Here is a 288,358-nt window from a genome sequence, read left to right as displayed (position 1 = left end):
CATTCAGGCCCCCTCGCCCAGTCACAACCCGCTGCCCCGCTCACCAGTGGCATCTAGGTTCTGATATGTATGTTTGGCCCCTAGGTCATCCCTCAGGTGCTATTGTGAGGGGCCAGTCACACTGCTAGGCTTCAGCTCCGCCTCACACTCTTCCATGCCGCAATGTTAGTTCTTCTGTGTGTCATTCCGATGCGCATTTTTTTCCGTATATGTTCGTAGCTGTGAGAGACACAATGTCAGATGACCCAGAATTAAGGTAACTTTTAATTGATGCGGGAAGGGTTATGTAGGAATGTTACATGGAGCTGCGGAGGTCGGGCTTAGTGTATCTGACCGGCCATCTTGCCAGGCACCGGCCCCTATGCTACTTCTGAATACATAGACTCTGTGCATAAAGACATCATGACTGAACTGGGTCACAACAACAACACATTTCTGTGTCTATTTCCCTTCTTCCTTTTCCCCTTGTCTATCTGTAATTTACATTATTACTGCGGATTGGGACTCTCAGTGGATCCATCTCCTTGAGTCCAGATTAACAACCTGTTAGTAGGGTGGGGATTCTTTTATTTTGTTATAGGAATACACAAGTCACTGTATGCAGCTTTGATATGGCATTCAAATCGTTTATGAATAGCATTCTACCTGGCAGGTTGTCCTTGGTTTCCATGCTTTCCCGTACAGGTGAACCGTTTCATTAAAGGCCCATGACTCATTCCTCTGACCTTCTTTCTGGTGAACATCTGTACATTTTTGCTAGATACACAATTGAAAAAGAATAATAGTTTTGCAGATTCATGAAAGTACAACATTATTTATGTTGGGTAATTATTTCAGTAGAAAAAAAAGTAAAATATGTTTACATAACTATGAGAGCACTAACATTCAAATTAAGAACAGTTGAGTAATGCATTTGCAGACATCAGCTAACAATGATGCAGGTTAACATAAGGATAGCCTTTTGCTTCAAATGTTTGATATCCTACATGATAGGGAAGCCTGAGTTGCTTGTGATGTCGCTCAATAATTCAAGGTGTTGTGTAAATTCTACACATGTATTGATCAACGTTTGTCCATCATTGTGTTTACAAATGCATCTTTTGCCATCATTTTAAACAAATCAGGCACATTTATTTGCTCTTAGATTTCCCTAAGATTCCTGGGGTAGAATACCTAGCTAATTTCCTACAAACTTTGACTGGTAACACCCACTGAGTATCCAGCCATGCTTTTGCATGTCAACACAATAGCTTTTTACATACTTTACCATGCAGGTCTTGCTGGGTACACCCAGGGTTAACATGCTTACCTCTTGCTTGCTGGAAATATTATTTAATCCTACCTTATGGGCCTTTAATGTGATGGCAGCACAATATTTTCATGGAGGGGATGCTGGTGCTTTTATAGATGTATAGTGGATGACATTTTTCTGACTCTGGATATTTTGGGGTGGCCTTGTTAGCCCTATCTCCTTTGGATTCTTTCCTTATTCTGTTATTGATTGTTTCATATTGTCCTGGGTGAACAATTTGTTATGACCTTTTCTTTGCTTCCCTACCCCCCACACAACAGACTCCGACCAAATGTTTTCAGTTATAAAATATCATGGAGCCTTTAGGAGTTCTGGAACACATACCCAACATTTGTCTTGGGTCAGCGTCTGCTCATTCTCGTGATCCCCAGTAACTGCCACATAACCAAGGTAATCTAATAGCCCATCAGTGCGGTTCTCAGAATATTGAAGTGGGTACTCTGCGTGATGGTCTGTTGGGGCTTGTTCAAAGCAGAAATAGGAAAAACTTGACAGTGATATGGCCATGTGTGGTAAAGCAGAACCCTGATTTCTTTAAGCTCTTCTCTCAAATAAGATGGCTGAAGAAAACCTGGGACCTTTACTATGGTGCTTATTGTATGCCCCTTTCTCAACCCATCTCCTGTTCCAAGCTCTTCACAGATTCTGAAGTTCACTCATTTTGGCACTTTTGCTTCTCTCTTTCGGCCATTTTGGTTTTCAGACTCTCTGTCCAATTTGTCAGTGCCTTCCTCAGAATCTCCACAGTGAGAATTGTTTTCAGTTTGAATATTTCAGATTGTAATGGATTTCTGTGTGCTAATGCTGCTCTTTAGCTGGGCAACATTTTGTCACTTCTTTTGTCCCCATAAATTTAGGACCAGTAATTTACAGACTGATTTTTCAAACAGAATCTCAAAGCCGGTAATTCACTTTTCTCCCTGTGTTAGCAGTTTCATTTGCCTTAGATGATAGCTTGTTAAAAATAGAAGTGGGGAAGGGTTTTTTTTATTTTGTAGCCGCCAGTGAGAAAGGGTACCTAGGGATGGTAGAGCTACAATACTGAATGGCTAAGGGACCAAAAAAGGTTTTGTCAGGTTTTGGATTTTAGTAGTAGTCCTGGCCCCTTTATATACCTCCGTAAATAAATTGTTGTCCAGAGATTTTCATTTTTGATTTGTTTTTGTATCATTAGAGAAATAATTTAGCTTGGGTAGGCATTGCTAATCCAGGCTGATTTTCTTCTGGACAACATTTGTAAAAATGCTCGATGTGTTGCAGTGATTATGTAATATTTCAGGAACCATTAGACCTGTAGACTTCATTGTGGTTTCAAAACATAGGTGTTGGGGGTCATGTAGTCTTATAAAGACAGAAAATAACTCCTCAGAGCAATCCTTCTGCCATTTTCCAAAATGGCAGCTCTATAATGATGTGTTTTAGCCATCATATTGGTGATTTATTTTAATATTGTTTTGTATCAGGTTTTCTATTGATTCAAATTTGTCAACATGAATGAAGCAGGTGGTAGCTGAGGATCTTTACCTCCTGACAGAATGTTGCTAACTACAAGATCTGAGGACTCCTTCAACAAAGAAAAGTGTGTCAAATGCCAAACTAATCTAAAAGAAAAACTAACATCAACTGCAGCTGGACAGAAGAGAGTTTGAGATGCTGTAGAAATAAGGCAAGACAAAGCTCACAAAACATTGAAACTGATTAGTGAAGAGGATCAAATATTTTATCATTGTAACAACAAGTGCTACAAGTTGTATACAATGGAAAAAAGCCTGGAAATGTTTTTTTTTTTTTCCACAAAATAGCAGAAACAAGTGAATCACAGCAAGAATCTGAGTCTCCTGAGAAATCAATGACAACCAAATCAAACTCAATGCCCATCCAGTTAGAATCTGGATGGCTACTCCTCGTCCACCTCCAACAACTGATCAAAAAGCAGAGGATCTTCAATGTGTTATCTGTGGTTTAGCCAGAACAAGGGCCAAAGGTATTGACGAAAGAACAAAGTACAGAGTATGTGAGTCTCAAAGGGCAAACATGTTTTTATCTGTAGTTACGTTCTTACAAGATGATGTTTTCAGCCGAGTAGCTGATCTAAACAGCAAGGAAAATGTATTTGCAGCAGATTTGTTTGCCAACCTGAAATGCATGAGTGTATACACTTGAAAATATGAATGTACCATGAGCTCCCAGCAGCAACATAACTACACTCTTTGAAAAATCAAATTAAGTTTTAAAGCCACTCTTGAGTGCTGGCTACAAGTTCACACTCAGTGAGATTAGAGAAATGATAGTCAACATTGATGAAACTGTATTCATCCATAATAATGAAATCAAGATTTTTCTAGTGAGAATGTACAATGACAGAATTCAATTTTGACAGTCTAACAAAAAGAATGAGTCACTTATGGTCACTTATGGTGTTCTCAGCCGATTTCACTGCTGAAGTTCTTGCTGCCAAAGTAAGATCACAGAATGCAGTAAAATCAGCAGGAACCATTTGAAGAAATGTCCTGAAAGATTTAGATTTCGGAAATCATGAGAGTCAACAAGAATGCCTGATCTTGTCTTAACATTTTTGCATCATTGTTTACTACCAGCAAAGCAAACCTGTTACAAACTAAAGTTCTTGAGTTCAAAACATAAGTCAACAACATTGAAGATATAAGAGAAGAAGTAAAAGACAATCCCATAAACTGACAGGCTTATGCTGTGCAAATGTACTGTCTTTTCCAAATAATGTTTTATGAATTAGATCACGGCAAAAAGAAAACTCAGCTACACATGATGACTGTCCACCCAATCTATAACATGTACAAAAGTAGAGAGTTAATCACTTCAATGAATAGGATTGGTGTATCAACAAGTTATAATGACATAGGCCCTCATTATGACATTGGCAGTGACTGTAAAAGTGGAGTTAATACCACCTACAGCCTGGCGGTAATTACCGCCAAATTATGACCATGGTGGTGATACCTCCCATAGACAGCCAATGTACCACACCAACTGCCAGGGCGTTAACACCACTGAACATGGCGGTAGCAATCAACAGCCAGGCGGAAGTCAAGGTACTGCCCTCCATATTATGACATAGCAAACTGCCAGGATTTCCAGGGCGGTACCAATGCCATCAAAAGCCTGGCGGAAACACTTAACAGAAAATAAAAGACTCACCATCAGGGACACAGAGAACTCCGCCGCCACTATGGAACCAGAACTCCAAGTCTTCCCAATGCTCGAACATGCCATGGCCATCCTGGAACACCAACGCCGACTAAAATGACGAGGAAGAATACAGCCGCCTAGCACACAAGGGAGGGAGGGAGGGACTCCTGACATAATCAAGACACCACTGTTCAGGGGCACCATGTTGGAAATGGGCAGGCACCTCAGGGAGAAGAGCGGTGGGGGGCACCTCAGCTGAAGTGGGTAACATGCCCACTGGTTCTGGAGGGGGCTCCTTGCCCAACTGTCACTGGAGGGGAGTGAAAGGCCACAGTCTCTGGAGTGGGTAAGATTCCCACTGGTTCTTGAGGGGGCTCCTTGCCCAATTGTCACCAGAAGGGAGTGAAAGGCCACAGTCTCTAGAGTGGGTAACATGCCCACTGGTTCTGGAGTGGGCTCCTGGCACAATAGTTTCTGGAGGGGAGAGAAAGGCCACAGTGTCTGGAGTAGGTAACATGCCCATTGGGTCTGGAGGGGACTCCTTGCACAGCAGTCTCTGGAGGGTGGGCTACATGACGTCAGCTGGTGAAGGGCGCTCTTTGCTCTCTGCTGGTGGAGGAGGCTCCTTGGGTGCCTCTGCTGGTGGAGAGGCTCCTTGCCCTCTGCTGGTGGAGGGGGCTCCTTGGGTGCCTCTGCTGGTGGAGAGGGATCCTTGCCCTCTGCTGGTGGAGGGGGCTCCTTGGCTTTATTTGGTGGTGGAGGGGGCTCCTTGGCTTTCTATGGTGGTGGAGGGGGCCCCTTGGCTCTCTTTGGTGGTGGAGGGGGCTCCTTGGCTTTCTTTGGCAGTGGAGGTGGATCCATGTGTTCCCCCTTCTGACGGGCACCCTTGGCCTTTGACATGTGACTGGTGTCCCTGCCTCCAGGTCTAAGAGTTGCCTCCACTGACCCAGTCCTCTGTCCCTGGCGTTTCGCCACCCTAGTCCTCCCTTTCTGAGGCGGAGGTATGCACTTACTAGGTGTGGCTGCTGTCACACTCAGGGGCCCTTTGTGCCAGCAGCTGTTTTTTTTGGTGGGAGCTGTGGCAGACTGTTTGGCTGAGGTGCGTGGCTGGATCATTGGGAACCTGCTATTATGGGCAGGACGGGGGTGGAAGAGGAGGGAAGAGGTCAAGTTGGGCAAGGAAAAGCTTCTTAGGGACATTGGGGCGGGATGTGGGAGGAGGATGGGAGCGGAGGTAGACGGAGTGGCTGTAGGATCTGTACGTCTTCTGGACTTGGGTGCAGGTGCATGGACAGTGTGCGTGTGCGAGGTGGATGGCTGTTGGGTGTCTGACTGGGAGCGTTTGTGTCTCTTAGGAGGGGGCAGACAGGGTGGCAGAGGACAAACAGGACATGTGGATGGATGTTGTGGAGGTGTCTACAAGTGAGGTATCCGTGCTGCATGATGTGGTGATGCTGGTGGTGGCTGTTGATTCAGTGCATGCAGGTGTGTGTGCGGATGTGACGGTGAGGGAGGAGGAGGAGGGGCAGACAGTGGAGGCAGTGGATGTTTTTGTGTGTGCAACTGTCTGTTGTTTGTGTGAGTGCTAGTGGCTTGAAGTGTGCTGCCTGTGTTTGTCTGTGCCACTCTTGTGTGATGTTTTGAGTGCATGCTTGTCTGTATGTGTGCATGGGATGGGTTGAGTTGAGGAGACTGGGAAGGGGTAGGTGGAGGGGGATGGTAGGACTAGGGACATTGGCTGCCATCAGAGAGGAGGCCAGAGCCTGAAACAATATCTGTAGGGCCGCCAACCCACTGTGGATACCCTCCAGGTAGGCATTGCATTGCTGCATCTGGGATGCCAGCCCCTGGATGGCATTCACTATGGTTGACTGCCCTACACAGATGAATCTCAGGAGGTCAATAGCCTCCTCACTGAGGGCAGCAGGGCTCACTGGACAGGGCCTAAGGTGCCTGGGGTGAAGAAGATGCCCACCCTCCTGGATGGGCGGGCACCGGCAACTCAGTGGGGGCTACTGGGAGGGAAGTGCTGGTACGGGGTGGCAGCTGTACCTGTAGCTGGGGTGGTTCCAGAAGTGTCCGCCACCACCAGGGAGCTTCCATCGGAGGAGGGATCAGAGTCAGTGTTGTCATCTCCTGTCCCCGTCGTGGTGCTCCCCTCGCCCTCTGTCCCACTGGTCCGCACAGTGTCAGTGGACTCTGCCTCCTGGGTCCCCTGGGTCCCCTGGGCTACAGCTCCCTCAGTAGCCGGTGCCCCTGCTCCTCTGCCAGATGATGCTACTGCACACATGGACAGGATGACAGAAGAATTTGGGGTGGGGGAGAGAAAGGGAGCACTGGGTCAATTACAGCACCAACGCCAGAGATGGCATACACATTACCATCACACACAGATGTGATGGTAATAGTGATCAAGATTGAGCACTATGCACTGCACTGGCATTCCATTGACTAGGTGCCACAGCAAGATGAGAGCCAACCACCGCCATCTGCACACCTCCTGGGACCTACTAAGCCCTGTCTGACATGGAATGCTACCTAGATAATTAACACGATTTTGTCATTCACCCATTTACCCTGAGCTGGACCACGCAGCAATGTCTGAATTGGCATTAAGGGGCACACACTACCTGAAACCCACCGCCAGGATCCCGTGCCAGGCAACAAAGATGGTTGTTACACAAACTGTACTCACCCCCTTGTGGCTGGTGTGCTGCAAGCGCCCACCCAGCTCTGGGTAGGTCACCACCAGTATGCGGGCCATCAGGGGGGGGTCAGGTTCCGACGGGCACCTCTTCCTCGTTGGGAGGCCATCCCTATCTGGGCCACCATGTTCCTCCGGGCACAGCGTCTCAGGTCCTCCCACCATTATCTGCAGTGGGTGCTCCACCTGCTATAAACAAGATGAACTTGGAGATGTTAAATCACCAAAACATTGCTGATGCTTCAGTGAACACTGAATTTCTAATTACTGTAAGTGGAATGCTTGTCAATGAGGAGTTGGTGCCTGCAGAGATATATTCAAAAGGTATGGGCCATATTGTTAAGAACTTAACAGCAATTTGGAGGAAGCTGACCTTTGTGTTGTGCCACATGTTGAGTGGGTTGTTCGAAATGGTTCCAATCGAGTCATTGTACTGTTAAATGACACAGATGTTAGTATTGTGCTACTTGGATTTCTTGCAATGTTCATAAGTAAAGGTTTGTCATAGTTATGGATATGTTGTGGAACAGGCGAGAAAAGACACTTAGGACACTTAGGCCCTTGTTACGAGTTTGGAACTTTCAGCATGACAGCCGTGGTTGCGAGCACCAAAAGACCACGAGTGTTGGCGGTATCCCACCCATCGTATTAAAAGTCGACAAAGTATTCCGCCCAAAAACAGCCACAAATCTGACACCGCTAGGATGACCAAGGGTGGGATAGAGGCGGTCCCGCCACCAGCACCGCCACACCAAACAAATACCGCCCTCCATATTACGACCCACAAATCAACACAGTGCTCATTGCAAGACGGAAAACTACTGGTGGTGTGAACGGTCAAAAACACACCTGTACCAGAACACAGCACCACATTGGACAAATCGAATACCCCAGACCTGACACACATACACACTTTAGACACACCAACACACACCACTATAAAACACCCTGCACACAACCCTTTACAACCAAAATGAAATACACCAACAGCGAGGACCACACACACCAAAGACACTGCACATGTACACCATATGCACCATCACACACAACACTCAGCACACACCATACAACTGTACCATTGACACTATACACACATTGTCACAGCACACGAACACCACAAACAACCAGCACACACAACCAAGCACCCCCATCCCACCAAGGACACTACACTGCACCCTTGCACACTAAACCCCCCCACTCACAACACAACCACCGTGTCCCATCAAAAACACCCATACTTCACAGACAGTGAGTTGAGGTTCATGGTTGATGAAATCGTCAGGGTAGAGCCACAACTGCTTGGAGCACTGGTCCAGCAAACATCCCTAACCAGAAAAATCAAGTTATGGCCGAGAATCGTCGACAGTGTCAATGCAGTGGGCAACCATCGACACACAAGGGAGGACATCTGGAAGAGGTGGAATGACCTACATGGATAGGTGTGTTCCATGGTGTCCAGGCACCAAATTGCCGTGATGAAGACTAGCGGTGGGTCCCCACCTCCTCCCCCAGAGTTCGCATTGTGGGAGGAGAAGGTCTTGGACATCCTGCATCCTGAGGGCCTGACTGGAATGCCTGGAGGACTGGACAATGGTAAGGAACCCACACGCCCATAGAACTAATTCGGCCTTCCAGCATGCTACCCGGTGGAACCGGGATTTGGGGTGGTGCCCAATCACACCCCAAGTCACCCTTACCTCCACTACACGTCCCACACCATCATCTAAAGCCCCTTCCCTGCATGCCACCCCACCACCCAGCCACAATGGCCACACAGACCCTGGCCACTGCACGGATAGTACTGCCAAACACCATAGAACTCAGGAACTGTCTTCGTGTCATCATTGTCAAATGTACGAATGTTAATCCTAGCGAAATGTAATGTGTGGTGATTCTCCTTCACCTAAAAAAATCACATGGACAGCAGAGGGCGACATTCCCTACAGGTGACACCCTACAACAGACAGGGTCCTAATTCCAGTTGCAAGGGAGTTACTAGCCCAGCCACACACAGGAGTAGATCCACAAATCCAACCTGCAAATAGACCAAGACAGGGACTCACATCAGGATAGTAGGCATGGTGGGAGGCACAGCACATATGCAGTACATTGTTGTTGTGCACAGTGTGGATTGGCAAAAACACAGGGGACAATAGAAGACAATGTCACACCTACAAGATCAGGAATCACATGACTATTAGGCTGTAGATCACAGCTGAAATGGTTATATAACTGCACTTACTACTGTTAGGAAGTGACAATGTCCATGAATGCCACAGCAAACAGTTTTGAGAAGGAGTGAGACCCACTACACAATCTTTAGTTGGGAAAACATCTGCACAGGAGCTTGCAAGACAAATGACACACCACATGCCTGTACATTGGAACTGTCAATCTACCAATCTACATTCACCACACCTGTCAGTGAGATTTCATCAGTAACACAGCTCCTGATAGGCTATCTGTCTTCCACCACTAGTCACACCGAGGAATAGGTACACTGAACATCTCCAATGATGTATCTGACCATAAGGAGCACTGTCATAAGGCAATTTGGAAATAAAATACCTGACAAAACACAGACAACATACCTGTATGTTACTGGAAGTAATGATTTATCAGCTCAGTCCTAGATTCAGCTGATCCTTCCTCATCAGCCTACTCATCACTTTCTATGTCCCCATCATCAGCCACTGGTCCAGCAGGCTCCTCCTCCTTAGTTAGCCAGTAATGGAATCTGATGTCTCAGGGCCACATTGTGTAGCATGCAGCAGGAAACTATGATCTGGCATACTTTTAGGGGAGTGTAGAAGAGGGCACCCCCAGAGACGTGGAGACACCTGAATCTGGCCTTCGGGAGCCCAAATGTTCTTTCTATAACATGACTCGTCGTGCTGTGGGCCTCATTGAAATGGTGTTTCCCACCCGTGGTAGGGTACCTCACTGGTGCCAGCAGCCAGGAAGGTTAGGATAGCCAGAGTCACCTGTGTGCACAAAGGTAGGACCTGTCACAATACCGGTAGAGGCACAGGGCTGAATGGGATGACATTTGACATTACAGTGACACACATCCTATTGCAAACATACCAATGAGCCAAGCTCCCTCTCTCTGTAGTTGTGCCATCACGTGTGTGACATTGCTGTTCCTCAGAATGAAGGAGTCATGCACAGATCCTAGATACTTGGCCGTCACTTGGGAGATGTACTGGTTGGCGGAGACACACTACCTGTACATTGATGACATAATAGTTTTTCCTGTTCCTATAGACTTGTTCATTGGTCATGGGAGGGAACAAAGCAATGTGGGTGCCATCTATGGCCCCAATCACATGAGGGATGCGTCCAATATGATAGAAGTCAGCCTTAACAGTAGGCAGATCCACACGTCTCAGGAACCTGATGTAGCTGTCCATGTGTTTCAGTAAAGCAGATAGTACATCTGTCAACACAAGACTGAGCATGGGCTGTGACATCCCTGCTGCCAAACCCACTGTAATCTGGAAAGAGCCAGAGGCAATGAAGTGTAGCACAGACAAGACCTGTACTGTGGGAGGGATGGCATAGGAATTACGTAGGCAATAGATTTTGCTCCATATGGGTACATAGTTCCACAATGGTTTTACAATTCAGACGATAGGTCTGGATGATGTGACGCTCCTCCAGAGTTGAAAGGTCCAGAAGGAGGCAGTACATTGGTGCATGTCTCATTCTCCCAAATACTGGGTATCTAGGCTAGAGAGGAGAAAATGTACAACTTGTTGACCACTCAATACATGCTAGCTAACAAGATCCTTGTTGCACACAACATACACTTGTGACAGGCCCCAATAGTCGCCACATACCATTATGGCCATGTAGAGAACCCATGTAAGCCAACCTAGCTGCCCGGTACGGGGCCTGGACAACAGCATGTCACACACATCACATGTGCAATGGTCCATATAAAAGCTGCATATTTGTCCAGGACGTCCCACCTATGTACAAATGCCCCTGTCTCATATGGTTACACCGCCTATGAGGTACTGAGCCGCTGGTCATGCACTGGATTTGACACCTGCCCATCGTACACCACACCGTGGCATGAGAATCACATTTATGGGCCCAGCCATGATGGCAGAACATAGGCCTAAGGTGCATTCGGTACATATGTCTAGCATTACGCACTTATTTTTTCTTTACAAACCATTATATGTGCCTAAAATGGCAGGCACCTGTACTGTGTGCACTGGACAGATGGAAGTGACCTAGGGCCAGATGTACGTAATTCCTGAATTGCGACTCCCAAATTGCGAGTCAGAGAGACTCGCAATTTTCGAGTCGCAATTCAGTATGCAGGATGGTGTCCCTGACACTATCTGCGACTAGCAAGGGGGTTGCAAAGGCCCACCTCAATAATATTAATGAGGTGGGTCGTAATTTGCGATCCCCTTGAGAGTCGCAGCACTCACAGGGATGGTGGCCTGCTGGAGACAGCAGACCACCATGTCTGTGACTGCTTTTAAATAAAACAGTTTTTTTTTTTTTTTGTAATGCAGCCCTTTTTCCTTAAAGGAAAATGAGATGCATTACAAAACGAAAAAATGAAACGTTTTTGTTTCATTTTTTCAGAGCAGGCAGTGGTCCATAGGACCACTGCCTGCTCTGAAAAATGTTTTCTATGCCATTCACAAAGGGGAAGGGGTCCCATGGGGACCCCTTCCCTTTTGCGAATGGGTTACCACCAGTGTGACACCCCTTCCTAATTGCGACTTGCAGTCCCGTTTTGCGAGTCGGTAACCAGGTTACCGACTTGCAAAACGGGGATTGGGCATCACGATGTGCTTTTTGCACGTTGCAAACCGCAACATTCGCTGTTTGCGACGGGCACAAACTTTGCGACATCTGGCCCCTAATTCTGCTGGCGTATGTCATCATGACTGTAGGGGGTCGCAACCTCCGTGCAGCTCCTCATTGGATCACATTGCTGCCTATGGGGGACTGGAGCCAATGACGATCACCACCGGCGGTGACGGTCATGTATGCACCGGCCATAACCACCATTTTCTGCCACCTAGCTCACTTGATTCCTGACACTTGTGCAACCAAGCCCTCCACTACATGAGCTGCTGTGTACTGTCTCTGGGAGCCACCATGCCACATCCTGCAGGTGATAGGGCCCCAGCCTTCACCCAGGAGGAACTGGAGAAGCTTGTGGACGGGGTCCTACCCCTGTATGAACAGCTGTATGGGGCACCAGAGGAGCAGGTGAGCCCAATTTCATTGTCCTGTGTGATAGGGGTGTGTGAGGCTGTAAGGCATTTCAATGCCATATGGGAAGTGGATACATGCAGGGGCCATGGAGTACATGCGTTTGTGCCATGAAGACACATTAGTGTGGATATGTGATGCGTATGATGTGAGTAGTCCATTGCTGCTGATGTATTGCTCCTCTACATGACTTTTCCTTCTGTCTGTGTCACCCATGCAGGTCAGCGCACATCAGCAGAAGGGAATATGGCATGCCACCGCGAACAAGTGCGGACCCTGGGGTCCACAGCCGGCAGAGCAATCACTGCAGAAAGCAGTGGGAGGACCTGAGACACTGGGCCCGGAAGACCACAGAGGCCCAGCTGGGGTTGTTCTCCCAATGAGGGAGGGGGTCCACTATGACCCTGACACCCCTAATGGCCCGCATCTTGGCAGTGTTTACCCTGAGGCAGATGGGTACTTGAGGGCAGCACAGCAGCCACAAGGGGGTAAGTACAGGCTCCCACCTCCCTAATGATAGGCCTTGTTTGGGATTGGGTGGCTTACTTGTGGGCAGATGTGCATGTGATCAGTGGTAGATGCACATCGACAATGGGAATCAGTCACCCTGCCAGGCTCTGAATCGATTGTGAGTGGCAATACAATGCTGTCAGTGTATATCCAATTGACAATTTTGACGGTTGGGTGAGTGTGGACACCCTACGCATTGTGTCAGACCAGCTTCTTCCATCTGCATCAGTGTACCTGAGGTGTAAGTGCCATCACATCATTATGTGTCTCCCACTGTGACTGAGGCAATCTCTATCTTGCACAGTAGCAGTCATGGACTGATTATGGGGATGGCATCAGGGGTCCTCTACATGGAAGGCATCAATAAGACAGTATTTTGGACATGATACTTTACCATGCTGACATATGTTGACCTAAGAATTTAAGAGATGTGTAGGGAAACAACCGTGGCATTCTGCTACATGTGACTCTATGTGGGCAAACAGCACAGAAAAATCTATTATAGCAGATATCAATCTGTTGTCTAGCCTTTCCAAATATGGTACGGTAGTAGATGTGGTAAGTCCCCTGGGAGGTCCCTGGAGTCTAACCCTGTTGTTTATATGTCATGAATGACATCGCCATGGCAATCACAATGCTGCTATGCAGTGTTTCAGCCTTGACTAAGTCACTAATTCAAAATGTTCCCACAATACCAGGTTTATGAGCATTGCATCTTGCAATTCACAATGTGTATTTTCTGAAATGCAGTGTCATTTAATGGCATAGCACGCCATAATGTAATTGCAGTGACCTACTTGTTGATCTGTGTTAATGGTAGGTAGATTGATCCTTTTCCACCCTATCTTTCTCTCTTCCCCTCCCTCTCCTCCTCTGTCCTTGTGTGCATCAGCATCTTCAGGTGAAAGAGAAGGGGCTCCGGCGAGTAGGGAAGCAGCAGCCCACTGAACCCAGGAGGCTGACACCAGCAGAGCCAAGGGGACCAATGTGATGGAGGGCACGGGGAGTGCCACAGGGGAGATGGGATCATCTGTATCATCTTCAGATTGCTCTTCCACTGGACACTCCCTGGCGTTGGCGGACCCATCTGGGACCAGCCCAGCACCATCCTTGTCTGCCATCCCCCTTACCAGCACCGCACTCCCTGTTGCTCCCCACCCAGTTGCCCATGCCCAATCACCCAGGAGGGTGGGTGTCTTTTTCACCGCAAGCACCTCTGCTCCTGCCCCAATCAGCCCTGCTGCCCTCATTGAGGAGGCTATTGACATTCTGAGGTCCATCTCTGTGGGTCAGACAACCAACATGTATGCTATCCAAGGACTGGCAGCTCAAGTACATCAGAGCAATGCATTCCTGGAAGGCATTCATGGTGCTATGTCTGGCCTGCAGAGATCCTTTCAGGCTCTTGCCTCCTCGCTGGTGACAGCCAGTCTCCCTTTGTTTTCCGCCCCCCCCTCCAGCTACCGCTGCCCAATCCCATACCCCTCTCCCCACACCCATCCAGAGCACACAATCACACCACCATTCATCCACCTCAAAAGACACGGTTCGCAGTGACAAGCATAGCCATCACAAGACCCACCACTGGCATGCACACGCACAACACCGACCTGCACACACAACAACATCCACTCCCTACACTGACCCCCACACCACCCCCTCCTTAACAGACACTACACCACTCACACCTGCTGGCACGACACCAACACTTCCTGATCCAGCCACAAGTCCCATCATACCTACAGTCACCACACCTCCAGATCCGCATACAACCACCACATTCACCACATGTACACTCACCACAACTACTAACACCCCCACATGCAGCAGATCCACCTTACCTGCAGGCACCACCCCAACAGACAGTCACCCATCCACCATGGCATCTCCCTGCACCTCCACCCCATCCTCCCAAAACACCTACACACCCGCACTCACAAGCCCAACAGACACCCAGCACACACATACCTTCCACCCACGTATCTACACCCAAGACACCTACACTGACACACCTCACAACAACACCCTCTGCCTCCACTCCCAAACGCTTTCCCCATGGCCGCCTTTGTGTCCTTAAGAGAAGGTTCCTTTATGAGTTTTTTCTCTTCCCTACCACTCTCCCACCCCGTGACGCCCCAAAGTGCACTGTGTCCCTCCCCGAGCCCAGCATTTCTACCTCCCAATCCTCCTAGTCCTCCCAGTCCTCCCTTGCCCCCCCCCCGGTGTTGCTCATGCCCCTCCCGCTGCCAAAAAATCAACCTCCCCCATACCCAAGCTCCCCCTCCCAAGGACAAACCTAAAGAGCCGCCAACAAAAGCAAAACCAAAGCCCCCCCAAGCCCAAGGTCAAAGCCAAGGACCCCTCTCCCAAACCTAAAAGCCCCTTCCGATCACCACCCCATCACCCCTGAGGTGCCTGCCTGCCGCCTTGATGCCCCTATCATGTGTAGTCAGGAGTCAAGTTGGGGCAATCACAAGTGCCGTATGTGCCTGTTGGCACTTGGACTGTTTGGGCTGGCCAGTTGGCTCAATTTGTACATGTTATTTGGTTTTCTATATTTATGCCTATTAGCTATGGGCCTACCACCTGTTGTCTCGATGGAGACATACTTGTTATGCCTTTCCTTTGTGATGGATGTGTTGTATTTGTGAAATTTGGTTTGTGTGTGTTTTGTGTATGTGATGTGATTGTGTTGCAGCATGTGTTGAGTGGTTTCCTTGTGCATTAGACTTGGTGTGACCTGTTGTCCTGGTGTTGTGTGACATTGTGTGGTTGTTGTGTGTGCGTGCATGTGTGTGGTGATGGATTTGTCATGTGAGTTGTGTGTTGTGTGGACATGGTGTGACATCTGACACATTGTGTGGCGGTGTTTTGGTATAGATTGGTTGTGTGTAGTTGTTACATGTTGCTGTCAGTATGTGTTTTCATGTGGAGGTGTGTAGTGTTGTTCCTTGCCAATGCATTAGTGTGTTTGCAGTAGTGATGTCATTGTGTGAGTCTGTGGTGTTGTGTATGTTCATGTTTGACATTGGCGGTGATATGTGTGTGCAGGGTGGTGTGTGGATGGCACGTGAATGTTGACTGTTGTGTGTGTAGTTTGTGTATGCGTGTGTGAATTTTCGTTTGTTTATTTGTGTTGGTACGGGTGTTTGTTTGGGTGTGTGTGTGGCCGTCGCTAACCATCCCGGATGTGTGTGTTGTGTGTGGGTGTGAACAAATGCCTTTCCCTCTAGTGTGTGCTAGGTGGGTATACTTACGGTTGTTTTCTTCATCACCATCACTTGTTCTGGAGTCGTAGGGCGATCAGGAGCAGTGGGAAGACTTCAAAATGAGGTTCCATGGCAGCTCTGGACATGTCTGTGTTCCTGTAGGTGAGTGTCTCCTTTTATACTGTTTGTTTCTGCCAGGGTTTTGCTGGCTGTCCGACCGGTGTGCGGTGGGCAACCTCGTAATATGCTTGCGGTAACATGGTCCTTGCTGGACTGGAGATGTCTGCCGCTGGCCGCGACGGTCCATTCACACTGGCGGTACTGGCGGTGTATTGCCTGTGTTCCGTTAGAAACACCACCATGGCAGTCTTCTCCGCCGGTTGCGGTGCGACCGCCACCTCCATCGTGGTGGCCCCCAGACCGCTAAACTTGTAATGAAGGCCTTAATCCTGCTTCATATTCTGTACAAGAAACTTGACCCAGAGATTCCCAGTGTTCTTATCAAGGCACGTATTCTTACGGGTAATGACACTATGAGCAAAGTTGGAAGAAAGCTTGGAGATTTAACTTCTGAACATGTGAAGTTTATAAAAGGATTTGCTGAAACATAACAAGTATGTGACTTTAAAGACATAGAAAAATGCCTTGTGCTTATGTGGAAAATTAGATCTGACAGTCACACATTTGACGGTCTTTGTTACCGTGAGTTCAAGAGATCAGTCCAGCTAAGTGGCCTTCCACGGATGTCATATTCTGTGCGTTGACACATTAAAAGAGAGTTCTACTTGATCAGAAGATGTGTAAATGTTTTGGATCATGCATATGTACAGAAAGCTCTGTGAATTTGGTTGGGAAGATATTGATAGGGTGCTAAAACCTATGACATTTCTAAAGCCCTTCCCCCAGAAATTCCACACACATGTACTTGCAAAACCTGTGCTACAAAAAGATGTCTCTGTTGATATGCCCTTCTCAAATATTCAAGGTTCTGCAAATGTACCACAAGAGACTGCTGAAACAAATAAATGAGGTGAACTATGAAAATGTGTCTAAAACAGGAGTGATAAACATTATTTTTTTCTTATTCATATCATAAACATTGTTTGCGGTATATATAAAAGGATTAAACACCATTCTTATTTGTTTCATTTCTGTATATGTCTCTTCTTACTCTATTACAGCCACCATTTTGGAAAATGGCTGAAGGGTTGCTCTGAGGAGTTATTTTCTGGCTCTGTGAGACTACTGAACCCCAAAACCTATGTTTTGACACCAAAATGAATTATATAGGTCTCCTGGTTCCCGAAATATTACAACATCACTGCAACACATCTGCCATTTTTAAAAATGTCATCCAGAAAAATTTGGCCCGGATGAGCAATGTCTACCCAAGCTAAATTACTTCTCTAGTGATCTAAAAACACAAATCAAAATCTCTGGAAAATAATTTTTGACAGAGGTATATTGGGGGGCGGGATTATAGGGAATTCTACAAAGCGTTTCATAATACTGCTGTAAGACACAATGGTGTGCAGCTCAGCTCCAAAAATGGTAGGCTCAATTCACTATGTTTGGTGGTGACACCATTTCATACCTATGACATCCATCTTTAAAGTCTCTGAGCTGCTCCTCCAGCCTAAATAACCTCTACAGTGCCCCTCTATGGCTTTCACCACTATTAGCTTGCATGTAGATGTAAGACACGAGCTGGTTTAGCGAGATTATGAGTGGACTATGACCAGTGTGATCATTTTGTTTTGTATCCTGCTACCTCCCTCCTTTAACTTGGCCTCACTCAATATTTATTTAGCATGCTGTTTAGGGGTGTAGCTTTTGCTGTCACAGCAGATGTACTGTTACCAGGTTGTAAGAGTGTGCTGGGCGCATTGCTCCAGCTGCTGCACTCCTAGTTGCCAACTGACCCTGATTATACTGTCAGCTCTGAGTTGTAGCAATGACTTCTCAGTGCAAACACCCACTCATCGGTTGGTATGGCTGTGTCGGTATTCACCTGCACAGGACAGGACACATATCCAATTCTCACTATAGATGGAAATGTTTGTTTGTAGATCATTCTCATGAAAATGCAATGCTAAAGTAATTTGCCAAATGTATAATACAACTCATAACATATTCATGCACCCAACTAATGTGGCACCGGTCACAACCCCCTATAAAGACACTCAGTTATAGAGATTGAAGGCCTGATTTAGATTTCAGCAGACAAAGGTTACTCCATCATAATAGTGATGAATATCCCGTCCGCCGAAGTATAAATCCCATTATTTCCTATGGGATTTATGTTTCGGTGGGCAGGATATTTGTCACTATCGTGACGGAGTAACCCATCCACCGAAATCTAAATCAGGCCTAAAGTGGGTTCTCTGATACATGGGGGTCTTGAGTAGCATTTGCACTGGCTACCAGGATAAACTGACGCAGCCCATACACACAACACCACAACCCACCAAGAATTTTAGTTCACAAACAAGGCTATGTACCAGTCTCAGTCATTCAAGACAACCAATATTAGACATCGCTCATTCTTTCGGCGGACATCTCAGATTTTGGCAGATGGAGTACTTTACTCCTTAGCCTGACAGAGTACCAGTGCTTAATTTGTGCTTGTTGTTTCCGGTGATGAGCACAGGCACTTATTTTTGAGGGCCGGGGCTTATTCTTCTGCCTCAAGCATTTGCTGCGAGCAAAAGACATGTGGGAAAGACGGATGAAGGGAAAAACGAAAAACCGACACAAAGATAGAAAGTAGAAAGCTGCAAGAGTGGGCCTGTTTAATAGGAGGGCTTTGGGTACCGGCACCTTTTTATTTACAAATTAAGCTCTGCAGAGTACACACCCATCCGCCGAACTCTAAGTCAGGCTGCTAGTATCTACAGTCCTGGTGTGCTTTTTTCTGTAACAAAATAAAAGGGAAACTCTTTTTTTTTTTAAAACAGCTACCCCACTCGTTGTCTCATTTCAGTTCCTGTTTGAATGCTCGAAGTGTTTCCATCAAATCTGTTTTGATAATACCAGTTTCTACGTGTGTTGAAGTGCCACGTTTGTTTATTTGTCACTCAAAGGTCCTTTTACGTTTCGCCCCTCTTAGGAGATGTGAGCTCAGGTAGGAAAACTTTCTGGGCACTTCTTCTTAGGCAGCAATCATCTGCTATCATATTTACAGCAATGCATCTGTCCAGTCTGGGACTTAATTGTGCTATCTGTCCTCTCACCCATCTAGATTTTGTTTGTTTTCATTGTCAGTCGGCATGTCTAAAGTCATCCCCCCTCCGAATTCCTTCACAGAGGGACCCGCAGTAGGAGCTTGTTGGGCACTTTCTAAATGTATTACTAGGATACCTCACTCATTACCCCTCCCACCACATAGTCTTTGAGTCACTCCTGGTAAAGTGGTTTTAAGGGAAACGTAATTATATTAACACGGTGAGATTAACATAATTAACTCAAGATATTGTTCTGAAGAGTTGTGTTTATTTTAACATTAATAATGTAGGCCATGTTTCAAAACGGTTGCTGCTGCCTGTCACCATCTTGTTTTTTGCACGCAGTCTAATCTCTGTCCTTTCCCCAGTGTGCCTCTAGCGTAGAAAATATATTTTGTAGGCAACATTGTTAACACAACCTTATTCACTCATCTACAACATGATGTTCCTTCTCTAGTTTCATTCTCATGCTGTGTTAGCAAAGTGAATGCTTTCCCAAGGTCTTACCTATTAGGACCACAATGTGATTCTCATGAGAAATTAATCTTGACTGTAGCAGATTTTCTATTTGCTATACATGGTTTTGCCATTTATGTTGCCTTCTGTAATGACTTAAGCATTTAATAAACCTTAATGGGTTTCACTGTAATACTTGTTAGTCTTTATTGTGAAGCCTAATGTGCTTTACATTTAATTCTGAAATGTTTTTAATATTGAATTTACACGTTGACCAAATCCAGTTGTGAAGCAACAAAATCCTCGGGGGATTAAATGTTCCTGGATCATCTCTTTAGGTTGGGGAATGAAGAAAAAGCACCACCTCACTCTTAAGTGATCCGTTCTCCTTCCCAGCATTTCCACAACTCTGTAATGGAAATGTGGGGGGCTAACATCAGGCTTGGATATCCATTCACTTTCCATATTTCCTGATGTTGCTTTCTGCCCACTGTACCTGTGTTCTGAGGGTGGAGGGAAGGGTGTAACTGCTTCCTGGGTTTATATGCTTTTTGTTTTCAGCCTGAGGTAGCTTGTGCGCTTTCTGCATGTCTTGCGCATCCCGATTCAGGACTTCCCAGCAGGGGCCTGACTGTTGCTCCAGCAACTGTACATAAGCACTTATAATACTAGTAGCTGATGCAGTCTATATCAATGCTGCTTCTCCCCCACCCACTATTGTCCCACCTGCTTCTAAACTCCATCAGTCTCTTCAGTTTGTTGTTAGTGGGATCACCGCAATATATCCTGGCAGCCCCTGCCATCTTGAATATTCCTGCAGGCCTTGCTTCACCACCAGTGCAGCTCTCCTTAAATCTGGTGACATTGTGCATCAGATGTTGTTTTCCTCTGTGTGCTACATGGTGACTTTTTTCAGACTTCCTTTTGTGTGGATGAGGGTAGATTCACATTTGGTTTTGGCCTCAGGTGAGAAGGCAAGGGGCGGGACATCCTACCACAATGCAGCCAGGGCCATGCCCCTGTTTTCTTTCACTCCTCATTTGATTTTTACAAGAAACTGTCCACCCTAGGGAGCAACTGACTAAGGGGGTCATTCTGACCCCCGCGGGCGGCGGAAGCCGCCCGCCTGGCGGGAACCGCCAGAAGACCGTACCGTGGTCAAAAGACCGCGGCGGTCATTCTGACTTTCCCGCTGGGCTGGCGGGCGACCGCCAAAAGGCCGCCCGCCCGCCCAGCGTGAAAGCCCCAGCAACGAGGATGCCGGCTCCGAATGGAGCCGGCAGACTTGCTGGTGTGCGACGGGTGCAGTTGCACCCGTCGCGATTTTCAGTGTCTGCCAAGCAGAAACTGAAAATCTTAATGGGGCCCTGTTAGGGGACCCCTGCAGTGCCCATGCCCGTGGCATGGGCACTGCAGGGGCCCCCAGGGGCCCCATGACACCCGTTCCCGCCATCCTGTTTCTGGCGGTGAAAACCGCCAGAAACAGGATGGCGGGAAGGGGGTCGGAATCACCATGGCGGCGCTGCTTGCAGCGCCGCCGTGGAGGATTCCCTGGGGCCACGGGAAACCGGCGGGAAACCGCTGGTTTCCCTTTTCTGACCGCGGCTGTACCTCTGCGGTCAGAATGGCCCCAGAAGCACCACCAGCCTGTTGGCGGTGCTTCCGCGGTCGTTCGCCCTGTCGGTCCATGACCGCCAGGGTCAGAATGACCCCCTAAATCTTTATTCAGTTAAAATAATTCCCTCTTCCTGTGTCAAAGCTAGGATGTGGTTATTTCTTACTCCATGGGGCTACGGATGATTATTGCTTCTAAAAACTCTAGTGTTCTAGGTAGGCACTTCCGTCTCAGAAGGGAATGGTTCAGTCAGTGTGGGTTTGACAAACGTTGATACCTATCTGAGGCAAGAAGGCATCTCCATTGGCGCTCAATTTGAAATAGAATAAGTTTGTAACAGCTTGTCTTTCCCAAAATAATGTATGGTTCTATTATAGTACATTTCAACAAACAAGTCAAATGGGCCCCCTAAATTTGGCTGCCCACTTCATCAAGTCTCCCGCTTTCAGGTTTTTCAGTTTGGAGAAGGCACCTAGTGTGCTTCCCTATCTTGGAAAAGTTAGACAAAACCCCATATCCCCATATCACCACACATTTGGAAAAAAGTTTGCAAATATATTGGTTTACATAGAGTCTAGACCCCTCCATCCTCATCATTCCTCCACTTACATCCTTCACTCTAATTCCTTGCCTCCAAATAGTGTCTTGAAGCTCCTCTGATTAGTGGCAGGTCCGCCGTAATTATTGCAAATTAATGTCGGTCTCTTTCACTCCACTCACTTCCTCAAGGTCTGTGATGCAAGGGATGAAGGCAGATCCCAAAGAAAGGGATCCCAGTCAAAGCTTAACTAATACAGAGGATTTCTTCTGACTATAAGATTGCTTGATTCTTAAGATGTCAAATCATTCAGGAAGAGGTGTTACTGAGAGGTGTCCATAACACACTCTAGCTCAAGAGCCCACATACAGATCTTATGGAAACTAAAATGGATGTTGCCCGGGGAAGGAAGAACCAATGTTCAGCTACGCAGATCCTTCCAAGGCTCAGCCACAAGGAGATTGACGTCTTTCACCAATCACTGGGCCATTTACATTGGGATCAGAGGACCGAAATTCAAACAAGCACTCACTGCCCCAGAGAGTTAAAGATGACCTTCACATCACCGTCTCAGGAAAAAGTCAACCATTTGAGCTAAGTTGGCTCTGCGAGCACTGGCAGATTTTCAAGATGACCACTTACAGGGTACATTATTGTGCTGCATGTCCTTTCCATTTCCCTTCCCATGTTGGTACCGTCCCTCTTTCCTGCACACCCCTGTCCTGGATTTGGAACTTTCTGTTTTGCCAGCTGTTAACTGTCATATCGCATATAAGGCTAGGAGCTGGCTCAAGCGTAACTAAGCTGATCTTCTGACTCGTCTGGTAATGGCTAAATAAACCCTTTCTATGGCTCTGAAATCGGACTCTCCATCCTCTTATTCGTCAAACAGATTGCACGGAGATTAACTGCACGTAAACTTATTTCATGTGTATATCCTGAAAATCTAACATGGCACTGGCAGTTACATTGGACAGGCTGGATCTAAGCACAAAAAAAAATTCTCGTGCAAAAGGCAGGTATCATTGAAAATATTCAGGATTCTTTTTCTATTTCTTCCTAAGAAATACACGTCTGATATTGCAGAAAGCAACAACGCCTCTGAAAAATTGTTCTCGGATGCTGGTGTTTCCACGATTTTTTTCAGCAAGTTTTCACATGTAAAATGTGTGTGTCATTGCTAATTTCATAACGTGTGTTTCTGAACAAAGAAAAGTTGGACGAGTCGAGGTTTAATTATTTCATAGTCATAGTTCCTACAATCCTGAGGGTTTGAAGAAGTGTGAGCCTTTGTGCGTCTCGTGAATATACCCTAAAGTTTCGGGCTCTCTTGTCAAACCTACTGGAGTGAGGAAATACTTTGTGTGTTGCAGTTTATTTCTCAAATTTGGTGGTTTCAGCTGATGATCCCGACGGCCACTGGAGTCAACCGTGACATAAACCGAAACAAATACCGACCACTGGACGGGCACGTGATAGGGTAATGATGCTGTAGAATGATGACGGTGAGATTGCCCGTGGTGGTCCAGGAGCTGCACCGGCTTCTCAAACCGTTCAGATATGTTCTGTATTTGGCTTCACACAGTAGGGAACAGAGGCCCCCTTTTCCCCTTACAAAAATGCCGTCCGCCCTACTCTTTGTAAAACAAGCGAGTGATGGTTACTCCACGCCTATTTACAGGTCATAAAACGAACCACCTCCTGGCGCTTTTATGGTAAACAGCGTGAACCAACGTGTTTACATCAAACAGCTTTTACAAGTGTCCAAAGTGTGTCAAATAGGAGAGATGATGTAGATGAACCAAGTTGCTTAGAATCACACAATTTTGATTCGTTAGGAAAGTCGGTGAAACTAGACCAAAGGTCACCAGGTTTCAAAGGGGATAATTTAGCAGCTAGACTCGCTCATCCCTCCAGAATATTATAAACATATTCCAGAGAAAGACAGATTCATACTGGTATACATGAATTGGGTATAAAAGGGAGCTGGCCATTCTGCTTCTCTACTTGCCCCCGTTTGTTCCCCAGAATCTGGCTGCTTTTAAGAAGCCAATCAGATGGACTGCAGTCGATGTGGGAGAGTCTGAAAAAAAGAGCAGGTGCTGCTAAGCAGGCAAAGATGGAGCGAGGGGAAATTGAGGAAGGGGATGAACAGCTGAGGATAGGGAAAGGTGCATGGAAGGGAGAAGAGGCTGCTGGGGACAGACGGTGAGGAAGAGCAGAGGCAGCCGAGAAACACTGCTGGGCAGAGGCAGTAGAAATGCTGAGGAGAGGAAGAGATTATAGGGTCAAGCGAAAGATGTGGGAGGCGATTACTGATGACAGGGACAGATAGAGAGGGCAAGGAGACAGTGGAGAAGAAACGTTCGAGGAGAGGAAGAGAAAGCGAGGGAGAGAGGGGATAAACAGAGAAACAACAGAGGAGTGACAGAGAGGGCGAGGATGGGACAGGGAGAGGAAGTACTGCTGGATAGTGACGCACAGTGAAAGATCGTGGCCGCAGCTACAGGGATTGGGGGATCGGAGACAACGCCCAGTTCACATTAAGACTCTGCCCTCGGCACCAGGTGTCTCCTGAGGCAGACAAGGCGGGTAGAACAAAAGTCTGCACTTTCAAAATAAAAGTTCTCAAAAATAAGTACCAAAGAACTCCACAGATAACGTGAAATGATGTTCATGTCTGAATAAGCAACGCATGCTAAGTAACATTCAAGAACTGTATTGTACTATGAAACAAACACATCCAGGACGTTTCGAGAAATGGTTACTGGTTACTGAGGACGCCGCAGGAGGATTTCGACCGCGGTCGGCTTTTTCTGTAATATTGATACTAACTTTTACGATAGGAAACGGTTTTAGAATACCTCATGTACGTCCTAATTTTGGATTATTTATACTTTATTCAGCCCTGATGAAGTCTGTGAGAGTATTGTTCTCATAGGACGAAACACGTGTTGGCTGTATGTGCTACATGGATACTGACTTCAATGCTGTGTTTGTTACACGAACACTGACTTCAAGGACAACTTTGTGTTTGTTATGATGAACTTTTCTGTTTCAATAATAAATTGAGCTTGAAACTCTCCATGGTGTTAATGCCAATATACATTGCATATTGATGCATCACTCACTTCTAATTACATGTTCATGGGTGCCCTGACAGCTGTTGTTTTGTCACTGTGAGTTTCCCTTGAAACATTAGAGGAATTGGGAAGATCCTCTTGCCAGGAGCACCATGATAAGATTTGAATGTTAATGCTATTATGTGGACTCACTGTGAGCGCCCAAATCCTATGACTTGCTTCCTATGTGCTTTCATTTGATTCACATCCAGGACTGTTACCTGTTTCTTTAAATACAGCATTTGTATTTATTCTCCAGCTCAAGCTTCTGCCAAAATGTGGGTGTTAGAGGATATATAACACGAAGGTACATGCTCCAGTTTGAAGCTTGCATCTGTGTGTACGCCGCCTCAACTATCATTTTTCTCTCAACTGCAACAAAATAAAAGTTCATCCGATTTTCACATTATCCTTTCCAAAGTGCTCATCAAGCGTGATTCACTTTTTCAGGCCCCACCAGCTCTCTCATCCATCATTACCTCCAGACCCCGGGCCTTTCACCCCCAACTTCTACTTCTCTTTGCCCTTGGAGCTTTGAAGTGGTCTCAGAATGGTGTAAGCACTGTTTAAGTAAACACAGTGACATCACCCTGGGACAGTAGCGCAATGACAGTGACACTAGGAGGGCAATAATTACATAGACACATTGATTATAACTGTAACATAACTTGCTTTATGAAGCACCTCAAACCGTACCTGCCATTTATAGGCACTGTAGAAAAAATGTGTTGCAGTTCCTCAGTTAATGGTACTGAATGTATCCAACTTCAGACAAATGAAAGGCTTAGTCAGCCACACTGGGAATCAAACCTGGAGATCACTGCATGTTTCAGCAGTGATTGATCAACACACACAACCACCCTTCTGGCACTAGCACACTGATACCGGAGCTCTGTCATTGGGACACTGAGAAAGGAAAGTGACAAGGGCGCAAACACTGCACCACGACTCTGACAATGGTGCACCAACACACTGATACATTGTTAGTTAATGTCAGATTAACACTAGGGTAATGTCACAAGGCCATGAAACCTGCATGGGAACACTGACACTAATGCACAGCCACTAAGACATCAATCACTGTGGTCACTGAAACTGGGACACGTGGTGGCACCAACACTGAATGCTACAACACTGACACAAGCACCAGCACTGGAACTGTGGCAATACCAAAGGGACACCAGACTGAAATGAAGACAAAGTCTTGGCGGCACTGACACAGGAACACAACACCGAGTAAAACTAGGACAGTGAGACAAGGAAACTAAGAAACTGAGATACCTGCATGTGAGAAAGTGGATTATTTGCTCGGGTGGATGGCAGTCCATCATTAGTAATAATGCCACAATTCTTGTTTCGTGCAGTACAAATTTCACTAATTTAAACAAGAGTTCAACTCCTGGTAGCTGTGGCACCGAGCAGATAGCTTAACATAAGAACATGTGTAAAGCATCTAGCAGTACCAAAGTAGTTAAACATTTGAAAACACAAACAATAAAAATACTCCAGTTTATAAATATAGAGAATATTTGATTGAACAAAATGACACCAAAATGACAAAAATCTAATAAGGGGAAGCAGAGGTGTGAGTTTGTAAAGTTTCAGATGAAATTAGCACCAGAAAGTGTAAAGCACCAATCAGAGACAACTGCTCACACAAAGGTATGGTTAATGGCTGACCACCATGGAGCGTGGATCATATATAGAGACCAGGTTTGGGCCAGTCAGAAGTTTTACTTTCCAATTTAGTCTCTGAAATAGAAGACAAAAATCCTCAGTGGAGAAAGGCAGCAGACTGTGGCTGAGTTGGGTTCCACAAGGCTGGATACCTGTCAGATGAAGTCCTGGTGAAGCCAATGGCTTTTGGCAGGAAAGCTCCAAGCAGGAGTAACTCAAAGTTCCTGCCCAAGGAAGGTCTCTCACTGGCAAGCTACATTTGGCATCTTTGCCCTTGAAGATTTCTGCCTTTGTACTTAGTCATTTTTTTGCGCTCAGATACTTCCAGTGAGGCAAGGCTGCAAGTTGTAACCGAACAGGGCTCCACAAGGCTGGATACCTTCTCTGCAATGCCCTGCTGAAATGGATTTGCTGTAGAAGTAACCTCAGAGCAGAATCAACCACAAATCTTTGGGCCTGCTGCAAGGCACCTTCATCAGATTGACTTGGCAGGGTTATCTTGGTCTTCTGTCAGTTCTCCAGGCAAAAATCATTGAAAAAGTTTTAAAGTCACATGTTTTAGAGTTAAGCAGGAAGAGTATCCTACGATACTTGCCAAAGGGCCCCAGGACCTTAGGGATACCACTTAGAGTCCAGGACTCACTCCAGTAGAAGGCCATGGTGCAGTGCAGGGCAGATGTACTTGTAACATCAACAGAGTTCTCTCAAGAAAGTGGGTTTCTATAGGTCCAGCAGGGTTCTGAAGAGGGAAGGGAGACCCACATTTATGCCCAGTGCCAGCCTGTGGGTAGGAGAAATTTCTGGCCATTCCCTAGTATATGATGCAAATGTGTTTAGGGTGTCCCCTACCCCCTTTTGCAGCACTTCTGGTGGGTTTTTATGTAAACTATGACAGAGTACCCAAAGGTGTGGCTATAATAACAGGCAAACTCTTTCCTGTGGTCACTCAAAACTGGTTCTGGGGAAGGCTCCTCTCCAACTGGGGCTGTTGCCTGGAGGGCTAGCAAGAGAAAAGAGAAGCAGGTCCAGGTATGAGTTACATCTGCCTAAGATAGGGTAGACATCCTTTTAATTTAATTATGTTCCACGGCACAGGGCTGATGGCTATGCTGTTGGGGGATGGTGAACCCCTCTCACTTTATCTGAGCTCTGAGAACAAATTCACACGCAATTAAACAGCCATTCAGCTCCCAAGTGACACGAACTCTGGTAGAAAGGAACATTTGTCTCAGGCAATCAAATTACAACTTTTTAAAAGTGTCATTTTCAGAACAGTAATATAAAATCCAACTTCACCACTAAGTTGGAAATTAATTACTATTAAAATGAGTCCTTGAATTATTTTTCTACTTATCCCCAAGCTGAAGGTAATTATTATATGCTGTTATAATGTAAACCAGTGCTTGTCAATTGGAGAGCTAGCCTTCACACTGAAAACAACTTTAGGGGAGCTTTCCACTGTGAAGATAGTTGAACATAAAATAGATATGTCCTACTTTTTATATACCATGCAACCCGGCCTATGGGCAAATAGGGCTAGCTTAGAGGTGACTTACAAACAGTAAAAAGGAAGATTTAGGTCTGGCAGAAGGTATACTATGCCATGTCGAACTGAAAGTTTTAAGACTGAATAGTCAGGCTGCAGGACAGGGCAAGGGGCATGCTTTGCATTGTCACTTTGCATTGCCACCTTAGTGGCAGCACAGTATGTGTGTGAGAAGCCCTTTCAGAGGACCACGGGGAACACTGGGGTTACTGTGCCCAACCACGGTTGTTATGGCCCTTTATTCCCGATATCGCTGGGCTTGACGTACTATGGATCCTGAGCAACTGGGCCAAGTATCCCAATCTGCACTTCACTACAAGTGGTAGCTGTGGATGAGCAGTCAAAGGAAAGGGGGAAAGTGTGAATACAGGTTAGTGAACATGATTCATAACTCAAAGAATGCAGAGTAGTGTCAATAAATCAATATGCATTCAAATACTTATTTTTATAATAAAAAGAAGTATTTTATTTCAAACTTTAAGTATTCAAAGAAAGATTGTGAGCAATAACGCATTTTCACTTGAGGTCAGGGCTGTAGTTTTTCACTGAAAAATCCCTATGCCATCCTCTCTTCATAATGTGGTTGCGGTCATTCCCCATCCACTGGAGACCACATCCGTGGAATGCGGACTAGTAGGCCTTAACTTGAGTCCACTCTGACTTGTCAAAAATAGTCAAAAGTGTCTTGGTGCCATAGCGATCTTAGCAGCAAGTACCTTAATCCCTAATAGGCTTGTAACCAGTCTTACCTGCTCCAGCAGTGAGGAATCATGTGGTGTGTCAGCGGGTGCCCCATCTGCGGGCAGTCACAAGGCTCTGGTCCTGTTCAGTGAAATGACTCATGCGGTCTGCTCCAGCAGCAATTGAAGGTGCTCCAGTGCCCTTCTTGCATGGTACGTCCTGTGCTCCCCAGCAAGGGAAGGAGGGGGCTGGATTCCAATGCTTCCCATCTGGGTTCCAGTGATGTGGTGATACACTCATGGCATCCTCCTCAGCTCACGGGGGAAGGTCAAGAGAAATTCTCAATGCTTTCTTCTGACCTAAAGGTCACTGGACTTCACAGTTCTCGGTGGTGGTCCAATCTGCATTCTTGATGCCAAAGGCCCCTTCTGGAATACAAGGTTGCTGTAATACTAACAACTGAGGTGCCAGCACTCACAGCATGGCAGGTCATACCACTGCGGCCCCTCCTGGCATACAGGGTTACCGCTAAGGTCCTGTACAGTATTCGGTCCTCGTTATCCGGCAGTATATTCCACTGTGGCCCCTCCTGGCATATGGGGTTGCACAGGCTTTACTCTCCTTATATGGCACTACTCACAGCTGTCTTCACAGCAGTTCTCTTCTGGCATGCAGAGGTCGCTGACTTGAGTCTGCACATGGGCAACAACCTGATGGGGGAGCCTGTCTCTCTCTTCTCCAGTGTGTCCCAGCCAGCTCACAGGAATGCAACAATACCCAGCTCTGTCTGGGGGATTCCTTTCCCTCCTCATGTCTTCATCAGGAAGGCCTAGCCTTCCCAAAATGGAGCCCAAGGTCCCATTACAGGCACATGTGCATTCAATATATGAACACAGCACACACATAGCCCATCACTGTTACCTCTATGTATTGTGCCACCCATGGCACACATACTTTCAGCACAGACATTCGCTCTGTTTGCAATGCTCAGTACTGTAGCCTTTCTGTATTGTGCCATTTGCCAGCCAGCACATTCATTCGCCATTCACGCTGCACAACACTACGCCCTTAATAGATTGTACTTCTCACAGGTGCACATACACCCAGTACAAACATGCACCATGTACACCCTGAACAGTCCTACATCTCTCATGTAATGTACTCTTCACAGTTCTACATACACCCAGTACATTCATTCACCATACATGCACTGGTCTACCTTTGTCTGCTCTATCTCTGTGCTGTACCCCTCCCAGCCACAGATACAACCAGTGCTAATGTTGGCCAAGGGGTGAGTTAAGCACACAGCAGCAGAACTTTAAAAAGGTGACTGAGCCTGTATGCCTCACTCCAGTGACACATAGTAAAACAGACCTGTTCACTTCTACTGATCACTATACACTATGCTGCCACCACTGCGCTCATACTGCTTATCCCCTGGTGAAGACGATAGCCTCCCATCACTATGAGGTTAGTGATTTGGTTGCCCCTCTCTGTCCACGACACCACAATCCATGAGACAGGCTTATGTCATGGTGCACATACATGATCCGTGTTTGTATATGACAACAAAAATCCACATTAGGGATCCAGACAATAGTACAGTTGGGCACACAGGGCAGAGGTACATGTCCGTTACCATGCAGAGGACTTTCCGTCCATTGTGCTGCAGTCCATATAACTTACAGGCTGTGAGTAGACTTTGGAACCATATACTAGGGACATATAGGCAAGTTAAATATGCCAATCTGGAAGGTAGGCAACTTCAAAATGTGTTAGCAGTCACAGCAGGTGCACTTTGGCTTGGTTAGGGCAGTCGGAAAAACAGTAGCATCAGTCTAGGAAAGAAGGAAACATTTGTTTGAGATGGCCCCGTGTCATCTACTGATCAACAGCTCTGAGGCAACTGAAGATTTGTGAGTTTGTAATGTCTTTGGGGCATTGTAGTTTGAGGAGTACTTGTGTGTCACCTGCATAGTTGTAGCATGTCAGTTGAAATTCATTGATCATTGTTGGTAATGACATCATGTAGATGTTAAAAAGCATGGGTGAGATGATTGATCCTTGAGGGACCCTTGCTTTTGTGAAGTAGGATTTAGATGAGAAAGGGGGAGTATGGATGACATTAGTTCTATTTTGAAGGTAGTTAGCGATCCAGTCAAGAGCAGTCCACTCTATGCCGGCTTTGCAGAGTCTTTGTATTAGAGTGTTATGGTCAACTGTGCCAAAGGCAGCTAAGAGGTCCAGGAGAAGTAGTGCAGGAACTCTAATGTGGTCTATTGTGTTTTTGAGATAATTCCAGATGGCGATGAGGGCAGATTCAGTGCCTTTTCCTGGGCAGAATCCAGTTTGGTAGTCTGAAAGTATACAGTTATCTTCAATGAATTGTGACATCTGGGTGAAAGCTGCTCTATCCTTTTGCCCAGGAAAGAACCATTTGTAATCGGTCTGTAGTTGTTGGGGTCCTGGGGGTCCAGGTTTTTTTTCTTTAATAACCGGCGTATGTATGCCTCTTTTAGATCTTCAGGAAAAATTCTCGTAGTTAAAGAAGTATTGATGATTCTACTTACTGGTGTGGCAGCAGAGGTGGTTAAAATAATATTCCTGAAGATGCATGGTAGACAAGGGTCAGAAGGGCAGCTGGAATGCCTGCTTGCTTTGAACAGATGCATAGATTCACTTTGTGATATTTGTTTGAAGGAGTGCACATGCGGGGTTGGCTTACTCTTGGAGGAAAGTTTTGGAAATGGGTTGGTGCTGGTGGCTTTCCTTTGTTTTAAATAGGAGTCCAATGTGTCTGCCTTGGTTGTATAATGATTTGTTAGTTTTTCTGAAAAATCTTGAGTAATGGGCAGAGTTCCTCTTGGGTAATGGGAGGAATTCCTTCCATGCATTTAGGTTTGCAAAATTCATTGAGAATTTAATAAAATTCTTTATTTGCACATGTAGCATTTTGAATCCTGTCTGAGTAGTACCTTTTTCAGCTTTTTTGATTGTTGATTTGTATATTCTGTTACGTTTGCATAGCTGAAGTTTGTCTTGAATATTGTTTGATTTGAGCTAGGTTTGTTGCAACCTTCTGATTTGTTGTTTTATCTTTTGTAGTTCTGTATTTCTCCAAGGTGCTTGTTTTCTTTTGTCCTGTTTAGTTTTTCTTAGTGGTATTAGAATATTGAAAGCTTCCTGTAGCCACTTGTAAAGTTTTTGAACATAATTTATTGTTTCTAGATCTGTGTTGGCTGTTAGTTGTGTTTCAAAGTGATCAAAACTGAGTTTGTTCCATGGACGATAGTTGGATGTATGTAAGGTGGTCTTGGATGTGTTGATGTATGGCGTTTTATGTTGGAAAGTAACCAAATGGTGGTCTGACCATCTGACTGGAGTGATGCTTTGAATGGTAACTAGTTCTGGGTTTGCAAAAATAACATCTAGGATGTGACCAGCGATGTCTGTGGGGTTGTGTACAATCTGATGTAGGTTCAATGTGACAAGGCCAGTGATGATAGCTTTTGGATGGGGCATATTGGGTTTGTCAAATCAAATGTTTAGGTCCCAAAGAATGCATAGGTTGGAGTATAGTGTTAGAAGGTTTGAAACTGTGTCTAGAAATATGTCTGGGAATGTAGAATTGCTAGGTGGTGGTCTGTAAAGGAGGAGGAAGTTGGTGTGGGGTTTCATCTGGGGAGGAGGGCCTCACAACCTTGTATGGAGATGCTGTCTGTTTTGCTGAGATGTATTATTTGTATCAGTATAACAGCTAGTCCACCTCCTTTTTTGCCTATACAGTTTTGTGTGATGGTTTGATAGCCTAGAGAAACGGCGTCATGCAACACTGAGGCTATGTCATCTCCTAACCATGATTCAGTTATGAAGGGTAAGTCACGTTGTGTGTCAGTGAGTAGATCATAGATATCTCACTTGTTTTTAGAGAGTGATCGAACATTTATGAGTAGGCAGTTTAGAGATTGTGTATTTGTGGTGGTGTGATTTTGTTTTGTAGAGGAGTTATCAGTATATTTTGAACTTGTAGCAAGTGTGTCACTGGTGTTGATATTAACTATATGAGGGTCACAATGCTGTTGTTTTTCTATATCATGTTCCTCATCCAGTAGGCTTAGAAGGCATTTTGTTGGGTCTGTGTGTGTTGGCGGTGAAGGTGGTGGTTGTGAGCGAGATGGTGAGCTGTGTTGTTTTTGTACAGTAGCCTTGTTATGTAATAGGCATGGGTATGCAAAATTGTGAAAACTATCATGTATATTTTGTTTGCTTCTGTTTAGAATGGAAGGAGTATGGGTTAGGGGTGGTGGTGGAGCATATGGGTCATATTAGAAGGTTCTAATATGTGCAATGGAATGGATGAGAGGTGGATGAATGAATGTTACTGTGGTCGGTGTTTGTGTTAGATGTTGATAGAGCGAACCGTAGTAATAATTTACCTGTGTTCGGACGCTCTTTAGGCCGATGAATCTTTTGACTAAGTGGGAACTCTCTGTACTCTTAATCGATCGGTCGCATCAAATCAATAATCAATAACGAACATAAGCAATACCTTGATCAACATAACACTTAACAATTAATCCAGAATACATTTCGGCGAACCCTGACCTTTCAGTCAGGAATAACCACACCAGTTTATTGCAAAGTTAGTGAATTTATTTCCCTATATTAACAAAGCTAGCACAATATAAATGTGTCTCAACACCAAATGATAAACATAAATGAACATTAATAGCTGTCCATAACGGCGAAACAAGTGTAATCTATGTAGCATTTGAATCACAAGGCATTCGATAATGGCAATGCAAAGCACTAATACGATAATCTGTAATGAGCTAATTGCATACATTTAGTCAGCATAACAAGATCTCAAATTGCATCGTGCGACATATGAAATCCTCATTTAACCTCAAATTAGCATCAGCATGTGGGACTTCATGCAAAAACAATTTAGCAACATTAATTTAGAAAAACTCCTGGCTAGGGCTCTTATCAAAATCAGCAGTTGGTTACCTAAAAGAAACACAATGCAATTTTACAATTTCCTTTCATATTTACCAATTACGATCAGCATACAAGGAAGTCATCGTCTCACAGGTACCGTTTCTCGATCAGCATGGGACGGGGCAAAGGGGCAGGGGTGGACGGGGCGATTGCCTCACGGCGGCAAAGTAAAACTACTACTTCATGCAAAGGGACAAATCAAAGTTAAAGTCTCTAGGGCCAGAATCATTTAAAGTCTCTTTCTCTCGATTAGAGAAAGCATCAAAGTCTCTCAAAATGGCGTCACAGCAAAGTGGGCCATAATAGATACGAAGTCTACAAAATGGCGTAGTATCGAGCTGGTAATAGCTACTTTCTTCTCGTGCACCTGGTTTTTATAGACAACAGTTCGAATCCAGTAGGGTCTCCATTGGAGGGTTCATAGGTTAGCTTCAAATTGTCCAATCAAAAACGACAGTTCTCAAGCTTTTACTTAAGCATACATTATCCTTGGAGATGGGTACGCAAGTTGCAACATTGTCTACCAATTAGCTCACTTTCAGAGCCTCCATTGTCCGCACCTGCAAGTCGACCTTGAAGTAAAGAGAAAATATGCCAGGCTGGCACGAAACTTTAAGATAAGCATGTGAACAGTTTCTGTGGAAAAGTACAGCTTCAAGCAGAAATACACGTTTAATAGCACATTTGAAAAATACGAGCATCTAAACCGTGAGACCAGGCCACTAGGCCAAAAGCCTCCGCTAAAGTAATGCTAAGCTAACGCATTTCAAAAAAGCAAATCGTAGCACACGTTTATGATTATGTCGGATTAATGCAATTCTAATACACCACGTTATATAAAGCACGCGTATAAATGTTGGCAAACTTCTCTGAGGGCACATTTTGTCCCCGTACAATCTTTATTAGTTCGGTTAAAGTCACACATGATTATTTCACACTACGTTTATGCGTTAATAAATCAAAACCTTCATTTTCTGCTTCATCAATCCCTCCTCTGATGACTACTTGTCATCACACAAATTAAGCGCACAAATTTTATTCCATTAAAATTCTGTCAGTTCTCTTTTCCTTTTAGTTCCCCTAGTTTGCGCTTTGTATTCTTCTGCCATTCTTTTCATAATTTTCTCCTCCTTTCTTCTTTTAATTCTTTCCATAATCATTATTATTCCCTTTTTTATTCCCCAAATTCCAAATACACAAATTATCACTATTAAAATTCCCTCTATTATTTTTAACAATATTCCATTCCAAATTCCCCCAATCCAATGTCCCACTGAAGCAAGTCCTTTTCCAACCTTCTCCCACACTCCTGGTTCTTTCAGTTCCTTCAAATCTGCACTCTCTTTTGTTAGATTAGCAAGCATAGTTTTAATTTTCACACTATTGTCAGGGATATATGTACAACAGTGTCGTGCACCAAGCATTTTGCAAACGCCACCATCCTTTGCTAAAAGAATGTCTAAAGCAAGCCTATTTTGAAGAGTCATAGCTCTTTCCGCTGCAAGTTCAGCATCTATCAGGATTATAGCACCTGAAAACTTTGTCAACATGTTATCCACTATAGTAGACAACTTTCTTATCTTGATGGAATTCAGCACAACTCCCAATGAAGGAATCATGGCTCCAAATATATCACCTACCACAGCAGCTGCGGTCTCTTTTTTCTGGATACGATGGGATCCAGATGTCTTTTGAATCATCGATAGGTCATCCAGCTGATAAACCTTTGGGAACACTATACCCAAATAACATCTTCCCCACCATCCCTTTGGAAGACGATAATAGGCATTATACCCACAAATGTAATATACACCTGGAATGACAGGGTCAAGTCCGTCCATCATGAATGTCCATTTGGCCTTAAAGATAAACGTGTGTTTACACTCACTCGCTCCTACAAAAATGTTGTCATAATAAGATTCACCTCGATATATACAAAACTTCCCTACATGCCAAGCATCTAAAGCAATTTTCCCTTGTGTCTTTATTGCAGCAAAATCATAATTATCTACTGAAGTCCTCTTATGTAACTCCTTTTCCAATTTCGCCTTCATTTGCGCCCTTCTATCATCTGTGCGATCTAAAAAGCTTATTTCTACTGCAGAGAGCGAGCAGGTAAGATTTTCCCTATGAGCGTGAGCCGTTTCAAAAGGTTGCATTGGCTCGAAAAATTCCCTCATTATCTTAGCATCCCAATCTTTAGCAGTCTGGCTTAGCTGCGCTATTATAGGAACATAAGCAAAGGTAACATCATAATTTGAGTAAAAATACTGTATGTTAGTTTGACCATAAAATCTAGACATTACTATACTACATGTAATCCCGTATGTAAGGGGCATGTGGTGATATGTCACCCCTTCCTTCACTGATGTCGGTATCTGGGTACACACATAACAATCTTTCGCATCCATTGTCTCAACATATTCTGTTAGTAAGCGATAGAAAACATTATACGAAAGCTCTTTCCTATCATGCAAGAGTCTCTCATCCAGTGCTAGCCTTTTCAATGCGGTTAGTTCAGTGACAGTAACAGGAGCAAAAGTAGAAGCATCAATTCTCTCATTCTCAGTCTTACCATGTACTCCAAGTACAATTGCCATTACTATTAGTACACATGTAATTACCAAGCCTATACACACATATTTACAATATTTCTTTCTATTGTTTTGCGTCATGATCTGTATAGAATCAGAGAGCTAGAAGCACTTATAAATGAAACTTATTTAGCGATTCAGTTACAAAGCTGAGCGAGCGCAATGTTCACACCGTCTTCTTCAAGAGGCCAGTCACTTATCGGTTAGCAGCATTTGTCTCAATTTCAGCAATAACTCAGTCTTTATCGGTTTAGCAAATGTCTCATCCGGTTTAGCAATGTCTCAGCTGGTTGTTTATTTCACGTTAGATTGTAGCAAGCAATATCATTTATCACCCCTTCAATCAACACTGTCCATAAAACTTTTCTTTTCTATTGGTATCTCTTCCTCTTCTTCGTTCTCGATGCTTAGAGATACAAACTCGTCAGTCCAATCATCATTGACTGCATATGCCCATTCTGGACCGGAGTACCTTCTGTTCGGTATCCTTTTCCTTTTCAATTTTGCTTCTCTTTTCGATTCTGCCTCGCTGGTACTTTCCTCTTTTGTCAAGTCTTTTTCTTCACTCGGGGTTGGTACCACGACAGACACTTCTTTTCTTTTCTCTTTTACTTTTGGCCTTTCTCCGTTGTTCAAACCTTCTCCGGACCTTTGTTTTACTGGTGATATACTTAGTCTCCTCTTTGCACCATGTCCATTTGATGGACCTGCGACCTTTTCTGTAGAGGTTTGAACTTTTTCGTTCTGCTCTGCCTTGTCCCCTCCTTCAGGGGAATCGATCACGTTCTCTTTTTCTTTTTCTGTATCGTCTGTTTCTGGGAAAGCCCTCTTCTGATCAGGCTCTCCTGCCTTTTCACCTTTTTCGAGCCCTTCCTTGCCGTTACTTTCGTCAGGCTCTGTATCACTTTCAGCTGCTTCAGGTTCTTTGTCACCTTCAGCTGCTTCAGGCTTTTCGCTACCCTCAGCTGCTTCAGGCTCTTTGTCACCTTCAGCTTCTCCGTCGCTGTCTGAACTTTCTCCTTTGTCTTCCCCAAGTGAGTCGGACTCTTCGTTCTCCAATAATATCTCTCTCTCTCCTGCTTCTGCCTGTCCGTTTTCAGTTCGGTTTTGTTCTGTCTCAGCACTCAGCACTGTTTTATCAGGCACTGGCAGTTTCAGCGCTTCAACTTCCTCATCTGTGGGACACAACACCTTCTTTGTGTGACTGGCGTGAATCCAGTTGGGAACCCCCGCACACTTCACAGCGGTAGTTGTCGTCAGGATCACTTGGAAAGGACCTTTCCAACGGGGTTCCAGGCACGACTTCCTCACGTGCTTCTTCACCACGACCCAGTCACCTGCTTTCAGTGCGTGTCCTGGACCTTGGATCGGTGGCAAGGTGGTCGCTTCCACCTGGTGAGAGAAAGAGCGAACCACGTCAGCCAGTCCTTTGCAGTAGTCTAACACCATATCATCTGTAATATTCAAAAGCGCGTTTGCGGGAACTGCAGGAAGTCTCATAGCCCTGCCCATGAGAATTTCGTGCGGAGACAATCCAGTTTTTCTATCAGGGGTGTTTCTCATTGACATTAGCACTAAGGGTAATGCGTCAGGCCATTTCAAATTTGTCGATGCACATATTTTCGCCATTCTTGATTTCAGTGTACCATTCATCTGCTCCACCAGTCCTGATGCTTCAGGGCGATAGCTACAATGCAGTTTCTGCTCAATGTTCAGCGCTTCGCAGAGTAACTTTATCACCTCGTTATTGAAGTGACTTCCCCTATCTGATTCTAAAGAGATCGGGAATCCGAAACGTGGTATTAACTCCCTCAACAATAGCTTGGCAACTGTAAGGCTGTCATTTCTACGTGTGGGGTACGCCTCAATCCAGTGACTAAAAATGCACACAATCACCAACACATACTTCAGACCTCCATGCACAGGCATTTCAATGAAGTCCATCTGCATTCGACTAAATGGTCCACTGGCCCTGCCAATGTGGCTCGCGTTCACAACTGTTCCCTTTCCTGGGTTCATCTGCTGGCAAGTGACACATCGATGGCAAACTGCTTCTGCAGCTTGACGAAATCTGGGGTTAAACCAATCAGTTTTGAACAATCTTATCATGGCATCTCTCCCTAGGTGAGCTTGCCCATGATAGAACCGCGCAAGCTGTGATAAGAGACTATTTGGCAAAACAAATTTTCCCTCATGTGAAACCCATAACTCGTCTGGTCTCTTTATACATTGTGATTTAATCCAGGAATCTCTTTCATCCTCCCTGACATTATTCTGTAGTGCTTTTAGTTCCTCTATTGTATCTACGACCTTCAAGGCAAATGCTTCAGCTGGTTCTAGTTCTGGCTCACTTATCGAATTCCATTCATCTCTGAGTAATATACAGTTCAAGGCACAAAATCTTGCGACTTGATCCGCATATGCATTTCCCAGAGAAACATAGTCCTGTCCTTTCGTGTGAGCACTGCACTTTACCACTGCAACTTCAGCTGGTACTTGAATGGCATGTAACAATTCCCTTATCCTTTCCCCGTTCTTCACTGGGGATCCTGAAGAAGTCAAGAAACCTCTCTGTGACCATAGTTGTCCAAAGTCATGCACAATCCCAAACCCATATTGACTATCAGTGTAAATGGTGACTTTCATCAATGCAGACAGTTGACATGCTCTGGTAAGGGCTACAAGTTCTGCTACTTGTGCAGAATAGACTCCTTGAAGCCATCCCGCTTCCAAGACCCCTGTTACAGTGCATACAGCGTATCCTGCTTTCAAAATCCCCATCCCGTCTCTTACACATGAACCATCAACAAAAAGAATTTGGTCATTTTCATCAAGCTTAGTATCTTTAATGTCCGGTCGAGGTTTTGTGCAAAATTCAGTCACCTGAAGGCAGTCATGCTCGACGTCTTCAGCGTCCTCAATTTCAGCATTTTCTCCAGGAAGCAAGGTTGCTGGATTCAACGTAGTGCACCTTTTCAGCTGCACATTCGGTGAGCCCAGAATTATCGTTTCATACCTTGTGAGTCTTGCTCCAGTCATGTGTTGCGTTCGGGATCGGGTCAAAAGTATCTCAACTGAGTGAGGGACCATGACTGTTACTGGGTGTCCCATCACTATTCCTTCACTCTGAGTGAGGCTGATACCAACTGCTGCTACGGCGCGCAAACACCCTGGGAGTGTTGCTGCGACCGGATCCAAAGTAGCTGAAAAATACGCTACTGGTCTGTTTACGCCACCATGGGCTTGAGTCAAGACAGACAAAGAACATGCATCACGTTCATGGCAAAACAATGTGAAAGGCTTTGTGTAATCAGGCATACCTAAAGCTGGAGCCCTGCACATGCACTCTTTCAATTCGACAAAAGCATCCATCTCATCTCCTTTCAGCTCAATTTGATCCAAAGCATCCTTCTGGGTCAGTTTCAGTAAAGGCTTCGCTAGAGTCGAGAAGTTGGGAATCCACTGGCGACAGTAGCCCACCATTCCCAAAAACTTCCTCACCTCCCTCCTTGTCTTTGGTGGACTCATTTGAAGTACGCTTGTTATTCTTTCCTTCATTATTCTCCGTGACCCTTTCTCTATTTGGTGACCCAAGTATTTCACTTTCCTCTGACAGAACTGCAATTTGGAAGGAGACACCTTGTGTCCATTCCTTCCCAAATGGTTCAACAGAGCAATGGTATCGGCCGTGCAGTCGCTTTCTGTCTTTGATGCAACCAGTAGGTCGTCAATGTATTGTACTAGGGTTGACTCGAATGGCAACTCTAACTCTTCCAAGTCTTTCTTTAGAATCTGATTGAATATCGACGGTGACTCAGAAAACCCTTGAGGAATTCGACACCAACTGTATACTCTGTCTAGGAATTTGAAACAAAAGAGAAATTGGCTGTCCTCATGAAGAGGCACAGAAAAGAATGCTTGTGACAAATCGATGACCGAGAACCATTCGGCATCGCAAGGAATTTGAAACATTATCACAGCTGGATTCGGTACTACTGGGCAGCATTTGACTATGATGTCATTTATTTTCCTCAAGTCCTGCACGAGTCGGACCTTTCCACTTGGCTTTATTAGTCCCATTATTGGTGAATTACATGGACTGCTTAACACTTCTTTCAGTACTCCCTGCTTTACAAATTCGTCAATGAGTTGGGCAACTTTCATGAGGGTATCTTGTGGCATGTGGTATTGTGGGGTCTGGGGAAAGATTGCATTGGGCTTTACAGTCACTTTCACTGGTTCCACTCCTTTCATCAATCCCACCTCTTTCCCTGTCATGTCCCACACTTCCTTTCCGACTGTCTCCCATAATTCAGCTGGAATATCTTCTTCAGTTATCATCGGGAAAAGACAAATCAGAGGATACTCTTCATCTACCGTTGCCATTTCATCCCCCTCTACACTGTCCTCTTCTTCCCCATCACTGCTCGTCTGGATAGTTATTCCTTCGTTCGAACACATGATCGAACATCCCAATTTGCACAATAGGTCTCTCCCTAACAGTGCTATTGGGCTTGAGTCACATATCACAAACTGATGCACCCCTTGATAGTTACCGATGCTGACTGGTACCGGATCTGTTATTGGGTTCGTCAGGTGCCTGTTTGCTACTCCCACCACTTGAACTGTCCTCCCTGAGAGTGGCAAATTTGGTACTTCACTGCTCTTAACAGTTGAACGTGTGGCTCCTGTGTCAACCAAGAATGAGACACGATGACCCATTACTCTTCCCTCTACGTACGGACCCTTTTGATCCACTTCTAAGGATGCTGCAAGCACACAATCTCCTTCCTCTTCTGAGCTCTCACTCTCCCATACATTGTTTATTCCACTCTCACTGTGTAATGGGAACTGTTGTACGGTGCCATTTGTACTCATTACCTGACCCGAGACCTGTGGAGGAACCATCACTTGCTGCTGACTCATTGGTGCCAAGGGTATTTGCATTTGCTGATTAGGTACCATGGGTAACTGCTGTTGCATTGGCTGCATTTGCGTCATCTGCATACGAGGCATCTGCATCTGCTGCGGCTGCATAGGTTGTAATCCCTGCAATTGATTTACGGTCTGAAAATTTGGGTTTGGACCTCTCATTTTCGGTCCCCTCATTGTCTGAAATGCATTGACATCATTGTTTTGCTGACCAACATCTACACCTGCACCTTCCTGCACCACCATCGGGCACTCGCGTTTCCAATGACCGACAATCCCACACACGTGACACGGCATCACCTTCTTCATTGCCTGCACACCCGTCACAACAGTGTTTAAATCCGGACCGTTATTCACAAAACCTCCTCTGCCTCTGCCTCTGGCCTGTGGCTGAAACGCCATGTTTCCCTGCAACTGCGGCTGCGGTTGCGGTACCTGCTGTTGGAACCCTTGCATCCCTTGCAAACCTTGCAGACCTGTCTGAGCTGCTTTAAGTTGCATCATCATCACCTTCTCTTTCAGCTTTTTCTGTTTCACCTCAATCTCGTCACTACAGTATTTCGCATAATTCAAGACCTCATCAATCGGTTTCGACTGCCAGCAAATCAAATGCGACTTTATCATCTGACTTATCTCTGGTCTCAGCCCTTCCACAAATCTGAACACAAAATGAAGCATATCCTTCGCCTCGATTGTTTCCGTGCCACTGTAATTCTTGAACGCCTTCAACAACCTCTCATAGTAACTATGAATCGATTCTTTAGCCTCTTGGGCAGTTCGATCAATCTTCTGCCAATCCACATTTTTCGCGGCAACCTTCGTCTTCAAATGCTCAATCACCTTATAGTACAAGCTCATCACCATAGGTGATGGTGCACCCATCTCCCTGTCTCTCTCTGGTTCACTTGTCGGCCAACCTACAGCTCTTTTGCAATCCTCCCACAAATCTGCCGGAACCACGATCTCAAAGAGAGTGTTCAGGTCTTCCCAGAGACATTTTGCAAGCTTCACAAACCTATCAGTCTGTTGATACCATTCAATTGGCTTCTCTCTCAGTTTGGGAAAATCATCCGTAAATGACTGAATGTCACTTCTGTGCCATGGTACATGTATTAATTTTCCCCCTGCTGTCTCCCTCATTGGTAACATGGTTACTGTCTCGCTGCTTTGTGGTCTTTTCTCATTATGCTCTGTAGCACTGTCCCTCCTCTTTTCCTTCCTCTTTACCCATCTGCTTTCCCACTTGTCTAAGCACCTCCACACTTGTGCACTCTGTAGCAATTCTCTAAGGTGTGTCTTCATGCCTGCTGACATCATGTGTTCAAAATCTGTGGTCCCAAAATCCAACCTGTAGCTTCTGCTCAAGTGTTTCATCTTGTCTATGTCAACCCCGTTTCTGTCAGCTGCTTCCTGCAAGCTCTTATGTACCTTGTTCACTTCCTTCGTAATCCTGGGACATAGATACCTCAGCTCTTCTTCCGTGTAGGACTCTAACCTATTTACACCCATAGTCCCTTCCACCAATTCTTGTGCTTCCATGTTCAACCTGACCCTATTCATATAGTCTTCTCCTTTCCCACTGGCTGAACTTTGTGGGGAATTTAGACTGTTGAACCACTGTGTCAGCTGTTGCGCATTTACCCCCATCAGTGTAGCATTCACATCGACTGCCATTGATGGTTGCGGCAACTTTTCAGTATTCGACGTTAGAGGTATTATCAGTGGGGGACTCGACCTCACCAGTGTAGACTGAGCACATATGGGACTAAACTCCATCAAGGATCCAGATCCATTTGGCTGAGCCGCTATAGGAGTTATCCCTGGAGTGTTCTCAATGCACCTCCTTTCTGTCCCATTCTGCAGTATTGATCCCTGACCGCTCATACCTAAGTTAGGCTGACTGTACAGAGGTACCGGTGGACCTACAGTAATGGGTAGTGATATCGCGTCTGGGTTCTGTCCATTTCCCATGTTCTGAGGCATGTTCATTCCCATACTATGGGTCATCATTGCCGGCATGCCCATCTGACTCCCCGTCATCTGAGCATGTGCGTTTCCTCCCTGCATCTGCTTTTGAGGCATCATAAACTGAGTTGATTCAGCCTGTATCATTGTTGGATTGTGACCATTCTGTACTCCCCTTACTGTTTGTTCTAGAACCATTCCTCCACTGTTGTCACTGCTGTAGTACCCTGGCATCTGCGGTTGATAATTTTCTGCTGGTTTCAACATGGGCACATCTGGATATATTCTCCTAACCTGCGGTATCTGCGGGGTAAACAGTAAACTCGGGTCCTTAGACCCCGATGACGCTCCTGAACTCTGGGTTTCACTGTTCTGTACCGGTGCCGGAGGGGCAGAACTGGTACTTGGACCTTGTCCATTCTCCGCATAAGGTGGTGGACGGTTGTTCAGCAATTGCATTATTAACTCCTCATCCTCATCCTCTAACTCCTCTTCTCTTCTCAACTTTTCCTCGTCCTCTCTATCCTTGGAACACTTCCTGTCTGTCTTACAGGTAGCTTTCTTACCTGTCTCCTCTTCTTCCTTAGTAATTGCGGGAAACAATTTTATCCCCTGCAATACATCTGACCTCCACACCTTCTGTGCATTATCCCACCTAGCATCCGCTAGTGTCTTTTCTACCTTCCTCATCCTTGTTTCAAACTTATTCTTCTGTTGCTGTCTAGCCATTAATTCCCAAATCGCTAGAGCCTCAAACTGGGCTGGCCTTGGAGGCACTTTCATGTCATACATCGTGAATCTCAAATTCTCTAGGATCCTTATATTGAATGTCCCATGTATCGGGAACGCTACGCTCCCATGTTTCTCTGTCAGTTTGTGCCATTGCTTTAGCCAAAGACACGGAGCTACCCCTTTTTCCTCCATTACAATGTAAGCTGGTGTGCCTTCGGGCGGCGTCTCCTCTCCTACGCTCGCTTTAATATAAGACTCCCCCTTCATCGCGCTCCTAAATGCTTTAAGGAATTTCATTTTCTCGTCTTTTATTTCACAAAGTTTATAATCAATAGGTCACTTTTATTCCACAAAATTTGTAATCAATAGGTGACTTTAATTCCCGGAATACTCTTCGCTTGCCTTTCCCCTTCCAATCGAGCCCCACGGACTGCGTCCAATCCGTGCGCGACCCTTCTCTCCAACCAACCTATCCCAGCGCGGCTCCTAGTGACATCACACTCACACACACTGCGGCTGACAAAGCCTCGCGGCTAGCCTTCCTTCACTCAGCTCCTCTCGTAACAACTTCTTGCATGTATCGCGAGCTACCAAAAACTAAAACAGATCTGTCGGTTTACTACAGGAAGGGTAACACAATCGCTTCAGGACCTTAGGGACCTTTCACTAGCCTCGGCCGCTATTCCGTCTTTCTCGGTCCCCACGTTCGCAAGCAAATCTGACCCGCAGACCTACTCTCAACTTGTCAATGATCTATTCTAGTGCACTTAGAATCTTGTCAAAGCCCGAAGTCGAAGTTCCTTTCACTCCCTAACACACGTACCGACTCGTTGACCACGCCCGATCAACCTACTAAACCGCCCAGACCACAACATGGATCAACATACTCCGGAGTCTCTTGACCTCGCAGGGCCCGTCTCAACAACAACAACCACGTGGACCTTTTTATGCACAAAGCGCCACACGCACATGAAGTTCGACGACTTCCCTACTCTCACACTCGGAGCCGCACCTCCGCTATCTCTATGAAGTTCGACGACTTCACTACTTCTACACTCGGAGTCGCACCTCCGCTATCCTTAAAAAAAAGAAAAATCCTCGCAACCTTTTCACACACCCTGCGGCAATAAGCTGTGCAAGCGCAAAACCCTAACTTCACTCATACCATCACTAGTACCGCCAACGCTGTTTCCACACCTCCGTTCTCTCCATACGCAAGCTCCGAGATCCCGGGAAAGTCGCGGTGGACCTAGCCCATCATCATTCTGTCAATCTATTTTATCCAAGAAAAATCTAATTCAACTTCTCGAGTGGGGTCTCAAAAGGCGTAACCGTTAATTCGACACCATGTACTTTAAGAGTAGAGGGTCCCAAAAGACGAAACCGTCCTCTGCTACCATCTACTGATAGAGCGAACCGTAGTAATAATTTACCTGTGTTCGGACGCTCTTTAGGCCGATGAATCTTTTGACTAAGTGGGAACTCTCTGTACTCTTAATCGATCGGTCGCATCAAATCAATAATCAATAACGAACATAAGCAATACCTTGATCAACATAACACTTAACAATTAATCCAGAATACATTTCGGCGAACCCTGACCTTTCAGTCAGGAATAACCACACCAGTTTATTGCAAAGTTAGTGAATTTATTTCCCTATATTAACAAAGCTAGCACAATATAAATGTGTCTCAACACCAAATGATAAACATAAATGAACATTAATAGCTGTCCATAACGGCGAAACAAGTGTAATCTATGTAGCATTTGAATCACAAGGCATTCGATAATGGCAATGCAAAGCACTAATACGATAATCTGTAATGAGCTAATTGCATACATTTAGTCAGCATAACAAGATCTCAAATTGCATCGTGCGACATATGAAATCCTCATCTAACCTCAAATTAGCATCGGCATGTGGGACTTCATGCAAAAACAATTTAGCAACATTAATTTAGAAAAACTCCTGGCTAGGGCTCTTATCAAAATCAGCAGTTGGTTACCTAAAAGAAACACAATGCAATTTTACAATTTCCTTTCATATTTACCAATTACGATCAGCATACAAGGAAGTCTTCGTCTCACAGGTACCGTTTCTCGATCAGCATGGGACGGGGCAAAGGGGCAGGGGTGGACGGGGCGATTGCCTCACGGCGGCAAAGTAAAACTACTACTTCATGCAAAGGGACAAATCAAAGTTAAAGTCTCTAGGGCCAGAATCATTTAAAGTCTCTTTCTCTCGATTAGAGAAAGCATCAAAGTCTCTCAAAATGGCGTCACAGCAAAGTGGGCCATAATAGATACGAAGTCTACAAAATGGCGTAGTATCGAGCTGGTAATAGCTACTTTCTTCTCGTGCACCTGGTTTTTATAGACAACAGTTCGAATCCAGTAGGGTCTCCATTGGAGGGTTCATAGGTTAGCTTCAAATTGTCCAATCAAAAACGACAGTTCTCAAGCTTTTACTTAAGCATACATTATCCTTGGAGATGGGTACGCAAGTTGCAACATTGTCTACCAATTAGCTCACTTTCAGAGCCTCCATTGTCCGCACCTGCAAGTCGACCTTGAAGTAAAGAGAAAATATGCCAGGCTGGCACGAAACTTTAAGATAAGCATGTGAACAGTTTCTGTGGAAAAGTACAGCTTCAAGCAGAAATACACGTTTAATAGCACATTGGAAAAATACGAGCATCTAAACCGTGAGACCAGGCCACTAGGCCAAAGCCTCCGCTAAAGTAATGCTAAGCTAACGCATTTCAAACAAGCAAATCGTAGCACACGTTTATGATTATGTCGGATTAATGCAATTCTAATACACCACGTTATATAAAGCACGCGTATAAATGTTGGCAAACTACTCTGAGGGCACATTTTGTCCCCGTACAATCTTTATTAGTTCGGTTAAAGTCACACATGATTATTTCACACTACGTTTATGCGTTAATAAATCAAAACCTTCCTTTTCTGCTTCATCAATGTTGGTGAAGAATGTGAATGTTGGAGTAAAGTTGGTTTTGGATTTGTATTACTTGTGTAGTCAGGAGGGTGGTAGTGGGCGTGATGGAAAGTATTTTTAAAGTGTTTGTGATTTTAATGTGCTGTTGTATTGTTTTGTTTATGTGGAGTAGTGAGGGAAGATGTGGATGTAGTGTTTTTTTTGTGAAGGATCTGTTTGTGAGTTACTCCTGGTGAGTGATGTTTGAAAAGTGTAGGGGCAGTGATGTGTTTTGGAGGAGAGTGTATGTTATGAGTAAGAGGGGGTGGACAAGAGTTATGATTGTTTGTGATAGATTTGATCACTGGAAGATGTAATATGTGCGGTAGATTAGAGTGTAAGGAATCTATAGTTGTGTGTAATTGGTAAAAAGAGGAGGAGGGTGTTTGTGGATGGTGCCACCTTCCCGGAGAGCTGGAAACACGCAGAGCTCAACGCCCTCTTAAAGAAACCCACAGCAGACCCCACCGAACTCAAAAACTTCTGACCCATCTCTCTCCTACCGTTCCCCGCCAAAGTGATTGATAAAATTGTCAACGCTCAACTCACCACCGCCCTGGAAACCAACGACTCCCTCGACCCCACACAGTTCGGTTTCAGGGCCAACCACAGCACCGAAACCGCCCTCATCGCAGCCACGGACGACATCAGAGCCCTGACCAACAAGGGAGAAACCGTGGCCCTCATACTCCTGGACCTCTCTGCAGCCTTCGACACGGTCTGCCACCGCACCCTGATACGCCGCCTCAGCAACGCCGACATCAGAGGCAAGGCCCTGGAATGGATTGTCTCCTTCCTCTCCGGAAGGACTCAGAGAATCCGCCTGCCCCCCTTCAGATCCACAGCCACGGAGATCATCTGCGGCGTACCCCAAGGATCCTCCCTCAGCCCCACTCTCTTCAACGTCTACATGACCCCCCTGGCGAACATCGCACGCAAACTCGGACTCGACCTCATATCCTACGCCGACGACACCCAGCTCATCATATCCCTCACCAACAACCCCACCTCAGCAAGGACCAGACTACATGACGGCATGAAGGAAGTAGCGAACTGGATGACAGACAGCCGGCTGAAACTGAACACAGATAAGACGGAGGTCCTCATCCTCGGCCCTACTCCCACCGCATGGGACGACTCCTGGTGGCCCCCCGCCCTAGGCAGCACTCCCCAACCCACCGACCACGCACGCAACCTCGGCTTCATCCTGGACTCATCCCTCTCCATGACCAGACAGGTTAACTCGGTGACCTCGGCATGCTTCAACACCCTCCGCATGCTCCGCAAAATCTTCCGCTGGATCCCCACCGACACCAGGAAGACCGTCACCCACGCCCTCGTCACCAGCCGCTTGGACTACAGGAACACTCTGTACGCCGGCATCACCACCAAGCTGCAGAGGAAACTCCAACGGATCCAGAACGCTGCTGCACGACTCATCCTGGACATACCCCGCCACCACCACATCTCCGTACACCTAAAGAGACTCCATTGGCTCCCAGTCAACAAGAGGATCACCTTCAGACTCCTCACCCACGCACACAAAGCCCTTCACAACCTCGGACCCAAACTCATCAACAACCGCATCTCCTTCTACACTCCTCCGCGCACTCTACGCTCGACCGGACAGGCCCTGGCAGCCGTACCCCGCATCCGCAAAGCCACCGCCGGAGGAAGATCCTTCTCTTTCCTGGCAGCGAAGACCTGGAACTCTCTGCCCAGCCACCTTCGCGCCATACCTGATCACCTCTCCTTCAGAAAGCAGCTCAAGACCTGGCTCTTCGAGCACTGACCCCCCCCCCACCAGCGCCTTGAGACCCTTTATGGGTGAGTAGCGCGCTTTATAAATACGAATGATCGATTGATTGATTGATGGTGTGATGAAAGGCTGAGTATAGGTTTTGTCATTATAAAAAGGGACCTGTTATGAGTATGTAGAGGGAAGAGCTTGTGTTTTGTATGACCATGGAGTGTGTGTGTAATATAAATTTGTATAATGTGGCTTTGTGTTGTGCTTGTAATGTGTGGATGTGTTATTGGTATGGGACACAGTTGTATTTTGTGTGAGGATGAAGATGCCATATTGTAGTAGTTGGGATAGAATGGAGTATAGGTGTTGTTTATGTGGTTTGTAGTGGTTATTGAGACACTGAGATCTGCATGAGGGTTGTATTTGGTGTATGTGTACAATGCATTTGCTGATATTGTGTTTGGATGTTGGAGGATGTGGAGGGATTAAGGTCATTTTGGAAAAATTGAAAACTGGGCAGCATCTCTGGCCCTAAGTCCGACCTGGCCCAAACAGGCAGCTGATCTAGTCCTCTCTGTCCTTAGCCTCAACACCCGGGCTGAGACACCCTAAGACCTAGGCTTACATAGCCCTATTGGCCAATAGGACCCTAGCCCTAAGTGTAAGCAATCAGAATCCTAACCCTAAACCCAAGAGCCAACGATTTGTTGATGTAACTTTCACAAAGGCAGCTTATCAGATGGATGATACCTCCAAACCTCTTTCGCACCTCGCCCTCAGCCTTTGTGTTTTCCTAGAGTAAACTTGTTCCCTTTCCAGCATGGGGGAAAGATTTTGTAATTTCCACTGTCTATGTGTAAGAAAGGAGGGCTTCATTTAGGCTGTCATTTAAAATGACTGCCTGCCTTTCTCTGGCAAGGTTAGTCAGCTGCATAGATGTGACATGCTAGGTCTGCAGCATGCTGAGAAGAGGTGTTGTTTTTCAGTAGGTGATTCAGGTTTCCTCACTATTTGAACCACACTTTGTGTAACTTGCTTTTCAAAGGAGAAAGAATCATGCAGGGTACCACAGAGAGTAAGAAAGCCCAGCCTAGACTGCACATCTGAACCACTCTACCTGTGGCTTTATCATTCATTGCCTGTGCCCTATGGATGGAGCTTTGGGACAAGAGTCCAATAGTCCATGGTCAGGCCAGGTTGTAGTACATAAACATATAATCAGCAAAGTACATATATGTGGAGTAAGTATAGAAAATATATACTTACCTGAAAATATTTCAGATTCAAGTGGCTGTCCTTAATATTCTGTGCCATCGATCTTCTGGTTTCAATATTCATGGTGCACACCATCAAGTTACAGGCACCCCTCTGAGCCCACTCACACACCACTAACAGCTCATGCCTACCTTGTCTTCCTGTCCTGTTTGATGCTTCACAAGAATCCTCTCTCTTGTGCGAGGTATGGCACATGCACTTCTTAACTGTGAGTAGGTAGGTGTATGTTTGTGTTTCTATACTATTGTATACTATACTATGAGTGTACCCCATCAATGTGACCATGTTTAAAAATCCATTTATAAACCACCTGATTGTCAGTAATACCCGTGATAGGGCATGATAAAATGCATTATTTCCTGCTAATTTTCCTAAATGTTAGTTTCAAAAGAATAAAACCAAAAAACATCAAATGTATTTTCATGTTTAAAATCCTCAAAATATTGCCATTTTTTTCAAAGAAAAATCATGGAAATCTCTGTCCTTCCTCCAACCTTGAACCCTCTTTTATGCTCCTGTTGTTACTTTGGCCATGCAATTAACAAACTATCTAGGGGCCTGGAAAAGTAAATATGTTGCCAGAGAGATGGAAATAATAAAGCAGATGATCGAAGGGTCTACAGATGCGGGAAAGAAGGGAGAGGCTTTTACTGAAGAGAGAGATTACAGACAAGACAGGCAATCACTAAGAGATGGGACAGGGAAAGAAGGGTTTTCTAGAAAAAGGAGAAAACATGAATAACTGATGAGGGGTAGATGGAGCAGAAAGGGTTATGGCATGCAAAAAGAATTTCTAAAGAGACAAAGAGGTCTTGAGAACACAGAGGTGGAATTACTAAGGCAAAAGAGGGATAGGAAGGAGAGAACGGTTGTCTAGACAGCTAAGCAAGGAAATAAGGAATTGCTGATGGGAAGAGTAAATAGGAAACTTCTGAGGTGAGACAACGAAAGAGCACAATATAGACTCAAGCGTGGTAGAGGCAGGGTTGAGGGATGCTTGACTGGGCATCTTGTATCTCAAACTTTGGGTATAATCATCATACAAACCCCGCTATTGGTCATATGGGCTTTTGTTAGTCAATGAGGAGAGTGGATAAGGAGCTATCATTTACATATATTTTCCATAGACACTGAAGCCATAGACACTGAAGCCAAATTAGGACCGCACATGAAACAATGAAGAGCAAAGAAGGGCTCCTAAGGGGATTTTATTAACAAATGAATTACACTGTATCATTAGTTCATTAAGTATTCAAATTTTAGTCATCATTATTGGAGACTTAAATGTTCTAGAAAACAATGTTTCCAAATAAGGTAAAATAGTACATTACAAATAGAATATAAAATATGCAACAAGTGTGTTCCATAAAGGAATCCTCTAATCTAAATTATAGTAGGACAAATCAAGAAAGGGTACTTAGGCAGCTTCAGAAAAACATATGAAGGTTTCTGATGAGAGAACAGGAATGCATAGGCACATAGTCTTAGCGCTCACGTTGTGGAGATCAGCAGAGACAAGAAGGGTCTTCTCAGCAAGCATCTCCAAAAGGGAGTCTGTGTATGCTCAGTCCTAAATATACACCATTATAATTAAATAAAACCCTAATTGCAACATTTCTGCTTGTTCCTGTTCTTGTGAACCAGGGAGTGTATGGATCCTATTTAGTTTTAATGGGAATAAGAACTTTAGCTTAGCCTTCTGGCTTGCAGGCCGGTGCCCTAGTCAGTTAGTGACTTTTAACCTCCTTAGCCTACTCTCTTTTAGCCCATTTATTTAGTTATTTCTTCCAAAATGACGGCTATGCTTATAGTTTGGAAGATGTTTTGATTTCACGTTATCAGTGCCACTCTGTGAAGGCGTCACTATTAGTGTCAAAGACAAGTGATAGGTGTAGGTATTCACATCATGTTCTGGCCCACTTAAGTGTTACATGAACATAATGTACTTTTGGAGGAAATTGTTTATGTAATTGTTGCCCCAAGCATGCCTTCTTATCTATTGTTTGAAAACATACCTGCATCAGGGGTCCTACAAGATCTGTATAAATACATCTCAGGCAGACAAGGTTATCAAAGGGATTCCTACCAAATGCCATCAACGCTATCTATGTTACACGTCTCCTTGATGCAGACCCAGCCTTCATGTCCCACAGAGTCTGATCTAGAGACCTCATTCCAAGGTAACAAGGGTCGAGGGGCTCTTCTCATGGACCTGGTACTGCAGATTAGGTTTATCACACCTCTCTTTTAAGGTTAAGAGATTAGGTTATCCATGCTACGGTATTAGGGCCTATTTCACAACTCATGTTATTGCAAGATGGTTGGGGTCTTTGTATTCATGACTCTCGTTTTTACAATTCTGTTTCTTTCATTGTTCATTATCCTAATCATTGCAGCTCATGCATTCTATAGTAGACTGCAGTTTTGTTAATAAAACCTATTGAAAACTTTACTGCATCTCCTTCATTGCTTGTGTGTGAATGAGATTAGCTGCTTATGTGAGAAAAGGATAATCTCCATTTAACCACGACTCCCCTGAGATGTCGCACTCTTGAGTCCATGTGTAAAGGCTGCCACAAATCACCTTTTACTATTTGAGTTTCTGGTGAGGTACTGCTTGTGAGCCGGGAGGGTTGGGCCAACAGTTGTGACTTGTTGTAGGATTGACCTACTAACAAAAGTGCTATCATCCCTAAACCAGCTGTCTTGCCTAGCGCAAGAGTCCAACTACGACAGGAGCAGGTAAACTCCCATATTTTTCAGACCATAACAATGGTGCAAACAGGACTTCATCCTTTAGTTGTTACACTGGACAGAATCTAGTGGTTTAAACAGCTCTTCCCATGAGTCACACTTCCTGGAACCTTCCTCTCTTCCTGGTGAGAACCTCAATGGCAGTTGTCTAATACATAACAAATGCCTATTCACTAGCTAAAAGAAGGCTTCTGGGAAAATACAGCATCTACAGTTGGAAGAAAAAGAAAACATCTGGTGCAAAACAATAGTGAAAATAAATGAACAGGCCTCTTAGCTTTAGATGTTTAAAATTTACATTAAAAATGGCCTTAATGTTAGGCTACCTAAAATGTTTATGACATGTTAACTAGAGTGTTTGTTTATGATAGCAGTGTATGGTTACCTACTACAAATTATATAGTAAATGTGCAAGTTATTTGACATAGTAAATCAATTTCGGTAATGAATGTGTTTAATTTCAAGTTGAAAAATTACACTCCACCAGGTGGGTCTACCGAGACGAGACGTGACAGACAGAGTAACAGCAGACAGGTGGACGCAATCTGCTGGAGAGAAAAATATGGCTAGGGTAAGCAAAGAATAGTGGAAACCCCTCTATGGACATAGGAAAAGGTGTAATGAAACACTGCTGTCACGCTGGCTCTCAATGTATCAATGAGGCTGCTGGATTTGGGCGGCAGCATCACCTGAATTGTGGGGAACTGAGTTTGTTCCCACACAATGTGACAACTGTTGGCCTAATTTGTTTCCGGCCATCTAGCAGCACCTCGCCCATGCCTAAAAGCAGGGGTGTTTTTTGGCAACGGGCGCATGACTTTGAGACTTCTTAGGGAAATCGTGATTGATCAGATCTCATCTTTTTCTCCCAGTTACATTCATTTCACACAGGCAAAGGCAACCAGAAGCAGGACATTGTTCAATAAGATCTATGTAATCAGCTGTGTCCTAGGTAAAATAACATGAACTGCAATAATTAGGATGATGAAACATACTAGAAGCAGAATGGTGACAAGAAAAGTGAAACTTAAGAAAAGTCCCACCATCCTGTCACTATACAGGATGTGTGAGTCCTACCTATGTCACTAATGTTCTATGTTAGAGCACAGCAGGATAAACCATAATCCACCCTTCAGGACTCCCCAGGAAGACATCATCCCCCATACCTGAGTGTGACAGTAGTGAAGAATCTGTTCGCCTACTGAGGCATCTTCCCCATATAGACCAGGGAATCAGCAGTCTCAGGGAGCAGTTGTTGCAAAATCAGATAGCACACGATAGTAGTCATCTGGCTGGAACGTCCCTCTAATGTGCAGGGGACAGAGAGATGTTTTTATGAAAGAACCAGCTAGTGTTCTGAGAAAAGTGGCCCCATGTAAAAATATGTATGTTTCTGTGAAATGTTCGAGACGCGGTGTACTACTTTGTGCCGCAAACCTAGCTTGTTGCAGCCTTGAATGCAGAGTGAAACAATGCCATGCTAAGAAATATAAATACTTTCCTAAGTGAAAGGACAGCAAGATAAAAGAAAATAAAACCTGACCACAAGTGTGATAATTTCTAAAAGAATAAAATTAAACATTACTAAGCTAAAAGTCACAGACAGCAGGCCTATTTGCTAAAATAACATGCCCACAAACATCACTAAAATGGCTTCACTACAGTGCTATAGTGGCAAGAGAGGAGAAGAGAGTGCAGGCATAGGTGACTGTTTGGAAGAGTGAGAAATAGAGGTAAAGATATGAGATAAACATGCAGAGAAGATGGGAAGCGAAGTTGGTCTCCCCCCAAACATTTTGGCTTACTGCTTCATTTTTTGCTGACCCTGTTTTTATTGACTTTTAGGAATCCGCTCACTTTACCACTGATATTAGTGTGAAAGTGCTTCTGCCTTTGTCTCTAAACATGGTAGACCCAATTGGCACACTTAATTAACTTGTAAGTCCTTAGTAAGGTAGTATTACCAGTTCTCGGGGCTGGTAAATGAAATGCTACTAGTAGGCCTGCAGCCCTCATTGTGCCACCCACATAAGTAGCCCTTTAAGCATGTCTCAGGACTGACATTGCAGCCTGTGTGTGCAGTTTTAAACTGCCATTTCGACCTGGCAAAGTCAGCTTTTGGCAGGCATGAACTTTCCTTTTTTATACATTTAAATCATCACTATGGTAGGCCCTATGCAGCCCAGGGGACAGGATGCAGTGTATTTAAAAACTCAGCCATGTACTTTTACGTTTTACATGTTCTGGTAGTGAAAAACTCTTAATTTTGTTTTCACTACTGTAAGGCCTACCTCTCCCACAGGATAACATTAGGTTTACTTGCTGTATCTAATATGTGATAACTTTCAAATAGGAGCAGGTAGGAATCTCTAGTTTGGTGTCTAAAGAATTGTAATTTGAAACTCTTAGTGGTAATGTCAGATTTAAAGTCACAATTCTGAAAATGTCACTTTCTGAAAGGTAACATTTTCTTGTCCTAACCATTTAGTGCCTGCATCCTGTTTCTGGGTCACATGACTAGGTGTAGCTGGTAGATGGTCTTTGGGTATTGCTCCCAGACAGTGAGACAAAGGGGGAACAGGTGTTGGCAGGATGGGTCATCTCTGACTTATTGAGGGGGAGGAGCTATCTCCTCCCACACTTGCACATCACAAAGTCTCTGCCTGAGCACACTAACAAAGGGCTTGACACTAGTCTTTAGTGACTCCAGACAAGCTGGGGCCAAGGCAGGGAGACAGGAAATTCCAAACACCTCTGGGGATGGAAGCCTCCAGAACATTCTTTTACTTCAAAGCTGGCAAAAAGTATAAATATTGTACCCTCAGATCCAACTCTTCGGTAGACCTCTGGACCTGAGGAAGACTCAGAAGTAAGTTGTGCTGCTCATAAGAAGGACTGCTGCTCTGTTGCCCTGCTGCCTGATTGAAGAGGACTGAACCTACATTTTGATCCCAGGACCACCAGAATGACTCAAAGGGCTTGTTGGCTGACCTCTTGATTAAGGCCTCATGGACAGAAGAGGCACCAACCATCTTGAAACCAGCACCAGGGATCTACTTGCTGTGAGACTATCCCTTCAAATGGTGCCATCCCAGTCCTGGACCCTTGGAAGCGGGCCTGAAGTTGCTCTGTCAACCCAGCTGTGGCCCTGTGAAGAGGGTGATGCATCTCCTTACTGCTCCACTTTGGAACCACCACTGTGTGATGAATCCCTGATGCAGGACCTTGCACTGCAGCCCACAGCTTCTTCTGAACCGTAGCTGCGTGACACATTCTTGATGCAGGCCTTCGCAGAGCAAGCTCCTCTTTAACGGCATCCTTGACAATGATGCAGGTCTTCGCATAGCAGCCTTGCAGCTTCTTTGAAACTGCACCCTCATGCAGGAACTTTCACAAGCTCCTTGTCGACGGCATCCTCAAAGACTACACAGGACTAGGTAAGGCAGCCCTGCAACTCCTCAACATTTCCGCTGAGCAACACATCCTCAATGTAGGATCTTGCAATGCTCTGCAAACCAGGATTTAAGGTACTTTGTGCAGCGGGCCTGCCTGAAACCCTCTATCTGGCCTGCACTCCATTGTGGTCAGCCGGAATTTGTGACTTTTTCCTGGTCTGGCACGACCAGATAACCACAGTTGGTGCTTTATGCTTTTAGGCACTATTTTCACTTAAATGTTTAAAATTGCATATGTCTAGTTTCACCAATTGGATGTTTGTTGTTTTGGTCTCAAATAATGTATTAAATGTTACTCTATTCTTCTAAATTGTGTGGGATTGTTTTTGTATTGTGTTTTCACTTTGTTACTGTTTGAGCTGCTGCATAAATAGTTTACACATTGTCTCTAAGTTAAGCCTGACTGCTCTGTTCCAAGCTAGGAGAGGTTTGAGCACAGGTTAATTTGGGGTTTTTCTAGTGACTTCACCTTGACGGATGTTGTGGTTGCTGCCTGAGTAGGAATATAACCCCTTAACCAGTAGCCCAATTTGCAGCACCAACACAACACGCTACTACAAAGACCCCATCATCTAAGAATATGTGAGAATGTTTTAAAATGGATTGCCTTTTACCTCAAACGATGTTGATGTGGGTTCTGACGATGTCCACAAGTGGCGTCATGTAGATGTTGAAGAGGGTTGGACTGAGGGATGAGCCTTGAGGGACGCCACAGATGGTGCGCTTGGGTTGAGAGGTGAAGGGGGAGACAGATTCTTTGGGTGCGCCCCATGAGAAAGGATGCCATCCAATTAGAGTGCATTGTCTGTGATTCAGATCTGGCAAAGTTGATCGATGAGTGTGTGGTGAGAGACGGTGTCAAAGGATTTGGAGCGGTTGAGCAGGATCACAGCGGCTGATTCTCCTGTTGAGCAGGGTATGGATGTCATCTGTTGCGTTGATCACGTCTGTCTCAGTACTGTGATTGGCTCTGAATCCTGATTGGGAGGGGTCCAGCAGGTTGTTTCTCTCCACGTGTTCTGTGAGTTGGAGGTTTAAGGCCTTCTTCATGACTTGGGCGGGAAAAGGGAGCAGTGAGATGGGATGGTAGTCCTGGAGCTCGCTGGGGTCTGTAGAGGGTTTCTTGAGGATGGATCTCACCTCTGCATGTCTCCAGGCATTGGGAAAGGTGGCTCTGATGATGGAGGTGTATAGGATGGTGATGAGTTGAGCTACAAGCAGTCCTTGCACTTGTGACCTAAAAACGTAACTATGCCAACACCTATTTCAATAGTGCTCCTGGTTTAACCATATGCAAAATACAAAAAAAGCTGCTTCAACATTCCTCCACCTCCACTAAAGAAAAAACATGAGTCCAGTTCTAAAAAACTCCACTGGTTGCTAGTAATTAGATAACAATGTTCCAAGAATGCTGGCAAAGGGGCACCAAACCTACATTTCAAGCAACACAAACAAAAGAATACATTGAGTTCCAGGACTGCATAATGGATCATAACTCCACCATACTATAAGAAATCCACTGGAGACAGTACTTTCTCAGTACAAGCCACCAAGCTCTGGACCTAACTACCACCCAAGAGCCAAAGAATTCAGGAGCATAGTTATTTGTAAAATAAGTTGATAATCCCACAAGCCAGGGACAGACACAGATGATTATGGCTCCTTCAAGTAAAAGTAATAGTCCACAGATAAGGAACAGTCAAGTTTATAGATATATAAGATATGGAACAAGTTAAGTATTGTCGACAGATGTGGATCAACTCAATCTGATCACAGCTTTCTATGTCCAGCTAAAATATGAACGGCTGACCTGTGTGTAGCCAGGGTGTTATATAATAATGTCAATTGATATATAAACCTCAACGCTCTCTGATACTAACACTAACACAGGCAGTCAATTGTAGTTCAAACAGGCTGCATAATAACTCCCTCGTACTGATTGACCCTCTTCCACTCACATAAGGTAGAATCCATATGGGTCATGTCCATTACCAGTACTGTACTAGTCTACAGAATAAACCACCTATCAGTGAATGAAAACGTGTGAAATAACTGATGAGACCAGGCACATGTCACTGGCCAACGAAGACTCAAATTTAGCCCACGACTGCAGGTCCCATCAAGCTGCATACTATGAGAGCAACTCCACATCTCTGAATGACAATCATATATAAGATGATAGTAACAAGGTCCTTCCCAACAAATATCTCCACCATCTCCCCTTCCAATCTATACCTTCTCACGACTATACACATTTAGAATGTACTATACAAAGGTAGGCGCAGAATGTGATCACCCTTACAACCACCAATACCATAAAAAATTAAACAAAAGATCTCATAGTGGACAACTCTGTGCTGTAACTACCTTGGTGGACCATGATTATGAGAAATACCGTAAAGGGAAGTGCAGTGAGGCTTAAAGTGTGTGCCTTTCTCTCACGCTTCTTCCTCCATACAATGTTAAGCGCTGAGTCATATAACAGCCGCACGTGGTGGTCATCACACACACGGAAGCACCTCTTACACAGGATCAAAACACCAAACCACACACCCTACACTTTGTTGCATGCTACCCACGTAGGCAAGCGCTTCAGAGCCCCACATAAGGGTAGGAGGCGCTATACTGAGAAGAAGAAAGAGAGGATGGGATAAGAATCCCAGAGAAGGAAGGAGCTCCTAAGGGGAGAGGGCTGAGGGACAGGTACTCCTGGGGGGTAGAGAGCAGTAAACATTGGCAACAAGCAATGGTGGCAAACTGCTGAGAGTGAGCTGGGTGGGGGGCAGACAGGGGAAAGGCAGGAAGAGTAGAATGTGGTGAGGAGGCAGTGTCAGACAGGAAAATGAAAGCAGACGCACTCATCGTGCATCAGATCGAGGAGAGGCAGCAAGATCATCTGAGCAGATGAACATGCGCATCTGATGAAATGCAGAGCGCGCACTTCCTCACAGGCGCTGCAGCGGAAGCCGCAGGTCTGAAACCGGAGCCCCCGCTAATCCGGATAAAGACCGCCTCGCATGTTCCGGAATGTGCACTTCGGGCTGGTTCCTCGCCTTCCGCCTTGAAGGCAGGCTCCTGGCCAGCGAGGGGGTTAACTTTCCAGTGTGTCTGTCTGAGTACAGTAGGTGGAGTTTTCCACTCCCAGTGCAAAAGGTGTGCTGGGCACAGCCCCTGCCTGCGAGGTGAGCCGAGCGCCGGGGCTTGTTTTGCATAAACTTTGGGGGTTTTCGGACCCGGAGTCGCCGCGTGAACAGCAGGACTGGGGGGCAGAGATGCTGCAGAAGGAATATCGGATCTGCATGCCGCTCAGCGTGGAGGAGGTAAGACGGCGCCACTAATGTTACCAGTGTGGGTTAACCGCTCACTGCTGAGATCTTGCGGCGACTCAGCCTTTCATCCTTCCGAGGAGCAGGACTGGCGTTCGGGAATGCTGCCCAAGATGCACATGGCAGTCGAGCAAGCGAGGGACTAGAAAATTTAATTAATTGGATTAACGTGCTACTGCTGAGGTCTTTGTGGCGCTCGGAAGTCGTGGTTCAAGTCCCAGTCTGTCCTGTAATAAAGTATCAATGTCCACGCCTTTCATCTTCGTTTTACATACAGTTCTGACCTGGTACATTATTCCCGATGGTTTCATTGAAAAGATACAAGACTACAATGCCTAGCATGCCCGAGTCTGTTAAATGTAAAGCATAGGAATCAAGTGAAATTGGCTATCCTTGCACTGCTTTTTATCTTAACAGGGGCAATGAAACGAGTAGACTCAACTGGCTTAAGACAAGTACATGTTATTTACAGTGTTTGAAGCATGCATTCGCCTTCCGGATGCTAAACCCTACAAGTGCACTGTAGCCAGGTCGCCTGCCAGTATGCAGCTCAGCAGCCAACACGCTTCCACCTCTGCCGTTCTTTCATGCACACATCCAGCCATGCACGGGCTGATGCGTCAGTGATCTATGCGATCGTAAAGCAGACGTTACACATTTGAGCGGGAGATATGCGAGCTGCTCGGATTCTGTGCATATCTGTGTACACGAGATTGTGTTTACAAATACGCCTCGCGCGTTTACAGATATCTCACGTCACATGTGCATAGCACTTGCACTTCTTTTTTGTTTCCGCGTTGCATTCTGGTGCTTGCATTTTTTTCATACATTTTAAATCCCTATTGTGTTATTCGCGTATGACTACATCATTGTAGATAGATTTCATTTGCAGAAGAAAGTGCGACTTTGATTTCATTTGCGACTGTACATCTAGAAGACCGCCCTTCTAATCCTGGCTTTCCCACTTGATCAATGCTGTGTGATCTTGGGAAAAACACGTTTTATGTTCTACAGATCCCTCACCTGATAAAAGTGGAGGTGTTTGCATACGGGCTAAATACCTGTACTTCCTTTACTAACTGTGACATGGGCCCACTTAGAAGGCATGTGTGTAACATCTACAGGAATTCCTAGCTTTTTGGTCGACACCCCTCCGCATGTTAGGGCCCGTCAGCTCCACGGCGAAAATTAGAAAGATCAGCTCCTAAATTGCATAATACAGTTGCTGGCGGCTAGGAAGTTGGAATCCTCATAAGACGTCCCACGTGAAATTTGGATACAGCGATGGACTGCATGTACGTGCTCTGCTGTGCAAGGCAGGCGTGTGTGCTGCGCCTGTGAGGCCCTGTGTGCTGGGACATAAGTATCCTTGTGCAGTGTGAGGTGAGCATTGTGCGAGCATCAACTGCAGACCAGGTGATGTCTTCAGATGTACAGCGGATGTTCTGAATTGAAAACGTACTTGCACATGCATATTCACCATTCGTGTCTGAAAAAGTACAGGTTGCTGTATTTGCACATTCACCGTTTGTGTTTGGTTATTGCTACTACACAAACAGCAGTGTATTCAAGTGCCACAATTCAAGAGAACTGACTCTGCTTTTGAGCTTATGGCCGCTTTCTTTCATGTCACCCGAGCCCCTCTATGGCATCATTTTAGGATAGTGCGTGGTTACCCAGCATTCAAAGTATTATACATGGGAAACCTCACCCCCTGCAGACCAACTCTTAACATTGACATTTGTGAGTGAAAACCCGCAGAACCTACCCTACCAGGCCCCACCCTTTGGGAAAACCCACATGTGTCAGGCTAGTCCGACGGCGGGTTGTGATGTCATTGTGCGTCCGCCCGGGGTTGAAAACTCGTCTCCTTCCACTCCACCACCTAGACAAAGGAAAGACTCAGCCCTGTCCTATCTCCAGGAGGAAGAGCACGCCTCCTTCACAAGCACAAGGCGCGCTCCACCTGGTTCTCGTAGCTGCCAAGTTTCATAGGTCCATCCGTGATGTGCTGGTTCATGCTAGGTTTTTTTCCTTCGAACTCTGGGACTTGTAGTCCTGTTTTATAATGGAAAAAGTAAGACTACAAGTCTCAAAATAAGTAGAAACAACCTGGACTCGAGTAGCACGTCACCCATGGACATGGGAAACTTGAAAGTGCTGCCTTCTACCAGAGCTCTAAAAATTTCCTAGGTCCGTGCGTGAGTATTTCAGACAGTTTTGTGCTTTGCTTCCTGGGGCTTGTAGTTCTGCTCATTTAAAAAATAAATAAAGTCAGGTCTGCAAGTAGCAGCGTACAAAAAGTAAACCTTGACTGGATGGATTACACGCGCATATGTTTGGGAAACCTGAGATTGCTGTACTGCCTGGTTATATTTAACTAGCTGCCACCATTGTTGAAAGGCCAAGGCCGGCAGAGCCGGGGTGGATACCAGCAGGACTCCCATGCATCTACATTCGTCAGAGGATTTTTGTAGCCTGGAACAAGATACATTTTTGGAGCACCTTGTTCGCATACAGAAAAAGAGAGAGCACGCTAGTAAGTATAGAGGTGGAGATAGAGGGGAAATGGAGGTGTGGGAGAAGGGAGGTGAAGTACGGAGAGAGATACGCGATGGAAAGATACTCAAGGCACAAAAAGCGAGGTAGAGGATGGAATAGGCCACATGGAAATATTAAAAGCTCGGTCGGGCTGGGGCAGAAAATAGACGCAGGGACCAAAATAAAAGTACCCCCTATTAGCGAATTAGACAGCTGAAAATTTGGCCCATGTTTGCAAACTGGGGCAATTTTGAACTTGTAGAGTCAATGTATAGGTGTTTTGCAAGATATGGAAGATTGCATGGATTTGAGCTTATGCAATGGGTCTCTCATTTGCTCGAGTTAGAGCTATTGGCATTGTAAATTCCTAACTAGAATTTTCTGCCACATTAATTGAAAATGAAAAGTTTAACAGTTGACATAAGCGAGCCGATTCAAAGTGCCATAGTCACCACGAGCATGAGCGTAAAGGAGACACACAAAAGGAAAAAGAAGTTTGCTCAGTCACGCATATCGGCAATCTTGGAATTATCCATGTAACAGGGTTAGTCTGCAAGGCGGTAACAAAACCTTCCCAGGGCGGGACAAACTAAAAGCATTTACCAATGATTACCAAAAGATTTCTGAAAGGCAAGACCGTGAACGAGTGAAAGTGATGGGCATGAGGTGGGTGTGGTTAAAAGCCCACAAGACTTACAACAGGTCAAAGCACTTGTGTGCTTGACCTAAAAAGGTATGCAACTGCCCCAAAGCCAGCCCACACACTGGCCTTTCAGTTCAGCTCATTTGACGCTGCCCGATTTCCCTCGTAGGTCAGTCTGACCCCATCAAGGGAGAGCAGTTGATAGAGAAATGAGGATATTTAGTGATTCGTGAAATTCAAAAAGCTGAGGTACCACAAGATAATTAGGTAGAGGAAAAATTATTAGGTACAGGTGACTTAGAAAGAAAGGGGAGACCTAGAGAAAAGGTGAGGTAAGCAGAGGGTGACATGAAGAATAATTTAGAGGGAGATAGAAAGAGAAGAGAGACAGGTGAAGAGGGGTGAGATCGTGTTGCCTGAGGTACTGGCAGAGAGCCAGTCCGAAACACAGTTGGCTAAAGAGAAATTGGTTTGATGTGATACAGAAACTGACAGAGGTGAAAGAGAGACAAAGTTACTTTTACCAGAGTCCTCTTGAAATGTGGGAGCCCCAGGCAGTTGCCCTCTTTGCCCGTGCCTTAAAACGTTTCCAACATTTGTGTTTGTGAGCAGCATTGGCATTCTCCATTCCCATCCTCTCGGGTTATGCACAGTCCAAGCATATCTCAGAGCTGTGCATCAACGCCAGAGGCCATAGATAGGCCACATGTAAAAATGAGGGGGGGATCTGAAAATGTCATCGCAAATCATGGCCAGCTGCTTTCTTTCCATTCAGAGATTTGTAGTGCTGGCTTTGAAGTTGCTTTGAAGAAAGTACAAATCCCAGAATTCCAAGAATCGATTACATGTTACCTTGGAAGTCTGTTATCTTATGCGTTCATATATTTATGGATTTTTCTTAGTGGCATGCAATAATATTATTTAATGTACTTATGATATCTATCTAGCTATCTGTCTAGGGGTGTGGAATTTATTCAAATATCTTCTTTTCCATGGGACAGGTTGCTTCATAAATCTATTTGTTCTGTAAAAAAATCTTCTTGTCCCTTTGGTGCCATGCAGCGCGGCAACAAATTATGGCAGCAATCTCATTATGTAAGAGCTCTAATAATAAGCTTCTCTGATTATGCCAGGGGTAATACTATAGAAGGGCTTCAATACTAGCAATTTCAAGCCCTACTACAGCAATGTTCTTTTTTTGCCACCTTTCCGCAGATCTATATACAGGGGTTGGAAGAAGCAATAAGCAATAGTTCCAAGGCTGAAATGCCTTTGGGTCTGGAAACCTAGTAAAATGCATGTTTTAAGGATTTTCAGCAACTTGTCTCTAATCTTTTCCCATACTGAGAAAAGTCAGAAGTTACTACTGACAAGGGCCGAAGTAGACGTTTCTTCCAGGATTGGGAAAAAAAATGTTTGAAGGGCAAGTGAACTTGTAAATGCTCAGTAGATTTTTGCATGGCCAAATCTACACAGGCAGATATGCTTGTGCTAAAATACAGTTCACAAATCTGTTCTAGGAGTACAATTTCCTGGTCTACTACTGGGAATCCTTGTAAATTAATGAAAGCCACTTATGAAAAGACATATACCATGGGTGCACTTTTGTGACTTTCTTTAAGAATTGGGCCCCTAATTAGGTCTGGCGTTAACCAAGACATTTTGTTTACATTAAAATTCTATTTCTCTCTTTATCAATCTATCGGCTGGCTTTACATTGAGCAATAGCATTCTGCTCTTCCACAAGCAGCATATTGGCACACAGTGTAGTTGTGTTCAGTGCCATGAACTACTGTGGCAATGTGTGCCTTTTTAGACCAAAATTAGTTTTTTGCTTTTTGTCAATGTTTGTTAGAATGGTGAGGGCCTGGCAGCTCCCACCCACAACAATAAAGTGTTACCACAGCCATGTCAAAACAAGACACGCATTGAGAAAAACAAAATACTGACCACCAATGTTGGATTGGTTGGCTTTGCCAGTGCTTGTTATTTCCATGTTTCCCATAATTGTGTTGAAAAAGGTTATACTGATTTTCCATTATGAGTATTTTTTGGCAACACTAGCATGCATCAACAGATTTTACTAAATGATGCTTTAAAGAAAAAGTACCTCAAATTTCACAGTAATTTAGCAAAACATGTTTTCCTACTTGCATTTTTATTTCTGAACTTTTTCTTTTGAAAGCTAAGATTCATCAATCATGAGTACAAGCTTCTGCACACATCTGCACTAATGCAGACAGCATTCTGGGAGAATTAAACGTAGCCTTACAGGGGTGTGGAATTTAATTAAATATCTACTTGTCCATGGGACAGGTTGCTTCCTAAATCTACTTGTTCTGTAAGAAAATCTACTTGTCCCATTGGTGCCATGTAGTGTGACGACAAATTATGGCAGCAATCTCATTATGTAAGAGCTCTGATAAAAGCCTCTCTGATTTCCTTTTATTGCCACTTTTCCGCAGATTTACATACTGGGGCTGGAGAAAGCAGTAAGCAATAGTTCCAGGACTGTAATGCCTTTGAGTCACCAGCTCTTCTCTAATCTTTCCCCATAATGAGAAAGGTTGGAAATTTTACTCCTGACAATGGCAGAAGTATAAGTTCTTCCAGGGTTGTGGAAAAAAGTGGTTGGAGCGAAAGTGAACTTGTAAACGCTGAACAGATTTTCATATCAGCAAATCTACACATGTATATTTGCTCATGCTAAAATACAGTTCACAAATATTTTCTAGGAGTACGATTTCCTGGTCTACTTCTGTAAGTTCTTGTTAATTTATGGAAACTACTAATTTAAAGACATATACCATGGGTGCACTTTAGTGACTTCCTTTAAGAATGAGGTCCCCAGTTAGGTCTGGTGTTAAAAAAGACATTTTATTTTTATTAAAATTCTATTTCTCTCTCTCTCTCTACATATTGGCTGGCTTTACTGTGAGTGATCACATTCTGCTCTTTTACAAAGAGCATATTCATACATAAAGTAGTTTTTTTCAGTGCCATGAACTACTGTGCTAATCAGTGGTGTAACAAAACTGGAGGGGGCCCTCCCTGTAAAGAATATGCATCCCCCAGACTCACTCAGGGCTGGTGCTGTGCTGAGGGGACCTCCTAGAGGGGGGCTGACTACCCTTTGTTACGCCACTGGTGGCAATGTGTGCTTTTTGAGACCAAAAACCTTTTTGTCTTTTTACCAGTGTTTGTTACAGTGGTGAGGGCCTGGCAGCTCCTACAACAATAAAGTGATACATAAGCCATGTCAAAACAAGACACACACTGACAAAACCAAAAGACTCACAAAATATGTTGGATAGGTTGGCTTTCCCAGTGCTTGTTTATTTTCATGCTTCCCATAATCTTGTTGAAAATGGTTACACTGATTTTCCATTAGGAATATTTTTGGGAAATACTAGCATGCATCAACACATTTTACTAAATGACGCTTCAAAAAAATAGCACCTAACATTCCATATCGGAGAAATGTTTTTTTCCTACTTGCATTTGTTTCTGAACATTTTATTTTGAAAGCAAAGAATCATCAAGCTTTTGCAAACATTTGCATACAATCAGAGAGCATTCTGGGATCATTATACTTAGCCTCATATTGTTAAACTTTGCAAACATGAGTGTACACTTCTTTTTTTCTTTCTAGAACCCCTGTGAGTAATGCAGTGTGACCTTAAAATGTACATATACAGCGCGCACCCTAATAATGAAGGATTTTCATTAATGAACCATAAAAATACAAGTTCGAACAGTATTAACAAATGAACACACATATTACCCCAACTGCAGACAGTTCCCTTCTCTGTAAAATGGCAGCTAAAGGGTTTGTGCCGCAGGGGGTTACGCCTACTTGTCCTAAGGACAAAATAAACATGAAAACTTGTTGCCCTTGACCCCAAACAATATGTCCCGTGTGTCGGGCTACAGGAATTCCACATCCCTGGCCTTATATTGTTGAACTTTTCAAACGTGTGTACACAGATTTTCTTTTACTAGACCCACTGTCAGTAGTGCAGTGTGACCTTACAACGTTCATTTGGACAGCTCACCCTGATAATAAAGGCTTTGCATTAATGAATCATAAAAACAAGTTCTAACCGCATTAGCATATGGGCACAAATATTACTTCAACTGCAGACAGTTCCCTTCCCTGTAAACTGGCAGCCAAAGGGTTTGTGCTGCAGAAGGTCGGACCTACTTGTCCCAAGAACAAAATAAACATGAAAACTTGTTATCCTTGACCCTAAACAATATGTGTTGGGTGTCCGGCTATAGGAATTCTATCTATCCTGCTGTCATGCTAGGAGGCTTACTCGAAGGAAAATATTTGTTTTATCACCAATAACCTTAGCTCCATTTGACAAATCTGCTCATAATTTTCCAAATGAAGTTTACACGCATGAGAGTGGTCCTGAAAGGTCTCGTGCAGCAGGTTGGTTAAAAGTCAAATGGAGAGCCCCAAATTTAAATTCCCCCATTCCAATTCTCCTGGCTATCCCCTACAATAAAAATAACTGGATGGAATGACTTCAGTCACTTGAAGACCAAGCTCATGCCAATGGTGATGCTTTGATTCTTTTTTGTAAACCAGTTTTTTTTCAAAAAGTGTAAAACCAAAACATATTGGAAACTTGTCAATGGTCTTTTTGACCCAGTTGTAGAGCACACATTTTAACATGAGCTCAAGATCTGGTTGGCGGTGAGTACCTGATAATTTTAGCCCACGATGTCGTTTTGCAGTTCTTTGTATATTTTATGAGTTGTTTTTATATACTGCTGACCATGCTGAAATGTGACTTTAAATCACTGTGAAGAATGAGAAAAGCCTTATTGGAAGCGGTCAGGAGAGGAGAACATTGCTCCATCTCTGGGATGTATTCTGAAGGCTGTCAAAGAGATGTTGCTTCAGAGCCCTCCTGAACCACAGACAGTCATCGCTGTAAGGGATAATGTTTTGGAGGGGTTATTCAGCCTTGTGGACATTGCTGGCTGCGCCCCAAATGAATGGGTGAAGAGTGAAGATGTTAAATGAAGGCGGTGTCTAGTAGTCTGTCACTGTGTAAGCAGATTGGAGAGGCAGGAAGGGACCTGTCACAAAGGGTCATGCAGGTCATGAATCAGATCCATTGCATAGTTGGGAGACACAGGAGAGACATATGGGAAGATTGTCAAACACTACATCCATCACTTTGGACAACATCTGTGGTTCTAGGTGGGTGGCAAGAGGGACACCAGAGGATGGGGGACCCATCCCTGGTAAGTCCCGGTAAGTATTTTTTATTTTTTTTTATCTCACTCAGGGGCCCTGACTAGGGGCCCCCCTGCATGGCGCTGGCCCCAACAGCCATACCCAGGGGACATTTGTTCCCGGGAAATGGCCACTGAGGTGGTGGGCATGGCTCCTGTCTTTACTAAGACAGGAGCCATGTCCATGGGGGTTGTGCACCATGAAATGGCGTTACACTGCTTAAAAGGCATTTTTTTTTTGCCTCTAAACAGTGTAGCACCATTATTCGGCGCACAAGCTCCAGTTTTCCCTACGCCTCCCCCACTCGGTTAGCATCCTTTACCAGGACGCTAACAGGGCATTAGTGCCATTCCACAAATTAGGCGCCCGGACGGCATCCAGGAATGGCGCTATACTTTTACATGCAAAACTGCACCAATGCAGTTTTGCATGTAAAAGTACGAATATGGGCCTTCGAGCGAGCATCCAACATTAAAAAGAAACTTGGCAAAGCCAGTAAGTCTGGCGTTGGCAATCTGGAGCAACGGTTATAAATATGTGTTGTTAATTAAAGCAGACATATGTTTAAAAAAAAAACAATAATAAAAAAATAACGCACAATGCTGCCTAAACATGGTACTTCTGAAAGTACGGGTGCTTCATAGCATGCGGGTGTACTTAGAACATGTATAGAAAACTGTTTTAGTTTGTGTGTGTGTGTGTGTGTGTGTGTGTGTTGGGGTGGTGTACCTGGGGCCAGGGAAGGGCATCTGTGGGTCCCCATCCCCCCCGTGCTTGAATTTAGCACAGGGGGGTGAATATGGTGCTGAGGCCATATGGTCATTTTCTGGATGGGAATGCCTACTTTGCTTCTCATTGACTCAAGGTAGGTGTTCACGTCCAGAAAATAACGTAAACTCCATATCTTCGGTGCTAGACGTGTCTGGCGCCAAAGTATAAATATAGAGTTAGGTTTGCGCTGAATTAGGGTAATTTGGCACAAACCAAGTATAAATATGGGCCTTAATGTCTTCTGGGTTAATGTAACTACCAGCTTGTGATTCCTACCAACTGCTTTTATCCATTTTGTATGATATTTGCAAAAATCACTCTTGGCACCTCGACTAAACCAGGGCGGTTTGTTGGACACATTTTTACTGGAACAGACCAAGGGAGGCTAAGAGTCAATGATCTCCAGCAGTAATGAATTACTCATGCGTGCTGCCTTCTCAGCGCCTTTCTCCGCTGTTTCACTTAATAAAGCATTTTGCACTAAAGGCTCAAAGCAGTTCTTTGTGGAAGCCTTTTTTCACTCAAACAACTTTGCAGCACAAGCAAGGATCGCTAATTTAAAAGGAAAACATTCCTGTTGCAAGGCAGCCTGTGTGAGTCTAAGAACTTAGTGGAAGAGTCTTTTAGTCGGTGCGGTTTTGCAAGTGTCAGGGTGTGGGAGAATGAGGCAAAGCCTGTAGCTACTTGCCTTGCTATGTAGTAGCTTTGGCCCGTCAATCTCTTGGGAAGGTGCCCATTACACTGGTGTGTTCTAGTTTAGTGGGCTAGGACGGCCATTTTATGGGCTCACGTGACTCTACACTGTGATGGCAAGTCGCCCCATGACTGCTACGAGTCATTCCTCAAATGATGGGTTTTTGTTATTTATTGTTGTTCTTGTAACCCTCTGTTTTGAAAGAGTAGAAACCAACTACATTCGGAGAAATGTAAGCAAAAAAACAGTGCTGAGTAATTTTATACACGCTTGATTTGGAAATAATTGGAGCTCTGTGCATTGGCTTTGAATGAGCCTTTCCATCATTGAGATTGTGGTTTACTTTACTGCTGCACGAATCATTGCAGGTAGCCTCTCAGGGATAAAATGCAATATATCCTCACTCAGCCCCCTGTTTAATTGGCTTTATTGGAGTGGCTGTCTAGTGTTTCCGCCATGACAAATATCTCAGACCTGATTCGGGCAGACACGTCTCCCTTCTCAAACCCTTTTTCCACAAGGAGTTCCATTCTCTGATTTATTCTTTCTTGTCTCCGTTGAGAGCTTGTAGGTGAAGGCTTCCTTGGTTTTCCTAAAAAGAGCATCAGTACAGTTCTCAGCATCCTTTTATGTTCAGAAGCGTTTTATCACTAACAGAGAACAAGGAATTTTCAGGACCTGAAAATGTCCATCCACGAAGGTATTGTGCTCTATACAGATTTACCTACAGTGGCTCTTCATAGCACTTTGACTCTACTTCCACGAGACCATTAATTATTTGTTTAAGTAACATAACTTATTTTCTATTTAGATTGTTAGAGTCCCTCTGCAAACGCCTTTGCAAAATATATATCTGGTTCTCTGTACTGGTTTAGTTTGAAATTATTCTGAATTTCCTCTTATGGCTCATCTTGTGTTTCTCATCTTGCCCCTGCCAGTTCTTCAATGCCTCTACATGGTGCCTTCGACATCTCCTTGTATTCTTTTGTAGTCACTTCTCTCCTGGTTCTGATTATTGTAACTAAACCTCCCCTCAGTTTTCAAATCTAGAAAGCTGTCAGGACTCATCCCACTGCCATCTCTCTGGTGACTTTCCCCTGCTAAAACCAGATGCTTGTGCTGTAACCCTTCAACAAACTCTGATGTCAGAATGATGTTCTTGCCAAACTCTCATGTTAGCTTTATTCTTGTGGAAGATCCCTTGTCAGTTGAGTTATTCAGTGGGTCCAAAATGATCATGCTCTCTTGTGAGTTACATTCTTGTGAAATCGCCCATATTCTTGCCACTAATTACTGGTAGATTTCCATTTCCAACTAGCTTCAGTATAAATGCATTTACGCCGGCCTTTACTATTACCATTAATGACAGACCAACCACCAGGAATCTCCTCTTTCTTCATGCACATCACTCTCTCAATATATAATGAGTCTTGACCTAGGTCTGATTTACATATTCCTTCCCCTCACCATGTAACCAGCAACTCTGTGCCCAATGACTGTATCCGCACCTAGGTCCAGGTTATGTAAAAAAAAAAAATATCATCCCACAGCTATACATAAAGCAACAACATAGTCAACCTGCACACTCGTCATTTACCACACCACAAACGCAATGCCTAATTAACATGATTCTCGAGTTAGATGAATCTTGCAGTAAAAATTTGAAAGCCCTTATCCGTCCAATCTGTGCCATACAGACTTTTCATGCCACGGTATATAGGCTCCCAAATTAATTCCTTATTCTTTGTAATCTGAAACATCCTACATGATGACTAGCCCAACACATCCCAGATGTAGTTGCCCTTCTCTTGGAAATCTTACTTTCACAAATACATGTCATTAACCCACAACCCTGGCTTTGTGCTCACACAAACACACGCACTTCTTGCTCTGTCCTGACATAACCGCTATTGAGCATGCTGTCTCTGCAAAAAGCATTGTTGTGCTATAATAATATACTACTAAAAGAATTCACCAAATCTTTTTGCACAGCCTGTCCTCTAGCTCTCCAACTATCCAAAACACAGACACCTGAAAACTTCAAACTCGGTTGTTCCCACTACTAAACAGTATTTCTGTTCTTATAAAATATTCTCATCCGCAAGTAAGCCCAAGACATTTTCACACATGCATGTGTAGAAGGACGCGACTGCAATCATATGTTGTCCTGGAAATCTAATCGAACTTCTCAAACTTCCTGCCGACTTAGTTTGACATCACTTGTTCGCTACCTTTGAGATAGCACTCTCATCTAGGAGAGCTATTTCCAAAAGCCCAACTCCCAAACCACATAAAAACGGAAACAATTCTCCAACAAACCATATAATCCATTCAGCTTCTGACTCATTCACCCCTCGTTGCTGAAATGTTTACTAAATCACTTCACCAAGTCCAAAACTAGTAGAACATCAGTTATATGAAAACAAAAGCCATGACCCTATGGCATTTCGTAGACTTGTGAAAAAACGTAATTCCAAGTAGAAATGGCTTTAAAAGAGGTCAACCAAGCCCACCCCAAATTCCTTCGAAAATGTTCATCTTTACAATTTAAAAATATAAAGGCCAATTACTTCCCAAGCATACATGTCCTTCTCTCCCTAGAAAAGCAGATGGTTTGCTAAAATCTGAGTTCAGCCGTGGTTCATAATCAAGTTGTACATAAATTCAATTATGACAATCACTGAAACCATAAAAACATGCTCAAATAAGCCTTTGATCCATAAAGTAGACCAATGCAGTGATCTAGTCCATTTCCCAGCCAGCAGCCCATGCACCTTTAATACAATAACCATTTTCTTATGATATTGGAAACTAAAAATATCCCTGAGAAAAATATTAATCTACCTGCTTTGTAGAGACAGCTACCATAAACTGAGTGGGTCCCCTTAACTTCCAGCCAACATTCAAGGTCAATTTCATGATTAAATTGGGGATTATATATACAGCTGCCTGAAACACATGCCACAGGGAACTCTACAAGCAGTGCTACCCAAGAGTATTTATAATATCTGCCACAGCCCTAAATTTCTATCTGCAGACTAGAGTAAAAGTCCACAGATTTTAAAGTGTCTGATTGGGTCATTGACAGTTTAGCATTATTAAAACATATAGGCGGTCATTCTGACCCTGGCGGTCAAAGACCGCCAGGGCGGAGGACCGCGGGAGCACCGCCGACAGGCCGGCGGTGCTCCAATGGGGATTCCGACCGCGGCGGTAAAGCCGCGGTCGGACCGGCAACACTGGCGGTCTCCCGCCAGTGTACCGCCGCCCCATTGAATCCTCCAAGGCGGCGCAGCTTGCTGCGCCGCCGAGGGGATTCCGACCCCCCCTACCGCCATCCAGATCCCGGCGGTCCGACCGCCGGGAACCGGATGGCGGTAGGGGGGGTCGCGGGGCCCCTGGGGGCCCCTGCAGTGCCCATGCCACTGGCATGGGCATTGCAGGGGCCCCCGTAAGAGGGCCCCTACAAGTATTTCACTGTCTGCTTGGCAGACAGTGAAATACGCGACGGGTGCCACTGCACCCGTCGCACAGCTTCCACTCCGCCGGCTCGATTCCGAGCCGGCTTCATCGTGGAAGCATCTTTCCCGCTGGGCTGGCGGGCGGCCTGAAGGCGGCCGCCCGCCAGCCCAGCGGGAAAGTCAGAATTACTGCGGCGGTCTTTTGACCGCGCAGCGGTATTCTGGCGGCCCCCGACAGGCCGGCGGTGACCGCCGCCGGTCAAAGTCGGAATGAGGGCCATAGTATTTGAGACAGAAGCCTCCATTCAACTACAGTGACAAATTCTTAAGAAAAGTTCTGATGGACATTTACACATCTGTCCAGCACCCAGTAGGTAATTAGCACTTTTGCGTGCCATTGATTGCCAGTGTGGGCGCTGCCAGTCACTGACAGGGACTGAACTTATTTTTCATTGTCAGACTTGAACCCAGAGCAAGAGTAAGAAAGGGATAACAAGAAGAAAAGAAATAGGAAAAGAAAAATAGGAAGAAAGAATCATGAAATAGAAACAAGACTAGGTAGTCTTGGCGTTAGTCGACCCTGGAATGAGGCTGCACCTTTTTTGGGCTTCGGTGAAAAACATTAGGCACTTGCATTTAATTTTTTCTTTTTTTGTAACAAATTTATCACTGTTTGTGCTCCAACCCTGTATACTAAGATGTGCAGAGGGGCTGATCACCTCTCAAATATAGCTTGATTTGTAAGACTATGCACAGTCAGTCTCTCAGAATCACTTAGTATATCAATAACAAATACTGAGTGGGTACGAGCCTTGAATGATATACTGTCCTCAAGTGATCATTCTCAATGTATTAAACACAGATTAACTCACCAAAGAAGTCTCCTCCCTTATTTTATGTAGTACCAGGGGGTTCATTGATTATGCTGTTACTCAACCTCGGGGCACCCAATTTGTGCTTTAGGTGTATCAGTCCTCATATATCATACTCACCTCATGTTGGGATATTCTTGCAATAGTAAAATGTTTGCTGTAAAGTGCACCATGGAGCTAAACCGATGGTATTTCAATATCCATGTATAACATTAATGATATAAATTAAATTAAATGCAAAGCATGCCCAACTACTCCCACTAAATCACAAACAACATCAACAGATTGGTCATTTTTTTGCAGCAATCCGAATATGTTTTCTTCTGCAACTGGATGTGGTTGAATAACTTTCAAATGTCCTTTCTATTAATAGCCACGGGTATCAAACTACTAGTAGCAAAGGCTGTACTCCAGGAGGCATTTCCCTGGTACAACTACCTCAAAATGTATCGGTTGGACACATCTTTAGAGTATAGTGATGCAAATATATCTTGCCAACACTACCCTACCTACATTGTTCCCAGTCAAAATTTGATCCGTTTTCAAATACCGATTTTATTGTATTAAACAACAAATTTACATGCAGTGCTGATCACCATGAAAAGTAAAGGTCAATTACATATATACTTATAAACAAAAACAGTATATTACAGTTTAATATAATTTTAATGGTGGGGCATCTTTTTCCACCAAAAGTGATCATACATTGAGTGATAAAAGACCATCACACACCCATAGGCACCAATGGTTTGTTGGAAATACCAGAACAGTTCCATCATCCTTGAATTAGCCATCTACAGCTGCTAGCGGGGAAGATGGCAATCGACAATTCTTGCCTAAATAAGACACACACTGATCGGGTTATGTTTATCACCCCTGATGTACTGAAGAGGTTCTTAAATCTTTTGTACCAGGTTGATACTTCTATTTCCTGGTGCGTCTCTATTCAGTCTTTTACCTCCCAGACATTTTGGTGTAGCCTCTTCTTAAGTGCTGATGTCCGTACAAAGCTGATTTCATTCAATGCACATTTATTCTGGCTGCTTATTAATGTTTTTAATGTTATGCAATGTTTTGCTTTGGGATTATTACAAAAGTCTTCTTAAACTCTTCATTAATTTAATCTTTAAGACTGAAGTGATTTGTTTACATTTTAATTCATTTTTAACATTTTCACTGGCCAGTATCACATATGTTTCTTTTAAACCAGGTCCCATGCCAAAGGTTTCTCGAGTAGGCTCATGTATTTAGTTTTGCTCCAGGCCAAGCTTCTACAGTTACTCCCATGCAACATGAACTGCTCATTTCAGGCATTCGCTCATTACTGTCACATGCTTGAGTCTTCACCATCAATGTCATTCGTCAACAAGAGGTCTTATGTTTGTGGCTTGTTATAAAGATCTTTTACAAGCTTTTCCCTTCAAAACCCCCCAGATGCACCCGCCTTCTCCAAGATCCCTGCCAACCTTTATGTTCAGCAAGATTCTCCAAGATTATTACTCTTTAGTAAAATCTTGAGGCAATCTACTGCTCAGAAAATTGTCATGTCTTTGAATTTTAAGCAAAATCTTATGTCAGAGTTCCTATAACAGTAAGGTCGAGTTTCTGTGATATTTCTTTTTAGCTAACTACGTTTAATTATGTACTAATGTGTTTGTCTTACACCCTCCCCCCCCCCAAACACTTAACAAAGAGCCCACTTCCTCAAAGGTATTACAATTGAACTTCAGTTGTAAATCTTATGGTATCAACATGCGTGAAACCTGTCCAGAACCTCGAAAAAGGTGTGTGATAACTTCTCCATGATACATTCTCAGTGGAAAAAAAAATCATTTTCTGAATTCTGAAGGTTAGTCACCTGCCTAAATCAGAGCCTGGACTCAAGGAGCTATGGACAACTTCTTCCTGAAGAAGAGAGTAGAAGCAGGCAATATTACTTTGGTACTGGCTAGATTGAGACGAGTCTGGAGTTGGGCGTGTCTCTTCTCCTCTCCAATATGTTATCTGCTGGTGAGAAGTGGTCTTGCATTGCTTCCAAAAAGCCATTGTCTGGAACTAGAGACAATTGTAGCTGATTGGCTGACAAAAGCTGGTCAGAAGAAATTTGGTTTGTTGGCTTTTCCAAAAATCTAGGTGGATTGCTAATGTTCTAGGTGATGCATTTTGTGTGTTTAAAATACTGAGGTCTTGCACCCCAAGGGGCTATGCTTCACCGGTGTGAGCTTAATTGGTGGGAAGTCAGGGTAAGACAGGATTTGTGATGCTTTATGGGAGCCTAGCCATATGTGTGTCTCCTGCCATCCCTTGATCAGCATGTCAGATGCTGAAACCTGAAACAGAAGACCTGAGAAGAAGGCTGCAAGAAATTTAACAGGCTGTAGAGCTCTTTCTTTCTAGTCTCTTGCCTATGGCTTCCCTAAACAGCCACCCTTGGGGTGCATAATAATTTTCTGGTGAATATGTTAGACCCCAGGTTCCCCACTGTCAAGAATATCAGTGCAGCTATTAACGTTGAGTGCAGACAAACTAAGGTGCACGTTTGCGCTCCCCTTCCCATGGTGACATGTAGGGAAAACAAGGTTAACGCGTTGCCACCCATGATTCGCCATGTATAAACTGGAATGGCTCTGCTTTGCTCATGAACATAAACACTGGCCATCCATGGTTGCCTTGTATAAACTATGAATGGCCACACTTTGCTTGTGAACAGAAACACTCGGTTTTAATGCCTGCAAGCTCTTGGACTTGCAGGGAGATCAACTGTCATGTTCGATCATCAGCATGCTCAACCAGGCGAATGCTCTCAAAGTGGTCAGATTTGCATGCTCTGCTTGATTCGGCTGCGGTTCCCTGGCATGTCATGAACAATTCAGATTCGCAGAACTGCCTTCTGCATACACAATTGAAAAACATCTTAAGGAAGATGCAATACAGGGTTCTGACAGTACAGCCCCACATCCTTCAATGGGATAATGGTGAATTCTTGGCTGTAATTTTCATTACAGATTTCAGACCACTAGATGCACTAGAGTACATCCTCAACCAAGCTTCATTCCACCTTCATAAGAGAGAGCAGGTCAATGTTTGCCACATCTTCAGCCTGACAGTATGTCTGTGCCTCCCCAAGGGGAGATCCTTACCCTGAATGAGTCACAGGCGGAGGTGGGAGTGAGGCTATTCTTGGGTGTCTTCCTAGACTCCTAAGTGGATACCCCTAGTGAACCCAAACTAAAAATGGAAAAACACCCACATATACACATGACACTACAAATGCCCTCTAAAATAGAGTTCATTGTACTTTGTCTAAGCTTTGCTAACCATTTTTAAAACTAAGAATTGAACTAACTATCGACTAATCTGTCACAAGCAAACATCAACAAATTCCAGACACACTGGGTTGATGGCATGAAAAGGTGCCCAGATAGAGAAGGCATTGTAATAATTGGATTGTATTAAATCGCTACATTTAGATAACACTGCCCCATTTGTGGGGCGCTGAAATGCTTGCCTACATGGGTAGCATGCTACACTGTCTAGGGTGTGTGGTTGGAAAGATGTTTTTGTTTTGACCATGTGTGGGAAGTGGTTCCTTGTCATGCAAGATTACCTCTGAGTGATGATTATGGCATTATGGGATGAAGTGCTCCTCAGTGTGATAGAGGAAGAATTGTGAAAGAAAGGTGCAAAGTTGATGATTTTCAGTAAACTGGCATCTTTGAGCAGCTCTGCTGGTTTTCCTTATGACCGCAGCCCCACTAAGTTGTTTACGGTACTGTACTGGGTTGCCCATTATGAGATATTTGTTTGAAGTTTATGGTCCTGGAGGTCGGAAGGATGTTGTCTTTGTTTTGATTCTGTGCGGGAAGTGCTTCCATGACACTCGTAATGTTCACTGGATGCGGTTATAGTGTTTCGGGACAAAGCGCTTAGCAGTGTGATGATTGAATAAGCGTGGGAGATAGGTGTGCAGTTTATTGCTTTTGGTAGTCTGGCAGCTTTTAGCAGCACTGAAGTCCTTTTTTATAGAATTTCTTATGATCTTAGTTGTTTGATATGGTTACCGGGCAGGGTTGCCCGTTCTGAGATATTTTGTTTAAAGTTTATAGTCCAGAGCAGGCAGAAGTTGCAGCGATGCATGGTGGATAACCTCTGTACTACATAAAGGCCAGTAATATAACAAATCGAGCATTACATAAACAATGTGGGTGTTAAAAGCTCAGCGGTCGAGGTTTACACCGGGCCTCCTTGCTGAAAGGCCTCCTCTTGGCTTTGTGGTGTCCCATGTACTCTAACCACCCTCCCGCCCTCTCGCCCATTCACCCAAGAGGAAGAAGGAGGCACCTTGCAAGCACTCCCGCACCAGCGGGCTGGGGAGTCATGTCATGCTCCCGCGCGCACCCGCAGAGCGGAGGCCAGCTGAACAATCCTCCTTCCGCCCTCCCTGGCAGCGTAATAACAGTGCAGAGCACATTTGCATGGCGCGCGATTATTGCTGCTGCCATGCACTGCATCAGCGAGTGAGTCACAGGAAGACACAGATGAAACTGTAACCGGTATTAACTCACTACCAGGCGTCGTGCCAGCGACGAACCCATGACACGTACTGATTATAAGGAACAGGCAGTAATGGCGCAGCGCTCGCTTCTCTGGTACATAAAAGCCAATAAGGACACCCGGTGGTGGGCAGCGAGTCACGTGTCTACAGATGGGCGTCCTGGCTGCGGCATCTAGGCAGATACGTGATGGTGACTTGTTAGTGGTCGCTGGGTCTGTTGTAGGGTACAAGTGTTCCAAGCATGATGCGCTAATGCAGGTGGGGCCCAAGCACTGCACCTACTCTAATAATAAAGGCGTGCGTCTGTGTGGGCGAGGGCGACCAGAGTGCCCTCGTCACAGTGCCCTGCTTCAGTGAGGATGCTCAAAGCCGAAAGATGTTTCCCAGCAGTGCCCCGCGCTGTTGCAGATGCTCGGAGGTACCCCAGAGTGCCTATCAGCACTGGAGAAGGGCCCTGAGGTTTTCATGGCAGAGCTTTTCAACTCTGGAGAAGGTGCCCTGAGGTTTCTAATGTCAGGGCCTATCTGCACTGCAGAAGGTGCCCTGAGGTTTCACACATCTGGGATTTTCAGTACTTGAGAAGGTGCCCTGAGGTTTCTCATGGTAGAGCTTGTCAGCACCAGTCAAGGGCCTGAGGTTTCTCATGGTAGAGCGTGTCAGCACTGGAGAAGGAGCCCTGAGGTTTTTCACAGCAGGGCTTGACTACACTTGAGAAGGTGCCCAATGGTTTCTCATGGTGGAGCTTGTCAGCACTGGAGAAGGTGCCCTGAGGTTTCTTGCAGCAGGGATTGTCAGCACTAGAGAAGGTGCCCTGAGGTTTCTCATGGTAGAGCTTGTCAGCACTGGAGAAGGTGCCCTGAGGTTTCTCATGGTAGAGCTTGTCAGCACCGGTCAAGGGCCCGAGGTTTCTCATGGTAGAGCATTTCAGCACTGGAGAAGGATCCCTGAGGTTTCTCACAGGAGGGCTTGTCTACGCTTGAGAAGGTGACCTATGGTTTCTCATGGTAGAGGTCAGCACTGGAGTAGGTGCCCTGAGGTTTCTCGTGGTAGAGCTTGTTAGCACTAGAGAAGATGCCCTGAGGTTTCTCGTGGTAGAGCTTGTCAGCACCGGTCAAGGGCCCAAGGTTTCTCATGGTAGAGCATTTCAGCCCAAGGTGCCCTATGGTTTCTCATGATAGAGCTTGTCAGCACTGGAGAAGGTGCCCTGAGGTTTCTCACGGCAGGGCCTGTCTGCACTGGAGAAGGTGCCCTGATGTTTTAATGGCAGAGCTTGTCAATGCAGGAGAAGGTGCCCTGAGGTTTCTCACGGCAGGGCCTGTCTGCACTGGAGAAGGTGCCCTGAGGTTTCTCACAACAATGCCTGTAAGCACTGGAGAAGGTGCCCTGAGGTTTCTCGCAGCAGGGCCTGTCAGCACTGGCTAGGGTCTTTGAGGTTTCTTACAACAGAGTTTGTCAGTACTGGAGAAGGTGCCCTGAGGTTTCTGATAGCAGGGCCTGTCTGCACTTGAGAAGGTGCCCTGAGGTTTTCATGGCGTAGGTTCTCGGCACTGGAGAAGGTGCCCTGAGGTTTCTCATGGTAGAGCTTGTCAGCACCGGTCAAGGGCCCGAGGTTTCTCATGGTAGAGCATTTCAGCCCAAGGTGCCCTATGGTTTCTCATGATAGAGCTTGTCAGCACTGGAGAAGGTGCCCTGAGGTTTCTCACGGCAGGGCCTGTCTGCACTGGAGAAGGTGCCCTGATGTTTTAATGGCAGAGCTTGTCAATGCAGGAGAAGGTGCCCTGAGGTTTCTCACGGCAGGGCCTGTCTGCACTGGAGAAGGTGCCCTGAGGTTTCTCACAACAATGCCTGTAAGCACTGGAGAAGGTGCCCTGAGGTTTCTCGCAGCAGGGCCTGTCAGCACTGGCTAGGGTCTTTGAGGTTTCTTACAACAGAGTTTGTCAGTACTGGAGAAGGTGCCCTGAGGTTTCTGATAGCAGGGCCTGTCTGCACTTGAGAAGGTGCCCTGAGGTTTTCATGGCGTAGGTTCTCGGCACTGAAGAAGGTGCCCTGAGGTTTCTCATGGTAGAGCTTGTCAGCACCGGTCAAGGGCCCGAGGTTTCTCATGGTAGAGCACTTCAGCACTGGAGAAGGATCCCTGAGGTTTCTCACAGCAGGGCCTGTCAGCATTGGAGAAGGGCGCTGAGGTTTCTCTTGAAGAGGTTGTTAGCACTGGAGAAGGTGTGGTGGTGTTCCTCCGAGCAAGGACTGTCAGAACTGGAGGTTTCTTATGGCAGAGTTTGGCAGCGCCTGACAAGTTGCCCTGAGGTGAGCAGAGCAGGGTCTGTCTGATCTGGAGAAGGTGCCTGAGGTTTCCCATGGCAGAGCCTGTTGGCACTGGAGAACATTTCTCAGAGCAGGACCTATCAGCACTGGAGAACGTGACCTGAGGTTTTTCTCAGTAGGGCAAGTCAGCACTGGAGAGGGTGCCCTGAGGTTTCTCCCTGGGGTGGTGGTGGGGGGCTTGTCAGCACTGCAGAAGGTGCCCTGAGGTTTCTTAGAGAAGGGCCTGTCTGCATTGAAGATGGTGCCCTGTGGTTTCTCACTGTTACGCCCTGGCGGTATTAGAGATGGTGCCCTGAAGTCTCCCACAGTAGCCTTCTGAGAGCCCTGGAAAGGGGTCCATCGGTTTCTCACATAATTGCCTTGTCTTGATTGATTCCTAAAGATCCAAGCTGGGTGGCCCCCTGTGACGAATGTGCCCGAGAGTCCTCAGAGGAGTGCCCTGTATATTCCCAGACATGGCCCACTGAACAGCCATAGCTGTGTTTTAGAAGATACCCTGAGCTTAATAGCAATACCATATTGATATTATTATTGTTATAATAATAATAATATTAAAGAATTATTATACCCAGAAGGTTCTCCGTGTGCTGCTGCCAGTACTGTGTGCTGACTCCCAGCCAGCAGTACCTTCTCTGTACTGGTGACAGTGCACTTTGCTGTGGTCAAGCAGTGGCACTTCTGTGCTGTCGGTCCCCAGCTCTACCTTCCCTGCAGCCAGTACTATGCAGCTGCTCCCAGCAGTGCACCTTCTGTACTGGTGACGGTGCCCTCTGGTTTCTCCCAACAGTGCCACCTCTGTGCTGTGGATCCACAGCTCTACCTATGCTGCAGTCAGTACCATGTGGCTGCTCACAGGAAAGCCCTCTCCACTGGTGAAAGTACCCTTTACTCTCTCCAACAAGTGCCACCTCTGTGCCCTCCATCTGCTACTAAAGACGCCCTGAGGGCCACATCTCTTCTTGCGATGTTAGCACGACAGTGCCAGGTCAGTGCTGTGGAAGGCCGCCCTATCTGGACAGTTATCTTGTGGTTCTTCCGTGAGGTGTGCTCTCTGCTCATTTGACGGTGCCCATGTTTTTTTTCATAATAGTGTCCTCTCTGTGCTGATGGCAGAACCCCTTGGCTCCTCCTGTTAGTGCCCTTTCTGTGCTAGTGGTTTCTGTAGTCAGCCTTTCTCTGATCCTCCCCATCACCTAGAACGTCCACTCCTCCTAATCCCTAACCCTAAGGCTGTCACTGCCTCCACACCTTAACACTTTCTGTACCCATACAACTAACACGAATACCCCAACCTGTGTCGATGTAAAGTTATCAATTTGGTAGTATAATAATGTAGGGGTATTGTATGATGTTACCCATACTGATGTAGTGGCTTTTAAATAAGTGTAAATACGTCTAAATAAGTGTAAATCGCTCTAGTCAATTCACTCTAGTGGATATGCCGTTCATCTCAGGGCAGCTTGTGCACAACCTGCTGAGAGTCAGTTGCAGGGTAGGCGTCTCCTAAATGCCCCACGCCTTCTACTGCCCTCTGTCTTCCCCCATCACTGCTCCTTGGCGCTGCTGTCAGCCATCCTGGCGAGGCCCCTCGTGGGGCTGCCAATGTAGCCAGCCTGGTCTCCGTCACTTCACGGGGAAGAAGACGACAACAGCAGTTCTAACCCGGACAGCCCTTCTTCTCTTTCTACATCTCGGACCTCAACCCTGTGCTGCTACCCAGACCACTTTTAGTGCAGTGACTGGAATATAGGATCACCTACTTGGGGGAGATGGGGAAGGGGCCCTCCACTCTGTGGACCAGCTGGGGTCTGGAATGTCACCCACTGGTATCTCAGTGTCTGCGAAGGAAGCTTTCACTGCTGATGGCCGTGTGGTACTTGCTGCATGTGGGCATGAGGGAAGCATTGACTACTGAAGTCCATGTGGTGGAAGTGAACGCATGTGAAAAACCTGCCCTACTCCTGCACAGGCTGCACCTCCTGTGACTGAAGAACCTTGCACTGCTGCTGTCTTTGCTAAGCCTGCTCTCTGGATTTGTTCAGGACGTGCTCTGGTACCGTCTGTGCTTGCTCTGTGTGAGTCGGGGGTGCTTGCTGTCCTTCTTCCTGCACTTTACTGGTCTGTGCTCTGGTGAGGTTACTCTCCCACTGCGTACTACAAGATACACTTTCATTTCAGACGCTCAAGTAATACCGTTCACATGTCTCACTGAAGCTTCAGAAAAGCTTTTCATTCCACAGAAGCTAAAACCATTGGCATTGTTCTATTACAGCCTGCGAGAACAGCCAAGGTCATCCGAGGATGTTTAGGAGACAAAACGGTGTTTGCGGTGTCTTCCAGGCCTGCAGGGCCTCATCCAGGCAGGTCGGCTCCCCCATGCGGGCGATAGCCCAATCCGGTCCCTTTAGGATGTTCAAAGGATTCCTTACTTTGATCTCTGCTTAGCTTCTGGCTGCTGCCACTGGAAGAAACAAAGGCTTTACATATTTATATGACTAAGTGTCAGCTTGTGCTCGGCCAAGAAACCTCCAGTCACTTATTATTTTCCACACAGTTTCACTGCGTTAAAATGGAACATGAGGTCGCGGCAGGTTTCACATTTTGATTTTGTGCTGGCAAAGTGGCAGGAGGCTGCTAAGAGCTCAGCTAGACTGCATTCATTCCCATTGGGCCATCAGGACAGGTCGCTACTGCGTTTTCTTTAATAGACAATATATATATCTGTTTTACACCGGGTTTGTATCACTTATGTGACATAATCCTGAAGCAGAGTGTTAGGGTAAGAATTGCTATCCAAAGCAAATCAGGATTTGAATATGATAGCATCCCAAAGTAACAGAAGGTTGTGCTGTGTGCTGCATTGCGTTGCTTTGTGTCAAGGGAACTTTCCACTTTCCATGGGTGGTGCGGGGGAGCTGACATTCAATTATCCTTGGATTTTGATGCAAATCCCGCACCTACAAACACTGGTAGACAAGGATTTGCACTAAAATCTTATGGCTTCTTGAGGCAGGCATTAGGAGCAGACATGTTTACCTTTCTGCTAATTTTTCCAACTTTGCATGTGTGTTGCATTGTACAGCCCACAAAAATAGTGGGAAAAGCCAAAAGTGCTCCAGCGCTGGGCGAGCAAAAATGTACCATATCTTAGTAGATATGCCACGTTTTTCGCTCTCCTTTTGTCACAAGGCAGCATTGCGTCAAAGTAAATCTGGGCCTGTATGTATAGCGATGCTATGTTTAGCTAGAAGTAAAAACACCCCAGGCCAGATTTGCTAAGGGTTTGTGCTGGTGCAATGCTAAATGACACAAAGCATTGGTAAGTATCAGAAAGTGCTGCAAACTGTGGAGGCAGATCAACTTTCATGCACTATTTTCTTTACAGAGATTTCATAGAATTGGGAAGCTCCAGCTTAAGTGGTACAAGGAGAAAAAGACCCGCATTTCCTTAACTACCCGACAGATGTCCTCACCATTTTCCATAAAGTCTTCTGTGAACTGGCAGCCAACAGTTCTGGTCTCGTAAATGATGCTGAAATAAATAGTTACAAATCAAGACACCAAACAGAGTTCCGAACAGAGATAACATAGACATAAAGGCTGCCTATCAACTGACAGGTGAGAAGTACCTTCACAAATATTCAAAATCATTTGAAACTACATAGCTTAATTTTTAATATCACCAAGTGTTCCCAATCCAACATGACCAAACCGTCCTTTTACTTTTGTTTTGGCAAAATACAACTAAAACACGGTGGTCAGTAAGGGGAGAGTGTGGGAAGGAGAGAAAGACCGAGCACAGATGATCCAGCATCTCTTTGGGTCTCAACTGGTGATGTGATGATAACAGCAGACCTCTGGCATTGTGGATGGCTTTCAAGAGTGTACATTTGTACCGACCTTAAAACCCAATGGTAATCCCAGAAGAAAGCCCAGCAGTGTGAGGGAAAATGAATAGTAACACAATTTGCCAATTGATGATTCTCTACTGGAACATCCACTAATAAGACCATGATGAACACTGCAGTAGATAAGGAGACATTCTGAACAGCTAGGAAAAAGCAGAGGGTTTGAGAGAGCCAGTACCTGCAGAGGTAGAACGCGGAGACAGCACAGCACAAATCAGTCCTGACCAAGGAGGAAAGAACAAGCAATTGAGGAACCAACAAAGGGAAAGCAAAACAAATGGGAAGGATGGGAAGGCCACATGGCAAACTTAAGCAGTAGCACAAGGCAACAGAGAGTGCACAGTTGCCATTCAGTGAGCAATTGAAATACTTGCCTTCTGGTGCAGATGGTCTAGTGCTGACCGGGAAGCAGGAAGAGAGATAACCATACACTGGGCTGTTAACCCTCACTTAGCTGACCTTTTCCTGTCCATCAAATCTAGCCTTGGTTTCATAATTTCCGACCCTCATATCCCTTACATTTCTGCCATCATACATATTACAGAAAGAGAAAATGTCACATTTACACTGCCAGCAAGGAGATGTGAATGTGCTTAATTGTGTGTTTCTTCAGTAATATTTCTGATAACGTTATTTGCAATATTATGTATAGTGCATAGGGAGACTTATTGTACAATGATTTACTGTAATTAGTGATTTTTTTTGTGGCTTTCGGTTTTAAATAAATGCCATCTGAGATTTCAAAAAATTCTTAAGAGGGAGCCATGCCATATCCTAATATATGTTTTTCAGTGACTTTTGGGAGACATTTAAATGATAATGACCACCCTTACCCAGTGCCAGGACCCTGGCACCAAATATCTATTGAGTCATGCCTGTGGGCATTGGATTTAGAGAAACCAGTTAAGCTCACCAAATGTTTAGTAGTACTTGCATAGCTACGTGCCTTGATTATGGAGACTCGTCAGAGCATAAAAGGTCGGTGAGTCGAAATCTGAGATAATCGGGTTCAAAAAAAGGAATTTCCATTATGTGAGATATACCTTGATGCCCCATGGGGTTGGAGTGGAGTGACCAAGCCACGCTTCCTTTCCCTGTCTCAAGTAAAATACTTCACAGCAGGGCTTGAGAACCCAGCTGAAACCTACAAACTTCATTAATGGTGGACAGAGTAAAGTGAGCATAGAAAATCATAGTCCAAGCTCTTGTTTGACTTTGATGTCCCTAGACATAAACTCGGTGATTAATTATGATGGAAAAGCGTTTACCTAAATTTTGTGCAAATTTCTCAGAAACCACTAAAAGATTTCCATCAAACCAAAAAGGAATATGGGTATGGAACAATTGTTATGTTCGGAACTAAACTTGGTGCAAGCCTATTTCATGACTTTTGCTGAGCAAAAAAATCCCAAAGAAGTTTGCATAGGAAAGGTGGCTTTCATCACATAGCACCTATTATGAAAATGTGTGAAATGGAATCACAGTTATTAGTGAAACAATAAATGCTTCTCCTATGAACTAACCAAATCAACCATAACCAGTGTCTCTATTGCTGACTGTTATTTGAAATAACTCCATGGTTTGTGCAATATAGAACTTCTATCACACTGTTTTCTACCACTATAGGTATTAAACTCGTGATTAATTGCAATGAAAGCTTCCCAATATAACTCGTGCCTATTATTTTTGTTGTTGTTTATATTTGGTGATGATTAGGTAAGGATTTTTGTACATTTAAGCGGTTAAAGCAAGCAGCGGGCAAACATAAATGTAACTAAGGCACAGCTTTTTGCTTTAATTTCGAGTCTTAAAGTTTGCATTCAGTCTTTTTTAACTGACCAGTCCAAAGTTCACGAGATACTGTGTGCCATGATAATTTATATATTTGTAATTTGAAATCCATATTTGAAGAAAAATAAAGTAACATAAAATCACCTTTTTAGATTGTCTTGTCTTTTTATTGCCTTTGACATCACAAACGAGGCCTGTGGTAAATATGACAGTGCGTTTTTTGTGTAAGTGTGACCCATTCCAAAATGTCAGCTAAAGATATGGCTGGATATGCAGCTCGTCTAAGTCATGGGTCCCCCAACTATAATGTATAATTTTTATTTAAAGCCAATATTTACCCCTTTGTTCCTTCCCTCATCCTTCTTGTAGGTGGAATCCAGATAGTACACAAGTTCCCACATCACGTAATGCTGGATGTAATAAAATCTCCCTTTCATACCAGATAATCAGTTTCCACAGATTTGAAGCTCCATTAAGGATCTGCTGATCACAAAATGGCTCATGAGAGAAAATGCTTCCTCTGTTAATCAGGTTTAAACACTTTTTCAAATTTTCAATTTGAATCATCATAGGATTACATGTCCAAATAGATAAAATACGCCTTGTGTGATACAAATATCTCGAACTAATTAACAGATGTACACTAACCCTAAACACAGACCTATTTAAAATGTCTATGTTTATAACAAGTAAGTGTGTCTTTCTGTTGAGCACCTTTTGCTTTAACTTGACTTAAAATGGGAAATGGTACTTTGGTACTTTTAGATTGGCAAAAATAACTTACGTACATCTATTTATTGTAGTTGAATAGTTCTAATTTAAGTTTGAGATTAAGGGATCATTCATCAGTAGACGCTGAGTGGTCGCATACAATCCAGGCTTGTTTACAATGAGGCGGACTCCGTGCGCTACTGACGAAAGTCTGTCTTCTGGCCTTTTGGATTTCTTTGTTTCTACTCTGGCAATGCCATAGCTCCTGGGTTGATGCTGAGCACCTGAGAAATATATTTTCTTCGCCTGGTGTGCGGGTTGCCTTGTAAATGACGGACTGGGTCTTAAAAACAATGCATACTTGGAATCTTTTTGACCAGTTTGATCAAAGAACCTGACCTAGTCTGGTCTAGCATTTTCCAATTTTTGAGGATATTAGGGTCAACTTCAATACTATTACAGAATCGATAATATGTAGGTGTATGCATCACTGCATAAAAAGCAGAGTTACAAGTTAGGGGGTAAGTTATGGTTTTCATGGTGGGATGCAAGTTTAGTGAATATAGTTGACTATAAATGGCAAATAGGAGTTGCTAAGTTTGCTTTCAAATCATAACGTCAGTTAAAGCTTTTTTTCAGTGGCATTCTTAGGTTTGTTTTCACTGATCTATAAACGTGTATTTACTACCTGGACCATAACTTTATTTTTTAACTACCTTTTCAGTTACTTTTTTTCAAAGGGCAATTAGTGGTTGGTCAAGGGGTAACCTCACACGCATCTAGCTCCTGACACAAACGGACTTCTGCTGTGCCTGGGCTGTGGTGAGGCCTGCCTCCTACATCCACTCAGACTAGCAGTTGCCTCCATGGCTTGCCTCAGGGAAAGGATAACTCACAGGTAATACAACCCTGAGTAACCGAGAAATAGCATGATTTCATCTGAAGAAAAAGTAGTTAGTTGTATCAGAAAGATGAGGCACAGCTTAAATACGAGTGACATGCAGCTTCCTGTTACAGTTGGTTTTTCTTGGTACAAAAACAGGAAACCTGCGGTCGCCATGGTTGATGCATTTACAGCACAGAGAAAATCCTCTAACCCTGCGTTCACAATGACGAGCTCTGTCACCTGAAAAGGAAAGAGACTTGTCCTTGCACTAATGATTGGATCTCACGTTCTACATGTGCATTATGGAGTCTACAGGATGCGTAAAGGACATTTTTGGGAGAGTATTGATTATACACCCTGCTCTGTGCCTGAGGACATCCACTGTCATGGTTACATTCAGGAAGGGAAAACAGGTCTCTCTACCAGGCAGTGAGAGCATGATGTTGGGACTCTCCCACTCTCTGCATGCTTCGACTTGGGAACTACAGGCGAAGTGTAGAAATGTGTGTATCTGCTCTCTAACCGAGCAAGATTTCCATACTGGAGTGCCCATCGGCTGTAGGGGCCATTTATCCTGCAGCTGACATACCCTCGTGCTTGGTCTTGCTTTAAAAAGTACCCACTGCTGTTAAATGTCATCCTAAATGTAGCGGGGAGAAGGTGAATTATCGGATTATTCTTAGACTCAGTTGACCAACAACTAAATATCAACATATGTACCAAGTACGCTGGTGGATAACAATGAGTACACGTAAAAAAACCACGTACAAGCATGCACGAAAAATAGTTTTAATTCCCATGTGCATTCAGTGGAGAGATGGAGACCATATGTGATACGATTAGACGTTCAAGCACCTAGCATCCACAATGCAGCAGCAAGGGAAACATTTTTAAGAGTGGCCTTTAGAGGACTTGGCTACATGAGACAAAAGCTGCATTTTTACTTCCATGAGAAGAATGAGTATCTTGTACCATAGTACACAACTCTTCCAAAGGGTTGGATGTCGTAGTCTTTATTTTAGGTAAAGTTGAAAATAAAAAAAGTCCAACTAAGAAGCTGAATGCAGGTTTACCTTTTTTGTCTAGAATGTAGGATAAAGAACTGATTTCTTTCTTGGTTTCAGAGCAAATCCTATACTTTTGCAGGCTCAAAAGCAGAGGAACGTAGAGGAAACACAGCAAGTGAGACTTCTGTGGGGGCAAGTTAAAGAACGTTCACAACCATCTCACAAAGGTACCGGACCTCATCAAACATAAAGCTGATCCTCCAACCCACCCAACAACACAACAGTTAAGCAGGTTCAACATGTGGATTTAATTCCCTGAAGATATTGGTCCTACCCTCTGATGAGTAACTATAGATACCACAATATGTATTGATTTGCTTGTGGTGCAGATGGGAAACCACCCTGCAAATGTACACCACAAAAGCTTGGCTCAGTAATTCCCATGGGGAAGAGACAATTGAAAAATGGCAACTAGATGTAAAGGTACACCCTTACCTAGGAAATGGGATATTCTAATTCCTATGAATGTTTTGATGGGTACAGTAGTGTACAGAGAATATGATAAAGATATCCTTATTTAGTGTTACAACATGTCTTTTGGTGGATTTTATAAAGTTGTGAAAATGAGTCATGTATCTAACGACAACAATGCAGAAATACTTGTCATAATTGAGGGATGTAACATCAATCGGGTGCAAACATTAGATGCTCACATCCTACCTTATGATGTCCTGTAGGGTGAAGTCACTCAAGGGTTAGCAACCCAATTATAGGTTATGGTGTCTTCAATGATAGCATACTAATTATAGGATATGCTCTCTTAAATTAAAATTTTGACACAAGAATTGCATGTTAAAATAGCAAAGCAACAATCCTGTATTACCAGCACAGTCCTGAACATTTTTACAAAAAGTCAAAGAACCAGCTTAGCACAATAGCCCCAAATCCCACGCAGGTCTCCCAGGTAAAATTAAAAGGCCATGATAGTAAACCAATCTCAAGTCACTGAAATGTGTAAGTGCGGACTTCCCTCTCATACAACATGATGAATCAACAAGCCTAGGTTTCCAGTAATCAAATGAAAGCATACACTTTCCTTATGCCAATAGTTTGCTAGGCTTCGAGTCTGAAGGAGGACTTTGATATTGGCGAAATGTGTGTTATTTTGCTTTGAAAAGCATGCATTAATGATTTATCCAGACAGAATACAAAACATCAAAATGTTATTTATTGATAATAGCCAAACTAAAATGAGGATTTCATAGACTATTTTAATGCGAGCTGTATTTAAATATTGAGCAAAGTTTATTTAATTTGTAAATTGTTACATCTTTTGATTTCCTTTTCGTTTGAGAAACATATTTAGCTTTGTCTTGAAAGTTCAGTGGGGAACTGATAGACCAGTGGTCCCCAGCTGTGGTCCGGGGACCACTGAAGGTCCGCAAAGCCTCCTAAGGGGGTCCACGACTGCTTAGAAAATTAAATAATATTAACAGATTAGGTCCTCCGCTTACAGTAATTGCTTGGTGGGGGGGGAGGGGGTATCCCTGGATTCCAATAATGACTCAGTGGGAGTCCGCAGGTTCCGGTAATGATAAAGTGGGGGTCGACAGAAGTCAAAAGGCTGGGAACCACTGTGATAGATTATTTAACAGAACTGGGATGTAAATGTTTGAGCTATGCAATTTCAGTGTATGTGGATTTAATTTCTAAACATGACTTAAAAAACTTCAAAGTAAACTGAGTCCTGTTCTCCTGCGGTGAACATGTGTACTCTTGCTTAAAACCTAGTTTATTTTATGACTGGAAGGATTCAGAAATGCAAGGGGAAAAGTAACTGATTGGGGGCAAACTCATCTGCAATAATTGTGTAGTGTAGACTAATGTCCCCACCATCCACATTTAAAACAAAATAAAAGAATGCGCTTAAATAGGGAAAAGTCTGGTCCGGTATGTTCCAGAATTAAAGAAAATGCATGAAGCAAGCATACAGAAGGACAGTTTGTACTTTTCAAATATTTTCTTAAGCAATTTTCGTACCCAACTGCAATAGTTAGTAAACGAAATATAATTCTTTCATTTTATGGTTGTGCTTACAAGCACAGCTATACTAATATATTCACCACATATACCTTGATTAATATTCAGGGGATGTTATAATTATCATGTTTTTTTTCCTTCTAGGTATTCTTCTTTTTTAGGTTACATTTATTAATGAATTAGGCATTAATGACAAATATACAATGAATGTTTGTTTTATGTAATGTTTTTTCAACTTGATAATCAAGTTGGGTTGAATATATTCATAGTATTTAATTTAAGGTGCTTTCTCTGTTCTAAAATAATTATTGCCGGGTTGTGATCAAGATTTCATGAAAAGTGTAAATTTCAATTATTCAAAGAGTACAGTTTCACAGAATCAAAATAAATGAAAGAGCATTAGACCTCTTTCTGAAAATTGTTTATTCTAAAAGAGTCAACAGTGGCCTAATGTTTTCTAAATTAGGAACGGAGTGTGAAGGAGTAGAGAAGACCTTTGTGCTAGGAGTCTGACAAGAGACAGGCCATGCAGAATCACTGCACCTACTTTTGTTGAAGGCTAACAGGAGGTGTATTGAGTCTTTACTTGCCTTGCTGGGGGGTCGTCCGCTTCAGAATAGCGTAGATGGACGGGTTACTCCATCACAACGGTGACGGATAGCCCGCCCGCTTAAATCTAAATCCAATAGGATAGAATGGGATTTAGATTTCGGCGGATGCTATATCCGTTACAGTTGAGACTGAGTAACTCATGTATCGAGTTCTAAATCAGGCCCTAAGCTATTATACTGACTTTATTTTTGAAAACAAGTACGAATATAAACCATTTTTGAAACTCAGATGTGTCTTTTTTTTTTAGTGGTGAGCTTGCTTAGGGAGCTAAAGATAAGGGGCGGGATTGATATAAAAATAAAAAGCCAATATATTGGCATATTATTAGCTCTTCGCATTGCTCATAAATGTTGCAGCTACTTTTCGGATTGTTTTTATTACAGTTAAAATTCATATTGTGCGTACCAGGATGGGATTTTGATTTTAAAACAAAATGTTTAAAACGCATCCCATGTTTGTTTTAGTGTCCATGAGTGTGCCTTTCTAATATGGAAGAAGCTTTGGATTTCTGCTAAATATCCCCGTGATTTTTTACAATAACTGATTGTTAACTTAAACACATCTTACCAAAGTACTGCTCAATGAGTTGAAGGGTAGGCACAGTCAAACTGGCTTTCTCTCTCGGTTTGACAGACTGACGAAGTCCTTAGCGCCAAGGGTCTAAAAGGTGTGTTTCTTGGGGCCATATTCTTGAGACTGTAGAAAATCTATCATTTTTTATCATCTAGAGCAAAGAGAGGAAATCCCAGTTCTTCCATGCATAAGGCATAACGTGCAGTATGCTCCTAGAAATAAAAGACTTCCAGCAATTGCAAGTCTCTCACACTGCCATCTTCATCAAACTGTAGATTAGTGGTGAAATTACCTAGAGATATCAGATATAACCACAAGCTTCTCGTCTCACAAGATTCAGTCCTTCTTGGATAGAGCTGCTAAAGATGGGTGGGAGTGGCAGTCAGCGTCAAGAACTCCATCAAAGCAATAACCTCACAGAAGAGCAGTTCCATTCATTTTAATGTCTGCTAATAGAGCTAAAAGTGACCAGAGCTCGATTATATCGTCACGTTATCTACTGCACTTCCAGGGAGCAACTCAAGATGTGCAGACCAGCTGACTGATTTATTCATAGAAAATGAATTCATGTTAGACAATAATATGAATCTCAGAGACTTCAACCTTCATTGAAGTGATCAAAAAGACATTGTAGAGTCTCCTGCATGCATAATCCATAACAATCTCCAGCAATTCGCTGACTCACCCAAAATGAGACTTGCTCAGCCTTCTCATTGCAAAAGATGACAATTTGACAGTAGACTCCATTCTGGAAGATTGCTGGTCTAGTCACTCAATCATCCTAATCTTAATTAAATCAACGTAAACCTTTTACAAAGGTCAGCCAAGAGCACTGAAATCATTACTGGAGACTTAAATGACCTAAACGAGAACTTCCTCAGTAGATAATTGCAAGATTGAGGATTTTGCTACATCACAAGACATCAGTGATCTCAGTAACACATATGCTAAAACCTAGACAGTTATTGCAGAGGCGCTTGCCCCAAAATCTTAAAAAGTAAAAAAAAAAAAAACCTCAGCTTTGTGGTTTCCGAAGGAACTGAATAAAGAGAAAAAAAACCTCTGAGCTACTGAACGAATATGGTGATAAAACCCCTTGACAAATACGCTGTCCATACTCTGCCCATACTCTAATCAACAAAAAGACATTACAAAAGCCACATTTTCAATCCATGCCTAAATAAAAAGAAATGGATCATGCTAAATTGTAAAGAATGCAACAATGCCAAACCCAATGATGATTATCAGTACATTGGAGGAAAAATGCAAGGATTTATTAAGCTTCTTTGTGGAAAATATCAAAACGATTGGAGCCTTCCTCTAAGCATGACAAGTAACCAATTTCAAGATTGCCTAACCTAGAAATCGGAGAACAAGTGACCTACATGCTAAGAAATCACCCACACTGATGAGTATTATCATCACCAAAACCTGAATGTCATTTCACTTCTGGGAATCCATTCCATCATCTCTTCTGAAAGGATTATTGGGCTAAATGAACATCATAAACACATCAACTCAAGAAACTGTCCCAGAATCCCTAAAAGGAGGACACGTGACACAGCTGCAAAAACGAGTTAATCATGAAACCTAAACTACTGACATCCTGTAACTAATTTGCCATTCATGGAAAATGTATTGGAAAGTGGTGTAGAATCACAGCACATCCTCTTCCTGAAAGGAAATTAGCTGCTGGGTGGTCTTTAGTCTGTCTTCAGAACATTATGCAACTCTAAATAAAATAAAGTGGCGCCCTCCCCATTTCAGAAGACAGCAAATGTGTCCTCCTAAATGTGCAAGAGGCCTCTAACACAGTGAATCATGACTCCTCTCTGACATTATTCGAAGAAAGGATAGGCCTAAATAACCCAGTCCTCAAGTTGTTTTCTTGAATCCTGGAAAAGTGAAGTTAACAATTCAGGGAATCTGCAAAGGTTCAATACATTCACCCACACTAGTCACATTCTACATGGAACTACTTGCTTACATCCTAAAGCCTTTAGCCATCAAAATCACGTATATGAATATGACTTGCAACTACGTTTAAAACCTCATCTCTAAAGAATGTCAAAGTTATGTCTCAAATCCTCAACAATTTACAGCCTTTGATGCCCCCTTACCTCTTGAATCTCAACCAGATAAAGCTGAAATTCTCCTCACCAGCTAACTGCAACATCCCAATACAATTCTGACAAAAAAAATCTATTATCAACATCATTTCAACCTTCATCGATTCTGCAAAGTCTCTGGGTCTCATTCTGAACAAGCACCTGACCCTACATACAGCAATAACATCACAAAAGGTGCACAATGTCAAATAAAATTGCTTACAGAGGGTCAACAATTCACCCTAGTACCCACTTTTAAACACATTGTTCAGGTGAAAGGTGTATCAAGAATGGATTATGGGACCTACATACTAGTAGGGATTCCTAAATTACACCTGGATGTCTTCAAAGAAGCAAAACGTGCAGCAAACTGATATATGGAACCAGTAAATGTGTCCATATATTTCTCTTCCTGTCGCATCCTGATCTCTTATAGTCAAAGTTGGAAATAGCTTCAAGCTGGCATGTATCACTGACAGAGCACCACACATGGGCATGTCACACTAGTAAGAACCATACGGGTCTCAGGAGGATAGCAGGAACCCAAGAGCTCTGAAATACTTCTCTTTGAGAGCCTAATTATGGAGAATTCTAAAACTATCAATAGGTCCTTCTCTGGAAATGCTCCTGAACATGGAACTCCATCCCACTGAAGATCAGGATAATATCCTCTTTTGAATGATTTGAAACAAAACCGAAAAACTATTCTTCCAAAATCACCTTCACTTAGAAAGAAGAGAGGCTTTAAAAGCCCAATCCTTCCCGCATCACTTCAGACAGCAGGATAAGCCCAGTCAATCCCACCAATGGACTGAATGATTTGCACAATCTGGCACTACCTAACTCCACTATGTTACTTACTAAGGGTCTAATTTAGAGTTTGGCAAATGGGTTACTGTATCCCAAATGTGAAGGTTAGTTTGTCTGCCTTATTTCAGGCGCACTTTATCCTATGGCACTTGTAAAAAGGCAGAAGATATATCCATCACGTTTGTAACAGAGTAACTGTCCACCAAACTTTAAATCAGGCCCTAAGACAATGTGAAGCACTCTGTTACTATTGGGTCTGGTCCACGCTTTATAAAACTGTCAAATACATTTACTCGATCCATGTCACAATTATGAAATGTCTAAAGATTAAAAAAGGTGAAACTAAACTTCAGTCAGTCAAAAATCCATCAGCATCCTTTAAAATGTCAAAATTGTTGTCACGCATATTATTAAATGAATAGAAATCGCAGTGCTTCATGGTTGCCTATGTAACAGAAATGCGCAAGGTCTCAAAAGAAGAGAAAAATTGTAACACAGGCAATGTTCAAAATGAGCATGATCTTTCATACCAGATGAGGATGTTTTAAAAGCATAGCTCAGTGATAAAACATTAATTTAATAAATAAACCCAGTGATTGAATGTATCTATATGAAATGATTAATAGTCACTTTGCTTTTCATTCTTATCCTTTTGCATTGAATGCTTCTAACACTAGTGTGGGCTAGCAGCGACGTAGCTTTGTGCAGTATGTTCTGTTTTGTTTTGTTATGTTATGTTATGTTACATTATGTTATGTTAAAGGTTCAAAGGTTTATCAACGATTTAGATCTTACAATGAGGCATACAATATATGAAATACACCAATTGATACATTTTTTAAAAAGCTAAAAAATTTAAAAACTACAATTTATCATCTCTATTGCAGCTTTAGCTGTTGTAATTCCATATTTATCAAAGAGTGGTATAAAGAATCGCTGTTGCTAAACCCTTAAACCAGCCCTGAATTTTTGTATGTGAGGGACATGGGTGAGCAGGAGTGAGCATTTGCAAGCCAGAGTGAGCATGCTTCACCTGGGTGCAAGCAGTGTATGCCTGCTTTTCTGAGAAAGGTGCAATCTGAGCTTTGCACATATACCTGTATGACCTCAAATTCCGGAGTGCATGGGGTTCTCAGTGTGTTCCGAATTTTGTAGCATGTTCTGTAATTTGGTGTTTTAAAGGATAGTGGGGGAGCATAGGTATACTGGGTATGCCATCCCAAATACATTATAAACAAGCATTTGCAATGCAACACATCTTCATTTTCTTGAGTAAGAGCTGTTGGCATTGTAAATTCATAACTGGACATTTCATGCCACATAAATTGGTCAACCCTGCCTAATAATTTCGTCTTTTCTTGCCATATAATTCCAGTGGCCCAGCATTTAACTGAAGTACTTCCATTTATCTTCTTCCTCTATCTTAAAACCTATACAATTATCATATATTCATTATCAGAAATAAAAATTTGGCATTACAGTGTAATGCTCAAAACACCATAACAAAAGTATCACTTGAGATGGATTGGAGGGTGAAAAGGAAAGAGGGAGACTGGAGTCAAGATGGAGAGGACAAGTGGCCTAGTAATGGGGTAATGGACTCTGGAGTAAGAAAGGAAAATGGTTGACTGGAATTTTGGTAGGAAAACAGAGCAGTAATTAGAGTTGAGTGAGGTCCTTAGGTCTCTGGGCCCCAGTGCCACTGCACCTGGTGCTCCATTGATAACTAGGCCTCAGGAGAGAAAGCGGAGAGGGCAGAAAAAGAGAAGAGAAAGGAATTCAAGAGAAAAGGGAAGAAAGAGAAGGGGTCACAAAGAAATCAAGAAAAAACAAGAGAATGAAAGCACAACTAAGAGAAGAAATAGAGCAAACGTGAGGCAAAAGAAAAAAGGGAAGGAAGCTAGCAAATGAAATATAAAGTGGAAAAAATATTGAAAGATGTGTGAAAAGAAAGAGAAAAATTAACATTAGAGAAAAAAAGTTGGAGCTGCGAGTGGGGCCCAGCAAGAGAGTGGTATTGCCCCTGAACCTCAGAAGCGAGGAGCCCTGAAGGGCGTGTGTGTGAACCTTAGCACTGAGAAGAAATGTGCACTGCATGTTAGAATTGATGGATTCTGGCAGAGCTATGGTGGTTCCCATCAACAGTGGTGTTGGATTTTAGACTTGAGGTGCAATGGCTGAGCTGTGTTTTTCTCTTTTGGGTCCTGTATTGGCTTGGCAATGGGTCTGAATATTAGAATTGGGCTGCTGTAATGGAACTGTATGTGAGCGGGGTCACAGTATAGAAAAGAAAGTGACCACACCAGGGTAGAACTGAGGTGCACTGATGGAGCTGCACCCGCGGTCCCAGTACTGGAACAGCAGTGTGTACTGACTGTAAGAACTGAGGTGTTCTGGCAGACAGCACAGGTGGGATTCCTGGCATAGCAGAAGGCTTGGAGTGTGTGAACTGAGGTGCACCCTAGGCCCCAGTACTAGAGGAGCAGAGTGTACTGACTGCAAAACCTGAGGTGTTCTGGCAGACAGTGTGTGGGGTTCCTGGCACAGCTGAGGGCTTGGAGTGTGTGAACTGAGGTGCACTGATTCCAGCTTCACCTGAGGTCCCAGTACTGGAGCAGTAGAGTGTAATGACTGCAAGAAATGAGGTGCTCTGGCAGACAGCACTTTTGGACTTCGTGGCACGGCTGAGGGCTTGTAATGTGTGAACTGAGGTATGCTGATCGAGCTGCGCCCGAGGTCCCAGTACTGGAGCAGCAGAGTGTACCGACTGCAAGAACTGAGGTGCTCTGGCAGACACCATGTACAGGGTTCCTGGCACTAGCACGGCTGAGGGCTTGGAGTGTGTTTACAGAGGTGCACTGATGAAGCTGTGCCGAGGTCCCAGTACTGGAGCAGCAGAGTGTACCGACTGGAAGAACTGAGGTGCTCTGACAGACAGCATGTGTGGGGTCCCTGGCACTGCTGAGGGCTTGGAGTGTGTAAATTGAAGGACACTGGTGGAGCTGCGCCCATGGTACCAGTATTGGAACAGCAGTGTGTACCGACAGTAAGAACTGAGGTGCTCTGGCAGACAGCGTGTGTGTGATGTTCCTGGCACTGGCACAGCTGAGGGCTTGGAGTGTGTGAACTGAGGTGCACTGAAGGAGCTGTGAGTGGGATCCCAGTATGGAGCAGAAGTGGGCACTGTCTCTAAGGATTGCAGAGCTCTGGTAGGGTTGGTAAATAAAATCCATGCTAAGGAAGGGCAGGAGCCAGGCAGCTGAGAGAGGATGCAGAGAGCCCACAAAGACCAAATGTGACCAAGATGACAGCCTGATTTATAGCCTTGTTTACAGCTAAGGTCAGAGAAGGAAAGCTCTGCAAATGAAAAGTGAAGCTTCCTCAGATGGGAACAGGAAACAAAGATTTAAAAAAAGTCCCCTACAGACTAGATAACCAGGACAAAGCGTAATTATACAGTTGTTGGTCCCTGCTCCCAAACAGATTAAGGAGAGACAAAGAGGCATGACTGACCACTAGCAAGCAAGGATTTTTAAATGACACTGAAACTGACAAATGAAATAGCTAGAAGCCCACAGAAGAAGTATACTTAAAAGTATACAAGAGTTTGTATGCTTATGCTCAACCTAAAAATGGGAAATTGCTCTGTGGGGCATGAGCGACCCACAAAGTATTCCAGGTTTTCAAATGACTAACGGTTGGCACATCTATATTTTCGCACCAATCTCCCTAGCCACCAATTTAGATGTTAAATACATCAGACCCACATGCATAGAACATTCCAACAGTGCCACATAACTAAAAATGCCTCCAAACTGAACAACCACTTTAAGCGCAGCAGCTGATGACCATACACTACAGTAGAAGGAAATAAACATTAAAGCACACCCATTCATACGCATAAATCACCACATGTATTTACAACATGATCTGGTCGGCCAGTTTCCAATATCATCATCTATGTAATAATACAATATCTGTCAGTGTTAAACATGTTACAAAAATCATAAAGAATAAACAAAACATACACAAACACACAGAATACCCATAGTGCCATAGAATCGTAGGACAACACTTGTGAGATAGCTGTCATCAATAGTCAGTGTTGGTTTTGGACTTCATGACTTCATTATGAGAGCTTCACTCAAAAGTCTGCATTATTTTATACTGCTTGATTTTTGAATTAGGACCCGTACACTGACGAGAATAAACATGCGCTGTTCTTGTGCTTTGATTCTCTTCCACAGGACACCCCGACTCTCTGTATCCCTTGACTGAGATAACATTGAGAGTAGAGGCAAGCTCAGATTTTCGTTACCCCAATGATACGAATTTCATCCGAACTTAAGATACAGTGCATCACCACCCAATCAATACACAGTAGACTGGACTTGACTCCCAATACACCTCCCTCATATTTTAAGCGGCTATCATTGTACACTCAGCAGCATTTTCCTCACAACACTACACAACAATTTTCCAATTACACCTACAAGTTGCATTTCCTTAATGCTAAAAGGAACTCTGACTACTGCACTCTCACAACATAACTTTTTACCTGACTGGTTATGCGTACCTAGGAAAAAACCTACAGAGGTTGGTCAATGGACAACCGAACAACCACACAGCTCGATGAAAAACAGTCAAATACTTCAAAAATCAAGAACGAAAGATGGACGCACTCCGGGAGCACATCAGCTCCTCCGCACACAACTCGAAGGAACTCTTCTCAGTCATCAACGAGTTCACAGATCCCTCCTCCGAAGCCACAAGCATCCTCCGTCACAGGACCTCTGCGACAAACTCGCCTCCTTTTTCCACCACAAGATCCAGGACATCTACGACTGCTTTCTTTCACCTGGCACCGGAAGCTGCGACCGACCCACCCCCCAGAACCCGTCCAGACCATCCACAACTGGTCCACGCTCACCACAGAGGAAACAGTCAACATCATCATGAACAGCACCCACTCTGGAGACCCCTTGGACACCTTCCCACACCACATATACATCAGAACAAGCACATCCATCGCCCCCGAGCTTTGCAACACTATCAACTGCTCCATCAGCACAGGCACCTTCCCTAAGGACTGGAAACACTGAAATACGCCCTCTCTTGAAGAAGCCTTCGGCCGACCCATCAGAACTAAACATTTCCAGCCCATCTCGCTGCTACCCTACCCCGCAAAAGTACTAGAGAAAGCAAAGCACAACTGCGGAATTTCATCAAGGCCAACGACTCCCTGGACAGCTCACACTCCGGCTTCCACAGCATGGAGACAGCACTCCTGGCAGCCACCGACGACATCCCATTACTCCTAGACCATGGCCACATCGCAGCACTCCTACTCCTCGATCTCTCAGCAGAGTTCAACACGGTCTCCCACAGCACTCTGCGCACCAGACTCCGCAACATATGAATCCGCAGAAGAGCCCTGGAATGGATCTACTCCTTCCTCTTCTGGTTGACGCAGAGGATCAGACTCCCGCCCTACATCTCCAGACCCACAGGGTTGAACCTCCGAGTCCCCCAAGGATCCTCACTGTTCAACGTATACATTGCCCTTCTTGCTGCCATCATCAGAAGTCACGGTATGAACATCGTGTCATATGCCAATGACACACAACTCATCATTTCTCTTGCCGAAGACCCAGACACTGCCAAAAGGAACTTTGGCAAGCCATGCCACTTGGATGAGAGAAAGATGCCTCAAGCTCATCCTCTTTGGAAACGCCACCTCAGCTTGGGACGACTCATGGTGGCCCACATCCCTCAGTGCCCCCCCGCGCCGACTGAGCATGCCTGCAACTTAGGAATCATCCTTGACTCCTCCCTATCCATGACCTGCCAGGTAAACTCTGTCACCTCCTCCTGCTAGCACACAATCCGCAAACTCTGGAAGATCTTCAGATGGATCCCAGCAGACTGTCGCAGGACAGTCACCCACGGCTTAATCACGAGCAAGCTCGACTACGGCAATGCCCTCTACGCCGGCACCTCAACTAGGAACATCAAAAAACGTTAACTCATCCAGAATGCCGCCGCCAGACTCCTTCTGGACCTCCTTCGCCGAGAACACATCTCCCAACACCTGAGGACCCTCCACTGGCTACCGGTCGAGAAGCGAATCGCCTTCAAGCTTCTAACCCACACTTACAAGGCCATACACATCGCAGGACCAGCCTACCTGAACCACTGCGTCTCGTTCCACACCCGCGCCTGATCCCTCCACTCCGCCCATATGGCCTGGGCCACTATCCCTCGCATCCACAAAACCGCCACCGGAGGACGATCTTTTACACTGCAGCGAAGAGCCAGAAACAACCTCCCCCTGCAACTCAGACAAAGCCCATCGCTCACCACCTTCAGGAAGAGCCTCAAGTCGTGGTTCTTCAGATGAGGCCCCTCTCACCCCTCACCCCCAAGTGCCTTGAGACCCTCACGGGTGAGTGGCCGCACTCTTTAAATACTGATTGATTGAGCACACTGATTCCTACACCTAGCACACTAAAAGGATGATCATATGAGTTTAATTCCACATTAAGGTACACAAACCATTGGTAAATTAAATATTTAAATATCACTAGTTCCCTGACACTACAAAATAACCATAAACAACCCATTGATTGAAATCTGCGAACTATATGAAAATGTTGCACAGACTAGTAACATGTTACAGCGCCACTGTAATGGCTTAATGCTCAATAGATTCAGATAACATAGAGATAACCAATCTCAGAGAAATAGCTATTTGTGAGTCTAAGTGAGTGAGAGTAGAACATTGTTTATCTGTAATATAGACAATTCAAGACGATACCAGGAGGCAGTAGTAAACATAAACACAGTGGCAAAAACAACTACCTAATTGTAAATTTCCTTTGCTATGCTGACAGTACAAACTGTGCTATCAACATTGCCAGCACACAAAATTGCCTGACACAGACTGGTGTGCAAATCTGTTCAACAACCTTCAGAAAATCCCAGAACAAATCTTAGCATCCTTTCTATACATAGAGTATATAACACTACAAATCGGTCTTAAGCCATTCCTGCATTACCATCGCCTAGGTTTTTTCAGAAACGTTATAGGATTCAAGGTATGGATAAGGGATCGTTCTTGTGATTTGTAGTAACTGGTGCCTTTGCTGCTGTGTTCTGTATTTCATCGCATGTGGCTCAGTAGTTTTCAGAGCACCTGCATATAGAATGTTGTAGCTATCTGGTGTTACCACTGAAGATAAACCACAAACCCTGGCACAAAAAAACATTGTAACTAAGAAAAGAATTTCCGTCGTCATAGATAACAGGGAGGTCCGCACATGGAACAAGGCCCCTGGGTAGAAGAACCATGTTAGAATAGATGCGGCGGTCTTAAAAGAGAAAATCTGAGGTATTAAATAAGCATTGTTGTAGAATTGTTAAAACAAAGTTCAGCAGACCTTTGCTGACATCATGAGCTATTTCTGGCCAATTTTAATCTTCCCATACAAAAGCGAACAGGATTTTATGATGACTGCTGAGAAATGCTGCAGATCAGGACTGCGGGTGTGCCCAAGCTATGAAGAAAACGATTGTTTGCAAATGTACACATCAAGTAACTCTGTTTGCCTTACGAGATTCTAACCAGCCTTTCATAAATGCCTGTGCCCAGGGGGGCATTTTCCGTATTTCTTGTCAACAATGTTGAATATAAAAGACACACACTGTCTTACAGTGTTTTTCAGCTGGCAGCAGAATTATTTTTTTATGTCTGGCTTGACAGCACATTTTTGTGCAAGGCCTGTTGGTTATAATATACATACAATTGGTTTGGGTCAGCCCCTTTCAACCACTAGCTTGTTTCCGTCAGTCCCTTCCAGGCAATTGCTTAGATGTGGCATCACTTACATCTTGAACCAGGACAGAGGTGTTTACAACTTTCACCTCATGCTGTTGGGTTTTTGATGCATCATTCTTATTCCTTGGCATTGGTTTCACTGCAATGCACAAACACTATCTTTCATCTGAATGAATAGTGCACTCAGTGATCACACTTTTTGACACATTCAATCCTTTTTTCTCGTACAAAAAGCAGTCCTTAAACTGTCAATTTGAGGAACGCAAGTTCACTTTATGGCAAAAAATAATTTCTAGGGTTGTGAGGGCTGTTTCTATAATAGCTCCATTAAAGGAACAACCCTTGGCAGGCACAGAGGTGCTGCTGAAATACAAATTCAGAGAGCCCAACGGCTTTTCAAAGCCTATCTTCTGACATCTATCTAAAAATTCAAGCCACGCTGCTTGGCATTGCTGATGCTTGTTTGACATGGCAACAGGCGCTCCCAAATGATGCTAAAAAAGTTCAAACTTATGCATTTCAACAACCACACAATCGATTTTAAAAATTCTTTGGAGGACAGACAATCAGTGCAGAATGGTCCTCTTTACACATTCCTGGTTCTTATGAAGTGGCTTATTCGTCAAAAATGTATTTAAATGCAGAAGAAGCCCAGCGCAACTGCTGCAAAGAGATTGTGTGCTGCAATATTTTCTTTTTTTAAAGCTGCAATCTATTTAACGCATTGTAGTTTAAATCTTTGAATTGGAGTTATATAACTGCTGGTTATATAATACCCACTGCACCTTGAGAACAAAGGTTTGTTGGCAAACTCTTATGTATTCGAGATTTTTATCTTTGGAGACTGTTTTTGGAGATTGTTTTTAATCTTTATAAATATCTTCACCCATGTTAATTTACAACAACTTTTCAACTCTCATAAGTAATTGCCCAGTAGGGATCTCATACATTTTACCAGAATGATTCATAATTTTCTTTACTTCTATTGTACAATATTATTAAAAGAATGGAGGAGAATATGAAAGAGCACATAAAAAATACTACAGTGATGGAATACTGCCTCTATGGGGTGATGGGTACTGTGTTGGGGGCTGGAGGAAAGAGCTACGTTTGCTCTACTATGGCTATCCGTAATTATTGTTCTGCTAACATTTTGCCTTCTTCAAGTGTATCTAAATTTATTAGTAGAAAAATATTTTGTAGTTTGGCCGACTGTATATTTTCAATGCAACTGCATATTCATAATATATTAGGTATGTAACGTGAGACCAAAACAAAGCTCAAAATGTCTTGCTATCCAAAATATGAAACAAAAAGCAGGTGTACTAAGTAAATGCTCAGTTTTCAACTACAGGAGATTTTATAACCGGATTCTGAATTGCAAACTAGATTTAGAAGGGTACAGCGAATCGCTGTTTGGAAGGAATATGTTTAGGGTGTTCCTTCCAAATAGCAATTAATTATGGTATGTACTAATGTTTTGTCACCAAAATCCAGTCACAAAACATTGAAATTTTACTGACTCCCAAAATGAGGTTGTAAGCCATTCACAAAAGGCAAAAGAATCCTGGTGGGACCTTGCTCTTGTTAATATGGTAAAAAGTTGGTTGGGGAAGTAGACAATGGTCCTTTAAAGAATACCATATAAAATAATGAAAAACTATTTATTTAAAAAGTGATCGCAGACGTGGTGGTCTTCTGGCCCCAGCAGGCCACCACCCCTGTGATGGCCACCCATTGTAGTGAGTCGCAGTTTGCGACCTATCTCATGAATATAATGAGGACAGTCGAACTGCAACTCACTACAATTTGGATTTTGTGATCTATTTGTATATTTGCAAAATTCCACACTGGTCTCAAAATATTAATTGTGATTTGCCACTGAAACAAGATATAGCCTTACACTTTAAATCAGATTAGACAGACTGTGATTAAAGTATATTTTCTCAAACCTGCATGTGTTCAAATCAATTAATGGTAATTGTTCATTTTGGAAATGCCGGCCAATCACTTAATGTCTTGGTAACAACAATGCTGAAAATGAAACCATGTAACCAATAAGAGTTTCGTGGTATCAAATATTGTTGGAGCATGTAACAGTCACTGTGAGGTGCAGTATTAGGAAAGAAAGGGTGGGAAACTGTAGTGTCTAAAAGGCAGGCAGAATGGATGGGCTTAGCTGTATGTATCTGATGTCAGAGTATGTTTTAAATCTTACTCATTCATACATTAGGGGAATAAACCGATTATTTACAGATATATTGGGGTCTATTCAGAGGTAGATTTGGTTGTAAATGTACGTTTATTACCAAATTGACCTTATGCCTGGGAGGAATTTACAATGGGATTCCAGGCTGGTGTCAGTCCGTGTAAGCGCTCGGATCTCCACCACAAGTACAGGGTACACCGCATTCATACTCCAAAGTAAAGGGTGAGAAAGTGTATGTTCTGAACAATCTTCCAAGTGGTTACTGACAGTTTTCAGTCCTGGAATTCAGTGTGATAGCCTAATGAATTCTGGGCATTGTTATCTTGTTTTCCTTCCTTAGAACTACTTGGTCTAAAGCACTTGAAAAATCATGATTTGTAAGTGAAAAGTTCATGATTGAAGACACTGTCTGTGGTGAGGTTTCCCCCCTAGTTCAGAGGTGTAATTTGTGACTACCCAAAATTAGAATGATGGTCCCTCAATTATCAGTACCGGTTAGGTAAGGATTCGTGATAGAAGGAGAAAAATGTGTGAAGAGTGTCTCTAAACGGGTGCCTGTGTTAAGTAAGGGGGGGAGTTCCTTTACTCTCACACACATAATAGGGGTGGTCTCACACACATAATAGTGTCTTGCTTCATCATTTGACCACCTAGCCCCCCCCCCCCAAGTAAGATGATACTACTTGGGCGGACTCAACCTCTTTGTTAAAAGAACAAGAGGCATGTAGGTACTCTCACCGGGTATTCCCTTTGGAGTGAGTGGGACTACAAGGGAAAACCCCACCCCCGGCATTACCCAGACCAGAGGCCAATCGCCCCTATTTCCGGGACCTACCCTAAAAATGAACCACCTGTTCAGGTAGGCCTTTAGACCTCTTTTTTACTTCACTTAGCGAGCACACCCTTTAGTAGTAGTGCTCTGGGATCCTAGACCCTGACGAATGCCCCTGACCAACCAGCACATTGAGAGGGCAGAAACATGTTGGTCATATTTTTTTAGACTCTAAGAGACATTAATCTCTAGTGAGTCTTTCCCCCCTTGTTTTAACTTTACCAACATGCACCTCCATTAAAATTTAATCTGTTGAAATAGGTGACATGTATGGTAATTTTATTCTAACCCTATCTGGATCCCTGATATTTATCCAGTAAGATTAATTTCAGCACTCCCTCTTGTTCTTTTAACAAAGAGGATGAGTCCGCCCAAGTAGTATCATCTTACTTGGGTGGGGCTAGGTGGTCAAATGATGAAGCAAGACACTATTATGTATGTGAGACCGCCTAGTCCGGAAAGGAACTCACCCCCCCACCCCCTTACTTATCACAGCCACCCATTTAGAGACACTCTTCACACATTTCTCTCCTTCTATCACGAATCCCTACCTAACCGGTACTGATAATTGAGGGACCACTGGTCTAATTCCACCCTCAACCTCAACTATCCCACACCTTCAGTGGTTAATGGATATATAGATTTATTTTGGGAGTTTGTGTGGGATAGCATCACTCCCATAATTCTCTCTTTGTGTTTCATCATTAGAAACTCCTCTTTTATCCCTTTCCATCCTGGAAGGAGCTGGATATTGAATCGAGTTAAGGGTGGGGATCAATGCCATTCTAGGGAGAGAATGGGAACTCATCATCCCCAGACTTGGTTGTTGTACAGGACCAGGACTTTCTCTGCATCGGTGGAAAAGTTGCTCCTTTGAAAGAAAAAATATACATTTGCACAGGGGATCTTTATGGAAAACTCTGGACAGGGGGAGAGTAGGACCCTGGTGAGGAATACTTCATGGTGTCAAGTTGCCCAAGACGTATGCCTGGAAAGCTTCCCCTAGCGTAGCTTTCCAGGTGTGCTCCTTGAAAAGTTTGTAAATTCCAGAAAGCAGGGCAGGTTTGTGTAAGCAGAGGCGATCCTCTCCTTCTGTTCTTATTTTCTTTGAAAATGGGGCTTTTTTCCTTTTGCTAATGGTCCCAGGTGCTCTCCCTTGCTGTTCCCTCCTCTCTTTTCTTCTCTAGTGAAAGCATCTCCTGGCCCCGCCTGCCCCGCTTGCATGGCCTGCTGCAGAGGTGCATCACCGCCGTCGCTCGGTGCAGTTGGTAAATATAATAGCCCCTTGCAGAGCTCATAGACGGCGGTGTCAGTGTCATCTCGCAGTGCGCGGGAAATGCAATAGAGCCGGAGACATTATTTCGATGGCACAAGCTTCCCACTTGTTTTGTTACATTTTTTTTTTATCTCTGCACCACAGGAAGACACACAAACAATACCCTCCCTCTCAAACCATTCGACATAAAGTGAAGCTACTGGAATTTCGATTAAAAGAAAAAAAAACGAGTGCAAAGTAAGTATGTGGGGGCAGGACTGTATAACATACTCGTTGCCTTGGGTTATGAAAGCAGCTCCGGAATGTTCACCTGACAATAGACGGCTTAGGGTTTTTTATTTTCTGGAAGAAAAAGGAAGGGGTCCAAAATGTTGTTAGAGGCCAGCTGCCGGCATTACTGAATGCCAGCTTTGCCCAATACCACAGCGGAAGATAAGCCTCGCTTCCACCGCAACATTCTTTCTTCATTTTTATTCCTTACTCGCTTTAGTTGGGGGTCAAAAGCTGATGATGGAAAAATAAATCCTGTCTCCACCAACTCCGTACACTGGCACAAATGAGCACTGCGCTGCCGTGGTTGTCATCTAGGACCAGATGCATGAATGCCGTGGTCACCCGGCCCAGGGAAACATGTAATGCCAACCAGTCCATTTGTTGCACTGTGCCAGATGTGCTAATATGTCACAATGCAAAGTGACAATTCACACAGTTTCGCAGACGATCAGCGCCGTTGACATTAATGTGGAAGGGTTTCCTCTGCAAGTTTTTGTGAATAGCTGCGGAAACAGACAAGGAGGTCTCGAAGAAACCTCCATCCCTCCATTTACAAAGTGCCATCATTGCATGCCTATTCCTTTAAGGTTTATTTCAGTGCTTAATTTGAGCCGGTGGTCGAGGCACCGGCACTTATTTGTGTTGGCCGGCACTTGTTTTTCTGCCTCAAGCATTTACTGTGTGCAAAAGACACATATGGGAAAGACCGAGAGGGAGAAAAAAGAAAAAGTGTCACAAAGGGAGAAAGCAGAACGCTGCAAGAGTGAGCTGAAGGGGCAGTAGCTGTAAATGGATTAAAGAGGCCTGAGATGGCTTTAGGAGTGCATTGTCTCAGTATTCCGTGCTCACACATTTAATTGCAGCAGGCGCGAGAGACAGAGGAGCGTTTTAAGCACCTGCATGTTCTTATTTACAAATGAAACACTGGTTTATTTTAATCCCTGCACCTTAGAGTGGAAGGGGCACGAAATCAAATAGATTGGGCACAGTGTGTGAGGGAAATTAAAAGGCTCATGTGGCTGTCCCTCAGGCTGCTGTCTGCTACCCCCGATGCTCACAGCTGCCAGTCACAAGGTGAACGACGGCTCAAACAGACGGATCCGACTTTGCAACCGGTTATAGCCCGCTTTTGGCAGAGGTTACGTTTTCGATGGTGGGTGACTGTGAGAGCATTCGCGAACCACTGGCAAATTTACTTGCGAATTCACCCTGTTTTCCTTGAGAAATAGAAGGAATCATAATGTTGACATCATGAGTCACAAAGCTATGTTTTCGCTTGCAGTGTTGTCTTAGGAGACTGTGATCTTGCTACAACCGTGGAAGGACATTTTAAAATATGCCTAAGAAAAACAGCTTTTGCTAAATAACTCAATAGACCTCTATCTCCCAGTTGTTCCTCTTATAGGTAAAGAGAGAGTGAAGGAGGCAAGCGTGACCACTCAAGTACAGAGAGCTATGTTAGCAACAGTCTTCTACCTCTGGATGAGTGGGAAGGTGGCTGGAGGAAACGATAGCCAACTAAGATGGTGTATTTGGACCATGTTAGCACTAGTATAGTTGTGTTTGTTGAATGTGATTACAAATGTGGTCGTGGACAGGGTGATAGCCAATCACATAGGATATATGTGCTGTACTGGATTTCTGGATGCAAGGTATTTTATGTGCCATGCTCTGTTGGAAGTATGGGCCAGATGTATAATTTTATCCAATAGCGATTACCTAATTGCAATTCTTTGCAAATCGCAATTAAGTAATCGCTAATGGAATGTATGAAACTCCAGGAGTTTCATACTGCGATTCACAAGGGCTCGCAAAGGGACCTACCTATACCTATATCCATGAGGTAGGTCGCAATTTGTGAGCCATTGCGAATGGCTACAATCACAGGGATGGTGGCCTGCTGGGCTCAGCAGACCACCATGTCTGTGATTGCTTTTCAATAAAGCAAAATTTTTTTTTTTTTAACGCAGCCCTTTTTCTTTAAAGGAATATATATATATCCCTTCTTTTTCCTTGTCCACGTTCTGATCGTGTTCTCTTTGCCCACTCACAGCAGACTTTTTCTAACCTAAACCTCTCTTCTGTCTTCCCAGATCTTCTTTTTTCGTATTTCAGCTTACTTAGCTGATTACTATATACTACTCTGGCCGGACGGCCCAGGTATGAATTACCCACCTTGGCTCCAAGTGGCCCTTCTTCGCTGTTTATGTACTATGTCCTGCTTTCTATCTTCCTTTTGGATGTTTGTTTGTATTAACGCATGATCCCTCTCAGTCCGACTCCACTCTCGCACTTATCACAGCTCTCCTTACAGTCTCTTTTTTCACTGAGAATGCTTACCATCCAGCAATTTCTTTGTTCCCAAATTTCAATCACACACTCACGTTGATTCACTTTATCTGATGTAAATTTTTGTATCAACGGTCCCGTTCACACCCTGTTTTTGCCATGTCTAGTCACATCTCAATTAAGCATTGACACTATTCATCAGTCACTTTACTATGTTTTTGGACTTTTTTCTTGTTCACCAAAGAACCTACTATTTGACGCCACACACTTATATATACCACTGTTTGCTTTTATTATTATTTCTTACAGCCTTGATGAAGTCACTTGTGTGACGAAACACGTGTTGGCTGTATATCTATGATGATATTAAGATTTCCAATCTCTACAAATAAAGACGCCATCTACTAACAAGACTCAAGATTTCTCTTTACCTAATACTTCTTCTAGACCTTCAACACACCACCAGGGATTTTTTATCCTCACTACATGATTGGACAATATACTCTGTGTGCTGTGGCCAATTTGTTCTAATTTTGTCCTTGGGTACTCTGATACCCGCATTTGTGCCTTCTGGGTAGTAGGGCACTGGGCCAAGCTGCACCAGATTTTGCTTTATTTCATTACTTGTCAAAAACTACTGTTGTATTGCCTAGAAGTGCGGCACCATTCACCCTTACTACCCTTGTGTTTCTTCATATTGTATAACCTACTTGAAGTAGGTGGTAACTGCGATTGTTTTGCGGCCGCATTCACGGTCACAAAACAAGCATACATACCTCTGCGATTCGGTATTAGGAAGGGATGCCCTTGACATACCCCTTCCTAATACCGAATCGTTATGTAGTCGCAAATCCAATTTGCGATTCGGTAACAAGTTACTGAATCTCAAATTGGACTTGTTACATACAAAAACGCATTTTTGCGATCGCAAAAATGTTTGATACATCTGTCCCGATGTGTGTTCTCGTGGTTACTTCCGCTCTGGGCTATGTGATATTGACTAGAGGCTAATCTTGGCGGTATTGATTGTTTGCAAGCTGTTTCTGTCTGTTTGATTTGTTGGATGATGATGCAACCTCGGAAATCGATGCACACAGTGCAAGATAGTACACTGCTTGTGCGACCTCTGGCACTGGGGCTACCAAAACATTTCCAAAAACGTGCTGTTGCGCCTGTTGCTTTCTTGCCGGATCTGATACCATCTGTGCCATTTCATTCACTGCTGTTTGACGGTAACCACCTGGAGTTTTTGCTTGTTTAAAGGCATCTACATAGCACAAACCTAGCCAGCAGAATGTTGTGTATGTTTACAGCATAATTCCAGTGGGTCAGTAATACCGATGGTGATTTGAGTGCAAGGGAGGGTAGACCCCTCTGAAATCCTCAAACTTAGCCCATTGATCCAGATGGTGAAATGAGCAGCATAACCTTTGCAACCTTTTAAAGGCTGGGATAATGCCTTGTTTTGCACATGTGCCAAAGAGCAAAATCACATTTGGAACAAAAATCAAAGTTCATAACAGGAGCCAAAGCTATTAAAAGAGGGTTACAACCTACCTGTATATGTTTACAGCAAATGAGCACGATATTAACTGTAACTGCTATCCAGGTTAGTGACTTAAGCAGAATGCATACTACTTTGGAAGTTGCCCAAAGACCTCTAATGTTCTCAAATGATTCCAGTGTAGATAATCTCCACGTGGACGATCATTAATCAGAGCATGGCTAAATTCTGTCCAGACTGGCACCTAGACCAGTGAAATGAGGCAAAGGACTGTTAGGCTACTGCCCTCATACAACAAAAGTGACAAGGTCTGTTCCGTTTTGGACAACTGCTCTCATCCCTCCTTGTTTAGGGGTCGACCTATAGCCTCCATGGTGCATGTGGGAATATGGCTAACATAAATTGTGATAGCTCTGAGTCAGATCAGCTAAATAAGGGGGTCCCAATCAGAACGTGAATATCTTAGCAGTCTAAGATCTAAGATTCCATAAGCACTCAGGACCTAGGAGAAACATGACCAAGAGGCATTTGAAATACCAACAGGACTCGTGAAAGAGTTTCTGCAGCACATGGCCTGTCTCCTTTCAAACAGCGCATTGCAGATCTCTCTCTGGATGTCTACATGCAGCAGACTGTCATGAGATCTACTGCAATGGTGACTGCTTCGAACAATGCAGGCTGTCGCCAGAGGAACACCTCAAACTCACTTCAAAAGGCATCCATAGAAAACACACTAGCCACACAGAGCCTAGAAAAGAATTCAGCATTCTTGGAAGAATGGGGAGGTGTAAGAGCTCTAACTCTTATGGCAGACAGGCCAGCTGATGAAAGATGTATCCCTGGAACATTATAAATGTGCACTTGTTACTATTACTATCTTTTTTTTAACTATGTTTTTATTAGTTTAAAATATTAGAAAATTAGCAATTTCAGGCAGTGTAGCTTGAAGAAAATACATCCGTAGCATATGTAAGGGTGGACTCACAGGTGCCAGTGCTTATGAGAATGAGCATCACAATCTGCAGTATAGAAAGAAAAATTGTTTGCAATATTCACGCTTATGTTATAGAACACATTCTGCGTGTTGCCTTTATAACACGTTTTAAACATAACTGGTATCAACAAAAAACAACATATCCGAGGCATGTTAATTCCCGTCCCCAGGTGGAGGGGACAGAGGGATAAGGGAAGAGAGTAAGGTGGGGGGAGCCATGTATCCGAAAGTGTGAGGGGAAGCTGCCAGGGATGTCCCTCTGACAAGGCTCAGTTAGTGCTGGTATTATGTCCATGGCAACTTCTAACCCAATTTGTGTGAGGGCTAAAAGCCTATGTCTTTCCGGATCAAGTGCAACATGATAAGCACTCAGGGTGGTCTATCATCCTACATGGCCTCGTTCTTCTCCAGGTATGTTTGCCAATGAGGAGGGTTGTTCACTGTTGAGCTCCTACCGCCACCACTATGTAACACCTGTTGTTCTGCTAGTATACCAGACTTTAAGTCTGGGGGAGGGTGTGCTGTGTTTCAACACATGACAATCCTATGTTTAGCCAGGACCAATGCCAAGTGGAAGAATTTATTAATGAGTTTGCAGGCTACTGTGCAGGAGGTGATGCCCAATAAGCAGTGGAGACAATCCCTCTGGAGCAGGGAGCCCATAGCTTCTGAGAGAAACTCTAGCATCTTGTCCCAATATGCCAGTAAGGGTGGGCATGTCCAGACTATGTGTAAAAAAAAATTGGCAGGGGAGGCCTGGCACCATGGGCAGGTGTCGGGCACTCCCAGATACATGCGCACTAATTTCTCTAGAGTAAGGTAGGTATGATGAAGATAGTTAAATTGTGTATATTTTACTCAAGCAATTTTGGAAACAAGTTTGGGGCCCTCTAAGCACTATGTCAATTGGCAGCCTGTGAGTGTAATAAGTGCAGCATCCCAGTATTCATGCAGTGAGTGGAACTGTGTTATTCTGTCAGTGTGCAGGGAGCTATAGAGGAATGTGACAGCCTGACGCTCACTCCTGTGTGTTAATAATGCCTGCATGATGTAAACTTCTCTACTGTCCAAGGGCCCCTTGCTCACGTGACCTGAAGAATATAGTCTCTTTCTCTGTAATTGAAAAGGTGTGCAACCACTGGTCGAGGTGGGGGGGGGGGCTCCAGGTGGTGGGGATCTGGCAGAGACCCTGTGGGCATGCGTCAGCGAGAAGAAGGTTAAATGCTTTCCCTGCATGTTCGTGGTCGCAAACCACTCCTCAAGGTAAAGTTCCATGCCGGGGCCCTCTGTGCACTCTGGAATACCCACTGTTCTCACATTATTGCGCCGGCATCTGCCTTCCTGGTCTTCTGCCCTTTTTCTGAGATAGGTTACCTCTTCCTGTAAAGCCTTAAGCCATGTACTAGTGTCCGAGATGGTTGGTCTGAGGGTGGCCAGAGCTGATTACACAGTCTCTACTCTTTCCTTCAACTTTTTGTGGTCTTCCCTCATGAAGCCCATGTCGAGCCTTAGAGCATTGATTTATGGTTCTAAGGAGGTTTTGACATCCAGAACTGCAGAAAGTCTTTTATTGAACCTGCAAGAGTGGATTGCCAGTGTGCTTTTGAGCACCCTTTTTGCTGGGCGGCATGTTTCCCCCTCCATTCCGCCCCCTCAGGCAGCAGGGGCTCCCATCATTGCTCTGTCTTGCTGTGTGCACACCATGTTGGTAGTACTTTAGTGTGAGTTCAGCTGTCTCGGGAGAATAGAAGAGCCCCCCCTCACCAGGCTATGGTGGGTGGGGGGAAGGAAATACCAGCGCCAATCTATCCTGGGCTGACTGCAGGTTTTGACCCCAACTAAGGCAGGAGGGGGGAATGATTCAGCAGTGACCCCACCCAGAGGACGCCCCTCAGAAGGCCCTCACACTTCTCCTCTTCACCAGTTACTGGCTGTGCAACACTGTCACAGGGTACCATGGCCGGCAGCGAGTGGTTAAGTATGGGAGGTAGTCTTGTGCAATCTGCCCCAGGATCTCTAGGCACTGGTCAAAGTAATTTTAAACCTGTCCTGGGATTAAATTGTTCTAATACTTATAACAGACAAGAGGGTTTTAGTTGTATTTGAAACAGTTTGAATAACTTTTCTGATTTTAAGATTCTAGGAAGAGTGTCCACTCTCTTTTCAAAGCGAGCTTGAAATAAGGGCTGCTTGCAACGAGTTACTGGAGCTAGGAGTGGAGGAGTGCACATTGGTAATCCAATGTAGTGGTGAAATAAGCAGGGGGCAGGTCATGTTCTTGTGATTACTTCTAAGCAGCAGAGTTTAAAAAGCATTTGAAATGCAATGGGTCTCGCGTTTGCTTGACTAAGAGCTATTAGCATTGTAAATTCTTAACTGGACTTTTCTTGCCACATAAATTGAAAATGAAAAGCAAAACAGTTGACATAAACAAGACGATTCAAAGCACCATGGCTGCCATGAGCATGAGCGAGAAGGGGAGACACAAAAGGAAAAGGAAGTTCACTCGCAGTCAAACGTATCGGCAAATGTGTAATTATCCATGTAACAGGGTCGGTGTCCAAGGCAGTAACAAAACCACCCCAAGGAGGGACAAATGTAAAGCATTTACCAATGATAACAAAGGATTTTTGAAAGGCAAGCCCATAAACAAGTGATTGTGATGGGCATGCGGTGGGCGTGGTTAAAAGCCCACAGATAGATTACAACAGGTAGAAGCGATTGCGTGCAGGCTAGCAAAGGGAACCATCGGGCTTACTATCTCCCTCCATAGCCCCTGTACTTAAAGGGGAGCTGTGCATGAAATAGGGGTGCGGCTCCGCCAAACCTAGAGACAGTTCAGAAACATATTTGGAAAACAATGATGCCTTTTGTTCACCGCAGTAGTTAGTTCAAATGTAGTGAAAAGTCAGCGGTAATTAAGGAGAGCCCAGAGTACAACTTTTAACAAAGCACTGCACTATCACTTATCATGTATAACTAAGTTTACATTGCGTGGGTACAGAGAGGTCGCATTTGTTAACAAACTTTTGGCACTCTTAGATTAAGGTCCTATGGTGTATGAAAGAATGAGGCACATGAAAGGAACTGGTTAAAATAGCTCCCTTTTTAAAGTTTACAAATATGAAAAATTAATTGATTGGGTCTTTTATTTGTGGAATATTGTGTCAGGTAAGAAACAAACCACTATACATTTATTTTACTTTTATGTGTACACATGAATAAAACCACTGTGACTGAATGTTATCTTTTAACTAACTCCTTTTTTAAATATAAACTGACAAGTTATTCAAGGTTTTAAGAATCTTGTATCATAATGTGTCATTGAACCATATTTTCACAAAAGTGTCTCAGATTACCATCAAACGGACTTCCTTCCATTCCCTAAATGCACTCTCCTTATTTAATGTTATTTGCACATTCGCTGTGCTCGCTCATTCAGTAACACCAGGAGTTTTAGACTCCTGTGATTTAGGGAACATGTGCCGATGGACCGCGCTCTAGTCGGAATTTTTTCCATCACCGCTGCTCAAAGGAAAACAGGACAGAAATAATGTGTTTCTATTAGGAAAAGTAGCGTTTGACTACACTGCTGTTCTGAGAAATGATGGTCCTTTCTGAACATATGCTGAAGATAACCGGTACACCGATGGCTTAAAATTGTTACATGTGCAGTTCTAACTAGCACAGATAAACATTATAATAGCAGTCATACATTTCTGATAATGATCCTTGGAATCAGGAGCTGTAGTGGGATTTTACAGCACAAATGCCTTGTATGGCTGAAGAATTTCTTCCAGGGGGGAACGGAAATTCCTCAATTGTCACACTTAGCATGTTGTCACAGGGGATTGACGCTTGCAGATGTGGTATTCGTAACAATTTTCAATACATTTCCCACCCTTGCAAAAAGTGAAAGAGAAAGTCCGAGCACCGAAATCCCCCGTTTTTAGGAGGTTTGCAGAGGAATGATAAAAATTGTCGAAATTCATTTGCATGACATGGAACAATGATAGACATTTTCAAATTGCTTCCATTTTCTAATTCTCTTTGTTAGTATCAATAAATTGGACATTTAAAAACATTTTTACCTTTTACTTTGCATAAAATGATTTCCCATGACTTCCTCCCTGTGAAAATTGGGAAATATATTGCTTTTCTAACACTTATTGTATTTCTTATGTCTTGGTGATTAAGGTACCCATTAAATATTGCAGAAAAGTATGCATAAGTGGAAAAAACCTGAACAGCCTTTAATGTGTCATAGAGGAAGCGATGAAGTCACATGTAAATATATATTCATGTGAAGTAAAAATGATAACAGTATGTGATATTTAAAAAAAATCCTATCCTTACAACAGCAGAATTTGCACAGTCTGGCCTTTATGTGTGCCAAAAACTGCCTACATTTCAGGATGTTTTTGTAATTCATTACCCTAATTAGTACTTTTGCTTATCATCTCTTGGCAGTCTACTTGGTATTGTTTGGCAAATGCAATTCTACCACTACACTTCTAATGTTCATCGTTGTCACACACCATAGATCAATCAAAGAAGTCTGTGTTTATTTACAATGTTGTCAATGTCATTTATGTAGCATTCATTCTGAAATTATTATTGCATCAGAGCGGCCTCTGTAGTTTAGTGGTGATTTTCCAAATGGCTCTGAGCTTTCCATCGCGGACCATAATCTGATTTGCTTTGTGAAGTTGCAGGAGTGAAGCCAGAGAAATATATCAAGTTTAGTGTGTGTCGTCTAAGTCTTATTTTATATTGTATATAACAATAAGCACGTAAAACGTAAAACATAATTTAAAATGTGCTAAAACACACTTTCCATAAGATGACTTGCAAAGAAAAGAGACTACTAGTACTTTCTTTTGATTTGGTCTCTAAAAGTTAGTAGTGGTCCAGAATTACAACTGAAAGTGTTTTTAACATGTTTCATTCTTATCTTACAATATGGCGACCTTCCTCCTGTGAGGTTTGAGACTGAATATGTTATATTTGTCTGATTCTGTTGCTAATACCTAAGACTCAGCTGGAGAAACTGTGACAATTCTGGGTGACAGGATGTGAGAGCACAAGCTCCTCGTTGGGCAAAAATTGGGTAGGGGTTAGAAAAACACTGAAGGCATCTTCGACGGTTCGATGTCCGCTTTGTATGTATTGTTGGTTCTTTAGAGCCACATCTACTTGTACATGTACTTCAAGTACCCTCTAACTAAAAAGACTTAGAAGACAGTACGAGGCAGAACGACCTCCAGCCACAACCCCTACTCCAGCCCAGGATGCACCAGGTTCTAAGAGGGATTTGTTGGTAATGCTCCAAAATACTGGTAAATCTTTGGCAACCCTGAGAATCTGAGGATTGGAAAATGGATAGGTCAAGGTAAAACAGTGATACAAAGCAGAAGGATATTGTGGAAGGAAGCAATGGAAGACCTCCATAATCAGGTGGTTTCAGAGAATAACTAGTACCTTTAGCAAGCCAAGCAAGGTAGCACTGCATGGGGAGGAAACAAGGCAGGGAAGGAGGAAAACAACAGAGGTGCAGATGAGAGCAAATGCGGGTGATAACTAGGAGTCTGGGAGCCATACATCAAAGCATTTGTGATGTAATTGAGCACTATTATTGATAGTTCTTAAATTCCCAGGGAAGCGCCTTCCTTCCCTGAGGCTTCTTTGTGATTGCCTGTCAGTGACCATGACCTGCAAGGCTAACCTGGTACCTTTGTATCACACCTGCCACTGACCAGCCTTCCTCTCCAATCTCGTTCCTCATTGTTCTTGCTCTGTCCTGTCTGTCTCCTTCTTTGGTTGGTCTTGTGCCTTCCAGTTCCCCTGATCTTGCCGCCTCCAGACTTGTTTTTCAAAATATATAAAATTAAAAATATTGTTTTAAAGTTATAGTAATCGCTGTGGCTTGGAGTCGATGGTTGATCCATCTTGGTGGTATTTTCTCACCTTTCACCTCATAAGACTTAACTTTGCTCAATCATGAAAGATCCAGGCAACCTTATTGGAGGGACCAGTGCAATACAGTTTTATTTGAAGGCATTCATACGTTGTTTATGAGGTCGATCTACTGCCAGTAGGTGGGGAGAGGAGTGCAATGTCCTGATGTTGAGACAGGAATATCATTCTCTTCTGCACTTAATAGAAAGGACATTCTGGAACACCTATAAAAGCTCCACCTCAAGCTTTAATGAATAGAGCAAGAGTCTCCAACCTTTTCCATAGTGAGAGCCACTTCTTCTCCAGGAAAATCCTCCTGAGATTATATCACTGTAAATTATGACCATGGGTGTTAACATTACACTATGACCACTGTAAGCAGGATTATGAGTAGTGACTCCACAAGCAGTCCAGGTAAGGTTACCTGAAGAAATGCCAAGAAAAATTCAGTATTCAATGTATCCATTTGACTGGTGAAGTAACATTCAAATCATTACATGGCATCTGGCACAAAAGACATAACAACAGCAAAACATCTCCCTAACGCTGTTTTAATGATCGTTCAACTCTCAATTTTAAATGTGATTTGGAACTGCAATCTTTTGTTTTCATCAGCATATCAGTGAAAATAGACATATTTGTCTACCACTTTCAATTTTGGCAAACAAACTCAATTTACCAGAAGAAAACTTTTTTTGAAAACAATATATTGGTTTGCCTTTAAAATAGCAGTTTTCATCTTTAGGAAATGCACAATCCTCAAATATTAGCCTGTAATTTTCAAGTACTCATAGGTACAAATGACTTGCATAGACCGGTTCTGCTTCAGATGGCCAGGTATTTCAATCGTAGCTCATGGATGCTCTCTGTAATGCTAAGGATGCATTTATTATGCCAGTAATGCCTGCCATTATACCAGGGCTACCACATGCCAAGTCTGGACACCATAACTGCCTGGATGCCCACCACATAACAGTCATGGCTATAATTAGGAGAGTGACATTCATACCCTTAATATATCAATGATGGTTGCCAGTATGCAACAACTAGAACAAGATTGCCCAAAATAATCGAGGGTGTACATTATTATGCAATAGGCACCATTATGCTACAGACACTATTGTGCCAAACATGAAACCCTTTCAACAGAGGCTAGAATACACTTTTGGCAGACCAGGGACTAGCCTTAGTGTCCAGAAAGCAAACTGTTAATTGGGGAAGGACACACTGTCACACACATAAATGGACGCAGATGAAGCTCTTACTTTTTGCTGCTTTGGATCTATACCATCCTCTCCTCAGCTCGTGGGCTGATCATGCACCCAACTAACATGTTTTCAATCTTACTTCTGCAGTCCCAGACTTAAGTGGGTCAGCACTGATTAGTGCTCAGGCTACATTGTTCACACTCATGGTGCAACTGAGAGCATGGCCTATGACATGGCAAATCTCCTTGTGACTTAGCAAGATTAAGACTGGATGCAGATGGTCATGTGGCTGACCCCAAAGGCCGACAATGTGTGTGTTTGAGTGCTGTCATGAGGGCTTGCCATTGGGTTGGCTGGGTGTTACTCTAAGGGTGCTGAAATGAGCAGTGCTGTCTTTGTTAACACCACAGAAAAGGGATACAGGGCTTGAATTCACCTCTGAGAGCTACTTTGAGGGTGCAGGCGAATTACCAGTAGCTCCAGAGCTACTTGTTGGAGACCCCAGTAATAAAGCAAACCCACGGTTAAAACTTAGCATCTGGTTCTTACAACTTGAACCGTGTTAAGAATGCTGTGGGGAAAATCAGTGCTGTGGCAAATAAATTACTGTATATGTAATAATAGAGCTGAGCCAGCACATACGAGGTTAAGATTGTAGTCTTTGAGTGGGCGAAACTCGCAGAGTGAAACTCGTGGAATTCTGCAGAGTTAAATGAAAACTCTGGAGAAATTCTTCGGAGTCCGCGGAGCGGGCAGAATTGTCATTAATGCAGGACTTCGACTGTTGCAGGCTCCCCCGGCTTCTACTGTCCGCGTGGTAAGGAAAGACTTGCGTCTCGGCCCTGCGGTTTCTCATCACCCAGGTGAGACTGTAATCGAGGGTTGGATGACAGCACTGGCACTACTCAGCATTGGGTTGGTCGCAGACAGGGACCCTATCACTGCTCCCTCCTTCCCACTTCAATGGAGAATACGGTACTCACTCACCTTCTCTTCTGCTCCACGGCTGCAGATGGAGCGGCACAAAGGCTGCTTTAGGGAGTTCTGTGGTTACAGCATGCAGGCAGTGGTGGCAGTTCTGTTGAGCGGGCAGTGGCAGCTCTACTGGGCTGCGGGAAGGGGAAGGTGGGTGGGTGCAGGCTAGACAAAGGGACCAGCGGGCTTTCTCCACCCACCCCTTTGTTCTTCTAACCTGCACGGGATCCAGCGGGGCTGAGGGGAGGGCAGTGTGCCCCCTCCGCTGCCTGGCACTCACTGCCACACACATAGGCCGCCGAAGCTGCCCATCCAGCATCCATCATAGTGAGCGGATTAGTGTCCCTCAGCACTGACTGGTGCTGACTACAAGGTAACAGCATGGTCTATATGGTCAGAACAAGCCCTATCTCCTATTGAAAAATGACTAAAAACCCAGTTCACCAATTATATGACTAAGCAACAAACTCTTCGTGACTCTGTCTTAGGTGTGCTTGTCCTCGCTATGTTGAGGTCCAGAGATAGACTACTTGGCACCCTCGTAAGTGTCATGTGCCAAGAAAGAACACGTATCCCGGGCTTTTTCACATACAAATACAATTGGTAATTTATTTTTGCACTGCTCCTAATGACGATGACACCGGATTGATGCAGCATATCTTGTTTAATCCAGATAGAGCAGATTCTTTAGTGCTAAAAAGGCAAAGCTCCCAAGTTTCAGAATGATTATATGAGGGACAAGGAGTGAATGTGTTTAGTTGTGAGCAACAGCAGCAATAAGTAGTACATCACTGGCAGCCAATGCCAAGGGAATTTGAAAGGTGCACAAAATGAGAGGTGCAGAGTGACTGAGCATTGAGTAGAACAGCAGAGTGACGAGTGGAAGACAGCCACAAGAGTCAGAATGCTCTTGATGCTTTTCTTGTCTCTCTTGTGCACGTACGGGAAGGACTGGGGGTGGTGTAGTCCCTAGATTGCCTTGGTGCTCCCCACTGGATCTGTCTCCGTTTTAAAGGCTCAAGCACTGAAATTTAAATGAACAGAACTGTATTAGATCCTACCAGAATGACAGACAATAATATCTCCATCTTAAAGGTTTTATTTTAGAGAGCTTTAGGCACATCGAAGTTAATTCAATCTAGTCAAAATCAATTTTGCCAATAATCTGACTGCAAACTGAATTAAGTACAGAATCAATCAAGATCTCAAAGTTCACAACCAGTAAAACGCATAGCACACGTGAGAAAAAAACCTGGCAATGATGCATCTTCTAAGTAAGGGAAAGGGGCTCTCTCCTACAACAGGAAATCACACCCTTTTGTAGGGTTCTGAACAAAGGGTCTCAGGCATTTAATACAGTAGGAAGTTTCCCAAATTGTAAACCAATTAAAATAAGGCAAACAAGGCGCATCACACCTAAATACATACAGTAGATTTCTCATAACCCTACTACATGAAGTTCTCACAAGCAAGAGTCTACACGTGAAACAGAAATAGTTACATAGTACATGCTTCCCCTGGGAAAGCTAGGTTTGACCTTGAATAAGTAACTTTGTTCAGGATGGTGCGTGAAAGTTGCCTGTCTCAGTAAGATACCTGGGATTTTTATTGTATAGGGACATGAAAACACATGGCTATTTATGTGACACAATGAAAGGTCACAGTTTGCCTAGCTTTTAGATCAGGTACGAGTTTCTATTACAGTAAAGTATTAATTCAGAAAAACAGCTTTCTTAAGAGCAAAGCAAGGTACAAATGAGAAAACTGCTAAATGAGTGAAGTAAGGGGAGACGACGTTTTGTAGGTTTCTCAGTTACTGTAGCAAATGTAGCTGTAAAGCTATGTGGGTTCAAATGGAAGTGAAGGAGACTGGGATTGATGAACTGAGAGATATGTTCAATATTCAAAAGAAGCCAATGACGAGAGGCAATACTACTCTATTGGAAGTGAAAATCATCTCTTTACAAAATAAACACTTTTATAGGCGCTAACAACACATTTTGGGATACAGCAGTGGTTGTGCTAAGAGTAGCCCTGTGCTCTAAGATGGTAGTTCCAGACAACTTTTTGAACCACTTTAGAAAGGCAGATAGAGAGACGTGGTGGGGTGGGAAGGGTCAAAACTGCAGAGAAGCTCTTCTGATATCAGTAGTGAGAAAATAAACACATACTATATAAAATTACTTATAAAGAGAAGTACAGTCAAATACCTTGAAACAAGTGGGTTACGCCATCTGTAGCGCCATGGTCACAACAGGGGTGTCATAGCAGACTGATCTAATTGAGTTCTGGGACCCAACATTCTTTGGGTGAGTAATCTGGGAAATACATCAAAGCAGAGCAATAAATGAAAGTGTTTTTTTTTTTTTTATTATTATTATTTTTTTTAGATTAAGATCTTTTGATCCTGTTCCAAGCAGGCGTTTTCTTCACAAGTTTATTAATGTTTAGGAAGGGGCAAGGTTTGTAAATTGGGCTGGGAATTGGTCAACGGAGGTGGCTCTGGAGAAAGTGAGGTGACAAGTGGTCCCGGAACCATTTCTCTTTCAGCCTTTTGTAAGTGACTTTGCATAGGAAGTGGAGGTGATGCGCACCTCTTCTAGATGATAGGAAGAGGGTATACCTTCGGACTGACTAATGTGGGAAAAGATAGTATAAGACCTTCGAGAGAAGATCATGACTCCAGAGGCAAAACAAAGTAGATTGTATTCTCTGTACAAACGGCTATTTAGAACTTGCAGGAGGATGGTGTCCTGTTTTATAATAACCATCTACGTTACTGTGCCCAGTTTCTAATGCTATCTACAGAATGTTATATCAATGTCTCGGGCACCTTCTGGACTATTGTTGCCAGTTCCAGAACCCTTATCTGAAGAATATCCAGTGCTACAGGGCAGAGTTGAGAACTGTGTCTGGTTCTGGGCACTATTTAGCCATCAGAATGAAGCTGATCACCGAATGTTCAGAGAGGTGCTTCCTAAATGAAATAGAACTCAATCGGTAGGAGAAGCAAAAAACATGTTTACACCGTAAAGACAAAAGAGATGCATGATAGAAACTCCCTGTGTTTTTCGGACACTGAGGTTTATAGTTAGGGCCGAGCGCAAAGCACTCCGTCCCCCGTTGTAATCTCTCTTTGGGCTTCTAACCACCCCCATGTCATGTCCATCACTTTCATTGGTTTGTAGGCTTGCCTTTTAAAATCTGCTTGCTTACATTAGTAAAATGCATGCATACGTCATGCCTTTTCCGGTGTTTATCCCTCTTCGAGTACACCGACCAACTACTGAAAACATACGAGGCCCAATGTTTATCGTCTGGTTTCTGGACTACTTTTTCTCTTTATTTCGCAGGACAATCTCGCTGGGCAGTAGTCCAGCGCTTTGCATGACATTGATCCTGTAACATAGGTAAGTGCACTTTTGCCGGTTACATGGATAATCACACGTTTGCCAATAGGTTTCACTTTTCAGTTTATATGGCAAGAAAAGTCTGGTTAGTTATGTGAAACTGTTTTACTTTTCATTTTCAGTTTATGTGGCAAGAAATGTCCGGTTAAGAGTTTACAATGCTAATAGCTTTAACTCGAGCAAACGCGAGACTCATTGCATTGCAAATGCTTGATTTTTTTTAAATATATATATGAGTTACATGACCAAGCTACTGTCAAATCCTGTTTGTGTGCCGCCATGAGGCACGGAAAATTAGTGTCAGACACACAACCTACATAACATCAATTTATATATACGCTTATGCAGGCAGCTGTGTGCTCGAAATGTCATCATGGATCGGGATAGAGAAGAATGAAGGAAATACTTTGCTGCGGTCAGTTTTTACCCCCTCAATGCACGACGCGTTCTCTCCTGTGCTTCTTAATTACACTACTTCACATTGTTCGCATCCCAACGTGTCTAACTAAGGCTTCTGGAGCCGAGCTGACCGCATATTCCAATAAACTGAGGGTGCTGCGGCTCGTCTGCGGCGCTGGTCTTGTTGCAACAAGAACCCGCGCAGCAGGAGAGGCACCAGCTTGTAAGTGCGCTGCGAGGAAGGAGGATAATGGCGTTATTGTGGCCTGGGAAGGCGGCAGTCGTAAGCGCGCGCCTTGGTGCGCAGGGCTGCGAGCGCGAACCACAAGCCTGACTTTAGACAACGCATTTTCTCACCACTCTGACACCTGGGCAGCAACAGATGCTAAAGGTGCAATAATAAAGCGCACAGAGCTGCGGGACACTGGGAACTGCAGGGTGCAGCGTTATCAGAAGATCCCTTTCTGGACATGTTGTCCTTTTCTGTATATTGTCACTTTCATAGGCCCTCTTTTGTCCTCCAGGCTTTAACTCGAAGAAAAATGACTGTATCAGAGCAGCTTTAAAGTCCCATCCTTGGCACCCAGTAAATCACAGTTAAATATATGTGGGATCAGAAATCTCTCTAAAATTACTTTTGTATAGCATGGTTTTGGTGTCTTGTTTATTTGGTATGTTGTCCATTTATTATGTACATTCTAGTGCAAGATGTCTTATTTATTCATACCATCGGAATGTTCTCTCTCAAATGCAATTCTCCTTATGTGGTACGTCAGACAATCTCTGCTGGGCACATTGTATGCTTCATTAACAGTGCTCTGGTATTTGAGTGGTAATATCCGAGGTAGTAAATACTGATATCACAGCGTGCGAACCTTAACTGGGTGCAGTATTACTTCCCCATTTTGAGTATCTCGGCTTGGAATTGGGGTAAACGCTGTAAAGTCACTTTTTACTCCATTTCGAGCTGCATTTTGCCCTATTTTCTGAACCATATTTTATTTGGTGAAACCTGTGTGTAGCAAAAAGAATTTCAGCAGCTGCATAGGGTGGTTGAGATCCCTCTCACGTCCAACACAGAGGATTGAGATTGAAGGGAGAGGCACAGGATGAAAATGGAGGTTTTATACTGACGGAGGAGATGGTTTAGTAGTTAAAACACGTAGTTGCATCTAGAGGCCAGATATCATGTACAGAGGGATGAACTAAGGTGACTACCTGCCATAGAGGCTAACAATGGGCAGGGACTGTAAAAATCAGGACAAAGGGCCTGATTACGACTGTGGCGGATAGGATACTCTTCACAAACGTGACGGATATCCAGCCTGCCGTATTACAAGTTCCATAATATCCTATGGAAGTTGTAAAACTGCGTCCAGTATATCCATCACATTTGTGTTTGAGTATTCGATCTGCCACGGATTGTAATCAGGCCCAAAGTGTCGAAATTCAGGGCAAACATTTAACACTAAAAGTAATTTTCTATAGGAATCTTTTTATTAAGGTTCACCAAACAAGCCAATAACATTTTGTCACCAATTGTACATTTGAAGTAAGTAAATCTGTGATACATCTTTCCAGAGGAGCAAATGACAGTGGCCCAATTTAAAGCCCCTGAAAGGACCACCATGCAGACCAAATTTATCACACTTTTTGGGGCAGCTCTTTCCTCAATATACCACCGTTTCTGCTTATATACACCAATTCATGTATTTTTCCCATTCTGTTACTTTCGAAGATGCTGGAGCCCCTCACTGTCTAGCTATATTCCGCTTTGCCGATATTAGGCCTAGTGCTATCCACAATTTTGGATATTTTGATGTGGTTTCTTCTCCACATATGTTCACTGCAAACCACTTTCTGGTTTTACAAATAGGTGGGCCTGTCACTTTTTTAAATTCACTCTATCAGCCCTGCCCAGTAAGTCAGTTTTATGAACACATCTATACAAATCAAGCAATGATATAACAATAAGTAAATAGACTGCCAACCCAAGTACAAGTCAAAGTAGATTTATGTTCTTTGGTTTGTATAATACACAGCAGTACTGAGCATCAGACTAAAAATTAGCAAATGACTGCAAAATTTGACATCTTACATAAGGGACTATTACCACATAATTGTGAACCTGTATTGTGAACGACACAGAACCAGAAGCAGGCAGAGCTCTCTTGATGAACTGTGAGAGAGAGAGAGGAGAGAGAGAGAGGAGAGAGGAGAGAGAGAGAGAGAAAAGAAAATAAATAATAATAAGAGAAACGAGAAACGCAGAGTAAGTTGTTACAGCACATTTGAAGGAGATAGTGTATGTGTGTCAATGTACCAGAGCCATTTTGAGTAAGCAGAGAATACAGTGTGTTTGCAGAGAATAATGAAAAACCAGTTACACTATCAAACCTAAACACATCACTGAGAGATAGAAAAGGAGCAGAGACAACATTCTGAAAAATCCCACACATACAGTCCTCGATCATCATATCATACCAGAAATGTGGCAAACAGTGCACCACCATATACGTGGACAGTGCATCATTAGCTGATGCACAGTGTGCCTCCAGCAATGGCATAGCCACCCTCAGAACAGTGCTCCACTACCCACAGCACATTCAGCTCTTGCCTGATGCACACTGCACCATCACCTTCAGATCCGTGCAACACCACCTACTGCAAAGTGCCCCATCACCAACTGAGCACACACAGCACTGTAATGACCACAGTTTTGTGTAGTTGTAGACTCAATTAACAGACAGTCCATGAAAGTAGCAAACAGGTGGTCATTCTACACCAGGAAGACATTCAAGGGAACTGAACTTGCTGGCAGAATCTATTATTATTATTATTATTATACTGTACTATAAATGCCAATGCAATAAGTAATATTTTAGCACAATGCAGTCTGTGGTAGTCTTTCACTTCTTCTGTGAGTATTTCAGATTTGTTCAAATATACTTTTGGGCCTTAAAATGCTGACATGGTCTTAACTGTCTTCCTAACCTCTTCCTATCTGATTCAGCAAAGAACATGAACCCTTTTTAGGGAAGGGAATTGAACTATGTCGCTTGCTTAGCAGTAGGCAAACCACTACTATAATGACGTGGAAGCATAGTGTTACCCTATCACTGACAGTATCCGCAGCTTGTCTCTTACTTGGATTGTATAAAGAGAAGCCTAGAGACCCACAGTGTGTGCCTGAAAACCCCCAAGAGTTTCAGACTACTGCTAGTGGTTCTCACAGACCTCCTCGGTAGCTAAATTGGTAGCAACATCCTCTTTATATTTAAAGTCCAAGCTGTGCAGTTCATGAAATACTGATATTCAACAGAGAGATTAACACTACAGTGTTCATAGTGTGGATAGTATATTCATCAAGAGATTTTTCATATCCATCCATCCATCTATCTATCCATCCAATCATCCGTGCATCCACCAAGAACCATTTGTTCATCCAAGCACCCATTTTCCATCAATCCATGTGCCTACCAGTACCCAGCTATCTACCTGTCCATCCATCCATCCATCCACACCTTCATCCATCCGCTCATTTAACCACCTACACCTTCGACTTTCCTCCCAGCAATCTCCGTCCATCCACACCCCCTTCATTCCTACCCACACTGTGCAAGCTGCCACCATCATCCACCCTCACACTCTCCCCATTCACCTACAGCCTTAATTTATCCCAAAATCTGTCCATCCATTCACCCTCTACGCCTTTTTTATTCATCCTCACTCCTCCATCCATATCTTCTTCAGTCATCCCTGCAGTCTCCATTCTAGATCTTCCCAAATAATTCAGCCATCCATTGACTCATCTACTCAACATAGCTTTTGTTCATAATAACATTTTTAAGGAACTGTTCCTCATTCACAGGCCATTTGAGGTTTGAAGGGTATCAAACACTGTGAAGCATTGTAAAGCTACACAATAAATAATGGGGCATCTCAAAGCACAAATTAGTGTTTGTGTTTAGTTTAATTATAATGAAAAATACAGGTGATTTTTACTTTTTTTTTAATGCCTCATGTACTAAAAGCCAAAGCCAGACATCAAAAGCCTAACCTAAATCAGCATAGATATCGGGTGCCCCTGTTTAACATGAATTAGAAATTTGGTGGTGTTAGTGGACTAAAATCAAAAAAGGCTAAAGAAAAAACTGTTTGTTTCACTGGGTTGTAAAGTACATCAAGATGTGGTGAAAATTGCCATGTCATTTTGGAAAAGTGGAAACTCGCCCAGGACATTGTTTATGAACATCTGTCTTCGGTCAGTTGTACATTTGTTGCGGGAGGAGTTGTACATGCCAAAGGAGCTTGTTCTGTTTTCATGTGATAATAGGGTGTCTACATGCATCTTTTTAGGGAAGAGATGTGTGTGCACCCCTCTGAAGACCACCTAGCATGCCTTGCTTGAGTTTTAATATGTTGGGGTCAGAGTGAGGAACAGGCAGGCTCATCCCCTATATATATATATATATATATATATATATCTTTCCTTCTCTCTCTTTTCTCTCTCTCTCTCTCTCTCTCTCTTTCCTCCTCTCTCTTTCCTCTCTCGTTCCTCTCTCTTGAATTGTCTGCACAAGCCCAGGCAGTAGTTACTGCACCTTAAAGAGTTTTTACAATATTTGAAATCAGTGGAGACCTTAACATTTTGAAAAGGTTGAGCCAGTGGCTGGGATTGCACAGTGCCTGTTGGGTGCAATCATCAAAGAAGTTGGCACCTTTGTGTCTGTCTGGAGCACAGTTACTTAGGCTGTGTCTTGGCTGCTCCAAACAGCAATTACTTATTGTGTGATGACTTCTCAACACGTGGAAAATCAGAGAATCAACCCAAGCAGCAGGGCTCTGAGTGACAACACCACTTTCAGGATGCTGCTGTAGAATATCACCTAATTGTAAATGGTGTAAGAACTTGCAGTTCACTGACTCCCACACCTATACATTCCCCTCAGTGAGATAAGAACCAGCTTCCGAGATCTGTTGTAACCTAGATGTCACTCATGTGTTAGCTGTGTGCGATAAAAGCTTTTACTTATCTGCCCTACTGCAAGGGTTCTGCAGGGAAGGGAAGATTACACTTGCTACCTTCTGTGAAAGAGGGACGCTTGCTTTCAAACTGCTATGCTGTACCTGTTCTGTGAGGAAGCAAAGCCAGTATTGTTGCTGCCCAATGTGTCTGAGACCTGTGATGGGGAAAGCTTACATTGCTGCTGCCCTAACTGTACCTGTCCTCTGAAGGAGGGAAGTTTGCACTGTTTCTGCCCATTGTGCATTTGTTCCATGAAGAAGGCGCACGACCATTGCTGTTGCCCCATCTAATGATAAAGGATGCACTGAATGCGCTTGATCCTCTTGTTTTTAAATTTCTGGTAGGGAGATGTGAGTAAAAATCACCCATGCAATTTCTGTACAGGTCTAACATTTTGAAACAAGCATTTGCAATGCAATAGGACTCACATATTTCGAACAAGTTATTTGTCATATTTTGACAAGTGCCTCCAAGCAAAATAAATTAGTGGAAACAGACAAAAGGCGACTTAACAAAATAAAATAAAGTTAGCTTTAAAAAATAAAACTTTGGAATTTGTTTGTCCTGCTGGGCACGTTTTTGCAAATCATAAGCCTTCTGTTTGTGGGGCATTGGAAGTTAGAACAAATAGTACATCAATTGCGTCGGGGCAGTGGAGGAGCACTAAATAAGTTGAAATCAATTAGTGCTTGATCCCTGCTCGACACAGAGGAATGGAAATGATGCCAGGCGTGCCTTGATGAATTACGAGGCTGTAAAGAAGAGTGCCACGTAAACCAACAAATTGTTAGCGACAGGCGGGCTTCCAAGCCCTTTACTGAACACGAGTGTCTCGCATGCGAGATGCATGCGCAAGCGCATGCGCAACCACGTGCACTCACAGGTTCCATCCTAAAAAAGGGAAAATATACATGTTGACAAAAGGAACATAGTCTGACCCATATCAGGGTGTAGTGTGGTTAGTTTTACATATCCTTTGCGCATTAGCTTCAGGCTTTAGGCCTTTGTGCACTTTACCCTGGATGTATTTTATTCATTTGCTTGCAGCTTAGAGCCTCTGTGCACTTTGCTCTAAATGCTTTTTATTAGGCTTCGTACTGTTATTTTTCAAATAGCCAGTTCTACGGTCTTGTTTTTTATTCATATCACACTGTTTAGCGTACTTCAGCACTGGAGTTCTCCATAACACATTCCTGTTCACTCTGTGCTTCAGTCAAGGATACAGTCTGGTACATTGCCAATAGACGTGGATCGACACGAAGGAGACTGTACAGTGAGTGGACACACTATATTGAATAAGTGCTCATTTGACATGATACTTTTATTAATTGAGGAGTTATCACAAGTTTTGAAAGAATTGGAAGATGAGATTCGGATCACACAACATTAATTGATTTCCAAATTGGAACCAGATATTGGACAGAATACTTTAGAAGATATCAAACAAAAACTGGATACTTGTGCTAAGGATTTATAGGACAGAAAACTTAGGAAATTTAAATGAGACACAATAGATTACAAACTTAATGAAGTGTATAAGTGGGCAGATATGGTACAATCCCACATCCATGTCTTTTCAGCTTCTGCCACTTTCAATATGAACTCAAGCCCCCAGAGGGTAAAGTTATGTTGGAAGAAATGTCAAAACTGGCTAAAGGTGTAATACAATCCATGGAGCCACTTAGCAGCTGTTTTAAAATTTAGCAAAATATTCTAGTCTATTTAAAACTGTTTGTTGCACATGTAAGATCTAACGTTTTACATGTGAAACTCTGCTCACATATGTTGTGAGGGTTCACACTTTCCTTCATGTCATGCATTAAAGCAAGCATTGGCAATGTATATCGTTTTGTCCTTTGTGTATTAGAAACTACAATTTAACCATAAATTCAAGAAAGTTGAAGAAATAAGAGTGGATTATGTACATTTTTGATGTCATGAAAACTAAGAAAAACTGTTTATTCCATTGTTGATAGTTATGTTTTCAGTTAATAAATTATGCAAAACAAATGCATGACAGATTTTGGTAAAATTGTGTGAATTCTCACTGCTAGCAATTAATACTGGGACCGAATCACGATTGGTTTGGCTTAGTGATGGGGCATATAGGGTGGCACCCTGTCCAGTGTAGCACGCTGTAAGCAGGTTTTAACTTGTATAAATTCATGAAAATTGATTTATCTTGGAGTGCAGCACATTTCTACTGATTGTTCCATATGTGATAGTGCAACTTGGCAAAGTTGTGAAATGCAATGTAAAATTCCCGATTTCTATTATAACACCAGCTGTCTGGTTGTGAAAGACATTATGATTTTACCAAGAACACACAGGGGCTTGTAGCACACCCATTCTTAGCACTGGTTTACTTAATTGTCATGCTCGTCTGCTTGCTTTCAATTGGATGGCTTTCCTTGTTGCAGCCTCTCCATCTTGTGTCTGTGCCTCTCATGGAGTATAGTCTCTTTAACATCCTTTTTACTGACTGGCTTCTGTGTTTCCTCTGCTCAATTTTAGGGAACTTTTTTTTTCCATTTTGTTTAAGCACTCCGTTAGAGTTTTCTAGCTTGTGTTTTCCAGCTGTCTCCCTCATGTTCTTTTCTCCCCCCTTGCTGTCTGTCACCCATGTGCTTCTATCCCCCATCTGCACTCCTGCTGCTCTCCTGCTCATGTTATTATGCCTCTGTAGCAAATAAGTAACCCTAGCTTCTTATGGACAACGGAATTCATACTTGACTGTTTTTGTTGCCTTGTCCCCCAGCCCGCCACATAGGTACTACATCTCTTGGATCTCCCTGCATAGAAGTGTTTTCGGCAGCGGTGCATCTGCTATGTAAAAGACATGCTGAATATTTACGAAATGTTTGGGAAACATATTGAAGCATAGGTGCTTTCACAAACATTTTCAATTAACCTTATGGATATGCATGTCAAGACACACATTGGGTTATACAGGAGCAGTTGTGTGTGAAATTCACATTATTTGCTTTAGTGTGATTAGGTGAAATTTCGGGAAACTTACGCATAAGTATTCAAAATGTAACATCTTTCATTTAGTGCTACATTTTAGTCCAAAATGAGCCACTGGATCAGTTTTTGATGTGAGTATCCATTTTACACAAAAAATATAGTGTGAAAAACACAATTGCCAATAACAACAAACAGTCATGTTCTGGTTGTTCGCGTTGCTCTGATGTTATTTTATTATCTTATACAGCTGCATATGTATATATATATATTAGTGACCTAGGTCCAGATGTAGCAAAATGCCAATTTGCAAATTGCAAATTGCGAGTCCCTGCGACTCGCAATTTGCAACTCGCAAATTGGTATGCAGTACGGTGTCTCAGACACCGACTGCGACTCGCTATGGGGTCTCAATGACCCACCTCATTAATATTCATGAGGTGGGTCGCTAATTGCGGCCCCATAGCGAGTCTAGGCACTCGCAAACATGGAGGCCTGCTGTCATCAGCAGACCTCCATGTTTGTGACTGCTTTAAATAAAGCAGATTTTTTTTTTTTTTTAAGTGTAGCCCGTTTTCCCTAAAGGAAAACGAGCTGCACTTAAAAAAAAAAAAATGAAACCTTTAGTTTCGGTATTTTTTCAGGGTAGGGAGTGGTCCTTTGGACCACTCCCTGCCCTGAAAAAATATTTGTGGGTCCATTCACAAAGTGGAAGGAGTCCCATGGGGACCCCTTCCAATTTGCGAGTGGGTTACCATCCACTTCAAGTGGATGGTAACTGTGCGGTCGCAAATGGAATTGCATTCCACTCCGAATCGCAAATAGGAAGGGAACACCCCTTCCTATTTGCGATTCTGAAATGCATATTGTGAGTCGGTCCCGACTCGCAATATGCATTTCTGAATAGCAAAGAGGCTTTTGCGCCTCGCAAACGGCGATTTTCGCCGTTTGCGAGGCGCAAACCCTTTGCTACCTCTGGCCCCTAATGTCATAATTTTGCAAATTTAACGTAACCAATTTAATGCAATATTACTAAAATTACATGAATTACAGCAGCTTGATCTAAAAGAGTAAACTGGCATTAGCAGTTGCTCTTCTGTGAATAGAACACATTTTGCTGGTATTTGTGGTGCTTAATGGATCCACTCCAAGAAATTCCATAGATGGGTCAGCTGGAATTAAGGTACACATCTTATCACCCATTTGTCCTTCAGTCTTCTGGCACAACAAGTCACTTAGTTCTTCCTTTTTCCTTGTCCTCTTCTCCTCCTTCCCTCATTTCTTTCCGTTTTGCCTCTTTCATCTTTCCTCTCTCCTTTGATCTTTTCTTCACATTTTGTTTCTTCCCCTTCCACGTCTTCCCTTGAACTCTTTGAGTCTTCCTACCTCCCTTCGACTTCCTCCCTGCCTTTTCATTTAGTTGTTTCTTCAATCTCCCCGCTAGTTTATTTCTCTTCCCACACCACTCCCTTAGCTCTTCCTGCATACTGCCTCTTCAAATTTGTGTTCTTCTTTCATATGCTCTCTCCTTTTATCCTTCTGTTTATTCTCTCCTTAATCCCTTCATACCTCTTTGCATTATCTTCCCTACGTCAATACTTTACTACTTTGATTCCTCTTTCCTAGTCATTGTTTTAACTTGAATGAAATAAGTGGGGGGTTCTCTAATAGGAGCATGGGAAAAGGGGCACATTAAGGAATCTTTTCCAAGAGACATGGCCTGTGCAAATAATGGCATCGTTTAAATCACCTAACTAAAATCCTGTGCCTCCTGACTACTATTAGGATGTCACTCTGAGTTTTGCTCTTACATCTAGACATAGCACGCCAAAAAGAACATGCGCTTGAAACAAGCATACCCTTTTGGCTTTGCCAACAATGGTTAGCTGCACCAGGTAACTGAGTAACAGCAATGATTTTGTTGTGAATACTAGATTTGAAAATGGTTTCATTCTGAAAATGTGGTACTCTGAATTAAGCATTACGAAGGTCTGCCAGAGGTTAGTGTTCTTTGAAGCGTCTAAAACCTTCCAGTTCGCCGTTTGGTGCCGTGTTGTTGCGCAGTATAACACTGTTAGTCCTACATGTCCTTCTTCTCACCACATCTTTCTGAAAACCTCCATCTGCACACTTCACACATCATCTCCCTCCTTCTCTTCACTCTGTTCTTCTGAATGCACTTCTGTACGTCACTTCCTCTTCCCCACACCCTCGCACACTCTCTCTCTCACTAGTGGCGGTGTCATTATTTAGACAGCAGCATACCTCCTTTACTCGTTTTCACATACAATTTTGATTACAGTTGGCACATGTAACCGTTGCTCCAGGTGCTCAGGAGAGGCCGTGTATTGTATGGGCGTGAAGACCTTTACGAACCAGTGATAGGAACTGTGGGGAAATCGCAGTGCCCTCAGCTTCAACGCCAGAGCTCGCAACTGTGCCTCGTCGTGAATACACATGGTCACATGGACCTCAGTAGGATACCCAGAGTCAACTTAGTCCACGGTATTCACTGGACAGGACTGTGTCATCTTTAGGATTTTGGGGGCCTCAGCCATAACACATTTTGGGGGACTCTGCACAGAGCAACTTGGAATTCTGTTCCACATTTTCTGCTAATTCAAGACTACATGATGCCAAACAGTGGTAAATTGTGTTACTCTTTCACAGGGTCATGCAAAAATAGGCGGAATATGTCTCTCCTGGGGACCGAAAAACCCTTGAGACGACACAGCACAGAGAGGAAGTCAGAGAGGGAGAGAGGTTTGGACAGAAGAATAGAATGGGTAGCGGTCAAACGGAGAGAAGGTTCACTTTGCAAGAGGGCCAGTTGCCCACTTTGCTCATTCATTAAAACGTCTCTGGTACAAGTCATATGCTGCATGAAATAAAACTACCGAAATACAACATCTGGAAAAGCAAATACCCTTAAGAAATACAAGACGAAGTAAAACGTGAAACGTAAACAAGGGCTGCATTGGGGACCTGGATTACATTAATGTTTTCTTTTTAAGTCACTGTTGAGAAATTGATTAGTGTTTTTGTCAGTAAAGTTAAACGTATGACTGAAGTAACCCGCAGGGACCCATCTGAAAGTTAGTTTTTGATGGCTGCTGGGTCTGAGACCTGGCAGGACCTCCCCCACGTACAGCCCTGCTCTTTGTATCTTCCCTTCCGCCTGTCTCTTCCTTGCTATTACTTCGCCTGTCCTGTCACCTTCATTCTTACATGCTATCTCGTCCTTTTTTCATGTTTACCTTTTCTTCTCATTCCTTCTCCTCTTCTTTAATTGTTTGCCCTCCCTCTGTGGCTTATTACGACACCATTTCCTTCGGGGAACCAGTGTTCAAAAACTCCTAATTGAAGAAGCCTCCCCTGCTCAAAAATGTGCGTGTGGTGGTGTGTGTGTGTGTGTGTGCGCGCGCGCACGTGTCTGCGTGTGTGCCTGTGCTGGTGTGAGAGCATGTGTCTGTGTACTTGTGTGCGTGCGCACAAGTGTGTGTGTGTGTGTGTGCGCGCGTGTTAGCATTGCGTTTTGGGTGTCCATCGCCTTACCCTGCCCGCTGGATCTCTAGCACTCTGAGCATTTGATAGTCTAGGCACGGTTCTTGGTGGCCGCGCTCCTCCCGGTGTTGTCATGGGAATAATTGAGCTGTTAGCGTCATTCATCCGCAGAATTTTAGTGCTATGTAAATATGTATAAAAAACATGTGGCACCTTCTAGCCTCATATAAAAAAATATAAATAGGCAAAATTAGGCTTGATATAGTGTGTTATATAGCTTGTCTGATTTCAGGTTGTATGTGAGGGACGCCATGAAGCACTGATTTGTTATGTTCCATCACAAGAGGCACACCATTTAAGATAGAGTTAGTATTACACATCATGGTGAACAAGTAATGAAGAGGACTGGCTGCAAACACACACTTATTAAAATAATTGCAAATGCAGCTTTTCAAATAGGAGAGGTTTGTCGGTCCCCTTAGGGAATGCTTAAAATAATGAGAGATATAGTGCAACCACAAACACCAAGCAAACAGGTCTCGAGCCAGGGGAGAGAGCACTCCTCTTGAGTGTTATTCACAGATTCTTGAGCATCACCTCTGCCTGAAGATTTACAAACTCCATCTTCCAGGAGGGTCAAGAGCGAAAGCAGACATCCATTGGTGGCTTGTGTTTTCCTGCTTGAATGGCTAGACGCTGGCACATGTTCAGCTTTCCTCCACTGGAGCGAATAATTAATGTTTTAGGTCAGATACAAATTCTACTGTATTGCATCATCTATATAATACTTCATACCGTGTTGTGGGACGCCAAAACTTATTTTCACGTGGGTAGTATGATACACCTTGGCGAGTGCAGAGAGTGCATGGTTGGCAGAATGTTGTACTTATTGTGATGCTATTTGGAAAGCTTGTTGGTGTAGCATGTGAGTGACCAAGAGGTGCTCTTGCCTTGGGGTGCAGCACATAGCAGTGCAATAGAGGCAGAGGCGTGAGAGATTGGCACACAAAATAGAATTGCAATTAGGTGCTTAAAATTTGCTCTGCAGATTCCATGTTATGGTTTGTGTTTTCTGTTATGCTATCGGCAGGGAAAAGAGGTAGGGGAGGGCAAAAAAAGTGAACTTTTTTTCTCATGTGGTGCTCGCCTACGTTAAGTTGGCGTGTGCAAATTTGAGTCCCCTAGTGTGATGTTTGAGTGCTAGAACTTCTATCAACACGAGGCTTCTCAACTCGGGCAGTCACTGCCGATCGCAACAATTTGCATTGAGAAAGCTGCAGCTCGAGTAGAGACTCTACTAGAGCAGCAGAAAGAAGCAGCATCCTCTGGCGTGCCACACAGTGCTGTTTACGCTGATTTTACAACACAGAACAAGCTTTGGGTGCTAAAAATCAGCTCGAGCAGTGTAACCTGCCTGAATTTCACACGCTCGTGGAACTCTGCTGAATCTTGAAGAGTGTTTATGTAACTTTACGGAATTCCACTGAGTGAAACTCTGTAAGTTCTGCCCAGGCCTAGAAAGAGGCAGGGATTTACCTGGATGGTCTGTGTTATAAATAGTCCAGTTGGGGGATGTGGGAGCATTGGAGATCTACGTTGTCTCAGAATAAATAGGAAATGTCGGCTTTGAATGCCTTGTACCAAGGTTCATCAACCACGTTGCTGCTTCTCCCCATCTAAATCCACATCCAACCTCCTTACTGAGCTCCTTACCACCTGACCCTTGGCTAGGAGCCTCAACATCCACTTGGCCTCCAAATATACTGCCCACCATCACCGCCACTAGGACAGCTGCATCCTTTAATTTTCTCCATATTTGCAAGATCTCTCCGCACCCATCCAACCAAGATTTAGATAAGTCTGGACCTTCCCTAACCATAATCCTATCTGTTGCACTAATCCTAAAACTAACTCTACTCATTACTATAACCGTAAATTTATCCTAATCCTAAAGTTTACACTACCCTAACCTATTTCCACCCTACCACTCATCCTTCTTTCTACCTTATTTGATGTAGTGGAATTCTCAGTAGAGGATTTTCAGTAGTGATTATTTGGATTGTAGTGCCTCTGATGTAATAGCACTGGGTGTACTGAGCTTAATTATTAGGCTTGCAACATCTATGGTCCGATGCAATTAGGAAATTACTGACAATTACAGGCAATCTTTTGAGAAACAGTCAGCTCTCTCATAAACATTCAGAAATTAGCGGCCAGTTTTGATTGTAAGATTTTCCATGAATAAGCAGAATGATCAAGCAGATAAACTGTTATTCAAAGCTCCAGGCGACCTCCTTTTTTCCAAACCAATAATCGGGTGCCATTGATGTGAGCCCTGGTGATGTTGCACTGGGATCCTTGCAACATAACCTACCCCACCCTCCATACAATACTCATACAGGCTACAAGACATGGTAAACGTAGGTTAAAACCAGAAACGAGCTAAACCCAAAAAGCCTTGCTCACGTGAAAATCGCCATAACATCAGGAGGCTAGAATTATTTTTAAAATCTTCTCCACCTTGCGCGGTTGTATTATGGCAAGGGCCCATACTGAAAATAAAAGTTGTGTGCCTATACCGTACCAAGTAGCAACCCTCGGTCAAGCCAACTGCACACAAACTACAAATCAAAGTTCAGGAGAAAAATGCAAGCGGTCGATTCTTCAGAGTTCAAGGCCCAATAATCTGGAATGTGTCCAACGAATTCCTAACTGCTCTAAAATGAGCAGCAGGTAACATACCATTGCGAAATAAAATAAATAATAAATAAAATCGGCTATTTTCAGCTCCCCACTCTTAGAACAATTCTATAATTTTTTAAAAGCAGCAGATTGTTGCAATAGGAGGCTCTGTTCTCCTGTGTTACTGTGACATCCACGTTTACGCAAACAAATCACATAAAGCTTCAACAGCTAAACCATCCGTCAGACGTGGCAAATATGATCACACCGAAACAAGATGAATATTTCAGTGCCTTCAGGTGCCCGATGTAGAGATCCTCAAAATATCTAGTTTGATTCATGAAATTGCCATAAAGAAGTCCTGTCTATCTCAGTGCATCATAATTTACATACTGACCCAATGCCTCCCATCCTAGGAGGAAGGCTGAGTTTTGGCTCCAGAATACACAATACCTCAAGTCTGCTTCAGGTCCCACATGTGTAGAACATGAGCAGTCTTCTAAGGGAGGGGTGTTGTATGTGCCAAAGATCCCAAATACTTCCGGTCTTATGAGGATGGCCACGTTATGTCCCTAAGATCCACAACAACTCTGGTCTTCTAAGGAAGGGCTACAGTATGCCCCAAATATCCCCAAAAGTTTCACTCTAAGGCAGAAACAACTTTATGTCCCCAAGGTTTACAACACCACAGGTGATAAAAGAGAGAGCAGCTTTGCGTTCCCAAGACCCACAAAACCTCTAGTCCTGTGAGAAAAACTTCATCATTCTCTCACTATTAATAGAGCCTCTGGTCCTCTATGGGAGGGCTGCTTTACGTTGCAGATATTTCTCAAAAACTCCCAACCTCGGAGGAGGGCTGCTTTATCTCTCTAAGATCCATAGCACCTCTGTTCAGCTTTAAGTCCTGCAGATTCACAGCATCACCAGTCTTCTAAAGGAGAACTGTTCGCTGTTCCCACAACTCCTCAACTCCACTTAGAAAAGGCTACTGCATGTCCCAAGTATTCTCAACTTGTTCTATTGCTCAGATGAGGGCAGTTTTATGTCTTCAAAATCCAGAACACCATGGGACAGATTTACAAAGATGTCATACAATTCAGTGTTGCATGAGTGGAAGGAAACAGGAAAACAGCATATCTGCTAAAATATGGCACTGTCCTGCGGTCTCCCCATTGGTGTCCCACAATCAGGCCACTTAGCACCATGCACATACCTTTGCACCATAGTGCAAAGGTGTCTGCATCATGTCTAACATTACAAAATACAATGCCTAGACACACTTTAAAACTTTTACCACTTTGACTGGGTGCTGTACAATTCAGCACACAGGCAAAGTCGGACAAGTAGTTTAGATAAATAAAAGCATTTCTCCAAGTTAACACCATTCTCAAAGATGTGTTATGTTTTGGTGCAACTCTGTGTACGATTGTTAGCAGATAGGACTTTCTGGCCCAAACCATGCGTTGTTGCATAGGAATGTTCCATGTACCACCCTAGGAACGCCCCTCTGATGCAAAGTAATGCAAAGCAGCGCAAAGCTTTCAGCAATTTTCCAACCCGCTGGAAGTAAATTGCAAATACAAATTTTGTAGAAGCCTGGTGCAAAATGCTAGTAAATCTGCCCTCATATGTTCTCTTGGAAAATACTTAATTATATACCCAAGATCCACAATTGCTCCGGTCCTCTGGAGGAGGGCTGGTTTAGATTTCCGCAGTATAGACAAAAACTCTGGTCATCTGGGTGAGTTTTATGTGCCAAAAATCCTACACCTTTGTGCTTCTGGGAGCAGGGCTGCTTTATGTCCCAAAAAATTGGGCTTGTGCCTGCATGGGAAATAGTTTAATAAGTATTGTCTACTTTTGAAAGTGACTTTGTGCTCACAGGTAAAATAATCCACAAAGTTGTGAGATAAGTGTGCACAATTACTAATACCTGCCTATTTCTTCTTGCAAATTGAAAGATCAAATTATCGCTTATATCACATCTATACATTATATTGATACATCCATAATCATTGTTATGGTTATAAGTATCAACATTTATAGACTGCCCAAAAACAACAATTACCTTTCCATGGACTACTTCCGACCCAGAACGTTAATGACTCCATTAATCCTGAAATAAGACTGAGCGCCTCATTATGAGTCTGGGACCGCCAGGCTCACAGTGGACATCAGAATGCTGCCAGTCGACAGCCTGGCAGTGCCGGCGGTCTCAATCCACAAGGGCATGCAAGTCCCCTCTCTGCCTGCTTTTGCATGGCGGTCCCACCACCATGCAAAGGCTGGCGGAGACTGGGTGCCGGGGGCCCATGCACTTGGCATGGGCAGTGCATGGGCCTCCATAGACAGCCCGTCGCACTTTTCACAGCCTAAATTATGGGCAGTGAAAAGGGTGACTGGTGCTGTTGCACCTGACGCACTGCAATCTTGCTGCCGGCTCGATTACGAGCCGGCGTCAATGTTGTGGCCTGTTTCCCACTGGGCCAGTGGAAAACTCAAAATCGGGCCAGCGGGCAGAAAACCGGAGTGACGGTTTTCCGTCCTAATGAGTTTGGTGGGCGGCCTCCACCGCCCGCCAAACTCAAAATGAGGGCCTGAGTCTGTGGCGCTCTGAAAAATGCACTGCTCAAATTGATAAGTTTGCATTCAATTAGAAAATAGGTGTTATGCAGTAGCTAAACCCTCAAATGCAAAAATCAGATGAACAGTTTTTTAATCCAAGCTACCACCACTTAGGGAAATGTCGTGATATTTGAAATAATACATGAGAACAGATCTAAAACTAAAAATCAACTGGGATTTATTATTTTCAGGTTGTTCATCTAACCAAAGACCATGGTATTTACCTACAGGGAAATAAATGAAAATAAATGTTTTACAGAAAGAATGGGTTAGCAATCTTGTTAGTTCTAGAACCAGAATGCTTGAAATAGAAACATAGGGCAGGGGTGCTTTGGAATGCAAATGGCCACCTGGAAAACATCAAATGCTATGCAAACACACCTGAAGCCAAAAAAGAGATCAATCATTTATGTACTCTTCACAAAGCCACCTGAGAACACCCTTTGCTGAAAATACCAAACTGGCTCATCCAGTCATTAGCAAATAGCCTCTGGTTATGACATGTCACCCTGTGTGCTGTATCGTTGTTGGATGACAAGCTTAAGAACTGTGCATTCACCATGGTGTATCATTGGCAACTTGTCAAGCCACCGCTGGCCCATCCCTCCTACACGAGAGAAAGCTGGACACGCGATTTCCCTGGACTTATGAGCAAGACTGTAAAAGTTGCCTTTTGTCAATAGGGTGGGGTAATAAGAGACTTTGACTACTCCACTTCCTAAATTTTTTTTTTTTTTTTTTTTTTAATTGCAAGATTCTTGCAGTTCATAAATTTGGTAAAGATGTTTTTACATATAAAGAACATTCTCTCAGCCATTTTTTTGTAGAAACACTTTTGCATTTTGGGCGAAACGCAGAGAATTAAGCCTTTTGCTTTCTGCCTGTCTCGTCCTTGACACACCCACACTCCTCTGCTGCAGAGGAGGATTGGTCCTCCATCTGCCCTATGATTGGTCAGCTAGGTTATATGACCTAAGTGTGACTTTTATTCTGTGAACCTCCAGAGCGCCCAAGCCCAGATATCCTCATCTACATGGCAACAAAGGAAGCAGTAGGGGACTCCTTAGGTTGGCTGTTTGTGCATATCATCGTAGGTCCTTTCTCTGCTCGATGCACAATTCTGTAAATGCCTTGATCAAGAAACATGGCTGACAACCAACTCATTGACCACCTTTAAACTGTTAGCCCCTTACTACACACTTAATCTCAATTTATATATTCTTTGGTGTTTTATGAAGGCCCTATTCTCATCTATGAACATCTTCAGAGTACTGGCATTACAGAACACTAAAGAAAATATATACAATAACAATAGTAAACAACCTGGATGTTAGAGTCTATTCTGTGACAAGGGAATCATTTCAGACATTGGTCTGGTGTTGTCCGCCAGTTTGTTGGCTTTGGTAGCTCTTGTTTTGTTCTGTCATAGTTTTTGCAAAACTGTATTTTTGGGAAAGCTGCCAGGTCCTCATCAATATCTAAATAAAAAACACTGCTTAGAGGCAAAAATATTTCTTGATCTCAAAAGATGGATAGATATATTTGCAAAGAGAGACATTTGCAATGTTCGATCAATATGTACATAGATAAATTGATAGAGTTTCAAATAGATGGATAGAAATGGACAGACAGGTAGCTAAACAGGTAAAAAGATAAGTAGATTCAGAGATGGGTTGGTAAATACACAGATAGATAAGCAGGGAGAAAGACCAACAAGTAGATAAGAAGGTAGAGTAACAGGACAACTGGTGGATAGACAGACAGGTAGTCACGCATGCAGATAGGTATACGGACAGACAAAACAATAGAAAGGGTTCTCAAGATATACAAATAGGACACAGAATTTAAATAAATGCACAACCTCAATTTGTAATATAACATTTAGGTATCGCTATAAACACAATATACAAGAGCAATGAAAGCAAAGTAGAAAGACATACAAGCATGGCACCAGACTAAACTGGTTTACAAGTATAACTGTAGTCCTCAAATACATAACAGCATCACATACAGGAGTGCAGTGCAGTTCTAAATGTACTCCATTGCACACTAGAAAGAGGATAACTTAATAAAGAATAGTTTCAAGGTGGCATAAACTGATATGTTGTGAAATAGCAGCAGTCAGATAAACAATTTTACAACAGCATTAGCAAGAGACCAGGAATGATAATGCTGGAATGTGCCTTGTCCTTACATCAAAAGCAGCTGGTAAAAAGCATCCTGCTATTACTTCACAATCGAAACTCAAGAGCTCTACTAATGAAAGAATCAAGTAATAACAAAAACACTGGCACTAAAGGGAACTATCTTGTGGATGGAAATGCTCCTCATGAAAGAACACAATGCAGTCACTCAAAATGAAGTTAGCCAGTGGCTGAAGTAGGATGCCCCACTGCCCATACTGTATGCTGTAACAGGAAGAAACAGAATGTGAATGACAAAACAGACCAACAGATGAAGTGAGCTGGCTCAAAGCCCCTTTAAGTATAATATATATATATAGATTATATACATATATATATATATATATATATATATATATAGGTATATAATCTTAGTAGAATCAAAAGGTCTTCAACACATGACTAGAAAGGCCTTTAAAAAAAAAAAGCCTGGTGTGGAGAAATGTTCTGAAAGTGTGGTAGTTAGTGTTGGCTCTAAGTTTTGGGTCCAGGGCATTGCAATGTTTTGGGCCCACAACTTCCCAAGCATGGTCATTTGTGTTTCATAGGATTGAAGGTATGAAGTTTCTAAAATGCCTTGTGTGTCACACAAAGTGACTTGAATTTATTCCCAGTAGTAACTGGGAGGCAGTGAAGCTCTATAGAGCCAGTTTGATCTGGTCATATTTACCAAGGTCTAAGCACAAGTTGATGGCCTATGGAGCATATTGGTCAACTTCTTTTGCAGGTCTGCATGGATCAAATTACAGCAGTCATTCTGTCCCAAGCCAAGGCATCTTGTAAGTTCGATTCAGTGAGAGGTTTGCAGGGAGGAGAGGGTTCTACATGAATAAGAATTTCTTATTAACAACATTCACCACTGTTTTAGTAAATGAAATATTTGCGTCAAAGATGATCCCCACGTTTTTTGTTTTCCAAGTGGAGGGGGAGATGGCTCCATCTCCATACGAGGGGTCCTCTGAAATGGTTAATAGGCCGTTTTTTGTTTTGTAAAATTAGGATTGCGTTTTTTGCACCATTTAATCAAAATAAAATCTGTCTTGGACCTTATTAAATACTGCTCTTTGCAGAATTTTCTAGTGGCATCCAGTACCTTGGTAATTTCGACACTTGAAGATATTTGCAAACCACTTGTGGGTTTGTCATGGATATATTTATGGAATGGGACACTACTGCATTTTTCATTTTATACTGGATTGTGCTCAGTGTTAGTGAGCAACTAAAATGATTACATCAGATTACCGGGATCAAAATACTCATTTCGTGCAGGATGCTGGTCAGGGATCCACATGCATGTTAGTCACTTTCATCTTAGATCAACACCAACAATAGAAAAACCTTCAGAAACATCATGAAAGCCAAATTCCATGTACAATTATACACCCTTACACAAGTCAACAACATACATTTTCCAGGTTTTCAAATAGTTGTCAGGAATAGAACCTTCCAGTTGCACCAAACAACTTCTCCAACTGCTCCGTGCAATCTGTTCCTATTCCCCAGCTCTGTCTATGCATTTCTTTTGGGTCCCAACTGCATTGAAGATATCATTGATTATCCTCAGTTTGATCTTTGCAACATTCACAGTCTTCGTCTACTTGCTACATGTCCATGCGCAGTATGGTTAAGCCATGCATTTAAGTGTCACTTTGTGTCTCCTTCAAGTCACTCTGTTGCTTGTCTCTTGGTAGCATCAAGAATCCTGTTCAAAATCCAAGCTCTGGTCTGTGTCTTCTGGCTAAATTTCCAGTTTCAAAGGTTTTTGCTAGTCAATCTATGTTAATGGCATCCACCCTAACTACTGAGTCCAAGTTTCTAGTGACATCCAGTGTCTTGCTTGCAATACTTATATGATGTCACATGTGCCAAAGGGGATTACCTTACCCTTTCTAAGACTGGTTGAGAGCTTAGCTCTTGGTAGTATCTATGGCCATGTTAGTACGTTGGCAGACATGCCTGGTGGTGATTTTAAATCTCTTTTGTAATCCATTCCAATAATTGGTCATTTCCAAATATATCCAATATCCAACGCAGACTGAGGCTCCTGAAGAATGCATACTCGTTGCATGAATTGTATTTTTCAAAGTTCTCACAGTTGTTCTAAGCTCCTCAAGGAAACCCCCATAAATAAGCACCACAATGTTTGAATGCTGATGTTGGCTGAAGACGAGTAGACCTTCCTGCCTTTTCCAATGGAACAATTCTTCCAATTATAAATGATGTCTCTCGTTTCATGTTGAATGGAGTTTCTTAAAGCTACATCATGTATGTATTTCAACAGACCGTTGTTCGTTCAGTGATATGTAAGCGGAACACATCTTTGTATAACAGTACAAACAAAGGGGAATGTGTGTAAATAATTTTTGAAGTATGACCTAAAGAATAAAGCAATAACATACTGTACAAGAGGAGGCTTAACAACAAAAAACTGTGCACAAGAAATAGGTGACAGTGGAGCAGGAGGAGTAAGTGGTTTGGGTGCAATTTAAGGTGTTCGATCTACCCTTGTGTCATCTGCTCTTCTTTGAGGGACTAAGAGGGGCTTTCTCTCTCTATCATGTTCATCTCTCTGTATCGTGTATGGTGTTCAGTTGTTCTGTACGTGTTTTTGGGCTCAGAATCGAGCCAAATTGCATGGTCAGAAAGTGATGAAAAAACATTATCAAACCCTGTAGGTCTAGTTTTAATGTGAATATGCAAGCAAAGTCAAGCATTCATAAATACTATTTGCATGCATTGCCTGCAAAATGCTGCTTTGCACAATAAATTCAGCCATATTGCCTTTACCAATGCTGGGAAAAACGTTGAAGCAAGGATTGCTCTGTGTATAGAATGCACAAAGGACATAAAGAATGAATGTGGCAAACAGTGTGATGATTGAGTGTACCTTTCAGATGTAAAATAGTGTATAATGCATGCCAATGAAAGCTATTCGAAGGTGAAATAATCCCCCAAACATGCAAAAGAATGAGGTGAGCGAAAAATACTCTCCAGGTGGAGTCCAAGTCCCACTCTAAGATTATTTTGAATAATTGGTAGCAATAGGTAATGAGACAGTTGCACTGTGAAGCCAGACCTAAAAAGAAGGTCTCATTTTGGGTGAAGGGGAGACCACAATTTGGCCAAATCAACATTAATCTGTTTTAAATGCAAAAAATTCCCAAACCACTGTTAGGAATTGGGTTTCTAGTTGGCAGAGGTATGCACCCTGTCCAAATAGGGACCACAATACTAGTCAGGGTAAGTTAGTTACACTCCCTAAATTAATCTGTGCTCACCCTCTGGTAGCTTGGCACAGAGCGGTGAGGCTTATTGTAAGAGGCAATGTGTAAAGTATGTGTGCAGTACTTAATGGAGTAACACAGTGAAAACACCACAAAAAGACACCACACCGGTTTAGAACAATAGAGAATATTTTTATAAATAAAACAAGACCAAAGCAACAAAAATCCAGTCAGCAGATCATGAGATATGCAATTTTAAAGATTTAGGTGAAAATAGTGCATGAAAGCACAAAGTGCCAACTGTGGTTATCTTGTCGCGCCGGACCGGGACAAAATCAAGAGTTCAGGTTGACTGCGATAGAACGCGGGCTAGATACAGGGACCCACTTAGGCCTGCTGAGCAAAGTACTTTAAATCTTGGTGCGTGGTCTGCACGGCGTTGCTTTGCAAGGCTTTGAGCAGTTCCAATGAGAACCACAGAGGGCACTGCACCTTAGGGCCACTTCCAGGGGTCTAGGACTGGGTTGTTACCACTTGGCAGGGCAGACTCACAGATGCCAGAGTCCAGGTGCAGAAGCAGATTGGTTGGAAGTCTTTTGTGTCCTTGAGACTTCAGAAAACAGGACGTTAGTCAACTGGCACTTGGAGTCACTGTAGGTTCTCGATTGTAGAGATGCAGGTCAGGTCTTTCTCAGACCCAAATAAAAGGGCTGCAGGCACAGATCAGCAAAGCAGCAGTCCAGCAAAGTAGCAGTCCAGCAGAGTGGCAGTCCTTTCAGCAGCACTGAAGTCTTTCTTTCTGGCACAGTATCCACAGGTCCAGAAGTGTAATGAAGTGGTAGTGTCTGAGATCCAGAATGTATTCTTTGATGCCCTGGTTGTGGAAAGAAGGGAGAAGCTTTTAGAGTAATGGCTTTGAAGTACACTGATGCCCTGCCTCCCCTGTCCTGGTTCCAAGCTTGCTGGAGTGACAATGTAGGGTTGTTATGCCCTATTGTCTGTGGACAGGACAAGCCTATTCAGTTGAATGTGAGGCAGTGCTAAGCTCTGTCCTCCCTCCCCCATCAAGCCAGTTAATGGCCCACTAAGGCCTATCAAGTCACATCTAATCTCCCATTGTGTGTGTCTATCTAGAGGGAATGCACATGGCCCAGCTGTCACCCACCCTAGACTTGTATTGGAGGCAGGTAGCAGACACACAGGGCTAAGAGTTTAAAAAAAATGGCAGCTTTCTCTAAGTGGCATTTTTAAAATTGTAGTGATAAATTTGACTTTACCATTAAAGAGGATTTAGCATTATAATTCCATATGTACTAAACATGACAGTTCCACCTTCTTACAACCAGGAATGACACTTAATAAATGTATTAAGGGATCCCCAATGTTATCGTATGAGAGGGATAGGCCTCACAGTAGTGAAAAACTAATTTGGGAGTTTTTCCACTACCGGGACGTGTAAAACTAAAAAGTATATGTCCTGCCTTTTACTTACACTGCACCCTGCCCTGTGGGCTACCTAGGGCCTACCTTAGTAGTGTCTTATTTGTAATAAAAGGGTTGAGTTTAAGGCTTGGCAAGGGGTTTTAAATGTGCCTGCACATATAGACTCTGCAGTGGCAGGCCTGACACGTGTTTAAAGGGCTATGTACAATCGGTGCTGCAGGCCCACTAGTAGCACTTAATTTACAGACCCTGGGAACATGTAGTACACTTTAATAGGGACTATAAGTAAATTAAATATGCCAGTTGTGGATAAGCCAATGTTACCATGTTTTAGGGAAAAGAGCACATGCACGTTAGCACTGGTTAGCAGTGGTAAAGTGCCCAGAGTCCTATAGCCAACAAAAACAAATCCAGCAGAGAGGGGAGGAGGATGGCAAAAAGTTTGGGGTGACCCTTCAGAGAGGAACATTTCCAACAATTGCCTTTTTGGAAACGGAAATAGCCAGGTTCCGCTTACAGATTGGCATAATTTGTGTAATTTTGGATAGCCTAAATCTGCAAAATTAACAGAAATAATGCAGAAATGTGCATAATTACTCAAAATGCATCAGGCAGTGAAAACAATACCGCTGAATGGTCCGTATGGGCCAAAATTCATCTTGAAATTTTAATTTTGAGTTGATTTACGGCTGCTCACATTTGTATTTCCAGTTTTTCATTTCAAAGTTACCCGAACAGTCCACTCTGGTAAAAAAAATCTACACTAAATGTTTGTTGACCACCCACATTAAAGAAACTGCCACTTACATTCAAAACACTACCATTCAGGTTCCGACTTGTAGCTTCGCTCTCAAAAATTACCCAAGCGGACCACTGCGGTAAAAAATCTACTTGAAATGCAGTTTGTGTCAAAAATAACCTGAACAGTACATTTTGCAATAAAATCCCTCCCTGAAATTACACGATGTGGAATAATGGCGTAATCTCAGTAATTTCATGTAGATATTGTTACTCACAATTATGCCAATTATTACGGCATGATTAACATTTCGCCCAGGCCTAGTTCTGCTCCCCACAGTTAAATATATTTTCTGTTCAGTAGGAAAACAGTTCTGAAAGCACAGGAAGACTGTAAGCAAACTTTTAGTATCACCTCGGAAAAACGGATTCTTGGAATCTGCCTACCCTGTTCTGGTTGCTTCTAGTTATTATTCAAATGTGTTATCCATTGCACCAACATAAATAGCCTCTCCTAGCAGCTTATTTGCATAGGGAGAGCAGAGTATGTGCCGTACCTAGTCACAGAACAGCGTCTCTAGGCACGAAGGATAAATTCTGCCCATCGTTCAAAGGGGAGCTTAAATGCTTGGAGTTACAGATGTTCATTGTGACAAGTTCTTGCAACCAAGTTAAATGGCACATAATGTGGGTCCTAAAAAGGACAACAAATACGAGAATCAAATCAATAATCGTCCTGTAAACGACGAACCAGTGAATGTTCTGCCTTCAACAGGACCATATATTTTCTCTGTCTTCCTCCATCAACATCAACCTACTGCAGCCTCTGTACTTCACATTTTTGGCGCAATGTTCTATAGAATCTATGTAAACCATCATGTGCAAATTTGTACTCGGACTGGTTTTGTAACTTTAAGTACTCAGTCACATCGCAACATCGAATATTCATTTATGGTTTCAAAATATCTTGTCATATAAATATCAATGAGCCAGTTCATATTTGGAGGCTTCAAACCTACAAATGGAGGCCTTGGATGGACAACGGACCTCCAACCCTGCGTTTGAATTCTCAGCGATGTGTTTTTTTTTTTTTGTTTTTTTTTAAATGCAGCCTTTGTGTCCCTTACAATTGATGTTTTTTCAAGAAACATTTTGACATGCTCAGAAGATATTGAGTGAGTAAGTAGTGGTCCCCGGGATCCCTGACTGCTCTCCAACATGATTCCCAGTGGGACAGCTTCCCTTTGTGAATCAGTTACCACTCATGCTTGGGGGTTGTGTTCTGTTCAATGAATTGTGACCACCATTCGGGTCTTGCAAATAGGAGGTTGGATCCTTCCATGCCCTCTCCTAGCTACACTTAAGACAGTGTCTCAAAAGCTGTTTTGGCAAAATGTTTTTTTTTTATAGTTCAAAAAGGTATCTGTGGTCAAACACCCTAAGTGTTTGCAGTTCTCTGGCTTTCCGACAGCAAAATAGCTTTGTGCCATGCCTCATTTCTATCTGAAACATTACAGATCAGCAAACTAATAGAACCTTCTCTCCTCCAAGCTGCTTTAGTCATGCAACTAAGTAGATTTTGGTATTTGGTGAATTGTGAGTTTTTTTATCTTTTATAAATTTGTGGGGAACGATGTGTCTTTTTTTTTTTAGCAATTATGACTATTACATCAGTCTGTGATTGCTGTGCATCCGAAAAGTCATGGTTCAAGAGTCCACCGGGGTGAGGTTTGAGAATTAAACCAAAGGTTAATGTTTCAACAGTAAAAGGGTTGTTTACCACGCGAAACTCCATGAAAAGTCAACGGGGCCACAGGAAAAGTGCCTCCCAGGCTTTATGCCGATTCCAAAGCGCTCCGACTCTAAATACATCTAGACAGACACTAACCACATGGATAAGACACAGACAAGAAAGAATGCATCACTTCCATAAACATGCATCTAAGAACAAAAACAACCACTGACCTGAATGCAAGCCTGTAGTGTACCCCCAGGTACATACATGAAAGAGATGAAACCGTGCATCTTCTTATCATGTCCTCCAGAGTATGATAAGAAAAGAACTGAAAGAATGTCATGCTGTAAGTGAGGGTTAAAAAATCCCAGCATCCATACAGCAGGTTAACTAAAAATACGTGCCGGTTGAGGGTCTCCGTGATACTCATTTTATCAGAAGGATAGAGCGGTGTGATTCAAACCTGTTTCATGTAGTTTACATGCAGCTCCATACAGAAGACACTAGCCACTTACCTACCCTCAAATATACACACATGCATATCACGTGCATTGAGCAAAATGATCAGTAGTTTATTTGTGCCAGAGTACCTGCTTGTTTCTGAGAAGTACCGGTACTCTCCCTCTCAAAATGAAAAAGTGCCGGTACTCAGTACCGGGGAGTAAGGCCCATTTAAAGCACTGAATTTAGTCTTCCTATAGTGGTACATGCTATGAATGGTCCCAAATCACCATGAAACGGAAACAACCCACTTCTGAGAGGTATTTTCTTTTTTCATATAATTTTCTTGTGAGGAAACCGATAACTGAATTTCTTTCTTTCACGCTTCTCTACTCCGTCATTCCATTTGACTATGTACCAGTTATTAGTGAATGCACAAAATGTCTAGGATTCTACTTTAATTAACACTCAGTCTGCATACTCATATAAAATGATGCCCAAAATGCCCAAAATGCGTGAACGTCAATTCACCCAAAGGCCAGGGGTAGCGAACGTGGCATCACACGACGTTTGACCTTTGCATTCACTCACACTCAAGTCCTTACACATAAACACACAATCACACATACACAACCACTCCACATAAACACACACCTTCACACGTCCACACAACATACATTTCAAAGCATTTTTTACTTACCTCAGCTGCCAGGGCGGATCATATTCGAGCTGATTGTACTCCATCACTAATAGTGTTACTCACTATTAATGTAATAAAAAAATGACAAAAACAGAGATTGGAGCGCCAACCGATGTCCATACGAACGAGGTGCTCCCTGTCTTTGTAGCACTGATTTTACCACTTACGATTCGCAAATGCAATGCCAGGGATCGCAAGGCAGAAACTAGAGGTAGCAGCTGTGACCCCTGGCGACCCCTAAATGACGTCCATTTCAAAACACCAGGTAAACTTTCCATGGCGATAGTGGCTCAGTCAGTCGTTCTCTTTACATTACATTATAGGAATTACACTCACCTTCCAAATATCCGCCTTCAAGCTGCCTCCGCGCAGCATCCCCTCTTGTCTTTCAGAGTAACTCCTTTGATGAAGTCTAGGTGGGGTGAGCCAAATACTTTCATTGCAAGAGGGCAGGACCTGTACATTTTTCTGAGCTTAGAGTCTGCGGAGCCCAAAATGACCCGTGGCATGGACTGAAGAGGGTGCCCGTTGATCAGAGGTTGCTTTACAACTCTACTCTACCCTACCCGAGCTCTACTGCGAAACTGCGCACCAGAAAGTAGTAAGGCACTAGATGAATTTGCAGTGCAACCCATGGTCCCCCTAAAAGGAAAATCAGGGTGCCAATTGAAATTCTACATCGATGGAGAGGTGTGCATGAAGCCCTGAGTACGTACTTCTTTGACCAGGGCAGGTCAAAAACCTGACATGTTTAGGTGGTGCGCTTTGTGATTGAAAATGAGGAAGAACTGCTGTAAGAAAGCTGCAAGTTCCCCCAAACTGCATAAACCACAACTCTGAAGCAGCCTCCTCAATTGGTACTGGCCTTGCCTTGCCTGGTTCACCGCACAGGCATTGCAGAGGACCACTGTAAACAAGTTGGTGATGATAGACCAAGGACACCAGCTGCCTCCCTCCATGGAGTGTGCGGTGCACATCATTCCAAATGGTGCTGCCCAACCAAGCAACGAAGATAGCGGGTGCTGTCTGCACTACCAAAAGATAAAAGCAGACAATATGTTACTGTGCAATCTGAAAGAACACCAAACTGGGGGAAAGAAGCCCATAGAGTCAGAAAGGGAGTAATCGCAGGTACTGACCCTGCTCCACTTCACCTCCTCTAGGATCCCGCAAACGGTTTCCCCAACACTCCAAAAAAAAACACAGATACTCTTTGTATGAAGCGAACTATTAGAGGTTGTCCTACAGAAACAGTCAGGCTCGTATACCCGAAAACTAGTGAATATTATCTGAATGCCTGAAGTACGTTATTGTCGTCTGGTGTACTAGGCACAGTACAATGTTTTGTATGATTTATTAGAACATTCTGCCACTCAGGGCAGAATGTTCTATTAGATAAAACAAATTCCTCATGAAGCCCGAGGGGATTAAAATCCCCTCTGGCTCCGTGAGGCTTTGTTCACAGCTTTTGCTGTGAACAAAGCAAACATTGGAATGTTGGCGCTGCGGGCTTTTACCGGCCAGTAAAAGCCCGCAGCACTCCATTGTTTTTAATGGAGCTGCCAACGTTCCAATGTTCTAATCGGTGTTGAGTAATGTTATGGGATGAACGTTTCTCATCTCCAACGGATCTTTACTGATATTCGGTACTATATGGGCTTCAGAAATTGACCCAGAAACTTTGCCCAACAATTTGAGTTTATTAAACAGATCAGTCAGGTGGGACTGTAGAGTATTCTAGAAGCACTGATAAAAGGAAGCCGGAAACCCATCTGGTCCAGGTGCCTTTTTGTTTTAAGGGAATTAATAGCCTTTGTAGTTTCATCTGGCTCAATCAGTTTATTAAGAGCACCTAAATCCTTATCCGCTAGCCTGGGAAGCTAAAGTAGGTCCAGAAATGCATTGCAAGTCTCTATATTATTCCTACACCATGCAGAGGGTGGATTATACAAATCTATATAAAAGGATGGGTAGGCGCCTACGATTTTTGAGTGATCAACCTGTAGTACACCATTCCTATCTTTTAATGGCCATTATATTAATGGATTATTTAGAATCTTTAAGGGTTAGAGCTAGGAGTCTACCAGCCTTGTTACGCTCCAAATTATTTTTGGCTTTAGTTTTAGAGGGCCATGCATGAGCTCTTTCACTTTAGATTTTGTTATACAGATATTTAAAATGTTTTATCCTGAGTTTAAGCATGGAGTTAGTTTTCTATCACTACCTAGATTTTTAATCTGTGTCTCTAAAAGATTTAGCTTTGTGTTTAGATGTTTATTTTGTGTCACCATAATGCTGAGCATCTCTCCTCTGATAGTCACCTTCATCTCATCTCCGATCGTCTCAATGTCTGTATCTAGAATTTTTTTGTTGTGAAAGAATTGTGATATAGAATGGAATCTTCGATCTTCGGAGTCCTGGTGTGAAACAGAATATTGTTAATTCTCCATGAGCAGCTTCTAATATGTTTTATAGAAAGATTGATTGATGGTTAGTGTTATGCACATGTGGTCTGATATAACGATTGGTTCTATAGTGGGATCAGACACTGTATGAACTAAATTTTTACTAACAAGCATATAATCAATTCTGGACAAAGTGTTGTGGGAATAAAAGGTAAAATCAATGCCTGTCGGGTGGGGGGGGGGGGTCAGTCTCCGTATATCGAACAAATCACATAGTGTATGCATACATCTTTGCGAGCAGTTGGCCTGTAGGGGGCCCTTGAGAATCTATCTAATATAGTGGCATATGCTAAGTTAAGGTCTCCTCTCCCCCAAGGTAATATTACTGTCCCTGGGCAGTTCATGCAATTTATTGTTCAGAGATGTCGAAAAGGAGGGGTCGTCTGACGCTGGAACGTATATGTTGATATTGAAGAAGGAAAACCTATCTTCAGTGACTTTAGATATCGGCCATTTACCATTGTCGTGTGTGATAGTGTCACTGGCGCAATTAGCCTGTTTAGTAATCAGGGTGAATTCCCCGTTCTTCTTGTTTACTGCAGAAGAGCAAGTGCTATTGTTAATCCACGCATGCTGCACACTAAGAGGCTCTACAGGCCCCACTCTAGTTTCCTGCAGGAGAATGATATCCCCTTTCAGTTTACAACAATAGTCTAGAACTTTCTTTCGTTTGATTGGATGATTGAGATCTTTTGTAATAAGGGATATGGTCTTAAGAGATGATGGAGCCATCAACCCATCCCATATTAAGAATAGACATAATATATCCAACAGGACGTTTTCAAGAGAGAGCTTGCGGAACGTCAAGAGACAGGGAAAAGTGGAGGATAGAGGGAAGAAGGAAAAAGAAGAATTCCAGGCATAGAAAGAGCATGTCACGTCATCAAAATGGTCTGCAAAGAATCTGTCTAGATTCAATACTCAAACCCATGACAACTCCCTGCCCTATCCACCCACCACCCCACAAAATAAAGAAACCGCAACCATGTTGATCTCAATAGAAATTAAAACCAAAGAAGATAACCAAGGCCCGAATGACAAAACATTTGGAAACGCCAGGTGAGCACTAAAAATTAAGAAACAACAAGCAACATGCCTCCAGAAAAGAAGGGGAGGGGCATCCAAGGGTCAACCATTACCAACCATATTTTAAGCTGGGTAATAGTGAAGGGAGTTAAGCAAAACGATAAATATATCTCCCACCTTTATGAATGCAGCAAGACCTAATATTATAACGGATAAGTCTTAAGAGTAGGGTATAAAACAGACTGTGAGATGTGTGATACAAATAGCACCAAGAGAAAAAGCAGCACTTTGTGGGCCCCTCTAGAACAACCCCAGTCTAGATTTTTTGAGAGTACAGTGTTGCAAAAACAAGGTACCTATATGTATGTGGCTGATGAAAGTAAAGACTGGTAACATTACAGTAAGGAATGTATAGTAGTATCTGTTTAAGAATGGAGTTGGCCATAGGGCATACTGTGAGAGACATGTAAAAGGATGGTCTGAAGAGGAAAGGGATTAATGAACCATAACTGATTCTATGTGCTCTTTCAATTTCCAAGTCCCTACCAAATGATATTTCAAGTACCCGTGAGAGCCAGGATTCAAGGAAAGATATACATGGCTTTTTGTTCCTCTCAGCATTTTCAAGAAAGCCAAAAATCCTTAAATTACCCCTTCTGTTTCTGTCTTCCAATCACATATCTCCCACTTCAGGGCCACTATCTTTCAAAACATTAGATCCGATTTTCTTATCAGTGAGTTCTGATTATCCTCCGCTTTGCGCATGCCTCCTCCATGCTAGTAGCCAGGGCCTTAACATCCTTCCACAGACCCACCACTTCCACTTGAAGACTTTCCATGTTAGTTTTTGTTGATTGGGTCAGATTATGTAAGGAGTTGAGCCACTGTAGTATGGCCTCTATACTGTTAAGAGATCTCGTTTCCCCTCCCCAGGGGAGTCTAGTAAGGGAGTGTCGGTTTTAGAGCGCTTTTGACCAGATTTTTGCTCTCTCAGTACCTTAATTTCTTTGGGCTTCCCCCTTAGGTCTCATTCCTTCGTATCAGTGGTGACTGAAAACACTGTTAGTCCAAGAAAGCTGATTAATAACTACAGCCTGTGGCATGGTGAATATGAGTAGACAGCGGCAAAAATAGTATCCCCGGAGCCAATAGGTGGGTTGTGCAGAGCAACCTTAGATTGAAGTTGGGTGTTTTAAAACTAACTCTCGCCAGGTAAGTCTAAGTCAGTGAGGGAGTCCTTACTTGTCCTGAGAATCCTAAAAGCAGTCTGTTTATGTGACTGGAAAAACAGGTACAAAAGGTGTCCTGTGGTGTCACTTAAACAAGTAGGTTATAATCATATTCCAGTCAGCGGGAGAGACGCTTCAGAGACCTGACGATCGTTTTATGAGACTGCCGTTGTGGTACATAGGTGGGACTACATTCACAGATCTGATGCAATTTAGAGTCCTAATGGGACAAGCCATGCCTAGAAAAAAATAAGCAAACAAACAGTATTCCTCATGTGTGAAGAGACTTCCAAACGCGTGCAACCCTCTTCACTTCAGCTGGACACAAAGGCGATCTCCAAACCAGGTCTGTTTTTCATAAATGTCTCAACGCAGTGAAGTGGGGCCGGCGGGGAGCGCTGGACCAACACCGGCAGGCAACGCGTTTTTCATACTGCGTTATTTATAGCAGAATTGTCTGGGCGGCATCAAATGAAGCAAAGCTCCGTGGCATCGGATGCAGTAGTCGGGGGAAAGGTCTGCTGTGCACCCCCACAGGCACACCGATTACCACATCTGGGACACCAAGCTGTCGATTGTTCCAGCACGTTGAAGTGGGTGAACCACTGCCCCCTAGCAAACGTATGCCATGGTCAGAAGCCGCTCGAGCCCGGAGCTCCGGCTCTAGGTGTTATTTTCCGTCAGGTGTTAGCCCCACCCCCTCAGTAAAGTACTTCTTTTTCAAAGACTAAGCACTGGCTGGGACAGTTGATTATTTTATTTCAGTAGCTGGTTTGTTGGGTTTTGGGTCTCTAGGATCACACCATTTGCCTGAGAAAACCTAGTGCTGCTGGACTTCGCTAATCTGAGGGTGGGGAGCTTGAGGGGTTTTTATGGTGCTTAATTTTGGGCTCAATTGATGGGTTAAATTCAAGGACACCAGTGGTAATCGCTCTGAACATCACTATCTGGGTCAAGTAACCCATGTCTGGATTTGGACTTCTGAAAAAGGCCCCAGACAGTGCATAATGTTGTATTGTTCTAAGACTTACAAAATTGGTTCAGCTGTGTGGTTATAAACACTATCAAGTGGCAAAAGAGTTTGCTGGGATAGTGCTACGCACATGGTTATCATTAGCTAGCGTACTAACACACAAGGTGTTTCTATTGGTGTTGATGAGTCACCCACTAAAACCAGCCCGACTATGAAGACCCACACATTGCTATGTGAGATTATATGGGATGGCATTCATATACAATGAAGTATGTTTGAAACATCACCACCATGTGGAATGCTGGAGATCCACAACAACAGAACTAACAGAATTGGGAGGAGTTTGTCTTTGAATAAACATAACACGTTAGAGGTGGACTGTGGATGAGCTGTAGAAAAAAAACTCTTTCTGAGGCCTCCTTAAGTAAGAGTGCACTAGGGGTACAGTGAGGGGGAGGCCATTACACAATATGTAGTATTAGTATAAATCTTGTGCCAATGGGGGGTGGGGAGAGTAGGAGCACAAAAAACCTCTGTGAGGGTATTTGGATTCAAACCATAATGCTGTGGTAGGACATGCTGCAGAGACACCCTAGAGCAGTGATACCCAAGGTACAGCCTGGGGGCCCGCATGCGGCCCTCCTGACATTGACATGCGGCCCCCAGGTCCACAGCAGCACTGTGCTGCTGTTTATTCGACTTGGCACCAGCACTAAAAAATGTTAAATAAACGGGCAAGTATTTAATTGGAGGCTAATTGAAAAGGGAGCAACTAGGGTGTCCTGGAACTCAACTTTAGTTCTGACATCAATGCGGCCCTCGGTCACCTCATAGACCAAACAGTGCGGCCCCTGGGAAAATGTTTGTGAGTACCCATGCCCTAGAGCATCTAGCAATGGCATAAAGCTTTACTGCTGTTTAAATTGCTGTTTGTTTATTTGGTGTCAATTTCATGTTTCTAAAGTACTTCAATACGCACTTGAATGTGTGGCAAAATGTGCAAAAATATAAACGATGAGGTTAATTAAACATTAAATCGTTGCATTGGGGGACCATGTGGAGCCTCCACTGCATGTGATAAGTTTACTCATCCTGGTTCAGCCCTCTTGTTAGCACAAGCACTTATAAGTCTCAGTGGGTGTGGACGGTGAGAATTTAAGTCATGAGTCTTGCATGATCCCCAGCAGTTTCCCAGTAGATGCCAAAGTATATGTTACAGCATCTGACAAACTGGTTCTCCGAACCCGTCTGGCTGCTCTCCAGGTTACCCCACACTTATATAAAGATAAAGTGTACATAACGGTTTGCTTTTGTTCCCTAGTAGTTGTTTTTTAGTATTATTTTTTTACAATTGGGCAGGACCTAGCAATGACGTCCTTAGGGCACCCAAAAAACAGAGAACTGTCAGACAAAGAACAGTGCTCATGTGAACTAGAGATCCAGTGATAAAAGGGTTTCCATAGGATGGGCCAGGCATGCATCACTTTGCATACAATTAATGCAAAAATCCACAGTTTGAGGTAAAATTGTGCAAATTCTCCTCGCCTCGAACATATACTTCTCACATACAGTTACCACTCCAGCAGAATACTTTGCTCCAATAATAAATATCCACAGCAAATTGGGTTTTCTGATGGATAACAGACCAGACGTTGGGCAATACAAGAGGAATTGCTGTAAAAACATGAATTTCAAAGGTGAAAACATTTAATCACCCTTCCAGGCTGAAACAAGTCTGTGAAACTCAACTATGTTTACATTACATTTACTTACTGTTGCAAGACTAGGCTTTAACGAAATTAAATTACACTGAGTCTCAAGCAGCTTATAAAAACAGTTTTTTCCATAACTTTCGTGTAGTAATTTAAAACATAAATTGTGTTTTATATTTGTGTGGTGAAAGTCTCTGTTGGACATGAACCTTGGGGAATTTTCCTGAAACTTTTAGCTTTTTCCTCCCAGTTTTTTTGCTGACTCTTTGCGTGGCCATAGGACTCTGGTCATTTTCCCACTGTACTGCAGTGGGAAAGTGCACTTGCCTTTCCTACCTGTACCAGAAAGGCTTACATGATTGGTTGAGGTGCCGTACTCAGGAGTGCCCTGTAAAAAAATACACCACATACTCAGGGCAGGTACAACCTTGGCCACTAGTTGGATACTGTAGGAAGTTGGCTCTATGTGCTATTTCAAAGTAAGGAATAGCATGCACAGAGTCCAAGGGTTCCCCTTAGAGGTAAGATAGTGGCAAAAAGAGATAATACTAATGCTCTATTTTGTGGTAGTGTGGTCGAGCAGTAGGCTTATCAAAGGAGTAGTGTTAAGCATTTGTTGTACATACACACAGGCAATAAATGAGGAACACACACTCAGAGACAAATCCAGCCAATAGGTTTTGTTATAGAAAAATATATTTTCTTAGTTTATTTTAAGAACCACAGGTTCAAATTCTACATGTAATATCTCATTTGAAAGGTATTGCAGGCAAGTACTTTAGGAACTTTGAATAATCACAGTAGCATATATACTTTTTACATAAAACACATTTAGCTGTTTTAAAAGTGGACACAGTGCAATTTTCACAGTTCCTGGGGGAGGTAAAGTATTGTTAGGTTTTGCAGGTAAGTAAACCACCTACAGGGTTAAGATTGGGGTCCAAGGTAGCCCACCGTTGGGGGTTCAGAGCAACCACAAAGTCACCACACCAGCAGCTCAGGGCCGGTCAGGTGCAGAGTTCAAAGTGGTGCCCAAAACGCATAGGCTTCAATGGAGAGAAGGGGGTGCCCCGGTTCCGGTCTGCCAGCAGGTAAGTACCCGCGTCTTCGGAGGGCAGACCATGGGTGTTTTGTAGGGCACCGGGGGGGACACAAGTCCACACAAAAAGTACACCCTCAGCAGCGCGGGGGCGGCCGGGTGCAGTGTAGAAATAAGCGTCGGGGTTCCAATGGGAGTCAATGGGAGACCAAGGGGTCTCTTCAGCGGTGCAGGCAGGCAAGGGGGGGGCTCCTCGGGGTAGCCACCACCTGGGCAAGGGAGAGGGCCTCCTGGGGGTCACTCCTGCACTGGAGTTCCGATCCTTCAGGTGCTGGGGGCTGCTGGTGCAGGGTCTTTTCCAGCCATCGGGATTTTAGAGTCCGGCAGTCGCGGTCAGGGGGAGCCTCGGGATTCCCTCTGCAGGCGTCGCTGTGGGGGGTCAGGGGGGACAACTTTGGTTACTCACGGTCTTGGAGTCGCCGGAGGGTCCTCCCTGAGGTGTTGGTTCTCCACAAGTCGAGTCGGGGTCGCCGGGTGCAGTGTTGCAAGTCTCACGCTTCTTGCGGGGATTGCAGGGGTCATTAAATCTGCTCCTCTGAAAGAAAGTTGCAGTCTTTTTGGAACAGGGCCGCTGTCCTCGGGAGTTTCTAGTCTTTCTTGAAGCAGGGCAGTCCTCTGAGGATTCAGAGGTCGCTGGTCCTGGGGAAAGCGTCGCTGGAGCAGGTTTCTTTAGAAGGCAGGAGACAGGCCGGTAGGACTGGGGCCAAAGAAGTTGGTGTCTTCTTTCTTCTTCTGCAGGGGTTTTCAGCTCAGCAGTCCTCTTCTTCTTGTAAGTTGCAGGAATCTAAATTCTTAGGTTCAGGGGAGCGCTTAAATACTAAATTTAAGGGTGTGTTTAGGTCTGGGGGTGTTAGTAGCCAATGGCTACTAGCCCTGAGGGTGGGTACACCCTCTTTGTGCCTCCTCCCAAGGGGAGGGGGTCACATTCCTATCCCTATTGGGGGAATCCTCCTTCTACAAGATGGAGGATTTCTAAAAGTCAGAGTCACCTGAGCTCAGGACATCTTAGGGGCTGTCCTGACTGGCCAGTGACTCCTCCTTGTTTTTCTCATTATCTCTCCTGGACTTGCCGCCAAAAGTGGGGGCTGGGTCCAGGAGGCGGGCATCTCCACTAGCTGGAGTGCCCTGGGGCATTGTAACACGAAGCTTGAGCCTTTGAGGCTCAATGCTAGGTGTTACAGTTCCTGCAGGGGGGAGGTGTGAAGCACCTCCACCCAGAGCAGGCTTTGTTTCTGTCCTCAGAGAGCACAAAGGCTCTCACCGCATGGGGTCAGAAACTCGTCTCTCAGCAGCAGGCTGGCAGAGACCAGTCAGTCCTGCACTGAACAATTGGGTAAAATACAGGGGGTATCTCTAAGATGCCCTCTGTGTGCATTTTTTAATAAATCCAACACTGGAATCAGTGTGGGTTTATTATTCTGAGAAGTTTGATACTAAACTTCCCAGTATTCAGTGTAGCCATTATGGAGCTGTGGAGTTCGTTTTTGACAGACTCCCAGACCATATATTCTTATGGCTACCCTGCACTTACAATGTCTAAGGTTTTGTTTAGACACTGTAGGGGCATAGTGCTCATGCACCTATGCCCTCACCTGTGGTATAGTGCACCCTGCCTTAGGGCTGTAAGGCCTGCTAGAGGGGTGAATTACCTATGCCACAGGCAGTGTGAGGTTGGCATGGCACCCTGAGGGGAGTGCCATGTCGACTTAGTCATTTTCTCCCCACCAGCACACACAAGCTGGCAAGCAGTGTCTGTGCTGAGTGAGGGGTCCCTAGGGTGGCATAAGACATGCTGCAGCCCTTAGAGACCTTCCCTGGCATCAGGGCCCTTGGTACCAGGGGTACCAGTTACAAGGGACTTACCTGGGTGCCAGGGTTGTGCCAATTGTGGAGACAACAGTACATTTTAGGTGAAAGAACACTGGTGCTGGGGCCTGATTAGCAGGGTCCCAGCACACTTCTCAGTCAAGTCAGCATCAGTATCAGGCAAAAAGTGGGGGGTAACTGCAACAGGGAGCCATTTCTTTACAGATGCTGCACTGAGTGTGCGACCCACCAGAGAAGCCTGACCAACATGTATTAGGGTTGATAGTGCAGGCCTGTGGAGGTGCAGCTGCGCCTGTGCTCAATGTGGCATCGCCCCTGCCTTCGCCAACTCTGAGTAGGTCTTCTGCTCCATTACACATCCTTCCCTTCCCTCCTAAGAGGGCAGAGCAAGTGGTAGGCAGAAGACAGGACATGTACACAAGGGTGTCCCATGCCCTGGTAAGGGAGAACCCCTACATGAGTTTCCCTACCTAGGAGGTCGGCTCTTCCCTGAGGTTTTGCTGATCCGCTTTGAGTAACCTTAGGGCCCTGGATGCTTTTCCACTGTTGGTACAGTGTAAAATTGTGCACGCCCTTCCTACATATGTTAGGAAGTGGCGCCCGCCAGGATGTGCACACTTGCACATTGGTGTTCTCATGTGTATACTGAGCCTGGCGTAGCTTACCAGTACGTGCACACTTGCACAATGGTGCTTTCATACATACTGAGTCTGGCACAGCTTACCATTATGTGCAGACTTTCACATTGATGTATATACTGAGGCTGTATAACTTACCAGGATGTATACACTTGCACATTGGTGTTTTTATGTATATTGTGAGCCTGGCACACCTTACAAGTATGTGCGCACTTGCGCAATGGTGATTCTATACATATTACGCCTGGCACATCTTTTGCACAGTGATGTTTATATATATATATCTATATATATATATATATTTATATATATATATATATTTTTTTTTTTATTTATTTTGAGTCTGGCACAGCAGGCCTGTATGGGTGCACGTGCACCTTTGTGGTGTTCTTAAAAAGTGTGTCCAGCCTTCCCCTGCAGACTTGTGCTTTCAGTAACACACACGTGCCCCTAGTGTGAAGAATACCTGTGTGTGTTTTCACTACTATTGAGAGCTGCTTTGCCCACAGGTTAAAATGAGGGAACATTTACAATTAATCTTAGCTGCAAAAACAGCCTCATAATGTTTACTATCATTGGATTCTCAATGACAACCCCTTTCCAGTGTTAAAGGTGGCTTTGTCAGTAATGCCTCAGAAATGCCAATTCTAGAAACTGGGCATTTCTATATTCTAAAACTCCTTTTGTGCGCCTTTTTAATTCAGCTTCATTCTTCTGGAGGCTGGGGGAAAACGTGCATTCCCCAGAGACAGCTATAAACTTGCAAAACTGGGACGACTGACCTCTGCCAGTTGAGGACCTAGCTGGTTAGACTGGAGGGAGAGATTTTGACACTTGGCTTCTAGGAGCCAGATCATGACTCCTCTAAAGATTAAGATCTGCGTTCCACGGCCCCATGACAGACAGGACTGACATTTAGGGGAGACATCTGTGTTCCACCACCAACTTCAAAGGCAAACTTCTGTATAACTAGGGGTACCACACTTCTGCAGCTTAGAGATACACTTGCAGGAATGCGGGATTGAGACCCTGAACTGTATGGTGAACACTGCCAATTGACTCTGTTGTGCACAGGAGTACTACTGCCCTGGAAAGGGACCACGCACCCCTCCTCCATCGTGGCTGGCCTGTACAAACTGCTTGCTACAGTCTGACACACTAAAGTGTGCTCTCAAAAGGCTTGTTGGCTTGCCCCTGTTCTTTGTGGTGCTCTCAGGGACACTAAAGACTTTCTGTGAGGGAACTACAGCTTCTACCTGTGTCATCTGGAGAGGAGTGCCCTACTCGTCTACGTTGTCTGCTGGATTCCACTGGATAGCAGCTGTGTGAGTGTATAACTAAATAATTGTGGCTGGAGACCAGATTTAAGTACTGCTCACATTCAAGGAGTGTGGCTCTTCATCATGGGACCACATCACGCATAAGCGTTTGGTTGGCAGTGCACGGATTCGCCAGTTGCAGGACCCCCGTGGGCCACTTTTATCAAGTGTGCATTATTCCTCTTGTGCGACACCGACTGCATGCTCATTGTGTGCAGGATTTATATCACTGGTTGCAAACCTCAGAGGTGGGGGTGTACCCTGAGCAGTGCCATATTCTACCTCTTGCGGCACTGCTAAATTAGCATCTGTGCATGTGACTAGATTTGTCTGGTGTGGCTCATGTCATTCCACATCAGACATTGTGCCTCATTCCAGGGAGGTATGGGATTGGAACTAATCGTGCGTTTGGAATTGTCTGGTTCAACTCAAGTCATTGCGCACCAGGTGCAGTGCCTCTTTCCAGGTAGGCACTGCATTGCTAACTTTTCTTGTGTGAACAGCATTGTCTGGTGCAACTGAAGTCTTAGTGTGCCAGATGTTTTGCCTCATTCCAGGGAAGCACTGCATTGGTCACTTTGCGTGTGAGATCAGAATCATTTGGGGTGACTCAGGCCATCGCACACCAGACATTGTGCCCATACCAGGAGGGCACGGAAATTGGTAACTCTTCGTGGGTGAAAGGAATCATCTAGTGCAACTCAAGTCATCATGCACCCGATCTTGTGCCTCCTTTCAGCAAGGTATGGATTTGGTAACTCTTCGTGTGCAACCAGGATGCCTACCGCAGCCCAAGTTATCGCACCCTAGGCGTGGTGCCTCCATTCCTGGGAGGTGCAAAATTGGTAACTATTTGTGGATTGGAGTGTCTCTCAAGACTGGGTGCCACTGTGAATAACATGTGTCTCAAGGCAACCTTCCCCCTGTGCTTTGCAGACGGGGCCCTGCACCGGAAGGCCAGTGTGGAGACCCCTGAGTGAACTTCCCGAGTTGTGGCTAAACCTCCATTTGTTGACTGTTTCCTGATCAGCCATTCCCCCTTTCTTCCCCCCTCCTGTGCCCTTGGATCCTGAATTAGTATATCCACCAGCCGCAAGCAGCCTAGTATCCGGGGGAAGGTTACTACATCGCTAGCTCTTGGAAGCACTAATTGGTTGGAGGGTGGAGGAAGGTTTGGATCCAAGAGGGGTCTGCGAATTCATTGACAACTCACCTGCCTAATGTCAGAGCACTGCATTAGGGTCCTGGAAGCGAGTGTGTGTGATTGCATATATACTAGCCTGCCTGATATCCTTGGCTCCCTGTAGCAGAACAAGTGTGTAGGAGTGATTGCCTGGGATTGACTACAACGCACAGCAGGGGTGCCCCTCATGTTGTTTACTATAACGTCTGACATTGAAGTTTTCTTGTGCAGCCTAGGCCATGTAGCTATTTTAAAAGTACTGAGATTTTCTGTATGTACGCATTGCTTCTATTGTTGGGAACCAGGATGCATCCTATAACAGTTTGATACTGAATTGGGGTGATCACTAGGGTAGGTCACCAGCTTCCAAAATGGTTGCACCACATGAGGGTGGTGGGAGGGAAAGTATTCTTTTTTTTCTCACGTGTACATGCTTCTAATGTCATATTAACACAGCTGGGCCTAGTACTACTTGTTATATTTCTAAATGTGATTGATGCCAAGATTTACCTGATGTTTTGGTTGTGTTACTATATGTGTATGGGGATGCTTGTTTGTTTGACTTCCTGCCCCACAAGTCTTTGCAGAGGAGGAGGGCCTGTCACATACATTCCCCTGCACTCCATTGAAGGGTTTTACACCAACTGTGGTGGGCTTGTTTCTTGGACTTCTTGCCACACAAGTCTTTGCAGAGGAGGAGGGGCTGTTACACACATTACCCCGCACAGCGTGCTGTTAAAGCGCATTCCACAAAACCATGGTAAGGAACACTTAGTTCTTTGACTTCCTGCCTCACAAGTCTTTTCAGAGGAGGAGGGGCTGCCACACACATTTCCCCGCTCCACAACCACTCATTCTACCCACCACGGCCCAGGACGCACCAGAGTGAAGATTGGACAAAGACCAGGCCCATCTTTGCCCATCATCAGCTTAGGAGGCCAGACTGGTCTACCCCTCCGACCCCAAGCCCTCCCACACTAGACTTAGGAGGTACCTTTCTCCTGTGTGTCTTTGTTATGTTTGCAAATTTGTGTTATTAGTCTGGTAACTTTTATTAGGCTGGTAACCTCTGAGCCTTCGGCACCAATATCCACCTCTGCAGAGAGATGGGAAAGAGGTAACTGCCCACAATTTCCGATAAATCCTGTGCACCCATGTCCTTAGACATTTTTTTGCAAAGGGCTGTGGGAGTCCTCAGCAAAGAAATTGAACTGGCTGAGCACCGGCTATCCCTTTCACCCCCCAATTTTATCTTTTCACACCCTCCTGCTAGCGATAATCCCACTCGCTTTGCAGGAGCCACAGGGTCTGAAGAGGTGTCTAGAGGGAGTGAGGTTTTGAGTTGCTCTCCCTCTACCTGTGAACCTGGTTGTTCTGCGGAGGGTTCTGCAGAGGTTCTCAAGCCTGTAGTACCCTTGGACTGTGAAGTCGTGGTAATGGACAAAGGTGAGGCTGAATGAAGTAAGAGGAAAATAATGAATCCCAATAGTAAGTCCAAATACCTTTGAGGGAACATCATATGGTCCCCTAGTGGCCTTGGTGGGGGTTCTATGGAGTCTGAAAAGCTTGATGTTTTATTCAACTCTTTTTACAATAAATTGGATACAGCCATGGACGGTAAATTGGAACCGTTACTTGCAAGGCTGTCTGCCATCGAACAGAAACTTTCCAGCTGGCCACCCCGCTAGATTCCCAGGGGTTTCTGCTTCTTTCTCAGTACCCCTATCCACACTTTCCCAGCCTGCAGATCCATCAGTGTCAGTGTTGATGTCTAGAGGTAGGGATTTGGCCACCACGGGCCCATGCAGTGCTACACAATATTGCACCTTGCTGCAGTCAACCCCAGGTAGCTTAAAATAGGCAGCTCCTAGGAGTCACACTATAGAGGACCGGTCATGTAATGTAGACCCGGTGGCCCCGCTAGGACGGTTGGCAGTCAGGGTACAAACCTGGCTGCCGTCAACAGCTCAGACCTTGGTGACCAACGCTTCTGGTACGTTAGGGGGAAGAGTGATTCCATCTTCAAGACTGGCCCATAGCAACTTATGTTGTTTCTCTGGGCAATGTGCCTCCATTAAAAGCAGGGGTGGCAGAAAGCTACGAGCAGTTGAGGAACAAGGTCACACATTAGATGCAGTTACATTCATAACTTGGGAGGGAGGTGGGTGGAGGGATGAACCTGGGTAGGAGGGTGAACTGGATCATTAAGGCCCCAAAATCTTTTGAAGGTGATAAGATAATTTAAATCGACTCTTGTCTGCTTATAGTGTTCTTGCCTCTGTTCATCGTCCTGGCCCTGGTTGTTCCTCAACTTCCATTGTAGCCCTCCTCTTGGCTTTTTCTATAGACCTTCTGGGGCTGGATTGTCATCCTATCCCTTAGGGTTAGATCTATTTAGGAACACTGCAAGGGAGCGGGGGGGGTAAGTCTGTAGATCATGGTAGGGTGGCTACCTCACATAAATTTGCACCGCTTGCTTCATTGGATACTTGTGATTGACTTGTTGAGCGGGGTTCCAATCAAGCAACAAGCCAAAAGAAGGCCCCTCTGAGTATGCACTTGAATGCAGCTAAAACAACATGGAACATCCTTTCATGGAATCTAGTAGGGATAAAGGTGAAATGTATGGATGCCAATTGGGGTTCATGTGTCGACGAGCACGACATATTTGTTTTTTTTCGGGAAACATGGCACCCTGATCCTTGTTATGGATATGGTTATTCAATCTTATTCTCCCCTGCTATAGTGCAAGAAAAAGTTGTTGATCTGGGTGAATAATTCAATGACTTGCAAAACTGCTATACTTCGTGGATGTACACCAAACCTCCTTGGTCTTCAGTTGTGTAAAGGTGGCACTCGTATTTTTTTAAAACATATTTATAATAGGCCCCTGGGGACGAATAAGGAGTCCTCTACCCTTGCAACTTTGGATAATCAGCTAGTACCCTGCTCCACAAAGCTTTAACAATAGTGGATGGGGACTTTAATGTGATGATTGAAACACTGGATAACTGTTCCTTGTCTATATCCAATGAGGAAGATGCCTTATGGGATATTCCAAAATTAGGCATCCCCAAAGTGAAGAAATGTTCAGTTTTGTCACTGAAGCTGTTGAGTATCACCTTGAGAACTGGGTTAAGGGCTTGTAATGGGAGGTCCTTGTCTGACCAAGAAGAGAAGGCGCTATGACCTACAACTGATTGAATAGCTCAAGTAGGATTGACTATATATTTTTATCCTTGAGCCTTTGTTCCATACGCCTGTAATACAAAAGGGGGGAAATTACCATACTGCCCTGAAATTAGAACTTGTAGGCCCCTTTGAGCCTTATTTAGTAGAAACAAAGCTTAGCCTTCTGTGAAATGCAGCTATGCTATGGCACAGATTGGTACGATTTTCACCTAAGGTGCCAGCCCTAACTATATCATAAATAAATGTCCACAAGTACTTATTTGCTGGTAGGAGAACTATTTCCCCGAGAATTGCAGAAATGGTATAATGATAAATGTAGGGCAGTGAAACCCTTACAATTGGGTGTATTAACGCTGGAGACCAGATTAGAATACCAGAGGTTTGAAATTCATATAAGAGTGAGCTTAAACTATCTAAAATGCCTGGGAGGTGGGGGTTTGGACTGATCTAATGCCTCCACAAATGAAGGCAGATTCTAAAGCATTCTGGGCCATCGCGGCACATGGCAGCCACTTTGCAATTAGTCCAGTAGCCTTCAAGTTGAATCATGCAAGTGGGTTGAACACTATGCAGGGTTGTATTCAGCAAAAGACGACATAGGAGTCGAGGGTGGGAGGAGGGAAAGCCCCTCGAATACATTATTGGGTCAATCAGAGGTTCTTGAAATGATTTATGCCGATTCCTGGGAGGCACTGAAACAAATTGTAGCTTATGACCACCAAGCCCAGACAGTATTCCTTCGGACCTCTTTACCTCCGAACCCAATATTTGGGCTACTTATTTAAATCTATTATCTATGGCAATTATGAGAAGGGGCCCATTACCTGAATCCTGGCACATTGCAGAGATTGCCTCAATTTATATGAGAGGCCGGCGGGACGAACCTGGGAACTATAGGCCGATTAATTTAATAGATGGGCTTCAGAAGATATTTTGCCGATAGGTTCTGGGCAAATTATCAGATTGAGCTCAGTCAAACAATATATTTACAAATTTGCAAGCGGGATTCCGTCCAAAAGTAAGTACTCTCGACCAAATATTCAGGTATAACTTGATATATTGGAAAACAGTTATTTTTGGGAAAGTACACCTTTATGTCATTTTTGTTGACCTTAAGTCAGCTTTTGACATGGCCCCAAGACGTAAACTGTGGGAAGTGCTCAGGAGTATGGGAGTGCCAACAAATATCTCAGACGCACTAATAAAAATTCACGAGAATAGCCAAGCATGAGTGAGAGATGGGAGGAATGGGGCGCAACCTAATTCATTTAAGATAGAGAGGGGAGTGCCACAAGGCTGCGTTTTAGCCCCAACCCCCTTTTCTCTCTATTTATTAATGAACTTGCAGAAATTTTAAATTTCCCAAACAATGATGCCCCTAGGATTGGTGCCACAAAAATTCCAACGATACTCTCCTTATCTCAAAAACCCCAGGGGGTCGCAAGCAATTTTAGACCGCTTTTTACTGTTCTGTGCTGACCGTGGCTTAGAATGGAACACAAGTGAGACTAAATATATTGTGTTCAATCCTTATAAGTTAGCCCAACAAAGAATAAGTGCCCATAAAATTCAACTAGAGCGAGTATCCAATTTTGTGTACTTGGGGGTGACCTTGTCCCATAACTATAGCTGGAAGGCTGAAATAACCAGAAGCGTGTTGAAATTACAGCAGGAGACTGAGACAATTTTAAGGATGGCAGAAAACTTCAAATCAACAAGCATAACTCCTGCGATAGGGTTATGTAGGGTTAAAGAAAAATAGTATAGCTTTTTATGCAGCAGAGCTCTGGGGTCACTCCTCTATAAATGAGATATCTGTGGCCAAGAATAAGTTCATAAAGCACGTAACCGACCTCCCACTTAGCACTCCAACTCTCCCTTTGCTGCAAGACATGGGCCTGTAACCAATTTAATTTACACTTCATTTGAGACCTTTATTATTCTGGTTTAGATTATGAAAACACCAGAGTTTGAATCATATAGATCCCCTCGCAGAGAAAATCTAAGCACATTTAAAGATTCCATAGCTTCTTTGTTAGGAAAATGTTCAAATATCTCTTGCCCTTGAGAGTCTGTCGGACAGCCAAGATGATGCTCACCTGATTTCAAGGCAGTTGATTAAGGATCGAAGCAGGGACTACCTCTATTGTGAAACAATCAAAAATAGTAAAATGGGAAATCTATCAGATTCATTTTTAGACCACAAGATCGTCCCAGTTTATGAACCTGCTTTGGATGCCATCCAAGTCTCCCTTCCTAGACAGCTATATTTGCAGTTTTGATATGGGGCTGTTCCTTACACTAGAGTTCACAATAAGATGGAGGGAAAAATAGAAGGGCTAGTATTGTCTGCCCATCCTGTGGTGGTGCTCCTGAAACAATCTCGCTTTTTTTGCGTGGCATATAGACTTCCAAGAAGGAAGTGGATTATCTCAATGTGCAAACTTTTGGGTATAAGGACTCTTGGGCCAGCCCATAAGACATTAAAAGCTGACACACATGAGGTGATCGTTGTCAGTTTAGCTAAATATTTGCATGTGACTTGGATTATTCGGAAAGTACAAGAAGATTGTCCTGCAACTTAATTGCAGTCTAATACAAGTTGCGATATCTCAGATGAGGCATGCAAGAACTTTGCAATTATTGTAATGTTGATTTAATATGGATGCTGCTACTTTATGGATGGGGAGTTTTAATAGGGGATGTTGTCTGCATCAGGATTATAGTATTGTTGATCACCAGACCACTTCCTTTTATTTTGGTTTTAAAGTATGGATGACATTTTAATCTAATTAATATATATATATATATATATATATAATTGTATATATGATATGGGAGTTTTAATGTGTGTTTTATGGATTGAAATATCCGAAATAAACAATTATAATGTAACACAATGTGTGTGTTGAACAGAAACTTTATTTACATACACCTCGTGTGAAGCCTTTTTTGAGACACTCAATGTAATTGTTGTGTGATAGTGCTGTGGCAATGCTTTACACATTCCCCTTGAGATGAGCCTGACTGCTTTGTGCCAAACTATCCAAGGTTATAAAGTGGTTGTAATCATACATTACACAGAATGTTCCTGCACAGCTCTTACAAGCACAGCAAATTATTTTGGTATCAGGACTAGCGAATTGTTGTTCTGACAGCTCTAACTTGGAACTCAGCAGCAACGCGAACTGTTTTATAAAGTGAAATCCACCAAATGTCTACTGGAGGGGAGTGGGCCTAGTCTCACTCCAACTAGTCTTTCTCGCGCAGTTACAATTATTGTTCTCCTATTTCCATGTGATTCCCCAACTTATTTTGCAGGATTTAAGATGTGTGCAATAGCTGACACAAATTATTACAGAGGTGTCCAATCCTATGTCCAGGAGGGCCAGCCCCGTTTCAGATTTTCAGGGTATCCTCAAAAAATTTATTTATTTAAACATTTCATAAAATGCTAGCTTGTGACAATAACCAGTTTGTAGTGCTGGCAGTATAGTACTGGTATTTATATGCTTTCGATACTCGTTGTGAAGCTTTTCCAGATTGTTAAATTAGTAGCTACTCCACATATGTTATTTTATTAGCACTTTCTATCCCCGAAGAGGTCATGGAAGCAGGCTGATTTTTACGGGATTCCTGGAAGGCCTTAGGTGGTAAATTCTAAAGTTGACATGCTCTTTCTCACACCATGTGAAACTCCTTAAATTATCTCCATTCCATTACTCTGAGTTTTCCTGCTCACTCCAGTCCTTACTTCTTTGCTCAAAGACTATTATCTTTTAGTCCTACTTCACTTTTCAACCAGAAAGAAAGAGAAACACCCCAGTATAGAGGCCTCCTCCTCCTCCTCTCCATTAATCCTGTAATATCCTGTTATCTAAATTGACCTGGGATTAGTTCTGGGTAATGAGTAATTGTTTCTTTGTTTTACATTAGTCTTACTGTAGGTGTCCGCCGCACATCTATATGTGCTGGATAACGTAGTGTGAGAGGTTAAAAGTTGGTTATTTCTGGATATATCCATGGTTCTGTGGTCGTATGACATCTCATTGGATTTGAGGTGCATATAGTAGGTGCAGCGTATAGCCTTCTACCAAACTACGAGGCATATTTAAGAACCCCTAGCACCTCCCTGTAAATACGCCCCCTTCACACACAGCCCTTTTGGTGGAATGGGCGTGCAATGGGTGTTGCTGTGGGCGTGCCACAGCAGCACCCATTTCATTTTGATGCTGCCTCAGATTTACGAGATTTTGTTCACCTGAGGCAGCCCCAAAATCTAACGCCAATCCAAGGGGTGGCGTCAGCAAGGTGCAATGATGAGTAATATTTTTATTCCTCCTGGTTTTTTGCTTTTTCTATGCATGCTGAATAATGCAGCAAGCATAGAAAGAGCAAAATTTCAGACATGATTGTCTATGTGCGGGAAGGTGTCCCTTCCTGCACATAAACAATCTTTTCAAAATGAAACTTTGGCACTTCTGTGTGTGCTGCATTCTGAAGCACACACAGAAGTGCCAAATCGCCATTAGTGATTGTTTATGTGCAGGAAGGGACACCTTCCCACACATGAACAATCAAACCCCTCAACGCAGAATGGTGCAAGGATGTCTGCGTTGGCACTAGGCAGCTCAATTTAGTGGCAGCAGAGGGGACAACACAGGGGTGCGCTGTATTCAATCAAATACGACGCATCCCTGCATTGAGAAAATGACGTCGCGCTCCGTCATTTTCTTTTAAATATGGGCCTACATGTGTTAAATGGTCCTGACCTACTTTCGTGGGATGTCCAGTCTATATTGAATATAATTAAGTGCACTGAACAAAATCTTAGCTTCATAAACAAAATTAAAATATCTTATTTGCAGGAAACACACTTACATCTAGTGGAGCACACTAAACTCAATGCAAAGTCACAAAGGGAACTGTGTTTTCTATTCTATGTGTACTTGGCGAGGACTGAGCAGACTTCATTTATGGTAAATGACCTTTGGATATTCACTTGTACTTTATTTATAAAACGCATAGAAATGTAGCTATCGTGTAGAGTTTACTTGCGCACTCTGTAGAGTTAATCAGCTACTAGGTACTGAGTAGAGCTGATGCATTTTCTTCATGAAGATGACCGTTTTATCAAATCCCATGGGTATGACTTCATCGCCTGTGATGTGATTTCAGTTGTGTTATATACTTCAAAAAAGTTAGTCTACGTGGAGTGTCCTCTGACCCCTGGTATATTTGAAATCAGTTGTCACTAATGGAAGTGTTTAGGATGCTTCCGAGAGAAGGAGTCTTTTGTTATCACTCATAAGTACAATTTATACTCCAAACAGTAGAGTACTTTAACTCAAGCAAGTCAAGTTCATGATATATTGGCAGTAAAGTATTTGGACTGAATCATGGACCTTCCTACTCAAACATGGAGGTTTAGGTGAAATGCGTTGTGCCCTTACATGGTGCCATCAGGCTCAATCAAGGAATGGCTTTCTGTTTAAAGGGACCTCAGGGGCACAATAAAAAAATAATGCTTTTGTTTCCTCAGTTTGCCCATTAGTATGGCAGGGGTAATCTGGGATGCTTTAAAAGAGGCAATCATAGCATTTTGCCTGGCCACATTGTGTGATTAATAGGAAAACAGTAAAGATATAGATAAACTGCAAAACAAGGTTTACGATTTAGAGAGGCTGAAATTCACCTATTGATGTGCATCACTAAATGACTGACTTAGGAATGCTACTATAAGTTAAATACATAGGTAAGTACATATTCTTAGTGTGCTTGTCTCCTACTACTGAGTAAATATTACTTTTTTTGTTTAAGAATTATTTATTGCATTGAAATAACAAGCATTTGCAATGCACTGGGTCTCGCGTTACATTGAGTTAGAGCTATTAGCGTTGTAAACGCCTAATCAGACTTGTCTTGCCACATTAAATTAAAAACAAAAAAGGAGAGTGATAGCGCTGTATAAAACACAGCGCGATCGCGCTGCGGAGTGCAGAGAAAAAGTAGTCCAGAAACCATACGGAAAACATAGAGCCTCGTAGGTTTCCTGTAGTTTACCGGTGCTCTCGAGGAGGGCTAAACACTGGAAAAGGCATGACGGATGCATGCCTTTCACGAATGAAAACAAGCGGATTTTAAAAGGCGAGCCCACCAACCAATGTAAGTGACTGACGTAACATGGGAGTGGTTAAAATTCCCCTAAAGGGAGAATAGAAGAGGGACGGAGGGCTTTGCGCTCGCCCCTAAAAAGAGACAAAAATACAACATCCAGATAGTAACTACAAAACGTATTTTAAAGGATATATATATAACCGGTAAATATACAAGAGGTGTAATATTTTGCAAACACAGTAAAAATACATAGTACCCAAACTAATATACATTTCTAAAGAAAATAGCACTTTTAGTTTGCATAGTTTTGCAGAGATATAACAAGAAAGAAGAGAAAGAAGGAAGTAAGGGAGGATGATATCTATAGCAAGAAACAAGTAAGAAGCAATCAGCAAATCCCATTCTAACAGTAAATATTACTTTGAACCAGTTTCAAATATCAGACCCTCGCTGCTAATTATAATAAATTGTATTTATTAAATTGATTTTCCTTCTGGTATTAGGACATACAATGATGGTCACAAGTAACTCCATTACAAGAGGAGTGCTTCACTACTTTGTGTGCCAGTTACTCGTTGCCATATTACTGTGTTATAAATTAATGTTTTAATAAAGCTAAATGTTTTAAATTAAGACCTAATCCTCATTTCAGAATAAAAGTATTTCACTTGTTCTTCCAAGGGTTAAATGTATTAATTGGCTTAAGTATAGTTTCAGAGATCCTTACTAGACACTCTAGAGTCAAATTTGCTTTCAATTCCAGTTTCTTGTTTCTGTACACATTACCTTTAAGCATAAATTTGTATTTAATCCAGGACTCTACCAAGACCTTCAACCCATAATTATAGGATCATAAAAGAGGCATAAATCAATCATCAAACAGTATTCTAATTACAAGAATAATATTAATTGAATGTGTTAACAAATGAGAAAGTTTGTCATTAGTGGATATTCAAACTCCTTAATTCTGAATAATGCACACTTTATATATATGTGGTCCTGTATTACCCATTAGTTATAAATTTATGTCCAGATTTTTTGAGAGTTTGCAAACAGCAGAAATTTGTGGTACACCTTCCTCCACTAAAGTATATCAGTACTTAAAGAACGGCATGCCTTCAAAGTCTAAAAGTAATCCATTAGAGCTTTTTTTCTTTTATGAAATTTTGTTTTGCAAGGGAAGCAATTGATTGTCTATTTAAGTTAGCTAGGGTTGACCATTTAAGTGTGGCTTTGTAAATTAGTGAGATACTGCCATATCCTGCCAGTTACAGCACAATACTGGTTAATGGTTAATGAACAGTCTTGCATTGGTTGATGTGACCAATGATGATTGTTGGTTACTTTTCCTGTTTTTCAGGTCATCATTGCTTTCCATTTTTGTTATCCTTAGGTTTTTAATAATAGTAACAGATTTGATTCAAGGAACAGGACAGAAGTGTATTTTTTCAGTTATTTGAGCTTGATACATTTGTTATGCATAACCCACAATGTCAAAGCCAGAATACGCACAGACTAGTCCCACCAGAAACACACAAGTGCCATTAAACGAGTCAAATGCGGCTGGGACTATCGAACAATTCCCCCTGTTGCTAGGAACTAATAATACGCTCGAACATCATGCAGACGAAGAAAGAATCAAAAGGCTCCCATCTTCCTGTCCCTAGCAAACATTCCCCGGCAGACAGGAAGCAGAATTTGGCAAGCAGTCCCAAGGAAAACAATGTGGACATTATCAAATCTAGTAACTGTGTTGATTATCAGTGGGTAACTCCATTACCATTCAGGTGGCTGTAGTAACCTCCAGAAGGCATCTAATTCACAGGCTCACTGTTGGTATTGAGCACCTACTCCCATCCAAGTGGTTGATGTACATTCCATGTGTGAACAGACGTTTACTTCCTTCCTAAGTATTTCTTAGCAAATGGACAGTGCTTTATGTATTTAAATATACATTGGTGTTTTCTTAGCACGCTTACTGTGTAAGGTCCTAATAATTCTGGTCAATATTTGACGAATAATTGCTGATGATTATTCCCTTATTTTCATTGGTATTCCTAGGAGAAGTCCGATTTTGTGTGTTACACTTCAGATCCTAGATTCGAAAACAAGAAGCTACTTATATAATTTTTCAAAGATTCAAAATAATATCTTGTCCAGACTGTGTATTAAGTGAACACATTTATGTTATGATATACATGTATTTTAACCTGCACAAGCACACAAACCAGTTTATGAAATTACCAGAGGAATGACAAGAAGACACTGTATATAAATAAAAGAAGTATGAAACCATTAATAAACTGTGATGGCTATTAGTTTTTGTCCGAATGTTTTCAGATTATTTTCGTAACGTTTCTCTTCTGTCTCCATTTCCCTATCTTGTCTGCTCCTTCTTTCTGCCTCTCTACTATCTTTCTGTTCACTTTATCTTCTCCTCTTCCTCGCTGGACTTCGTCTTCCTGTAGTACAAGATTGGGCAACTCTATATGATCAGCAAACACAGCCACGAGCAGAGCTCTGATGGAGAAGGGGTCGAGGTCGTCATCAATGAACCCTTTGAGCACCCGGTATATGGCCGAGGCCAGTACACAGAGAAGAGGGTGCACCTGAACAGGTGAGGCAGAAAATGAACAATCTTTGTCATTATCTTCTTCCTATACCAAGCAAAGCCTGTGTCCATTTTATTATGCCTATATCCTATCCCAATGCCCATTACACCTACAACTGGACAAGCAAGATGAAGAATGGGGGTGCATTGTTATCAGCCTCCTTCGTGCACCACAAATGCCACTGTCATTTCATTGATTGAATTTTGTCCATGTGTTATACGTGCCCCTCAGACTCGCACATTTATCAGGTAGCGGGCAGAATGAAGACATGTTATCTTAATCTTCTTGTTCACATCATCTTTGTGACTCTGTCTCTTTGTCCATACACTACCCTCGTGCACATCAAGTAAATCTTTCTGTCCCTTTAGTGGGCCTTAATTCTCACATTTGCCAAAAATCTGATGAAAATGATCCATTTCTCTAATCACTATAGTTGTCATGAAACATGTCAGCCAGAGCACTAGATGCATGACTAGATGATATATCCACAGAACATGTGCATCATGAGCATGTGCGGAAAGCCCCATTTCTTTTTGGTGTGAGACTGATGCACGTGATGTGCAGTCAACTTTGAGAAATCTTGTATTGACATAATCGATTTGTTTAGTTCCTTCCTGTGTGTCCACTTCCCAGTTGACTATCATAAAGACTCCGCCAAACATTGTGAGTGATTCAGGACAATCAAAGAGAAGCATTTGCGTCTTCAAATTCAGGCTTCAGAGCAGATGAGTGGCACTTACAGTGGCCCTGACTCTCTAACGAGGGGACTGGACCTGATTGTATCAATGCGAGAAAAGAAATGCCTATTTTGAAGAAACTCATCTTCAGACTTATCTTTGAATGTGCACAGATTCGGAAGATTTCTCTTGACTGGACTCAAAGAGTTCCAGTTGTGTTCCCAGGCCACAGATCATCCTGCCTCATTATTCTCATAGTTGAGTTGCATGATTATTATGCATGGAGCTACGACAAGACTGATTAATATCACTAATATAGCCACGTGTGAAAGAGCAGTTGTCTCTCAATAAAGCATTTTTAGGGGTTGGATCAAGCTCTAGAATAAGATGGAAATTAGAGTTTCAACTTTGCATGGAACCTATTAGCAGTAAGAGATTTGCTTCCGTGAAAAACCTTCCCGTCTTAGCAACAGTTGTGAAGATACAAATAGAGGCATTAGAGCTGGCTAGTTCTGTTCTGTTTTGATTCAATTCCAGGACACATGACCAGGTGGGTTAGTCCAGTCTCAAAACGTTGCCACTGTATGTTCTCCAGATACTTGGTAACTGACTGCTCTGTGATCTTTTCTAAGATTATAAATAGGAACAATAAGTAATTTACTTTACCTGAAATATCAGCTCTTTGGAGAGTTTTGGAGACTCAACTTTGACTACTTATAGGAACATGACGAAGATCTGCATGTTAATAGGGGTTTTCTGGAGCTGATAATAGTCTGGGGTTATTAAAGAACAACGTGTACCTATAATGCCAAACAATTATTTTTGTACATATTTATAGTGTTTGTTTATAATAAATGGGTATTGAATCACTCTGTAAATATGGCATGGATTCAAGATCACATGCAAGTCCAATTAATATTTATCTGTTTGTTTCATAATCATACACAGTCTCCAGTTTTCTTTCCCTTAACTTCTTTAATTCATCATGGTTTTTTGAATATCCACCCTTTTAATTACACAAAGTTAAAATGATCTTGAAAAGGATCAAGCCCATTGCATTTGTTTATTTACCAATAAAATCAGGGTCCACATGACCCTTCAAATCTTCTGGCCGTGCCACGACTGATCACCACCACCACCCTTCTGATATGTTGTCCATTCCTCCATAAAGCTCCAGCATCCACATCTCATGTGTCCATTCGATCGGTGACCTATCCTATCATCCTGCTGTCCTATCCATTCAGAAATTGACCTATACCAGTGATCACCTCGCCTATCTTAGTAGAATGACGCACATGGTGTATCTGCTCTTCTCTATGGCCATTCACAATCAAAAGTCATTCATTTGTAGCTAATGCCTGTTTGTTCCTCTGAAATAATTACCCAACTAGTCAGTATGCAGCTTAATCTAGAAGTGACACTAATGTGTATCCTCTATGTATTTCCCCAGGAAACTTCCCACCTGGATCAGAGGGTTCGTTCCCAAGATTTTCTACATCATAGAAAAGGCTTGGAATTATTATCCCTACACCATCACAGGTAATTATGATGCACACGATATATAGGGATAGATTATATGATTTTAAGATCTATCTAGATTAAATGGCTGTGGCCACTACCAGCATTATGTCAAGATGTAAGTATTCCAATATCTTTTTCTTGGGTTTGTTGGACCTTCTGATTATAAAGTTCACAGAGCAAGGCTAGGAGGAGTCTACACTGACTTCCAGTGAAGGTGTACTCAATTTAAGACACTCTGCCTTACACACGGAGTCAATTACAATGCTGAAGTATCCCCACTCTCCTCTTAGTTTACTCCTGATGCTACTGGAAAACAACTTCGCTCAAACACCCAAATGCTGTTCACTCCTCCATGGTTTCTATGTTCAAAAAGTGGATCCTGGACCCTATATTCGCCAGATCCATGACTCTGGGACAACCTTCCCCTTCAAGTCAAAATGCATCCACTCTTACCTGAAATTTAGGAAAATTTGATTGGCCTAGGAAACATTTTGTATGTATGAGTTGGGAGAAATTGTGCATCATATGGTTGTGCACTTAATGTGTGATGGCCATCTTTGGTTAAATACAGATGGTCATATTTAGAATAGTTTGGACTGGTATATATTGAAAACTTCTTTCCTTCAGTTATAATTAAAATGCAGCTGGTCAGGGGTGGGTTAGATGCACTAAAACGCAGGTAAATTGTTAGGTTAGTATGGGCTGGCCTAGGGGAGGGGTTGTTAACATTGTATTGCTGCATCATGAGACCTTCCACCTCACCATATGTAGAAACGTTACTGTTTCCCTTAGTTTAATGGTATATGCTGAGGATGATTTATAGGTCCTACTATATTCCCTTGCCATGATCAATGTGTTCATCAAACAATCTGATTAAGGTTTTAGTGTGAGGAATGTGCCAGAGTAAGAAAAGCTTCTGGGGCTTTGGAATCACTGCAGTGAACTCCTGTGGGAAATGGTTTCCCAGAGACAGACACTCCCTCTGGCAAACAGCATTTATTTCTTCCACTGACAATAGGTTTTTAATGGGAAACACTTTAGAAGACATACACTACATTAAGTGCCTGTGCTGGACGTTATTAGCCAGAGAAACATCCCGTCTCTGGGAAGTACAGTCAGACTACATTGGACTCTGGTGCTGGGGTTTGTATGTTTCTGGGGGTGATTTGGTAACCCCTCCTTCACTGGTAGTGGTATGTTGGCGAATGAGGCTCTGCTGTAGGGGATGTTTTGATGATTAAAATACTCTGCATCTAAGATGATAGACACGCAGCTTCAGCTTTGAGTGGGAATTGTTTGATGGGATACAACCTCTCTCTTCTGAAAAGCGCAGACTGATTGATGAATAGCCATAATCATTTCTCTGATGTGGAGACAAATGGCATTGAGTACAGTGCTTTGAATTGTTTGTGAGTGACAAAAAGCTCACTGCCTCTTCAGTGTGCAGTCAGTGCATTAGGAGATGGGGCTTCAAATGGTTTGGAAGCAAGAGTTGTCCCAGGCTCTAAGATGTGCAGATGCAGGTAATAATGTTAGTGATAGTGAAGGTTTCCACCTTTGACATGTAGTGCATTATTGCATTAGGCTCTGGTGATGGATATTGTTTGCCAGCCTGCAGTTGCTAAGGTGTGCAGAATCAATGTATGAGACTCTGATGATGGCTGGTTAGTGAGATCAGCCCCTTCATTTTAAGGTGTGCAGATACACTGCATTAAACGCTAATAATAGTTTTTAGAGAGAACAGCACCCTGGCTCTACGTTGTGCTGACACACTTGACCATTGAAGTTTGAGTAGCTTGTTGGATAAGGCCTCACTTCCAACCATATTTTGTTGATGATAGTAAATATCCTTGCCTCAGATTTGGCCACTGCTGTAGAAAAAGAAGGGTGTCCGTAACTGACTGCCCTGATGCGAGTTGTAGCAAACAAAAATTGGTTTTCCCATCTGAGGGCGTGTGACAGTTGATGCAAAAACTATTTATTGACCAGAAGGAAGGTAATTTGAGATGTAAGACTTTGTGGATAATTATCAGGGCTTCAAAGGATACCCAAGATTTAATGGCCAGTCGGTGTAGAAATTGCAGTGCTAATGATATACAAACTCTTCTGACAGTTTTTGTAGGTATTTGTGCCCCAACAATGCGAACAAGTTAAAGCAGACATGTGATTTTGTCTTGGATAGGCAAGGTAGATTGAATTTGTGTATTCAAGACAAGATTGAATGATCGCATTCACTATTGGTGTATGCAAAGAGGATCAATAAAGGGGAGAGTCTTTTTTAGAAGGCAAATGTGCGTGAAACAAGAGTGAGCCACATGTATAAATTGGGCTTTCAAGGACAGGGAGCTGTCAAAAGAAGTCCAAAGTTCTGCACCATTGTTGAAGGATCTGGGAGCTGTCTCTTATCTCTGGTCATAAACGCATGTCCCATTCCACTTTCCCTGAAGTGCAGGTAAATAAGATTTCAGTTTGTCAGGTTCTTAAGGATGTTGTTGGCCACGTATATCCTAATGATGGTAGGGACTTTTGTTAAAGGTCTCAACTTTTGATTAGGGAGCTCTTACGCACTAGGAAGGTTAAAGATGAGCTGAGTATGTGAGCATACATGTAAACACCTAAACCTTCTCTGTGGAACAACTGGGCAAAGAGCTGCCTTCACATGTTGAACAGAAAGTGTGAGAACTTTGACCTTTGCAGAAACTTGCAGTCAGTATTATAGCCTTTGAGGAGTATGGGGAACAAAGTCCACCTGCAGTCTCAGGATAGTACCAGTGATAACTGGTGCATCCAAGATGTCCACGATGATGTTGTGGTTAACAGTATCAAATGCAGCCAAACAACTAGTATGGCAGTTTCTTCTTTATCAACGAGCTGATAAACATTATTGAGGGCCAAAAGTACTACCTACTTGGGTCTTTGCCCAGCATGGAAACTCAAGTTGTTGCCCAGCCATTAGGTCGTTATGTTCTCCAAAGTCCTGAAGCTGATGCAGGGCCAGTTTTTCCAGATGTTTTCCCATGTAAGTGAGCTAGGAGATGGGTCTAAGATTGTCCAATTTATTGGCAACCAGGTTGGACTTCTTTAGAAGAGGTCTCAATTGCAGAGTTCTGGAAAAATTCCATGTTTTAAGGATATATTGAAATAGTTGGGAAGATGTCTCTTGTGGCTAAGAGGAGTGGCTTTAGATGCAGTGCTGGAACAGGATCAAGTGGGGAACCTGAAAGCCAGCTATAAGATGAGGTCTGATATGGAGTTTCCCAAATGTAATTTGTGTGACGGGGACTGGATAGCTCCCTATCTGCAAGGTAGATTTTAATGGTGAAGCATTCATATGAATTGGATAATTAATGATGCAGTCTGAGAAAAGGACAACATATTGTCTCAAAGGACTTGTGATGGTGTTATGTCTGCAGGCTGTTGAAGTTCAGGGGCGATGCAAAAAGTTATTTAGAAAGTTTGGTGAAATTCCAAATCTCTTTTTAAAACAATTCCATTTTCTTATTGTTTGCTTTTATCTGAGATCATTACAGCGTAGTACACCTCCTTATCTGAGGTGAACTAGTCTTTTTTCCATTTTCTTTCAGGTCTCTGAAATTTTAGTTTGTTTTTTAGCTTGCCTGATAACCAAGGATTATTTATGCTTTTCGTGCGTGCATATTTTTGCTTCCAGATTAGCAGTCTAAAGCAGAGTTAAAATGAGGAAGCAGGATATTAAGGCTGGAATCTGTGAGTTTGTGGCCCATATATTTATTAATTCTGTGGCTGCTTGCTCTGAGAGGAAAAGATTCCAGTGCACCTGCTAGTCAACACCAAACGTTTATGGATATCAGTACATTTGGGTAATTTTATGTGAAATACAATTCCAAAGTGAACGGCCAGATTAAAGAGGTGGTTTGATGCACTGTAGTTAAATCGAATGAGGTTACTAAAAGGCTTGCTGCCTTAGAGGTTTGAAGATCCACAGCATTGAGTTGTGCGGGGGTGAAAGCTTGTTGGATAACAGCCCTGTCTCTGAGATGTGCAGACACACTGAATTAGACTCAGATTCTGAAAATGTTTTATTCAAGCGCCAGGATACACTTTTGGGCGATTAGTGCGCTATACAAATCAACCTAACATTACATTTGTGATACGAAAGATCCTTGCTTTTGAGGCATCTAGACACAACATATGTAGCAATGGATAGGAATGATTTGTTGTGGATAAGATCCTTGCGTCTGAGGTGTAGACACATTAAATTAAGACACCGTGGTGTGAATGAATTGTTAGTGATAGTAAGGTTCCCTGCCTCTAGGGTGTGCAGAAACACTACATTATGAGCCCTTGAGATAGGAGTGTGTATAAAGTGAGCTTTTTTTCCTGTGGGGCAAGTGCACAAGTAGGATCGGTGTAGGAGCTGGGAGCTGATTGTGCATAACATGCAGATCGCCTCAAACCTGGGCTGAGCTGATGCAGTCTCAAAATGTATCATCCCGTTACTAGACACAGGACATAGTAACAAAGAGAAACTGGCATTAGAGCTATGGTTGATATCTGTTTCAAACATGGAAGACTGGTGCTAAGAGGCGTGGCTTTGTTTCGGCATTCAGAAGCACTTTACAGAATACGAATTTAACCTCATTTGCAGCATGGGTGTAGAGATACAACATTCCACGAGTGATCTAAATGGCATATTTCACCCTTTGACCCTGTTAGTGACCCTCCTCCTTTCCCCCATTTCCCAGCGACATTGCGGCGGGGGATAACCCTTTACCTCACCATTAAACACTCAACTGTTGGCTAGGAGTTCAAGTACAAGAAATCACAGAAACTAAAGTGGTCAGTGAAAGCAGAAACATAAATATCAGAAGTTCAGCAGGTACAGATGCACCAGGGCCAGGGTTTCTGAGCGACCTACATCCAGTGCTTAATCTGTGCTTGTTGTTTCCGGTGCTGAGCACCGGCACTTATTTGTGAGGGCTTATTCTTATGCCTCAAGCATTTGCTGCGAGCAAAAGACATATGGGAAAGACGGAAGAAGGAAAAACTAAAAAGCTTCATAAAGGGAGAAAGTTGCAATATGAGCTGAAGGGGCAGGGGTGGCCGTAAATGGATTGAAGAGGCCCGAGATGGCTTCAGGATTACGCAGCCTCAGTATTCAGTGCTGGCAGATTTAATTACAGCAGCCTCGAGTTTAAGAGAAGGGCTTTGAGCACCGGCACCTCTTTATTTACAAATTAAACACTGCCTACATCATCCCAATTCGGTTGTCTTATACCAGCCAGGGGCAAGGGACATATTTTCCTGTTTTGTATCAAGGCCCATAGCACTCTTACTACCTTTTGACTTAAATCCATATTTATTTTCTGCTCTTAACTTTTCCTTCGTGACCTCTCACCCCAGAGGTAATAACGGCAGTGCTGGGAGTATCAAAGGGAAGCCAGGGCCAACAGCTGTTTCATATGTTGACCTCTAAGTGACATCCACGGATGACATCCTCAAAACCAATTGTTAAGTCAGGAGCCCCTGTAAAGAAAACTCATAGCAGCTTTTGTCTAATTTAAAGAGATGATTTACTCACCTTCTGCATGGTTCACTTCCCCAATTCAAAAACAAATATGTTCCCAGCAAGAACAAATACAACGGAACAAAAGGGCCGCTTTGTGAGGGAAAAGGAGTTGTACTTGTAGTTTTCGATAACGATAAGAAGGGTTTTACTAGCTCAAACAAGCCAACTTGCTTTCACGGTTGGTAAACCCTGGCGCAGCCCTGCCAAGTCTGCGCTATTTGTGTCGTAATCCCTTGGCTCAGCACCAGCCAATGACGCCCATACCACTAGCCCACAGCCTTGTGACGTGCTACGGCAGGCCGATGGAGCCAAGGCTCTGCAGCTGTGCTCTGTTCCCTTTGGGAAAGAGGTCCATGCAACCAAGACGACGTCGCCACAAGTCAGTGGAACGGCCCACGGTTATCGAAATTGGTCACTTGTACAGAAAGCAGCATAGAAGAGGTGTAGCAACCAGCAACATCAGGCTCCGGTGCTGGGTTTCATTTTACAGCCCAGTGCATTCTGGGAGGGATCTGCATGCACAGAGGTGTCTTGGTTCTCTTCAACCAGTTTGGCAGAACTGCAGGTATTGTATAAGGAAAGTTCAGGTCTGGAACCTGCCATCTTTTGTGGCCTGGAGCCATATTTATAGAAAATAGTAGAGAAAAAGTTCAAGAAAGGACAAGCCTGTGTCTTTCATAGGCAGTTTTGTCTGGGATTGTGTCCATCACCACTGTCAAAGAAGACTTGAAATGTATAAAAAACTTTTTTTTCTAAGCTCTAGTGTTTCCTGCCAGTAGATGCATCTATTTTTTTTACACAATATCTAATTTATACATTTCCTGATCTCACTAACCCCAGCCCAAAAATGTTATCAATTTATGTCCTAAGAGATATCCAATAGTTTATTCAGAGAAGCAGCAATATGGGAGTGTTTGTATAGCCTCTGCCATGTTCTCCAAGGTATGGACAACATGTTTACCCCAAATCGAGCAAAAATAACTATGTTGGTAAGTGTTGGATTTTATTTTCTCCCATGCCTACTCACCTCAGGCGAGGGAACATCATTTAGGAGTTAGAGTTTTACAGAGTAGCCTAATTTACGTTTGCTCGAGTAGTGTCTATCACACTTGCCATGGTGTCACCCTCCAACCAAACGTTTCATCCTATTGTCACCCTCCAGATATCCTGAATCACAATGCAAGGTTTCTAAAAATAATACCTTATCAACCACACCACAGGCCTACGATGATTCACTCTGAGGGAGTTCCTGCAAACCTAATGCAGAGATTTTATCAAATGCATCAGTATTAGTACGATTAAAAAGTTGTAAAGCTTGTGTATACATGCATTTAGTTTCCACAAGGTATGATTGAATTCTCCATAAGTACCTTAAATCCTAAAGCTCACTGGTGTGTTGAGCAAACATTTTAAGCAATTACTTTCTATAGCACTCCAATAGGCCTTTTTTATAAATGTGACCTAACCCAGCCCCATACAACATTGGGACCTAGTTTTCCTCATAAAAACTGTATGTAGAGGACCTAAAGATCTTCCTCCAAATTTATAACCACATTTGAACCTGTTCAGGTGAGTCCACGAATAAGCAATGAGAAGACATTATTTTGGCAACCCAAATGATATGAAAACATAAGACCTAAATATTTATAATCTCTAACACATTATAAAGTGCAGCCATTCTGTTTCTAGAGAAAAATTATTTTTTTTATCAAACAAAATATATCTACATATACTGTAAAATTATTGAAAGTGCAATACTCCCCGAAAACTATCCAGTGTGCATTGCAACCCATTCGGGGTTAGGTAAAGAAATTCTAGTATTCTGCATATCGTAGTTAAGGATTCCATTTTTGGAGAAAATAATTGACAACTTGCAATACATTTAGAAGATCAGCTAAAGACTCCTAATAATAGAGAAACCAGAATGTAGCCCTCTTTAGACCATTAAGCACCTCAATTTGCCTAGTAAAGCAACCTTGTGAATTAACACAACACCTGTCCAAATGCTTGGGTGCATCATCCGCAAAATGAGTAGTTTACAGGGAAGAATTTCCAGTGCTCAAGCTTACACAAAAGTCAACTAAATCAAAGGTCACACCGATGTGCAGAACACACCACTATGTTCAGTTGATTTCCACTCAATAGCCCTTAGAGAGCGACAGTAGTCCATGATGGAATGGCAATCTTTAAATCTTCCTTGGTCTTTGGGTCACGATATTATGTGCGACCCACTCAGAGAGAGAAAAGAAAAGTAGTTTGTCAGACATTTTGTAGGAGGTTGGCTCTGTATGTGCTATTTCAAAGTAAGGAATAGCATGCACAGAGTCCAAGGGTTCCCCTTAGAGGTAAAATAGTGGTAAAAATAGATAATACTAATGCTCTATTTTGTGGTAGTGTGGTCGAGCAGTAGGCTTATCCAAGGAGTAGTGTTAAGCATTTGTTGTACATACACATAGACAATAAATGAGGTACACACACTCAGAGACAAATCCAGCCAATAGGTTTTTATATAGAAAAATATATTTTCTTAGTTTATTTTAAGAACCACAGGTTCAAATTCTACATGTAATATCTCATTCGAAAGGTATTGCAGGTAAGTACTTTAGGAACTTCAAATCATCAAAATTGCATGTATACTTTTCAAGTTATTCACAAATAGCTGTTTTAAAAGTGGACACTTAGTGCAATTTTCACAGTTCCTAGGGGAGGTAAGTTTTTGTTAGGTTAACCAGGTAAGTAAGACACTTACAGGGCTTAGTTCTTGGTCCAAGGTAGCCCACCGTTGGGGGTTCAGAGCAACCCCAAAGTCACCACACCAGCAGCTCAGGGCCGGTCAGGTGCAGAGTTCAAAGTGGTGCCCAGAACACATAGGCTAGAATGGAGAGAAGGGGGTGCCCCGGTTCCGGTCTGCTTGCAGGTAAGTACCCGCGTCTTCGGAGGGCAGACCAGGGGGGTTTTGTAGGGCACCGGGGGGGACACAAGTCCACACAGAAATTTCACCCTCAGCAGCGCGGGGGCGGCCGGGTGCAGTGTAGAAACAGGCGTCGGGTTTGCAATGTTAGTCTATGAGAGATCTCGGGATCTCTTCAGCGCTGCAGGCAGGCAAGGGGGGGATTCCTCGGGGAAACCTCCACTTGGGCGAGGGAGAGGGACTCCTGGGGGTCACTCCTCCAGTGAAAGTCCGGTCCTTCAGGTCCTGGGGGCTGCGGGTGCACGGTCTCTCCCAGGCGTCGGGACTTTAGGTTCAAAGAGTCGCGGTCAGGGGAAGCCTCGGGATTCCCTCTGCAGGCGGCGCTGTGGGGGCTCAGGGGGGACAGGTTTTGGTACTCACAGTATCAGAGTAGTCCTGGGGTCCCTCCTGAGGTGTCGGATCTCCACCAGCCGAGTCGGGGTCGCCGGGTGCAGTGTTGCAAGTCTCACGCTTCTTGCGGGGAGCTTGCAGGGTTCTTTAAAGTTGCTGGAAACAAAGTTGCAGCTTTTCTTGGAGCAGGTCCGCTGTCCTCGGGAGTTTCTTGTCTTTTCGAAGCAGGGGCAGTCCTCAGAGGATGTCGAGGTCGCTGGTCCCTTTGGAAGGCGTCGCTGGAGCAGGATCTTTGGAAGGCAGGAGACAGGCCGGTGAGTTTCTGGAGCCAAGGCAGTTGTCGTCTTCTGGTCTTCCGCTGCAGGGGTTTTCAGCTGGGCAGTCCTTCTTCTTGTAGTTGCAGGAATCTAATTTTCTAGGGTTCAGGGTAGCCCTTAAATACTAAATTTAAGGGCGTGTTTAGGTCTGGGGGGTTAGTAGCCAATGGCTACTAGCCCTGAGGGTGGGTACACCCTCTTTGTGCCTCCTCCCAAGGGGAGGGGGTCACAATCCTAACCCTATTGGGGGAATCCTCCATCTGCAAGATGGAGGATTTCTAAAAGTTAGAGTCACTTCAGCTCAGGACACCTTAGGGGCTGTCCTGACTGGTCAGTGACTCCTCCTTGTTTTTCTCCTTATTTTCTCCGGCCTTGCCGCCAAAAGTGGGGCCTGGCCGGAGGGGGCGGGCAACTCCACTAGCTGGAGTGTCCTGCTGGGTTGGCACAAAGGAGGTGAGCCTTTGAGGCTCACCGCCAGGTGTGACAATTCCTGCCTGGGGGAGGTGTTAGCATCTCCACCCAGTGCAGGCTTTGTTACTGGCCTCAGAGTGACAAAGGCACTCTCCCCATGGGGCCAGCAACATGTCTCGGTTTGTGGCAGGCTGCTAAAACTAGTCAGCCTACACAGATAGTCGGTTAAGTTTCAGGGGGCACCTCTAAGGTGCCCTCTGTGGTGTATTTTACAATAAAATGTACACTGGCATCAGTGTGCATTTATTGTGCTGAGAAGTTTGATACCAAACTTCCCAGTTTTCAGTGTAGCCATTATGGTGCTGTGGAGTTCGTGTTTGACAGACTCCCAGACCATATACTCTTATGGCTACCCTGCACTTACAATGTCTAAGGTTTTGTTTAGACACTGTAGGGGTACCATGCTCATGCACTGGTACCCTCACCTATGGTATAGTGCACCCTGCCTTAGGGCTGTAAGGCCTGCTAGAGGGGTGTCTTACCTATACTGCATAGGCAGTGAGAGGCTGGCATGGCACCCTGAGGGGAGTGCCATGTCGACTTACTCGTTTTGTCCTCACTAGCACACACAAGCTGGCAAGCAGTGTGTCTGTGCTGAGTGAGAGGTCTCCAGGGTGGCATAAGACATGCTGCAGCCCTTAGAGACCTTCCTTGGCATCAGGGCCCTTGGTACTAGAAGTACCAGTTACAAGGGACTTATCTGGAAGCCAGGGTCTGCCAATTGTGGATACAAAAGTACAGGTTAGGGAAAGAACACTGGTGCTGGGGCCTGGTTAGCAGGCCTCAGCACACTTTCATTTGTAAACATAGCATCAGCAAAGGCAAAAAGTCAGGGGGCAACCATGCCAAGGAGGCATTTCCTTACACATTTTAACAACAGCATCCATTAAGCTTGTTGCACAGTAAACGGAAGGGTTTGATGGATTTAAGATTGTATTTTGAAGTGCTTCTTGCCAGGACTCAGCATCTGTCCAATAGTTGTTGATGCAAACATTTGAGACTGAATGTTGATCAGCCGCCAGTCAACATTATCCTTAGAAATAAGTGCTGGCAGATAATCCCGAGCAGCCACTCGACTAGACTCAATGGAGGAAAGAGTCACAAGACAATTCTTAGGAGCCGCGGGGATTTATTATATACAAAGTGACATCAAGCAGAACTCATTTATCATTGGGGATCATAAACTCTAGGGACGTTAATATTCCTGCCTTCACATTTACCAGCCTCCAAAATTTTGTATAGCCCAAGAATCGATAATCTCACACATCTCCCCTGCTCCCTTTAAATAAGCTTGCATATCCCCTTTTCAAGTCAAAACAATTGACTTTGTCTACAGAATCACCACCATGTTTCACCAGCTATTAAGCTTGATTCAATTTGTTTTGCATGCTAAAGAAACATTTTGATTAGTATGCTCCGTAAATTTCAAACTTGGACCCACACTATTTCTAAATGAAGCATTTCTTAGGGAGGAAGAAAAAGCAAACGTATTCAGTTTGCTATTGAAGCTATTTAACAAGTAAGAAGCCAACTCCGTGTACATTATTAGGTTGAGGGGCCCTAAAAAACTTGCAAAGGCCAATGCTCGCTGCCACCATGTTTGTTTACTGTAAACTCATTAAAATACATAAATGTGTATATTTGCACCTGTATTTCAATCAATCGGGACCACTTGTGACCCCAGTCTAAATGTGTTTTGGGCTGGGCAATCATTAATGAAACGTCCAACAGCCATTATCCTCCTGAGGGTTATCACAGGGCTTAAGCCATGTGTCATGGGAGGATTGAACATTTCTGTGACTTGGGAAAGGAGAGATTGGTATACCCAGACTATGAGGGTTGTTCAAGCCTTGCACAAGTTAGTAGTGATTGACTGTAGTCATCTGGCAACCACAATGAGTTTGAAGATAGAGTCAAGCAGGGTGGTGTTTCAGTTTCTGAACGATTGGAGACTATGGGTAGCCTCATTTAAGGAGAGCTTGAATCTAAGGGGTTCAGATAATTTACCAACCCTAGCCCCTCCCCTGACACACACAACACACCATAATCACACATGCGTCTGTTTAGGTATTGGAAGTTTAGCCTGGGTGTCTGGACATGAGGTAGGGCTTTCGCATTACCAGTCTGTGGCCATTTAGCGAGGATAAAGGTCTATCATTTTCAAGCATGCAGTTGGCATCCTTAGATAAGGTGCAGCAAAAGCACCTCAGTGTTGTCCTGTCAATGTCACTTTGGACCTTGGACGCTGCAAAGTCTGGTCATGAGCCATTTCCATTGAATTCCACACCCTTCTTTCCAACACATTTTCACGAACAATATGTATTGTTTCTAAATTTAGCCACTCATTTGCACACTCAATAAATACCAGTATCGTGGGCTGTAGTATTGCAGGGTGGGCATTTTCTACACCATTTCACATTTCAAATCTCTATAGAGGGTACATTTACTAATTACGTATATTTTCTTCATTTTGTACAGCTTAAACTTGGACCATGGGCAATTTGCCTATATGGTTTTTGCTAAGCTTTATCTGGTGAAAATCATGAGGGCGAAGATCCCTGAGTGTGCAAATGTTATGTTGATTCAGGAGAAAACTTCCATTTGTGCTCGAATCAGGATTTGTACGGGCCCTAGAATGCAGACCTTCATGATAGTGCATCCAAGCAGATGTGCTGAGACGATTAAAGGCCTTCAATAAAGCCAGGTGCACACACGTTTCTGGTTTAAGCAGACCGGCCATCATTTCAACTGGTGACCTTGGGAGCTGGGACACCTTACACCTGCCCAAAAGCCATTAAGCTATCTGACTCTTTAACCAAAAGCACGTCTTAATATCATGCCCTATAAACCGGATCACGTCGGCCTTCAGTTGGGTAGCGATGTCGAGTCTGTCCTTGGTGGTGCTTGCTGCTCGTGTGTCATGGAGATGTCTTCATGGCCAATGGGGATACATTAATGGATTATGTGATCAGATTCCCTGAACACCAGGTAATTTGCTAACCGGTACTTTGAGATGCCGCACTGCGCATGCGGCGAGCGCAGAGTAGCCAACATGCATCAAGACCATAGCTGTCCTATTTGTTGACAATTTTACAATTTTGAGGTGTTTGGAGTCTCAGCAGCTGTGGCGTGGAACACAAAGCCGCAGTAACAAGTAAGGAAGGACTTGGGAAAGTAGTACAAAGTGAGCCGAGGAAGGCCTAAATATTTTAGCGTGGAGCCCGCCTCCTCTGTCCCTCGAGGCGTCGCTCACTTCACAGCAGAGCACTGCTTTACTAACCGGCCTTTCTTTATTTTCTCTCCCTTTATCTCGCTTTCGATCCGCTTCTGGACGCCGCCGGCAGAGTATACAGTAAGTCGCATGACCCCTTGGTTTGATGTTTTTCAGTTAAGTTGAAAATCTAGTTAAGATTGAAGCAGTGTGACTGGGTCGATGAGATATGCTTGACCTCCAGTGACCTCTCTAGACTTTTGGGTCTTTGAAATCATGCAGTCTGTGCTTCACTTGTGGTAATCCTTGCAGATATCATTTTTGGGGATTTATTTTTCATCATCACTCATTGACCCAGGCAATTGGGTGAGGAGGCAGGACAGGGAGATTGAAAGAAGAGAAGGTTAGAGAAACAGTGATAAGAGGAGCAAGTAGGAGTGAAAATGAAAATGCATAAGTGAAATATAGAGGAAAGAAGTGTAGGCGGTGGAATAAAGCAGCATGAAGTGCACTATAGACTAGATAGCATTGGTATTCAGTAACCTGGGCATTCAGCAGCAGCCTCCTAAAAATAAACTTTGGACTGCTACACCTAAGTCTTTTTACAAACTAGACACAGTATGGGACAGATTTACAAGGCCCTATTGCCACCGGACCGTCACTTTTTTCTACGCTCTGGTGGCTCTAACCACTTCTCCATATCTACAAGGAGGGTGTAACTTTTTGTGGCTTTACGCCTCCTTGTAAATATGGGCCTCTCCGCAGTTTTCTGCATCAGAGGGGCGTGCAATGGGTGTTGCAGGGGGCGTTCCACCGCAACACCCATTGCTTTTGACGCTGCCCCAGATTTTCAAGAATTCGTAAATCTGAGGCAGCGCCAACTCTAACTCCACCCTAGGGTCGGCGTTAGCATGGCACCACGAGGAGGAATACTTATGTTCTTCCTCGTTTTTTGCTTTTCCTATGTGCGCTGCATCCTGCAGTACACATCGAAGAAGCAAAATGCCATGGATGATTGTTTATGGGCAGGAAGGGACACCTGCCTCCACATAGACAATCAAACCCCTCAATGCCGACACCCTTGCACTATTGTGCAAGGTTGCCTACATTGGTGCAGGCTGCTTACTTTAGCGCCGGCGCAGGGGGAAACACAGGGGTGAACCATATTCTTGTAAATACGGTGCACCCTTCCATTTCAAAACTGGCGCAGTGCGACGCTGCTACTTTTTAGCACAGCACCGCGCTGCGCCAGTTTCTTGTAAAGCTGGCCCTATGTGTCTTATGTCTTCCTCCACATTGTGCCCCCTGCTTTAACATAGATAAATGGTCCTATTTGCTGAGAAGACCTCATAGTAGGGCACGAAAAATAGAAGGAACTGCATCCTCAACTGCTGCTATTACAACAGGTGAGAGCAAGATCTAAAATTGAGAACCACTGCAGAGGTCATGCCCTTCACTGGTGTGGACAAATGCCAATATTTTCCGCTTATGATTTTCTCTTGTGCGCGTGGCATGCGACCACCCCATTGTCATGAGGATGATTTCCTTCCACTCTTGCCTACTTAGTTCACAACTCTATAGGTATGCTCACATCTGCCACTGGTCTCTATGTTTAGTGTTGTTGAATTAAAAAACACTTCATAAAAGAGATCCCCATCTCCACAAGATAGCTGTAGGAAGTTGGCTCTGTATGTGCTATTTCAAAGTAAGGAATAGCATGCACAGAGTCCAAGGGTTCCCCTTAGAGGTAAAATAGTGGTAAAAAGAGATAATACTAATGCTCTATTTTGTGGTAGTGTGGTCGAGCAGTAGGCTTATCCAAGGAGTAGTGTTAAGCATTTGTTGTACATACACATAGACAATAAATGAGGTACACACACTCAGAGACAAATCCAGCCAATAGGTTTTGTTATAGAAAAATATATTTTCTTAGTTTATTTTAAGAACCACAGGTTTAAATTTTACATGTAATAGCTCTTTTGAAAGGTATTGCAGGTAAGTACTCTAGGAACTTTGAATCATTACTTTAGCATGTATACTTTTTACATAAAACACAATAAGCTGTTTTAAAAGTGGACACAGTGCAATTTTCACAGTTCCTGGGGGAGGTAAGTTATTGTTAGTTTCAACAGGTAAGTAAGGCACTTACAGGTTTCAGTTTTTGGTCCAAGGTAGCCCACCGTTGGGGGTTCAGAGCAACCCCAAAGTTATCACACCAGCAGCTCAGGGCCGGTCAGGTGCAAAGGTCAAAGAGGTGCCCAAAACACATAGGCTATAATGGAGAGAAGGGGGTGCCCCGGTTCCAGTCTGCCAGCAGGTAAGTACCCGCGTCTTCGGAGGGCAGACCAGGGGGGTTTTGTAGGGCACTGGGGGGGACACAAAGTAGCACAGAAAGTACACCCTCAGCAGCGCGGGGGCGGCCGGGTGCAGTGTGCAAACACGCGTCGGGTTTCCTTCAGGTTTTAATGGGAGACCAAGGGGTCTCTTCAGCGATGCAGGCAGGCAAGGGGGGGGCTCCTCGGGGTAGCCACCACCTGGGCAAGGGAGAGGGCCTCCTGGGAGTCACTCCTGCACAGAAGTTACGTTTCTTTAGGGGCTGGGGGCTGCGGGTGCAGGGTCTTTTCCAGCCGTCGGGAAATGGAGTTCAGACAGTCGCGGTCAGGGGGGAGCCTGGGGATTCCCTCTGCAGGCGTCGCTGTGGGGGCTCAGGGGGGACAACTTTGGTTACTCACAGTCGTAGAGTCGCCGGAGGGTCCTCCCTGAGTTGGTTGTTCTCCACCAGTCGAGTCGGGGTCGCCGGGTGCAGTGTTGCAAGTCTCACGCTTCTTGCGGGGAGTTGCAGGGGTCTTTAAATCTGCTCCTTGTAACAAAGTTGCAGTTCTTTTGGAGCAGTGCCGCTGTCCTCGGGAGTTTCTTGTCTTTTTCGAAGCAGGGCAGTCCTCAGAGGATTCAGAGGTCACTGGTCCCTTGGAAAGCGTCGCTGGAGCAGGTTTCTTTGGAAGGCAGGAGACAGGCCGGTAAGTCTGGGGCCAAGGCAGTTGGTGTCTTCTGTTCTTCCTCTGCAGGGGTTTGTCAGCTCGGCAGTCCTTCTTCTTGTAGTTGCAGGAATCTACATCTTTAGGTTCAGGGAAGCCCTTAAATACTAAATTTAAGGGCGTGTTTAGGTCTGGGGGGTTAGTAGCCAATGGCTACTAGCCCTGAGGGTGAGTACACCCTCTTTGTGCCTCCTCCCAAGGGGAGGGGGTCACATCCCTAATCCTATTGGGGGAATCCTCCATCTGCAAGATGGAGGATTTCTAAAAAGTTAGTCACCTCAGCTCATGACACCTTAGGGGCTGTCCTGACTGGCCAGTGACTCCTCCTTGTTATTCTCATTATTTTCTCTGGCCTTGCCGCCAAAAGTGGGGGCCGGAGGGGGCGGGCAACTCCACTAGCTGGAGTGTCCTGCGGTGCTGTGACAAAGGGGTGAGCCTTTGAGGCTCACCGCCAGGTGTTACAGCTCCTGCCTGGGGGAGGTGTTAGCATCTCCACCCAGTGCAGGCTTTGTTACTGGCCTCAGAGTGACAAAGGCACTCTCCCCATGGGGCCAGCAACATGTCTCTAGTGTGGCAGGCTGCTGGAACCAGTCAGCCTACACAGATAGTCGGTTAAGTTTCAGGGGGCACCTCTAAGGTGCCCTCTGTGGTGTATTTTACAATAACATGTACACTGGCATCAGTGTGCATTTATTGTGCTGAGAAGTTTGATACCAAACTTCCCAGTTTTCAGTGTAGCCATTATGGTGCTGTGGAGTTCGTGTAAAACAGACTCCCAGACCATATACTCTTATGGCTACCCTGCACTTACAATGTCTAAGGTTTTGCTTAGACACTGTAGGGGCACAGTGCTCATGCACTGATACCCTCACCTATGGTATAGTGCACCCTGCCTTAGGGCTGTAAGGCCTGCTAGAGGGGTGTCTTACCTATACTGCATAGGCAGTGAGAGGCTGGCATGGCACCCTGAGGGGAGTGCCATGTCGACTTACTCATTTTGTTCTCACTAGCACACACAAGCTGGTAAGCAGTGTGTCTGTGCTGAGTGAGGGGTCTCTAGGGTGGCATAATACATGCTGCAGCCCTTAGAGACCTTCCCTGGCATCAGGGCCCTTGGTACCAGAGGTACCAGTTACAAGGGACTTATCTGGATGCCAGGGTGTGCCAATTGTGGAATCAAAAGTACAGGTTAGGGAAAGAACACTGGTGCTGGGGCCTGGTTAGCAGACCTCAGCACACTTTCAATTCAAAACATAGCATCAGCAAAGGCAAAAAGTCAGGGGGTAACCATGCCAAGGAGGCATTTCCTTACACAACCCCCCCCCCCCCCAAACGAAAGAGGATGAGTCTAACCTTCCCCAAGAGAGTCTTCATTTTCTAAGTGGAAGAACCTGGAAAGGCCATCTGCATTGGCATGGGCAATCCCAGGTCTGTGTTCCACTACAAAGTCCATTCCCTGTAGGGAGGTGGACCACTTCAACAGTTTTGGATTTTCACCTTTCATTTGCATCAGCCATCTGAGAGGTCTGTGGTCAGTCTGAACTAGGAAGTGAGTACCAAAGAGGTATGGTCTCAACTTCTTCAGGGACCAAACCACAGCAAAGGCCTCCCTCTCAATGGCACTCCAACGCTGCTCCCTGGGGAGTAACCTCCTGCTAATGAAAGCAACAGGCTGGTCAAGGCCATCATCATTTGTTTGGGACAAAACTGCCCCTATCCCATGTTCAGAGGCATCTGTTTGCACAATGAATTGCTTGGAGTAATCTGGAGCTTTTAGAACTGGTGCTGTGCACATAGCTTGCTTCAGGGTGTCAAAGGCCTGTTGGCATTCTACAGTCCAGTTTACTTTCTTGGGCATTTTCTTGGAGGTGAGTTCTGTGAGGGCTGTCACAATGGATCCATATCACTTCACAAACCTCCTATAGTACCCAGTCAAGCCAAGGAATGCCCTGACTTGAGTCTGGGTTTTTGGAGCTACCCAGTCCAGAATAGTCTGGATCTTGGGTTGGAGTGGCTGAACTTGGCCTCCACCTACAAGGTGTCCCAAGTAAACCACAGTTCCCTGCCCTATCTGGCATTTGGATGCCTTGATAGAGAGGCCTGCAGATTGCAGAGCCTTCAAAACCTTCTTCAGGTGGACCAGGTGATCCTGCCAGGTGGAGCTGAAGACAGCAATACTGCACTAAAGGATTCCAACCCAGCAAGGACTTGATTCACCAACCTTTGGAAGGTGGCAGGGGCATTCTTTAAACCAAAGGGCATAACAGTGAACTGATAATGCCCATCAGGTGTGGAGAATGCTGTCTTTTCTTTTGCTCCAGGGGCCATTTTGATTTGCCAGTACCCTGCTGTTAAGTCAAAGGTACTTAAGAATTTGGCAGCCCCTAATTTGTCTATGAGCTCATCAGCTCTAGGAATGGGATGAGCATCTGTCTTGGTGACAGAGTTGAGACCTCTGTAGTCCACACAAAACCTCATCTCTCTCTTTCCTTCTTTGGTGTGAGGTTTGGGGACTAAGACCACTGAGCTAGCCCAGGGGCTGTCAGAGTGCTCTATTACTCCCAATTCCAGCATCTTGTGGACTTCCACCTTGATGCTTTCCTTAACTTGATCAGACTGTCTAAATATTTTGTTTTTGACAGGCATGCTGTCTCCTGTGTCCACATCATGGGTACACAGGTGTGTCTGACCAGGGGTTAGGGAAAAGAGTTCAGCAAACTGTTGTAGGACCTTCCTACAGTCAGCTTGCTGTTGGCTAGAGAGGGTGTCTGAGTAGATCACTCCATCTACTGAGCCATCTTTAGGGTCTGACGAGAGGAGATCAGGGAGAGGCTCACTCTCAGCTTCCTGGTCCTCATCTGTTACCATCAACAGATTTACATCAGCCCTGTCATGGAAGAGCTTAAGGCGGTTTACATGGATCACCCTCTTGGGGCTCCTGCTTGTGCCCAGGTCTACCAGGTAGGTGACCTGACTCTTCCTTTCTAGTACTGGGTAAGGGCCACTCCATTTGTCCTGGAGTGCCCTGCGAGCCACAGGCTCCAGAACCCAGACTTTCTGCCCTGGTTGAAATTCAACCAGTGCAGCCTTTTGGTCATACCACAACTTCTGGAGTTGTTGGCTGGCCTCAAGGTTTTTACTTGCCTTTTCCATGTACTCTGCCATTCTTGAGCGAAGGCCAAGTACATAGTCCACTATGTCTTGTTTAGGCTCATGAAGAGGTCTCTCCCAGCCTTCTTTAACAAGAGCAAGTGGTCCCCTTACAGGGTAGCAAATAGAAGTTCAAAGGGTGAGAATCCTACTCCCTTCTGAGGCACCTCTCTGTAAGCGAAAAGCAGACATGGCAGGAGGACATCCCATCTCCTTTTGAGTTTTTCTGGGAGCCCCATGATCATGCCCTTTAATGTCTTGTTGAATCTCTCAACAAGGCCATTAGTTTGTGGATGATATGGTGTAGTGAATTTATAAGTCACTCCACACTCATTCCACATGTGTTTTAGGTAAGCTGACATGAAGTTGGTACCTCTGTCAGAAACCACCTCCTTAGGGAAACCCACTCTGGTAAAGATACCAATGAGGGCCTTGGCTACTGCAGGGGCAGTAGTCGACCTAAGGGGAATAGCTTCAGGATACCTAGTAGCATGATCCACTACTACTAGGATGTACATATTTCCTGAGGCTGTGGGAGGTTCTAGTGGACCAACTATGTCCACACCCACTCTTTCAAAGGGGACCCCCACCACTGGAAGTGGAATGAGGGGGGCCTTTGGATGCCCACCTGTCTTACCACTGGATTGACAGGTGGGGCAGGAGAGGCAAAACTCCTTAACCTTCTTGGACATATTGGGCCAGTAGAAGTGGTTGACTAACCTCTCCCACGTCTTAGTTTGTCCCAAATGCCCAGCAAGGGGAATATCATGGGCTAAGGTCAGAATAAACTCTCTGAAACCCTGAGGCACTACCACTCTCCTAGTGGCACCAGGTTTGGGATCTCTTGCCTCAGTGTACAGGAGTCCATCTTCCCAATAGACCCTATGTGTTCCATTTTTCTTGCCTTTGGACTCTTCAGCAGCTTGCTGCCTAAGGCCTTCAAGAGAGGGACAGGTTTCTTGTCCCTTACACAACTCTTCCCTTGAGGGTCCCCCTGGGCCTAAGAGCTCAACCTGATAAGGTTCCAGCTCCATAGGCTCAGTTCCCTCAGAGGGCAGAACTTCTTCCTGAGAAGAGAGGTTCTCTTTTTGGTGTTGTGTTGCAGCTGGTTTCCCAGCTGACTTTCCTTTTCTCTTGGTAGGCTGGGCCATTTTTCCAGACTCCAGCTCTACTTTTTCACCCTGTGCCTTGCACTGTGCCCTAGTCTTGACACACACCAGTTCAGGGATACCCAGCATGGCTGCATGGGTTTTCAGTTCTACCTCAGCCCATGCTGAGGACTCCAGGTCGTTTCCAAGCAAACAGTCTACTGGGATATTTGAGGAGACCACCACCTGTTTCAGGCCATTGACCCCTCCCCACTCTAAAGTTACCATTGCCATGGGATGTACTTTAGTCTGATTGTCAGCATTGGTGACTGGATAGGTTTGTCCAGTCAGGTATTGGCCAGGGGAAACCAGTTGTTCTGTCACCATGGTGACACTGGCACCTGTATCCCTCAGGCCCTCTACACTTGTCCCATTAATTAAGAGCTTCTGCCTGTATTTTTGCATGTTAGGGGGCCAGGCAGCCAGTGTGGCTAAATCCACCCCACCCTCAGAGACTAATGTAGCTTCAGTGTGACACCTGATTTGCTCTGGGCACACTGTTGATCCCACTTGGAGACTGGCCATTCCAGTTTTACCTGGATGGGAGTTAGAAGTGGTATCTTTCTTGGGACAGGCCTTGTCTCCAGTTTGGTGTCCAGACTGACTACAGTTACGACACCAGGCCTTTTTGGGATCAAAGTTTTTACCCTTGTACCCAGAATTGTTTTGTGAAGAGGTTCTGGGCCCACCCTCCTGTGCAGGTTTTTGGGGGCCTGTAGAAGACTCTTTACTATCTTTGTTTTTGGCTGTCTCACCACCTTTCCCCTGGGAGGTTTTGTGACCCCTTTCTTTTGGTCACCCCCTGTGGAAGTTTTGGACACCCTAGTCTTGACCCAATGGTCCGCCTTCTTTCCCAATTCTTGGGGAGAAATTGGTCCTAGGTCCACCAGATGCTGATGCAGTTTATCATTGAAACAATTACTTAATAGGTGTTCTTTCACAAATAAATTGTACAGCCCATCATAATCATTTACACCATTGCCTTGAATCCAACCATCTAGTGTTTTTACTGAGTAGTCTACAAAGTCAACCCAGGTCTGGCTCGAGGATTTTTGAGCCCCCCTGAATCTAATCCTATACTCCTCAGTGGAGAATCCAAAGCCCTCAATCAGGGTACCCTTCATGAGGTCATAAGATTCTGCATCTTTTTTAGAGAGTGTGAGGAGTCTATCCCTACACTTTCCTGTGAACATTTCCCAAAGGAGAGCACCCCAGTGAGATTTGTTCACTTTTCTGGTTTAACAAGCCCTCTCAAAAGCTGTGAACCATTTGGTGATGTCATCACCATCTTCATATTTTGTTACAATCCCTTTGGGGATTTTCAACATGTCAGGAGAATCTCTGACCCTATTTATGTTGCTGCCACCATTGATGGGTCCTAGGCCCATCTCTTGTCTTTCCCTTTCTATGGCTAGGATCTGTTTTTCCAAAGCCAATCTTTTGGCCATCCTGGCTAACTGGATGTCCTCTTCACTGGAGTTATCCTCAGTGATTTCAGAGAGGCTGGACCCTCCTGTGAGGGAGCCAGCATCTCTGACTATTATTTTTGGAGTCAGGGCTTGAGAAGCCCTGTTCTCCCTAGATAGGACTGGTGGAGGGGATTCTTCCTCCAGTTCACTATCATCCTCCTCTGTGTTATCCACAGAGGGGTTGGCTCTATCATACTCTGCCAACAGCTCCTGGAGCTGTACTTTGGTAGGTCTGGAGCCCATTGTTATTTTTCTTATGTTACAGAGTGACCTTAGCTCTTTCATCTGGAGATGGAGGTAACGTGTGGTGTCGAGTTCCACCACATTCATCTCTGTACTAGACATTATTCTTCTAAAAGTTGGAATGCTTTTAAGAATCTAAAACTAGTTCTAGAATCTAATTCAAACTTTTACAAACTTTTAAACTCTAAAAGAAATGCTAACAGGGACTAACACAAGGCCCTAGCAGGACTTTAAAGAATTTAGAAAACTTTTCAAATTGCAAAAATCAATTTCTAATGACAATTTTGGAATTTGTCGTGTGATCAGGTATTGGCTGAGTAGTCCAGCAAATGCAAAGTCTTGTACCCCACCGCTGATCCACCAATGTAGGAAGTTGGCTATGTATGTGCTATTTCAAAGTAAGGAATAGCATGCACAGAGTCCAAGGGTTCCCCTTAGAGGTAAAATAGTGGTAAAAAGAGATAATACTAATGCTCTATTTTGTGGTAGTGTGGTCGAGCAGTAGGCTTATCCAAGGAGTAGTGTTAAGCATTTGTTGTACATACACATAGACAATAAATGAGGTACACACACTCAGAGACAAATCCAGCCAATAGGTTTTGTTATAGAAAAATATCTTTTCTTAGTTTATTTTAAGAACCACATGTTCAAATTTTACATGTAATAGCTCTTTTGAAAGGTATTGCAGGTAAGTACTCTAGGAACTTTGAATCATTACTTTAGCATGTATACTTTTTACATAAAACACAATAAGCTGTTTTAAAAGTGGACACAGTGCAATTTTCACAGTTCCTGGGGGAGGTAAGTTATTGTTAGTTTCAACAGGTAAGTAAGGCACTTACAGGTTTCAGTTTTTGGTCCAAGGTAGCCCACCGTTGGGGGTTCAGAGCAACCCCAAAGTTATCACACCAGCAGCTCAGGGCCGGTCAGGTGCAAAGGTCAAAGAGGTGCCCAAAACACATAGGCTATAATGGAGAGAAGGGGGTGCCCCGGTTCCAGTCTGCCAGCAGGTAAGTACCCGCGTCTTCGGAGGGCAGACCAGGGGGGTTTTGTAGGGCACCGGGGGGGGACACAAAGTAGCACAGAAAGTACACCCTCAGCAGCGCGGGGGCGGCCGGGTGCAGTGTGCAAACACGCGTCGGGTTTCCTTCAGGTTTTAATGGGAGACCAAGGGGTCTCTTCAGCGATGCAGGCAGGCAAGGGGGGGGCTCCTTGGGGTAGCCACCACCTGGGCAAGGGAGAGGGCCTCCTGGGGGTCACTCCTGCACAGAAGTTCTGTTTCTTTAGGGGCTGGGGGCTGCGGGTGCAGGGTCTTTTCCAGCCGTCAGCAAATGGAGTTCAGACAGTCGCGGTCAGGGGGGAGCCTGGCGATTCCCTCTGCAGGCATTGCTGTGGGGGCTCAGGGGGGACAACTTTGGTTACTCACAGTCGTAGAGTCGCCGGAGGGTCCTCCCTGAGTTGGTTGTTCTCCACCAGTCGAGTCGGGGTCGCCGGGTTCAGTGTTGCAAGTCTCACGCTTCTTGCGGGGAGTTGCAGGGGTCTTTAAATCTGCTCCTTGTAACAAAGTTGCAGTTCTTTTGGAGCAGTGCCGCTGTCCTCTGGAGTTTCTTGTCTTTTTCGAAGCAGGGCAGTCCTCAGAGGATTCAGAGGTCGCTGGTCCCTTGGAAAGCGTCGCTGGAGCAGGTTTCTTTGGAAGGCAGGAGACAGGCCGGTAAGTCTGGGGCCAAGGCAGTTGGTGTCTTCTGTTCTTCCTCTGCGGGGTTTGTCAGCTCGGCAGTCCTTCTTCTTGTAGTTGCAGGAATCTAAATCTTTAGGTTCAGGGAAGCCCTTAAATACTAAATTTAAGGGCGTGTTTAGGTCTGGGGGGTTAGTAGCCAATGGCTACTAGCCCTGAGGGTGAGTACACCCTCTTTGTGCCTCCTCCCAAGGGGAGGGGGTCACATCCCTAATCCTATTGGGGGAATCCTCCATCTGCAAGATGGAGGATTTCTAAAAAGTTAGAGTCACCTCAGCTCAGGACACCTTAGGGGCTGTCCTGACTGGCCAGTGACTCCTCCTTGTTATTCTCATTATTTTCTCCGGCCTTGCCGCCAAAAGTGGGGGCCGGGGCCGGAGGGGGCGGGCAACTCCACTAGCTGGAGTGTCCTGCGGTGCTGTGACAAAGGGGTGAGCCTTTGAGGCTCACCGCCAGGTGTTACAGCTCCTGTCTGGGGGAGGTGTTAGCATCTCCACCCAGTGCAGGCTTTGTTACTGGCCTCAGAGTGACAAAGGCACTCTCCCCATGGGGCCAGCAACATGTCTCTAGTGTGGCAGGCTGCTGGAACCAGTCAGCCTACACAGATAGTCGGTTAAGTTTCAGGGGGCACCTCTAAGGTGCCCTCTGTGGTGTATTTTACAATAAAATGTACACTGGCATCAGTGTGCATTTATTGTGCTGAGAAGTTTGATACCAAACTTCCCAGTTTTCAGTGTAGCCATTATGGTGCTGTGGAGTTCGTGTAAAACAGACTCCCAGACCATATACTCTTATGGCTACCCTGCACTTACAATGTCTAAGGTTTTGCTTAGACACTGTAGGGGTACAGTGCTCATGCACTGGTACCCTCACCTATGGTATAGTGCACCCTGCCTTAGGGCTGTAAGGCCTGCTAGAGGGGTGTCTTACCTATACTGCATAGGCAGTGAGAGGCTGGCATGGCACCCTGAGGGGAGTGCCATGTCGACTTACTCATTTTGTTCTCACTAGCACACACAAGCTGGTAAGCAGTGTGTCTGTGCTGAGTGAGGGGTCTCTAGGGTGGCATAATACATGCTGCAGCCCTTAGAGACCTTCCCTGGCATCAGGGCCCTTGGTACCAGAGGTACCAGTTACAAGGGACTTATCTGGATGCCAGGGTGTGCCAATTGTGCAATCAAAAGTACAGGTTAGGGAAAGAACACTGGTGCTGGGGCCTGGTTAGCAGACCTCAGCACACTTTCAATTCAAAACATAGCATCAGCAAAGGCAAAAAGTCAGGGGGTAACCATGCCAAGGAGGCATTTCCTTACACAACCCCCCCCCCAAACGAAAGAGGATGAGACTAACCTTCCCCAAGAGAGTCTTCATTTTCTAAGTGGAAGAACCTGGAAAGGCCATCTGCATTGGCATGGGCAATCCCAGGTCTGTGTTCCACTACAAAGTCCATTCCCTGTAGGGAGGTGGACCACCTCAACAGTTTTGGATTTTCACCTTTCATTTGCATCAGCCATCTGAGAGGTTTGTGGTCAGTCTGAACTAGGAAGTGAGTACCAAAGAGGTATGGTCTCAACTTCTTCAGGGACCAAACCACAGCAAAGGCCTCCCTCTCAATGGCACTCCAACGCTGCTCCCTGGGGAGTAACCTCCTGCTAATGAAAGCAACAGGCTGGTCAAGGCCATCATCATTTGTTTGGGACAAAACTGCCCCTATCCCATGTTCAGAGGCATCTGTTTGCACAATGAATTGCTTGGAGTAATCTGGAGCTTTTAGAACTGGTGCTGTGCACATAGCTTGCTTCAGGGTGTCAAAGGCCTGTTGGCATTCTACAGTCCAGTTTACTTTCTTGGGCATTTTCTTGGAGGTGAGTTCTGTGAGGGCTGTCACAATGGATCCATATCCCTTCACAAACCTCCTATAGTACCCAGTCAAGCCAAGGAATGCCCTGACTTGAGTCTGGGTTTTTGGAGCTACCCAGTCCAGAATAGTCTGGATCTTGGGTTGGAGTGGCTGAACTTGGCCTCCACCTACAAGGTGTCCCAAGTAAACCACAGTTCCCTGCCCTATCTGGCATTTGGATGCCTTGATAGAGAGGCCTGCAGATTGCAGAGCCTTCAAAACCTTCTTCAGGTGGACCAGGTGATCCTGCCAGGTGGAGCTGAAGACAGCAATACTGCACTAAAGGATTCCAACCCAGCAAGGACTTGATTCACCAACCTTTGGAAGGTGGCAGGGGCATTCTTTAAACCAAAGGGCATAACAGTGAACTGATAATGCCCATCAGGTGTGGAGAATGCTGTCTTTTCTTTTGCTCCAGGGGCCATTTTGATTTGCCAGTACCCTGCTGTTAAGTCAAAGGTACTTAAGAATTTGGCAGCCCCTAATTTGTCTATGAGCTCATCAGCTCTAGGAATGGGATGAGCATCTGTCTTGGTGACAGAGTTGAGACCCCTGTAGTCCACACAAAACCTCATCTCTCTCTTTCCTTCTTTGGTGTGAGGTTTGGGGACTAAGACCACTGGGCTAGCCCAGGGGCTGTCAGAGTGCTCTATTACTCCCAATTCCAGCATCTTGTGGACTTCTACCTTGATGCTTTCCTTAACTTGATCAGACTGTCTAAATATTTTGTTTTTGACAGGCATGCTGTCTCCTGTGTCCACATCATGGGTACACAGGTGTGTCTGACCAGGGGTTAGGGAAAAGAGTTCAGCAAACTGTTGTAGGACCTTCCTACAGTCAGCTTGCTGTTGGCTAGAGAGGGTGTCTGAGTAGATCACTCCATCTACTGAGCCATCTTTAGGGTCTGACGAGAGGAGATCAGGGAGAGGCTCACTCTCAGCTTCCTGGTCCTCATCTGTTACCATCAACAGATTTACATCAGCCCTGTCATGGAAGAGCTTAAGGCGGTTTACATGGATCACCCTCTTGGGGCTCCTGCTTGTGCCCAGGTCTACCAGGTAGGTGACCTGACTCTTCCTTTCTAGTACTGGGTAAGGGCCACTCCATTTGTCCTGGAGTGCCCTGGGAGCCACAGGCTCCAGAACCCAGACTTTCTGCCCTGGTTGAAATTCAACCAGTGCAGCCTTTTGGTCATACCACAACTTCTGGAGTTGTTGGCTGGCCTCAAGGTTTTTACTTGCCTTTTCCATGTACTCTGCCATTCTTGAGCGAAGGCCAAGTACATAGTCCACTATGTCTTGTTTAGGCTCATGAAGAGGTCTCTCCCAGCCTTCTTTAACAAGAGCAAGTGGTCCCCTTACAGGGTGGCCAAACAGAAGTTCAAAGGGTGAGAATCCTACTCCCTTCTGAGGCACCTCTCTGTAAGCGAAAAGCAGACATGGCAGGAGGACATCCCATCTCCTTTTGAGTTTTTCTGGGAGCCCCATGATCATGCCCTTTAATGTCTTGTTGAATCTCTCAACAAGGCCATTAGTTTGTGGATGATATGGTGTAGTGAATTTATAAGTCACTCCACACTCATTCCACATGTGTTTTAGGTAAGCTGACATGAAGTTGGTACCTCTGTCAGAAACCACCTCCTTAGGGAAACCCACTCTGGTAAAGATACCAATGAGGGCCTTGGCTACTGCAGGGGCAGTAGTCGACCTAAGGGGAATAGCTTCAGGATACCTAGTAGCATGATCCACTACTACTAGGATGTACATATTTCCTGAGGCTGTGGGAGGTTCTAGTGGACCAACTATGTCCACACCCACTCTTTCAAAGGGGACCCCCACCACTGGAAGTGGAATGAGGGGGGCCTTTGGATGCCCACCTGTCTTACCACTGGATTGACAGGTGGGGCAGGAGAGGCAAAACTCCTTAACCTTCTTGGACATATTGGGCCAGTAGAAGTGGTTGACTAACCTCTCCCACGTCTTAGTTTGTCCCAAATGCCCAGCAAGGGGAATATCATGGGCTAAGGTCAGAATAAACTCTCTGAAACCCTGAGGCACTACCACTCTCCTAGTGGCACCAGGTTTGGGATCTCTTGCCTCAGTGTACAGGAGTCCATCTTCCCAATAGACCCTATGTGTTCCATTTTTCTTGCCTTTGGACTCTTCAGCAGCTTGCTGCCTAAGGCCTTCAAGAGAGGGACAGGTTTCTTGTCCCTTACACAACTCTTCCCTTGAGGGTCCCCCTGGGCCTAAGAGCTCAACCTGATAAGGTTCCAGCTCCATAGGCTCAGTTCCCTCAGAGGGCAGAACTTCTTCCTGAGAAGAGAGGTTCTCTTTTTGGTGTTGTGTTGCAGCTGGTTTCCCAGCTGACTTTCCTTTTCTCTTGGTAGGCTGGGCCATTTTTCCAGACTCCAGCTCTACTTTTTCACCCTGTGCCTTGCACTGTGCCCTAGTCTTGACACACACCAGTTCAGGGATACCCAGCATGGCTGCATGGGTTTTCAGTTCTACCTCAGCCCATGCTGAGGACTCCAGGTCGTTTCCAAGCAAACAGTCTACTGGGATATTTGAGGAGACCACCACCTGTTTCAGGCCATTGACCCCTCCCCACTCTAAAGTTACCATTGCCATGGGATGTACTTTAGTCTGATTGTCAGCATTGGTGACTGGATAGGTTTGTCCAGTCAGGTATTGGCCAGGGGAAACCAGTTGTTCTGTCACCATGGTGACACTGGCACCTGTATCCCTCAGGCCCTCTACACTTGTCCCATTAATTAAGAGCTGCTGCCTGTATTTTTGCATGTTAGGGGGCCAGGCAGCCAGTGTGGCTAAATCCACCCCACCCTCAGAGACTAATGTAGCTTCAGTGTGACACCTGATTTGCTCTGGGCACACTGTTGATCCCACTTGGAGACTGGCCATTCCAGTTTTACCTGGATGGGAGTTAGAAGTGGTATCTTTCTTGGGACAGGCCTTGTCTCCAGTTTGGTGTCCAGACTGACTACAGTTACGACACCAGGCCTTTTTGGGATCAAAGTGTTTACCCTTGTACCCAGAATTGTTTTGTGAAGAGGTTCTGGGCCCACCCTCCTGTGCAGGTTTTTGGGGGCCTGTAGAAGACTCTTTACTATCTTTGTTTTTGGCTGTCTCACCACCTTTCCCCTGGGGAGGTTTTGTGACCCCTTTCTTTTGGTCACCCCCTGTGGAAGTTTTGGACACCCTAGTCTTGACCCAATGGTCCGCCTTCTTTCCCAATTCTTGGGGAGAAATTGGTCCTAGGTCCACCAGATGCTGATGCAGTTTATCATTGAAACAATTACTTAATAGGTGTTCTTTCACAAATAAATTGTACAGCCCATCATAATCATTTACACCATTGCCTTGAATCCAACCATCTAGTGTTTTTACTGAGTAGTCTACAAAGTCAACCCAGGTCTGGCTCGAGGATTTTTGAGCCCCCCTGAATCTAATCCTATACTCCTCAGTGGAGAATCCAAAGCCCTCAATCAGGGTACCCTTCATGAGGTCATAAGATTCTGCATCTTTTTTAGAGAGTGTGAGGAGTCTATCCCTACACTTTCCTGTGAACATTTCCCAAAGGAGAGCACCCCAGTGAGATTTGTTCACTTTTCTGGTTTCACAAGCCCTCTCAAAAGCTGTGAACCATTTGGTGATGTCATCACCATCTTCATATTTTGTTACAATCCCTTTGGGGATTTTCAACATGTCAGGAGAATCTCTGACCCTATTTATGTTGCTGCCACCATTGATGGGTCCTAGGCCCATCTCTTGTCTTTCCCTTTCTATGGCTAGGATCTGTTTTTCCAAAGCCAATCTTTTGGCCATCCTGGCTAACTGGATGTCCTCTTCACTGGAGTTATCCTCAGTGATTTCAGAGAGGCTGGACCCTCCTGTGAGGGAGCCAGCATCTCTGACTATTATTTTTGGAGTCAGGGCTTGAGAAGCCCTGTTCTCCCTAGATAGGACTGGTGGAGGGGATTCTTCCTCCAGTTCACTATCATCCTCCTCTGTGTTATCCACAGAGGGGTTGGCTCTATCATACTCTGCCAACAGCTCCTGGAGCTGTACTTTGGTAGGTCTGGAGCCCATTGTTATTTTTCTTATGTTACAGAGTGACCTTAGCTCTTTCATCTGGAGATGGAGGTAAGGTGTGGTGTCGAGTTCCACCACATTCATCTCTGTACTAGACATTATTCTTCTAAAAGTTGGAATGCTTTTAAGAATCTAAAACTAGTTCTAGAATCTAATTCAAACTTTTACAAACTTTTAAACTCTAAAAGAAATGCTAACAGGGACTAACACAAGGCCCTAGCAGGACTTTAAAGAATTTAGAAAACTTTTCAAATTGCAAAAATCAATTTCTAATGACAATTTTGGAATTTGTCGTGTGATCAGGTATTGGCTGAGTAGTCCAGCAAATGCAAAGTCTTGTACCCCACCGCTGATCCACCAATGTAGGAAGTTGGCTATGTATGTGCTATTTCAAAGTAAGGAATAGCATGCACAGAGTCCAAGGGTTCCCCTTAGAGGTAAAATAGTGGTAAAAAGAGATAATACTAATGCTCTATTTTGTGGTAGTGTGGTCGAGCAGTAGGCTTATCCAAGGAGTAGTGTTAAGCATTTGTTGTACATACACATAGACAATAAATGAGGTACACACACTCAGAGACAAATCCAGCCAATAGGTTTTGTTATAGAAAAATATCTTTTCTTAGTTTATTTTAAGAACCACAGGTTCAAATTTTACATGTAATAGCTCTTTTGAAAGGTATTGCAGGTAAGTACTCTAGGAACTTTGAATCATTACTTTAGCATGTATACTTTTTACATAAAACACAATAAGCTGTTTTAAAAGTGGACACAGTGCAATTTTCACAGTTCCTGGGGGAGGTAAGTTATTGTTAGTTTCAACAGGTAAGTAAGGCACTTACAGGTTTCAGTTTTTGGTCCAAGGTAGCCCACCGTTGGGGGTTCAGAGCAACCCCAAAGTTATCACACCAGCAGCTCAGGGCCGGTCAGGTGCAAAGGTCAAAGAGGTGCCCAAAACACATAGGCTATAATGGAGAGAAGGGGGTGCCCCGGTTCCAGTCTGCCAGCAGGTAAGTACCCGCGTCTTCGGAGGGCAGACCAGGGGGGTTTTGTAGGGCACCGGGGGGGGACACAAAGTAGCACAGAAAGTACACCCTCAGCAGCGCGGGGGCGGCCGGGTGCAGTGTGCAAACACGCGTCGGGTTTCCTTCAGGTTTTAATGGGAGACCAAGGGGTCTCTTCAGCGATGCAGGCAGGCAAGGGGGGGGCTCCTTGGGGTAGCCACCACCTGGGCAAGGGAGAGGGCCTCCTGGGGGTCACTCCTGCACAGAAGTTCCGTTTCTTTAGGGGCTGGGGGCTGCGGGTGCAGGGTCTTTTCCAGCCGTCGGCAAATGGAGTTCAGACAGTCGCGGTCAGGGGGGAGCCTGGGGATTCCCTCTGCAGGCGTTGCTGTGGGGGCTCAGGGGGGACAACTTTGGTTACTCACAGTCGTAGAGTCGCCGGAGGGTCCTCCCTGAGTTGGTTCTTCTCCACCAGTCGAGTCGGGGTCGCCGGGTTCAGTGTTGCAAGTCTCACGCTTCTTGCGGGGAGTTGCAGGGGTCTTTAAATCTGCTCCTTGTAACAAAGTTGCAGTTCTTTTGGAGCAGTGCCGCTGTCCTCTGGAGTTTCTTGTCTTTTTCGAAGCAGGGCAGTCCTCAGAGGATTCAGAGGTCGCTGGTCCCTTGGAAAGCGTCGCTGGAGCAGGTTTCTTTGGAAGGCAGGAGACAGGCCGGTAAGTCTGGGGCCAAGGCAGTTGGTGTCTTCTGTTCTTCCTCTGCGGGGGTTTGTCAGCTCGGCAGTCCTTCTTCTTGTAGTTGCAGGAATCTAAATCTTTAGGTTCAGGGAAGCCCTTAAATACTAAATTTAAGGGCGTGTTTAGGTCTGGGGGGTTAGTAGCCAATGGCTACTAGCCCTGAGGGTGAGTACACCCTCTTTGTGCCTCCTCCCAAGGGGAGGGGGTCACATCCCTAATCCTATTGGGGGAATCCTCCATCTGCAAGATGGAGGATTTCTAAAAAGTTAGAGTCACCTCAGCTCAGGACACCTTAGGGGCTGTCCTGACTGGCCAGTGACTCCTCCTTGTTATTCTCATTATTTTCTCCGGCCTTGCCGCCAAAAGTGGGGGCCGGGGCCGGAGGGGGCGGGCAACTCCACTAACTGGAGTGTCCTGCGGTGCTGTGACAAAGGGGTGAGCCTTTGAGGCTCACCGCCAGGTGTTACAGCTCCTGTCTGGGGGAGGTGTTAGCATCTCCACCCAGTGCAGGCTTTGTTACTGGCCTCAGAGTGACAAAGGCACTCTCCCCATGGGGCCAGCAACATGTCTCTAGTGTGGCAGGCTGCTGGAACCAGTCAGCCTACACAGATAGTCGGTTAAGTTTCAGGGGGCACCTCTAAGGTGCCCTCTGTGGTGTATTTTACAATAAAATGTACACTGGCATCAGTGTGCATTTATTGTGCTGAGAAGTTTGATACCAAACTTCCCAGTTTTCAGTGTAGCCATTATGGTGCTGTGGAGTTCGTGTAAAACAGACTCCCAGACCATATACTCTTATGGCTACCCTGCACTTACAATGTCTAAGGTTTTGCTTAGACACTGTAGGGGCACAGTGCTCGTGCACTGGTACCCTCACCTATGGTATAGTGCAACCTGCCTTAGGGCTGTAAGGCCTGCTAGAGGGGTGTCTTACCTATACTGCATAGGCAGTGAGAGGCTGGCATGGCACCCTGAGGGTCGTGCCATGTCGACTTACTCATTTTGTTCTCACTAGCACACACAAGCTGGTAAGCAGTGTGTCTGTGCTGAGTGAGGGGTCTCTAGGGTGGCATAATACATGCTGCAGCCCTTAGAGACCTTCCCTGGCATCAGGGCCCTTGGTACCAGAGGTACCAGTTACAAGGGACTTATCTGGATGCCAGGGTGTGCCAATTGTGCAATCAAAAGTACAGGTTAGGGAAAGAACACTGGTGCTGGGGCCTGGTTAGCAGACCTCAGCACACTTTCAATTCAAAACATAGCATCAGCAAAGGCAAAAAGTCAGGGGGTAACCATGCCAAGGAGGCATTTCCTTACAATAGCTAACAGCCATGTTTAACATGCCCTCTCGTTCCTTCATCTGGTAACTCCTGCTTACACGCGGGGACAGACATTGGAAGGTAGAAAGCAGAAAGTAGGCGACCTAGGCCAGGGATGGAGGGAGAAAGAGGAGAACCAGAAGGGGAAAGAGTTTGACAGAAAATAGGATCCACCTAGAAAGATGCACATGGCACTTTCCTTGTATGTTTTGTAACAGCGTTTAAGCCTCAACATGCAACATCTCATGTTTGGGGCATTTTCTGAGGGTTTGGAGGTTTGTCTAATTGTTAAAGTTTTGATATGTTCATAAGTGAACCGGCCAATCAGGAAAGCTGAGCAGCTCTCTGTCTTTGAAATGCCAGCAAACCCAGTGCAGTAACATATCATACTTGCCTCACATGTAGGCGTCTGCTCTCCAGAGGCACACCCTTTTAGGGACTCCCCAATCTAATTATATGGGGGGGGGGGGGACACCAGTATCACAGAGCGAAAGTACCACGTGGTCCTAGGAATCCACGTAGGATCAGACTGGCACATGAATGCGATGCATCAACAGACGGCACGGAAATAAAATCATAGCAGGACTCCAGAACAGACACACTGTGCACGTACAGCCAACAAAATCTCAACGGGCGCATTCACACAGAGTTCTGTGCATACACTCACATTATAACCATATTGCCCCCCATTTCAGATAGGACACACACTGAAAGCTACGCCTTAAGGACAGTGAATGGACACTTTTGAGAACAAGAACTCTTTAGTCCCTGCAGAGAGATAAAAATGTCAGTGACCAGACACCAATATAAATGCAATTACAGGGCCACAGTGATGAAGCAGGCGTGCAGGTAGTGACATAAGTAATCACATCAAATACACACAGCAAGCTCGAAGCAAACACAAACTTTTTCTCTCTATGTAAAGTCCTCATCCAAAAGGGAGTGATAGCATTATTTCCCCATGACCGAGACCACTGGGAATGTGTGGCAATGGAGTATAAAGTTAAATAGCAGGTGTGACTAAATTGTGCAGAAAGAAAGGTCAGTTTTAGTAAAGTTTTATACCTTTGAGCTTTAAACACACTTTTATCAGTGAAATATGCAATAGCTACCTAATTGTATGGCTAGCCAATTATGTGGCAAATGCTGTACATCCATAGCTATGCACTGTCTGCAACGGAAGCAGAATTGCATAGTTAGTGGCCCTACTTTTAATTCTGCTCTTTAGCACGCTCTTTGGAGGTTACTGAGAGGCCACTATTTAGTTGTCCAGTTGCTCTAAAAGCGTCCAAGCCATTCCTTTATAAATACACTGAAAGATAAATAAGGCAGACAATAACTGGTCTGCACTGTCCTGCCCCCTAAAAGACTAAAGCTAACCTTTGAATGCTTCTTAATTTCAGTGTTCCTTCCTGCCCAAGTTCCAAATACGAATAGAAACCAAATTTGAGAACAATAATGGGTGCAACGAAAACGTAAGTAGAACAGCGCGGCGCCGTCTTTCTGTGCACAGAATGCATAAGAGTTGTGTTTATAAAGTTGTGTTCCACACTGACTTTGCGGACGTGTTTCTTTCAATTACAAACCAGCGTGCGACATACTATTTGTGCGAGGCATGCCTCTGTTTGTGAAAAGTGTCACTTGATAGCAAAATAACACCCAAGCAGGTCTGATATTCAAAGTATTTATTTGTTGTCAAAAAATGCATTTCAAGACGCATGAGCAAGAAAAGAATGAAATACTCGATATATAAACAATCTGTCAGGATACTGGGCATCATTTTTAGGGAGCACTTGTTGGTTGAATGATATATGGTGACATCCAATTCCTGTTTCTGCTGCCCGTAGTACCCAAGAGCCTATATATACTTCCTGTTGGACTAAGTGACTTATATTAGACAAAGGTTGCTGATGCCACAAATTGATAGCTTGTTTTTGTGTTTCTCTTCCTGCCACGGTCGAACAGCACCGACATAATAAACATTTAATAATCCAATTAAAAAAAATACTTTTTTCGCTAAACTTGGAAGGATGAACGTCTGAACCAATCCCAGGGAAAGCCAATCTGCAGTGTATTGAGTCCACAAAGATTTCTACAGCAGTTGTCCTAACCCACTGAGGTATTTTTAGAACCCCCATCTTCAGAATTCATGTCACCTTAGACACTTCAAAGATGCACACGAGGCATTAATTCGAGCCACGTTTTATCTCATCCATCTGAGAGGTGAGTCGGTGCAGGATGGATGTGGAAAGAGACACTAAGATTTTCCATTGCTCACATGGAAACAAAGCACAGTATCTACAGAAATGATCAGGGCTCTGATGCAGCCAGAAGGGAAAAAACATGAAAACATGATCACCTCGCTGAAGAAGTGAACGGCCGATACCTTGAACGTGAATTGAACTACCTCAAGGTGCTTGGTCGAGTTCAAGAGGTGGGTGTGGTTTCCAGAAAGGAGTTCTCACACTTCCCACTAGTGCAAGTTGTTACAGCACAAAATAGTGAACAACTCTCACACTCAAAAAGCCCCTCGTGGCAGCCTCACACTCCCCACTCGAGGCTTCTCGCAGTAACTCCGAATACCAGCTCTGAAGCAATGAAATTTGCCGTTGTCCCCACACTTCTGACAAAAGCAGTCCCCCATGTTTGTGAATGGATCTATTGTATGGAAGAGAATACTGAGCCACAATCTCTTAAACTTGAAACCCTTACAAAATGTGTGGTTCCTTTCCTATATAATATGTCCACCCTCATCCACTGGGCAGGTAGTGTTCTGTTTTAGAAGGGTAGGAACGAAGGATGCATGGACGTCATATAGGGTGTCGCAGCTGCGACCCCCAGCTTGCCCTCCGCAACCCATGGCACTGTCTCTGCGAATCCTGGCCTCAGAGGTGGCAAAATCAGTGCCAGGAACACAGGGGATGTTGCTTGAGGTCCCACTTCCTTGTTTTCAATCAGTTTTTTTTAATTACACTAACAGTGAATAATATATTATTCACTGTTAGTGTAATAAAAATGGAGTACAGTTAGCTGGAATAAGACACTCCTTGGTAGCTGAGGTAAGTAAAAAACACTTTTAAATGTATGTTGTGTGCATGCTTGCGGGTGAGGATGTGCTAATGTAAAAGAGTATGTGTATGAGGGAATGTGTGTTTGTGTACGCATGTGTGTGTGTGAATGTATGTAAAGATGAAACGGCACTTCTGCCACTCCTGGCATTTTGGTGAACTGACGTCCATGGAAGGATGGTAGGTCATTTTCACCCAGACATCAACTTATAGTATTTACAGGAAATAAACCTATGAAAATAGAGTTTTGTTTTATAGCCATAGGTTCATATTTGTCTGGCAGTATGAGTAAAGTAAGCTTGTGCGCCAGGATTCCTCCCTCTGTGACACGCTCTAAAAAATCAGCATAACACTTATCACACCTCCATAGATTCTCCCAGCTCTCTAGTTATCAACAATGGTTTTGTAAGGTTTCACTTCATGCAACTAAAACTTGAAACAAATTATTTAGACTTCCCACCAGCCAATTCCATAAAAAAAACCTGTGAAAGAGGATGCTATACCCAAGTTATCATCATGTTCAGTATGTTCATACACTTATGCTTAGTAATATTTTCATCAGGATGGTAGGACGTGTCACGCTCGCTAAATGTGCTCTTGGGGCCGTTTTCCCCCAGCTTACTACTGCCATTGAGTACTATTTCCGCGAGGGTGCATTTTGCTCTCAGAAACAGTGCTAAATGCAGCAGAACACATAGTGAGCAGCCAGTTGTGCTTGTCAAATGTGCTCTTGCGGTAGGATTTTTTCCCCCCAAAATGAATTTTAATTAGAGAAGGAGGATTAATTGTGTAATTATCCGTTTTTCTGCATCAAAGAGTAACGCAGCATTACCACGATTACTCTGATTAGTCCAGCATAATTGAAATTCTTCCCTGGCTCTAGTCACAAGGAAGAGGGGAGAGTTTTTTGTTTTTCAATGTACCCTTCCCCAAAGTATTCCTCATCGGGGATTGCCACTGGCCCACATCCTCAAGCAGGAATCTTTTGCATTAAACTTCAGACTTTTCATGGCCACCCTCAAGCCAGCACTTGGGCGAACTGTTTCCCGGTAGCCAGTGCCTCCTACAGCATAGAACAGTTAGTGCGGGTAGCAGTCACTGTAGCAAATGGAAAGCAGGGCGAACAAGTGACTTAAGACATAAAGGCGGGTCACGCCAATTGCTATCCTCCCAACCTGGGAAAGCATAACTTTGCTCCATGCCCCATATCCTGCTACAGACAGCCGTTACCCCAGTAGGCAAAGGGCAGCACCCTAGCACTGTTAAAAATAGTAACAGTTATCTCTACAACCTGGCTTCACACCAGCACACTCTAGTGTGCAGCCATACAAATGGCACACTGTCATGCTTATTCCAGTTTCTCCCACTACTTAAAACTTATTACTATGAGGAATAAGTCAGAGGAAACTTTCTTTGTCCCATTCCGCTCTCAGTTTACAATGTGGTGGTAGGTGACAATAAGTGGAAGCGTTACCGCGTTAGTGCACAGTTGCCAATGACCTACAACAGTTTGGTGGTCAAAACTATGCCCAGTTACCGCCTATAAAATATCTGGAAATTGCAGGCTCTAGGCACTGGCCGAAGAGATATTCTGATAGCTTGGCTAGCCCTCGAACTACACGATGCCACACCAGTTCGAATCTGACACAAACTCAAATTAATTGAAGTGCCATGTAGCAACTTATTTGATCACTTCTATTACAGTAATTCGTAATTCTAAACCCAGTTTCCAGTGACCTTCTGGTCCTTCACAAATAGAAGACCACACAAGATGGCATCGCCAAAGGCTAGGTCAAATATTCATTGCATATCTCTAGAACTGGAATGGGAACTCAAAACAGAGCTCTTAGCATAGTCTGAGGAAGTCAGCAAGTCTACATCCTCCAGTAGGGTTTAGCGAGTCAAGGAGACTGGTGGCCATAGTTTCTCTTCCAAGAATTTCAGTTTGAAAATAAGGCTCAGAAATGGCTTTACAGGCACCATTTTCAAATAAGATGACTAACCATCCACATTTCATATGTTTTACAGTCCGTTCCGAAGATTGTCACGGAATAGGGCAATAATGTAGGCACATCTACTGGCAGTTCCAAAGACAGTCATGAGATGGGCCAGTGCCTCAGGTCTGTTAAGCAGATATAAACATGATCTATTAATAACATCAAAACATGCCTGTGGTCATGTGAAATTTATTCTGCACTCCTTCAGGGCTGATCTCTTGGTGGGATAGGCAAAGGACCGGCATTGTAGGTTTGCACAAAGAATATTTGTAAGCTCTACTGTTGACCTATGTATGCATTTCAATAGCAACCCCAAGGGTGCTGTCACAGAGTACATAAAATGCATTTCTTGTGTGTTATTAATAAAAAATGTAATTATTGGGTGTGGCATTGCTCGCTCTCAACTCGGAAAATGAATACATTAAAAAAAAAATTCAAGAAGGGCATTTAATTTATTAATTGACAGTAAAAAGTGCACCTTTTAGATTTGCTACCCAAAGCAAACTTTAGCTTTTTAAAACGTTTTCATTTTGAGTGCGGTCTAAGCTCTCTTTTTCTTCAAGATTGAAAGAGTTTCGTGTGGTTTGCACCACATAAAAATGTTGCGTGAGCATGTGTATGTTCCGGGAGGTTGAAAGAGTGATGGGACGTTCTTGGGCAGTTTCTCCAATGGCACCAAAATCTGTAGGGATGGCTCTAGCTTTGCCTCAAGAGCCTTCCAGTGCACAGGAATATTCTGTTTGCCCCATACCTCAGAATCCATGAGAACATTTCAAGGGAACGGGAAGCAAGTTTGAAAAACTATATAATGGCAGCACAGACAATCTGTGAGTAAGAGTGAAAGCAGATAGTGGATGTGAGGACACGAATCAGAAAACTGGAATTTGTGAATTGACTTATTTTAGAGTAAAAGGCAAGAACAAATAGAAGATGAACTGTGCATAAAACACAGGGAACCGTGAATCATTTTACTGAACAGCAATGGGGCGTCACCAGAGCGAAGATTCAGATCCAGAAAATGCAAATCACATAAGTTTAGAAAAGAAGTGTTGTTTGGCGTCGCAGGAATATTGGTAAACCAGTGACAATTTCTGTAAGTAGCAATGGGTCAGTGGTTGGCCCACTATTTGTACATACTAAAATATTATATATTTAGCCAGCCATCTACTGGTCTGGATGTTGAGGTAGCCAGGAATGATGGTGCAACTTTTCTCTGAGGAAACTGTAACCACGCTTCTGCGTACAACATTTCATTTCATCAAGTCCAGCTCGACTAAACCTACTATGTGTCATCATAATTGTCTGACGTGGAAAAGTTCCAAAACCTAAAGTTATCTGGTGGTTCGTGAGTCTGCACCAGAAGACAAAGTTGTAATTTCAGTTTACCTATTTGTCAAATGAATACTGAAACTGCAGCTAACTTCGGTGCCAATTCACAGTGCCACTTGTAAATCTTCAACTTTAATGCCCAAATAGCCCTTTTATGAGCCCAAAGTCACATTTAAAATTAACAAAACCTAGATTTACACATCTAAATTTTACTCACAGATAGCTTTTCATGTGAGTGAATCGCCCAGAGGGAGGTAGTGGGCGTTACCATTTATAAAATGAGAGAATTTTTAGAGTCCGGCAGACCCCTGATAACACGTCCCTTTATGATAATTTATTTCACATCAGGACTCGTTTTAGGCCAATGAATCTTTTGATCCAGTTGAGAGACACCGTAGGACGAGATAGCTAATCAATATATCACTCAATACATCAATAAAATCATCAATATTTATTACCACAATACATTTTACCTTAGTCAAAGTCATTAATCAAATTGGCGACACAACCATGACCTTTCAGCCATGAATAACCACACCAGTTAATGGAATTTTGTGAGTTTTATTCCCTATTAGTTACAATCTAAGATTAAGTGCGTCAATCTCAAAGCCAAGAAACACAACAGCATAGTTACGATATGGCAACATTGATAAGATTTCAATAAGGCAAAAATCACAAACATTAGAATATAGCACGGCGTGAACATAGGTCAGAATATAGCAGAGTATTAATATCTCGTCAGTTCAACAAAGCATTGTCTTGGTCGTTTGTCTGATTACGTCAATTTGATGATCACCTGTCCTAACCACTAATTAGCATTGGCATGTTGGGCTTCATGCAAAACAATTTAGAACACAAATTTGGAAAACATCTAGCTATGGTCCATGTCAAAAGCAAGCAGTTGGTACCTAGAAAGGAAAAGCAAAATAGACAAATCACAATTGCATTGTCATAATTACCCTCCAAGGATTAGGTCAGCACACAGATTCAGTCTTCGTCCTCAGGACATCAGTCAGATCGCCATCAGTCAGGACTCAACTAAAGGACAAAAGGGACACTTCCCTCATAAGGAGGATAAGTGAAAATGGACAGTCTATGGATGAAGATGGTTTCTAATAAGTCTCACGTCACCAAACAGAGTGACAGAGTTTCTGGATAAAATCAATAGCATTCCCCACCTAATTCCCTCGACCTTTCTGTGACATGGGTTTTTTTCCTCTTTTCGTAATACATTCCCCTAAAATTCTATTGGACATTTACTATACCCCACTATCTTTAACCTATCAAATTTAACATTTGTTAATCCCAATTGTCACCCCACCTTAATTCAAGAGTGTTTGATTGGTCTTCATAATTGACGTCTTCAGAGGTGGCACATCCAGTGTTACTTCATTCCTTGGCACGTCCTTTGGGTCAGCAGATTCATTGTCCACTGGTCTAAATGTCCTTGTACATTTCACTAATCTACATTTGTTTCAATTTCATCTATAACTTTTAGACCAAGGAACCGAATATGCGCTTGGGAACGGATTTCATATAGTTATATTCATCTTCCAAGTTTTGGAGAAAAGAACATTTGCAGGGTCATGGCCCCTTGTGAGTCAGCACACTGGAAAACAGAAAAATGCATTTAATATGAGAGCCAAGCAGCTAGGCTGCAGCTCACGCTAACTTAAAGCCTATGAGGATTTTCAATACAGATTCATTAATGCGAATGTTATTATAAGCTTAATTGAACATAACATAAACACTCTATTCATCATTATTAGTCTGCGTATACATTGGTGGCCACTCTTCGTGGTCATAATTTCAGGAGCACATTTAAGCAAAACTTCTACTAATATAATTTCTATACAATATTTTCACACATTAATACATAAACAGTTCATGTTAATATAGATTATATCAGCTACGCTCCCTCAGTCCCTCCTCTGATGACGCTCGTCATCACACAAACCTTTCCCTTAGACCCTTTACTAATTTTTCCCTTTACGCATAATGCGCATTTCAACAGCTTGTCCTTTATGTGAACTTTCCCAAATTTCGTTGAACATTTTCTCTCTTTCACTTTCTTCATTTCTCCTGGTTCTTTTTGTCCAATTTCTCTTAATTTTGTCATTAATTTTGCATGCTCCCCATAATCCTAATAGACAGGCCAGAACAATTAATAGACCCCCTAATATTTTTGCAAGTACCCCATTCCAAATATTGGTAAACCAGCTTCCCACTCTGACAGCTCCCTTTCCGAATTTCTCCCAAACTCCAAGTTCCTTCAAATCTGCACTATCTCTAGTTAGGATAGTAAGCATACTTCTAATCTTTTTACTGTTATCAGGAATGAATGAACAACAATGACGCTCGTTGAGCATCTTACAGACCCCTCCATTTTTTGCTAAAAGAATGTCTAAAGCAAGCCGATTTTGAAGAGTCATAGCTCTTTCCGCAGCAAGTTCAGTATCCATCAGGAGTATAGCTCCTGTAAAATTTGTCAGCATGTTATCTACAATAGTAGACAACTTTTGGATTTTCATGGAATTCAAAATAACCCCTACTGAAGGGATTATAGCTCCAAATATATCACCAATGACAGCAGCCACTGATTCTCGTTTTTTGTCTAACATGTTGTAATCCAGACGTTTTAGGTATTTGCTTTAAGTCCTCAATCTGGTAAATCTTTGGGAAAACTATTCCCAAATAACATGTCCCATACCATCCCTTAGGGAGACGGTAATAAGCATTAAGCCCACAAATATAATAGATCCCGGGGATCGCTGGATCCTGTCCATTCAACATAAATGTCCATTTACTCTGAAACAAAAACACATGTCTGCACTCACTCGTTCCCACAAACAAATTATCCTGCTCAGATTTTGGCCTATATACACAAAGCCTACCTGCATGTAATGCATCCATAGCTAGTTTGCCTTGCGTTTTGATTGCAGTGTAAGCATAGTCATTTGCATATGTGCGTTTTTCTAATCCTTTTTCTTATCTTTCTTTTAATGCTTTGCGTCTATCATCAGTATGATCTAAGAAGCTTTTCTCTACAGGTGACAGCAAACAGGTCAGATTGTTGCGATGTGCATAAGCAGTTCCAAATGTAAGCGTTGGTTCGAAGAAACCTCTAACTATTTTTATGTCATGCTCTTTAGCTAATTTGTTCAAAAACTCGATCACAGGCACAAAGGAAAACACAACATCCAAATTCAAATAAAAGTATTGCACATGCTCTTGATTATAGAATCTGGTTAATAGCAAGCTACAACTAATCCCGTAGGTTAGCGGTAAGCTATGATAGGTGACCCCTTCTTGCACTGATGAAGGAATCTTGGTGCACACATAACAGTCTTTCGCATCCATGGTTTCGACATACTCATTTAGCAAGCGATAGAAGACATTAGTAGAGAGCTCCCCCTTTGAATTAGTCCCCTCATGCAAGTGCCTTGCATCCTGCTCAAACTTTTCTCACTGTGTTAATGTTGTAGTTTCAGGTTTTGAAGTAGTGTTAATAGTTTTCTTATCTAACCACGGCATTCCCACAATCACTACCACAATTATTACTGTACACACAATACCTATTATAAGGCTTAACCAACCACACACTTTACTCTTCTTGTTACTACTTCTACTATAAGCCATGTCTGTATAGAATCAGATAGTAGAATAACAATCAACTTGAGGACAATATAAACTTCTCTTCTCTCTTTGCCTGTATTTACAGCGTTTTCATTCACTCCAGGATCCCCTTTTGTCAAATCAGGTTAGCAGCTTGTTATAATCAGGTTTCCAAAAGTCAAATCAGGTTATCAGTGTCGCATCCGGTAATTTATAAGTTTCTTTTCTTTAGTTTTCAGCTTTCGATTTTAACAAAGTCTTTTCTTTGAATTAGTTCAGGTACCGTAATATTGGCCTGGTACTTCTTGATCAAACAGAATGCTAGGAATTCTTGTTGCCATTCAGATGTTGTAGCATACGCCCATTCAGGACCTGTATATCTTCTGTTTGCGATTCTCTTTCTTTTCAGTCTGCGTTCAGCTTGCAGTTCTCCTTCACTTAGATCTTCCACTCGGGATGTATCAGTTTCTTCTGTTATTGTTTCACCTGGTATGCTTCTTATCTTTAAAAAGTTTTTTCTGGCCAGTTATCACCTTTATGTGTCTTTTTCCGATATGTCTTTTCTGGACGCTGGACAGCACCCTCTTCTTGTAATATGGTGTTTTCACTTGATGGACCTGCAACTGGCTCAGGGGATGCTGGTACACTCTGATTTCTTTCTATTATTTCCCCTTCTTCTCTTTCTTCTTCTTCTTGGTCTGAGACAGGTTCTAGTTCTAACCCATATCCGTCTACTTCTGGGAGAACCTCTCCTTGACTTAGTTCTCCTGCTGCCTCTACTGAGATAGGCACTCTGTCACCTCTCTCGAACTCATTCACTGTTTGAGGGACAAGGCTGTTCTCAGTGGGCTCTCCTGCAGTCCCAGTTCCCTCTTGGCTGTTTTCTGACCCTGAGACTTCCCTTTCTGGGACTGTTGTGATGGAAACTTCAAGTTCCTCGTCAGTTGGACACGTTACCTTCTTTGTATGACTGGCATGTATCCAATCTGGGACGCCTGCACATTTCACAGCAGTGGTTGTTGTCAAGATTACTTGATATGGCCCTTTCCAGCGCGGCTCCAAACACAACTATCTCACGTGCTTCTTGACAACCACCCAGTCACCATCCTCTAGGGTGTGACCTGGATCTCCAATCGGTGGCAATGTGTTAGCCTCTTCCTGGTGAGAGAAAGAGCGAATCACATCAGCCAAACCTTTGCAGTAGTCCAACACCATATCATCTGTGATATTCACTAGAGCATTTGCGGGCACTGCTGGTAATCTCATAGCTCTGCCCATGAGGATTTCATGGGGTAATAATCCTGTCTTCTTATCAGGGGTGTTCCTCATTGACATCAGCACTAAGGGTAATGCATCTGGCCATTTCATATTAGTAGCTGCACACATCTTTGCCATTCTCGATTTCAGAGTACCATTCATTTGATCTACTAGTCCTGATGCTTCAGGGCGGTAGCTACAATGCAGCTTTTGTTCGATGTCTAGTGCGGCACACAGAAGTTTAATCACCTCATTGTCAAAGTGTCTGCCCCTATCTGACTCTATAGAGACCGGAAATCCAAACCAGGGTATTAGTTCTCTAAGTAACAGCTTTGCAACTGTGAGACTGTCATTTCTTCGTGTGGGGAAGGCTTCAATCCAATTACTGAAAACACGCACAATCACCAACACATACTTCAATCCTCCACAAACAGGCATCTCAATGAAATCCATTTGCATTTTGCTAAATGGACCACCAGCTCTCCCAATGTGGCTCAAAGTTACCACTGTCCCTTTCCCAGCATTCATCTGTTGACAGATGATGCACCTGTGACAAGTAACCTCTGCAGCATGTCTGAACTTTGGGTTGAACCAATCAATTTTGAATGACCTAATCATTGCATCCCTCCCAAGGTGAGCCTGTCCATGATAGAGCCTCGTGAATTGTGATCGAAGACTCTTTGGTAAAACTAATTTCCCTTCCTCTGAGTCCCATAAGTCGTCAGCCCTTTGTGTACACTGCATTCTTTGCCAGGAGCGTTTTTCTTCTTTGCTAGCGCGACTCTGTAATGTCTTTAGTTCATCCAGGGTATCTACCACCCTTAATGCAGGGTTCAAGCATGTGTCATTTTCAGTTTGCGGCAACAATTCCCACTGCTCTTTAAACGATATACATTTCAATGCACAAAACCTCGCGACTTGATCTGCATAGCCATTACCCATGGACACAAAGTCATGTGACTTAACATGAGCATTGCATTTCACCACGGCAATTTCAAGAGGTAACTGAATCGCATGTAACAAGTCCTTAATTTGTTCACCATTTTTCACAGGAGATCCAGAAGAGGTCATGAAACCTCTCTATGACCACAATTGGCCAAAATCATGTACAATTCCAAATCCGTATCTGCTGTCAGTATAAATAGTGACTCTCAAATTTGCAGCTGCGTGGCATGCCTTAGTAAGGGCAACTAATTCTGCCACTTGTGCAGAAAACACTTTCTCGAGCCAGGAAGCTTCAATGATACCAGCTGTGGTACATACAGCGTAACCAGCTCTCAGTGTTCCAACTGAATCTCTCAAACAGGACCCATCAACAAACATAATGCAGTTATTTTCTTTTAACTGTGTGTCTTGAATATCAGGTCGAAGCTTGGTACATAATTCTGTCACCTCAAGAAAATCATGCTCCGCTTCCTCTTCATTGCTGACTTCAGTTTTCTCAGCAGGAAGTAGAGTTGCCGGGTTCAATACAGTACTTCGTTTCAGAGAAACATTTGGTGACCCCAGTATAATTGTCTTGTATTTGGTAAGTCAATGCTGAGTTTTAGTTCGAGTCAGCAAAATATCAACTGAATGCGGAACCATTACTGTTAGGGGGTATTCCATTACTATGCCTTCACACTGCGTAAGGCTCTGACCAACTGCTGCAACTGCGCGCAAACAACCCGGTAAGGCTGCTGCAACGGGGTCCAAGGTAGCTGAAAAATAAGCTACAGGGCGATTTGCACCTTCATGGGCCTGTGTCAAGACAAGACAAAGAACAAGCATCACGTTCATGACTAAACAATAGAAAAGGCTTCGTGTAATCAGGCATACCCAAAGCTGGTGCCCTGCACATGCACTCTCTCAGTTCCATGAATGACTCAAATTCTTCTTTGGTCAAAGCTATGGTATGTGGCTCATCCTTGATCTCTTTACCTGTTAGTTTTATCAAAGGCTTTGAGATAATCGAGAAGTTGGGTATCCACTGGTGACAGTAGCCCACCATTCCCAAAAACATTCTGACATCTCTCTTTGTCGTCGGGTGGTTCATTTGCAAAATGGCTGTTATTCTCTCTTTCGATATTCTCCTGGACCCTCTTTCAATCAGATGCCCCAAGTATTTCACCTCTTTCTGACAGTATTGCAGCTTCTTGGGTGACACCTTATGTCCGTTCTTTCCCAAATGATTCAGTAAGGCAATTGTGTCATATTTACAGTTATCCCTTGTTTTGGATGCAATCAGCAAGTCATCGATGTACTGCACTGGACTCGAGTTAAAAGGCAGTAATAAGGATTCCAAATCCTTTCTCAATATCTGATTGAAGATGGTGGTGATTCAGAAAACCCTCGAGGAATTCTGCACCAACTGTACACCTTATCCAGGAATTTAAAACTAAACAAAATTTGGCTGTCCTCGTGAAGAGGTATTGAAAAGAAAGCTTGTGACAGGTCTATAACGGTGAACCATTCGGCATCACACGGGACCTGAAACATAATCACTGCTGGATTGGGCACTATTGGGCAACATTTTACCACAATCTTGTTTATCTTCCTCATATCCTGCACAATTCGAACCTTCCCACAGGGCTTTTTCAGACCCATTATTGGTGAATTACATGGGCTACTCAGCACCTCTTTCAGAACTCCCTGTTTCACAAAGTCTGCGTTTATTTGTGATATTGCGGCACCTGGGGAAACACTGCATTTGGTGTACTTTGACTGGTTCCACTCCTTTTTTTAGTCCCACTTCCTTTCCTGTCAGATCCCACACTTTCTCTGTCACGGTTCCCTGTAAATCGGCAGGTAGATCAATCACTGTAAGCTTCGGGAACAATGTAATCAAAGGGTAATCTTCATTTACAGTTCCTGTCTCTAGTTCTGAGAATTGACCATCATCCCCTTCATCATCACTGTTTGTCTGCACTTCGATTCCATCATTGGAATAAGTAATCGAACATTTTGTCTTGCACAGTAAGTCTCTTCCCAATAGGGATACCACCGGACTTGAATCAGAGACTACAAACTTATGCAGTCCCTGAAAGTTACCGATCTCAACTTGTACTGGATCTGTAATCGGGTTTGTCAGGTATTGGTTTGCCACTCTGACCACCCTTATTGTACGCCGTGAAAGTGGCAATTTTGGTACCTCTGCACTTCTAACAGTAGAGCGTGTAGCTCCTGTATCGACCAGGAATGAAACTTTGTGGCCCATTACCTTTCCTTCTACATAGGGTCCCCTCTGATCTACCTCTAGGGATGCTGCAAGCCTGCACTCTTCACTATCTGAGCTGTCATCCAACCACTCCTCATTCATTCCATCTTCACCGCATAAGGGGAATTGCTGTACTGTATTATTTTGACTCATTACCTGACCTGTGACCTGTTGGGGAAGCATCACCTGCTGCTGTCCCATCGGAGCCATTGGTAATTGCATTTTCTGTCTAGGTACCATGGGAACCTGCTGTTGTACCTGCTGCACTTGTATTGGCTGAACACGCGGCATTTGCATCTGCTGCATGGGCTGTACCCCTTGCATCTGTATCATGTTATTTTGAAAATTCGGATTTTGATTACTCAATTTTGGACCTCTTACATTTTGCAATGTACCAACATTAGTGCTTTGTTGAACGACACCATCCTGTACCACATTTGGGCACTCCCGTTTCCAGTGCCCCATGTCCCCGCACGCGTGACATGGTGACATCTTCTTCATCCCCTGCACATCATTTTGAACCACAACAGTATTTAAGTCTGGACTGCGGTTCACAAAACCTCGACCTCGACTCCTCGGCTGTGCCTGAAACACACCATTCACTTGCGGCTGTTGCTATATCATCTGTTGAACACCATTTCCCTGTATTCCTGCCTGTGCAGCCCTTACCTGCATTACCATCACTTTTTCCTTCAGCTTTTTCTGCTTCAGCTCAATTTCATCACTACAATATTTTGCATACTGAAACACCCAATCAATTGGCTTCGCTTGCCAACAAATCAAATGATTCTTAATCATCTGACTGACCTCTGGTCTCAGCCCTTCAACAAATCTGAACACGAGATGGTTCATGTCTTTCGGCTCAATGGTCTCAGTACCATTGTAATATTTGAAAGCTTTTAACAATCTCTCATAATAAGCATGTATAGATTCTTTAACCTCCTGTGAGGTCCGGTTGATTTTCTGCCAATCAGTCACCTTCGGCGACACCTTTTGTTTCAAAAATTCAATCATCTTATGATAGTATTTCATCACCTCTTCCGATGGTGCTCCGGTCACCTTATCCCTTGCCGGCTCCTTCGTCGGCCAGTCTGCCCCTCTTTTGCACTCAAGCCACAAATCAGGCGGAACAATAATCTCAAACAAAGTATTCAAGTCTTCCCAGAGACACTTCGCAAGTTTCACGAACCTGTCTGTTTGCTGGTACCACTCGATCAGCTTCTCCCTCAACCTGGGATAATCGTTAGTAAAAGATAGGATGTCTCCCATGGACCACGGCACATGGACCAAAACACCACCAGCTGTTTCTCTCATGGGTAATATTTTTACTGACTCTATATTGGATGAGGCTTTGGTCTGACTTGCCCCTGGGCTGTCACCCTTTTCCTTATCTCTTTTCTTTGCCCATCTGCCTTCCCATTTTTCTAATGCACCCCAAACTTGAGCACTTTGCAATAGTTCTTTTAAATGCGCCTTCATTCCGGCAGACCTCATGTGCTCGAAGTCTTTTGAATCAAAGTCTAACCTGTTACTTCTTTTCAAATGTTTAGTGTTCTAAATGTCAATATTGTATTTGTCTGCCAGGTTTGCTAATCTCTGATGCACCTTGCCCACTTCTTTGGTAATCTTGGGACACAGAAATCTCAATTCTGCTTCAGTTTATGACTCCAATCTGTTTACCCCCATGATTCGTCCACTACTTCAGCAGCTTCCACTCCCAATCTTACAAAATTCAGGTACTCATCTTTTTCTGACCTTTCCGGTTCTACTGCTGTTACTGTAGTCTTTTGCGAAGCATAGGTCTTCTCTAACCACTCATTCAACTGCTGTACTGTAAAGCCTTGCAGTGAAATGTTCCCTGCATGCATCATTGGTGATTGTGAAACATTCGTACTCATCGTCTGTGGGGTCAACAGGCCTAACCCTGCCTGACGCATTGTTTCCAATGGTGCTTCCACTGGGCTAAGATCTATTAAAGATCTCTTAATAGGACTGCTTGTTCTCCAGGGGCCATTAACCAAGGGGTTCCTATGGACCCTCCTCGTATTGCATCTTGTGTCATTACCCCCGATCACATACGCCAGATTTACCTTGTGCATACAATGGTACTGGTGGACCAACAGTAATTGGTAACGATATTGTGGCAGGTGTCTGACCTGGTCCCAAACTCCGTGGAGCAGTAACCCCATAAGTCTGTTCCAAAGTACCTGGGGCCGGTACTAATGGAGGTCCAGCTACTGGGTTATACGCTGGTATCCGCTGTGGCTGGGACAGCAATTTCGGAGTTGAATCAATCTGCACTAACCTTGATTTTGTGTATATCAGATTTGTAGTAGTCTCAAGTACTGGGACGTCTGGATAGATTCTCTGTATCTGCGGTGGAGGTTGCAACTGTATCTGCATGTCTGGCAGTGGGTACACTGACACCATTCTGTATCGAAGCTGTATCACTAGTCTGTACCGTACCAGTAACTCCCTTCTCCTGCGTCTGGTTCCCAGGACCCACGCTAGTGCTTGGAACACTGTCGCTCACCGCATAAGGTGGCAGGGGATCATGTAATAACCGGTCCATGAATTCTTCATCGTCTGAATCATCTTCCTCTTCCTAAGGTCTCTTATTCTCCTTAGATTTACTAGAGTCTTTGTTTGTTTTACAGGAGGCTTTCTTTCCCTGTGTCTCTTCTCCCTGTGCTATTGCTGGGAACAATTTTAATCCGTCAACAATTCCCCGTCTCCACATTTTGTTCTCATTATCCCACCTAACCTCTGCATAAGATTTTTCTGCCCTTTTCAGCCTTCTCTGGAATCTTTCTTGTCTATGTTTAAGCGCCATCAAATCCCAAATTGCCAGAGCCTCATATTGAGCTGGCCTCGGAGGTGGTTTTTGTGTACTTAACATCCACCTTAAATTTTCTAATACCTTCGAATTGAACGTCCCATGTTCTGGGAAAGCCAAACATCCCTCTTTCTTTGTCAATTTGCGCCACTGTTTCATCCATAAACAAGGCGCGACACCCTTCTCTTCCATAACCATGTAGGCTGGAGTACCCTCAGGCGGTGTAGGCTCCCCATCAGTTGCATTAATATATGCGTCTCCTTTCAGAACGCTCTTAAAAGCCTTGACAAAATTCATCTTTGTGTTTTCTCTTATTTGTATTTAATCAGAAAGTGACTTTAATTCCCAGGACACTCTTCTCCCACCTTTCTCAACCTATTGCCTCTCACGGACGGTAGCCAATCCGTGCGTGACCCCTCTCGACAACTGACCTCTCTCAGCGCGACACCATTGACGTCACACTCACACACTGCAGCTGACAAAGTCTTGCGGCTCGTCCGCCCCTCACTGGATTCACACAAAACTAATGCAAAATATTGCGAGCACTTTAACAACAACACAAATCTGTCGGTTTATTACAGGAAGGGTAACACATTTTGCTTCAGAATTTTACAGAGATTTCACTTGAAGCCTCGGCCGCTACTCTCTCCTTCTCAAATCCTGCATACGCAAGCAGAATTCGACCCGCAAATCCTACTCTCGAATTGTCAATGGTTCGTCCTAGAGCACTTTAGAACTTGCCAAATCTCCATCGAAGGTTTCACACATACGTTTTTTGACTCGAACTCGACTTGTCAACCACGCCTGATTGACCTATTAAACCGCACAGATTACAACATAAACCCAAGTGTCTCCTACACTTGTCAGTATACTCCGGAGTCTTAGAGCACAACGGGTCCGTACAAAACAACCAACCACGTGGATAATTTTGAGCACAAAGCGCCACACTCATGTGAAGTACGCCACTTTCCCCACTTTCATACTGCGAAGTACGCCCACTCCTACTAAAACAACATTTACCTGGCCTAAATACACACAAACTTCACCGATCACCTGCAGAAAGGCATAAGCTGAGCAAGCGCAAAACCCTAAATCACACACATTATGACGCCGAGAACATCCCCATCTCACTTAGGCAGGGTCTGAGATCCTGGGAAAGTCATGGTGAATTTAGAAACACATCATACCTCCAATTTGCATTATAACAGAAAAACAAATTAAACAATGATTCTCCGTCCTAGGGCCCCAAAGGACCAAACCGTCGCTCTGCTACCAGAATTGATAACGCGTCCCTTTATGATAATTTATTTCACATCAGGACTCGTTTTAGGCCAATGAATCTTTTGATCCAGTTGAGAGACACCGTAGGATGAGATATATTGATTAGCTATCAATCAATACATCAATAACATCATCAATATTTATTACCACAATACATTTTACCTTAGTCAAAGTCATTAATCAAATTGGCGACGCAAAAATGACCTTTCAGCCATGAATAACCACACCAGTTAATGGAATTTTGTGAGTTTTATTCCCTATTAGTTACAATCTAAGATTAAGTGCGTCAATCTCAAAGCCAAGAAACACAACAGCATAGTTACGATATGGCAACTTTGATAAGATTTCAATAAGGCAAAAATCACAAACATTAGAATATAGCACGGCATGAACATAGGTCAGAATATAGCAGAGTATTAATATCACGTCAGTTCAACAAAGCATTGTCTTGGTCGTTTGTCTGATTACGTCAATTTGATGATCACCTGTCCTAACCACTAATTAGCATTGGCATGTTGGGCTTCATGCAAAACAATTTAGAACACAAATTTGGAAAACATCTAGCTATGGTCCCTGTCAAAAGCAAGCAGTTGGTACCTAGAAAGGAAAAGCAAAATAGACAAATCACAATTGCATTGTCATAATTACCCTCCAAGGATTAGGTCAGCACACAGATTCAGTCTTCGTCCTCAGGACATCAGTCAGATCGCCATCAGTCAGGACTCAACTAAAGGACAAAAGGGACACTTCCCTCATAAGGGGGATAAGTGAAAATGGACAGTCTATGGATGAAGATGGTTTCTAATAAGTCTCATTTTACCAAACAGAGTGACAGAGTTTCTGGATAAAATCAATAGCATTCCCTACCTAATTCCCTCGACCTTTCTGTGACATGGGTTTTCATCCCCTTTTCGTAATACATTCCCCTAAAATTCTATTGGACATTTACTATACCCCACTATCTTTAACCTATCAAATTTAACATTCGGTAATCCCAATTGTCACCCCACATTAATTCAAGAGTGTTTGATTGGTCTTCATAATTGACGTCTTCAGAGGTGGCACATCCGGCGTTACTTCATTCCTTGGCACGTCCTTTGGGTCAGCAGATTCATTGTCCACCGGTCTAAATGTCCTTGTAAATTTCACTAATCTCTATTTGTTTCAATTTCATCTATAACTTTTAGACCAAGGCACCGAATATGCGCTTGGGAACGGATTTCATATAGTTACATTCATCTTCCAAGTTTTGGAGAAAAGAACATTTGCAGGGTCATGGCCTCTTGTGAGTCAGCACACTGGAAAACAGAAAAATGCATTTAATATGAGAGCCAAGCAGCTAGGCTGCAGCTCACGCTAACTTAAAGCCTATGAGGATTTTCTATACAGATTCATTAATGCAAATGTTATTATAAGCTTAATTGAACATAACATAAACACTCTATTCATCATTATTAGTCTGCGTATACATTGGTGGCCACTCTTCGTGGTCATAATTTCAGGAGCACAGTTAAGCAAAACTTCTACTAATATAATTTCTATACGATATTTTCACACATTAATACATAAACAGTTCATGTTAATATTGATTATATAAGCTACGCTCTCTCACCCCTTTTCAACAAACTGAGGAAGTAATGTCAGTTACCAGGGTGTGATTGCTGTAGAAGGAGAGGTATCACAGAGTGTGCTATCATGTTTCTTCTGTGCATTCCTAGATTTTTATTTTATTTAATGCGTTTTTATATAGCGCAGACTTTACCCGAAGGTGTCAGAGCGCTTCACAATAGGCAAAGTAAAGATACAAGAGGAGAAAAATTACAAGTGAGTCTGTTACAAAAACAAGCGTTACATTACAAGAGGCAATCGTGATAATTGTGCACGTATCAAGAGCAAAAAATAAACGAGGTAGCAAACGATACGTTATGAGAGGAAAAAGTGACGTGTGCAGGTTACAAGAGTAAATAAAGTACGAATAGAGGTAAAAAAAGTTGCAATCAATGGTAGACACTCAAAACACTAAAACAATAGTTACGTTACATGAGGCAGTGGTGGCCGTTGTGCATGTATCAAAAGCAAACAAGATATAAGAGGTAGCAAATGATACGTTGAAAAGGAAAGGTGCAGTGTGCATGTTACAAACGAGTACAAGATACAGGTAGAGGTAAAATACTGCACTAAATGGCAGACACTCAAAACACAAAAACACCCTGGGAAGGCACTTCTATAGGCATGGAGAACAGAATATCCTATAATGGAAGGACTTCCTTCTGAAAACAGAGGGCTTGAATTAACTTTGGAAGTGTCTTTGAAGGAGGAGAGCTTTGAGGTCAGTTTTGAAGGCCTGGGAAGAGGTGGTGGTCCGAAGCTGAGGCGGAAGTGAGTTCCAGATTCTCACCGCGTTGCCTGAAAAGGATTGGGCCATCAATCTTTCCTTCTTGAAAATGGGAGGTTCAAGCAATAACTTTTCTGCATTACGTGATGGTCTGGAGCCCCCAGAGAGTTTCAGTTTATTCACCAGGTAGCGAGGGGAGGAGGAGTGCAAGGCTTTGTGGGTGATACATGCAGTTTTGTAGATAGATCTTGCCTCTATGGGAAGCCAACGGAGGGTGGATAAAATGGGTGTGATGTGGTCGCTTCTTTTGGCCCCATATATGAAACGAGCTGCTGAATGGAGAATAGACTTCAGGGGGGAAAGGTGGGATTTGGGAAGGCCAGTAAGAAGAGAGTTGCAGTAGTCCAATCTGGAGAGAACCAGCGCTTGGACCAGGGTTTTAAGGTCGTACTCCGGGAAGAAGCGACGAATCCCCCAAAGAAGGCGCAGTTGGTGTCGAGCAGACTTTGCAATGGAGTTAATGTGGGAGAGTAGATTAAGTTTTTTGTCGAGAATGACACCAAGGGATTTTGCGCTCTCGACAATGATGGGCTTATTGTTCATTAGATTGATCTGATCCATCCATGTTTGCACTGGGGGATGAGAAAGGGAGGAGGAGAGGAGGAGGAATTCTGTTTTGGAGGGATTCAGGATCAGTTGATGAGTTACCATCCAGTTTTGAATGGAGTCGAGGGTAGAGCTAAGGAAGGAGAGATCGTGATTGGAGGCCACCTTAAGGTAAATCTGAGTGTCATCCGCATATAGATGATAGTGGATCCCGGATTTACTCAGCAGATTTCCCAACGGTTCTAAATAGAGATTGAACAGTGTGGGTGCAAGTATGGAGCCTTGAGGAACACCTTGACTGACTGCTACAGGAGCTGAAAGACTGTTCGCTATTTTGATCATTTGGGATCTATCAGAGAGGAAGGAGGCAAACCATTTGAGCACAGTGCCCTCCATGCCCATTCTCTGTTGAAGAGTGTTAAGGAGAGTGTTGTGATTGACAGTGTCAAAGGCTGCAGAAAGGTCAAGAAGAATTAGAAGACAAGACTCCCCTGAATCGAGTATCTGCAGCGCGTCATCAATCACTAGCAGCAGGGCTGTTTCAGTGCTGCGGTTTTGAATGAAGCCAGACTGGAAATTGTCAAGAAGATCATTTTCCTTGATATGGCGAGAGAGTTGTTTCGCTACACATTTTTCTGTGATTTTCGCAAGAAAGGGTAGGTTAGTGATGGGACGGTAGTTGTTGAGGTCGTTCGCATCAGCAGTGGGGTTTTTTAGCAGAGGGGTGACCTGCCCAGTTTTGAAGGACACAGGAAGGGAGCCTTGACTGAGGGAGAGGTTGACCAGAGTGGTCCAGTAGGAAAGAGAATTAGTATAGAAGTCAATGGCAATGGCACTAGGGATGGGGTCAAGAGAATGGTTAGAGGGCTTTGTATCGAGGATGCATTTAAGGAGAGCATCGTCAGAGATGGGGTCAAAGTTTTGCCAAATGGTTAAGGATTTGCACTCCTCTGTGGGGGTAGGATGAATGACCTGATCTACAAGTGATTTTACCTTTTCGTCAAAGAATATAGCGAATTCCGCTGCTTTCTTTGTGGAATCTTCCAATTTGGAGGTTGGGGGAGAGCTGTTAGGGTTCTTGATGAGGTCGAATAGTTTTTTGGGTCTATTTTTGGCTGAGTCAAGGAGGGATTTGTAGTGCGACGCTTTTCCAAGGAAGATGAGATTGTGGTACTTGGATCTTGCTGAACGAAGCGTGGCCAAATTTTCAGTGGAGGGTGCTTGTCTCCATTGTTTCTCAAGGGCTCTTATGAACTTCCTTTCTTCATAGAGGGATTTGTTGAACCAAGGTGCTGAGGGAGTGGGCCTTTTCTTTTTGCTTTGGAGAGGAGCGACATTATTGATTTCGACTGCATGGACTGTGAGGCATTGGGAGGTGAGTTCGTTGACATCTAGGTCCGGGTCTAGCCTTGGAAGTGATAGCAAGGCAGAATTACAGAGGGTACTGAGGTCAATATTTTTAATGTCACGGAACCAGTAAGTAGCCCTCTTAGGCTGGCCCAGAGTTATAGAGTGTGATAGGTGAAGAGAGAATGGGATGAGGAGGTGGTCCGACCAGTCTACATGAATAGGGGTAGCGATAGTCAGCAAGCCTGCTTTAGAAATGACAAGGTCTAGGATTGAGCCTTTAGAGTGTGTTGTTTCTGTGCAGTGTTGGATAAGATCGTTTGCAGAGAGGAAGGTGGCCAGCAAATTCGCATTTGTGTCTTGAGGCGAGCCCCAGTGGACATTGAAGTCACCCACGAAGATCTGATTGTCACTTTGTGTGAATTGGTCGCTGATGCAGTCCGTGAGTTCCTCCATAAACGAAGGGCTGCTACCAGGCGGGTGGTAAATAGCATGGAATCTGAGAGGTGAGCGGTGGTGCAATTGAAGCTCAAGTGATAGGCATTCAAAAGTGTGGCAGGAGCTGTTAGGAAGAGCCTTAAGTTGAAGGGAGTTTCTAAAGATGACCGCAACACCTCCCCCCACTTTGTCAATTCTGTCATTTCTAAGTATAGAATAGCCTGTGGGTACAAGGAGATCAAACATAGAGTGAGAGGTATTGTTGAACCAGGTCTCTGTGAGGAAGATCATGTCAATATTGTGCTGGTTGATGGTATCGGAGATTTCAAGTTTGTGTTTTATTGCAGATCTGCAGTTGTGGAGCAGACAGCGCAGCTCTGACGCAACTGTTTTGGTGACGGGGGCACTTGGGCTATGAGGGGTGATAGGGATATTGTGCTTATATGAGGGCGCTCTGGAGGATTTAGGTGGGCGAGTGGTTCTGACAGAGGAGATGGTCGGAATAGTGTAGATTACAGGGTTACTGGGAAGTGGAAGTGAAGGAAGGGTGGCGTTCGAGTGCTTGTGTGGATTTGCAGACGACTGGCTATGTTTAGCTATAGTGGGGTGTGGTGGTGAGGTGCATCTCGTGGAAGGGTGAGTGTTAGCCAAAGGAATTGAGGTGTGTGGAAAAGTCGAGATCTTGGAGCTTAAAACTAAAATGGTAGCTTCAAGTTGGGAGATGGCGGTGATTAGAGAGCCTAGCTTTTTTTCCAGAGAGAGTAAGGAAGAGCACGGCGTAATGGGTGGCTCGATGGAAACAGGAGGGGGTGCACTAGGCAGTGTACGGCAGGAAGAGGTGGGGGAACGGGAGGGGAGTAGGGGTATAGGGTTCAGAGGTGGGGAAAGGTTTAGGGTGAGAGCAGGAGTTGGTGCACCAGGGGTGAGAGGAGAGTTGTCGTTGTTGGCGTTGCAAGAAGGATAGGAATTAAGGGCAGAACTAGGGGGCGATGGTAGAGGAGTGGGGCGGTGGGGCGATAGGAGAGGGGAGGAGTGTGAGGAGTCATAGGGATTAGGGAGGTATGAAAGGAAGGGGGGGGAGTTGGATAGAGTTGGATAGATCCTGGCAGCTAAGTGAGGTGGCTGTGATGGAGCGGGTATCGGGCAGAATGGGGGGGATTGGGAGAAAGGGAAGTTGAAGAAAGGAAGTGATTCTGCTCGGTCCGAGGGAGGGAAGGGGTTACCAGGGGAGGAAAGGGGGTAGCACAGCAGTGCTGGAGGAGAGTGGGGAGGGAGAGAGATGGAATGTATTTGCGGGGAAATCGGGGTACATAGTGAGGGGAGGAGTGGGCGGAAAAGAAGAGCGGAGGAGGGAACAAGGGGAGCGTAGGGAACATAGACAGGGGGAGAGGGCTGGAGGAGAGGTGGTCTAAGGAGGGGGGTGGCCGGAAGCGATAGGGGGGAGGAGATGAGAATGGAGTGCCGGGACGGTGCGGAATGGACGAGGAACGTGTTAGCTAGAGGTAAGGCTGAAGTGAAGAGGGGAGGGGCAAACTGTGAGGGGGGAAGAATGCGAGGGGAGAGAAGAGGGGAGAGAAGAGGGTCGACCTGTGCCTCCCCAGGGTGCAGCCTGTTGGAGAGTGGGGGGGTCAGGGGAGGAGAAAGGGAGTAATTGGTGGAGCTAGATGGAGAGTCAAGGGATAGCCCGGTAGCAGGGGGGGGGGAGTAGGTAAGGGAAGAGGCGGTCAAAGAGAGAGAGACAGGTGTCTTTGGCTTGGATCATAACAGTACCGTTGTTATAGAGTGAGATAGTGAGGGAGCCGTTAAAACACGCAGAGGGGGAAATTTTTAGCTGTTTCCCATGGGGGATAGAGGAGGAGGAGGTGACGTTAAAGGAATTGTAAAAGCTGGTAGACCAAGAGGGTATGTCGTGCGTGAAAAAAATTAGATCGTTTTTGAGCCCCCCATATCGACCATTGTAAAACTGATCGACAAAAAGGGAATCGGGGAAATATTCAATGGTGTTATGCTTGAAACGTTTTGTTGCAGCTTTAGACAGGTTAGAAGGGTAGATGATTTTGTAGCAATTAATTCCAGACTTAATTCGAGCGGTGGCCATGTTGGGAAATTGTGGAGGAGGAGGGTGGTGGGGAAAAGGGAAGGGTGTTACTAGGACGGTGGTGGTGAGGAGAAGTATGAGGGCAAGAAGGGGGCACGTAATCCAGACATCGGGTGAAGGAACCTGAGTTATTGTGGAGACAGGAAAGTGAGGCGATTAGGGATAGGTTGTTACATCAGAACAGGGCTGATTCAACAAGATAGGATAGGAGATGGAGTGGTGTAAGAGGAAAATCACTGTACTTATCTTCCTGAGATATAAACCACATAAAGCACAGCATCACAATAGGTATCAAAGACATTGTACGCCCCAAATCTCAACAGTCTAATATTAGATACTTATCTCCTAAGTATCAGCATCATTATGGGCAAAAAGCACAGGGTGGAACATAATTTCACTAGCATAACCCAAAGTATGCCAGAACCTCAAAATCATAAAACACAATTTAGAGGTAGCCAGAACAGGGTCTGAAAATCAAACTACCAGAAATACATTTCCTAGCACCACAAATACACAATGGGGCCTGGCGCCCTACAAACCACCAGGAACCCCTAGTCAGCTGGCCAACCCAAAGGGGCTCAAATGCCCTGTGTCCAGAATGTTGGGGCTGCTGCCAATACAGCGAAAGACCAGCGTGCGTACTTGCGCAAACCTAAACGTTGCAACTGGCACTAAGTGCTGCACAGCTGTGAAGAAATGGTGCAAGGAGTGCATCTCACTCCTACCTCAGACAGAACTACCTCCAAATGCCCTAAGAGTCTAGAGGACTGTACTGCACGGCGTTGGCCCGTTTTACCCATTTTGCGGTGATGTGCATGTGCCAAATGTAGGTGGTTTCCCTACAGATCGTTGTAGTTTGCTCGAGTGATGGGGCAAGGTGTGGAGTTACTCTCAGAGCCCACAATCCATAGTTGGGGTCAGAAAGAAACTGGGTGGATCGCTTTTACTCCTGCTTTGGTCTTGCAACCCCCCTCTTAGTGCAGAGTCTTGGATCAGCCATGCTGATCTACATTTACCAACATATATACCTACCCAGGAATGCCCAGGAAATGCTTAGTACCAAATTACAGTGTTACATGATAGCAATCTTTCCCCATGTCATATATGTCACATGCCAGATCCAATCTGGAGAGTTTAGGTCTTTGGCCAGTGAAGCAGGAAAAGGACGAAAAATGGCTTAAGGTTTTGAGCTTGGTTATCCTGTTTATTTAGTCTGATCAGTCCGTGTGTTGGCGATATTCTGTAGAGTCATGGAGGAGTAATCTGAATTTGACAAATTCCTTGTATTTGCCAACAGGATCCTCAATAGCAAAAGAAGTGGGTGGTGTTTATTCCATATTTTAGAATATCAAATAATGTTTTTAGTTAGATTTTAGCTGAGTTAAATTGTACTGTAATGGCATTGGCCTTTCCTTGAAATACATGATTTTATACGTCTTTCAGTATGTACCTAGCATGTCAGCTAGTTGGTGAAGTATTTGATTCCTTTCAATCACTCTGGGATTTGTCTTTCTTTGTTGAGAATCCTGGAATATCTAGAAGCAGATTTTAAATCTTTATTTTCTTTAGGGGCCAAAGTCATTTATGTGAAATGGTGATCTTCTCCTTAGATTGAGATGCCAGATCATTGACCTTTGTTACTCTTTTGTAGTGTTAAGGCTTAAGGACATGAAAGAGGCTAAGCAAGTCCCGTCAATATGCTTGGTCCTTCAGACCCAGGTGTCATGGGTTTCATTTAGTTGGAAATTTATGTTTTCAAGTCAAGTAGTGAAAAACGGTACCTTGGAGTTATCTGAGATGCCCCATGGAATGAGGTATCCCTCCATCAGGATGCTTTTTTGTTATTTATGTATTTATTTATAAATAATAGGATCTGGGACAGCACCAGTGCTTAATTTGTGCTTGTCGTTACCGATGCTGAGCACCAGCACTTATTTTTGAGGGCCGGAGCTTATTCTTCTGCCTCAAACATTTGCTACGAGCAAAAGACACATGGAAAAGACGGAGGAGGAGAAAACCGAAAAAGCGTCACAAAGGTAGAAAGCCGAAAGCTGCCAGAGTGAGCTGAAGGGGTAGGGAGTGGCTTTAAATGGATTGAAGAGGCCCGAGATGGCTTCAACAGTACGCTGCCCCGGTATTCCGTGCTGGCACATTTAAATGCCTGATCCGCGTGTTTAAGAGGAGGGCTTTGGGCACCGGCACATTTTTATTTACAAATAAAGCACTGGACATCACCTTTGTCATGGGTGAGTTTCCAGCAGTGTTGAATCACCTCACCCTTTGTAAAGGAGGAGGATGTAGATAGTAGGTAACAGTGACCGTCATGTAGGTGTCTTAATTGAGAGTTATGTCTCCAGAACTATGTTATTCGTGGATGAATCAGTAGGTCGGTAAAACTTTCAATGCATTGTTCTAGCATCAGGCTTGATATATCATGTTGAGTATGGTGGGTGAAAGAGACATGAGTTCGAGTTCAACCACCAGACACTGGAATATGGTGAAAGACTCCTATATGGAGTTTACATATGATGAATTGTGTTACATATCAGGCACACTCCACCCCAGATGTGCCTTCCCTATCAAGGAGGTTCATCGAGTTATCAAGAGGTAAGGGTAGATCCATGATGGGTTAGGACCCCTCATTAAACCAAGTTTCAGTGAATTATGAGAGATTATCATCTAGGGAATAGATGGTATCAGCAATTTCCAATGAGAGTTCATTGCTTAAGATGACCTGTTTCCTGTTGCTTAGATGTCCTGCCACCTACAGCTGGGAAGTGCTAGCTTCTTTTCCATTTCGAGAATCAAAGCTATTTATAGGCATGTCTGTTTTTACTGTAAACTACAAGTACCTCCTTTTCTAAAAATAACTGCGGTGAAAGAGCTCACAGTCCGTAAAGGAACAGAAAAATTTGTCATTTTGTCAAATTGATATGCCTAAAAGGGGAAACGGCTTGTGTTCAATGCATCTTTTCCTCAAAAAGGGTTAAAGCTATGTTTTTTCAGTTTCATGTTGTTGCCTACTTCACAATAATATTACAAAAAATCATTGCAACTGTAGTGGACTTATTTTATATGATGATACTTTATTACCTCACCCTTGCAGCCTAGATCTGCTTGAACGTATGGGGGCTCCACCTGCCTCCAGAGGTGATCTCAGCGTTCAGTCATGCTACTCCAGCCCAGAGCACTTGCCAAAAATGAGTGGCAGAGAGTGATAGGCCTAACCACATAACCAAAGCAGCAAACCCAGCTAAGCACTAATGGAGTTTCTCTGACTCATAACCAGAAAAGCACGTGATCAAGAAGGTTCATAAAAATGTAGAAAGCCATCGCCACTATCTATCTGCCTGCTTCATATTCTGAAGGTAAAGTTTCACTTATTGTGGGAGGCCCCATCCTTCTTGTCATGAGGTCAAAATCCCCCCTCCATTGTCTCCTAAATCCAACTGCAGCCATCTGACAATTGAAACCTTAGTGACACCTCTGTGGCCGCCATACAACTTTGGAGCTGTACTAGAGTGGCCGTGGTCCTTTGGAAAGCTCCATTTACTGTGCAGGGAGGACCTCGTGTTTCGCGAATCTAATGGAAGTGTTTTGTCTGTCTGACACAACACTACCCCAGAGGAAAGCAGTAGACACATGTACAGGTTTGCTTTGAAAAGGGCCACAAAGTTACGAAAAAAGCACGGGTGAAAAATACGGACGTTTCTGTATGAAAAACATGCAGAGTTGCCTCGGTGAAAATGAAACAAGGAAGTAAAAGTGCATGGAAAAACGTGAGGCGTATTCGTTTAGCGACTCCCGTAAATTCTACGATGCTGCAAAACTTGATCCTGCTTTTGGGCCGCAGCCAAAGCTAACGTAACTTTTTTGTGAGCAAATCAGTTGTTCTCTTTGCGTATGAACAGGTTTGTCTTCTTATTCACTGCTTCGGGCACTGTTAGCGTTCCTTGTACTTTTTCAAAGCCATCTGTTTCACATGTGTAATGTACCCGCTTCTAGAAGTCTGTCAGCGCATTTCTATTCATCCACTGTTTTTTTGCAAAAATGGTAAATAAAACTTAATTTTCAACGATTAGCACTTAATTCCAAACATTTAGACAGCTTAATGATGCACTCCAATAAAACACAATTAATGATGCAGTCCAATAAAACAACACAATTAACAGCCATTCATAAAAATTGGTCACATGCATTTAAAATAAAATGCAAATATAGTACTTTATATTTATAGAGTTAATATTTTAATAAAACGTATTATGTCGCCTACAATATGGATCTACAGTTCTCATGTAAAACAACAAGAATTAAGAAATGTCGTGAAACCGCCGTTTTGGGGAGCCAACTCTCCTCAGACATTCTTTCTGTGTGATGGGATTCCACAGATGAAATCCACCTCCCTTGCATGGTTTTCTCTACACCCATTTCGGCAGGGTCTGCCTAAGAGCTACTTCTTGCCATAAGTGGGGAACAGGTTGACCGAAATGAAACCGTTTCATCAGAAAGTCGACCCACGGTGTATCTTTGTCACAGTTTATAACAGGTACACTTGGTCTTTTTTGTAAGTGAGCTTCCGTGGTAAACCAGCGAATATATTTCCTGGCTTGCATGACACGGTGCAGTGGTGTAACAAAAGCCCCTGCTACCCTCGCAAAAGGGAGGGGGGTGCAGGGGTGGTGGTGGGCGGGAGGTGGGCCCCTGACCTCACAGCTCCTGACTGGGTCTGGTGCATGGGTGGCCCCCTCCATGTATTTTGCTGGTCCCCCCACCCCCTTGGGTTTCTTTACACCACTGATAGGGTGGCATGTGTTCAGACCGCAATCAATCTTCATAGCTGCCGACAGCTTTCAAATTATTGTATTGTAATTGAATTTACATGCCGCTTACATCCCTTCAGTAAATCAATCAGTTTTTATAGAGCTTAACTACTCACCTGTGAGGGTCTCAAGGCGTTGGGGAGGTGGGCTGGGGGGGCAAACAGAAATTCATTCAAAGAGCCACATCTTGAGGTTCTTCATGAAGGTGGTGAGTGATGGGCTTTGTCTGAGGTGCAGGGGTAGGTTCTTCCAGCATTTTGCTGCAGGGTAGGTGAATGACCTTCCTCGGGCAGTGGTTTTCCGTATGCGTGGGATCGTGGCCAGTGCTTGCTGGGCGGAGCGGAGGGGTCTGGCGGGGTTGTGGAAGGAGACGCAGTGGTTTAGGTAGGCCTGTCTGAGGTTGTGAATGGCTTTGTAGATGTGGGTGAGCTTGAAGATGATTAGTTTCTCCACTGGGAACCAGTGGAGGGTCGTCAGGTGCTGATAGATGTTATTGGTGGGGGATGTTCAGGACGAGCCTGGCGACTGCGTTTTGGATGAGTTGCAGATTTCTGATGTTTTTTGTTGTGGTGCCGGCGTAGAGTGCATTGCCATAGTCAAGATTCCTTGTGACTAAGGCGTGAGTGGCTGTCCTGCAGCAGTCTACCGGGATACATTTGAAAACCTTTTGGAGTTGGCAGAGGGTGTGCCATCCGCAGGAGGCAACCATGTTTACCTTTTGGGTCATTGATAAGGAGGAGTAGAGGATTATTCCTAGGTTGCAAGTGTGGTCAGTGGGAGAAGGTGGGGCGCTGAGAGATGTGGGCCACCAGGAGTCGTCCCAGTCTTACGTGGAGTTTCCGAAGATGATGACCTTGGTCCATTCCGAGTTCAGCTTGAGGCAGTTCTCTCTCATCCAGGCGGTGACAGCTTCCAGTCCTGTGTGAAAGTTCCTCTTGGCCTCGTTCAGGTTTTCAGTGAGGGATATGATGAGTTGTGTGTCGTCGGCGTATGACATAATGTTCATTCCGTGGCCTCTGACGATGGCTGCGAGTGGGACCATGTATATGTTGAAGACTGTTGGGCTCAGGGCGGATCCCTGAGGAACTCTGCATCTGACTTCTGTAGGTTCCGATGTGTGTGGTGAGAGCCTGACTCTCTGTGTTTTTCCAGAGATGATGGAGTGGATCCATCTTAGGGCTTTTCCGTGGATTCCTCTTGTCGTGGAGTGTGGTGCATAAGGTCCTGTGAGAGACCATGGAGGGTTTTTGGGGGGTGGGTCGGTCGTTGGTTTTGAGGCTGGACTGATTCTCCGGGAGGAAACAGTTGTAACTGTCCTTGATCTTGCGGTGGAAGAAGGTAGTGAGTTTGTCGCTGTGGTCTTGAGATGGGGGGGATGCTGGTGGCTTCGGAAGGAGGATTGGTGAATTTGTTGATAACCATGAAGAGTTCCTTTGTGCTGCGAGTGGAGGAGTTGATGCGTTTCTGGAGTGTTTTTTTTTCACGTTCCTTATGCGTCGGTGGTGGATAGTGGTGGCTGGCTCTGAAGAAAGTGAGGTCTTCACTTGATAAGGCGTTGATGTGCTGCACACCGGGTAGTACACTGCTCCAGAAAACCCAAGGTGAGTGGTTAATTCAATGATTAACTACGTTTGGGGGACTACTCGTTCTTAAACAAGACACACAAAGTCCTCACAGCTGATACGGACCTAGAGGACTGGCCAACCCTTACAGCAAAGATCAGGATTTCTGTTTGGTCAAGGATTACCTATCCTGGTTTCAAAGATGAACAGAGGCTTAACTGTCCACCATCATGGCTTCCTCACCAGAAATTCTCTATGGATTCTGCAGAGCTTGGGTGACTTCGATAAAATGTGACACCACCATGCACCGACAGTCTTAATTTTACTGAAAAAAGGCAAGATGGAAATCTGCCTAGAGCGTACAAGATTTGTGACCAGTGCTAGCACCCATAGCTTGCCGTTTCATAGCAGTAGTCTGATCTGTAAGTTGGGATCTTAGCCGGGCTAACTCAGCATTTCACCCTTCTAAGGCCTATACATTGAAGGCTCTTAAATCAGGATACCATGACAAGTGCTGTTTATAACAATTAGAAATGGAGAGGGATGAACCTAAGCAATACATACAAAGTTATTATTTGCACACCTTCATGTATCTTGCACATTTTCACAGACACAAATTGGCGCATGGAAATTATGCTTGTGACTCGTGGTTATCATGTCCAAGTTTCCAAATATAAAATATTGTAAGGAGATAAGGTCACTCTCTAGAGAGATTGTGGTTTACAGGCAGGTCATCCCATTGCTTCCCTGTAAGCCAGTCTTTCACTAGTGATTTCAGATTGTATTGTAGTAACATGTCTGGCTACCACATTGTTCACATTCTGATTTTTTTACTTCACCAACATACAAGTGAATTCTTATATCTGGATTTTAATTGATGACAATCAGTATGGTAGTGTAGTATATGAAAAATGTGACTGTGAAAATTCAGGGTCAAAAAGGTTTAAAGGCTTGAGTATATATCTCGCAGGAGATATATTTGTGAAAACAGTGGTGGCTGGTGACTTATGAAAGTGGGGAGGTGTAAAAGTTGGGTACGACCTTTAAGTAACGAGCAAGCTTAATGGATAAACATGGGGTCCAAGGTAAGTCCTCCTCCCAAGAAAAAAATTAAAAAAGATAGAAAATGGTGCATTTAAATCAAATGAATTTAGTGAGAAAGTAAGAGTTATAAAGCAGTGGCAACATATAGTCTTGAAATAATAAACATATTAAAAACTGCCCCATATCTTACTGCCTTCAACAGTTACTATAATGTGCAAATTGCACTGCGGGACAACTTTAGGTCCTTTAAAGTGTGTGCTTGCCCAGTGTCCTGCACTGCATGCAGCGTCAACTTTGGAAGAACATGCTCTAAACTGGCATCAGGAAGCACCCACAGCTGCTGGCTGCAATCGAGCATGCAGAAATATGTGCAGACAGATCTTTAAGTGGGATAAAAGTAAAATACATTTCTGTAATTCCCGTAGTAGTGTACCACCTGGCCTGTATTTTGGTTTCTCTCTCAGATGTTATTATTGCATCCAGAAATATAACAGAACTGATCTACACCTAAAACCTGCCTTAGTATTAGCTTTATCAATGGTTGTTAGCTGTTTAGGATAAATGAACAACAACAATGATTAGTTATAAATAATTAACATTGGAAATGTTCAATTCTGAAATTGTGAGACTGTGAATTGAATATTATTGATGCCTATGGAAGGAGAATGACCTTCAGTTATGTGTGCTTTACGTTAGATACAAGTGCCCTTTTCCTCTTCACATCTCATCCATCTGCACATTTTCAATGTTTTCTCTTTCCTCTTCAGCACCCTCTTTTCCTCCTCACCTGAATGCACTCCCTCGCATCTCCCTCTTTCTACCACCCCAAACATACACTGCACTCATTCACATTTAAGCACTTTATTTCATTTTGCTTTTGCCTTCTAAATATTTTGACCTCTACACACCCTTCATACACATTTACACTGAATTTCATTTGCAACTGGAATACATGACCATTGTTCTGTGTGCTCCGCAGAGAGACCAACCCACTGTCAGGCATTTTGCTTTGCCTTCAGCCTCAGCACCAGCGCTCTCAATCAAAGCCCCTCAAACACCTGGCACGAGTCAAAGTGTGCACTATGCAAGAGTAATACAATGCACAGAAACACAGCATGTGAAACAGCTAACTCTTGGGGAATGCAACATTAAGTAAAACATGTGAAACAAGAGGAACTAAGTGGCTGACACACATTTTAACATTCGTTGTTCGCCTATCAATCCATGTTTGTGGCATTAATGTTAAGGGCCTGAAGATAGGTCCAGTTTTAATGCCATACAGCAGATAACTGCCTTTACTGTAAGGACATATTTCTCCCCTTCAGCTTCACTCAGATAGTTGGATCCATTTGGCAAGGGAGCAAGAACCCATTCTTGTTGTTTGGAACAGTTTCACGAGGCACAAATACAGCAGTTCCACTTCTAAAGGAGTCAGCGATCTTCAGCCTGGGGTATCACATGGGGGAGAGTAGCCTGACAAGGAGTCTCAGTACAAAAAAAACCCACAAGATTAGCATTATAAGACTTACTGTTACCGACGACAAGGCACTAAATCACATGTTCTTACATCCACTCCTACTTCATTTCATGATGAATGGGGAAAGGGTGGCATCTATGCCAGTGGAAGACGGATGGCTGCCCTCACACAGGGATGAAGACTCTAATGCCCAAAATCACGATGCCAGAAGCGTCACTGGCCTATAGTGGATATTGCCACAGACCACAATGGAAATTAAGGGCTTTAGAGTAGTCAGTCATGCGTCGCTGTGTAGAAAGTTGATTTACTGCCTGGCTCCGTCTTGTGCTTCAAAGTAAGGCGGGGCAGGCAGCCTGGGACAGATAGCCCAGACTTCAATGCATTGCTTTGTTTAGAGATACTATTGTATCCAAACAAATATATCTATCTAATATTTTTTATATTAATTTGCAGGAATTCCAGAGGGGCACAGCCCCTCTGCTCTAAAAGAGAAACCGCCTCTGGAAAACAAATAATTTGTTATTGTATGCCAAGAAATTATACAAGTAGACTGACTGTACCACACTGTTTAAACCACTCAGACGTTTATTGGAGCAACTTGGGAAGCTTGTTGGCTTGTTGCAATCAAATGCAAGAATAATTTGTTAATGCAGGAAATCAGTGTTGAGTGTCCTTGAGGCCCAGAGAACTAACACAAACAAATCTTGTGACTATAACACGACCTATGGAGTGTTCTGTGTGTCAGTTGTGCCACTAATATGTCCTATTGTAGCAGGAAAGGTGGCTGAGGGAGTTGGGCTCAGCAACATTTCAGATGTTCTAGCGCCACCACCTGGAAAAACGTTTCTTTTCAGTGAGATATGGGAAAACCAGAACACCTTGTACGAAAAGTACTTAATAAAGCTCTTAAAAAATAGGGAGAGTTGGTTAATGTGATCTACATTTAAATACCCAGCTACCTGGTTGTCTTCCTGTTCACAAACTCCTCTAAAAGTTAGTAGTGCAAATATATATATATAAATAAAAAACCTAGTTACAGTTAGGACCTAGTTTCTATAGAAAAAGCATTATTTGTTTTCCTAAAAACTTTGGTGCCGTTTGATGAATCTTCACGAAATTTTATGAAAAAATATGCTAACCTCAGCTACTGTCTTGAAAGTTGAGTGATCCATCAAGCAGGGGCTGAGAAAAAAGGGGGGACCCAAAATGTGTTTTCCCCATTCATTTTTCCATAGGGATTTTGAACAGTGATAGAGCCTGAAACACTTGACAGAATTACACCACATTTGGAAGAAAGGTATCTCTTGGTCAAGAAAGAGCCCTTTTTGTTTTTGGTGTAAATCCATTCAGTGGTTTTGTAGTTATTAAGTGATGAACAAATTTGTACAAATAGGGACACGGGTCCATCACGGCTCCTGCGCGGAGCGTCGTGTCTCCACGCGACAGAAGCAGTACTGTGATTGGCTGACCACAACCTGTGGAGAAAGTTGGGGCAGCCATTTTATGAACCAGTGCACAGACCCGGGGGATGGAAATAGGTGCTCGCCATGCACTGCTAATTACCCCACAAATTGCAGCACTCATGACCTCTTTGATAACGTCATTGATAATATAACATTTTTGATGAAAAAAACTGTGCATGGTGGGGGTTCAAGTTGTAGTTACCTTAGGGCATGAGTTGTAGTTACTTGAGATAACGAACTATAACAGGTGAATTTCTATGGTTTGGTACATTTAAAATGTGAGTTAACTATAACGTCCCTGTAACCTTTAGAAAGAAACCAAAGTGAATATATTTTACATAAGTAAATATATATGAACACACACACACACATATAAAAAAACTTGGTCACTGGTAGGTAGTTATAGTTAGGACCATGCTTCCTTAGAAAAAGCATTTTTTGACTTGCCTATATCTTTGGTGCCATCTGACAAACTTTACAAAATTACACAAAAAAAGAGTACCAGTGATTCGTGTTACGCATAGAAAATGTCGGGGTGATCTGTCAAGCGGGGGCCGAGAAGAAAGCGGGGAGGTCAAAAAAGGTGCGTTTCCCTTGTTAATTCTCATAGGAGTTTGAATACGACTACTGCCCGAACTGCACCAAATTTGGCAGAAAGTTAGCCTTTGGCCTGCAGATTACGCTTTTTGTTATTTGGTGTAAATCCGTTCAGTAGTTTAAGAGAAATTAAAGGAAAAACAAATTTGTATATCTAGGGCCACGGTTCCCTCCCAACAACTTTACGAATAATAAGGAAGTAGTGCAGAGATCTACAGAGCTATTATTGGCTGCCAAAACTTCACCCAGGAAGTGTTGGCAGTCATCTTGGGACTGGGCTGCAGCTGAGTCCTCCCCCACCCCCCAAAAAAAAGAAAAGGGGCCAGGGTGGGGACACCCTGACCCCTTAGCTCTGGTATTGAGGTCCCAGAGGACCACCGCCAGGCCAAAAAAACACGTATTAAAATTTCTGCTGCAAATTCACGGCAAAAATGTAAGAAAAAACAAGCGCGGTCTCCTGTGCTTATTTTACTAAAGCCCCCAGGTGGGCCAGGTGCCGAGGACATATAAAAAATAAAGGAGGGGGTGATTGGGCACCTCCGGGCTTATTTATGCCCTGGGGACCGCCACCTCCCAAGGGCTTATTTTCAATAGCATGCGGGGGGTGCTACCCCCCTGCACTCCAGGGACCACCACCTCCCAGGGCAAAATTGCCTAATTACAATATGGGATCCTGCAGACCCCCCCGAGCCCAAGGGACCGCTACCTCCCTGGGGCTAAATACAAACATTGGAGGGGGACTGCACAGCCCCCTTGAGGAGCCAATAATGGCCCTGGGACTGCCAGCCCCAGGGCCAGCTCCTGCTATGGCCCGGGGTGCCCACCCCCTGGACATAGCTGTTTGCTCTGACTTGGCGGGAGCTTTGACAGCTCCCACTAAGTCAGAGCAAGCACTTTGATCCCAGCAAGCGAGAGCTGTCAAACAGCTCACACTTGCGGGGAGCTGAGGTTTCCTCTGTTTCCCTGACTGCAGACATGTGGGCAGAGAAACAGAGGAAATGATTGCTCTCACAGACAGGGAGCTGCACGTTTAGCAGCTCCCTGTCTGTGACAGCAATGCTGGTTCCTGCAGGAGGTGGGGAGCCAGCTGGGACTGCAGGGCAATTCAGGCTCCCCTTGCAGTTCTCAATGGTGGTGATTGGGTGCCTCAGAGGGCACCCAGGTGACACGGCCGGGTTCTGGGGGATGGAGTCCCTGGGGCTGAGATCAGGCTGAAGGTGGCGACAATCCTAATACGCCCCCCTCTTCTCTGCCTGCGGTTTCATGGCGGTATCACCCCCATGAAATTGTTGGCAGAGAACGGGTGCAGGGGGCCCCCCTGGCCAGCACCATTGCAATGTTATCTGTCTGCAGACAGTGAACACTGCGAGGGTGCTGGTGTACCTTGCGCTCTACAGCATTGCTGCCTGCTCGATTACGAGCTAGAAGCAATGCTGTAGGCTGTTTGCCGCTAGGCCAGTGGGTGGAACCTCAGGTTTCTGCCTGCTGACCTAGCGGGAAACTCTTAATGGGGCCAGCATGGAGGTAGCCTGTATGGCAGCATCCTCCCCATCGGAAGTTTGGCGGACGGTCTAAACCATCCGCCGAACTCATAATGAGCCCCTTAGTGTTTTTTTGCAACTTAAAAAAAAAACTTTCTGAGGGACTGCTGTGCTCCGTGCAGCCCCCCCAACAACACTTTTATAAATCATTGGTTGTCCCCCTGCCCTCCACAACAAAGACAATATTTAAAAACAAAGCCCAGGCAAGGCATTATGGGGTGCTTCCAGGAGGGAGCAGTGATATTTAATGATTAGTCACACTGCCTCAATACTAAAGTGGAGAGCTAGCAATACATTAAAAAAAAATATTCTTGGTGCCTTAGTACCACCTGAGGCAGCCTTTTTGAATGGAAATGGCCACACAGGGATCCCAGACCCACTGTGACATTTTTGTTTTGTCAGTGCCCCAGTTCCACTTTCTGGTCTTGTGCAGAGGCTCAAGGCCCCTGCAGCCTCATGGGTTCCTAGCTAACACCCCTCCTGTTTTCTGGTGGAAGCTGGCAACGATGAATGCGCTCCTGCCTGGCAGGGGCTTAATGTCTGCTCCTGTGGGAGTATACTGCATCAAGTTTATTTTCTGCTCCTTCCAGAGTCAGGAACCAGGGCAGGGATGAGGATCCACAGGGCCAATACGTAGGTCGGTCAGGGAGGAGGGCCCACAAAAGCTCTCCTGTCCCCAAAAAATTACATAAAACTAATTGTTGTCAGGTCCGGGGGGAGGGTGTCCCTGGAACTAATACGTGGCTTGGGTGGAGGAAGGCATGAAAAACCACCCTCCCCACATATTTAAAAAGTTTTTTTTTTTTTTTAAGAATAGAGAATGCACATTTCCCCAGGCCCACTACATGGAGATTATAATTTAAAAATGCAGCCCACACTTTATTCCCCTGAATGGTACTGCAAAAAATGGTTTCCTTTTGGCCCTGGTCGGGGTAATTCTGAGATACCCTGCCTCACAAGGTCTAGTGGGTGAGGAAATCCCTACTGTACCTACTATGTTATTTTTATTTTTTTCAAGCCAAGGGGACTCGGGGCTCAATCATGAGTGTGGCGGTCTCTAGACTGACACACACACAGTGGCGGTCTGACTGCCACCAATGCAGTGGTCCGACCGCCACATTACAACCCTGGAGGTTGGGCCACCAGGGAACCGCCAGCTCCACCAGGATCTCAGATCCCGGCGGTCTGGATGTAGGTGTCGGTCCTAATCTGACATGGCAGCGCAACAAACAGCGCTGCCCTGGGGATTACGACCCCCTTTCCTGCCAGTGGTTTCATGGCAGTGGCACTGCCATGAAAAGACTGGCAGAGAACAGATTCAAGGGGCCAGCACCGTCGCAATGTTCACTGTCTGCTGACACTGAACATTGGGAGGGTGCTGGTGCACTCTGCAGGTGACAGCGTTTCCGCCATCTTGATTACGAGCCAGAGACAATGTTGTGGCCTCTTTCCAGCTAGGCCAGTGAGCGGAAACTCAGGTTTCCACCCGCCGACCTAGCAGGAAACTCTTAACACCGCCAGGGAGTTTGGTGGAGGGGAAAGCCTGTCTGCTAAACTCATAATAGGGCCCTCAGTCTCCAAGTCCTAAGATGTCTGCTAATCATCTTTGTCAATGTGCTAATTAGATTTAATTTATAGATTTTGCTGTCCTTACAGCAGCCTGATAGATCTATACATTTGGAACCTTAATCTCTGAATATGTTTTCACCAAATCACAAAACACATACTTTCTAGGTAAAGACCTAGCCTTCTGCCAAATGTGTTCTAATTTCATCTGCCTTTTTTCATGTAGCTGTGTTTAAGGATAACTCTGAAACTTTCCAGGAAGGATAAACCATTTTCTTTTTTAAGATTTATCAAATGGAACCAAAATAAGTCCTAAGTAGAATGAAAATATATACTTTTTTTTTTTTTCAATGAAAAAACTAAAGGTTAAAGTAATATTATAGGGCCAAATTATGAGCTCGGCGGTCCGGGGACTGCCAAACCTGCGGTGGCGGTCAGACGTCAGACTGCTGCACTCCTACTGGTCCGACCTCCAGACCGAACTATAGCTTGTGCCCACCATGCACGGCTTATGACCTCACATATTGCATCACTTGCATCACTATTACATCATGTTCTATGACATCATGTTTGACAGCTCCCGCTTGCAGAAAGCAGAGTTATGTTTGCTTTTGCTGTCAGCTCCCACCAAGCTAAAGCAAACAGCTACCTCCCAAGGGCGGGCACCTTCGGAGGTAGAGGGAGCTGGCCCTGGGGAGTGACGGTCCTCAGGGCCATCTATGGCTCTACGAGGGGGCCGTGCGGCCTCCCTCCATAGTTTTATTTATTTCCTGGGAGGTAGTGGTCCCTGGGGGTGGGGGTCCACAGTGGACTCTTTTCATTATTTCATTGAGCCCCAGGGCGGTGGTAGTTCCCGGGGCGCACAGGGAGTGCATGACCCACCCATAAATGGTTTAAATTACCCGGTGGAGGTAGTGGTCCCCAGGGGGCTGTGCGAGCTCCCCACATTCTTTAAAGATCCTTTTCCCGGGGACGTTGCGTTCCCCACGGCATGGGTGGGCCCAGCGGGCCTGCCTGCATACTTATTTGTCAATGCCCCAGGGATATGGCAGTCCCTGGGCTGCAGGGGGTTTGTGCAGGTCCCCACAAATTGATATAATACTGTTTCCCTTCTCAATGCCCCCAGGAGCTGGGGCAAACTAAAAAACAAATAGCACGGGAGACCAAGTTTTTTTTTGTTTGTTTGTTTTTTTATTTTTTAAATCTCTGAAAAATCTGTTGATTCACCTGGAGATTTTTCTGAGATTTGTTTTTAAAAACATGCTTTTTTCCCATGGCGAGGTCCGTGGAGAACCCCGGCACCAAGGCTAGGGGCTCAGGGTGTCCCTACCCTGGCCCCTTTTCTTTTTATTTATCTGTTTTTTTTGTGGGACTCTGCTTCACTTCCTTGTTGAAATGTTGACAGCCAATCGGATATCAGCAAAGAGACAGAAGGATCCGTGGAGGATCTGTGTCCCTAGATTTCTAGATTTCTTTTTCCTTTAATATCTAAAACTATTGAACGGATTTACACCAAATCATAAAAAACACACTTTCTGGACCAAGAGCTGGCTTTCTGCCACATTTGGGGTCATATTTATACTTTGTTTGCGCCACATTTGCATCATTTGTTTTTTTACGCAGATGTGGCACAAACTTAACTTCATATTTATATATTGACACTAGACATGTCTAGCGTAAACATATTGGAGTTTGTGCCATTTCTTGGATGCGTGAACCCAACTTGTGTCAATGAGATGCAAGGTAGGTGTTCCCATCCAAAAAATTACGCAATCCCCATAGTGCCATATTTACCCCCGTGCTAAAATGATGCACGGGTGGAAGGCGGACCCAAATAATGTCGTTATTTAATGCCTGGGTCAGACTAGGCGTTAGGGGACCTGTGGAGCCATTTCCATGGCTAAACGCCGACCCAAATCCCCAGGAACACCCCCACCCACACCAGAGGGACACCAGAGGATGGGGGACCCCATCCCAGGTAAGTAGACTAAGTATAGGTAAGTAGCTGTAAAGAATTTCTAAGTGCCATTGGGGGCCCTTAAATGCCCCCCCCTGCATGGCACTGGGTGCAATAGCCATGACCATGACCAGGGAACACTGGTCCCCTGTGCTGGCCAGTGGGGTGGTGGGCATGATTCCTGTCTTTTATAATACAGGAGTCCTGTGTTATGGATAGTTGTGCATCAGGAAATGTTACTAGGCTGTTAGCAGCATTTTTCTTTTGCTTCTAACCAGCCTAGCATCATTTTTTTTATGCTCAACCTCCATCTCCTCTACTGCCACCCCCACCCAGCTAGCACCTTTTTTTGTTTACACTGGTCCAAACGTAGCGCCGTCTTGCGGCATTCCATACATTTGGTTCCCGGCTGGCACTTCAGAATGACCCAAGACAGCGGTAAACTTTTTGACGCAAAACTGCATTAGCCCAGTTTTGCACCAATGAGTATAAGTATGCCCATTGGTGTAATTCCGTCCAGTGGTTTGGGCTGTAGACATGTTGAAAATTCCTATGGGGAAAATACGTTTTGGGACCGCCCCTTTTTCTCAGCCCCCTGTTTAGATGGATTACCCTGAAACTTTCCAGACAGCAGCTGATGTGAGCATGAACGTTTTTTAGAAAATTTCCTGAAGATTTGTCAAACAGCACCAAAGTTATTAGCAAAACAAAAAATGCTCTTTCTATAGAAACTAGGTCCTAACTATAACTACCTAATGGCAGTCGCCACAAGCTAGTCATAGTTACAATATATATATATATATATTACCTAGTGGTACTCACCACTAGGAAGTTATAGTTAGGACCACGTTTCCATAGAAGAAGCGTTTTTTGACTTGCCTGTATCTTTTGCGCAGTTTGATGAATCTTCACGAAAGTTTCCCAAAAAGTGCCCCAATGATTATTGTTGCGCACAGAAAGTTTTGTGGTGATCCGTCAGTCGGGGGCAGAGATAAAGGGGGACCACAAAAGTTGTGTTTCCTGTGTTCATTCCCATTGGACCTTTAGACATGACTACAGCCCGAACTGCTGGACAGAATTACACCAAATTTGACAGAAAGCTGGCTTGCTTTTGGTATGTAGGATGTGCTTTCGCTTGTTTGGAGATATTAAAGGAAAAGTAAATTTAGATATCTCTGGCCGCAATACATTTGATTATTTTGTGAAAATGTGCTAATTTTCACGAATGTGTGTGCGAAAAGAAGTGCTGTAACTGGCTGACCGCAACCTGCCTAGAAAGTTGCGGCTGCCATTTTATTTCACATAACACGGTCCTCGGGGGGCGTGGTGGGGTGGAGTATCCTAATTGAAAGTGGCATAAGAGGTCAAGGTAAAGGTACCCTGACCCCAGGGGTGTGATATAGGTGTGTTTTGGGGGGAAAATATGGGTTTAACATTATGTTTCATTACCATGCATGATATTCATGAAAATTCGTACACAGGTAAGCCAGAATCAAATGTAGAGTCAGGTCCCAATGGCCAAAGTTCTAAATGCTTTTAAGTAGAGTTCAAGTTAGAAAAACCCAAAGTTTCTCCAGAAGGAGATAAAGCAATGCAAAGACAAACATAGGCAATGTTGATAATAGGACATCAAAGTAGGTACTCTTTGGCTCTCATTATAAGTTAGGAGCCAAATTTCAAACCCAGCGCAAACTAAAGTTTGCAGATGGATCAGCATTATGAGCCGTGTTATAATTATCACACCTATGCAATTTTTCCACAATAGATTCTGGCTGGTTGAATATGCTGACATTTATTGGGGAAAAAGAACACAAAAAAGACAAAACATGCAGAATCTTGTGTGCTAAACACCAATTCTGCATGTTGTGCCCAGTGATGGACTGGGAACTCAAAGCTACCCTAGAAAATGTTGTCAGACCAGCCCCCCTAGGCTGCATAGTGAGCAAACCTGACCACTACAAAGGGGGCATGGGGGCTTCTCCCCACCCCCAAGACAATGTAAGGAAAAATGGCAAAAATGGTACATTCTACAATACATTTTCATTATATATTTAATTGTACTAGTTTTTAAAAGCAGAGTAAATAATGACATTACAGTGAACCAGGACACAACCATCTTTATTGAGGCTCTTCCATCACCCTCTAACAGATCCTCTCATCCTTCCATAGCCCCTCTCTCACATGTATTTAATTTGTTTTATAGCACCTCTCTTACCCGCATAGTGTGTTGGAGCACTTTACATCACACCCACGTACAGTGACAATGAATCATACATGTGTAAATCAGAGTATAGAAAATATCACATAAGACAAAGGGGATTACAGGATGTAGGATTCACGTCATTCATACTGGTAGGCATTTTTTAAGAGTGCTTGGTCAAGGGAAGCAAAAACTCACGATTCCGAATGTAACACAGTAGTTAGGGTTGACTTTACTGATAACAATTTATTTCTATCCAAGCAAATCTTTTTAGCAAAATTAGTATAATCGAAGACTGGAAATAAAACACAACTTTCAAACCTGTACCATGCAATTTGCATGTAGCTCTTTGATGGTAGTTCATAGCTCACTGTAATGGATTATGATTGTAATTTATAAACTGCACATTAACAAAAGGCCCAATGACAAAAGCAGTATGCCGCTAAGCATTGCACATAAAATACTGTTCTGCGATCTGAAGGTATGTTAAGCCCCTGCGCTACCTCAGATGAATCAAAACTGCCAGGAGACAAAACTCTTCTCTCTCTCTCTAGCAAGTACATTAATCACCAGAGTTAACTTGGCATTTTTACTGTTGCCTGAAAACTGTTGGATATACAAGGAATTCTGAAGTGTTTTTAAAACTGCTACAAAACCGGCCCCCAGTGACAAAAGCACCCCTTCCCTTTCAGTTTCCCGGGGAAATACTGATGCTTGGGCCAGTTTGGCTATGGTTGTGCTTAATTTTGAAGTTAAAAACTCAGAATTGGAAGTATTTATATTGCATAGTAAATAGGCTACTTTATTCCACCCAACTTGTAATTATCAATTAATCAATCAGTGTTTATAAAGCGCAGCTACTCACCTGCAAGGTCTCAAGGTGCTGCGAGGGGGATGTGTAGCATCCACCGGTGAGATGGTTTTTAAAAAAGCCATGTCTTCAGTTCCTTCGTGAAGTTGAGGGGGGGGGGTGTCTGATGTGGAGTGGAAGGGCGTTGCAGGCGGTGGCTGCGAGGTAGCAAAAGGAGCTTCCTCCTGTTCTGGTTTTCCTGATGAGGGGTACTTTGGCGAGAGAGAGCTGGGCTGAGCCTAGGGCCCTGTGGGGTGCGTGGAAGTTGAGTCGCTTGTTCAGGTAGGCTGGTACGGTGTTGTGGAGGGCTTTGTGTGCATGGGTGAGGATCTTGAAGGTGATTCTTTTCTCTATAGGAAGCTAGTGTAGTGTGCAAAGGTGTTGCGAGATGTGGCAGTGTTGAGGCAGGTCGAGGACCAGCCTGGCAGCAGCGTTTTGGATGAGCTGTAGTTTGCGGGGGAGATTCTTGTTGATTCCGGTGTAGAATGCGTTGCCGTAGTCCAGTCTGCTGGTGATGAGGGCGTGTGTGATGGTCTTTCTGTGTTCGAGGGGGATCCATTTGAAAGTCTTGCGTAGGAGGGGTAGGGTGCGGAAGCAGGTGGAAGTGACCGAGTTGATTTGGTGGTTCATGTTGAGTTTGGAGTCCAGGATGATTCCGAGGTTGCGGGCTTAGTTTGTGGGGGTGGTTGGGTTTCCAAGGGTGGCTGGCCACCAGGAGTCATTCCACATGTCACATTGAGGGCCCATGATGAGTACTTCTGTCTTGTTCGCGTTGAGTTGAAGGCAGCTGTTTCTCATCCAGTTGGCGACTGCCTCCATGCCTTCCCGGAAGTTGTGCCAGCCTTAATGTAGGGCCTTAATGTCTTAAGATCCCTTATTTAATCTAGCAGACTTACTGGAAAATTTTACTTCCAGCTATATCCTTACCAGGAAAATCTGATCGACCAACTGACATGTGATGCAACGATAGTTCTCGAAAAATGGAGTGAGATCACTGGTAATAGATCCCTTTCTATCACCCCTAATCTCAGCAGAAACATAGCACCACAATTTCAGAAAAGCAAACTTTTTAAGAATGTGTTCTGCTGAAGTCTTAATACTTCTAAGTAGTGAACTAAGAATATTGAATGATTGCTACACCACACCCAGTTGGGCTCGACTTACCCTCATTCAGATCCATGGGCAGCTCCTCCATATGGGCGGAGGAGCGTTGTCGTCACCCCCCCCCCCCCCCACCCCACCTGCCAGCAGCAGAAGCTGCAAATCTTACAGAACAAAAGGATAATAAACTATTTTTATTATCCTTTACTTTTGAAAGGGGTAGGGCCACAGGGGTGATGTGCACATGAGGGAGAGTGCTGCAACTGTTCAGATCTACAGTGGAAGACTTCAATTACTTTTCAGTGCTCTGTACTGGCCATCCGTATGCATTATGTTGCTATATAAAACTATAAATAAATACATCAATAAAGCATAGTTTAAAAGACATTCCCATTTCAGAAAGGCAAACGTATGTACCCATAGCAAACCTTCCAATTAAGAGAACAGAGATTATCCGGCACTTCAGATATCAATTGTTCAGCAGTGGTAAAGCCATGCAGCCTCAATGTTGAGGATGCGAAAAGCATGGCCACCACCCAACTGATCATGGATGACTCCTTTTATGGTAATCTAGCTAAAGGACAGTCTCTAAAATAGATAGAACAGATAGATTCCTTTGCACCCAGTGTGAAGGGATGGAGTAGACATGAATGCCTTAGCCAGATTTCTTCATTGGAAAGACCTAGGGACACACCACAATTGGTGCTAATGGTCCATTAGCGACTTCTTCACCTTCTTGCAGAACCACTGTTGACTTCAAGTCCAAAAACTGCAACCACCCCGAACAAGTAACGTATGATCTTTGTCATATGCTGAGTGTGGGATGGGACATGGATCCTGGGTAGTGTCCTGGTAAAGGACTTCCAATTATAATCCCAAGCGGTAATAATCTAGTGACTCAGCTAAACTCTAGCTGTCCTACAAAATGCATCTATCTCATTACTGCTGCTTCTACACAGCTTGTGAACACTTCATTGTCTACTCTGGTCACCATCTTCTCTGCAATCATTGATCTGCGGCTACTGCCTCTTTCCCTCTGAGTGCCTGATAGTTCAGCATATTTACTTCTCTTGCTTCCCATACTTGAATGCATAATCAGTTTGTTCCTGCTGGCAGGTCTTTGGAGGAAAACCTACCCCTTCAGATGACGTCTGCCAATTGGATATTGCATTCGATGAACTCCCGCAGGCGTACTACAAGAAAAGTGAGGTAAATTAAACCACTCTTTGACCTCTGTTCGTGTCTTTTAATTGCTGTACTTCATGTGCTGATATCTTTATATAAAAGATTTTCCTTTCATGACCCTTTGTGGAAAACCCTAAGGTACCAGAACAGAGTTTGCTGGTAGATAAGGGGTGCTTGGCCCGAACTGTTTGTGGTTTTCCCTGCCTATATTTGGCACAGAAGACCCAATTGTATCTATGTCCCTGCAATACTTTCCCTCTTCTATCCCCATTCACTGTATAGACCCACTGTTTCAGAGGACTGGCAGCAAACAAAGATGGGCTAGTCTTAGAGACAAGAATGAGTGAATCGGCGTGGAGTCTCATGGATGTCAACACAGCATCACTTGGTTCGCACTGTACTTGTAGACAATATCATGCTTGCATAAAGTTCTGTATGAAACAAAGCAGCAACACATACCACCGCAACAGATGAGTAACTTGCTAAAAGTAGACCAAACGTGTGCACTCTTGGGAAAAATTATACCTCTTACTTGATATGGATTTGCTTCTGCTGTTGATTTGAGAACTTTGGCATTTGGTATTTTTGTGTCAAAAGACAAACTTTTTCTCCTTCTGATAGGATGTAGCCTATTGGTGCAAAAACCTCTCAGAATATCGTGAGTAGGCGAGGTGCTGCATCCTCATAGTGAGACCAAACCAACACCAATTAATAGGAATAATATATAGAGCATATATCATTAAAAGGTCAGAAATGTGTAAAGATTAATGAGCTACACAATTTAAAAAGAAATTAGAGAATTGTCGTCGCAGGTGTACTTGCTTAGTAAAAAGATTCTACATGCATGAACGTATGGATGTATAGGAGGCATACGAAATGCATCAATATATCATGTATTGATTTACCCTCTAGCTAGGCATCCTCTTATGCATTTAAAAATGATCCATAATCTGTATTTTGTAAAAAGGAATTTAACAAAACACATTTGTTTTAAACTGATATTTGGCCAGGCTAAAATTTATGATCGATGATCTGCTCCACAGGACCTCACACTATTTCATTCGAAGAAGACAGGGCGGGGACCGCTGGTGGAAGGATGGAGGAAGACATTTCAGCCCATCATGTGTTCCTACAAGTTGGTGACGGTAAAATTTGAAGTGTATGGTTTTCAGACGAGAGTGGAGAGCTTCACCCACAAAGTAAGCATTGTTGTTGTCACAAAGTCATTTAATTGACCTCTTTGTTGCATTAGTCTGTTCTCGTAGAGTACAGGGCCCCATTCTCTTTCAAACAAGATTGACGGCACTTCTTTATCTTTGAACCTCGAACATTAGTGGGCCCTTTCACTGCAGCCTCGGCTTTCATAAGGGGTGAGCAGCCGGGTCTCTTACACCAGGACCTCGATTTTTGGGGACCCCGTGCTGTGATTAAACATGTATTAAAATAATAAAAAAGCAGGCCTAGTATGAACTTCTATAATGCGGTCATGACGCTAGGCGTTGCTTTGTACATTCCATGCTTTGCCTTTTATCTACTTTTGACAAACTGTGTGCCATTCCAAGCATTTTTTCATTTAATGATTTTATGCGTTTTTATAAATTAGCGAAGGTGTACCAACCCATGGCCAAACTATACTAATACTCAACAAAATCCATTCTCAAGAACTAGTCAACCAATTTCCAAAGATTTGTCAAAATTGGAACAAAACAACTGGGAATAAAAACACAAAGGTGTTTTTCTGCTTCTAATATTTATCTCAATAATCTAGCTAAAATATGGGTTAGATAATCTTGAGTCAGAGTTGCCAGTGGGATTCCAAACGGTACAACTTCTAAATGCTGGGGCTTTCAACATATAGTTACACGCAACAGGGTAATTGTATAATAAAACAGAAGAGAACTATATGAACTATATGAATAAATGTGATAAAACATGCCTCTACTTGTTACTTTAGGCTTATAACATATTGTCTTGCATGTACATTTTGATGTTGCCAGATTACGGACCTGATTATGAGTTTGCCGGTCCCACCAAGGGACCACAAAGCTGACAGGGATGACGCCACTGCCATAGCGGTAATGTTCCCCCTGAGCATATTACAATGTTCCCATCGGATTCACCGGCGGGAACATTGTAATACACATTCCTGCCGTGCTGACCGGCAGGACGAGTGTCAGGATATTGGTCTCTGCTCCTTTATGGTAGACAAGGCCAATATCCTAACACTCCAGCACCCTCAGAATGTGCACTGCCTGCAAAGGAGACTAGGACGCTCAGTCTTCTGAGAGAATTATTGCTTTATGTCCTCCTTGAAATTAAGGAAAGCTAAATTTGTAGTTCCTCTCCAAATATTTTAACAATAGAATTAGGATCTTCTTTCTCCAAGTCTCAACCATCCTCAGGACACAACTGCCCCTCTTGGGCAACGGCAGCAGGCATTGGTTATCCCCAATCTGGCTAGAAGCGTTCACCGCTGCCTCTCGCCATTCCCTGGTTTTTAAGGGATTGTCTGGTGGTGTGTCAGCCCCATAACCCTCCTCCTTTAGTTTATTGGTCCTGATTTCATTCATGGGTGTGTCACTAAGGTTCTGATGCCTCCTGAATGAAAAATAACTTTCTAAAAGGGTTTCTGGCCTCACCCGTTGTGTATTCTCACCCCACCTCTCTCTTTCTATTGGCCAGAACTGGCGATATGGTTGTCAGCATTGTCGTTTTACTCACCCCCTCCAATTGGGTGTTTCTTGATAGGAATATCTCCTTTCACAGGTCAGCTAGTTCTCTGTCCTTCCAAAGATGTTCGCCCCGCCGTTGGTACTGACCTTTAGCTTCAATGAGCCAAATACTTTCTCTTGCATGTCTCCATGGTGTTTGCCTATATGCCAATGTTCCATGCTGTTTTCATTGTGTGCTTTGTTGATATTTAATGTAAAGGAATGTAACAGGAAAATATCTCTTACTGGGCCCTCACCCTATACAATAAAAGACCATTCTGTTTGTTTTCTCATTTGCTGACTTCTCTTCCTTTGAATTTAGGCTCTGCTCAGGTTGCATTCATGATGCAGTCAATGACCTTACATTTGGAACTGCACTATTAAACAATAGAATGTAATGTTTTGATGATGGGTGGTAAAGGTTGCAAAAAAACTGATAAAAGTATTTGAATGCAATCCAGGATCATTTGAAGGCAATTGATGTAACAGTGAGTCTTAGCAAAGGTCGGGAAGGTATTTGACACATTACCTTAACCCTGAGGGTTCTTCATTGGCTCCCGTATCAAGAATACATCTGCTTTAAGGCTTGCAGTCTCATATCTAAGACCTTTTCTTTAAAGAAGTCAAGAAGCTTGGTTAATAAGTTGTCAGTATCTGTCACTGTAGACTCACTCAGGCCATAGCCAAGAGTCCATAATGTCACAAACAGGAAGGTAAACAATCCTTATTTAATTAACCTAAGGTCTTTAGCAAACTTCCTCCGGCTGTCAGACTGAGATCAAACCCTTATGTAAAGTAAGGGAGTGCAAAACGTTTGCCTTCAGACACATAATTCATCAGCCCATCTAAACCCACATGTCCCACAAGAGTGGCACGTGGCCCTAAATCTGTCGAGTACTTGCTCCTTCCTGTTGAAGTGCAGTGCAATAATATATTTTAACTGTATCTGTGTGAGGTGCTAAATAGACACACATGCTCAGAAACACACAAGGATAATCATTTTAGGCGAATGTTCATTTTTTCTTTTCTCTCTACCCTCCAGAATATTAAAGACATTTTACTGGTGGGACACAGACAAGCTGTGGCATGGATGGATGAGTGGTATGGTAAGTGGACATATTTCTAAGGATTTTTATAAAAACAGGTGTTGAAGAAAGCCTGATCTCATGCTTTTGTTAAGCCTGAAAGCATGTATTCAATAAAATAATAATCTGTGCATTAAAGGATCATTTGATACGGGGTCTCCCGTAACCATCGATGGAAGCAAGCTCTCAGAGTACAGGCAAAACCCAAATATGTACACTACTACATAATAGTTTCTGGCATCGACATCCCAAAGAATACGAGCAGGTGCCTAACTGAACTCATAGGAACGGATGAAATGGCCCTCAAGGGTTACAAAAATGTAAACAGATTCCGTCTGAGCGAGCCAATTAAGGTTGAGATCTTCAGTGTCAAAACACAGAACGTCTCAGTATCAGAGCTGACACATCCTGTGGGCAACATTCATATCGCTTACCTATAGTTCGGGTTAACAAAGTACCTTGGCCATGGCATAAGTGCACCTCCCTGTAGTCACACACTATTCAAAATAAGGGCATTATCTATGTTAGTCACAAAGTGACGCATATATATTTTTATTTTATTTTATGGCCATACTGGATTCTGGGTCGTCTTAAATTTTAGACTCTGTTGCAAATTGTAAAGAAATTATATTACAGAGCAGTAATCCTGTTTTGTATACTAGTCAAAGATGAATAATTTGACTAAGACTGAATAATGAGCTGGAATTAGTCAGACTCCTCTGGTTTGTCTTGCAAATTCATATCGTGGTATTCTACCCTGTGTATTCAATGAAATCATTACTCATATCTGGTGTAAATTGTGCTCCAACAGACCTTTGCTGTCATACGGTCTATCCTATATACTCAATATTTATCGTGCATGTTATTCTCTCCTATTACTTGCTGTATAAAATGAAACAGTGCAAAACCTTGCAGCAAATTACTTTTGTTGACAGGGGGTATCTATTTGCTCATTTAGAGCATCCCTTTCCCTGACGACCAGCATGACTCCGTGAAAATGAAGTTGGTTATGTGGAGCTTTTCCTAGTTTCTGAATTACAGAGTATACTATGCGAGTGTTTTTGTCACGCCTAATCTGCAGTGATATCCAGAAATAAATAGTAAAGTCTATTAGAAACAGTCGTAGCATCAGCTCATGCAAGTGTAAATTACAATTTAGCCAAGGAACATACACACTAGAATTAGAATATAAGCATAAATTATATGGATGAAGTAAATGTATTCATGGACAAAAGGACTAATAGGTGCAGAATGGGCCGCCGTTGTAGTTTTTAAATCTTTAACACCAATGTAAGTTTGACATACAACACACACGACTGTCCTATTGAGCAGCGGAAGGGAAATAAGGCACAAAGTAATGCATGCTAACAGCATGATCATACTGATGTGGGAAACACCATGAAATAAGCTGGCCATATTGGGAGCATTATCCAGCCGGTGACCATTTTACCATTTGTGTCTCATCACAACCTGCCTGGGTACTGCTGGCATCCATCTTTATTCCAGCCACACTTTTCACCTTTGAGTGCCTGTTCCTTTAAGTCAGCAAGGTCCTGTAAGCTGGGTATGATGGACACAAACAGTCACTTCAGAGTTAGAAGAAAAAGTGGCATTTCTAGCAAAACTGTGAGCAAAAGCATTAGCTTTGTCTACACCATCTTGGGTAGAGTGATGGGCAGTACATTTTACAATAGCTACATTTCGGAATATCTGGAGAGCATCAAGCACACTTCAACATTAAACCCATTTATGAGTAAGGTCCATACAGAATTGAAGAAACCCTTGCTGCATCCAGAGTAGCCCAAGGTCACAGGCAATGCCATACACATAGTTTGAAGTGGTGAAAAAGGTTTTGATTTTCTGGGCAGCTAGCATACAAACATGTGTAAGAGCAATCTGTTCTGCCACTTGAGCGAAGTGTACACGTCTTAAAAACAGACTCTGGTAAAATGGAAACAGCTTAACTAGCACCAATATCATTTCATGATTTCTGATGAAAGAACCGTTTACATAATATACAAGATCACAATAAAGCAAAGGAGTGTCATGATCAACATAGGGTTTGATAAAGTGGTCAGTGTTGAGAATACAGTCATGTGGTTCTTCATCAAGAAACATGAGGCTATTAAAGCTGGGATAAGTACAAACTGGGATCAGTGCAAACATGTCAGGGTGATGTCAAAAGCAGCAAGTGCAACAAACGTTCATAATCTGACAATCTCTGCATTGAAAGATGCTGAAATTTAGTCAATAATGGAGCAGCTGCAGCTTGAAGCACAGCAACAGAGCAACAGTGATAGTTGACCAAAGCACAACATTTTCAGACTCTTCAACAAGATAAACAGATGCCACAGTAGGGCATAAACATGGAAGCAGTCGTCAAGAGTAGATGAACAGTCAGTTTCTTTTTATCACCATGGTCTCCTACCACCACTTCAAGTGCAAAGCCCTCCCTGTCATGGCACTACTACATGTAGAGTTTCATGTAATCAGGTAAATGCAGAGCACTTCTTTGGACCATAACAAAGGATCAGGGATATCTTATTTCACAAAACCATGAATGGTTTTACAGTGTTAACTTAGACCCAAATCCATTTGTTTAAAGTGCACACCTAAGAGATGATAGCAGGTCAGGGTAACTTATGTACAGCGATCATCGGTCTGATGCTTCTACCCAGCTTTAATGTTTGATTTAAATACCATAGAAGGGTAAAAAAAGAAATGCAGTTTTTTCTTTAGAGCCTTCATGCCAGTTAGGCTAATTCCATGAGCAGATGTGTGGAGTCATGTTTGCACTGGATTGAGGAACCAGAAACAATCAACAGATCATCTTCATACTGAGCAATAACCAGGTGTGTTCCAGCTCCTGTCTTGAGATGCCCTGCGGTTTGCAGAAAAACTTACATTAAATTACAACTTACATTACTAGCCTGCCGGGAAGGACACAATGTGGACCACAGCATCAACCATGGTTTAAGATTAAACATTCACAAATTATGAACGTTAAACGCACATTCATCTCACAACACGCTAATACAGGATTTTCATTTTCAAATGGAGCATCCAAACAAACCCCACCACTACAGCAATATACAGCGTTCTGCAGCACACATAGAAAAAGGAATATGCCAATAAGGATTATGTTCACAAAAACAATCCTCTCCGTTGCGTAGGCACCCTTGCACCATGACACAAGGGTGCTTGCATTGACACTATGCTGCCTGAAGTGAGCCAGCAATGGGAGAGAGCAGAAGTGTGCCATATCTTAGAACACATACCAAGTTTCTGCTTCCTACCTTTCAAGCAATGAAGCACAGCACATTCTGTTTCTCCATGGTGTAGTGTGAGAGAATTTTGAATCTGGCCTGCATTTGTAGAGGCATTAGTTTAGATTCAGAGGAATCTTACTACACTTTTGTACCACTACAAGTGATTTGCTACAGAAACATAGACGGATTTTGTTTTGTCATCCAATACATACTGTTCTGGTAATGAACCGTGTACAAGAGCAACTCCTACCTCTTCTTGATCTGATTCAGCAGCATTTACAGCATTTAAAAGATCAGGGACATCGGTGGGAGTCATTTTTTTTACCAATCAGTTTTAGGAGGACAAACTTCAGTGACAGAATTTAATAAGCACTGTTAGAAATGGGGTTTTTGGTTGGCAGTCAGGTTGCCCTCTGTCCAAGCAAGAACCCTCACTCTAGTCAGGGTAAGTCACACACAATCCAAAATCAGCCTGTGCTCACCCTCCGGTAGCTTGGCACGAGCAGTCAGGCTTAACTTAGAAGGCAATGTGTAAATCATTTGTGCAATAAATCATACAACACCATAGCATAACACCACAAAAATACACCACACAGTGTTTAGAAAAATATATAATATTTATCTGGGTATCTTCAGGTCAAAACGATCAAAGTTGCAATACGAATTTGTAAAGATATCACTGAAAAGTGACATAAAGTGTCTTAAGTCTTTAGAAAGTAAACAAAGTCTCTTTCAAACACAAAGTACCTGGTTTCTGGTGGAAAATCTCCTCAGAGGGCCACAGGAGAAGAGGTACGTGGAAAACTGGTGTGTGCGTCGATTTCTCCTCAGCACACACGGACTTGCGTCGTTATTTTCCACGCGGGGAGTCGTGCGTCGTTTTCCGGCGCGCGGAGTCTCTTACTGTGGTTTGCGGGGAGTACCAGATGTCCCGGGTCTGTGCGTGGAATTTCCTGCTTGTTTTCCGGCTGCACGTCGTTCTGCGGGGCTGCGCGTCGAAGTTTCGATCTCACGGCAGACGTCGCGTCGATTTCTCCTGCGGAGTCGAGCGGCGTTGTCCTTGCGAGGCCGTGTGTCAAAGTTTCGATCTCACGGCAGGCGTCGCGTCGATTTCTCCCGGGAAGTCGGGCGGCGTTGTCCTTGCGAGGCCGCGCGTCAAAGTTTCGGTCGTCCCGAAGACGTCGCGTCAATCAGTGTCGGTGTGCGGCGTTTTTCTTGCCGCGGAACAAGCTGTGCGTCAAAGTTCAGCGCACGGAGCGTCCAAGAGGAAGAGAGAAGTCTTTTTGGTCCTGAGACTTCAGGGAACAGGAGGCAAGCTCTATCCAAGACCCTGGGAGAGCACTTTTACAGCCAGACAAGAGTTCAGCAAGGCAGCAGGGCAACAGCAAGGCAGCAGTCCTTTGTAGAAAAGCAGACAGGTGAGTCCTTTGAGCAGCCAGGCAGTTCTTCTTGGCAGGATGTAGTTTCTGGTTCAGGTTTCTTCTCCAGCAAGTGTCTGATGAGGTAGGGCAAAGGCCCTGTTTTATACTAAGTTGTGCCTTTGAAGTGGGGGTGACTTCAAAGAGTGTCTAAGAAATGCACCAAGCCCCCTTTCAGTTCAATCCTGTCTGCCAGAGTCCCAGTAGGGGGTGTGGCAGTCCTTTGTGTGAGGGCAGGCCCTTCACCCTCCCAGCCCAGGAAGACCCATTCAAAATGCAGATGTTTGCAAGTGAGGCTGAGTACCCTGTGTTTGGGGTGTGTCTGAGTGAATGCACAAGGAGCTGTCAACTAAACCTAGCCAGACGTGGATTGAAGGGCACAACAAGGTTTTAGTGCAAAGAAATGCTCACTTTCTAAAAGTGGCATTTCTAGGATAGGAATATTAAATCCGACTTCACCAGTCAGCAGGATTTTATATTACCTGTCTGGCCATACTAAATATGACCTTCCTGCTCCTTTCAGATCAGCAGCTGCCACTTCAACAATGTATGAGAGCAGCCCCAATGTTAGCCTATGAAGGGAGCAGGCCTCACAGTAGTGTAAAAACGAATTTAGGAGTTTTACACTACCAGGACATATAACCACACAAGTACATGTCCTGCCTTTTACCCACACAGCACCCTGCTCTAGGGGTTACCTAGGGCACACATTAGGGGTGACTTATGTATAGAAAAAGGGGAGTTCTAGGCTTGGCAAGTACCTTTAAATGCCAAGTCGAAGTGGCAGTGAAACTGCACACACAGGCCTTGCAATGGCAGGCCTGAGACAAGGTTAAGGGGCTACTGAGGTGGGTGGCACAACCAGTGCTGCAGGCCCACTAGTAGCATTTAATCTACCTGCCCTAGGCACATGTAGTGCACTCTACCAGGGACTTACAAGTAAATTAAATAGTCAATCATGGATAAACCAATCAGTAGTACAATTTACACAATGGGCATATGCACTTTAGCACTGGTTAGCAGTGGTAAAGTGCCCAGAGGTCAAAAGCCAACAACAACAGGTCAGAAAAAATAGGAGGAAGGAGGCAAAAAGTTTGGGGATGTCCCTGTCAAAAAGCCAGGTCCAACAAGCACCCTATCAGCAATCAAAGCAGCACTACCTCTAGGTGTTTGCTGTGGCCATTTGGTTTTGAAGTGAAACACATTTATGCTTCTTCTGACAAAATAACGCAAAAATAATTGGTTAACATTAGTCTAATTCGGATTGTAACAGTCTAATTAGGATTGTAACATTCAAAAACAGTTTGCAACTCATCACTGAATTGCTGTGGGTCCCCTGATATTTTGGAGAATGGATGACTGATATTCTTCATATCAGATGGTAATGCACCCCCCTTTTCTGGAGACAAGGAAAAGGTGTCCTTTTATTGGGTCTGAGCACGTGTTCATGGTCTCTGTCAATTTGTCCAGCCAATAGCCGCAGACTATCTCAAGTAATAGTCAGACTGTGTGCCCAACCACTGTGTTCAGATTGATAGGGTAACAAATGAGACAGCCCTATTGATGAAAAAGCCTTAATCATTGTGTCAGCCTCTCACTTTCACTTGTCATGGAGCTGTTATGCTGCTGCCTGTCGCACTGCTCCCTGCACTCCATTAGCCCTACCTTTAGTAGGGTCTGCACCATTTCCAAGTACAACCTGTGAAGCACCCCCAGCATATTCTGCCAAAATGGGAAACTCAGAACATGTGTCTTCTCTCTCTTTTCCATTTCTTCAGTGATATCATTAGTGCTTTAGGAAAATAAGTGGGGAAGAGGCAGTGCAGCAGAAGCACAAGCATGCACCCGATCTCTCAAATTGTTATTTTGGTATCTCTGTTTCGTTTGGATGCCTTAACCCCACACTTGAGAGCCCTTCTGGTGTCTAATGGCTTCGTCATATCCATTCAAGACAGCTAACCATTGCTCTTGAATGGGTTTATTCTAAGGCTCTTAGCCTCTTAGTATTTTCTTAAACTTCTTCAAATGCTCTATATCAAAGGTACCTTCTTCTGGAAAGAACTTGCCCTTATCACTATAAGTGCACTTTATCCCTTTTTCTATAGGTGTGCACCCACTTCTACCATACTAATGGTACTTAGCAAGGGTGGGAATCCCACTAGATGAAGGCCTCACACAGTCTAGATTCTTCAACTTCCATTTTGTTTTACTTTACTCATATTCAAAGGCAGTGAAGGAATTAGGTAACCAGTGCTTTGCGTGACAGCTCATTCCAGTGGAAGAGGGTGGGAAAGTGGGTAAGAACAGAACAGGAGGAAACTATACTCTTGATTATCCACTGCCCCCTTAGCAATTGGAACACCTCTGGCCGCAGCCCTGTTAAGGCCTGCAGAAGGTCCAGGACACCTGGCCCAATGTACTTCTTTCAATCTGTTCATCCATTAGGGTCAGCAATAGGACATAGGCAACCATTGTCACTCTCCCAAGCTTCCTACTCTAATATCATGGATATCGATCACACAACTGCCTTCTAGTTCCTGGGATTCCCCTGTTCATCCAACAACCAGTTTAATTTGTCAATACCTGTTTTAATTTAAGAAGAAATATAACTGCACCCCGAGGACTTGCACACGAACAAGATCAACTGGGCGGTGCCATTTGGGACTTACAACGAGGATATGCACATGAAGGAGGCTGGATGCCCGACTCATGGAATTGAGTCGGACAACCATGAGTTAGTTATAATGACTTGGAATTTAGCTGGCCTTGATAGGAAGTTGGCCGACCCAGAGTGGATTATTTATATTAATAACCAGGACATCTGTCTGTTCCAGGAAACTTTGGCCGAGGATAAAATTAATATAGATGGGTTTCTTTCATTTAGTATTTCTGCCCAACCTCCAGAGAAGGGTTTAGGCCATGCTAAAGGGGGCTTGCTAGTTCTCTTAAACAAGAAGCTGCAACGTGACCATATGATATTAGACATCGACTCTGTTGATCTAATGGGTATGCAAGTTTCTTTTCAGCAGAATTTTAAGATTATTTTTATTAACGTTTATGCCCGGTCTGTTCCATGAGGTTCTGAGTTCAAGACCTTAGCTTTATTGTCCAAATTTTTACATACTTTGCATCCGTCTACCCTTTTAATTATAGCAGGAGATCTGATTCGTACTTTTGAACCTTCTGTCTTGCTCAGCTGATTAACGGTTGAAGAGGATGAATTCTGGGGAATTCCACAGATAATTAATTCTCGGTATTGTACTCGTTCTTGTGTGGCCTCTCAGCTGGCCTCTTTTGGCCATATTTATACTTTTTGACGCAAAACTGCGCTAACGCAGTTTTGCGTCAAAAAAATTAGCACCGGCTAACGCCATTCTGAAGCGCCATGCGGGCGCCGTATTTATTCAATGACGTTAGCCGGCGTTAGCCGCTGGCGCTGCCTGGTGTGCGTGAAAAAAAACGACGTACACCAGGCAGCGCCGGCGTAGGGGGATATGGAGCTTGGGCGCCAAAAAATGGGGCAAGTCAGGCTGAGGCAAATTTTTCGCCTCAACCCGATTTGCGCCATTTTTTTAGACTCCCAACCCCCATAGAAATGACTCCTATCTTAGCAAAGACAGGAGTCATGCCCCCTTGCCCAATGGCCATGCCCAGGGGACTTCTGTCCCCTGGGCATGGTCATTGGGCATAGTGGCATGTAGGGGGGCACAAATCAGGCCCCCCTATGCCACCATTTTTTTTTTTTAAAAACACTTACCTGAACTTACCTTAATGTCCCTGGGATGTGTCCCTCCATTCTTAGGCGTCCTCCTGGGGTGGGCAAGGGTGACAGGGGTGGTCCCTGGGGGCATGGGAGGGCACCTCTGGGCTCCTTCTGAGCCCACAGGTCCCTTAACGCTTGCCCTGACCAGGCGCTAAAAAACGGCGCAAAAGCGGCCGTACGTCATTTTTTTTGACCCACCCACTCCCGGGCGTGAATTTTGCCCGGGAGTGTAAATACGGCGCACATGCCTCGGAGTCAATTTTTTAGACGGGAACGCCTACCTTGCATATCATTAACGCAAAGTAGGTGTCCACGCAAAAAAATGACGCAAACTCCATGGACTTTGGCGCTGGACGCGTCTGACGCCAAAGTATAAATATGGAGTTAGTTTTGCGTCGGAATTGCGTCAAAAAAATGACGCAATTCCGGCGCAAACAGAGTATAAATATGCCCCTTTATGTTTAAAATATGGCCTTAGAGCTTGCAATGGTCGTACGCCTTTTGACCTAAACATCGAGCCCACATTCAAACGTTGTATGTCCACAAGTGTTATTGATTATTTCTTGGTGGAGGTGAGGTTGTGGCCTTTGCTAAGGGACATGGGGGTGGATTTGCAATGTGAGAGTGATCACTACCCCCTGCTTCTTACCCTTTCTGGGGATGTATTTAGGAGAACTCTTAATAATCAATACATAGTGGTTCCATCCCCATGTTTGAACAATAATTATACCAGGGTTGGCTGGCCAAGGGTGATGTCTAATCCCTATCTGATAGGCGAGATTTATCAATGGTTTGTAGACAATTTGGTAGCTTATGAAGAGCAGGATGTTAATGATATCCCTATACTTAGTATACATGATAACATGTCTAATTACAGAGTTTTTTTTACAAAAAGGCTGGCTCTAGGTCCCGTGATGATAACTTGGTAAGCAATGGATGGTTTAATGAAGCCTGCTCCAGGGCGAAGTCTGGGTTAAAAACAGCTATCACGACTGGCTCCTTAGGGAAGATTCAACAAGCCATACAAGGAGTCTATATCACAAGCAAAAAGGCTAATGGAAGACTCCATCTGGCGGGAACTACTGGATGCTTCAAAATCTAACAATAATACGCTGTTCTGGGAACTGTTGTCCAAAAGGCAAAGAGGGGGCAGGAGCAATATCAAGAATCACATACAACCAGAAAGCTGGGTGCATCATTTCACTCGTCTTTATGCCAAACCTGATCATGTTTTGCTATCCGATTCTTCAAGTTGTGATCTTGTTCTCTCATTTATGTCAAATGTGAATATTAGTCTTGATTTACCAGGGGTGGGTGCCCACACTCCTGAGGATTATATTTTCTTCTCTTTGATGGAAACCCTTGATGCAATCAATTCACTAAAATCAGGCAAAGCTCCTGGACCGTATAAGCTTCTGGAAGATCTTTATAAATCAGAGCCAATCATATGGTCCTGGTACATAAATTTGATCTTGAATAAAATTGCTGCAGGTGGTGTAATCCCGAGTACGTGGAAAGGGGCCAAAATCATCCCTATTTATAAAAAGGGCAATGCAAATCTCCCAATCAACTGTAGACCTATTAGTCTCATTGACAATTTACAGAAATTGTTTGCTAAACAACTACTAGGGAGGCTAACAAGTTGGGTTCAAGACCGCCAGGTCCTTTCTCCCCTACAGGCGGGTTTCCGCCCAAAAACCAGCACAGTTGATCAGGTTTTTAGGTTGCCCATCTTATATTGGAAATATGTAGCCCTTGCCAAGCAACCCTTATATGTTGTTTTTGTAGACCTACGATCTGCTTTCGATCTGGTCCCAAGAGAAAAAATTGTGGGAAGTGTTACATAGATTAGGAACCCCAGCTAATATAATCCAAATGCTAAAGCGGTTGCACGAAAACACATATGCGCAAGTGCGATGTAATCAAGGCGAGCTGACTGAAAAAATTCCTATTCTGAGGGGTGTTAGTCAGGGCTGCGTGTTGGCTCTGATACTATTTACCCTATTTATCAATGAGGTGGTGCAGGCCCTAACTTCCTGCCAGAACGATGCTCCTTCACTGTAAGCACAGAAAATTCATATTCTTCTCTTTGCTGATGACTCCCTTCTTATCTCTAAGACACCAATGGGTCTCCAAAGTCTTGTTGATAGATTTAAATTATTTTGTATAGACTATGGGCTGGAGTTGAATATCAGCAAAACTAAATTGATGGTATTTAATTCTGGACCTTGCAAGAGATGCACTATTAAATTGGATGGAGTCTCTCTAAGCAAGGCTAGTTTAATAGATTACTGGGTGTGAGGTTAACAAGTAAATTACACTGGGAGGACCAGATCAGTAAAGGTGTGGGGCTTTTACAGCATAGGGCAGTACATAATCTGCGCTTTTACAAAAGTTTGATGACAAAAGCTGTAACTCCAGCTATCAAGATTTATTTGGCAAAGGCACAGGGAGCAGCCGCTTGTGGTGTGGAGATATGGGGATTTTAATGTATTGTGATGCTTTGATGGTTAATTGACCGAATAAAGCCTGTCTTTGACTAACTTTAATATTTTTTATTTTTTTTAATGCTTTAATTTAAATTAATTCTATACTTAGGTTGTAGTAATTGTAACTATGTAATAAATAAATATAACCATTTTACTTTGCTTTTTTAAATATTTCTAAGAGAAAATAATTTAATTTAATATATTTAAATTAGTTGGATATTTAATTCAACAATAATTCAATAATGCAGCATTTTTTAAATCATGCACATATATTTTATGTTCATATTTAGCAGAAAATGGTTTTAATATTTTGTTTTATGTTTATTAAACTTTTTTACCTTTCTTTATACTTTACCCTAGGAAGATATCTGCCAAGGAGGCAGAGACCTCAATCTACTTGCGAAAAGTTTCTAGTGGCAACTTTACACTTGTAAAGTTGGCTCCACCCCCTACACTTATATGTAAATTTACACTTGTAAATAGAGAATTGCTAAAGGTAGTGAATTTACTACAATGTGTAGGGTACATTTATATTTTCATAGTATATTAATGTAGTATATTTGAAATTGGGTGTGATTGTGCAGTGACCTATGGTCTTTAACCCTGAGATTGAACAGTGTCTTGGCGCCAGCATGTTGATGGCACTGGAGATTGTCAATCAGATAGTTGAGAGAGATTCACATTAACTGCATAACCATTCCAGGATTGTACCATAGCCATCACAGCCTGAGATTGCGCCATGATCAAGAGCCACAGTGCATAGCATATATAGATTGGGGAGAAGCCAGTAGTGGAAGACAGACCAAGGTTGACACAGGTTCATAGTAGAGAAGAGAACTTCTGAAACAGAATAAGAACCTCTAGATGCTCGTGTGACAATTATAGACAAGGCGAGAAGGAGAGAGGCTGCAAAAAAACATGGAAAAAGGCTGAGGTTTGAACCAACCTTGATCAAGCTATATATAATGTATAACCCCTTTCCCACTGCACTTTTAAATTATTTATTGTACTTTACACACATTAATCTATTGTATCATGCTGATAATTTATACAATGTATCCTTCTACTGATTATTATATTTATATCTTTTGTAAAAGGGAGAGCACAAATTCTGCTCTGTCATGCTTTTTTCAATGTAATATTATTGTGTGAGAAAGTAGCCTCTTTCTAGCCTTGTTACCCCCACTTTTGGCCTGTTTGTGAGTGTATGTCAGGGTGTTTTCACTGTCTCACTGGGATCCTGCTAGCCAGGGCCCAGTGCTCATAGTGAAAACACTATGTTTTCAGTATGTTTGTTATGTGTCACTGGGACCCTGCTAGCCAGGACCCCAGTGCTCATAAGTTTGTGTCCTATATGTATGTGTTCCCTGTGTGATGCCTAACTGTCTCACTGAGGCTCTGCTAACCAGAACCTCAGTGGTTATGCTCTCTCATTTCTTTCAAAATTGTCACTAACAGGCTAAGTGACCAATTTCACCAATTTACATTGGCATACTGGAACACCCTTATAATTCCCTAGTATATGGTACTAAGGTACCCAGGGTCTTGGGGTTCCAGGAGATCCCTATGGGCTGCAGCATTTCTTTTGCCACCCATAGGGAGCTCTGACAATTCTTACACAGGCCTGCCACTGCAGCCTGAGTGAAATAACGTCCACGTTATTTCACAGCCATTTACCACTGCACTTAAGTAACTTATAAGTCACTTATATGTCTAACCTTTACCTGGTAAAGGTTGGGTGCTAAGTTACTTAGTGTGTGGGCACCCTGGCACTAGCCAAGGTGCCCCCACATTGTTCAGGGCAAATTCCCCAGACTTTGTGAGTGCGGGGACACCATTACACGCGTGCACTATACATATGTCACTACATATGTATAGCGTCACAATGGTAACTCCGAACATGGCCATGTAACATGTCTAAGATCATGGAATTATCACCCCAATGCCATTCTGGCATTGGGGAGACAATTCCATGATCCCCCGAGTCTCTAGCACAGACCCGGGTACTGCCAAACTACCTTTCCCGGGGTTTCACTGCAGCTGCTGCTGCTGTCAACCCCTCAGACAGGTTTCTGCCCTCCTGGGGTCCAGCCAGGCTTGGCCCAGGAAGGCAGAACAAAGGACTTCCTCGGAGAGAGGGTGTTACACCCTCTCCCTTTGGAAAAAGGTGTCAGGGCTGGGGAGGAGTAGCCTCCCCCAGCCTTTGGAAATGCTTTGATGGGCACAGATGGTGCCCATCGCTGCATAAGCCAGTCTACACCGGTTCAGGGATCCCCCAGCCCTGCTCTGGCGCGAAACTGGACAAAGGAAAGGGGAGTGACCACTCCCCTGACCTGCACCTCTCCTGGGAGGTGCCCAGAGCTCCTCCAGTGTGCTCCAGACCTCTGCCATCTTGGAAACAGAGGTGCTGCTGGCACACTGGACTGCTCTGAGTGGCCAGGGCCAGCAGGTGACGTCAGAGACTCCTTCTGACAGGCTCTTACCTGTGTTGCTAGCCTATCCTCCTTCCTAAGTAGCCAAACTTCCTTTTCTGGCTATTTAGGGTCTCTGCTTTGGGGAATTATTTAGATAATGAATGCAAGAGCTCATCAGAGTTCCTCTGCATCTCTCTCTTCACCTTCTGCCAAGGAATCGACTGCTGACCGCGCTGGAAGCCTGCAAAGCCGCAACAAAGTAGCAAAGACGACTACTGCAACCTTGTATCGCTGATCCTGCCGCCTTCTCGACTGTTTTCCTGGTTGTGCATGCTGTGGGGGTAGTCTGCCTCCTCTCTGCACTAGAAGCTCCGAAGAAATCTCTAGTGGGTCGACGGAATCTTTCCCCTGCAACCGCAGGCACCAAAAGACTGCATCACCGGTCCTCTGGGTCCCCTCTCAGCACGACGAGCGTGGTCCCTGGAACTCAGCAACTCTGTCCAAGTGACTCCCACAGTCCAGTGACTCTTCAGTCCAAGTTTGGTGGAGGTAAGTCCTTGCCTCCCCACGCCAGACTGCATTGCTGGATACCGCATGGTTTGCAGCTGCTCCGGCTCCTGTGCACTCTTCCAGGATTTCCTTTGTGCACAGCCAAGCCTGGGTAACCGACACTCTAACCTGCAGTGCACGACCTCCTGAGTTGTCCTCCGGCGTCGTGGGACCTTCTTTTGTGACTTCGGGTGAGCTCCGGTTCACTCTTCTTCGTAGTGCCTGTTCTGGCACTTCTGCGGGTGCTGCCTGCTTCTGAGTGGGCTTCTTGTTTTGCTGGACGCCCCCTCTGTCTCCTCATGCAATTGGCGACATCCTGGTCCCTCCTGGGCAGCATCCAAAAACCCTAACCGCGACCCTTGCAGCTAGCAAGGTTTGTTTGCAGTCTTTCTGATTGGGAATACCTCTGCAAGTTTCTTCACGACGTTGGACATCCATCCTCCAAAGGGGAGGTTCCTAGTCCTCTTCGTTGTTGCAGAATCCACAGCTTCTACCATCCAGTGGCAGCTTCTTTGCATCCACAGCTGGCATTTCCTGGGCATCTGCCCACTCCCGACTTGATCGTGACTCTTGGACTTGGTCCCCTTGTTCCACAGGTACTCTCGTCTGGAAATCCATTGTTGTTGCATTGCTGGTGTTGGTCTTCCTTGGAGAATTCCCCTATCACGACTTCTGTGCTCTCTGGGGAACTTAGGTGCACTTTGCACCCACTTTTCAGGGTCTTGGGGTGGGCTATTTTTCTAACCCTCACTGTTTTCTTACAGTCCCAGCGACCCTCTACAAGGTCACATAGGTTTGGGGTCCATTCGTGATTCGCATTCCACTTTTGGAGTATATGGTTTGTGTTGCCCCTATACCTATGTGCTCTCATTGCAATCTATTGTGACTGTACATTGCTTGCATTGCTTTCTATTGCTATTACTGCATATTTTTGGTATTGTGTACATATATCTTGTGTATATTTGCTATCCTCATACTGAGGGTACTCACTGAGATACTTTTGGCATATTGTCATAAAAATAAAGTACCTTTATTTTTAGTATATCTGTGTATTGTGTTTTCTTATGATATTGTGCATATGACACCAGTGGTATAGTAGGAGCTTTACACGCCTCCTAGTTCAGCCTAAGCTGCTCTGCTAAGCTACCTTTCCTATCAGCCTAAGCTGCTAGACACCTCTTCTGCACTAATAAGGGATAACTGGACCTAGTGCAGAGTGTAAGTACCCCTTGGTACCACTACAAACCAGGCCAGCCTCCTACATATTGTCATTAAAAATTACAGTGTTTATTGCTCCCAAAAGGAAGGAGAAACCCATGAGGTGTTTACCCTCACCAATGTTCCAAATGTGCGCCAGTAGAGTAAAACAATAATAAGCTGTACATGAAGTGCATGCATTCATTAATTAATTTGTCAAATAAAATTTACAAATCATGGACCCGGATCAAAAAGTATTTACGCGAAAGGGAAGGTAGGTATGAAATCATTTTCACTAGTCCACTATTTGTAAAGTCTCATGGGGGTTTGTACTCAGATTGTTACACAGCCTACTTTGAATCTCCCTCAACAAGATTTGTGGATTCTGTTTCGGTGTAGGGCCTCCCTGGATTTCACAGATGGTAACAGGGCAGAAATTGTTTTGGGGTTTATGTGGTCCAATTTTCCTTAGTATGTTCTGTCAATGCGTTTTGACCTCAAGACAAGAGCTGGTGTAACCACTTTAGGTTTCAGGTAAGTTATGCTCTGTTGGTGAATGGGACCACAATAATTGCAAAGTATAGTTGAAAACATGTGGCTTAATTAGGTCCTTGGAGTTGAATTTGAATGTATTGAATCCGGTAGTGGTACTTCTTGTCAGTGAGCGTCTGAGTATGGAGTCAAGCAGCAAAGAATGAGTGCAAAGCAAATGGAAAAGCAATAAAAAAGATGTTAAGTGCTATTTGTTCCATTGCTTCTTATCCAGGTGCAGCCTGTACGTTGGGATTGCTATATATTTGAAATGTACTTGCAATGTTCCAATGGAAACATGTAACAAAATACACAATCTAATTACATCCTTGGAGCAGTGGGATTTAGCCAGATAAATGAGAGTTGTTTTTAATTTGAAGATTCTTTAAATGTCTGCCTTCTTTTTAGCACATTGTTGAAGATTTAAAACAAAAAGAAAACCTAAGAATATATACTACTTTGAATATTCACTAGGGAGTTTATGTGCATTTTGCCTATGACAAGATATTGTTCCTGAATCAGATCACTGGATTTACATCTGATTTGTTGTCCCAACACAATAGTGTGTTTTCTGGCTTGCACTACTATTCTTGCCTACAGCACATGTGGCATCTCATGCACTCTCAATCCAATGTTCTTAGGGCTAGAACGTGCTGTGTAATTGTGGTCCATCTTTTTTTTTCCAGGTATGTCCTTGGAAGATGTGCGGAAGTTCGAGATGCTGCTCCAAGAGGAAACAAACAATAAAGTCAAGTCTCAGAAAACACCTTCAGGTGAAATGAGATGTTCCAGAACTGGGAAGGAGTGGATACAAAACAAGTGGGTGTGCGGAGAGGAAAAGGAGGTGGAGAGGTTTATCAAACAGATAAGGCAGTAGGCAATAAGACTAATCAAGGAAGGAAGGAAAAGTTGAGATCATGTGTTATATTAATCTTGTAAACAACATGGGCATCAAGAAAAAACAATTGGAATCAGAAGAGAGGGAAGATAGACGGGATGGTTATGAACTACCTTAGGACTACTTCTAGAAGTGTATGAAGTTTGTTATCTGATCATAAACATACTCAGAAACCATGATCTCACCACCTAACACAAAACTCTGTACTTTATACCAATTGTTCATGGAAACCATAAACAATCAAAAATACTGCAGTCAGCTCATGACTTTCTTAATTGGCTCATGATTACAACCACCCTGTATTTTTTCACAGTCAGGTCAGTCATAATGTAGCTTTCCATGATTTTAGGAACACCATAAGAAGTCCATGGGATAATTAATGACCCATTGGCTTTTGATTTTCACAATCACATATTAAAAATCATCAAGAGTTCCTACAGGTTGACAACTCCTCAACCCCTTCAATATATCAGTGAAACTTAACCAGGTCATAAGAAAAAGGTTACAGAAAGCCTCAGGCAAGCACAGCTGTAATATCAGCCCATGAATCTCAAGACAAAAAGTATTGAGAGCTTCAGAAATTCATGCATTCATGAATTAATCCATGAAAGTGGCATTACAAGATTTTCCTAATGACCAAAATATCCAGAATGCTACAGTTAGTGTAGCATTGTTAGCTCATTAGCTAATATGCATCCAATTTGTTCCCACTAACACTTCCAGCGTTTAATCCTCTGCATTAGTACAAACATTCCCTATAAATCTCATTACTCACTGGCACAGCTTGATTTCGCTCATCAGCTCATGAAAGCATAATTAGCAGCTCAAGTACTGAAAGAAGACCAATCTGTCATAATACTTCAAAAACTTCTCCCAGTGAGTTCAGAAATATTGAGAGTAACTACCGAAATTGTTTTTCATTTATTTGCTAACATGTCAATGGACACCTTGTTAATTCTACATTATATGATCAACAAATACATCAATAATGCCAACATCAGCACAGGCCTTTCTCTAAATGGCTTTTAAATTCTCTCAGCAGTTTAAAATACATCTCATACCAGTAAATAACAAAACAGACATTAAAAGAAGCTCCAGCTGCTCATGCATTTTCACAAAGTTTAACCATTTTGTGATCTCAACCATCACCTTAAGCATACCTCATTACATTGGGGGGGATGGGGGAGGGACTGGCTATCTTACTGCTGAGTAGTCCAATATCTGCCCATAAACATTTGTGGTAGCTCAAGAGCCTCTAATAACCAACAAGCTCATGACCTCTACCTGCTTATCACCTCAACAACTCTTGTTTGCCCCTGTCACCGTGTGGCATATTTGTCATCTCAAACATCCCACAAAATTTCAGATGTCACTACCAGCTCTTGCTTATGTGCAGCAGTACGTGATCCCGAATGCCCAATCTGCTCATGATGGTCCTCAATCTCTTAATGTGCAACTTTTTCATGATCTCCATTGTCAGCTTATGAAATGTCCCTCGTTTCAAGATTAACCTGCAAAACGCCTGATGACAGCACCACTCTGCTTGCCCCTCATAATTAACCTTTCTGAAAACCAATTTTCTCACTCTTTGCCACAGGTGCTGCGTAAATGTAATAAACATCCATGACTAAATGCATTGTTTTCACAGAAGCTGTTTCTATAAAGATTATGGCCATTCTGTGGGCAAAGAATACTTGTATATTCAAGTTTCTATGCTAGAAACCTTTGCTAAGGGACTTTGTGAACAAAAGAGAGCAATAAAGATGTAGCAGCAAGTCCCTCTGTAAAAGTGTAGTCCTCCCTGTTCATCTTCCTCTGCCTAAAGATCCGCATCTCCAAAAGGGTTGTGTGTTGCCACAGTATAAAACCTATATTTTTGACTACATACATGATCCTATTTTTTACTAATAGTGATAAAAGTTCTATCTAGCCACTATTATACTAACACTTTCAGGATTGTTACAGAAATGTTGTAAAAAATATTACATCTAGAAAAAGAACTGCAAAGCACTCTTAAGGATCAAAAGATTTTCTATATATGCTGATCACCATGCTGAACACAATGTAGACTTATTGTAAAAAGTAAAAAAAAAGCCCAATTATTGTGAACAAAGTGACAACCTTTCTTTCTTTAAAGGAGCAGTAAGTCATACTTTCGGGCTGGTCTTTCCAATAGGGAGCACAGTGATTTTGGCTATATTTATGTGTATTGTAATCTTTGTCTTGCTGAAATCTCAACCATACCCAATACAATTTAATAAGGTGCTGATACCTCTTCCTCTGGGTTCAAACACCCCTTTATCATTTAAATGTTAAAAGGCGTGGAATGATGGGATTGACTTTTGACTAATTGACTCTTTTATGAGATGTCATACTTTTGGTGCTAAGATGTGGGTAAGAAGGCATGAATGAATGATGGATGTGAGGTGCTGGCATACATGCTATCCATGAATTAAAATTGAGGGCCAAGCTTTCCAACAAAAAAGAACACTTCAACTAGCAATGTAGATCACCAAATGTTGGTACTCACTCACAAAGAGTTCAATCTGTGTAATAGCCAAAGGGCAGTCTTGTGTTGCATGGTAATTTTCAGTGCAATTAGTTTGTGGCCTCTTAAAAAACCTTTGGTAGTTTAGCTGTGACAGACCTGATGGTAAGTTTCACAACACAACTCTGCAAAAAATCCATTCACAGGGCGATAGACTAGTACAGCTTTGCTTGAAAATAATCTAACACAAAATATTTTATAATCTTTCACCCACAGATGATACAATTTCACCTGTACCTATCGGTGGAGGAAGATGTTCCATTAACCGTTCAACTTCTTGGAACAGTGGCAGTGATGCCCATGCTTTTGCAGACACCACTGACTCCCATGAGCAGAAGCCTCGGACTCGCTTGCCCTCAGCTCCAGAATAACAGTTAGCCATCTTTCAGTAACTGGTCATCCAGCCACCCTGTTCTGAACCAGCATGCTAACAGTATGCCCTAATTTGTTGTTCCCTGCTGGCGATACTGCAGTCTTTCATCTGAGAACTTTTGCAGACTTGAGAGGCTGTTATGCTTATAGCCATCTGGATTGTAACAGCATTGACTTACCTTCATGAAGGGAATTTGTAATTGGGAGATGGCATTATTATTCATTTGTTAGAAATGGGGGAATATAGGGGCAAAAAGCTAGACAATCATTATTCTAAATGTTACAAAGAAGAGATGAAGTTACATTTTTGATGTTACAAGTTCAGAAATCCCTTTTGGAGAGACATTCTCTGTGGACCTTGGGATTTCTAGGGAGAATGTGAGATTAGTTTTATATCTGTAAAAAAAAAAAAAAAAGAAATTATCAATGACTCTCTTTATTGTGATTAAATGTAGTACAGAAAGGCTTCCTAGGATTATTAGAGAAATGATCTTGAGGGATTCCTCCAAAAACCATATTAAAATTTCCTTTTTGAGTCAAAGGAGAATGATGGTGCCACTAAACGATTATACATTTGTAAAAAGAGTACAGCAGTAAATTAGCAATACTGTTTTTTTTACTCTAATAAGGTTTATGAATGTGATTTTTTTTTATTTTTTTTTACATGAGACGTCAGGACCAAAAGTTAGACAATTATTATTACTGTCACAAAGAAGAGAAAAAGTTACCCTTTTGATGTTACAACCTAAGAAATCACTTTTGTGTAGAATATCAATGTGGACTTTGGAAGAGAAAATGTGTCAATGTTTTGTATTCCTGAATAAGAAGAAACACTTTGGGAATCTCTTCATGGTTCTTAAGTTTGGTGACCATGGAGTGGGTTTCCAAGGCCCTATTGTGTGCATGTTTGAGGCAATGTTTTTAAAAGTTTAGATATGATATCTCATTGAAAATGGACTGAACATGCCACTGAACATTTATCAACTCTTAAACAGAGTAACGTGGTGAGTTTGAATGTCATTTTGATTTTCTAAATATCACTTGATATGAGGCATTTGGCATGATCTACAGTCACTGGGAATATATTATTCAAGCAGTGATGTTTTATCAGTAGTTTACATACTCGCTATACATTAAGGCAGTGCTGCAGTTAGGATCCTTCGTAATGCACTGCAAATCTTTGATTTAGCCTTCATTGTGAACAAGTTCTTATTAGCTGATCTTTTCCTACCCATCTTTAAGTTCCTTCTGACCATAAAACTAATATTTGTATGGTATTTGTAAATGACAAAACTGACATTTGTTTACAGCTACATTGGAAAGTTGGAATGCTGAAACCTTCTTTCAGAACTAAAATGTACACTTTGAGAAGTTGGCTAATTAAAGGATTGTACTGTGGGTTTCCTAACACAATGCTTCTTTATAAATCACATTCTAACTGGTATGATGGCATAAAGGATGCCTAGTTAAAAGGGAATTATAGTGGTTTTTACTAGGTCAGAGTTTTCTGCAAGTAACCTCATAAATCTGTGAGACTATTAGTACTTTCGGCTTGTATTCATCTTTCATCGATTTTATTCTAGGAAATGTTATGCTTAATTGGTTATTTTCTCTGTTCTTTGCTGCAGTGAAGATTACAGGTGCCTGTCTGACAGACTACTGTCAAATATGAAAGTTTCTTGAACTGCATTTTTTATGCCACAATTAGATTCCACTGGTCTGCATAACTACCTGAATTGTTTTGTACAGTGGTTAGCTAAAAAGTGTATATAAATATGCTACTATATGTGCTAGTCGTAACAAATAATCCACTATTGGTTTGTTTTTGCCTTTTCTCCTCTTTTCACACAATTTGTTTTATTTGTGACAATTTTTTACCTTACATATGTGCTCTTGCTCTACATCCACGTTTAAGAGTCTGTTGACCACCCCCACTTAAAAAGAGAGACTGAAAAAGAGAGAGGACTATGGTGAGATTCAGAGATTTGCTAAAATTGGAAGGATTACTTTGATCCAATGACAAGTAAAGCCATCCTTTGGTTTAATACTTTGTTGATACTGTCCAGGGAATCTGCATGTTCCAACCAAATGGACACCTGAAGGTTTCATCAAGATGGAACTCATTTAAATCAATGTGCCACATGTGTCTTCTTTGATGTCAAATGTTTTATGGCAGATACTGAGATTTTGTTTTTGAATCTTAGCATTAAACACAAAGCAGTTGTGACTTGAATTTTGTAACATGCATTTTCATACACAAACTAAGTAAATTTCATCAGCAATTACAAAGCATTAAACTAACTTCTTTTCCTTCATCTTTAATCTGCCTCTACCCACCGAGATATCAGTGTGTATTCTAAAATAAGTTGTGTGCTTTCCTCTTCAATCATATTCATGCTATAAAAATATTCAAATAAATAAGCATAAACTATAGATTCTCCTGCAGACATCACATGAGTGGATAATATAATATAGCAGGACCTTTCTACACTTCTGGTTACACAGAGACTAGGGTTAGGGTCATTTGTTAATATTATGTGATCTTAGACACATTTCGTCTTCATGTGCCCCAGATCTCACTACTGCCAAAACTTGGATTACCAAGTAACTGCCTAAATGAAATTACACTATTATATTAAAAATATATATTAATAGTTCAAAATGTAAAAACAGTCATTAATGAAGTCTGTAATGCCTAGCTGTCCACTTCTTAATTTTTTTAAAGAGGCTGATATCATCTCAGTTGGAAAAAATGCTGTCATTCCTTCAAGGCCCGCACCATAAAATTATCTGGTTCAAAAGAAGCTGTCAATTTAACAACACCTAATTTGACCCCGAGGGCACACTTCACTGTACACTTCTGGCTTGCTTTCCTCTGAATCTCCTGCTCATGAGAATTGCAAATACAGAATATTGAACCAATCCCCCTATTACTGATCGGACTATAACTGCCCTATATTAGTCTGGTACACATATTAACATTCTGAAGTAACTAAAAGGTTATTCATGGTGCTCTACAAAACCCCTGAATAATTAAATAAATTAATAAAGACCAGTTTATTTTAGTATTATTTGTGGGGCCTACTGCAAAATCTAAGCAAACCCCTAAACCTTTTATAAAACAATTGTGCCCAATAAATATTGGGTTTGCAATTCATTGTCAATGATACACAGCCTTAATGTTCTGACCCGGTTCCCAAATGCAAACAACCAACATTTTAATGTTTTTTTCCTTTTTAAATTAACTCCCATTGCAGACATTTATCATTTTACAATTAGCAAGATTTGTTTTATCACCATCTCAGAGTGGATTAGAAGAGTAGGATTTCTGAGTGAGACACTGGAACAGGAAGTGGCCTTCCATATTATGGCTGATACAAGAAATATATTGAATTGATGTCCTTCACAATTTGTCAATCGATTGAAAACTTAGGCCCTCATTAAGACATTGGCGGTAACTGCCGCCTACCGCCACGGCAATGGCCACCAACATACCGTCACCGTGGCTACCAGCCGCCCACCCGCATTATGACCCTCAACAGTATTCCGCCAGCCTTCTGGTCATGGCGGCGGACGGCGGTAAGGTGGCCCTGCTGTCAGCAGCAGCGTCACACCAGCAAAACACTGCCTTCTGTATCATGAGCAATGATAAGGCCTGGCGGTGTTTAGCTGGCAGACGCTGCTGCTGACAGCAGCGCCGTGTCCCGTCTCCAGCCGGAGGACACCCTACACGCAGGTAATTCGGGTGCTCTGACAGGAGAGGGGGGTGGGGGGCATTGTGTGTGTGGGGGTGTTGTGTGTGTGTGGGGGGTGTCTGTTTATGATTGCATGCATGTGGGTGTGAGTCACGTTGAATATGTGCGTGAATGCCTGAATGTGAGTGTACGTGTATGTTGTGTATTGTGAATGCATGTGTGTGGCAGAGTATGTTGGTGTGGGTTGAGGTTGTGGGTATGTATGTGTGCATGCGTGGATGGATGTGGGTATGCGTGTGTGTATGTGTGTGCGCGTGTGGGTGTGAAAATGTGTGGGGGGGAGGAGGGAGAGGTTGGGGGAGGTCTCCGGGAGGGAGCGGGAGAGACCCCTATCAGTGCCAGGGAAGGAATTCCCTGGCACTGATAGTGCCTACCGCCGTGGTTCACGTGGCAGTAAGCTTGCCACGAGAACCATGGCGGTAGGTGGGGTCATAATCCCAGGGGTGGGATTGTGACGGCTGCCTGGCTGGAGACAGAAGTCTCCAGCCCAGCGGCTGTTACCACCCTGGCGGCCGGAGTGGTACACTGGTGGTTTGGCTTGAGTACTTGAGTACTATCTACATTGGGGATTGATTGTGAACAATGGGAGAATACAAAGTTCAAACCCAAATCTAAATTCTGTCCAGTCCTAACACCAGGAAATAAGATCAATATGTTGCTTGATCTAGTTGTTTTGGACTTGGAGAAAATCCAATATGATGGAAATAAAAAAGAACAAGAAAATTTGACGAAAGAACAACGAGGAGCTTTAAAGGAATAGATGGCAAATCAGGATATATTGATAAAACCAGCGGATAAAGGAGGAAACATTGTGATTTGGGACAAAAATTACTACTTAGAAGAGGCCTATAAACAACTTCGGGTGAAAACAAATTACTGTAAATTGAGTAAAAATCCAATGAACAACTTGGTATTGGATCTAAATGAGAAACTGGAGAAGTGGTGTGCAGATGGATTGATCAGTAGAGATGAACTTAACTTCATGAGGAATGACAATCCAATTTTGCCTCCTTTGTATTTCTTACCAAAAATCCACAAGACATTAAAGAAACCCCCAGGGAGACCTATATCTAGCTGTGGTTCATGATATGAAAAAGTATCTGAATATGTATATAATTTTTTAGCCCCGATGGTAAGGGACCTTAATTCATATATAAAAGACTCAAGAGATTTCCTAAGGTGCTTGGAAGGAATAATATGGCAGGCGGATTATACATTAATTACCATAGATGTTGTGTCTCTGTACACAGCAATATCGCATGATTTGGGTATGAAAGCAGTGAAATGGTTTTTACAACAGAGAAATATTCACTTTCTAAAACATTCGGAAATGTTAGCGGAAATGATAGAAATATGATTGCATAACAATGTACTTATCTTTAACCTTGACATTTACCAACAGATTTGTGGGACAGCCATGGGAGTTTCATTTTCTCCAACCTATGCAAATCTAACCATGGGCTGGTGGGAGAAGTCCATAGCTTGGGGGGAAGAAAACGAACATTACATGGAGAAAGTCTTAGGGCCAGATGTATGAAAGCATTTTGCATTTGCAAACGGTGCGAATGCCCGTTTGCGAATGCAAAATGCCAGTTCAAAATGTATGAAATAAAATAGCGATTCCTTAAAATTGCGACCCTGTTTAGAGAGTTGCAAATTGTGACTCTCTAAATTAGAAATCGCAAATAAGGATTCCTTATTTGCGATTTCTTAGCACATGTATGAAGCAATTCCTAAATGCGATTTTGGCATTTAGGAATCGCTAATTACCACCAAGTTGAACTTGGTGGTAACCATGTGCAAAATTTTAAAATGCATTTTTAAATTGTACATGTAAAGCACACATGCCCTTTTGGCATGTGTGCACCTTACATGTCCCCCCAAAATTTTTTGGGGTGCAGCTGAGGGGGCCTTAGCCCCCCAGCACCCTGGGGTTTAGCATTTCCAAAATTGCGATTTCTGGTTCAGAAATCGCAATTTTGGAAATGCAAAAAATTCGCAGATATGGGCCAACAGGCCCGTAGCTGCGAATGGGGCCGGTATCGCAATTTGCGATTCGGTAATAGCATTTGCGATTTTTAAGAAATCGCTATTTCCGAATCACAAAGGGCCGTGATGATACATCTGGCCCTTAGTCTGGTTAAGGTACATAGATAACCTGTTCATAATTTGGAATAGTACCGAAGACATGTTTGTGGAATTCTTCAACAAATTAAATAGTAATAACATAGGACTCCAATTTACATACAAAATGAGTAAGGTCTCTATAGAGTTTTTAGATGTCAAGGTGTACATAGAAGAGAACACACTGCAAACAACATTGTACCGAAAACCAACAGCCACGAACAGTATCCTATATGGATCAAGCTTCCACCCTAAATCACTCCTCAAAAGTTTCCCATATGGGGAGATTATCAGGATAAAGAGAAACTGTTCCAAAGTAGATGATATGGAGATGAAGTTTGAAGAAATGGAACTAAGGTTCTTGGCAAGAGGATACAAGATCAGAAATGTAAAACAAGGAAAACAAAA

At 43.8% G+C, this 288,358-nt stretch overlaps 1 protein-coding gene across 1 annotated transcript; it reads left to right on the top strand.

Annotated features, from left to right (window-relative positions):
* Nucleotides 1-59,291: 59,291 nt before the first annotated feature.
* LOC138246247 (cytoplasmic phosphatidylinositol transfer protein 1-like) lies at nt 59,292-284,393 on the top strand. Its single transcript, XM_069200662.1, has 10 exons — nt 59,292-59,786; nt 177,032-177,180; nt 179,303-179,391; nt 192,355-192,362; nt 213,465-213,536; nt 258,759-258,851; nt 259,871-260,026; nt 262,581-262,644; nt 278,940-279,026; nt 281,916-284,393. Exons 1-10 carry the CDS (start codon nt 59,739-59,741, stop codon nt 282,068-282,070), a joined length of 921 nt encoding a protein of 306 aa, XP_069056763.1. The 5' UTR covers nt 59,292-59,738; the 3' UTR covers nt 282,071-284,393.
* The last annotated feature ends 3,965 nt before the right edge of the window (nt 284,394-288,358 follow it).

Source organism: Pleurodeles waltl, chromosome 7, assembly GCF_031143425.1.
Source record: "Pleurodeles waltl isolate 20211129_DDA chromosome 7, aPleWal1.hap1.20221129, whole genome shotgun sequence".
Classification (NCBI taxonomy): Eukaryota; Metazoa; Chordata; class Amphibia; order Caudata; family Salamandridae; genus Pleurodeles; species Pleurodeles waltl.
This window is presented reverse-complemented; position numbering and strand designations above follow the sequence as displayed.

Bases quoted from the DNA above. Each gene is read 5' to 3' on its own strand.
- LOC138246247 (XM_069200662.1), top strand. From the start codon at position 59,739: ATGCTGCAGAAGGAATATCGGATCTGCATGCCGCTCAGCGTGGAGGAG. The intron at 213,537-258,758 runs GTAAGTAGAACA...TCCTGCTGGCAG, and splicing joins ATAATGGGTGCAACGAAAAC to GTCTTTGGAGGAAAACCTAC. The intron at 260,027-262,580 runs GTAAGCATTGTT...TCTACCCTCCAG, and splicing joins TGGAGAGCTTCACCCACAAA to AATATTAAAGACATTTTACT.